General features: G+C 43.4%; 6 protein-coding genes across 9 annotated transcripts in view; 3 read left to right on the forward strand and 3 right to left on the reverse strand.

Moving 5' to 3' along the window:
* Positions 1-462: 462 nt before the first annotated feature.
* On the reverse strand, positions 463-179,124 carry acsf2 (acyl-CoA synthetase family member 2). The gene is made up of 16 exons (XM_069929385.1): positions 178,878-179,124; positions 141,465-141,663; positions 124,668-124,796; positions 122,032-122,085; positions 118,964-119,082; positions 108,165-108,327; positions 98,396-98,491; positions 85,900-86,048; positions 84,247-84,338; positions 78,056-78,132; positions 20,987-21,094; positions 19,490-19,641; positions 15,733-15,874; positions 5,808-5,918; positions 5,009-5,077; positions 463-3,764 (listed from the first exon to the last, which is right to left on the reverse strand). The coding sequence occupies exons 1-16, from the start codon at positions 178,979-178,981 to the stop codon at positions 3,705-3,707; spliced, it is 1,824 nt and encodes a 607-aa protein (XP_069785486.1). The 5' UTR covers positions 178,982-179,124; the 3' UTR covers positions 463-3,704.
* chad (chondroadherin) lies at positions 45,396-67,159 on the forward strand. 2 transcript variants are annotated; one of them, XM_069929387.1, is made up of 4 exons: positions 45,396-46,186; positions 62,366-62,529; positions 63,483-63,634; positions 64,367-67,159. In XM_069929387.1, the coding sequence occupies exons 1-3, from the start codon at positions 45,416-45,418 to the stop codon at positions 63,619-63,621; spliced, it is 1,074 nt and encodes a 357-aa protein (XP_069785488.1). In that variant the 5' UTR covers positions 45,396-45,415; the 3' UTR covers positions 63,622-63,634; positions 64,367-67,159. The 2 variants fall into 2 exon arrangements, with proteins under 2 accessions (XP_069785488.1, XP_069785487.1); XM_069929386.1 differs by having other exon boundaries at positions 64,370-67,159.
* Positions 179,125-197,863: 18,739 nt separating the features above from the next.
* On the forward strand, positions 197,864-218,933 carry lrrc59 (leucine rich repeat containing 59). The gene is made up of 7 exons (XM_069929390.1): positions 197,864-198,081; positions 198,967-199,026; positions 208,194-208,352; positions 209,574-209,678; positions 212,466-212,538; positions 216,567-216,737; positions 218,556-218,933. Exons 1-7 carry the CDS (start codon positions 197,947-197,949, stop codon positions 218,795-218,797), a joined length of 945 nt encoding a protein of 314 aa, XP_069785491.1. The 5' UTR covers positions 197,864-197,946; the 3' UTR covers positions 218,798-218,933.
* LOC138759260 (crossover junction endonuclease EME1-like) lies at positions 214,418-262,868 on the reverse strand. 2 transcript variants are annotated; one of them, XM_069929389.1, is made up of 9 exons: positions 262,702-262,868; positions 257,482-258,373; positions 254,827-254,966; positions 249,636-249,725; positions 247,913-248,034; positions 242,826-242,937; positions 236,678-236,793; positions 228,658-228,847; positions 214,418-223,940 (listed from the first exon to the last, which is right to left on the reverse strand). In XM_069929389.1, the coding sequence occupies exons 1-9, from the start codon at positions 262,762-262,764 to the stop codon at positions 223,773-223,775; spliced, it is 1,893 nt and encodes a 630-aa protein (XP_069785490.1). In that variant the 5' UTR covers positions 262,765-262,868; the 3' UTR covers positions 214,418-223,772. The 2 variants fall into 2 exon arrangements, with proteins under 2 accessions (XP_069785490.1, XP_069785489.1); XM_069929388.1 differs by lacking the exon at positions 262,702-262,868 and adding an exon at positions 261,949-262,439.
* Positions 262,869-263,887: 1,019 nt separating this feature from the next.
* mrpl27 (mitochondrial ribosomal protein L27) lies at positions 263,888-280,381 on the forward strand. The gene is made up of 4 exons (XM_069929395.1): positions 263,888-264,023; positions 272,129-272,254; positions 276,668-276,735; positions 279,622-280,381. Exons 1-4 carry the CDS (start codon positions 263,996-263,998, stop codon positions 279,826-279,828), a joined length of 429 nt encoding a protein of 142 aa, XP_069785496.1. The 5' UTR covers positions 263,888-263,995; the 3' UTR covers positions 279,829-280,381.
* The window catches only part of LOC138759262 (protein HEATR9-like), a 62,266-nt gene continuing 49,753 nt past the window's right edge, over positions 275,846-288,358 (reverse strand). The window contains exons 8-10 of one of the 2 annotated variants that reach the window (XM_069929391.1): positions 287,850-287,936; positions 284,926-285,017; positions 275,846-276,401 (exon numbers count right to left, since the gene is read on the reverse strand). In XM_069929391.1, the coding sequence (XP_069785492.1) occupies positions 276,326-276,401; positions 284,926-285,017; positions 287,850-287,936 (255 nt within the window). In that variant the 3' untranslated portion in view covers positions 275,846-276,325. Of the gene's footprint in view, positions 276,402-283,940; positions 284,185-284,925; positions 285,018-287,849; positions 287,937-288,358 lie in introns of those variants that run through there. The other variant, XM_069929393.1, reaches the window with a different exon arrangement.

Raw genomic sequence — 288,358 nt, forward strand, 5'->3', positions numbered from 1 at the left:
CTGTGAAGTCACATGGATTTGAAAGGAAATTTACCACCAAAACTCTGGGTACAGTGTGATAAACATCCCTGAATGAGTGCAACTGGCCAAATTTGTTATTCTGACTGTAGAATTTTGTTTCCTGTGGGGGGCATTAAGCAGTGTGCTCTTGTTGACTTTGGTCAATCTGCATTTTCCAAGCTCGGAAGCTTTCATATGTTATGTGCGACACTGGCCATAAAGCAGGAAATACAACACTGCTTCATCCTCCACTGATCTCATCTTAATCTGTTGGTATTTGCTGGCACAATTCACTCCATAGCAACAAGGATTGTAACATGATGCTGGTATATGGCCAGCTGTGTACTGGTGAAGATTAGCTGAATCCAGTGCAAGTGAGGAGCCATTGTGTGCACATTTCCATGCTCTCACTGAGGCTCATTTGCTAAGGCTTGAACATACATCAAAAATGAGGCGAACACGTGAATTTTAAAGTTTATTTTGTGTAAACTCGTATCAAAATTATTGCAAGAGTGAAATTATACCATGTATCTTCAAATAAGCAGAACAAATTATTATCATTTTCAGTAAAGTATCTAGATCAGTTAAGGCCACATTATAAGATGTTGATCATATAGAACTAACACAGCTTATTTTAATTTGCAGAAAATTACTTGATCTGTATATTTAGAAATATGTAGGTTGCACAAAAGTGAGATCATAAGATTATCTTCAGTTAACCTTGGGGGTTATCAGACTTATCTACTCTTGGTTCAGTAGAATACTTGGGGCCTATGCAAAACAGGACTCTGCTTTTCTCCGTAAGGCAGACATTAATTAATGTCATCTTATTTTTAAAAATTGCACCGTTTTTTAAAAATTGCACCGTTTTTGCTGGATATAATGTTGCATTCCTGAGTGTTTAAAAGATTTAGAATTCATAACTGCCTGGTGGGATGGGTAGAGAATTTTAATTAATAACAGTTACCTTTCTGATCTTCATTTGGCTGAGTTACTGGATCAGAAAATTGAGGGTTCAAGCCCATGTCAAGGTCTGTCCAAAGGCTTCTGTGGGACGAGGGGAATAATTGGCATTCCGGATTGATCATATGGTGCTCAACCCGGTGAGTTCCCCCAGCAGTTGGTTGCTCCAGTTTCCAGCATCTGCTTTCCCTTTGTGTATCTGTGCCACTGCTTCTAAACTGGCATTAATCGAACTAATGATTGCAATGCAAGATGCATCAACTCTTCTGCACACACCAAGACCTGTGTATTGCATTCAACCCAGCATCAGTAGACTTTCTTGTTTAACATTAAAACTTTCAGATGTTTCACTGAAATATCCCCTCCACTTTTAAGGTAGGATTTAAAATGACTTGTTACACAGTGGAATGGTGGGGAGGTTATGCATGACAATTAGAAATGTTTAGAATATTGGAAAATGACAATCAATACTGAAGGTTTGTTTTATTTACCTGATGGATTGGGGAGAATTTACACTGATTATTCCATGGTAATTGGGAAGAATCATTTGTGGAATGATTTGAGTTCATTGTGGTGCGCAGTATAGGATTGCACACATCCTAGATGAGGGGATGACCTTCCAGTTTGGGTCTGTTACAAGACAGGGACCATGATGGTACAGATCCACTCCTATCTCAGGTTAAAGCCTGACCTGACCACTGCCAACTGTAATTTGACCCAGCCCCAAGGACTGTCATTTTCTTAAAGCCAATTGAATCTGACACAATGGCCTGAGATCTGGCATCCAGGCAGCAGGCTCCCAAAGGGCTATAGGCTCGAGGCTCTGAGAAATTCGTGTCCATCACAGGTCAGAATCCATGGGATATGTTAAATTGAATGTCGAGTAAGATGTTCAATATTCATGAATAAATGGAATATGGACTTTGATAAAGTGAAAACCCCATAATATTGCAGGTTATTTTATAACTGGATGGGGAGATTTAATAAAGTCAGCTTCTGTATGAATAGCCAGCAGAACATCTATAGAATGGTTATGAATACAACTTGAGAAACTGAGCCACTGGGTTTGGGCGATTATGTGGTTGGATCTCAGTAGTTGTACTCACTCATTCCCATCGTATGTGGAAAGAATCCCAGCTTCCCCTGAACTCTATAGATTGATTCAGACATGTGGCTTCTGTGACTGATTTGTGCTCCTGGGGATTATAAAATGGATGTGCCAGGAGACGCAAGTAATTGGGCTGTCCAAACAACTCACCCCAAAAGACGGCAATTTTCACCAGAATTGTCTAGGAGAAGAGCGGTTTCACCAGAATAATATTTGGGCTAATGCATTCCAATTGCAAAGACAAACTGCAGAGACCATTAAAGGGGAAATCTACAGTAAGATGATAAAAGTGCTTTTGAGGAGAGCCTGAGAGAAATGATTTCCTCTGATGAGAGCCCAGATAAAGGGGTCACAAACTTGCAAGTTACAGCAAAGAATATGGGGCTAAAATCCTTTCTTCTCAGAAAGGACAGTGAAATCTCCCTTCCAATGCTGCTCAGGCTGAGGAATTGATTGGATTAAGAGTACAGGTCACAGGTAGGGTGGGGGATGGAATAAAGTTAAAAGTCAGCCAACGTGGGCGTAGTAGTTAGTGCAACCCTATTACAGTGCCAGCAATCAGGGTTCGAATCCTGTGGTGTCTGTAAGCTGTTTGTACATTCTCCCCGGGTTTCCTCCAGGTGCTCCGGTTTCCTCCCACCCTTCAAAACATACTGGGGTTGAGGCTAATTGGGTGGCAATGGGTTGGTGGGCCAAAAGGGCCTGTTACCATGCTGAAAGTCTTAAGTTTATATTTAAAATCTAATTGAATGGCACAATGGGCGAGAGGGGTGCAAAAAGCCTCTCATTGTTTATGTATCCCTGAATTCACAAATGGAAGCAAGATGCTTCCACTGGCAGATGAGTCTAGAACTGGGACACATAGCCTCAGGATTCAAGGGAGTAGATCTACAGAGGAGATGAGGAGGAATTGCCTTTTCCAGAGAGTGGTGAATCAGTGGAATTATCTGCCCAGGGAAGCAGTGGAAGCTGTCTTGTTGAATATATTTCAAATGCAGATTTGATTTTTGGACAGTAGGGGGTTGGTAGACCAAATCAGCTGTGATCTTATTGAATGGTAGATATGCTTGATGGTTGACTCCTCCTCCAGTACAAGTGTGAGCCTTGTGCTCCATAGTTATAGGCCAAAGGAGAACAGGCTTCTTTTAGCTCTTGTTGGGAAGAGGAAGATGTGGATGCCAGCTCAGTCCAGCAGGGAAGGGTCATGAAGCCAGGGGATTTTATGACAAGAGAGTTCTCTTATGTTTGGTTCAGTGTTGGCAGGCAATGTAAGAAATTAGGGAGTTTACATTGACAATTTCTTGGTGATTTCGAGTCATTTGTAGAATGATTGTGCATTCTACATGGTCCATGGCTGTGCAGAGTATATGAATGGATAGATTTATTGAAAATTGCCCACAACAATGGGACCCCCTGTGACACCTCCCGTGGGAATTTTCGCTGAACAGAAAACAGGAATAACGGGTTGGACAAAGGAATGGTCGACATTTCGTGTCAAGACCCTGCATCAGAGCCCAGTCAGGTTGGAATAGTTGTGAACCTGGTATTTAGAATGTGGGTTGTGGGCTGGGTGGAGGGAAGATGGTGCAGCTGATTATAGGGATGTAGCTTGGTGCAGGAGTAGCATCTGGACTCATTCAGGCTTCAGTTTTAGCTCGCGCTCAATTTTCTCTCGCAGCTTGTATTTTGGAACCTGTAAAAAAAATTGAAATAATCATCCATATAATCAGAAAAAAAATTAAAATGTAGATATTTCCAATAACTCTGACCAGATTGAGACATTCTATACATTTCATAACCACGTAGAGACTGTTCAGTCCCTTGAGTCTCTGCTAGCTCCCAAAGCAACACCATTTGCCACATCTTTCCCTCCATCATATTCTTTCTCATAAGCCTGTTAACTCCTTCCAATTGTCCACACTCCTACATAAGGAGTAACACATGCACACTCGGGGTGACGCATACTCATACCATCAGCACCAAAGGCAGGATCAAAGCCACAAGGTACAGCACCACCTTTTGTGCACCCAGTCCACAACTCTCAAATTCACAATGTACACCATACCTCACCCACCCGTCACCGTATCCCAAACCCCAACCATGCCCCCATTCCACCTCAACATCCCACCCCAACACCACGCCCCAACCTCACCTTGACGTCCCATCCCAACACCCCACTTCCTCGCTCCAACCCCGACATCCCACCTCAACATCTCACCTACTTGCCCTACCCCTGACACCACATTCCACCCTGACTCATCACAGCCCCACCTCCTGACTTAGCATGTCTTTACCCTCCGGATGAGTTGGGGGAGGTGGGCCATCCCTATCTGATTTCACTTGCCACCTTCCTTGCCAGAGTTCATCGCTTCCCGGCCTCTGGCTTCATCTCCACCCTTCCCTTCCCCATCCCTCTCTACCTGACCATCAACATCTTCTTACCTGGACCCACCTGTCATCTGCCAGTCCACTTTACCCCATCCATTCACTTCTTCATACTACCCATCTCCCTTTCACACACTCCATTCTGATACAAGGTCCAAACGTAAAATAAGAACTATTCTTTTCCCTCCACAGATGCTGCCTGATCCACTGAATACCTCCAGCACTTTGGCTTTTCCTTTAATACTATGGGATAAGATGAGGCGGGGAGATTTAACGGGAACCCGAGGGGAAACCTTTTTACCCAGAGGGTGGTGGATGGATGGAATGGAGGTGGTTGAGGCAGGTGCTATTGGAATGCTTAAGAAAAGAATCCATGGATAGGATGAGTTTAGAGGGATATGGGCCAAATGCAGGCAGGTGGGATTAGTGTGGGTGGGACATTTTGGTTGGCGTGGGCAAGGTGGGCTGAAGGGCCTGGATCCACACTATGTGTCTATGATCACTTTTCAGAAAGCTTTGATTTCTCTTTAGGATTAATCCTCTTGTACATACCTTCCCAGAGGAAGTCAGGGGGAAATCCTTCACAAACACAAAGTATCGTGGGATCTTGAAATGGGAGATCTGTGGGAGACAAAGGGATTGAACAATTCATGCACACTTTCTCTCCCAGGATAAGCAATGGATAATTGGTTAAATGTAGGAACTTTGGTGACATTTCCCAGTCTCACCATTCCCCAGCCAAAACTCTTCCCATTAATTCCTGTCCCAGTCCTCCATAGAACAGGTGCCACAGTCTGCATATAGTGATCCTTGTTTAGATACAGCCCAATGTGAATCTTCTGGTGTGAAGATCTGACCTTCACCTCAAGGTGCTCAGATCCGCAACTCCTCCTCAAACACTGAGTCCTTTTGAAGAGAACCCTTGTCCCTTTTACAAGGAGCAAGCTGCTTCTCAACTTTAAGAGATAACAAGGTATCTATATAGAAATATTGGAGATTCTGGAACTTTGGGCACCTGATTCAACTTTAATGGTTGGAAAATCTCAGACAATCAGTTGTCAGTTTCTTGCGCTCCATGCCTGGCTCTGACCCATCTGCCTGAGGCCAACAGAGGCAATATAATTTGTATGAATAACCTTTTATCCCTCTCCTGTGTGTAGAAGGGTGAAATATAATGCAAGGCCTTTATCAATTACATTTCCATTTGCTGTATGAGAAAAGCAGACTGGGCGTCTGCATTGCCAACTTATGCAGAGAAATGAATAAATTGCAGATGCCTGAATCTTAGCAAACAGTGAGAAGCTGGAGGTACTTAGGGGGTTAGTTTTTCATTGTTTGTGAACGTGTGTACCTGTCCTTTGCAGAAGGCCTTAAGCTCCTCAGCTGTGCACTCCATTCCATCCTGAACTCTCACGCAAGCACAGACCTCCTCACCCATCCTGTCATCATGAACTCCAATCACCTGCCAACAGAAAGCAGAAGTAGCTCCCATTAATCCACAGACCCCCAATTAATTGACTGAGCAATAAGAGCCTAGTACCTTATCACTTCACCTCAAGCCCAAAAGGCCATCTTCCATTCCTTTATTTCTGGTAAAGCCTCCATCACACACTTACAGGGTGAGAACAGTTAGGTGCAGAGTGAGGCTGCCTGCATATTGTGCTAACAATATACCTTAGTGTTAGAGAAGTACACAAACACATCTGTCCAGTATCTCTCAGAACTGTACTTAAGATCAGAAAACATTATCTTTAGCAATGTAAAGGTTCCATTACAGTCACATAATACTATATTTAGAATGTAACATACATGAAATTCTTTAACTTTTGTCTACCCTAAGGAAGACAGAGAGTTGCCACTTTGTCAAGCAACCCTGTCAGAAATGAGGCCCCAGTGAGGATTGAATTTGTGACCCATGATTTACAAGACCAGTGCTCTAACCACTGAGCTATCTGACTCTCTCACTGAGTTATCAGAGCCTCGATGTGATTATTCATAGAATTATAGAAGCATACACAATAATGAGTTCATTGGCATATACATTATATCATGTCTCTAAAAACCAATATTCTTGCTGGCTGCAGCCAAACAGGTTCTTCATAGAAATAGATACTTTTTTTTACAGCGGTATGGTCACGGGTCCTTCTGGCCCATGAGCCTGCGCTACCCAAATACATTCATGTGACCAATTAACCTTCTAACCTCGGTCGTCTGGAATGTGGGAGGAGACCCGAGCACCCAGAGGAAACCCATGCGGACATGGCGAGAATGTACAGACGCCTTACAGACAACAGAAGATTCAAACCTGGGTTGCGGGTACTATAATAGCATTGCACAAACTACTGCCATTCATTTGAATTAAAAAGAAACAATAAATATCAAAGACATAGATAAGTATTCTTTGTTACCCTCGTGCAAGAAAATGTGTCTTTGCAATACTGCGAACAGTTTATGATTTGTCTAACAACTGTGATGGATCTGACTACGTTTGCTATCTTGCAGCCTTCTCTGTTCCTGGGCCACTGAATTACCAAACTAGGTTATGATGCAACTAGTTACTCTCCACACTGTACCTGTAGAAGTTTGATAGTGTTTTTGAAAATGTACTGAGGAAGTAGAGGTGTTGGTGCGCCTTCTTCATTGTTGCTTCGATATGCTTGCTCCAGGAGAGGTCTTCTCAAATATGGACTCTCAGGAACCTGGTGGTGCTGACCTATCAATGCAGACAGGGATGTGATCCCTTGGTCTTAAAATTAATAATAACTTCATGGATTTTGGTGATATTGAGAGCAAGGCTATTGTTCCGGTACCACCCAACCAGGTTCTCAATCTTCATCCTATATCATGAATCATCATTTTGTTATTTGGCCGACAACTGTGGTGTCGTCAGAGAGTTTGTAGATTGAGTTGGAGCTAAACATGGCTATGGCTATGCAGTCAAGAAATAGAGCAAGGGACAAAACACCTAGACTTGGGGTGCCCCTGTGTTGATGGTCAGAGAGGAGGAGGTTATGTTTTTGATCTGTATTGATTGGGGTCTGCAGATAGGGAAGTCGAGGATCCAGCATGAAGTCCCAGATCTCTTAGTTTGATCATGAATTCTGCTGGTGTTGAACACCAAGCTGTAGTGAATAAACTACAGGGCTGACATAGGTGTTCCTGTGGTTTTCGAGGTGATCTAATGCAGAATGGAGGGTCAGCAAGATAGTATCTCCCGTTAACTTGCTGTGGTGATGACCAAACTGAAATGGGTCCAGGTCTTTCCTGAGGCAAGAGTTGTTAGTGTAACACCTTTACAGTGCCAGGACTGGACCTGGGTTTGAATCCCGCACTGTTTATAAGGAGTTTCTACATTCTCCCCATGTTTGTCTGGGTTTTCTCTGGGGGCTCTAGTTTCCTCCCACCCTTAAAAAAAAAGTTCTGGGGTGTAGGTTCATGGGGTGTAAATTGACCTGTTACAGTGTTGGATGTCTAAATTTTTTTTAAAATTACCATCCTCGCAAAGCACTTCATCACAGTGGATGTCAGTGTGACTGGCCAATAGCATTGAGGCAGGTCACCTTGCTCTTTTTGGACACTGGAATGATGAATTTCCTTTTGAAGCAGGTGGTCCTCAGACCATTGTAGCAAGAGGTTGAAGAACTCACAGGTTTTAATGACACAGCCAGGTACAATGTCTGAGCCAACCATTTTCTGAGGATTTAATCTCCTGGCATTCTTTTCACGTACACTTCAAAGATTGGGAGTGACAGAACAAAAGGAGCCCCCCTTGGCTCACCTCATCTATGGAGACCGTGATGCCTCTCTACTTGCCTATATAAAGAGTTGGGATGTGATGTTTCAGCTCAACTAAACCTTGTTTGCTTGCACCTGGAAACATTTTTCGAAAGAGCTGTAGGTTAATCCTCCTCCTTTGATCTTTTCCCAAAGCACTGCGATTATTTTAACCTGTGGGTGTTTAACCAATTTCCTTTGGAGAGTTACTGCTGATTTTGTTTCCACTTGATCATAATCCAATGCAAACAAAAAGCTTTAATTTCATCTCTGGTCTTTTACCTTCAATGGAGGTACTCCAGCTGTTAAACTCTTGCTTTCTCTGTGCTATCGCAACTTTGATCTTCTCTACCTTGATGAAGGGCTGAAGCCTGAAATGCTGGTTATGTATTTTTATCCTTACTATATAAGGGCACTGTATGACCTGCTGAGTTTCTTCAGCATTTTGTTTTTACTCCAACCAGGCTGGCCCTCCACTCCTCTCTATGTTGCACCATCCTCAATTCTCAGCGGACCGGTGCAGGGCACCAGAGAGGGAGAACACCCCTCTGCTGAGAGGGAAAACCCTGGGAAAGGGCCTGCAGGGAAGGTGATCACAGCACCTGATCAGCGAGGGGCTCAGTGGCTGAGGGACTCATATCTGGCCATGACCTGCTGGAGACTGGCTTCTGGGAATCATGAACTGGGAGGGTGCTGAGGGCAGGAAGGACTCCCAAACATGCTTAGGCACTGACAGCTTCCTGATCATATCGGGGGTTTGTATCTGGAAGCTCAGGTTCACTGCTTAAACAGATAGGGCTCGGTCAGCTGCAGAGCCTGTAGGAGCACTCAGTGTCTCTAAAGGGACTCTCCTGCTTCTCTTTCTCTTATTGATGGGGTTGCCAAGCAAGTGGCGCCTTTTTGTGCATCTTCACAGCAGGTAAAATTGACGAACTTTGTATTTATTGTATGGTAGAAGAATCTTGAAATTTTAAGTAATTTGTCTGAGACTGAACACAAACTCCAGATGAGCTCTATTTTTTTAAAATAATTTTTTATTTTTCACACTATGAACCATATCATCCAAAATATGTACAAACGTTTCTCATTAAATTTACACAGTGGTCTTTTCTTCCTTTTTTTTCCCACTTTCCCTCCCTCCCCTCTACCCACCCCTCTCCAAAACCCATAAATATTCAACATATACAATTCAACAAAACCATAAAACAATATCTTCACAAAAAGGAAAATAAACAAGAAAAATGCATCATCTATTTATTACACACTGAATCTAGTCGTTTTGTCTTCTTATCATTTTAATTCTCATTTTAGGGGATAGAGGTCCGAGGCAAGCCCTCTCTGATATGTTCCATGTATGGTTCCCAAATTTGTTCAAACATTGTGACTTTATTTTTTAAATTATATGTTATTTTTTCCAATGGAATACATTTATTAATTTCCATGTACCATTGCTGTATACTCATGCTCTCTTTCATTTTCCAAGTTGACATTTTTTGCTATAGCTAAGGCTATCAAAATGAATTTTTTTTGCACTTTATCCAATTTGAGGCCTAATTCTCTACTTCTTATGTTAATTAAAAGAAATATCTCTGGTTTTTTTTGGTATGTTGTTTTTTGTGATTCTATTTAGTATCTGATTTAATTCTTCTCAAAACGTATTTACTTTTGTACATGCCCAGGTTGCATGTAATGTTGTTCCCATTTCCTTCTTCCAGCGAAAACATCTATCCGTTAATGTTGAATCCCATTTTTTTTAACTTTTGAGGAGTAATATATACCCTGTGTAACCAATTATTCTGTATCATGTGTAACCTTGTGTTTATTCTATTCTTCATAGTTCCAGAACATAACTTTTCCCATACTTCATTTTTTATCTTTATGTTTAGATTCTTTTCCCACTTCTGCTTAGGTTTATAGTTTATTTCATTTTCCTTATCTTGCAGCTTAATGTACATGTTGGTTATAAATCTTTTAATTATCATTGTGTCTGTAATCACGTATTCAAAGCTGCTTCCTTCAGGTAATCTCAAGCTGTTTCCCAATTTATCCTTTAAATAAGCTTTCAATTGAAACATTGCAAACATTGTACCATGAGTTATTCCATATTTGTACTTCAACTGTTCAAATGATAATAAGTAATTTCCCAAAAAACAATTTTCTGTTCTTTTGATTCCTTTTCTCTCCTATTCTCTAAAAGAAAGGTTGTCTATTGTAAAAGAGATTAGCGGATTTGCGTCAATAGTAATTTGGTATTTGATCATTTGTTTTTTTTCCTTTCTAAGTGGATCTTCTTCCATGTATTAAGTAAATGATGCAGTAATGGTGAATTTTAATATTGCACCAGCTTTTCATCCCACTTATAAGGTATATGTTCTGGTACCTTCTCCCCTATTTTATCTAGTTCTATCTTGGTCCTTGTCTGGTAAAAATCTGATAAATACCTTAATGGTGTGGTTCTATAATAATTTCTAAAATTTGGTAACTGCAAACCACCTTGATTATATCTCTCTGCTAATTTATCTTGGTTTCCTCCCTTGCCACAAGAATTTCCTTATTATTCCCTTTAGTTCCTGAAATAATTTTTCTGTTAAAGGAATTGGTAACGTTTGAAATAAGTATTGTATCCTTGGGAACATGTTAATTTTAATGCAGTTTACTCTCCCTATCAACGTTACCAGTAATTCTTTCCAATGTTCTAAGTCTTCCTGCAATTTCTTTATTAGTGGCTGATAATTTAGTTTGTACAAGTGGCTTAAGTTATTATCTAACCTGATCCCTAGGTATCGGATTGCTTGTGCTTGCCATTTGAATGGTGATTCTTTTTTAAACTCTGTATAGTCTGCGTTACTCATTGGCATCACTTCACTTTTATTTGCATTGATCTTGTACCCCGATATTTCTCCATATTCCTTCAATTTCTTATGTAATCCTTTTACTGATACCTCTGGTTCTGTTAGGTATAGTATGATGTCATCTGCAAATAACCTGATTTTATACTCCCCTTCTCCTTTATTTTTATCCCTTTTATTTTCTTTTCTTTTCTTATCAGTTCTACCAAAGGTTCTATTGCTAAGGCGAACAATGAGGGGGGATAGTGGACATCCCTGTCTAGTTGATCTACTTAATTTAAAGTGACTCGAAACATCCATTTACTGTTACCTTCGCCAACGGTCCATTATACTATGCTTTAATTCAATTTATATATTTTTCTGGTAGATTTAACTTCTGTAATACGTTAAATAAGTAGTTCCACTCTACTCTGTCAAATGCTTTTTCTGCGTCTAGAGCAGGGGTGTCAAACTCAAATTCACAGAGGGCCAAAATTAAAAACTTGGACTAAGTCGTGGGCCAAACTAAATATTTATTGAAAATTTTCAACAATATCTGCATGTTTTCTCTTCTTTCAACATATGTAATGTTAAACTTTTTCTTATTAAAATAAATGTTTAATAATAGTTTTGGTTAAACTCTTTCCAGAAGAAGCATTAACAAATGAGATATAAAATATTCAATAAATAATATTTCTCTATAGCCTTTAAGCTCCTTTTAAATGTATTTTTTTTCACAAGCCAACAAGTCAAAAAAATAACAACTTGCTTCAATGAAAATCCAATCTTTCAACTATGAACAGTCCAAAGTTAACCAAAGAAAATATGAATCCAAGCTTATCTTATACACTGTGATTTACTCTGATGCACCTGGGTCTAAACCAAATACTTGGCATCTCTTCTTAGATGCAAGTTCATCAAACTCTGGGGTCAGAGTTTGCCTCCCACCTGTCTTGAAAGGTCCTGTTTTCTGTCTTTCGTTTGGCCATTTTTCGTAAGGGGTTTATTACGTGTGAGTTGGGCGACAGGTCGCAGATGCCAATGAAAGTAAACAGAGGAGGTGGGGGCGATTAGCGGGCTGACGGGCCGGCACCAACGCATTTGCAAAGCATTCTGGGATTTGTAGTATTAGCTGTGCATGCGCTATACTGGCGCGGAGGCCAGCGGGCCAGCTCTAATACACATTTGATATGATCTTGCGGGCCAAATATAATTATATCTCGGGCCAAATTTGCCCCGCGGGCCTGAGTTTGACATGTGTGGTCTAGAGCAACAGTCACTGTTGGTTTCTTATTTCCTTGAACTGCGGAGGTTAGATTAATAAATTTACAGACATTGTCCGCTGTTCGTCTTCTCTTAATAAATCCAGTTTGATCTTGTTTTACTATTTTAGATACACAATCGGCCAATCTGTTTGCTAATAATTTTGCTATTATCTTATAGTCTGAGTCAAGTGGAGCTATTGGTCTATATGATGCTGGTGTTAATGGATCCTTCCCCATCTTTGGTATTACTGTAATTATTGCTGTCTTACATGAATCTGGCAAGTTTTGTGTTTCTTCTATCTGGTTCATTACTTCCAGGAGAGGAGGAATTAATAAGTCTTTAAATGTTTTATAGAATTCTATTGAAAATCCATCCTCTCCTGGTGTTTTATTGTTTGGCAGCTTTTTTAATATATCTTGCACTTCCTCTATTTCAAATGGTTTTATGAGTTTGTTTTGTTCCTCTTCTTGCAATTTCGGCAGTTCAATTTTAGCTAAAAATTCCTCTATTTTATCATCTTTCCCCTCGTTCTGTTTGATACAATTGTTCATAAAGTTCCTTAAAATTTTCATTAATCTCTATTGGGTTATATGTAATTTGTTTGTCCTTTTTCCTTGATGCCAGTATCGTTCTTGTAGCTTGTTCTGTTTTAAGTTGCCAGGCTAATATTTTATGTTTTTTCTCCGAGTTTGTAATACTTTTGCTTTGTTTTCATTATGTTCTTCTCCACCTTGTACATTTGTAATGTTTCGTATTTAATTTTTTTGTCTGCCAATTCTCTCCTTTTAGTTATATCATCCCTTTTTACTAATTCCTTTTCTGTACTTACTATCTCCCTTTCTAACTACTCTATTTCCCGATTGTAGTCCTTTTTCATCTTAGTCACATAACTTATTATCTGCCCTCTAATGAAGGCTTTCATTGCGTCCCATAATATAAATTTGTCTTTCACTGATCCTGTGTTTATTTCAAAATGTGTTTTAATTTGACGTTCAATAAACTCCCTAAATTCCTGTCTTTTAAGGAGCATGGAGTTTAACCTCCATCTATATGTTCTTAGTGGGATGTCCTCCAGTTCCATTGCTAATAATAGAGGTGAATGATCTGATCGTAGTTTAGCTTTATACTCAGTTTTCCTAACTCTCCCTTGAATATGGGCCGACGACAAAAACATATATCAATCCTTGAGTAAGTTTTGTGCCTACTTGAAAAATATGAAAATTCCTTCTCTCTTCCTCCTCTATATCCATAAGTTTCATTTCCTTCCTACATCCTCTAATCTCGTTGTTTCTCAACCCTGCACTGCCCGGTTTTACCTCCCACCCAAGATCCACAAACCTAATTGCACCTTGTGGTGAATCTCTGCTGAGCTGTCAATTCCATTCTGTCCCCCTTGGTCTAGGATCTTCCCACCTAAATTTGGGACACCTCATATGCTCTTCTTCACTGACAACTCTCAGTTCCCTGGGATGGACTGCTTCATTTTCACCTTGAATATCCATTTTTTATTCACCTCTATCCCTAATAAAGGTCTCAAGGCTCTCTGCCTGGCAGAACCTCTATTTACCCTCAATAACTTCTCTTTTGGGTCATCCCACTTTCTCCAAGTCAAAGATGTGGTTACCCGCATGGGCTTCAGTTTTGTTGCAAAGATATGTGAAGCAATCCATGCTGCAGGCCTACACAGGCTAGGCTCCACTGATGACTGCATTGGTGCTGCCTCCTGCACCTATGAAGAGCTCATCCACTTTATCTACTTAAGCTGCTGACTTTCACCCCAACCACAAATTCACAATCCATCTCTCTCCCCTTTCTCAATCTCCATCTTGGGAGACAAACTATCCACTAACATCTTCTATTAATCCTGTTACATTAAAGTTAAATACTGCTCAAACTACAGGGGAATCACGCTGCTCTCCATTGCAGGCAAAATGTTCGCTAGGATTCTCCTAAATAGAATAATACCTCGCGTCGCCGAAAATGTTCTCCCAGAATCACAGTGCGGCTTTCGCGCAAACAGAGGAACTATTGACATGGTCTTTGCCCTCAGACAGCTCCAAGAAAAGTGCAGAGAACAAAACAAAGGACTCTACATCACCTTTGTTGACCTCACCAAAGCCTTCGACACCGTGAGTAGGAAAGGGCTTTGGCAAATACTAGAGCGCCTCGGATGCCCCCCCAAGTTTCTCAACATGGTTATCCAACTGCACGAAAACCAACAAAGTCGGGTCAGATACAGCAATGAACTCTCTGAACCCTTCTCCATTAACAATGGCATGAAGCAAGGCTGCGTTCTCGCACCAACCAACCCAAAGTTAAATACTACCATTGTCAAGATTAATCTTGGTTTCGTAACTGTTTTTTGTGGATCCAAAATAGCACAAAAATTTGACAACGTTTTGCGATAAGTCTGGATAGCACTAAAAGCTAAACTTTTCACTACACCTCTGTACACGTGACAGTCGACAATTCAATCAACTACATGTTACAAACAACAGAAGTTGAGAAACAGGAGCTCAAAGGTAGTTATCAAAGAGTCAGACAGAGTGGAAAGAGGCCCTTCAGCTCAACTTGACCATGCCAACCAAGTTGTTGCATCGATATTAGTCCCATCTGTCTGCATTTGGTCCATATCCCTCCAAACCCATCCTATCCATGTTTACATCTAAATTTTTCTTAAACATTGCAATAGTACCTGCCTACTAATTAATAGTTCAGTTTTCACACTGTGCTGCAGAAAAGATTTTGTCAAGCTGGAATTATGAGGATGTAGGTTTGAGCTATAGGGAGAGGTTTTGACCAGGCAAGGGCTTTATTCCTTGGGTGCAGTAGGATGAGGGGAATAGATCAGACGGATGCAGTCTTTTGCTCAGAGTAGGGGAATTCGTAACTAGAGGACAGTGGCTTAAGGTGAGGAGGCAGAGGATTAACAGGAAGCTGAAAGGTAAAAAACTTTTTTACATAGAGGGTGGCAGGTATATGGAATGAGCTGCCAGAGGAGGTGGTTGAGGCAGGTATTATTGCACTTCTTAAGAAACATTTAGACGGATACATGGATAGGATGGGTTCAGAGGGAATATGGGCCAAATGCAGGCATGTGGGACTAGTGCGGGTGGGACATTTTGGTTGGTATGGGCAAGTTGGGCCGAGCTGACTGAGCTAACGTTCTTTTTACGTGTCTCACCACTTTGATTTGGCGAACATGTATTAAACATAACTTTATCAACTATCTTTTTAAAGTCCATGTTGACATCACTCACATTCGGCAAACCTTATTTGCTTAAAATTGAACTATTCGTGTTATTCATTGTAAATAGTTTTGTAGTTACAGAGCTACATCTCTATCGACGCAGAGGTTATCTCTGGGGCAGTGACTGCTCCACATGAGCACACCTTCTTGGGACTTACCTGCACCTCTTGTACTTTGGGGTGTTTATGTAAAAATGCTTCCAACTCTGCAGGATAAATGTTCTCTCCTCCACGGATGATCATTTCTTTAATTCGGCCTACAATTCGACAGTATCCATATGGGTCAAGTGTGGCAATGTCTCTGAAACAATAAAAACCAAGGAATTCACATTATATTCATCCAACTCTGCCCATCAGTCAAAGGAGTTGGTGTGTAGCTTTTTAAAATCTGGCTCCAAGAATTATTGAGAACCATCCCATCCAGTACACAGTATCTTTGACCTACTATTATCAGGAAGGAAGTACAAGAGCATTAAAATCAGGCTGGAAAATAGCTTATTCCCACAGGCTGTGATCACAAGATTGTAAGATACAAGAGCAGAAGGCCAATTAGCCTGTTGAATCTGCTCTGCCATTTAATCATGAGCTGATCCTTATCACTTAGCCCCACTCCCCGTAACCCTTAATGCCATGACTAATCAAATTCAATCTCTGCCTTAAATACACCCAGCAACCTTGCTTCCACAGTCGCCTGTGACAACAAGCTCCACAGACTCACAACCTCTGGCTAAAGAAATTTCTCTGCGTTTCTGTTTTAAATTGACTTGCTTTTATTCTGAAATTGACACCTTTTTTTTATCTTGAAATTGTGGCCTATTGTACTAGACTCCCCTACTGTGGGAAACAACTTTGTCACATCTACTCTATCTCGGCCTTTCACCATTTGAAATGTCTCTAAGAGGTCCCCCCTCATGCTTCTGTACTCCAATGAGCACAGTCCAAGACCCGACAAACATTCCTCATATGCTAACCCTTTTATTCCTGGTATCATTCTAGTAAATCTTCTCTGAACCCTCTCCAATGCTAGCACATCCTTTTTCAAACTACACATTGCTCCGTGTGGTCTCACCAGTACCCTATAGAGTCTCAATGTTCCATCTCTGCTCTTTCATGTTACTCCTCCAGAAATGAATCCTGACATTGCATTCGGTTTCTTCACCGCTGACTCAACCTGGAGGATGCACAAGGACACCTAAGTCACTACGCACTTCCACATTTTGAATTTTCTCCCCATCTGAGTAATAATTTGTCCATCTATTTCTTGTACCCAAGTATATGACGACACTTCCCACCATTGGGCAAAGAGATGGCAGATGAAATATATTCTCCTAATTTATCCAAGTCTCCCTGCAGCCTTTCTGCATCCTAAGTACCACCAGCTCTACCATCCACAAGTGTAGCCACAAAGGGATGGGTTCAGAGGGATATGGGCCAAGTGAGACTAGAGTGGATGGGGCACTTTAGTCAGTATGGACAAGATGGGCCAAAGGACTGGTTTCCATGCTGTGTGACTCTACGACTATCTTTTAGTTATTTTGCTATTCACCCTCACTCTCTTATCTGTGTCTGACATCTCCATCAATGTGAATAACCTCTTAATCCACAAATGGCTCTCTTCATGACCCTACATCTCTCCACACACCTCTATTCCAATGAGAACATTCCTAACCTCTCTAGTCTTCCAACAGATCATCCTTGATTTTATTGTAGTAAATATCTTCTGCGTCCTCTCCAAAACCTTCATATCTTTCACTATGTGTGGCACCTAGATATAGCACAGTAGTCCATGGGAAAGTGCCATAAGGAGGGGTTTGGTTGGTGGGGAGCTGTGAGAGGGGAGGGGAAGAAGTTGTGGTGGTGGGACCTTGCTGAGATTGGCTGGATCGCTCCTTCCTCATCTCGGTGAATAGGGAAGTGACAAACATCCATTAAAAGCCAAGACACTCCCACAGATATCTTCACCACACTCTTCTCACCCCATCTCCTGGCCTCCTGTGAAAAATCCATTTCATTCTCCCAATTCCCCTCTCTCTATCAGATCAACTCTGAGGACACTTTTCACTGAGGCTTCCCCTCTGCCATGGTTGACTAAGCCCTTGACTCTATGTCTCTGCCCTTATTCCTTCTGGCTGGAGCAAGAGTTTCCCTGGCACTCATCTTCTACCTCAATGCTGCACCCTCCACAGGTTCCTATAATCAAATGCGCCCTCTTCTCCTCTCAACATTTTAAGGCCCACTCTTCTGTCCCCACCAATAACTCCCTTCTCATGGCAAATGACCCTGAGACCACGGAAGATGTTACACCTATCCTTCTACACCTGTGGTTTCCACCAGCCAAAGAGTCATCAAAGTGACCCAGTGATTCTCTTGCACGTCTTATAACACTCAAATTGGGGGCAGGGGTAAAATTTAGAATTAACAACACCATTGCACAGAAACAGGCCCTTCGGACATCTAGTCCATGCCGAACTATATATTTTGCCTTGTCTCATCAACCTGCACCTTGTAGCCCTCCATACCCCTCCCATCCACATACCTATCTAATCTTGTCTTAACCCTTAAGACTCCGGACAGCAAATCTTTCATCATACGTACTCAGGACTGCATCTATGGGTAAACCTTTACAGTATTGAAGTACAGTATATGATTGGTTATAAAATCAGTTCTGGAAAACAGAACACGGAATATATGTGCTTGTTGGTAGTCCCAGAAACCTGATAAATGAAATCCAAAGAGTTAAATGTCAAAATCAAGCCTGCATTCACTTCAGCTGGCAGCTCACTGCACACTCTCACCACTTTCTGTGTGAAGAAGTTCCCCCTCATGTTCCCTTTAAACATTTCACCTTTCACCCTTAACCCATGTCCTCTAGTTCCTGTCTCACCTAACCTCAGTGGAGAAAGCCTCCTTGCATTTACCCTATCTGTACCCCTCATAATTTTGTATACCCCTATCAAATCTCCTCTGCTTAATCATTAACTCAGTTCCTCAAGTCCCAGAAACATCCTTGTAAATCTTCTCTGCATTCTTTCAATCATATTGATATCTTTCCTGTAGGTAAGTGACCAAAACTGTGTACAAAACTCCAAATTTGGCCTTATCAAAATTGGTTTGAGGAGAGAGGTGGAAAGTGGTGTTGAGGCTGAATGGGATGAGACTGTGAGTCATGGAATGGAAGAACAGGCCACAGTGGATCCCTGGCCTATCCTCCTCCATCTTCTGCAGCCCATTTCCTCATTAATTGAGACTGGCAGCCCATTGTCCCACTGAACAACACTGCATGTGAGGTGCAATCTTGCATCAAAATCTCCCTCAATTTCATAATGAAGTCCCATTACAAATTCTCCTGCCCAGCAAACCCCTGTTGTTTACAGACTGCAGAAAGAGCAAAATAAAAAATTTGGGGGGTGGGGAATGTACAGTTGGTCAGTGCAAAGCTGTTACAGTTCCAGAGCCAGGACCCACGCAATCTGTAAGGAGTTTGCATGTTCTCCCAGTGTCTGTGGGAGTTTTCCCCAGAGGCTCCAGTTTTCTCCCACTGTTTAAAATGTACTGGAGGTTGTAGGTCAATTGAACAGCACAGACTCGTGGGCTGAAAGGGCCTGTAACCGTGCTGCATGTCTAAATTTAAAAATTTTAATTGAAAAAAATTGAAAAGGACCATTCCTGGGTACAGGGACACCAGAGTTGAGAAGTCTTGGCTTATAAATATGAGACAGGAGCTGGTTTTCTCAATGGCCTAAGCCCAAGCAGATCTAAAGCCTGAGATGTTCCCGGTCTCACCACCTCTACAGGTAGGTACAGTACACAAACATGCTGGAGCAACTCAGCATTCATTGGAAGTAAAAGGCAACCAATATTTCAGGCCTATGCAGCTTTATCGTGACCCAGGAAGCTTTGGCTAGAATTCACTCACCCTGTTTTATACCAGCCCTCAGGAGTGATACTTTCCTTCGTCTTTTCCACGTCATTCCAGTATCCTAACATAATGGAGTAGCCACGGATCCACAGCTCCCCAGCTGTCTTCAACGGAAGGATTTCTTCAGTTTGTGAATTCACAATTTTAGCCTGGAACACAGATTGCAAAGCCTCACATAGGATTGGTACAGCAGTATCTAACAGACCAGCTGGGCATTAACTGGGCCTCTCCGAGCAGCTTCCGTGCTTCTCCACCAGCCTCAGTGCCTGTCGGAATGTCAAGTTTCCAGGGAATGCCGGTTGATAAGAGCAAGACAACTCTGCAAACCATCCAGGAGAAAGCGTAGAGACACTGAAAAGGGATTTTCGATCAATCGTATTATTTTCACAGTTTGTATTTGCGAGGGTTAATAATTTTCCGCTCGGAAACTCAGAGTTGGCCTGGTTTCCAAGATGCAGGGAAGGATTCGTGTCAATGAAGTGTGTGTGGTGGAGAGGAGGTCATAGTTGGGACATCATGGAAACAACTGAATAGCGATAGGGCTGGTATTTGGCCCTTATTGAGGAGCACAGCAGGGCCAACATTGTTATCGGGAGAGAAATAACTCTGAGCTCAACACTTGTTCACTGGGAATGTCCACAGGGCCAAGGAGAGGAACAAGAGTGAGAAGGAGGAGACTTCTCCAGCAGTCAGGTTAAGGCGATGAGAAAGAACAAACAAATAGAGGTATGGAGAAAAGTCAGAATGAGTAAAAGGGAGAAAGATTCAGATTTCAGATTTATTGTCAGAGTACATTCATAACATTGCATACAACCCTGAGATTTTTCCTTCAGGGGAGGCAGAATTATCACTTATTGGTAGTGCAAAAAAAACTGTACACAATGTATACATACAAACAAATAAAGAAATATAAACAACTGACTGCAAAATAGAGAGCAGAAAAAAAAGTGCAAAATTAAGAGTCCTTGATTGAGTTTGTTGTTGAGAAGTCTGGTGATGGAGGGTTAGCAGCTGTTCCTGAACCTGGTGGTGTGAGTCTTGTGGCACCGATACCTCTTTCCTGATGGCAGCAGTGAGAACAGAGCATGTGCTGGGTGGTGTGGATCCTTGATTGCTGCTGCCCTCTGATGGCAGCATTCTCTGTAGATGTTCTCAATGGTGAGGAGGGTTTTGCCTGTGATGTCCTGGACTGTATCCACTACCTTTTGGAGGGCTTTACACTCAGGGGAATAGTTGTCTCCATACCAGATGGGAAAGACCAGTCAGGAGGGAGAAAAAATAAACAGGAGACTGGAGAGAGAATGAGGGAGAGAAAGAAAAGCAAGAAATGGGTGGATGAGACTGAGAAGGAGAATATGAGAAGGGTAAGAAAGAGAAATGTTGAGAGCTGGGAAGGAGGGAGAGAAACTGGCAGATCAAGAAGGGGGCCAGGAGGGGTGGTAAACAAAGAAAGATGAATTTCTCCAGTAACTAATTACACTTCCACCTTCTTACCTCAGTGTGAGGTGAGATGTATCCAACCGTCTCTATTTTCTGTGTTATTTCATCCATTGGGAATCCCAGAAATGTGACACAACCAGTCTCTGTTGCCCCATACCCTTCCTATGAAAGAGAGGACACTGCAATAAAGCCAGCTATCCATGATGGAGGGGTTAGTTGAGTCCATTGTTACACACAATGGATTCTGAAATAGTCCAGAAGTGAACCTGCTTATAAAAATTAGGATATATGTAGCAGACCTAAATACCAACTCATCCCACTTAAAACCGTGCTACTGTCTCTGAGTATTTCCTGCATTTTCTGTTTTAATTTGGGCATTTTACAATTGAGAAACTACAGGTCTGGGATCTGGTGCCTGTGGGTTAAGGGACAGGACTTAACGTGAGTGAGAACACAGGCAGAAAGTACCTGTGTTCCCTTGCCTTGCAGTCCATGCCACTGGGTGCCCAGAAGGTGGACCTGAGCTCCCGTCCATGAATCTTGCAGAATGATTTGGGCAGGAAACCACAACATGACAGCTGCAGTCTGCTCTGTGGCTGATACCTGACACTACAACTGTCGGCCCAGTGTCTGCAGAAATCCTGGCTGCATTCAAGAAAAACATTCCACTCAAATGATTCCCATTTACTTGGATTGTGTAGCAACCTCTTCCAAACATAACCTCTTCCAAACATAACATTCGAATATATAATTCTCCTACCTAACAGAAACATACATCAAAGGCCTGCGCTCAAATGCACCAACTCACCACCCTTTAATTAAAGCAAGAGCCTGCCCCAGGGTCACATCAACCTTCTTGCCAACTCTGCATCAGATATCTCAGATAGTCTTTCTCACTTCTTCCCTGCTTCAATAAGAAGATAGAGGCAGGAGCAGAATCCCAGACTACTTGGTGAGAAGTAGTCCTCAGGTTTGTCTATGGCTCCCATCCTACCAAATAGCCCACACATCTGTCCATGGTTCATGCACTGTCAAAATGAGGCCAAATGCAACTTGGTGGAACACCTAATATTCCTTATCCAACTGGACAGCATTAATATTAATCTCCATTTCCATTAACCTCCTCATCTAGTCTCTCTTTCCCTCATCCCTCTATTTCCCTTCCTTCAGCTCCCCACCCCCTTTCCTTCCTTCTATCAGAACTACCCTTCTTAGACCTGTGCCCTCTCCCCATCACTTCTCAGTTTCTTTCTCTCCTACCCTCTCAACTGTATCCACATATTACCTCTTACCTGTTAGCCTGTATTCCTCCCCTGCCTCTCCAACCCCCCCCCCCCCACCACCTTTTCATTTGGAAGTCTGCCTGATTTTCAGCACTCCTGAAGAAGAGCTCAGGCCCAAAATGATGACTGCCTTTTACTTTCTATGGTTGCTGCAAGGCCTGCTGAGTTTCTCTAGCACATTTGTGTGCTGCTACAGATCAACCTGGAGTATGCTCACGGAGTTGACCAAGATATTTATCCTTTCGTTGCTTTCTTTTTAAAAAAAAAAATTTTATGTTTCCTTTTCAAGCACATATCAAGTATGCAATCTTTATATAAATATAACAAAATAATCTATAAACCATTTAAATACAAAATATATTGATCTTTCCTTATAAAAATGCAACACATATATATTGTGATAGATTATGTTATATTTTATATTGTACATAGATATGTTTTAAGGGAGATAAATAGCAGTTTTTTTTAGGTAGGTCACAAAAAGATACAAACACACATCTCATTTAAAATGCCAGGGCTCTGCTCAAGCCAGACAGTCCAGGCTCCCAGTGCCTTTGTAAAGATATTGATTGGATTTGCTGCGGAGTAATAGATTATTGTTTTGGAAAGCAAAAGATGAATGGACTCAGAATGGATTCAGAAGATTGGGTCCTGATTGTATAATGTTTCACCTGAGATAAGGGAAATAGAAAAGGAACTCTGTGTGACCTGAAAAAAAGAGGTTATCATCTGGAAAACTCTGATGGGGCAAGTTTCTTCGGCAAGACACTGACGTGGCTGATCAGAAGGAATCAGTTTGTGTCCAATGAGCAACAAATCTCTCTCTGAAAATGACAAGAACCTGGTGAAGATTTAAAAATATTAAATTCTGTGCACAGTATAAGAATTGCCTGATACTGATAAACTTGGAGGAGTGAGAAGTGAGATTGGACTGTGAATCAAAGAATTTTTCTGAACTTATACACACATTACATACATGTGTGCTTAGAATTAGAAAGGGGTTAAGTTAGGTTAGTTAAGTTAATAGTGATAAGTTAAAGTGTGATTCTGTTTTCATGTTTAAAGATAATTAAAAGCAACTTTTGTTTAAGTAAACATTTGTCTTGGTGAATTTCTATTGTTGCTGGGTTTTGGGGTCCTCTGGGCCCATCACAATATGAGTAACAAAACCAAAATAAAATTCCAAAACAAAGCAAAGCAAAAACATTCCAGCACCCTCCCCCCACCCCCATTACCCTCTTCCCCTTAACTTAAATAAGATAAATGGATACAGTGGTCTTTCCGTCCACTGCCGGAGCTCACATTAAAAATAATAATAAGATTGAGGGCAGATAACGAATCTACAGCAGCAGTATTACACTCGTCAAATACGGTTGCCAGGTCTTCAGGAATGCGTCATGTTTGTTTCTCAAGTTATAGGTAATCTTTTCTATGGGAATACATCTTTTCAGGGAAATCAGTATGTCTGACTTCCATGTGATGGCAACATATTTCTTGGCTATAGCCAATGCAATATTAGTAAATGATATTTGGAATTTAGTTAGATGATTGCTAATATCTATAAAATTCTTCAATAAATATAGTTCTGGATTACCACGGAAATTGACTCCTGTAATCTTTCGAAACACTTCCGACATTTCTTGCCAGAAAACATTAACTTTCACACACGACCAAGCGGAGTGGAGAAATGTTCCTTCTTTTCCACATTGGAAATATCTGTCAGATATTTCAAGCTTTGACTTGTGCAATCTTTGCGGAGTCAAATATAATTGATGGAGAAGATTGTATTACACCAAACCGTACCTCGCATTAATAATCGATGTCATCCCATCCTTACACTATTCAGCCCAGGAATGCTCCAATATATTAACTGCTAAATCTGCTTCCCACCTTTCCCTGCACCTATGAATTCCAGACTTTTTCCCATTATTTGCAAGGTAAAGTAAATTCGAGTATAAATTTAGGTATATTTCCCACCCACAAAATGCATTCCAGTTGACTCATCCCTCGGTGGAGTCATGTTATTCCCCCAAATTTCTCTTAAAAAGGCCTTTAATTGCAGATAGCAAAAAAGGTGCCATTTGGAACATCATATGTTTGCTTCATTTGTTCAAATTACATTAAACTCCATCCTTATAGCAATCTGCAATATACCCAATCCCTTTCTGAGACCAAATATTAAAATCCTATTCTCCATTATCATAGCAGCTTTGGGTTATAACATAATGGAGCCCTTAGAGAAATTCCAATTTTCCTTCCTATATTCTCATTAATATCTTGCCAAATTTTAATCAAATGAGTCAGTATAGGGTTTGAAGTCTTTTCCTTAATTAATTTCAGATTCCATCTATAGATAAAATCTTTAGGTGATACTTCATCTTTCTCCTGTAACACCATATGTAACCAATTTGGTGAATCCGATTCAAAGAAAAATGCCAAAAGCCTCAGTTGTGGGGCCAGATAATATTTCTTGAAGTCCGGAAGCCTCAAACCTCCTGATTTGTAGTCCAATGCAATCATCAGTACTTTATTATTCCATAAAAAATGCCTAACCAAACCATTTATTATTTTAAAAAACGTTTGGTTTTTTATATTTTTTAAATATTTATATATATTTATATATATATATATATATATATATATATATATATATATTTACATTTTATATATATTTTATATATTTTTTATATATTTGGTAAATATATTGGTATTGATTGGAACAAATGTTGAATCTTTGGCTTGATCTTCATTTTGATGCAATTGACCCTTCCTATTAAGGTCAGGGGCAGGTCTTTCCATTTCTGCAAATCTTTCTCTATTTTTTTGCCAGCAGGATAGAATAGTTCAATTTATATAAATTATTCAAATTATTGTTGAGCATAATTCCAAAATACTTAATCCCATCATTTTTCCATTTAATCATACTATTTACTTCAAAGCGCTCATAATCTTGGTTTGTTATTGGTAAAATTTTGCTTTTTTCCATATTTATTTTATATCTGGATACTCTTCCATTTCCAGTAGCTTTTCCATGGACCCTTTGTATTCATACATATATAACAGTATATCATCTGCGAACAGACAAATCTGTGCTGAGTTTGTTCGACTTCAAAACCTTTAATTTTAGGATTGCCCCTAATAATTTCTGCCAGGGGTTCTATCACCATAACAAATAGTGTCGGAGAAAGGGGGCAGCCCTGCCTGCTCGAACGGCTTAATGGGAACATTCCTGATATCTGATTGTTAGTTTTTATTTTTGCCTGTGCATTTTGGTATAATGCCCTGATCCAGTTTATAAATCCTCGTCCAATACCTAACTTTGTTTTGAACAAGAAACGCCATTCAAGTCTATTGAATGCCTTTTCTGCATTTAAAGATACTACTATATTGGGATCCTTCCGTGAATGAGCTAAGTGTATTATGTTAAATAGTCACGCCAGGTTATTTGATGCTTGTCTCCCTTTAACAAAACCTACTTGATCTGCGTGAATTAATTTAGGTAGAAACTGTCCCAATCTGTTTGCCAGTGCTTTTCCTATTATTTTGTAATCTACATTTAAAAGAGATTTTGATCGACAAGATGAAGTCTTCATAGGATCTGTGTTCTTTTTAGGCAACACATTAATTATTGCTGTTAAGAAGAAGTCCGGTAGTTTCTGAGTTTTCACTGCTTGTTCTATTATATCCATAAACAGAGGGGTTATCAGCTCTTTAAATTCTTTATAAAACTCCACCGTAAATCCATCCTTGTCCGGGGCTTTATTGGCCTGAAGTGTTCCCAGTGTTTTTTCAATTTCTTCCCTGGTAAAATGTAAATCCCTCTCTATCCTCATCATTCAACTTCGGGAGTCCCACTTCATCTAAGAACTTCACTATTTCGACCTCATCACCCGGCGAGTCAGATTAATATAAATTTTTATAATATTGTTGAAATGTTTCATTTATCTCCTTTTGATTGTTTGTAATTGTATCATTTTCCTTCTATATAGCATTTATGGCTCTTCTCTTCACTTGCCATAATAGTACTTTATGTGGCCTTTCTCCTAGTTTGTAGTATTTCTGTTTTGTGTTTAATATTCTTTTCTACTATATATGTTTGTAAGGTATTGTATTGTATTTTCTTATTTTCCAATGGTCTATATTTGTTTTTATTTCCTGTTCTTTGATATTCATTTTATATATCCCCTATTTCTATCTCCAATTTATTTATTTCTGCATTAAATTCTCGTTTAATCTTTTTTGTATATGAAATAATTTGTCTTCTCAAGTATGCCTTGAATGTATCCCATATTAAAAAGCTATCGTCTGTTGAACACAAATTAGTTTCATGGAAAAATTTAATCTGCTGTCTTATAAACTATATAAAATCCTCCCTTTTCAGTAACATTGTATTTAATCGCCATCTATATTTATTTTCCTGCTTCTCTGTTGTTTGCATTACCAGAGTTAGCGGCAAGTGATCTGAAAACAACCTAGGTAAATATTCCATTTTTACTACTGGGTTTTTCAGATTCAACAATAGTAAAAATAAATCTATTCTAGTATGAGTGTCTTTTTTTGAATAAAATGAATAGTCTCTCTCCTTGGGGTTAGACTGCCTCCACATGTCCATCAAATTTAAATCTTTAATATACGAAAGGGTTAATTTAACTGCCTTAACTGTTGTTACCATTTTTGTTGATTTATCTAGGATTGGATCCAGACCGAAGTTAAAATCTCCAATCAATATATTTTGCCTCCCCTCTGCTGCTTTTAAAAATCTTCTTCTTCTTTCTTTCTTTGGCTTCGCGGACGAAGATTTATGGAGGGGTAATGTCCACGTCAGCTGCAGGCTCGTTTGTGGCTGACAAGTCCGATGCGGGACAGGCAGACACTGTTGCAGCGGTTGCAGGGGAAAATTGGTTGGTTGGGGTTGGGTGTTGGGTTTTTCCTCCTTTGTCTTTTGTCAGTGAGGTGGGCTCTGCAGTCTTCTTCAAAGGAGGTTGCTGCCCGCCGAACTGTGAGGCGCCAAGATGCGCGGTTTGAGGCGATATCAGCCCACTGGCGGTGGTCAATGTGGCAGGCACCAAGTGATTTCTTTAGGCAGTCCTTGTACCTCTTCTTTGGTGCACCTCTGTCACGGTGGCCAGTGGAAAGCTCACCATATAACATGATCTTGGGAAGGCGATGGACCTCCATTCTGGAGACGTGACCTGCCCAGCGCAGTTGGACCTTCAGCAGCGTGGATTCGATGCTGTCGGCCTCTGCCATCTCGAGTACTTCAATGTTAGGGATGAAGTCACTCCAATGAATGTTGAGGATGGAGCGGAGACAACGCTGGTGGAAGCGTTCTAGGAGCAATAGGTGATGCCGGTAGAGGACCCATGATTCAGAGCCGAACAGGAGTGTGGGTATGACACGGCTCTGTATACGCTAATCTTTGTGAGGTTTTTCAGTTGGTTGTTTTTCCAGACTCTTTTATGTAGTCTTCCAAAGGCGCTATTTGCCTTGGCGAGTCTGTTGTCTATCTCGTTGTCAATCCTTGCATCCGATGAAATGGTGCAGCCGAGATAGGTAAACTGGTTGACCGATTTGAGTTTTGTGTACCAGATGGAGATGTGGGGGAGGGGCTGGTAGTCATGGTGGGGAGCTGGCTGATGGAGGACCTCAGTTTTCTTCAGGCTGACTTCCAGGCCAAACATTTTGGCAGTTTCTGCAAAACAGGACGTCAAGCGCTGAAGAGCTGGCTCTGAATGGGCAACTAAAGCGGCATCGTCTGCAAAGAGTAGTTCACGGACAAGTTGCTCTTGTGTCTTGGTGTGAGCTTGCAGGCGCCTCAGATTGAAGAGACTGCCATCCGTACGGTACCGGATGTAAACAGCGTCTTCATTGTTGAGGTGTTTCTTGGCTTGTTTCAGCATCATGCTGAAGAGGATTGAAAAAAGGGTTGGTGCGAGAACGCAGCCTTGCTTCACGCCATTGTTAATGGAGAAGGGTTCAGAGAGCTCATTTCTGTATCTGACCTGACCTTGTTGGTTTTCGTGCAGTTGGATAACCATGTTGAGGAACTTTGGGGGGCATCCGAGGCGCTCTAGTATACATCCTTCATAAAGGCCTAGTCATCATAGTTCGGGGCATAAATATTCATTACGTCCAAGATTCTGAGAAAAGTTTGCCATTTATCTTTACATATCTGCTGCTTGGTCCATAGAAATAATTTCCACGGCCATCGGAACATTTTTATTAATCAGGATTGTCACACCCGCTGCTTTAAAATTAAATGATGAAGAAAAGACCTGCGCCCCTACCCCACCCCCAACCAACTCAGTTTCTCATATTCTGCTTTTGTAAGTTCTGTTTCTTGGAGAAATACCACATTGGCTTTTTATCTTATTTAAATATTAGAGTATTCTTTTCCTTTTGACAGTTCCATTCAAACCATTGTCATTAAAACTTACAAACTTCAATGTCTTATCCATAGCAGCATATTAAAAATTCTGTGCAAATATATAAATAATTTTGTGATCTGTAACCTCACGCTAAGAATCATGCAACCTCTGCCCCGGAGGTGACGTAGACAGGAAGTCCCCCAAGGCCCACATAAAAAGCCTCCAAAGGCCTCCAGTGATAAAGACGAAGAACCCCACCCTAAAGTGCCATCTTGAAAGCTATATTCCCCCCATTGACACCATCACCTCCCCTTAAGCCAGAGTTGTACCGTACTGTACCTTCAGTACCTTCTTTCCACTCTCCAATCTCCCTGAGACATAGATAGGATAAACATTGACATTTGGCAATAAAATTAAGATGACATTCACACAAAAAAAAACTTTACTATGTTTTTAAATATCTTATTTACACCAGTCTTTCACCATCGACTTCCTTGTTCCTCTTCATAACTGTCAAATAAACTCTTACACCTCCTTCTTCCATTTAAAATATCTTATATTACCTTTGGAAATGTCAGCTCTCAACATCGCTGGGTACAATATTGTGTATTTAAAGTTCTTTTCTCGGATTGTCTTCTTTTCTGAATCACCACGTTACTAAAGTCCTGAAAGAATATGATCTCTACATTGTCCCATTTCAAGGAAGAACCAGAGTTCCATGTATTTTCGTAACAGGCTCTCAAGATCATCTCTCTCTGTCCTTAAAGCTCAACAAGCTCACTAGAACAGGTAGAGGGTGGGCTTCACTCATTCTCCTTGATCCCAATGTTCAATGAGCAGGTTCAATATCCACTTGTCGCCAAGTTCATCAGTGTGAAGGACTTGAAGGATCCAAGTCTCAAAGAATTACACGGCATCTTTGTCTTCTGCACCTTCTCTCAGGCCAACAATTCGCACATTGTTCCTCTGACTGAAATTCTCCATATGATCTGGTATGTGGGGATAGTGCAAGGAAATGGTGTTGAGATGATAGATCAGCCATGATGTTGATTGAGTAGCCTCCTGTTGTTACTGCTTTCTATGTTGGATTGTAATCAAGAAAGTGAATGGAAGACTAGACTTTCTACCTGGTAGACAAGGGACCAGACAACAGAATCTACTATTTGGACCACACTTGGAGACATAGCAATCCTTAGGAAACATACAGTTGTAATCTAGGATTATATTCTAGTGTTGCACCTGGAGAGTGCACAGAATTAATTAAAAGCCACAGTTCCTGGTGTAAATGAGGGAAAGAAGCATCTGTGTCTGTATTCTCTCAAATTTTTGAGATATGAAGGGACCTGAAGGAAGGATATTGGAAGGGTCTTGACCTGAAGAGGGTGCAGGAGTGGAGCTTGGTGACATTTCTACAAATTGTGGATGCTATCTTACAAATTGTGGATGCTATCTTAGTGGATGGCTTCCAGAATATTTATTTTATGTGGGCATGTGATTATTATGTGCTGTGTGAGAAATGTATTATGTGTATTTGTGTGCCCTGTAGTTTGGAGAAGCGCGGTTTTGTCTGGTTGCACATGTACAGTCAGATGATAATAAACTTAAACTTTAAGCCTGACAGATTTTTGTCACAAGGAATGGAGACATATGGGGATGGTTGGGAGTGTATGTTAAGTCACCAGTCAGTCAAAATCTCATGAAATGGCAGAACATGTTTGAAGGGGTGAAGGACCTGTTCCTACTCCCCCTTTTCTCTCACAGGACAGGCAGGTTAGGTTTAATAGTGGAGTAAAGCTCTAGCCACATCATCCCCATCAAATAGGTACAGTAAGGGTTAATTATAGCTCAATTCCTAGCATCTTTCCCCTGTACCCAATCAATGTCCTACAATTGCAAAGCAGATAGCTCTCTTTGGAGCCCAGAGATGGGTCAGTCAGAGCAGGAATGGCATTAGAGCCCAACCCTCCCACTCCAATAAAGCTGTTTTGCCTGTCTGTGCAAACATCTTTCTGGAATTTTCCACATTGCTCAACACATGGGACAGGAAAAAGAAGTAAATCATATTAAGATGGACATGAATTTCCAGACCCCAGATCCTTGACAAGATGTGCAGTCATCATTCTGCACGAGGCAAGGCCACTGATGCAACACAGAGGTCTTTGGTTGGAGCTGGCCATCAACTTGCATTGTGCATCTACAAGGCTCATGTTACTCCTTCAGCCAGCTGGAACTTCACATACTTAGATGGCTTGCTTCTTCATATTAAATCCAAACTTATGACAGACAATTCCCTTCCCCTTGAATGAAGAATCTTGTAAACAAACCAAGCAAGACTGGGAAAATAATTCTAGGCTACAGGTCCTTAGAAATTGGATGAGGAAAAGTAATAACTGCTGAAACTGGCATGCTGTGAACCAGTGATTAACGTTCAGACCTTTGATAGGTAACCTCTGAGTCCCATGTGAGACTGAGTCTATTTTCTAAACCCCACCCCCCCCATTCATGAAACCTCAGCTGTTGACCTCAACTGTTGTCCAGTGCCCTTTGGTTTCTACAAAGGGCTTTGAGTGCCTCCACTGTCTGCCATGAGCAACAGCATTGATTGATGCAGCAATAGATGGTGCTCATCTACCACCCTCATTCTCTCTCAGGTGCTGGTGTCATCCTTAAACTGGTGTCCCACCATGACTGTGCAATGAGGCAGTGGCCTGAGTTATAAGGAGAGGCTGGCTAGGCTGGGGCTTCTCTCCCTGGAGTGCAGGGGGCTTCTAGAAGGTTCTAAAATCATTAGGGGCATAGATAATGATCAATATTCACAGTCATTTTTTTCCCCCAAAGTAGGTGAATATAAAACTGGAGGACATAGTTGTGAGAGGGAATTAAATTTAAAAAATGTAGACATATAGTACGGAAACAGGCCATTTCAGCCCATGATTCTGTGCCGCCCAATTTACACGCCATTAACCTACAACCTCTGGCATATTTTGAACGGTGAGAGGAAGCTGGAGCCCCCGGAGAAAACCCATGCAGACAGGGGAGAACTGGAATGTAAAGACGTTGCGCTAACTGCTATGCCAACCGTGCCGGCTGCCTGTGCATCTTCCTCACATGAAGGGCAGTGGGTATCCTTCATGAGCTGTCAGACGAAGTAGAAGTGGGGACAACTGCAAAATTCAAAGGTCATTTGTACAGCTACACGGTTCGGAAAGGTTTAGATGAATGTGGGCAAAAACAGGCAAAGGGGACTAGCTTGGATAAGATGGGCCAAAGGCCCTGTTTGTGTGCTGTGGAACTCTTGTGACTAAGGCAATAATAAATAAGCGACATTGACAAGGACCACTTAGGACACACAAGTAAAATGTATCCTTTTCAGTTAACCAGAACATTTGAACTGTGCATTGGAACCAATTCATAAATCAGTATTTCACATTCCAAACTTTTACATCTTGCAGTGATTGAGTGTGAGGGACCAGATCAAAGACATTTCAGTTCCAGATGGTAAACAGCTTCTGGATTTCTCTCAAAAAATACAAAGTAGTGAACGATAAGAAGAGCAATCCAGAGAATATTGCAAATTAAACAGATTGCTGTCAAAAGCCAGAGCTCACAAGAATTTCTATTCATTAAATGAGGAAGAGTTGGACTTTGAGAGGGTGAACCTACAAGCCCTTATTCGAGTTGCCAGCCCTCAGATATGTGGGTCTACCTGGACCCAGGGCCTACCTCCTGTATTGATGCCTCACCCAAGGAAGCACGCTTTTCCTTTCATTCCACATCTGTTTTCTGCGGGCTTCCTGCCTGTTTATCCAAGGGACTTGTGCACACAGTAGAGGGATTATGCATTGCCATGCATGTGCCGTCAATATTTACAAGAATGGAGATTGAAAGCCTGTTCCAGCCAAACATCCTGTTGGAGCTGGGTTTACTTTTATATTATTTTAACGATACAGCATGGTAGAAATTCATTCTAGCCCATGAAACCTGTGCCAGCCTATTAATCTACCAACCAAATACAATTTGAAGGGTGAAAGAAAACCAGAGCACCTGGAGAAAGCTCACACAGCTCATAGGCAGAACATAGAAACTCCTCACAAGCAGTGTCGGGTTTGAACCCAGTTACCATCATTGGTATAGCGTGGCACCAACTGCCACACTACCCGCGCTGTTTCTCCAAACTGTCAACCATTCATCAAGGGAGACAGGCTACTCCATCCACAGGCTTTACTTAGTTAATTGAGGACCAGGAGCTCAACAATCGGGAACATTTCATTCCTGGAACATGTTTTTTTCTCATTTTACTGTTATGTTTGGATCCAGCATCCTGAGACTGGGATGTGGTTTTGGATATTGGAATTCTATATTTGGACTGGGATTATTTTTCGATTTGGGAAATGTTTACCCAGAGTTGACCACGATACAGTAGTCAGTGAGAGTAGGGGTGTTGAAGGCTGACCTGGGCTCAATTGTCAAGGTGCTCCCCACTCACTCTGATTGGTTTATGCAGATTTTCAGACTAAGTCTTGGATCAATAGACGGTCCGTTCCACTGCTTACAAGATCTCAGCACAGAATTGAACTGAAAGCAGTTTGCTGGAAATGGCATCATTAAATCATACCACCATTTAGCCAGAGGACTGGCTAATGCTCTGAAGATTTAAGTCCCACCTTGCAGGCAAGAAATTAGATTGAGTCAACTGAGTTAAAAAGGTGCTATCAGTAATGGTGACAATGAAAGACCAGAGAAAGGTCATTTGGTCCATCGAATCTGTGTTGAGCAGTTGGGCCAGTCCTGATCTCCTGTATCTGAAACCTCTCTAAGGATCACTCACTGCTCTGTTACATTTTCAACTCCTGCAGGGTTCAAGTCACCTGGGAAGGGGTAGGGGCCCAGATCCTCATTAATGTGAGTCATGTCTCGATTCCAAAGTAATGGGTTTGTAGCCCCTTGGTCCCAGTCTTGTCTACTCCCCTCCTTCAAGGCAGAGGAAGTGGAGCTTGCTTCTCCAGCGGTGGAAAGGCCTGGCTGGAAGGAAGCTCTTACTGCTGACCAAGAGAAGATGCACAATCCCATTGCTGCAGGCTGGAGGTCCACCCTGAGCCTCTCATGGTATGGCCCTACACAAACGTGCCTGCAGCCGGTGGTGGGTGCTGATGATCACCAGCTGGCTAATGGGTGGGCTCTGCTCCTCAGTGATATGACTCACAGGTGGACCAGATGAGTTACCCCAGAGGAAATTGATGGAAGAGGATCGGCAGCAGAATGGAACAGCAGTTGAACCTGGATCTTCGTCCTGTGGACGGGCTCTTGCCCACACAGAACAATGCCACCCACTGCCTCTCTGTTGATTTATGCTCATTGATGCTAATGCTATACTAATCTTGGTCTACAAGATTATGAGAAGCAGAGATAGGGTGTCAGCCTACATCTTTATCCAAGGCATCAGAAGCAAATATAAAAGGACATGAGTATAAAGTGAGGGGGAAAAAGTTTAGAGAAGATGTTGGGGTAAGTTTTTGACAAAGAGTAGTGGGTACCTGGAATGCATTACCAGGGGTGGTGCTAGTGGCTGGTACAATAGAGCCATTTAAAAGATTCCTAGACGTGCACATGGATTAAAATAAAGGTTATTGGTATGAGTGAGGGAAGGTTTAGATTATTGAATAGGTTTACATAGGTCGGCACAACATCATGGGCCAAAGGGCCTTTACTGTAATGTTCTGTGTTGTATGGACTGATTTATACGAACTCTCTTCACTTCTGTGGATGTTCCGTGACTCAACTTTGTTTTTCACTTTCGGAAATGGGCTGGTGTCCAACATAAACCCAGCACAGTGGAAGAATTGGTGCTGTCTGAGGGTGCCAACAGTGAGACCATGCCACAATATTTCACCTTTGCACTGTCTGACAGAGACGGAGAGATGGGGAGTGCTGCTCTTGCATTGTTGCCGGCTTGAGAACCTGACTCCCTCTGCCTATCTGCACAAGCTTCAACACACAAACCACACAGGCATACAAGTCCAGATTGCTGAGAGGGTTCTGCACTGTTTGAGATGCTGCCTCCCCCAGCTCTCTCAGGTCTGAGCAGAAGATACAATGGTTTAGATTTAAGGAGCGCATAGTGCCCACAGTGATAGTTAACCCCTCCCAATGTAACTAAAGATAGGATCTCTGGCCATTAACACTTTATTTTATTTTTACAGCTTGCTGTGCACGAACTGTTGTGGTTCTGACAACAATGCCTAAACCAGAAGTAACGTACTGTAGGACATCCTGACTGCTGTATTATAGATGCTATAATAATCAGTGGTTTTTAAACTGCCCCCTCCTCCCCCAATTTCCTAACTCCAAAGGAAATGGGCCAAATGATCGTGATCAGGGCATGAGGTAGCAGCTCAGGTCCCCAGACCTTACCAGTCATTCAAATATCTCAACCGCAGATTCTCACCTTCACTCAAACATCTCCAATTCCCTTCCCCAACAATGCCCTGTTACTCTCCATGACCTCCAGTGACGCAGCAGCTATAGGGTCTAGAGAAAGATTTGGATCATTCGTTGTGTAACAATCATCTTCCAAATTGCACCTTCAGATTGCCCTGACTTTAAAGGTAAGCATTTACTGTGGTAATCCATGACAAGATGTTCCATTGGAGTGGAACCAGAAATGCCTTGGCTCTGTATTCCTCCAGCAGAGGAGAAATTGCCCAACATCTATCCCATCAAATGGCATGGTTATCATTACAACTTGGCTTTGTACCCGGCACGGTCTGTGAAGAGTTTGTATATTTCACCCTTCGGGTTTCCTCTGGCTGCTCTGGTTTCAAAGATGTTTGGGGTTTGTCGGTTAATTGATCACTTTGGAGTATTTGTGTTGCACGTGCTCGTGGGCCAGAAGGGCCTGTTACCATGCTGTACCCCTGAATTAAAAATTTAAGCCCAGCAAGTCAATCAACATCTATAAGTAGAAACGATCATATCTTCAGCAATTCTCTGTCCCCTCATCGATCCTTTCATCCCACGGATCAATTCTTTCATCACATGCAGGAACTTTTCAGGTCCTGTACATCATGGTGTGGATAAATAATCTGCAGTTTTTGCCCACACTGTTGCATTTGAAGGTGACCTGTGGAGCTTGACCACAAGCATAGGACATAGAAATCTACAGCATTGTACAGACCCTTCAGCCCATAGTATAGTACTGATATATTAACCTCCTCTAACAACAGCTTAGAATTTCCCTACCGTATAACTCTCCATTGTTCTCAGTTCCCTGATCTTAAATGATCCCATAACACCTGCCTCCACCAACATTGCTGGCAGTGCATTCCATGTACCTAGCCCTTTCTATGTGAACAACTTAACTCTTACATCCCCCCCTTAAAACTATGTCCCCTCACATTAGCTTTTTCAGCCCTGGCTATCCAAATAATCAATGTCTCACATCTTACACACCTCCATCAGGTCATCCCTCATCCTCTGTCGCTCCCAAGAATAAAAGACTTTCACTCAACCTATCCTCATGAGGCATGCTCTCCTATCCAAGCAACATCCTTGTCAATCTCCTCTGTTCTCACTCTATAGCATCCACATCTCTCCTGCAATGAGGTGACCAGAAGTGAACACAATATTCCAAGTGAAGTCTTACTACGGTCTTATCTTGCTATAACATTACCACAAGCCTCTTGAATTTAATTCCATGGTTAATAAAACCAATACACCATAAACCTTCTTAACAACACCATCAACCTATGCAGCATCTTTGCCTGTCTTATGGACATAGACCCCAGTTTGTCCACACTGTTCAGAATCCTCCCATCAACATTGTATTCTGTTTTCATATTTGACCTACCAAAATAAACCACTTTACACTTTTCTGGGTTAAACTCCAGCTGTCACTTCTCAGCCCGGCTCTGCATCCTATCAATGTCCTCTGGTAACCCTCCACAACACCACCAACTTTCATGTTATCTGCAAACTTACCAACCCACCCCTCCACTTCATCATCCAGGTCATTGATTTTAAAAAAATCACAAAGAGGAGGGGTCCCAGAACAGATCCCTGTGGAACACACTGATCACTGATCTCTATGCAGAACACAAACCATCCACAACCACCCTCTGCCTTCTCTGTAGCCACATAGCAAGGCCTCATTGGATTCCATGTATCCTTACTTTCTGAATGAGCCTTGCAAGGGGAACATTATTAAATGCTGTACTGAAATTCATACACACTACATCTACTGCTCTACCTTCATCAATGTTCTTTGTTACATCCTCAAGGAATTCAATTAGGCTCATAAAGACACAACCTTTCCCTGACGAAGCCATGCTGACCATCCCTAATCAGATTATGCCCCTCTAAAGGCTGTAAATCCTGTCTCTCAGGATCTTCTCTAACAGGTTCCCCACCACTGAAGTAAGACTCTGGTCTATAATTTCTTGCTCCCTTTCTTGAACAGGGTAACAACATTTACAACCCTCCAATCCATCAGTATTTCTGTCCCCAGTGATGGTGTGAAGATGATTGCCAGTGGCTTAGCAATCTCTCCCTCACTTCTCACAGTACCTTTGGGTAAATCTGGTCCTGATGACTTATCTAACTTCATGCCTTTCAAAAACTCCAATACACCCTCTTTCTTAATTTCACCATGCTTAAGCATTTCTGTCATCTTTAAGTCATCCTCACAATTGTCGAGGTCCTTTCTCTGGTGAATACTGAAGCAAAGATTCATTAATAACCTCCGCTACCACCTCCGACTCTATGCACACATTTTCACTTTCACCCCTGATGGGACCTATCATCGCACAACTCATCCTCTTGTCTTCACATACTTGTGGAATGCCTTAATCATGCTCAGCAAGGCCTTCTCATGGCCCCTTCTAGCTCTTAAATTTAACATTAGACATACAGCCATTTTGAGCCAAGAGTCCATGCTGCCCAATTTACACCCCATTAATCTACCTGGTATGTTTTGAATGGTGGGAGGAAGCCAGAATCCCCGGAGAAAGCACATGCAGACACGGGGAGAACGTACAAACCCCTTACAGACAGTGCGGGAGTTATACCCTGGTCTAGACCCAATTGTTAGAGCTGTAAAGGCATTGCACTAACTGTGACGCCAACTGTTCCACTCTTCTAAGTCCTTTCTCAAGCTCTTTCCTGGCAAACTTATAATTCTCTACAGGTCTATCAGATCCAATCAGCTTAAACATCTCATAAGCTTTTATTTTCTTCTTAATTAAAATTTTCTACATCCATTGTACACCATGGTTCTTTCACCTTACCATCTGTTCTCTGCCTCAATGGAATATACCTGTGCAAAGCGTCTCTGAACATTTGCCACATTTCTGCTATGCTTTTCTCCAAATACATCTGCTCCTAATTTGTGTTCCAAGCTCCTGCCTAACAGCATCATATTTTCCCATACCCCAATTAAATGTCTAATCCTGTCCTTGGTAAAGGAAAGAGAGATGTGATAACTTTCACCGAAGCGTTTTCCCACAAAAATCTGACATCTCATTTAATTTCCCAGGTCACGTATAGCCTCTCCTCAACTTGGCCTATCTACCTATTGTGTAACAAATTCCACTCCCACCCTTCACTGTAAGACTTTGGATACCTCCCAGCCTGCACTGGGATGAAAGTCTGGTGCTTGTTTACATCGTACTGGAGCCTTTGCTATGTTTATCTGCATCAGAGACAGACACACACATCAAAAATGGACTTCCCAACTGGGAATACAGACCACAGGAAAGGTCTGAGTTTTACTGCCACTTTTATTCCCAAAATGTGGCAGGCTCCAACAGGGCTGCAGGTACGAAGTGTTGACTATGCATTCACCGTTGCTTGGACCTACAGCTGACACATGAATGTCAACCTTTTATGGTGACAATGTTGCTGGAATTGAGAGCTCTTGACATGCAGTGTTGACAATGGACCTTCTGTGAACAGTGGTACTCGATCAGCCCTTAGTGAACATCTTACTCTTTGGTGTCATCCTGTCAGCTCAGATGACACTCCTCCCCATCAACAACACCCTCATTTTTCATGTCATCGGTGAACTCGCCTTCATTGAGTCCATGCTGGCTCTATATAATTTCAAACTCACTGAATACCTCTGGCATTGCTTCCCAGGCACCCACCTCTCTCTGTGTAAAGCTCTTTCCACCGCTTACCTTAAACTGATATTTTCCGCCATTTTCTACTGTTCCCCTGACAATCCTGTCTAAGCCTCTCATAATCTTATATATCTCTATTAAGTCACCACATTTTTCATCACTCCAAAGAGAAAAGCCCTGGCTCTGTCAACCTTGCTTCATATGACATGCTCTCCAATCCAGACAACATCTGGGTAAATCTCCTCTGCACCCTCTCTACACTCTTCTTGCAATGAGGTGACTCGAACTACTCCAAATGCGGACTAACTAGACTATCTCCACCCTCCCTCGGACTTTCTCTCTCCTCCCCACCCTCTCACTCATATCTTATCACTTCACCCTCTCCATCCTTCTATTCTCCATATGCCCACCTTCTCTTTCTAACCCTCCTTGGATCATCTCTCCTGCCCATCTCCCTGTGCCTCTCCTCTACCTCTGCTCAATCTGCTCACCGTTTTCTAGACTGAGAATGACGTTGTTCAGTGAAGTTTGTTGAAACCCGTGTTAAGGCTTCAGTTGGCAGTTCAATGATGCAAGGTGTCGGGGCAGTGCTCTCTAAGCCTGTGGTTCAGCAGAAGCATTTGGCAGTCATCGGATACCCCATCGGATACCCCACTGATGCACAGTGGAAAGTGTATTGACTGATTGCATTACAGCCTTGTCTGGTGATTCAAGTGCCCAGGAACACACAAGGCTGCAGAAGGCAGCCAACATAGACGGGTCCATCACAGGCATCAGCCTCCCATCCATTGCAGACGTCTATGTCAATTGCTGCCTCAAGAATACAGCCAACATCATAAAGGATCCCCATCACTTTGGTCACAACCTCTTCTCATGCTACATTTGAGCAGAAGGTGCATAAGTCTGAAAACCAGCACTTCTAGGATTAAGAAATTTTCTTTCCAACATCTATCAGACTCTTCAATACTAATCAGGGACTGACCCAACTGTCTGCACTATTGCAATATGCTATTTTTTGCAATCGGATCAGTGTGAATTTTTATTATCCATCTATCTTATTCTCAATTTTAATTCAATTAAGATCATATTTGTAGGTTTTTTTTACAAAGTACCTGTTCAGCTGCAGCAAGTACAAATGTTGATGCCTGAGTACATTTAAGCAAAAGGTACAGAACCTCTAGGTTCAAGAACAGTTTATTTCCATCAGCTATAAGACACTGGACACCTTCCTTTAGTGTCCTAATCATAAACTACCTTTGCGCCAAGACTGACTCCAACTACTGGAATGTTTTTCCCTTGTTGTCCATTGACTTCAGGCTGACTATGCACCGAGTCATCACATTTGGTCAGGTGTAGGCAGAATGAACTAGTGAGGGTGGGACATTCTGGTCAGGGTGGGCAAGTTGGAGCTGAAGGGCCTGCTTCCAGGCTGTACAACTTGATGCTATCTTAATGTCAAGGGTGTCCTCACCTCTGGATTTCAGCTCTTCGGAGTGTGCTGTATAACTCTTCGACAAGCTGGAGGCAATACTACTTGGAAATCAGACTTCATTAAGTCTCCCAGGAGGCACCGAAGGTTCACCAGAGATTCCAGCATTGAGGCTTGTTTTGGCGTTAGGGACGACAATCTGAATCATCCGTGGATGGACGTGGCAGTCAGTCTTCCAGGCCTGCTCAAGGTTCCTGCATATTCAAGGGGGTATGAGTTTTGCAGGCTGATGCAGTGTTTTATTACCCATCCCTAATTGACCTTGAGATGGTAGTGGGGAGCTTCCCCCTTGAACTGCTGCAGTCATTGAGGGGTGGGCACAGTCAAGGAAGGAGATCCAGGATTTTGATCCAATCACTGTGAAGGAATGGCAATATAGGTCCAAGTCAGGAATGTATGTGGTTTGGAGGCAACTTCCAGGTAGTGGTGTTCCAGTGCTTTTGCTGCCCTTGTCCATCTAGTAGAGCTGGTGGGTTTGGAAGGTGCTGTGCAGTGCATGTTGCAGACAGTACAAAGTGAGTGAGTGGGTGGGGATGGGGTACCTGCCAATGGCTGCTGTGTCCCAGATGTTGTCAGGATTCTTGAGTGTTGTTGAAGCTGCCCTCACCCAGACAGGTGGCGAGTGTTCTGCCACACTCTTGACTCGAGCCCTGCAGATGTGGGCAGGCTTTGGGGAGTTACTCACCACAGGATCCCTCACCCCTGACCTGTTCGTGGCTACTCCAGTTTGGTTTCTGCTCAATGGGAACCTCCAGGATACTGAAAGTGGGGGATTAAGTGTTGGGAATGTTGTTGTAGGTCAAGGGTGATGGGTGGATTTTCTCTGTTGGAGGTGGTCATTGCCCAGCACTTGTGTGAATGTTACTTGCCACCCATTAGCCCAGGCCTGGATATTGTCCAGGACTTGCTGCACAGATGTGGACTACTTCACCATCTGAGCAGTCAGTAATAGTCCTGTGCAATCATCAGAAAATGTCCCCATTTATAAATTCAACATTAAAGCTGTCTCTCATGGAGCTATTCAAAGATGGAGGGGGATTCCCTCAGTATTTGTACATGGAATTGTTCAGCAAATAAATGGCCCTTTAGGTCCACATCGTCCATGCTACCTTGATGCCTGTCTACATTAACCCCATTCAGCTACATCAGTCCTGTATCCCTCTACTCCTTTTCCATCCTCGCACCTGTACATATGCCTTTTAAATTGTATCTGTCTACACTGCCTCTTCTCTTAGCTCGTTCCAGATACTCCCCACCCTCTTGTGTGAAAAGCATCCTCACATCCTTAATTTTCTCCCCACACACCTTAAATCTGTGCCCTATATAACTTGACTCTCCTGCTTGGCAGAAAAAAATGCTACCAATACAAATAAACTCCTGTAGGATCCCTGTAAGACCAAAGAGCTCCTTGTTGATTTTAAGAAGGGGAGGATGAGAGAGCACACACCTGTCTGCATTGATAGGATGGAGGTGGAGTGGATTAGTACCTTAAAGTTCCTGTGAGTCCACATAACAGAGGACCTTTCCTGGACCCAACACAGTGAAGATGGCACATCAATGCCTCTACTTTCTAAGAAGTCTGAGGAGACTTGGCATATTGTTGGATACTCTATTGAACTTCTACAAATGCATGGTGTAAAGTATTCTGATTGGTTGCATCACAACCTGGTTTGGTAATTCAGGTGCTCAGGAACACAGAAGGCTGCATAAGGTGGTAAACATAGCCAGGTGCATCACAGGCTCCGACTTCCAACCTACTGCAGACATCGATGTAAGGTGTTCCCGAAAGAAGGCGGCCAACATCATAAAGGACCCCCATCACTCTGGTCACAACCTTTTCTCACTGCTATTTACTCCATATGTCCTGCCAGAATTTAGGTTCCCAAATTGTGCCCCTCACAGTTGCCTAGATTAAATTCCATCTCCCCAACTTCCTAGTCCCTCTGTATCCTTGTTCGCTTTCGACAGCATCAATTTTTGTGTCATCATCAGATGAACTGATCAGACCCAACAGGAACTCACTGCCTGACCTACTAACATCCTCTGTTGCTTGGTCAAGAATCCAGCATCTGCAATGTTTGTGTTTCTCTTTTACTAATCAGACCAACTACATTTACATCCATGCCACTGGCACGTTACAAATCACAGGTGTCCTGTGCTACAACACTGGTTACCCTCTGCTTCCCATCACCAGGCCAATTTTTGATCCAGTTTGTCAACACACATCAGATCCATTGTGCTCTAACTTTCTGGAACAGCCGAGCATGCAAGACCTTGTCGAAAGCCTTGTTGGTCCATATAAATCACATTCACCACTCTGCCCTCATCAATTTCTAAGTTACCTCCTGAAAATTCCCAAATAGTGGGGCACTGCCTGCACTGCACAAGATCATGAAGACCTTTTCAAATCAGTCCCCGACTTGCCAGTGAACACAAGTTCATCTCCTCAGTCTCCACCAACCTCCCACCATGAACAAGAGGCTCAGAGGCCTGTAGTTTCCTGGCTTATGCCTTTCTGAACAGGGGACATTAGCTACCCTCCAATCTTCTAGAACCTCACCCACAGCCAATGAAGATGCAACAATCTTTTGTCAGAGCCCAGCAGTCTCCCTGCCTGGCACAGGAAGTATGGGAACTGTGACCTAGTGTGTCACAGAGCGTGTGGGACAGTGACCTAGTTTGTCACAGAGAGCGTGGGAACAGTGACCTGGTTTGTCAGAGAGAGCACAGACACCAAGGAAATGGGCAAATTTCTTAGCGGGGTAGATGGTGAACCATCAGGATTTCCACAGAGGGGCAGGATGGATTATCAGACTTTTGGTGGACAGTCAGTGCTTGTTTAGCTTCACCTGTCCTTGCCACACATAAAGAGCAGCTCAGTCTCATTGCTCAATGATCTATACTTGGTTCGGTGGGGATGTTTGCCGATAACTGCACCATATTCCTCTCAGCTGAAGAAGGGACCTACGCACACCAGGACCTGGGCAGAGCTCCTTGCAGGCAACACCAGAGCTACTAAAGTGCCAAGTGGGACCACCTTCACTAAAGGGGAGGCTGATCCCTCGGCTGGACATTACACTGGCAATGCCAGCTCTGAACATTCCGGAATGGTTGGAGCAGACACTGTGACTGGAAGGGCAGGTCAAAGACTGGAACCCTGTGGTGATCAAATGACTGACCAGTCCTGACTCTCGAAGGCCTTTCTATTGCCTCAAGGGGCAAGTCAAGAGCAGGCTGGAACACTGCTTGTCTGGGTGAGCTCAGCTCCAATCGGCAGGTTCCACACCACTCAGGCCACAGCTGACCCCCCCCCCCCCACCTTCAGAATGGATGGGGGTTAGGTGGCAACTCCTGAACTCTCTGCCACCGAGGAGTCCAAGGGCAGCAGCATCACCCCCTGCAGGTTCACCCACCCCCACCACCCCGATCTGAAACATGCCCTTTCATTGGCTTTGGTGAAACACCCACCTCCCTGTGACACCTTCCTGTGGGCATGGGCCAGTGGGCAGCAAATGGTTAACCACGACCCATCGCAGAAGCGGAGGAAAGGAACTCCCCACTAGCAGAGCCAAGGACATTAAACACTGAAGCGAAGGAAAAATATGAAATAATATCTTTGAAATGTGTTGTGGAAACATAACAGGAAAGTTTTGGAGGAGTTTACAATCCTCGCCCTTACATGTGACATGAGCCGTAGGCGATGCCGGTAGAGGACCCATGATTCGGAGCCGAACAGGAGTGTGGGTATGACAACGGCTCTGTATACGCTAATCTTTGTGAGGTTTTTCAGTTGGTTGTTTTTCCAGACTCTTTTGTGTAGTCTTCCAAAGGCGCTATTTGCCTTGGCGAGTCTGTTGTCTATCTCGTTGTCGATCCTTGCATCCGATGAAATGGTGCAGCCGAGATAGGTAAACTGGTTGACCGCTTTGAGTTTTGTGTGCCCGATGGAGATGTGGGGGGGCTGGTAGTCATGATGGGGAGCTGGCTGATGGAGGACCTCAGTTTTCTTCAGACTGACTTCCAGGCCAAACATTTTGGCAGTTTCCGCAAAACAGGACGTCAAGCGCTGAAGAGCTGGCTCTGAATGGGCAATTAAAGTGGCACCGTCTGCAAAGAGTAGTTCACGGACAAGTTGCTCTTACACCAGCGTTGTCTCTGCTCCATCCTCAACATTCATTGGAGCGACTTCATGTCCAACATCGAAGTACTCGAGATGGCAGAGGCCGACAGCATCGAATCCATGCTGCTGAAGATCCAACTGCGCTGGGTAGGTCATGTCTCCAGAATGGAGGACCATCGCCTCCCCAAGATCGTGTTATATGGTGAGCTCTCCACTGGCCACCGAGACAGAGGTGCACCAAAGAGGTACAAGGACTGCTTAAAGAAGTCTCTTGGTGCCTGCCACATTGACCACTGCCAGTGGGCTGATCTCGCCTCCAACCATGCATCTTGGCGCCTCACAGTTTGGCGGGCAGCAACCTCCTTTGAAGAAGACCGCAGAGCCCACCTCACTGACAAAAGACAAAGGAGGAAAAACCCAACACCCAACCCCAACCCACCAATTTTCCCCTGCAACCGCTGCAACCGAGTCTGCCTGTCCCGCAGTCACCCACGAGCCTGCAGCTGAAGTGGACAGTACCCCTCCATAAATCTTCGTCCGCGAAGCCAAGCCAAAGAAGAAGATTTCATGTCACAGTCTTCTTTGGCTTGGCTTCGCGGACGAAGATTTATGGAGGGGGTCATCATGGCCCCCAAAAAAGCGTTAAATCTCAAAAGCGCTGAAAGAATTCAGTTTCGCTGCGGGACCCACTGAGTTTCTCCAGCAACTTTGTGCAGACTTTCTTGTTTCACACCCCCAAAAAGTTTCCTTATACCTGTTCAATTCTCTCTCTCCTTTGCTAACCCTTTGGGGTCTGGGGGCAGGGCCCGGTCCCGATGAAGCGCCCCTTCCAGAGGTGACTGTGACAGACCTCGCCGGCTGGTCAAAATCCCCATCCACGCTGGCAGAAACGACCACCAACTTCACAGAGTGCAGGCGACCACTCTCTCCCGGCGAGAAGCGGGGCCGGGTCGGGAGCTGCGTGGGGTGGGGGGGGGACACACGCTTGGCAGCGGGAAGGATCTGACCGGGGTAAGCGCCCGCCCCCGGCGCGGGGAGGGAGCAGCAGCAGCTTATAAGTGAAGTCGGCCGGACGGCGCACGGGGTAAGGTCGCTCAGTGCTCGGACCATGCAGCAGCTGCGCTGGCTTTGGCTTGTGCCGCTGGTGGCCGCGGCCACCGCCGCCCCTCGCTGCCCCGCGGGCTGTCACTGCCTGGGAGGGCTGCTGCATGTGGTGTGTGAGAACAAGGGGCTGAGGAAGATCCCGCGGATCAGCAGCAAGGTGCGGTTACTCAGCCTGCAGCAGAACCACCTGCCGGTGCTGCCGCCGGGCGGCTTCGCTTCCATGAAGGGGCTGGTGTCCCTCCACCTGCAGGACTGTCACATTCGCGAGATCTCGCCCAACGCCTTCCGCGGCCTCAAGAAGCTGGTCTACCTCTACCTGTCCAACAACCAGATCAACAGGGTGCGCCCCGGCGCCTTCCACGACCTGCCCAAGCTCACCTACCTCTACATGGACCACAACAGGATCAGCGAGCTGGCCAAGGGGTTGCTCGGGCCGCTCAAGAGCCTCTTCCTGCTGCAGCTCAGCCACAACAGCCTGGCTCAGATCCGGCCCGGCACCTTCGCCGGGGCGCGGGAGCTCCGCTGGCTGCAGCTCAGCCACAATGGCCTCACCTCGCTGCCGGCCGGGGCGCTGGATGAGGTAGAGTACCTGGCCACGCTGCACTTGGACAGCAACCGGCTGAGCAGTTACCCGGCGCAGGCCCTCAGCAAGCTCAGGGTGGTGGAGGAGCTGAAGCTCTCGTCCAACCCCATCAAGACCATCCCCGACAACGCCTTCCGCTCCTTCGGCCGCTACCTCGAGCGACTCTGGCTCAACGGCATGGGACTGGAGAAGGTAAGGCACCCATCGGGCACCGGGGGGGGGGCGGGGAAGAGGGTGAGGGAGAGGGCACGGCGGGGGAGAGGGTGAGGGCACCGGTGGGGGGGGAAGAGGGTGAGGGAGAGGGCACCGGTGGGGGGGGGGGTGAGATGAGGGGGGGCACCGGTGGGGGAGGGAAAGGGAGGGGGGCACCGGTGGGGGGGGGGAGAGGGAGGGGGCGCCGGTGGGGGAGGGAAAGGGAGGGGGGCACCGGTGGGGGGGGAGAGGGAGGGGGGTGCCGGTGGGGGAGGAGAGGGAGGGGGCGCCGGTGGGGGAGGGAAAGGGAGGGGGGCACCGGTGGGGGGGGAGAGGGAAGGGGGTGCCGGTGGGGGAGGAGAGGGAGCGGACGCCGGCGGTGGGGGGGCACTGGGTACCAGCGGGGGGGAGAGAGGGGTCACCAGGCACCAGCGGGTGGTGGGGGTGTAGAGGGGCACCGGCGGAGAGAGAGAGAGAGAGAGAGGTCGTTAGCGGGTGGGGAGGGGAGAGGGGCCGGCAAGACAGGATGTGGGATGTGAGACGGGGTGGGAGGAGATGTAGGTAAGAAGTGATAGGGGAGGTGAGGTATGAGGTGAGGTGGAGGTGTGGGAAGTGGGTGGGAGTTGTGAGATGTTGGTAGAGGAAGGTGAGATGGGTAGGGGTGTGATATAGGTGGAGGAAGATATGGAGGTGTGAGATATGGATGGGGGTGAGATGTGGGAGGGTGATGGGAGGTGAGATGGGGTGGGGAAGTAATACTCCAACGACTCCTACTGCCCCTTTGTCCTTGTGGACAGGGGTACTGCCTGATCTTGGACAAGCCCTTGGAGGGGCGGAACGGCTGACAAGCCTGGGAAGGGGGTGAGTGAGGCCTGAGCTGTCCCCTTGAGAAAAGGAAAGACCTGATGGGAAAGGGTTAAGACTGCAGCACAGCCGCTACACATGGCGAATTCAAACCTTGGCCAGAGCATTGACAGCCCTAATACATCAGAAGCTCAGTCACAAGGCGGAAAAGATTCCAGCTCTTGTAGAAATTGATTATGTTTCTCAAAGGGTTAACGTTGGCCTGCATTAGAGCCTTTCTACAAAACAGTGGTGTGGAATCATCTGTGCCTAGTTGCCTGGCTTCCATTAGCATCCGCATGGATGCCCGCTCAAGGCAACCCAAACTGTGAACTCTGTGTGTGTCTCCTTATTTATCACCACAGTTTAAAAATAAACTAATCACACAAACATTTCTCTGAACCAAAAGAAAGGTCTTTCAGAAGGCTGCTCTTTAAACACAGGACACAAGCGAATGTCTATCCAGCCTGCTAATGTCCACTGGGTCTGTCAACAAGTGAGCCATTGAGCCGTGTGTGCTCCTCAAAGACGATATTCAGAGGTGCCTCGCTGTGCGGTGATGCACATCCTGCCAGACAGTGCAGGAGTTTGTTGAAGTGTCTGGGTTTGGTACAACTGGGTCATTTATGTGAGAAATGACATAACATTCTGTTATCGGAGTGTGCTGGTCAGGCCAGCATTTAGTGGCCTTGAAAGTTAGTGGCCAGCTGCCTACCTGGACTACTGCTCCTTTTTGTTGAAGGAACTCCCTGCCCGCTGTTGGTCCAGGATTATGACCAATCATAACAAAGCAATGTGTTCCGAGTCGGGGTGACACGTGATTTCAAGTCGTCACATTACTTGTCGTTCATACCATAACTATTGTACAGTAAAAAACGAGATAGCGTTTCTCCAGACCATGGAGCTGGTTATTTACATGGCTAAATTGCATCAGAAACTTTTTTATAAATAACAATCACTTATAAATATCATGTTACATATGGGCCTTGTGTCCCTGGAGTTCAGAAGCCTCACAGCTTGGGGGATAAAACTGGTGGTGAGTGCCTGAATGCTTAGGTACCTCTTCCTGGATGGCAGGAGGGAGAATAGATTGCAGGAAGGCTGTGTCCTTCACAATATTATGGCTTTCCGCAAAACAGCGGCCGTAATAAATGTCTATCATGGCAGGGAGAGAGACCCCAATAATCTGTACTGGTAGTGGCCTTGCCTTTTCTCTTGGTGGCAGTGGTTATAGGTCGGAGAGATGCTGAACACAACTGGACATAAGTGATTGTAGCTACAGTGCACACAAGGCAGGAAAGGTATGGAGTCCAACAATCTGAGCTGCTTGGTTCCAGTCGTGTCCTACTTTCGCCGCTTGCTGGAGCTCTACTCGTCGAGACAAAGGGACACTCCACTTGAGCCTGAAGATGATGGAATGGCCTTGGAATGTCAGACAGAGAGTCACTCAGCCCAGAACACCCAGCTATTGCACTCAGCATCTGCAACTCAATAACTGAAGTTAGAGCAACTTTGGTTCTGGAACAGAGGCAATATCCCCTGTCTGTCCATCATCTCTCCCAGAGGTGAGAAAGATTGAGAAAGGTATTGGGTGATGAAAGAGCCTCACGGTGTCCAGTCTCTGCTGAGGTTGGGTCAGTTCTGGGCCTATTGTGTCAGATCACATCATCATCCATGGAATCGAACCAAGTGTGTAGGTTTATTGGGTGCAATTGGGCAGCTCAGGCTCATGGGTTGAAATGCCCTGTAACCTGCTATATGTCCACATTTTTCAATTTAAAATTTAATCCCAACTCATGTTGCTTGCCTCTTACTGAGCAGTATTTGGGTGTTACTGGGATCTTGCTGTTTGTTGGGATGGGCTGCTTCATATGCTGAGGAGTTGAAAAGGAATTGAAGATTCCATAAAAATCATTGGAAATCCCCTCTTCTAACCGCCTGATGGAGCGAGGGTCATTGGTGAAGCAGCTGGAGAGGTCTGGGCCCATTACACTTCCCTGAGGATTGATGTGCTGAGGCTGCGATGACTGAACTTCCCTGGAGTGGAATCTAACTCCAATCCCTTCACCTACTGACCAGTTTTACCAGGAGATTACTGGTACTCCGAGTCAAACACTGACTTGGGATCAGGGTTCCTCATCGCTGGAGTTCAGCACTTTGGTCAGAGCATAAAGTGGAGCTCAAGGACGTGCCAAAGGGTGACACCTTATGAGTCCAGTAGGAGGTCAGGGTGACAATGCTTGATACCAGTGCCTGATGGTTCATGGCGAACACAGAGCGTGGCTGATGGGTTTGTGGGCAACACTACCAACTGAATTCAAAGCCGGGTGATCTCTTCTAATGTGGTGATCAGGTCTAACTCTGGGACTCCCTCACCATTTCAAAATCCATGAGGCAACAGCTTTATGTCGAATATGCAGGCTGTGCTGAGCTCACTCCACCATACTGAGTGTTTTAGTAAATGCGCACAAAGACCGGTGGAAAAGCAGCAACTCCACCACCTGCCTTCTAATGTCCTGTCCATTGTGCGTTGAAGAGCTGAGTCCTAATTGGTTCCAGCTCCACACAGGTGCCCTAGACATCACTGAACAGGCAACTTAACCATGGTCTCCAGGCCTCAAAGAAAAGGAGGGGATGGGAGTGATGACTTTCCAACGAGATTTAAGGTTGACAATATAACTACCCTTCAGACCACACAAGAATGTCTGCTCTTTTCCGTTTCTTCTGTGGTTGAACATTTCTCTCTGTACCACACACAGTGGCATGGGCAGTGACAAGACTGTTCACTCTCCTATCACACTCAGCAGTTCAACTCCAAGTGTACACCTGATCCTTCACTGGGAACACCAAACTTCAGCAAGTCCCAGAAGAGGGCCTTAGTGGGATAAGATTGGGTGATTGTGGCTGATCCTTCATACAATACACAGCACAGAGTATCTACTCGGTACATCTCACATGCGCGCGCACACACAGTACTGTACACACTTGATACATCATACACAACCTCATTACATCATACAAACACACAATACGGTACAAAACATGCGCTCAGTACATTATACATGCACACACTGGACACGTGCACACTCGATATGTCTCACAGGCATGCGCACACAATTGACACATCTCACACACACAATCAATACATCATACATTGTCGGTACATCTCATGCATGATATATCACGCACATTCGATACATTACACAGAACTACAAGGTGATTTTGTTCTTCCTTTTGTTTAACCCACACTTTCAATGGACAACTCTCTCCCTCCAGTGAGTCTATATTCCCCTCCCTTCTTCCAGTGAGGCTATTGTTCCTCTTCCACACTCCTGTGAGACTATGTTCCTCTCTCTCCTTCCCTCCAGTGAGGCTATGCTCCTCTCCCTCCAACCCTCCAGTGAGGCTATATTCCCCTCCCAGTGAGGCTATGTTCCCCTACCAGTGAGGCTATGTTCCCCTACCTCCCTCCTGTGAGGCTATGTTCCCCTCCCTCCAGTGAGCCAATGTTTCCCTCCTTCCCTCCCACCAGCTATGTCAAAGGCACTCACTATCGATGTTGGAGCTCTGACCCTCCCAATTCTCACAATTTTCTCAGACAAGCACCAGAATCCTCTGGAAAATTCCACTTGTGCATTTCTGGAAAAAAAATCCCAGGCTGGTGAGGAGACAGTGCCGAAAGTTGTTTGCAGCTTTCCAGCTCAAGGTTCGCCAAGTGGGGACTGTAAACAGAGACTTACTGAGATCTTCAGATCAGCCCTGTGCAGGCTGAGTGACACGCCATCTGTCAGCCAGCCAGGTCCACATGGAATCTTTGATTCCGATATGGGATACCAGGGAATGGTAGCAGAGGTGCAGCCCGTTTGTCCACCAGTCTAGACAAGAGCTATCAAGGAGATACTTGAACACGGGGGCTTGTAGTGGGCTAGATCTGGTGCCTTGACCATCCTTCCCAGCTGGGACATGGAGATCTGCACTGGGGTAGATCAACCAATATCCCGATTGAAAGGTGTACAGCACTGGTTGGAGACGACAATCTGCTCGGAGGTGGTGGTCAGGCCTGCAGCTCCTCCCTCAGAAACACGTCCACCTGTTGAAGACACTTCAGGAGACGGCATGATCGGATTGGGAGCCTACAGCTGGAGATAATTGTTTCCCCACTCTCAGCAATGGGTGGTGATTCAATGGCCAAATCCCAACATGGAAAAGATCAAACAGAATCCTTTGGAAAGGAAAAATGCAAACTACTGGATTGTTGTTGATATCCAGTTAATTTCCTTTCAAAGAGGAAGCAATAGCATCAACAGTTTGCCTTGTCTGAACAACACAGGATTTTCATCAGCTCTGGTACCCTGAGTAAGTCTTCAATTCAGAAAGACCCCAGCAAACCCCAGCCAGAATGGAGTGCTTGGTCAAGTGCACCATGGCTCGTGGCACGTGGAATACATGCATTTAGCATGGGGTCGAAGCAAGTAGAATCGCATCATGTCGCCTGCAAGTTCATGTAAAGTGTTGTCCTTCACCTACCATTTGTAAGGAGTAAAAAGGAAGCAATTCTGCTGGGAAATGGTGCCACAGGTCTGAGTGTCTGGACAATCAAGTGGGTGAGAATCTACTTGATTACATTCAAATGTTGCTCTCAACCTTAAAATGATACAGAGAAGTTAAGAAGAGGGAATTAAAGCACAGATGTAAAGGAAGGATTGATTTTTAAAATAAATAGTTCTAAAGTGGTCGAAACAAGGTTAAGAGGAGCAAATAGCACGTGCTTTAATTCCACTGATCAGCATCAATGTTCTATTCACAAGACCAAAAGTAGCGGAATTGGGACATTGAGTCTGACCTGCCATTTCCATCATAGCTGATTTACTATTCTTTTCAACCCCATTCTCGTGCCTTCCCCCTGTAACCCTTTTGATTCCATTCCTGATCAAGGACCTATCCGTCTCTCTTAAATATCCCCAATGACTTGGCCTCCACGACCATACGCAGCAAGGAGTTCCATAGATTTAACCTGCTCTGGGTAAATAAATTCCTCTTCATCTCCGTTCTACAGGGATGCTTTGTATTCTGAGGCTGTGCCCTCCTGATCCGAGACTCCCCCAGCATAGGAAATATCCTCTCCACATCTACTCATCCAGGACTTTCAGTATTCAATAGGTTTCAATGAGAACCCTCCTCAGTACAGTTCCAGAGCCTTCAAATGCTCCTCACCTGAAAACCCTTTCACTCCAGGGATCATCCTTGTAAATCTCCTCTGGACCCTCTCTAATGCCAACACATCCTTCCTTAGATAAGAGGCCCAATACTGCACACAATTCACCAAGTGTGGTCTGACCAAAGTCTGCTAAAGCCTCAACATTGCATTCCTGCTTTTATATTCTATCCGTCTTGAAATTACATTTGGCTTCCTTACCACTGACTCTACTCCTGGGGTTTCAGTGCTGACAACAGTAATTGTTGTTCAGCAGAGAACTGGTTAGATGATTGAAGCTGGCAGGGTCCCATTCTGCTGAACGTACTGCCTGTCTGGTTTAAATTCCCACTCAGTAACAGCATCCATACCAGAGACAAGTGATAATGATCAATTCCTCTTCACCACCTTCAATGAAACGTGATCCCAGGCCCATAGATCTGCCTGAAGCTGAACCAAGTTGTGTACAGTCTTAATAATCACTCCTCACTGTTACCATCACCTGTAACCTGCACCTTCCAGTTGCCTGTAACCCCTGCTGCCCATCACCTGTAGGACTCACTATTTCCATCACCTATCACTCTCCGTTCCCACTCCCTGCAACTCCCGCTTCCCACTCCCTGCAACTCCCGCTTCCCACTCCCTGCAACTCCCCCTTCCCACTCCCTGCAACTCCCCCTTCCCACCGCCTGTAACTCCCCCTTCCCACCGCCTGTAACTCCCCCTTCCCACCGCCTGTAACTCCCCCTTCCCACTGCCTGTAACTCCCCCTTTCCCACCGCCTGTAACCCCCTCCCACCGCCTGTAACGCCCCCCTTCTTACCCCCCGGTAACTCCCCCCTTCCCACCGCCGGTAACTCCCCCCTTCCCACCGCCGGTAACTCCCCCCTTCCCACCGCCGGTAACTCCCCCCTTCCCACCGCCGGTAACTCCCCCCTTCCCACCGCCGGTAACTCCCCCCTTCCCACCGCCGGTAACTCCCCCCTTCCCACCGCCGGTAACTCCCCCCTTCCCACCGCCGGTAACTCCCCCCTTCCCACCGCCGGTAACTCCCCCCTTCCCACCGCCGGTAACTCCCCCCTTCCCACCGCCGGTAACTCCCCCCTCCCCACCGCCGGTAACTCCCCCCTCCCCACTGCCGGTAACTCCCCCCTTCCCACTGCCTGTAACTCCCCCTTTCCCACCGCCTGTAACCCCCCTCCCACCGCCTGTAACGCCCCCCTTCTTACCCCCGGTAACTCCCCCCTTCCCACCGCCGGTAACTCCCCCCTTCCCACCGCCGGTAACTCCCCCCTTCCCACCGCCGGTAACTCCCCCCTTCCCACCGCCGGTAACTCCCCCCTTCCCACCGCCGGTAACTCCCCCCTTCCCACCGCCGGTAACTCCCCCCTTCCCACCGCCGGTAACTCCCCCCTTCCCACCGCCGGTAACTCCCCCCTTCCCACCGCCGGTAACTCCCCCCTTCCCACCGCCGGTAACTCCCCCCTTCCCACCGCCGGTAACTCCCCCCTTCCCACCGCCGGTAACTCCCCCCTTCCCACCGCCGGTAACTCCCCCCTTCCCACCGCCGGTAACTCCCCCCTTCCCACCGCCGGTAACTCCCCCCTTCCCACCGCCGGTAACTCCCCCCTTCCCACCCCCGGTAACTCCCCCTTCCCACCCCCGGTAACTCCCCCTTCCCACCCCCGGTAACTCCCCCTTCCCACCCCCGGTAACTCCTGCCTTCCCATTGCCTATAACGCATTGTTCCCACTCCCTGAAACATGCCACCCCCATTCCCTGTAACCTCTGCCTTTCCCATCACCTGTTACCCTCAATGCACCATTGCTTGTAACTCACCATTTCCATCGTTGTAACCCTTGCCATTTTTGGCACCCTCTCTGTTCTCATGGCCCGCAGCCTCAACTGTTCCCGTCGCCTGTAACCCTCTCTGCTCCCATCACCTGTGATTCACTATTCTCCATCTCCCTTAACCACACAGCAATGGAATTGCACAGCACAAAGTCTTTGAAGCCCTTCGTCCCTCCTGACAGTGATGTCAATTTTTAAAATTATCTTTTTATTTTTCACACTGTGAACCATATCAACCAAAATATATACAAACGTTTCTCATTAAATATACACAGTGGCCTTTTCTCCCTTTTTTTCCCCCTTCCCCCTTCCTACCCCCTCCCAAACCAATAAATATTCAACATATACAATACAATAAAACCATTAAACAATGTCATCACACAATGAAAAATAAACAAGAAAAATGTGTCATCTACTTTTACGCACTGGATCAAGTCATTTTATCGTCTTATCATTTTAGGGGGTGGAGGTCCGAGGCAAGCCCTCTCTGTTATGTTCCATTTGGTTCCCAAATTTATTCAAATAATGTGACTTTATTTTTTAAATTATATGTTATTTTTTCCAATGGAATACATTTATTCATTTCCATGTACCATTGCTGTATACCATTTTCCAGGTTAACATTATACTTTAGTGGCAGCTACACCTGCTCCTGCAATAACATACACAACCAGACGGGTTGAGCTCAGTGAGCAGACTAGTTTATTGCAGGCTGCTGAGCTGCACTTATACTCCCAGCCCGGACCTGGCTGAGAACCATGCTGGAGGGTACTGATGTCACCTGGGCGTCATGTGGTTCCCCCAGCACGGGCTTCTGAGCCCCATGCTAGGAGGAAGGGAAAACCACCGACAACGCCATTATGGCCAGCTGCCCCGTCTGGTGGCTTACAAGTGGGGCCAGTTCGCCTGCCTCGTGGTGAGCTGCCACACAGTCCCCACCCCCAGAACTGATGCCAATGTCCTTTATCACCAGGCAGCCTCGCTTCTTGGGCTGCGCTACGACCACAGGCTCGGTGGGATCAAGGTGTGCTGGCTTCAGCCTGTCCACGGTAAACAGCTCCCGCCAATGTTCAGCGTGAACGTAGAGCCAGAACGCTGTACAACCCTATACGGCCCCTCTTACGGTCGCTGCAGAGGTGCCGCAGTCAGGCCCCGCCGAACAAAAACGTACTCCGCGGAAAGCAGTTCGCTGGGAACGTGAGACGGGTGGGTGCCATGCCTGGGCGGCGATGGGGGTTCGAACGAGTCCAAGCGCGCCCTGAGGTGAGGAAGTAGTTTGTGTGGTGACAGGTAGGGATTGTGAGGTGCTTTGACGAACTCACCAGGTAGTGCCAGCGGCACACCATACCCCAGCTCAGCTGATGACGCCTGCAGATCTTCCTTGGGAGTGGAGCAGATGCCCAGGAGCACTTAAGGCAGTTCGTCTGCCCAGTCGGGACCGATGAGGCGGTCCATGAGTGCCGACTTAGGTGGCGGTGCAGATGTTCGACCAATCCATTGGCCTGCAGGTAGTAGGCTGTGGTGCGGTGTAGCTGGATCCCCAACCTGTTGGCGAGCTGTGCCCAGAGCGCAGATGCGAGCTGGGTGCCCCAATTGCTGGTGAGGTGACCCGGGACGCCGAACTGGGCGACCCAACCATGCAACAGTGCTCGGGAGCAGGAGTCGGTGGAGGCATCTGGCATCGGGATCGCCTTAGGCCAGCGAGTGGTGGGTCCACCATCGTAAACAGGAAACTGTTGCCCCGGGAAACAGGTAAGGGCCCGACGATGTCCACATGAATGTGGCTGAACCGTTCCCGCACGTGCTCGAACTCCTGTACGGGTGCCCTTGGACGTCTGGCAATGGGTACATGTTCTGGCCCAGCCCGTGATCTGCTTCCACAGCTCATGCCTTACGAACCATTCCGCCACCATCCAGACCGTGGACCTGATGGACAGATGTGAAAGGTTGTGGATGTGATGGAAGACCTGCCTGCGCCACTGCTGGGGAACCACTGGTCGTGGAGTGCCCATGGAGATATCGCACAGGATGGTACCTGCTCGGAGTCGGGAGGTCACGGAACCACAGACCCGTGATTGCTGTCTTGAAGGCCCTTGTCTCCTCATCAGACTTCTGGTCACAGGCGAGCTGGTTCAAGTCGAGGCCGGGCGTCAGTGCACAGATGGCCGGTTGCGAGAGTGCATTGGCAACCACATTGTCCTTCCCTGCCTTGTGCCGAATGTCGGTGGAAAACTCCAACATGAAGGAGAGGTGACGCTGCAGGCGGGCCGACCAGGGATCCTTTGCCATTGTGAGCGCCTGGGTGAGGGGTTTGTGGTCGGTGAAGAGATGGTAAAAGTCCTCCCCTCCAAAAAATAGCAGAAATGCCGCACCACAAGGTACATGCCCGGTAACCTGCAGTTGAAGGCACTATACTTGCGTTCCGGCAGGTGGAGCAGGCGGCTGAGGAATGCCAGTGGCTTCCAATGTCCATTCATCTGCTGCTCCAGGATGGCACCAACGGCTATGGCAGAGAGTGTCATATGCAGGTCAGTGTGCAGGTGGGTGAGCATGGTGGCCTTCGTGAGGGCATCCTTGGTGGCCTCAAATGCGGTGCGGGCTTCTGGGTTCCAAGTGAGCGTTTTGTGCTTGGCTGCGATGAGGGCGAATAGCGGCTGCATGATGCGCACAGCTCCCGGAATGAAGCGGTTGTAAAAGTTGACAATACCCGCGAACTCCTGCAGCCCCTTGAGGCTGTCCAGACATGGGAATTCTCTGATAGCAGCGACCTTCGTGGCGGTGGGTGTGGCTCCTTCGACCATGATGTTATGGCCCAGGAACTGCATAGACTCTTTCCCAAACTGGCACTTGGCCGGGTTGATGGTAAGGCCGAAATCGGCCTGCTGGGAGAAAAGGGCGCGTAGGTGGGCCTTGTGTCGCGCCTAGTCCTTGCTGGGGACGAGGATGTCACCCAAGTAAATAAAGACGAAATCCAAGTCCCTGCCCACAGAGTCCATGAGGCGCTGTTCATGAGCGGTGTTCTTAAGCCCAAACGGCATGCGCAGGAACTCGAACAAGCCAAAGAGGGTGATGATGGTCATCCTGGGTATGTCCTCAGGTTGTACTGGGATCTGGTGATATCCGCACACCAGGTCAAACTTGGAGAAAATCTTTGCACCGTGCAGGTTGGCCATAAGGTCTTGAATGTGAGGGATGGGGTAACAGTCAGGAACTGTTGCCTCGTTGAGCCGTCGATAGTCTCCGCAGGGACACCAGCGCCAGAGGCTTTCGGGACCAGGTGGAGCGGCAAGGCCCACAGGCTTTTGGACCTCCGAATGATCCCCAGTTCCAACAGGTGTGAAAACTTCTCCTTCACCACCTGGAGCTTGTCAGGCGGGAGCTGGCATGCCTTGGCATTAACCTGTGGGCCCTGGGTGGGGATGTGGTGGAACACCCCGTGGTGTAGCGAGGCAACAGAGAACTGTGGCTTGAGGAGTATCAGGAACTTGTCCAAGATTAGCTGAAACTAGTCCCTGGGCGCTGATCGTGGCCATCTGCAGTTGCTCTGAGTGGGAGGCGTCGAGGCAAATGGCCTGGAAGGTACGGGCGTCCACCAGGCACATACCTCAAATGTCCACCAGAAGCCTGTGTGCGAGGAGGAAGTCTGCATCCAGGATGGCGGTTGGGAGGGGTGAGACGGTGAACCTCCACACAAAATTTCGTTGGCCGTCCTGAAAGTGGACTGTCTTGTCTCCATACGTCCGGATTGTTGTTGCATTGGCCGCATGGAGGGGAGGTCCACGAGGTCGGTTCCTGGACTCAACAGCTGTGGCTGGGATGACGCTGATCTTGGCTCCAGTGTCAACAAGGAACTGCCGGCCACTGACTGAGTCCTGCAGGTAGAGGAGGCTGTGTCCTTGGTCAGCTGCCGCAGCCATTAACAGCTGCTGGCCTGGTCATTTCCTTGGAACGAGCAGGGCTGATGACACTTCTGAGTCTTGGCTCCCCAGCGCTGGTGGTAGAAGCAGAGGCCTGGAGCGGATGCTGTGGCCTTGGTTATGCTCTTGGGGGCCCCTACAGGGGCCGGATGCTCTAGCACAGCGCTAGGGGTGGGCTTGGCGTGGTCCTGCCCGTGCCTCGTGACCTGCTGGACGGCTGAGCCCTCCAGGAATCGTGCGAGCCATAGCTCTTGGGCCTTCTGGGCGACCTTCCTCGGGTCGGTGAAGCTTTCCTAGACCAGCAGCGGTCTGATGTCCCCGGGCATATGGTCGAGGAAAATGCATGAGCGTGAGCATCTCGTCCATCACTTCCATCGGGGACCTGTCCCCCAGGGCATCGAGGTGCAGCATCCAAGTGGCAGGCTGGTGTCTGGATAGTCCGAGGGATCCGGTAAGCACTCGCTTGATGGTCTCGTATTTGTCTTCAGTGGCCTGGTCCAAGGCAGTGACCACATGGCAGAATTTGGTCATGTCGGATGAAATCTAGGAGAGGTAAAACTGAGCCTCCGCATGCTGAACAAGGTCTCCGGCTCCTGAACCCAGAATTCATGCAGTTTCACGGCTATAGCGCTGATCCCAGGCTCGCTCATGATGGGTTCAAAGATGTTTGAACCAGTCGGGGTCACCAATTGTAATGGCAGCTACACTGGTCCTGAAATAACACACACAACTAGATGGGTTAAGCTCAGTGAGCAGACTAGTTTGTTGCAGGCTGCTGGACTCCACTTATACTCCCAGCCCGGACCTGGCTGAGAAACGCGCTGGAGGGCACTGATGTCACCTGGGTGTCATGTGGTCCCCCAGTGCGGGCTTCTGAGCCCTGTGCTGGGAGGAAAGGAAAACCCCCAACAACGCCATTATGGCCGGTTCGCCTGCCTAGTGGTGAGCCGCCACAATACACTTTTTTGCGACTGCTAAGGCTATCATAATGAATCTTTTTTTGCGCTTTATCCAATTTGAGGCCTAATTCATTACTTCTTGTGTTACTTAAAAGAAAGATCTTTGGATTTTTTGGTATGTTATTTTTTGTGATTTTATTTAATATCTGATTTAGATCTTCCCAAAATGTATTCACTTTCGTACATGCCCAAATTGTATGAATCTATCTGATAATGTTGGATCCCATTCTTTTAATTTTTGAGGAGTGATATATAACTTGCGTAACCAATTATATTGTATCATGTGTAACCTTGTGTTTATTGTTAACTAATATGGCTACACCTCTAGCTTTTGAATTATATGATGCTGCCGCTACGTGTCCTACCCAGTCTCTCTTTAATCTGTTATGTTCCACTTCAGTTAGATGTGTTTCCTGCACAAATGCAATATCTATTTTTTCCTTTTTCAGTAAATTTAATAGCCTCTTCCTTTTAATTTGGTTATGTATTCCATTAATATTTATAGTCATATAGTTCAACGTGGCCATCTTTTCCGCTTCCTCACCACCTCCAACCCCCTTTTTCCCATTTTCATCTCTGTTTTCCCTTTTTAAACTCAATGTATGACAACACATTTAAAACATAAAATACTCCAACAATTCCCACACCCAATATTACCTTAACCCCAAATCCCCCCCCCCCACCCCCACCACTCTGAGTTGCCCCTTATCCCTTGCCGGGCAACCACAACTTCCCTTTCCATTTGGGTTGCAATCTTGCTCGCAAGTTTCAACTGATTTCGCAGTGACGATTATTTTCTCCCCCCCCCCAAACCCCCAAAAACTTTTTTTTACACATATAACAAAGCTCTCCCTTTCCCCCCCGTACTTACTTCCTTCCCCTCTCTTTTCCCTCTTTTGTTCTTTACATATACATTGTCAGAAATAAAACTTCTCACACATGAGTCTCTTTAAAACTGATGACACGACAAGCTTTATTTACAAGTCTGCAGAGTTGGACTCAACTGGCTTCTCACCAGTTAAGCCCCGATACATACAGTGCATTGATTTTTATACCCTTATTGTTTGCCCTTCCCCTTCTTATTAATACTGTTTTAATTGGTTAGTATTGCAAAAGCATTCTAAGTATAACTGCATTTTTAATTATCACGTTCGTTACGTACGCTGTGAACTCTACATACACTAAATTCTGTTTCTCACCCTTCTTATCAATCTTTTGTCTCCTGCATGTCTCTCACTATGACCATGAAAAGATAGGTTTAAAAAAACATATCCAGCTGAACCTTTTGTCCTTGGCTGCTAGTAAGCTCCCTGTCCGTTCTGGCTTCCCTTTTTATGATTAATCATCACATTTTAACTTAAGTCATTTTAACCTAAATTCTCTATATAACATACATTGTTTTTACATCTTTAAACATACTTTATCACCTTTCTTCATTCTTATTACATCTCTTCATCTCTCCTTCAGTCCTGCAAACGCTCTGCAAATTCTTGTGCTTCCTTCAGATCCGAGAACAGTCTATTTTGCTTCCCGGGTATAAATATTTTAAGCATGGCTGGATGTCTTAATCTTTTTTCCATAGAATCGATTTTGCTGTATTAAACTCTTTCCTCTTCTTTAAGAGTTCAAATTTTATGTCTGGCAACTTTATTCTTTGGCTGCTCCAATATATTTTCTCTTGTTGTATATCTCAAAAATTTTACTAAGATGGACCTTGGTTTTTGATGTATCTGCAGTTTCGGAGCTAGTGTTCTGTGTGCCTTTCTATTTCCATTTCTTCCTGCATTTCTGTCATTCCCAGGACCTTTGGGATCCATTCTTTTATAAATTCCTTCATGTCTGTGACTTCCTCATCTTCCTTCAGGCCCACTATTTTTATGTTGTTTTGCCTACTATAATTTTCCAACGAATCAATTTTCTGAGCTAACAATTCTTGTGTCTCTTTAATTTTTTTGTCACTTTCTTCCAATTTTCCTCTTGTCATTTACTTCCATTTCTACAGCCGTTTCCCGCTCTTTCACATTCTCTACTCTTTTCTCTATTTCTGTCATGACCAGTTCTAATCTTTGCATTTTATCTTCTGTTCTTTTCATTTTTCTTTTAATTGCACTAAATTCTAATGACAATCATTCTTTTAATGATCTCGTTTGTTCTTCAAAAAAAGCTTTATCTATATTCTGTCCATCTGTTTTACCTTCTATCTCTCTGTGAAGGTCTTCTTCTTCCTCTTCTGTGTCTGTACCTGTGTTTGTGTCTTCTTCTTCTCTTCTTTGTATCCGTGTCTCTTCTGATTCTCCTGAAGAGTTGCTTATATTACTTTGTCGGGCCTCTTCTTGCTGGGCCTCTTGTTGTTGATCCTCCCCTCCTGGGCTGCTCATCTGTTGGGCCTTCTGCTGCTGCTCTTGCCGTTCATCCCATTGACTTTCTTCCTCGCCTGGTTCCTCACCCCCTCTCCTGCCGCCTTCCTCATCTTCCAGATGAGAGCCCTGGTGTGGAGCGTCCCTCAGCTGGTCGTGCCGTGGTTGCCCACTCCTCGGCTAAGCCCCTCTCCCGTCGGTGTTTCCTTTTACCTTTGATTGCACACTGCGCACTTTTGTTTGGCTCAGAGAGTCATTTTTGCAGTCCACTGGTCGGGGGGGTCGCAACTCCGCGGGGCCAGCACCAACCTCTGAGATTGGATGCTCTTCTCCACCACGGTTCCCTGTTACTTCGTGCAGGTAAGGCCTTCTTCTTTCTTTTCTGGTGACTTTCCTCTTTTTTCCCCGTTGTTTTTACTTTTTCCTTCTTTAGTGCCATCTTCTTTCTCTTCTCTGCAACTTATCTTCTCTATTTCTTATACTTTATATTTGTTAAGCTTTGTCTTTTTTTCCGGAGAGAGCTGGTTTTACCCTACTGGCTAGTACTAAATCATGTGACTCCCCCCACAGTGATGTGAATTGACACCGACCTTTGCTTGCACTGGGCCAGAAACCCTCTGCTCCTTTCCGAGTCACCTCTTATGTGTTATAACTGTATCTGTATGATGTCTAACAGGAACCCTCATATTTCCAGTCTCACCTGACCCTCACATTCCTCTTTTCGATGACCTCTGTTCTTGGATGTGTATGCAGTTTTGACTCTCACTCCAGCATTCGGTGGCCCTGTCTTCAGCTGCCCTCTGGTCTCCTTCCTCATTTAAAACTATCCTTCAAGATTTTGCATCAACCTTCCTTGTCATAGCCTGGCCCACAGTTCCTTTGACAACTCGTCAGCGACTGTTCATTTACTAAAGGCACAATATGTTGTAATGCTCAAACTAAGGTTCAAATTAACCTGCAGATCTGTTTGACTTTTAAGTTTTTTATCTCAATGAAAGTGTTGAAAGGACAGGGAAAGCAGTCAGTGAATTCACACCTGCTGAAGGTGTTCTTCTCAGTTTGCAGATGGAGCGTTCAACGGAGTCACTGCCCTGTCATCTCTTCACTTGCATGGTAACAAGTTGCAGACCTTGCCTCAAACCCTCACCTTCAGCAAGATGAAGAACATGACTCTGTCCAATAATCCCTGGACCTGCAGCTGCTCATTGGCTGCATTGCGAAGGTACAGTAATTCTTGAGCCCAGTCCCAAACCTCTCCTCCCCCTACTCACTCCTGGATTCTGACATCATCCTGCCTTGTCCTGTTACATGGGGTCAGACCACAAGGAGCCAGGCAACTTCAAAGATCAGGTTAACAACTGGCACACACTCGGTCCAATTGGTAGAATCAGACCTTGTTGCCCAAGGCTTTGTACCTTTTACTTTCCCTGATCACCCTCCTCCCACCACCAAGAACTCCTCACTCTCCCTGACCCCTCCCCACCCACACTACCCAGAACCCTCACTATTTGGGACCTGCCATTCACCCCAACCCCCTCCGCCTAGGACTCACTCTCCCTGACCCCTCACTGCTCGGTACTCCACCACCGCCCAGGACCCCCTTCTTTCTCAGGCCTTCCATTGTCTGCGACCACCCCCCCTACAAACTCTTCCAGACCCCACCCCACTCCCCACCTGGAACCTCCCTACTGCCCGGGACTAACCACAGAGTACCTGAGGTATCCTGTAGGTTATTAAGAGATCATTTAAGGTGGTATGTGAGTGGGGAAAAAGGTTGAGAACCATTGGCATAAAGTACTCAAGGTGAAACCTCTGGGCTGTTCCAGCAAGACATCTGCACTCACATCCACAAATCTATCACTGCAAAGGATGCCTCAATCTCTCACTTTCCCATCCCAATGCCATTCAGATAATGAACTACCCTTATCCCCAATGTGGAATCCTACCTGTGGCCCAGATCACCTGTGCTCCCTGAACCAGTCTGTTTCTCCCTCCACACTGTAACGTTCACTCCCCCCCCCCCCCCCATTACCTACAGATCAAGCAGATACTGGGCTCCTCACTGATCTCAGAACTTGCCACTGATTGAGGAGGAAATGCAAAGTTGAGGCCCTCTGGAGCCTGGATTTAGAGGAGTGATCACTCATCACCTGCTATTGTCTCTCTTGTGAGCAGATGGATGGACACCAGCAGGAACCTTCCGGAAGGAACCTGTGCCTCTCCGAGCCAGTATCGGGGTCAGCAGATCCGGGAGACCTCCGCCTTCCAGACCTGCAAAGGACGTGCCAAACGCAACAAGAAGACCCGGCTCTGAGTAGTTGTGGAGGGTAGGCGAGAAGTCACACTGGGGGTGGAGGAAAGGATCAGAGATAGAGCTGGGGGATGGGGTACAACTGGGAGGTTGGGGTAAGGCGAGGTACAGATGGGGGAATGGTAGATAAAGCTGGGGGTGATGGGGGTGACAGGGATGGGGAGAGGAGGTGATGGGGCAAGGATCCAGGTCTACTGATTGTGTATGTGTGGGTGCAAAGTGCACATGGGCACAGGGTGTGCTTGTATGCAGCATGTGTGCCTGGGGAGCGTGTACACGTGGACCATAGGTGTATGTGGGACACGTGTAGGGCGTGGGTATGAGTGTGTGTGTTTGTGCTATGTACATATGGGGCATGCATATACACGTGTGTATGGCACGTGTGCACATGTGGGGGGGTGTGCGGCATTTGTCCGCACACGGCATGTGGTTATGTGTGGGGTGCAGGTGGGACACGTATGCGGGTGAGCGTGGGGCATATTTGTGTGAGGGGATGTGTGCATTTGTGGATAGTATGTATGCATAGGGGGCATGTGTGTGCTGGCCTGTATGCACTTGTGGTGTATGTGTGTGCATGTGGAGCATGTTACTAGGAGGTCAAACAATGCACATTTCACATCATTTGGGAAATTTTCTGTCCTGTACATTGTGGTGACTGATGTCCATGAGGTGATGGGGTCCCTGGTTCCTCTTACTCGAGGATGGAATAAGGCATGTCCTCACGCTCTCTGACATTTCCTTTCCCCAGCAGGGAACGGGAAGGTCAGTCCTGGAGACTGACGCCTCCCCCAGCCAGGCCAACCGCTGACTCTTCGCAGCCAATTCCCACATACCCAGAGGGGTTCCTCAGTCACCCTCTGTGGTCATCGTGAATCAGCTACAAACTGCTCAGCCCTTCGAAGAGCTTGTCATGGACCGCAGCTTCAGCACAGTGAGCCCTCCTCCCCGTCCGTGTGTGAACCTGAACAGTCTCAACGCTTCAGAGACAGCAATGGGAATCAAACCGTTCAAGCAGTCGGGCATCCAGGCTTCCAGCAAGGAGCATATATCCAACTAGATACACACACCCTATTGTCAAGATTATAAATACATATGCAGATATATTTATGTAAACACATGTGTGGGATCTTCCTCTGTCAGGTCCCTCCCTGGCACGCCATTTAATGTTACCCACAACCTCACCGACAGCACGGTCCCCTCCCTTCCTTCCAATACCCTGTCCTCCTCCAATCTCTCTCATTACACTGTTCCTCCGACACATTTTGGGGCAGGGAACAATTTGCCCCAGCTGCCTTCTCATCCCTGACACTGTTATTTTAACTTGTGGGAGGACAGCTTTACACCGACCTCTCTCCTTGAAGGAGGGGGCCAAATGATTGGATTTACAAAATGTTTATGATTTTTGTTAAAGGTACAAAGTATATTGGGCAGGGACATGAAGCTTTCGTGTTGTCTGTGAATAGCACCATCAAGGTTGCAGTATTAGATTTGCCCTGAGGAGGGAGCTATAGAGTGAAAGAATACAGAGTCTAAAGAGAATCTGGACAGCTTGCAAAACATGAACACCTCATGGACCACAACCGGCCCATCCCCCCCCATCCCACCCCAACAGCGGCATTGGTCCGTGGCTGGGTGACACTGCTGCTGGCAGTACATTGTATCATCTCTGTATTGCAAATGACAAACCTCTCACTTAACTGGTGCATCACAGACTGCACTCAAACAATGCCCAGCTGGCACCAAGTATGTCAACTGTGACCTCTCCCAAAAGCTCACCCTGGGCCCCACCTTGACTAGTTTGCAGAGACTGCCCCTTGAAACTCTGCTACTGTTCATACAACAGGTTGCAGACACCACCGTACCCAGAATGGAGAGCCTGTCCCCTCACCATCAGACATCAAATCCTAACCCTGTGGGGAAGGGAGGGTGGGCAAGATCCCACCTGTCTCTACACAATGACTCCACAATCCTGGCATGCCCACTCATACCAATGTACTGTTGAATTCATGAGTTCAAGGGCAGCTCACAGACAGAAATGGCCGGCTCAACCTCCTCTGCCACCTTTGAGTGAGGAAAGGGATGGCTGAGAGCTTTTACTCAAGGGCACAACAAACAGATCCAGAGATGGTTCATAGCACTGGGATCCCATCATGGCTGAACCACATGGTTGGGGTAATGCAGAGGGAGTGATACTCCGTACTTATCCTCACTGTACCCAGTGTTAGTGTATGATGGAGCTTTACACAGCACACACCCTGGCCTTCAATTGCAGGTTAAAATATTCATAATTTATTCGTCTCATTCTGTGGTCCGAAGGAGCTTCAGGCTGAAGTTACAATCAATTTTCATTTAATATTTTCTTTAAATCTCCTCTTCCTTCCAACTGTCTGAGAAATCTCACTGATAAGGGAATCAGAGGTGCCCAGGAGCAGTGTGGAACAGACTACAGCAGTGGAAGGCATGGTCCACACCTATGTGTCAATGAAGCCATTATGACAAAAGTCTGGATTTATGCGTGCTGCCTATCAAAACTTTGACACCAGCTAGATAGCCAAACACATGAGAAGTTCCAAGTCTCACTCCTCATTTGTGTTGTGTCGACTTTTCTCCAGAGTCAATTCGAGCCAGTGATGGGTTGCAGTAGACAATGGATATTGTCTGGTTTGTTGGTACCTTCAGGGGCTCAAGTAGTCCAGATTAGGAGGTCCAGCTTCACAGTGCAGTGTTAAAATGTGGGAGGCATCCCCCATGGTGCATCAGAACATCCCCAGCACCAGGTCTCCTTGGGTCAGACACGACCTCCCATCTGGAACATTCATTTTGCTCGGGCGGAATGCTGCAGTCCCGATATTACAGTAGCTGGAGTGCTGCCACATCAAGGAGGCAGCTCCCACCACTTTCCAGTGGCCAGTGGAAGCCTCTCTTCACATTGACAATCACATCCCAAGATCAAAAAACTAGAGTCACTTTCCTGCTCAGTGAGCATCTGTGACACTCAGCACCAAGATACTGCCTCCAATAATTATCCCACTCAAATCCTTCAACATACAAAGGCACCAACCCTGCCCTGGAACTCTCCTGTACAGCCTATTCCTTTACTAGCTAGCACCATCAAGGAGCAAGGGCATCCTACAAGCTGATGCCTGTGAGCACACAGGAATCCTAAGCTGTCTCACCTGGCAACCTGTCCTTGGCGATAACAGGGCAAGTTGTCAGGTTCAAAATGTGATTTTCAAACCCAGTCCTTGACCAAGGGAGAGGCAGAGAGATTATCACTTCCCGATGGGTTGAGTGCTGCAAGGGGCCTGCTGAAATGTTTTATCTTCATGCTGAAGCCACTGTATATAAATGTTAGTAGAACCTGGTGCAGGTCACTCTTAGCAAGGTCCGAGTGACACTATGGGCCTTAAAATGTCTTGGGAATAATTTCTGCCGCCAAGCTGACATTCTTATTTCCAGTAAGTATGAATTGCTGAGCAACCTTTCTGCACTTTACTTGCTGCACATCTATCAATAAAAACTATTTTTCATATCATTGAAAGGGAACCTTTTGTTATTTCTTTACCAACTGCCCTGAGGTTACCTCCTCCCACAGTTGGGAGGCAAGAGTCAGTGGTCCAGTTGACGAGCCTTGGGTGGGGCGGGAGGTGGGCCGGGGAGGAATTAGGAACCACGTGTCAAAGTCCAATCCTGTTCTCACCTGCTGACAGTGCTTGGGCCAGTTACCAGGTCTGAATCCTGGCTATCCTTCACCTTTGGAGTTATACAGGAAAGTCTGCAAACTCTGGGTCAAATGCAATACACAAACGTGCTGGAGAAACTCAGCAGGTCATGCTGCGTCCACAGGAATTTTTGGGGGTGGACTCTTTTGTCAGGAAACTGCAACTAGAGACATTAAGCTAACTGGTCTATAGTGACCCACACACATTCATGAACCATTCCCACACTGACACGTCTATCTATGTCATGCACTGACAAACTGACAATACCTTATACAGGTACAGGGCCCCTTATCTGAATACATGAAATCTGACATGATCCAAAATTTGAAACTTTCTTCATCCGTGGTCCCATTAAGGTAACACGCAATAGAGTTCAGAAATTCCGATTGGAGCGGGTGTAAGTGGTGCATTATTGAGTGTAGATTTTTCAATATATGTCCACCAGTTAATTTGTGCATATGTAAATATTTGTTTTGGAATGTGAATTCATGTATCTTTAAGTCTGAGGGAATTAATGCATTTTTTAAATGGTGTTTCAAAATCCAAAACACTTCTGGTTCCAATGCAATTGACCTATATTCAGCAGTCTCCATCCGGTCAGCATAAACATGACTTCTACTAACCCTCTCCCCTGAGTCTCTCTCTCTTTCTCTCCCCTTTTCACCAGCTCCCCACTCCATTCAGAGAACTTACCCCCTCCTCCTATCACTTTCCCAGCTTTTTTTTTCTCTTCCACCCTCTCTCCAGTATCTGCCTAGGACCTTTGACCTGTTAGCCTGTGGTCTTCCCCTGCTCCCCTCCTTTCCTCCTCCTCGCTCTCCCCAACATGCCTGTTTTTGTTTAAACCTGATGAAGAGCTCAGGCCCGGAATGTTCACTATCCTTTACTTCATGTGGATGCTGCATGACCTGTTAAGTTTCTCCAGCACATTTGTGTACTGACCTCCCCTTCCCCAGCTAAAGAGCACAGCCCCTTCCATCCTCTGCTCCGGCTGAGGCAGGTTAATGCAACACAGCCTCAGGATCCTCTCCGCTACAAACGGCTCATCTATAGGGCGCTATTACCATGGACATCTTTGAAACATCCTCTGAGCTACCTCTGCAGCATGGCTTTCTCAGTTACTGACAACATTATCCACCCCCTGTTCACATTGCCTACCATGGGTGGGGAGGTAGGGATAGATTGTTCTCTATTCCACCTAATGGGAAGGATAATCAGCTATCCTCCTGGGCTCGGTTGAGCTCCAAACAAACTTCCAAGGGATTTTTAAGGATGTTAAGGAATAACAGGGTGCTTGAAATTTAGCAGCACAATTAATAAACATTATGGCAGCGGCAGCGACCCAGATTCTAATCCAGCCCTGCCTGAAAAGAGTTTGTACGTTCTCCCCATGTCTGCGTAAGTTTCCTCTGGGATCTCCAGTTTTCTTCCCACCCTCCAAGAAGCGAGGGGCTAGTAGGCTAATTGGTCACATGGGTGCATTTAAGTGGTGCAAGCTTGGGGCTCGATCTGAAAATTGGGCTGCACGGTTGGCATAGCGGTTCGCGCAACGCCTTTGCAGAGATCAGGGCCGGAATTCGAATCCATGCTCTCTGTCAGGAGTTTATATGTTCTCCCAATGTCTGCGTGAGTTTCCCCAGGGGCTCCTGTTCCCTACCACCTTTCAAAATGTACCGGGTGTAAATCGGGCTCGTGAGCCGAAATGGCCTATTAACGTGATGAGTGTCTAAATTAAATTAAAATTAAATTTTAAAAATTATAAGTTGAATATTTATGGTCCCTCCCTGTTTTCATTTTCATGCACACAGGAAGCACCTTTTCGACTCTAGAAAACCAAGGTGAAGTGTGACACAGTGATGGAAAAGGGCAGCTGGTGAAACAAGTCTGTTCATGATGGCCAGTTTCTGCAAAGCCAGATCATCCACGGCAGAAACAAATGACAGAGAACCCCAGGCTGGAAAGGGGAATGTCTCCCTGACCTCCTATGGGTAACAAAGGCCGACCAAGTGAACACTCATTCGTTCCATCCAAATCAATCTCTGCCCCACTCAGAAACCCATCCACATCTCCTGTCCCCAACTGCACAGGCTACAAGCTGATCCAAGAGCTCCAAACTTTTTGGGAGATGAAAGTCATCCTGACATCCAGGCTTTAGAATCCAGACCTTCCTGGAATGAGTCAATGAGAATGACAGACATTTGCATTATGCTGTGTCTTCCATGTGATTTCTGGGGAACCTTTCAGTTACTTCACTTCCTGCCACACTTTTCAATGTCTCCAGTGGGACCTATGGTTACATTTTCCTTCCCCTTTTCCCACCAACCATTCAGATTAATTTTAGTTTTTGTAAACCTTCTCAAAGTCTCCTGTTACCCTTGGTCCTCTAGTCAGGTTTTCCAAGCCATCCCACCGGAAGATCTCCAGACCCGTTTTCTGTTCGTTACTGTGTGCTTAACAACAAGTCGAGTTGGTGGGTGAAGTAAACCAAATTAAAGACTTCACTGAACACAACCAAACATGATAAACAAGGTACTGAGAGAGAGGGAGAGAGGACAGTGTAGCATCTGCTCCCTGCTAGTTCTCGATTCAACTAATGTGCCCTCGCGGTGCTCGCGCATGCACAGTGCGCTGTTGCGAGTTTGGTGGCTGCAATGCGATTTCAGCGAATGCAGAGTAGCCAATGGCAGTGCCTGTCTACATCCCTTGAGCTACTCCCCTGCATGATACAGTGAACATATATAACTTTCACTAGTACAACATTATATACATACAGCCCAGTTCAGTCCCGGTATTTTGGGTTCGGCTTATAGACATGCCCAGCGCGTGTTTTGTAAAAGCCCTCTGCTGATGCGGAGGCTTGGGGCATCTTGTCCTGATTGTCTCTACAGTCCATAGTCTCAAGGGCATCGTCCATCTCTTCTGTGGTAATGAGGGGGGTTCAGGTTCCAAATCCAAAAATGCTGATTTGTCTGGGTCTGTTTGAGATGGGGTGGCTCTCTTACTGAAAGGATGTGTCATCTGTTCCTCCTGTATATTTTCCCCCTTGAATGAACCAGGTACGACCTGGGTTCCTGGCAGCTCATTTCCACTATTCCCGGGTGGTCTTAACCTTGTGGAGTCTGCATCCTTACGACTTGGGATGAACGGCTGGCTGGTTGTGACATAACTTTTCTTTTGCGTCAGCCTTCTGTTTAGCAGCTGGGCCTTGACATCCTGCGGGTCCTTGGGCTGGGGCTCCAGACGTCTCCCTGCCACTGGTAGGGTAGTCCTGGACTGCCTCAACATTTGCCGGTGGTGCTGCGAGGGACATTTTTTAAGTTCAGTAGACTGAGGAAGACGTTTGTCTTCTCTCCGTGAGACTTCTCCATTAACTGCTTGGCACTCTTTCAGCCAGCCCATTTCATTGTGGGTATTCTGAGTTGCTGGCAATGTGGGTGAACTCCCATGTTGTTGCAAAGTTGTCGAACCTCTGGCTGGTGAATTGTCTGTCATTGTCCGAGAGAAGTGTATGAGGAGCCCCATATACCGAAAAGTGCTGTTTTAGTTTGGTGATGACAGCTGCAGAGGTTGCGTCCTGGATCAGGTCTATCTTAAACCAGCCTGAGTGTGACTCTATTAGTACTAGGTACTGTTGGCTCCACCATTCAAAGCTGACAGTAGCCATGGTTGACCAGGGTAGGTAGGATACTGGGTGCAGCTGCAGTGGCTCTATTTGTTGATGTGGCTTGGTACTGTTGGACACCGAGCAGGACTGTACCTTGTTGTCTATGTTCTCTGTCATACCAGAAGACAATGCCACTCACTCTGCATTTTGTCGCTTCTGCGCCAGGGTGCCCTCTATGCAGGATCTCCACATACATATTCTGCAGTGTGCTGGGGATGACTGCTCTTAGGCGCTTCATGATTACCCCTGCATCAATAAGCAGTTCGTAGCAGTAAGGAAAGAAGGGGTGCTTCACTGGTGGCAGGCTATACTGCTTGGCCGGCCAGTTCCCCTTAATGAAAGTGCCCAGGATGTTTAGGGTTGTGTCTTCTGCCACATGCTTTCTTACTTCATCCAGCTGGGCCAAGGATAAATGAGTTACCATCATTGCATTGAAAGTGCCTTGACTTGCTGGACTGTGTATTTTCTGGGAGCCCATGATTAAGCATCAGCTAAATGCATTTCTTTGCCGCATTTGTGTACAAGAGTAATGCAGTTCTTTTGGAGCCCGAGCATCATACGCCGTGTGAGTTGGCTTGCTTATTATGATCACCAGAGGTAACTGGTCGGTTTCTATGGTGACATGCCTGCCATCGACATCGTCATTGAATTTTGAACAGGCGAAAACTAACACCAGTAGCTCTTTTTCAATCTGAGCATACCTCGTTTCTGTGTCTAAGTGACCTGGAAGTGTACACCACTAGTCTTCTGTCTTGCAGGCCCGCTGGCCCTTGGCCATATTGTGAGGCATCGCAGGTCGGCATCACCGGTCTAAGTATGTCATAGTATATGAGGACCGGAGGGCAGGACATGTGTTTCTTTTGGGCTTTGAAGGCATTTTGTTGTTGTTTGTGCCAGGTCCATTCAACATCTCTATGGGTCAACTGTCTGAGGGGGGCTGTCAGTTCACTGGAGTTGGGGGGATGAACTTGCCCAGGTAGTTCACCATGCCCAGCTACGTCCGGTGGCACCGGCATTTCTCCGATGGCCCTGATGGAGGGGTCTGCCTCCAGGCTATTGTTGGTAAACACGTGTCCCACATAGCTGACTTGATTTAGACAGAACTCCACTTGCGGGGGTTGAGCCACAAGGTTTACCTTCTTTAGGTTGGCATCATGCTTTTCTAGTGTCCTGCCACCTATTAGTATATCGTCGACTATGAGGGCACAGGGCTACCCAGCGAAAATTTGTTCCGTGGACATTTAGAATACCTCGCTGGCTGAATTGATGCCAAATGGCGTCCTCAGGAACCTGTACCGGCCAAATGCAGTGCTAAACGTGGTCAGTAGTGACAAGTGGCAGTCAAGCAAGACCTGCCAGAACGAGTTCTTCACATCCAGGACTGAGAATACCGTTGCGCCGGCCATCTGCGCGGCAACTTCCTCTTTGGTGCACATGGGGTGATGTGGCCTTTTCAGGGCAGCACTGAGGTCTGGCAGATTTATACAAATCCTCCTTGGCAGCCACCATGGAGGTTACCCATTTAGTTGGTTCCAAGACTGGAGTAATTACACCCAAGCCCTGCATTCTGTCCTGCTCGGCCTTGCCTTTATCCATCATTGCTACTGGAATGTGGTGCACCAGCTGGACTATGAGTTTTACCTCTGGGTCGAGTTGCATGGAGTATGTCACTGGCAGCTTCCCCAGCTCATCTTTGAAAAGTTCACCGTACCCAGAAAAGATCTTCTGTGAGAAATTATCCTTGGATGGGTTTATCTGATGGATCTCTGTGTTGAATGAGGCAAGCCCCATGTCAATGCACACACTGAGGCCTAGCAGAGGCATGACGTCCTCGCGGGCCACGAAGAAGGTTAGCACATGGAGCCATCCTTGAATGAAACACAGCTGTTTGGATTCTGCTGCCTCCAGAAGCCACTAGGCTCGTAGCCTTACTGCATAGTTTGACTTGTTCCATCTTTCTCAGCTGGTTGAATGTCCCAGAGACGTGACATTGCATTTGGCCCCGGTGTCGACTTTCATCTCGGCATCTTGCCGTTGACTTCATGGACACGTAAGGCTTGTTGTTACCTCTGATCCGGGTTTCTGCTGTACTCATGGTGAGCCTTTCGAAGTAGCACTCATCGTCAAGGTCGCTCCCTCTCTGGTCCAGTTTCAAATGGTCGATGGTCCTCCTGGGTCTGGTCTGCTGCCTGGATTTGCAGCATCTGCTGAAGTGGTTCCATTTGCCACAGTTCCTGTACTGGGCACATTTCCCTTCTTGGTGAATGGTCTCCTCCCCAATTGCTGCATTTTGTCCTGGGTGTGGCCTGGCTGGCTTGGTTGGCTCTTTCTTCTAACCTCCATCCACTGTCTGCTCACTGATTCCCACTTGTATCGTGTCAAATCTTGAGGCATGTTGTTGTGGAGAGGCTAACATTTTAGAGTTTTCCTCTGCAGTTTTAAATGCCAAATACTTTGTGATGGTCTTTGCTAGTGTCAGTTCGCTGTCTCGCAGGAGTGCCTTCCACATATTATTGTCGCAAATCCCACAGACCATTCTGTCTTTAATTAGTTCATCGCAGAGCGTGCCAAAATTACATGTTTCGCCCTGATTTTTAAACCACTGACGTATGAGTGCATCGACTCGCCAGGCTTTTGGTCTCTCATGTTGGATTTGTGCCTTTCCATTCTCACATTTCTCTTGAGGGTTGCACACTTCCCTGAATTTACGCTTTAAACATTCAGGGTCCTCTTTCAATTCAGCAGGGCTGGTAACAAGGTTCCCATCATGCACTTTGCTTGCGTACACAAATGACCTCTCCCTTTCAACAGCTTCCAGACCCTTCAAATTTAACAGAATGTACACTGGTACAGGCAGGCTCATGGTTATATGCTTCTGCTATGAATTCCTGTTCAAAGATGGCCCAGTTTTCTGCCACATTTTCATCAAACATGAGTGGCTCGGGGATGCCTGAATCCGTCTGCCATTATGGCGACCATGCAAAATGTAGTTGTGGTTACTCACTGTGACCGATTTGCGATTGGAAGACTTCAGGCTTGGGGAGCTCGATCTGACACCATGTTCATTATTGTGTGCTTGATAACGAGTCGAGTCAGGCAGGTGAGGTAAACCAAATATAAAAGACAACCAAACATGATAAACAGGGTACGAGGAGAGAGAGAGAGCTGACAGCGTGATGTCTGCTCCCTGTTAGTTCTCAATTCAACTAATGCGCCCTCACGGTGTGCTGTTGCAAGTACGATGGCTGCAATACGATTGTAGTGGGTGCAGAGCAGCCAATGGCAGCAGCTGTCTACACTCACCCTGGTTCAGGCACCCTCTCCACACTCTCTGGTTTTGATGCTGCTCTGTAAAGGTGCTCCCAAAACAAGTCCCCAAAATTCAACCAATCATGCATCTCCTCCCAATTTATCCTCTCATCGATACTAATAAATGATTGTAGTTGTAGTGGCCTACCTGATGGCACTACCTTACACAAGTGGCCATAAATGACACTGGAGACAGTAGAGTCAGGAATCAATGGCTTTATTTGCTTAATCAGAGCTTTTATAGCTCCCGCTGCGCATTTCACGCTGAGTCTTCTGGGATGCGGTAGTGACATCACTTTCCAGCCTTGGGTGTCAGGTGCCATAAAAAGTGCAGGCTCTTATTCGCGCGCTTTTCCTAATTGCTGGTGCCTGGCGTAGCTGGAGGACTGGGACATCGTTGGAGGCTATGCGCTCTGGTAACGCACTTGCTAAACTGCTGTGGATGCGCGCGATTCTGTTGTACGCGTGAGGCTCCCACTACACCGTGGTCTTGTTGTGGATCCACTCGCACTAAGGGAATGCGAGTCACTCCCATGGCTCAACATGGTTCTTTCAGTGCAGCTCACAGAAGCATCAACAGGAATTGTGTCCTCTTAACTCTGCGGCTCCAATTTGTCTTAGTTGAGTCATGCTCAAGGCCCATACAGATTTGGCAAAAGGAAATATCACCATACAAAACAAAAGCATCCACAAAAAGCAAACGGGCTACAATCAGGACCTTCCCCCGAATGGACCCCTACACTGCTGAGCACACTGCCCAGATGACATTAATCTTACACTGAACGATACTTATTGAATCATTCCAAACTGCCTGAAATCACCCAACATCACAGTAGGACACAATAGATAATCAAGAAGGCAAATAATATGTTGTCCTTCATTGCAAGATTGAAGGAACCTAAGAGCAGGGAGGTTAAGCTGCAACTGTACAAGGTACTAGTGAGGCCACCTCTGGTGAACTGTGGGCAGTTCTAGTTTTCTTACTTGAGCAAGGATCGACTGGCTTTGGAAGTGGTGCAGAGGAGGTCGATTCTGAGATTAGGTTAGGAGGAGAGATTGAGGAACCTGGGACTTATTAAGTTTACTTGGATGAGAGGAATCTTATGCAGACATCTAAAATAATGAAAGAACCCATTAGATAGAAGCAGGGAGGTTTTTGTACTGGTAGGTGAGATGAGAACGAGGGGGCAGAGCATCAAGATTCAGGAGGCGTAGATTTGGGTCAGAGATGAGGAAGTGTTGCTTTTCCAAGAGAGTGGTGAATCTGAAATTCTCTGTCCAGAGTACAGGACCAAGAGCACGACACTACAAGTACTGGAGCCCAGCGGCGAGGGCCTCAGCACCAAGGGGAGCCCCAGCACCAAGACAAAATGAAACATGAAAGTGTGCAGAATCTGTGATAGTAGTAAAAACACACTGAAAGGCTGGAGGAACTCAGCCGGTATTGCAGATATATTACCGATGTTTTGACCCTACCTCCCAGCATTACAATGCTGAGACAACTCTCATCAAAGGCACGAATGACATCCAATATGCTTGCAATGGTGATGTTCTGTCTGCCCCCCTCCCCCGACACCTACTCCCTTCTGCCCGTCTCCCCCTCCCTCCTAGACACCTGTACTCTTCAGCCCGTCCCCGGTCTCTCCCCAACATGCACCCTCTGACTGTCTCCCCTCTCTCTCCCCAACACACCCTTCTGACTGTCTCCCCTCTGTACCCGTCCTCAGAAACGTGCTTGCTTCTGCCTGTCTCCTCTCTACTCCCCCCTCCTCCAATACCTGCTCCCTACTGCCTGTCTCCCCTCCTTCAACAGCCAACTTATCTTCCTGCTCTTCCTGAAACATTGAGGTACTAACCCATTCCAGAATCCACCGAACTCCACCACAATCACACGAACATTTATCGTCTCTCAACTATCTCCTTCAAAGCTCAAGGTGGCAGGTCACTGGGTCAGGGAAATTTATCACACTTCCCGGATTCTCCCCCACCATTTCTGATGATTATTTACAATGCCCTCCACAATGTTTGGGACAAAGACATTTTTTGCTTTATTTGTCCCTGTGCTCCACAGTTTTAAATTTGCAATCTAACAATTCACATGGGATTTAAATGCACATTCCGGTTTTTAGTAAAAATTATTCGTGTACATTTTGCTTTGACTATGTAAAAATTACATGTCCAGCACCATAATATTTGGGACATATGTATTAAAGTAGTCATGTTTAGTACTTTATTGCATATCTGACTGCTTGAAGTCTTTGATTCAGAGAAGATACTCACCAGGTGCTGAGTATCTTCTCTGGTGATGCTCTGCTAGGCCTCTACTGCAGCCATCGTCAGCTCCTGCTTGTTTTGGGGGTTCGTCCCCATAAGTTTTCTCTTCAGCATATAGAAGGCATGCTCAGGTGACTGACTTGATTATTCCAGAATTTTCCAGATTTTAGCTTTGAAAAAATTCCTTAGTTGTTTTAGCAGTATGTTTGGGATCATTGTCTTGCTGTAGGATGAAGTGACGTCCAATGAGTTTGGAGGCCTTTACTTGAACCTGAGCAGATGTTTCTATACACTTCAGAATTCATTTTGCTACTGTCATCATCAATGAAGATAAGTGCACCAGTACCTGTGGCAGTCACACATGCCCAGGGCATTACACCCCCACCACCACGTTTCACAGATGTGGTGGTATACTTTGGATCTTGAGCAGTCCTTTACCGTTCCACACTTTGCTCTTGGCATCACTCTGAAACAGGTTAATCTTGGTCTCATCTGTCCATAAGGCATTTTTCCAGAATTCTGCAGGCTTTTTTTAAATACTTATTAGCAAACTGTAATCTGGCCATCCTGTTTCTGCGACCAACTAGTGGTTTGCATCTTGCAGCGTAGCCTCTGTATTTCTGTTCATGAAATCTTCCGCAGACAGCCACACCTGCCTCCTGAAGAGTGTTTCTGATCTGTAGGATATACATTTGGGGTCTTCCTTGGAATACCAGTCCCTTTGTGATTACAGAGCTCACCAGTACACTCTTTCTTCTTAATGATTTCCAAACTGTTGATTTTGGTCATCCTACGGTTTGGGTGATGTCTCTTAGTTTTTTTTCTTATTTTTCAGCCTCATAATGGCTTATTTGACTTTCTTTGGCACAACTCGGGTCCTCATGTTTAAAAATGGCAACTACAGACTCCAAAGGTGATCAAAAGCTTAGAAGCAAATCTCGCTCTCTTATACCTGCACCAATGAAGTAATTAAATATTCCCGACTAATCACAAACTCCTGTGAAGCCAAATGTCCCAGACATTATGGTGCTTAAATGGGGGAACTAGGTTTAAAAAGTGCTGTAATTTCTGCAGGTCAAACCAAACTGTATACAAATAACCTTTAATAAACTCTGGAATTTGCACTTTATTTACATGTGAATTATTTGATTACAAATTTAAAATGTGGAGCACGGGAGCAAATAAGGGAAAAATGTTTCTTTGTCCTAAATATTATGGAAGGCACTGTAGTTCCTTCACTTCCTCATTCTCACTGCATCCCTTCTTGGCAGACATAAAAGAATTGTTCCATATCTGCCATGTCCCTATTTCCTATCACCTGTCTCTTCCTGTACTCATGCTGGCTCTGAATGATATTTTCCTTTGGATCCACCCTGCACTGACCATGCCAGTCAGGCCCGCAGTGCTGGGTTTGACACCAACTCCCAGGCCCCACGATGGGATGGAGATAGTTTGAGGTGGTACTCACAATCAGTTTGGTGATTTTCATCTTACTCATGATTTGTCTGCTCAGTTCGTGAGGACACGGAGAACCAGCTACAACTGCTGCAAAAATGGAACAAGAATTCTTGGTAAAGGCAATGAGAAATCAATCCAATCACAATGAACCCTTCCCCAGACTCCTATTCAATCACAATGAACCCTTCCCCAGACTCCTATCCAATCACAATGAACCCTTCCCCAGACTCCCATCCAATCACAATGAACCCTTCCCCAGACTCCTATCCAATCACAATGAACCCTTCCCCAGACTCCCATCCAATCACAATTAATCCTTCCCCAGACTCCATCCAATCACAATGAACCCTTCCCCAGACTCTCATCCAATCACAATTAATCCTTCCCCAGACTCTCATCCAATCACAATGATCCCTTCCCCAGACTCCCATCCAATCACAACAAACTCTTCCCCAGACTCCAATCACAATGAACCCTTCCCCAAAATCCCATCCAATCACATTTGACCCTTCCCCAGACTCCCATCCAATCACAATTAATCCTTCCTCAGACTCCATCCAATCACAATGAACCCTTCCCCAGGCTCCCATCCAATCACAATGAATCCTTCCCCAGACTCCATCCAATCACAATGAACCCTTCCCCAGACTCCTATCCAATCACAATGAACCCTTCCCCAGACTCCCATCCAATCACAATTAATCCTTCCCCAGACTCCATCCAATCACAATGAACCCTTCCCCAGACTCTCATCCAATCACAATTAATCCTTCCCCAGACTCTCATCCAATCACAATGAACCCTTCCCCAGACTCCCATCTAATCACAATGAACCCTTCCCCAGACTCCCATCCAATCACAACAAACTCTTCCCCAGACTCCAATCACAATTAACCCTTCCCAAAAATCCCATCCAATCACATTTGACCCTACCACAGACTCCCATCCAATCACAATAAACCCTTCTCCAGACTCCCAATCAATTTAGCCTTCCCCAGCCTCCAATCCAACTACAATGAACCCTTTCCAGATTCCTATCCAACTACAATTTATCCATCATTATCCCTCCCCAAACAATGAACCTTTCTTTGGCAGTTTTGTGGTGACTCTGAGGGCAACAGTTCCCCGAACAGAGTTCAAACTCAGTACTCGGCTCATCTGCACTAAAGCACACTAGCTCCCACTGTCCGGAAACCTAAAACATCAATCTTCTGCACTCTGTTGAAGTATTGTATTCTGCTTGGATAACTTTGACTCCTGCTCCTCATTCCACTCCTCACTATCGAGGCAGACAGGAATTAAGAGGGACAGGGTCTGGTGGAAAAAGAAAACTGTCAGTAGGCCGGCGTCAATTGACATAATTTCATGCTGGGGATTAACTGCCTCGACCCCGGCGTTTGCTGATAAAACCAGTGGAAAAGGGACAGCAGAAAGTCACCAGTTTCCAGTTGAAGATAGAACACTGATCCCCAGGGATGAGTTGTGTCCCAGTTAAGGGTGGCCCAGTGGAAATGGTACAAAGGGCTTCTTATCCCGGGACACCACACAGCCATTTAACTGGGGTGCCAGTGGAAATGGGGCTAGTGGCAACTCCAGTGACCCAGGTTTGATCCTGTCCTCCACTGCTGACTCTTTTATACTGCATTCCGCATGACCTTGGAGGACTTCTCCTGGGTACACCTGGTTCCATTCAAACTCCTGGGATGCGCGAGTGGGTTACCTGTCCATTGGTAGTTATAAATCGTGGGGTGGGTGGATGGGGGGGAAAAAAAAAATCAGGGGAATAGGAGGAGAAATGGATTGATGAGATTGCTCCCAAGAACCTGCATACACTTGAGCAGACGGACTCCTTTTGTTATAAGGAAGGAAAACAAGATTAAGAATAGGAAGATATAAAAGTCCGAACTGGACAGAAGGATTGGGGAGAGCAAATGAGAAGATGGAGTGAAGCAAGAGGTAAAACAAGTGCCTGCTCCAAGAGAAGCCAAAGGCTTTGATTCTGAAGCACCCACTGCCCCAATCCTCCTCACATAACAACCATCTCACTAATAATTTGTTGGGAAGTGTCAAATGCGCACACACAGGAAGTGTGGATGGCATCACTGTCAGATTGAAGCCCACCAACAGTACAAAACGGAAGATGTCATGTTTACTGCAGGCAATACCCATCTCCTGCATTCAAAGAATGTTCAGAAGAAACAGGCCATTCAGCCCCTCATACCTATCTCACCTTGCAGTAAGGCTGACTCGGTTTTGGCCACTGCCTGCAAAGACTCACACCAGGTTGTGGGCTGCCTACATAACCAACATTTTGGATGAGGCCTTCATCAACAACCTCTTGATGAGGGGCTCGCCCAAAACATTGGTTCTGTACCTTTATCCTTGCAACATAAAGGACCCCATTTGACCTGCTGAGTTTCTCCACATTGTGTTTTTACTTCAACTACGGGGTCTGAAGTCGTGCATTTTATTGTGGGCTGCAGGAAAAGGGCTCATGAGAACCAGGTATGAGAACCCCGTTTCTGAGGGCAGGAAGGGCTTCTGAAGGGCCCTTGGCGCTAACAGCTTCCTCATCATGTCAGTAGTTTGGATCTGGGCTCGAGTTGCTGATGGTTTAAACTGGAGTTAAACTGGAGGCTGTGGGAGCACTGGAGGGGAATCCAAGGACACGTGGTGACAATGAGGGGATTCTCTGCCTCTGACTGTAAGGAGCGACGGGCTATGCTAATCACGATTCTTTGTCTGCCTTATCTGATCCGATTCACCTCGATTCTCCACTGGTTTAAAAATCTGTCAGTCTCCCTGTTGTTCAGTATGGGAAGCAGTTAGCACTGTTACAGCGCCAGCGATCAGGACCAGTGTTCGAATCCCGTGCTGTCTATAATGAGTTTGTATGTTCTCCCCACGTCTGTGTGGGTTTTCCTCGGGGGGAGGGGCGGGCTCCATTTTCCTCCTGCTGGGGGTTGTTGGTTAAGTGGATGTAATTGGGTGGTACAGGCTTGTGGGCCGAAAGGGCCTGTTACTGTGCAGGGTCTAAATTTAAAATTTTTCTAAAATTAAATTTAAATCTTGCCCCCAGATCTCTGTGGGCAGTGAATTCCAAATATTCCTGAGTGGAAAAAAAGTGCTTCTCATTTCTAACCAAAAATGCCCCTGACAGCAGAAACTTCTTCCAGCATCCACCCTGTCAGTCCTCTGCCAAATCTTACCCGCTTTAATGAGATCACTTCTCATTATTCTACACTCTAATGGGCACTGACTCAGTTTGCACAATCTTTTCTCATCCCCTTCATCCCAGGAATAAAGCCAGTCAAGCACTGAATGCAAGCCTACCCGTCCTTAAATAGTGAGACCAAACCTGTACGTATCCAGTGCTCCAAGTGTGGTCTCTCTAATTAAGTGTGGTCTCTCACCATAATACTGAGGACTGGCATTCGTTAATCTTCCTATGCTGAGTGGCTGCCTGCTTCCCTTCATCCAGGGGTGGCCAACACCTCTCTTTGTTTCAACCAACACAGCATTTGTATCCTTCCTGCTGCAGTGGATTACCTCCTATGTTCCCACAATCCAGCTGAGGTTTTCCTCATGGCCTTTCTACGTTCTTGTGAAAACTCTCTGGGTGGGTGTTCCTTGTGCCCAAAAACCTGGCAATTGCACACGCCAGGAGGATGGGGAAGAAAATGTCACAAGCTTCCCCTGGAGTTGGGAAGTGGGAGAGGGAAGACACATACAAGATTCTGGGGGATGTGACAGGTTGGGACTGGAGACATAGTAATGAGCCCTTTCAGACCATGACTCTGTGCCACCCAAACACACCCAAGTGAACAATTAACCAACTAATCTTGTATGCTTTTAGAACATGGGAGAAAACCAGAGCACTCGGAGGAAACCCATGCAGATGCAGAGAGAACATACAAACTCTTTACAGAAAGCATCAGTTTCGAACCCCTGCTGCTGTAATGCACTACTTTAACTGTGCTATCCTCATGTTTCCTCTTGTAGGAGAATCAAGACCTAGGGTGACTGGTTAATATTAAGGCATAGATGAAATTAAAACTTCCCTTCAAGACTTTTAGTTCATAGTACAGGCCCTTTGGCCTCGATTTTGTGCCAACCTATATATTCCTACCAAAAAAGATACTAAACCCTTCCTTCCTCGGAGGTATTTTTCTTCCATTCATGTACCTGTCTAAGAGTCTCTTAAATACTCCCTAGTGTTTCAGCCTCCACCACCATCCCTGGAAAGGCTTTCCAAGCACCCACAATTTTCTGTGCAAAACACCTTAAACCCTAATGTCTCCCCTAAACTTTCCTCCCATTTTGTAGAGATGTCCCCTGGTGTTTGCTATTTCTGCCCTGGAAAAAAGGCAGCGGCTGTCCACCTTATCTTAGTAAATCTCCTCTGCACCCTCTCCATAGCTTCCACATCCTTCCAGTAATGAGGTGACCAGAACGGAACACAATACTGTGGTCTCATCGGAGATTTGTAGAGATGCAACATGACCTCTCAACTCTCGAGTTAAATCCCCCTTATTAATGAAGCCCAGCATCCCATGGATCTTCTTTACTATCCTATTAACCTACGCGGCGACCTTGAGGAATGTATGGAATTGGACTCCAAGGTCCCTCTGCTCCTCCAGTTAAATATCTGACCCATATCCTTGTACTTGGCCTTCTGGTTGGACCTTCCAAAATGCATCACCTCACACTTATCCAGATTAAATTCCATCTGCCACTTTTCTGCCCAACTCTGCATCCTGTCTATATCCTTCAGCACCATCCACAACTCCTCCAAACTTTGTATAATTCACAAACTTACTGACCAATCCTTCCACCTCTTCATTTAGGTCCTTTATAAAAATTACAAAGAGCAGGTTCCCAGAACATCCATGTAGAACTCCACTAGTCACAGACCTCCAGGCAGAATACTTTCTGATCACTACTACTCTCTGCTTTCCACACAGCCAAGGTTCCGTGGATCCTGTGCCTCATGAGTTTCTGAACATGTCTCTCATATGGTCAGATGCCATATTTACCATATCTACCATCCTGCCCTCATCAATTTCTTTTACTACCTCCTTTAAAACTTAATTAGACTCACAGGGCATGACCTTCCCTTCACAAAGCCTTGCTGACTATTCTTGAGTAGACTGAACTTCTCCAAAAGCTCATATGCTTGAAGCTTGGTGAATGGAGGAGAATGGGGAGGGGATGGGATGCTCCAGCTGTCTGTGCAGCTCTGTCGCACCTGGCGGACCCTCCAGGGGATCAGCCCCCATTCTGCTTCTCAGTGAGAGAGAGAGCAAGGTGTCACTTCTCTGGGAAAAGGGTGTTGGTGGAGACAAGCAGATGGTGAGAGGGATGAGCAAGCATTTGTCAAGGAGTATGTAGAAGTGCTGGAGAAGCTCAGCAGGACATGCAGCATCCATGGAAAGCTAAAGGCAGTCAGGTCAAGAGTGCCGAACATCAGCCAATGCCTGGATAAGAGGTGGTTGGGAGTGAGAGGAGCACAGGCTAGCAAGTGATAGGTGGGAGGAGGAAGGAGCTGAGAGGTGATTGGGGGAAAAGGGCAAGAGGGTAAAGGGAAGGGGGTGAGGAGCTGAAGGAAAGGAGGCAGAGGGATCGGAGAAAGCAATAGGGTAGGGGGTTAAACAGAAATTGTAGAAGTCGATATTAATGCCTTCTTACTTGGGGACTGCTGGGATGGAATATAAGGTATTGTTCCTCCAATTTGCGGGTGGCCTGAGTTTGGAAGTGCATGAGGTCATATCGGTGTGGCAATGGTGTGTGGTTGGCCACTGTGAGATCCTTGCTGTTGGACAGAGCCAACATGCTCAATGAAACAGAGTGCAATAGAGAGTTTGTTGAGGCACTTTGAAACTTGGGTCTGAATCTGTGTGACAGCCTTCTGATTGAAAGGAGTCCAATGCAGAGGGCTCGTGGTGAACTCAACCAATGCCACACACAATGCTGGAGAAACTCAGTGGGTCAGGCAGCATTCATGGAAATAGACAGTTGACGTTTTGGGCCTGAGTCCTTTGTGAGAGGCTGCGGTGAACTGACACGTACTAAACTTCAGCTAGACCTAGGTATCAACTAGGTCTTCATGCCTTTGAAGGGGCTGAGTGTGGAGTAGCCTGCTCGGCGAGAACCTCCGAGGGCCATGCAGAAGGACATGTTCCAGAACAGACACAACCTTACCTGCTTGCAGCGATGAGAGGTCAAACGATGAGAAGTCCTCCTGACTCAGCATGTCGATGTGCATTGTTGGAGTCCCATACAGCACTGTGCATCTGGAAAATAGTTAGGCATGAGAGATGCCACAGCCAGCTACAACTAGAACTTGATAGCCAGCCCAGTCACAATGGGCTGAGTAGCCTGACCCACACTTTACCTGCTCCTACCAAACAGGGTTAACACTCCACTGACAAGTAGGCTTGGTTTTGTTTCCATAAAAACACCCAGGGGTCAGCTGCTGCCTGGGACAGACATGAGTGAGGGTAGCACTCTCTGCAGTGATCCATCAAAACCTCCAGGATATGTAGCCCACGGATCAGAGATAGAGTAGATCTCCCTCTGACAACAAGCACTCCCTCAGTTGGGAATACAGCAATGTCTCACCGAGGCATTCCCTCCCCATGGCCACCTTCCCCCATACACACAAATGATTGTTTTCTTATTTGGTTAAACAGAGCAGCAGCCTCTTGAATGGCATGAGAATTTAGTGGACATCCTTTCAGGGTATTGCCAGGACTCATAGCTACAGGGAGAGGTTGATTAGGTGAAGGCTTTCTTCCTTGGAGTGCTGGAGGATGAGGGGTGATTGCGTGGAGGTGTACAAAATCATGAGGTTTAAGATAAGAGCAAAGAGAATCAACAGGAGGGGAAACTTTTTTATTTTACAAAGAGGGTGGTGGGTGTATGGAATGGGCTGCCACTGGAAGTGGTTAAGGCAGGAACTATTGCAATGTTTAAGAAAAAAAATTGGATAGGATGGGTTTAGAGCAGTGGTTCTCAACCTTCCCCCCACCCCCCCCCACCCACTCACATATACCACCTTAAGTAATTCCTTACTAACAAGTAGGATACCATGGGTGCTCTGTGGTTAGTAAGGGATTACTTAAGGTGGTATATGTGCATGGGGAAAAAAAAAGGTTGAAGATCACTGAGGGATATGGGCCGAACTCAGGCAGGTGGGATGAATGCGAGTGGGACATTTTGGTCGCCTTAGGGAGGTTGGGCTGCTATAGGACTGTTCCCTGCTATCCCTGTTAGGTCTGCTTTGTTCATGAATGAGTGAGACAAACACCAGACTGAGTCGAAATCAGGGTTCTTTGTTCTTTATTACCGGATTGTAACACTTGCGACTAACAAAGTTAGTCGGAGAATGCATTCTGCCGTTATCAGCAAAATGGTGATTTTTTATACCCTTGGATATGTGCTTAGAACATCATCATATCATTACTTGTCCAATGACTAAAACTGTTGCTATCCTTTCCCTGCTAGCTTCCTGCCTCTCAATCCATCAATGTCTCTCTTATCTTGTAAGTACAAGGATGCATTCACATCTTGTTACTGCCCCGTACATTCCCATCTCATGATGTTTTACCTAACAGGAGTACAAGGACACCTCCCCTTCTTGTTACAGCCTTGTACAGGGTAACTCCCTACACATTCCCATCTCATGATGTTTTACCTTACATCCCATAGAGCCATCAAGCTCAAATACTCAAAGGATCATTGCCTTTCTTGCTGCATTGTTCAACTGGGCCCAGTACACCTCAGTCCCCTCGCCAACCAAGCTTCGCCGCCTCTTGCTCACCTCTTTCCAGTCACTGATGTACCAGCACGTACCTTTCACTCTGAACCGTCTGCAGGGCTGCCTGTCCCTCGAAACTTGGAGAAGGGAATGAGAGGTGACATCCATAAATGGTCAACATCAGACTAGCTCCCACGCACCCAAAGGCATGAAAGAGGGGGACAGGAACACAGAGGCGGGTATCCTGCAGGGCCAGAGGAAGAGCAAACAATGCGTTAGAACTCGGACTCTTTGCCCCTGCAAAATCCACCAATGCAGCCACACGGTCAAAATGTAGAAAACATTCCAGGCAGTGCTCCTACATAACCTTAACAGCAAAAATGGAGCCTAATAGGGCACTTCAAAAAGAAACTAGCCTAAAGAAACCTCCAGTGCTGTGTCCCATCAATGCAACCCCCCTTCTCAAAATTACCAATTACCATTAGACACCACACATTTCAGAAATTCAGTGAAACCCCCAGTATCCGGCACCTATGTGGATTGGATAAGTGAATTTGTCGAATGCTTGAGATTGCGTATTACATGGATTGGCAAACTGGCTGCTAGTGGGGGGTGCCAATTTTAAACTTACATATATTATTTTACCTTTTTATTTTCCACAGTTTTTTTTGCCGGTTGCTTGAATTCTGGAGAGCTGGAATTTTTACTGTATTTATGCATGATCCCGTGCAGACTCCGTGACGCAGCAACCTGCACACTGCAGATTTCTTAATAGAAACCTCCAATTCAGATCATAGGCAACAACGTTCACATCAATGCAACAATACCGCACCGCTTCTGAACCCAACAACAGCAGTGAGCTTAACATCTGTGGTTGATAAATTACTGGAGAGCATTTTGAGGGGGAAGTATACATGCACTTGGGTGGGCAAGGGTTGATTAGGGATAATCAGCACAGGTCATGTCTCACAAGTCTGATGGAGTGTTTTGAAGAGGTGATTATGAAGGTTGACAAGAGCCGAGCTGTATACATATATATGGATTTCAGGAAGGCATTTGATAAGGTTCAACACCATAGACTCCTCTGCCTCATTAGATCGCAAGGGATTCAAAGAGAGATAGTAAAATGGATAGAAAATTGGCTTCATGGTAGAAACCATAGGTGATGGTAGATGGTTATTTCACATTGTGTGACTCTATAATGCAGCATTTCACAGACACATACTGAATGTATCGCCACACCATGCTCACACACAGCGACCTACAGAACCACCAAAATATAATTACTGCAGAATGCACCAAGCATCCTGTTGGAACCCTCCAATACAATGCCACAAAGAACCCATAAATACGTCATCTATTGGAATCCAAAGCTGCAGCCATGTACAGGTAGCCCCCGACATGCACCCGAGTTCCGTTCTGACCGACCAGTTAGATCTCGAAATGGACACAAGTCAGAAATTCACTGTATCTGTCTTTCATCAAATACAACACAGCGGCCACTAAGGCCAGCTCTTGCGAGAGGTTGGCCATCCCTGCTCTAAGCACTATTTTCCATAGATAGGCCCCAACTTTCACCTCAAAAGTGTAACTTTTATATTTACATTTTTTTTATTTAAAAAAATTTATACAGTATTTCTTTTTCAGTCATATGTACATATGGTCGCATGTTGCATAGGTCATAAGTCAGGGACTACCTGTAAAACCAACCGATATAGGATCGCCATGAATTCCTAATGTCTCCATAAGGAATGACAGGAAGGGACAGATGACTGGACACAGAGATATTGAGGGGCTGAAGTATGGTTATTTTAATGTAAGGAGTATTACAGGTACACAATCTTTTTTCCGGAACCCTTGGGGACGGTGTATTCCGAATTTCGGATTTTTTCGGATTTCAGAACAAATGCCAGCTGCCCCAGATTTAAGCCCACCTAAATTGTGCTTCTGTATCCACCCCCACCCCCTTCCAGTCATGCTGCCGTCTCCCCCCTCGCCCGTCCAAGTCGCATTGCAGTCTCTCTCCCTCGACCGCCTAAGTCGCGCTGCCATCTCTCCCCCTCCCCCGCTGGTTTTTGGAGCTTCCTGGATTTTAGATGTCCGGAAAAAGGATTGTGTACCCTTATAGATCAGGGAGACTAAATTAAAGCCTCGATCAGTACTTGGAATTATGATGTTGTGGCCTGGTGAGGGAGGTGAATAAAGATAACCTAGGCCATGTCTGCTCGTGAAGAGGTGTGAGCAGTCTTAGATCATAACAAAGTGGATAAATCTCCAGGTCCAGACCAGGTACATCCCAGAACATTGTTGGAAGGTAACTTATTGGGGCCTTGACAGATATTTTTAACTCATTGGTGACGACAGAAGTTCTGGCAGACTGAAAGATGCAAATTTTTAAATTTAAAATTGAAATTTAGACATAAACCATAGTTACAGGCTATTTTGGCCCCTGAGCTCACGCCGCCCAAATACACGCAATTAACCTACAACCCCCAGTACATTTTTGAAGGGTGGGAGGAAACTGGAGCGCCCGTTAAAGCAGACACTGGGAGAACATACAGAGACTCCTTACAGACAGCATGGGTTTCGAACTCTGGTTTCAATTGCTGTGCTATAATCTTTGGCTTTGGCTTCGCGGACGAAGATTTATGGAGGGGGTAAATGTCCACGTCAGCTGCAGGATCGTTTGTGGCTGACAAGTCCGATGCGGGACAGGCAGACACGGTTGCAGCGGTTGCAGGGGAAAATTGGTTGGTTGGGGTTGGGTGTTGGGTTTTTCCTCCTTTGTCTTTTGTCAGTGAGGTGGGCTCTGCGGTCTTCTTCAAAGGAGGTTGCTGCCCGCCAAACTGTGAGGCGCCAAGATGCACGGTTTGAGGCGATATCAGCCCACTGGCGGTGGTCAATGTGGCAGGCACCAAGAGATTTCTTTAGGCAGTCCTTGTACCTTTTCTTTGGTGCACCTCTGTCACGGTGACCATTGTAGAGCTCGCCATATAACACGATCTTGGGAAGGCGATGGTCCTCCATTCTGGAGACGTGACCCACCCAGCGCAGCTGGATCTTCAGCAGCGTGGACTCGATGCTGTCGACCTCTGCCATCTCGAGTATTTCGACGTTAGGGATGAAAGCGCTCCAATGAATGTTGAGGATGGAGCGGAGACAACGCTGGTGGAAGCGTTCTAGGAGCCGTAGGTGATGCCGGTAGAGGACCCATGATTCGGAGCCGAACAGGAGTATGGGTATGACAACGGCTCTGTATACGCTTATCTTTGTGAGGTTTTTCAGTTGGTTGTTTTTCCAGACTCTTTTGTGTAGTCTTCCAAAGGCGTTATTTGCCTTGGCGAGTCTGTTGTCTATCTCTTTGTCGATCCTTGCATCTGATGAAATGGTGCAGCCAAGATAGGTAAACTGGTAGACCGTTTTGAGTTTTGTGTGCCCGATGGAGATGTGGGGGGGCTGGTAGTCATGGTGGGGAGCTGGCTGATGGAGGACCTCAGTTTTCTTCAGGCTGACTTCCAGGCCAAATATTTTGGCAGTTTCCGCAAAACAGGACGTCAAGCGCTGCAGAGCTGGCTCTGAATGGGCAACTGAAGCGGCATCGTCTGCAAAGAGTAGTTCACGGACAAGTTTCTCTTGTGTCTTGGTGTGAGCTTGCAGGCGCCTCAGATTGAAGAGACTGCCATCCGTGCGGTACCGGATGTAAACAGCGTCTTCATTGTTGAGGTCTTTCATGGCTTGGTTCAGCATCATGCTGAAGAAGATTGAAAAGAGGGTTGGTGCGAGAACACAGCCTTGCTTCATGCCATTGTTAATGGAGAAGGGTTCAGAGATCTCATTTCTGTACCTGACCCGACCTTGTTGGTTTTCGTGCAGTTGGATAATCATGTTGAGGAACTTTGGGGGACATCCGATGCGCTCTAGTATTTGCCAAAGCCCTTTCCTGCTCACGGTGTCGAAGGCTTTGGTGAGGTCAACAAAGGTGATGTAGAGTCCTTTGTTTTGTTCTCTGCACTTTTCTTGGAGCTGTCTGAGGGCAAAGACCATGTCAGTAGTTCCTCTGTTTGCGCGAAAGCCGCACTGTGATTCTGGGAGAATATTCTCGGCGACACTAGGTATTATTCTATTTAGGAGAATCCTAGCGAAGATTTTGCCTGTAATGGAGAGCAGCGTGATTCCCCTGTAGTTTGAGCAGTCTGATTTCTCACCTTTGTTTTTATACAGGGTGATGACGATGGCATCACGAAGGTCCTGAGGCAGCTTTCCTTGGTCCCAACAAAGCTTGAAAAACTCATGCAGTTTGGCATGCTGAGTTTTGCCGCCAGCCTTCCAGACCTCTGGGGGGATTCCATCCATACCTGCTGCTTTGCCACTTTTCAGTTGTTCGATTGCCTTATATGTCTCATCCTGGCTGTGCTATAATAGTGTTGTGTCAACTGCTATATTAACCATGCCACCCATGTGCCCTGTTATTTAAAAAGGGCTGAAAGAATAATTCAAGTAATCACAGACCTGTTAATCTGACATCATTTGTAGGGAAATTGCTGGAGTTCTCAGAGACAAAATCTATCAAAATTTGGATGACCAGGGCAAATCTAAGGAGAGCCAGCATGGATTTGTGTGTGGGAAATAGTGTCTCACAAACTTGATAGAATTTTTTGAAGAGCTGTCAAAGCGGGTAGACAGGGTAAGGGAGTTTTTATTTTTATGGATTTTTATGGATTTTGGTAAAGCATTTAATATTGTAGCATATGGTGGGTTGGTATGGAAGGTTAGGCACACAGGATAGGAGCCAACTACCCATTGGCCTAGTGACGGTCAGCAAATAAAGGACAGTTTTACAGACTAAAGGACCGCAACCAGTGGAGTGCCTCAGGGTTCAATACCAAACCCTTGCTCTTTACATTCAACATAAATGATTTGGACCAGGGTTTGTGGCAAGGAAATAGGTGAGGATAAAGGGAATCCTGTCCTTGTTTGTGGGGGCTGGAGAGGCCCAGGGCAGGTGTGCAGTATTGGAGGATATGTGGGTGAGGGTTAAATTGAGGTAATAGAGGGAAAGCCATGTTTTTTTTTGGAGAAGGATGATCTGACATGGATGACTCATCGTGGGAGCAGATGTGACAGAGACGGAGGAATTGCGAGAAAGGAATGGAATCCTTACAGGGAACAGGGTGTGAAGAGGTGTAGTCGAGGTAGCTGTGGGAGTGGGTGGGTTTGTAGAAGATGTCTGTCGAGAGTTTGTCTCCCGAGATGGAGACAGAGGATGAGAAAGGGAAGGACGCAGGTAGAGATGAACGAAGAAAATTTTAGGTCAGGATGGAAGTTGTCAGCAAAGTGGATAACGTCAATGAGCTCATCATGGGTGAATGAGGCAACACCAATGCAGTAGTCTATGAAGTGGAGGAAGAGTTGAGGAGCTTTGCCTCTGCATGGATTGATCTACATAGCCAACAAAAAGGGTAGGCACAGCTGGGGCCCATGCAGGTGCCCACTGCTACCCCTTTCACCTGGAGGAAGTGGAATGAGCATAGGTCGGTACAACATTGTATGCCAAAGGGCCTGCTCTGTGCTGTAATATTGAATGGTCTATGAGGAGAGGTGGAACTCACTCCCCGCTCTGCATCAACAGTGCTGAGGTGGAAATAGTTGACAGCGTTAACTTCTGAGGGACAAAGATCTCCAACAACCTGGCCTGGTCCAACCAGTCGACAATGATGGTCGAGAAATGGTACCAGCATTCCTAGTTCCTCAGGAGCTGGAGGAAATCTGCCACTTTTCCAGCATCCCTCAACAACTTCGACAGGCACAGCATTGAAAGCTTCCTGTCAGGATGCATCACTGCAAGGGACAGGAACTGCTCTGCCCAAGACCACAAGCTGCAGAGAATTGTAAAACACAGTCCAGAGCTCCACCCTAACACCATCTCCTCTCCATCAAATCCACCAACACTTTCTTCTGCATTGGAAAGGTAGCCAATTTATTTGAAGACATCCTACCATGGCCACATTCTCTTATCCCTTCCTCTCAGGAAGAAGATTCAGGAATATGAGATCACGTAGCACCAGATTCAAGGATAGATCCTTTCCTACTGTTATCAGACTCCTGAATGAACCTCAGATGAGGAAAAGTAACATTGCCTTGCTCCATTGTAACTAATCACTCTCTGGGACTTTGCACTCTGTACGTTTTATATTGCTGCACTATGTCTGGGGACATGACTGGACCACTCGCAAACAAATTTTCACAATGTTCATTGGTGCATGCGAAAATAAGTTTGAACTTGAATTAATGGACTTAGCAAAGAAGGAACATGGAAGTCACCAATGCAGCCACTTACAGAATCCAACAATGCAGCAATCCATTGGACCTTGCTAACGCTGCACATCATTCTCAAATTCTATGCAAATCCCTTCTAGACACAGCTAGTGAAGCATTTTCACAGAATCCACCAAGGTAGCACTCCAGTCTAACCCTCCAATGCAACACTGCTTATAGACAATAGCGTTGAAGTATTTTCACAGAATCCACCAAGGTAGCACTCCAGTCTAACCCTCCAATGCAACACTGCTTATAGACAATAGCATTGAAGTATTTTCACAGAATCCACCAAGGTAGCACTCCAGTCTAACCCTCCAATGCAACACTGCTTATAGACAATAGCGTTGAAGTATTTTCACAGAATCCACCAAGGTAGCACTCCAGTCTAACCCTCCAATACAACACTGCTTATAGACAATAGCATTGAAGTATTTTCACAGAATCCACCAAGGTAGCACTCCAGTCTAACCCTCCAATACAACACTGCTTATAGACGATAGCATTGAAGCATTTTCACAGAATCCACCAAGGTAGCACTCCAGTCTAACCCTCCAATACAACACTGCTTATAGACAATAGCATTAAAGCATTTTCACAGAATCCACCAAGGTAGCACTCCAGTCTAACCCTCCAATGCAACACTGCTTATAGACAATAGCGTTGAAGCATTTTCACAGAATCCACCAAGGTAGCACTCCAGTCTAACCCTCCAATACAACACTGCTTATAGACGATAGCATTGAAGCATTTTCACAGAATCCACCAAGGTAGCACTCCAGTCTAACCCTCCAATACAACACTGCTTATAGACAATAGCATTGTAACACTTCTATATAATTCACCTGTGCAATACATCAAATAAAAATCAGTCATGCAACATTGCAATGCATTACAGTGTCCCATAAGCTTCAAAAACTCCTACAGATCCCAACATTCCTTTTCGAACCCACCAATGGGAGTATCTCTGCAGAGTGAATTATAGCAGTGCCCCTTGTGAACCCACCAATGGAAGTGTCTCTATAGGATCCACTCAGATCAGTGCCACCAATGGGAGTGCCCGTATAACATTCACTAACAGAAGGGCCCCTCATGAACCCACCCATGGAAGTCTCCCAAAAGAACAATAGAACATTACATCACAGGAAGAGACCCTTCAGCTCTCTTAATCTGTGCCGAACCATTTTTTTGCCTAGTCCCACTGACCTGAACCCAGTCCATGGCCCTCCATACCTCTCCCATCCATGTCCCTGTCCAAATTCATCTTAAATGTTAAAATTGGGCCCAGATTCACCACTTCAGCTGGCAATACATACCACACTCTCACCACTCTCTGTGTGAAGATGTTCTCCCTTAGGTTTCCCATTTCACCCTTGACCCATTTCCTCTGGTTTGTATCTCACCTACCCTCAGTGGAAAAAGCCTATCTACATTTACTCTGTCTATCCCACTGAGAACTATTCTCCTTTTCCTAATAGGAGAAGTAAGCAGCACATGTATTTCTGAGACTTCTATCATTTGATGCTTTTACAGTAATATATACAGTAACACGTGTACCATCATTCTAGACCCATTGTTTTATTTCGATGTACATTTTTTCTTACATATTAGAAAATGGCAGGAATCAATTTCACCACATAGAACCATAGAAAATTACAGCACAGAAACAGGTCCTTTTGACCCTTCTAGTCTGTGCCGAACCATACTTTTTGCCTAGTCCCACTGATCTGAACCCAGTCCATGGCCCTCCATACCTCTCCCATCCATGTACCTGTCCAAATTCTTCTTAAATATCACTTCTGGTGACAGCTTGTTCCACACTCCCACTACTCTCTGTGTGCAAAGTTCCTCCTCATTTTCCCCCTAAATTTTTCCCCTTTCACACTTAACCCATGGCCTCTGGTTTGTATCTCACAAAAAGCTTATCTATATTTACTCTGTATATCCCACTCATAATTTTAAATACCTCTATCAAATTTCCCCTCATTCTTCTACACTCCATGGAATAAAGTCCTAACCTGTTTAATCTTCCTTGTAACTCAGTTTCTGAAGTCCAGGAAACAGCCTAGTAAATCTTCTCTGGATTCTTTCTATCTTATTAATATCTTTCCTGTAGTTAGAAGACCAAAACTGCACATAATACTCCAAATTTGGCCTTACCAATGTCTTATCCAGCATTACAATAACATCCCAACTCCTACACTCAATACTTTTCTTTATGAAGGTCAATGTGCCAAAAGCTCTCTCTACAGCCCTATCCACCTGTGATACCACTTTCAGGGAATTATGTGTCCGTGTTCCCTGATCCCTCTGTTCTACCGCATTCCTCAGTGCCCGACTGTTTACCATTTATGTCCTTTCTTGGGTTGTCCTTCTAAAATGCAACACCTCACACTTGTCTGCATTAAACTCCATCGGCCATTTTCCAGCCCATTTTTCCAGCTGGTCCAGATCCCTCTGCAATCTTTGAAACCCTTCCTTGCTGTCCACAATGCCATCAGTCCCTGGCTATCCAATTAATTGTATATCTAATCTCTTAGAACACCTTCCAATAATTTATTTACTACTGACATCAGGCTCACCAGCCTAAAATTTTCAGGGTTACTTTTAGGGCCTTTTTTTAAACAACGGAATAACGTGAGCTACCCTCCAATCCTCCGTCACCACACCTGTGGCGAAGGACATTTTAAATATTTCTACCAGACCCCCTGCAATTTCTACACTAATGTCCCTCAAGGTCTGATTGAATATTTTGTTAGGCCCTGGGGATTTATCCACCCTTACTTGCTTTAAGACGGCAAGCACTTCCTCCTTTTAATCTGTACAGGTTCCATGACCTCACAACTTGTTTCCTTACTTCCTACAACTGTGTACTCATTTCCTGAGTGAATACTGATGGAAAAAAAAATGCTTTTTTTAAAATAAGGATTCTTTTGGCTCCATACAAAACCGACCACTCTAATCTTCAAGAAGACCAATTTTGTCCCTTACTATCCTTTTTCTCTGAATACACCTGTAGAAACCCTTAGGATTTCCCTTCACATTGTCTGCCAAAGCAGCCTCGTGTTTTATTTTAGCCGTCCTGATTTCTTTCTTTCTTTTTTTTTAATTTTTTTATTTTTCACACCATAAATCACATTAGCCATGATATACACTATTTCTTTTTCACACATATACAGTGACTTTTTCTCCCCCCCCCCCCTTTCCTCCCAAACCACCCCCCCACCCCCCCCCTCTCATCCATTTTAGGTATACAATCTAGGTTGCATTAAGCCAGTCAGACAATGTTGTCATTCAACAAAATTACACCAGAAATTCTACTGAGTCCATTCTTTTCTTTCCTTCTCCTTCCATCAACTTAGGTAATGTTTGTCCCCAGTAGGTTTTCGCTATTGTATTTAATGTAAGGCTCCTATACTTGTTCGAATATTTCAATATTATTTTTTAACCTATATGTTATTTTTTCTAATGGAATACATTTATTCATTTAAATTTAGTAGTTTCTTCCTTTTAATTTGGTTATGTATTCCATTAATATTTAAAGACATATAGTTCAGCGTAGCCCTTTTATATTTTGTTTATCTTCTCTTTCCGTTTTTCCATCATTACCTTTCCTCCTTTTCCATTTCTGTTTTCTTATTTTCAACTCTTTATAAGACAACATTCCTACAACATCCAACATTTTCCTTATTCTCCTATTTCTATCTTCTTTATCCCCAATCTCCCCTTCCCCTCCTGAGTTGTCCTTTATCCCTTGTTGGACAACCACATCTCCCCTCTCCACTTGGATTTGCGAATCCACTCGCAAGCGTCAACTGATTTTGCAGTGACCGCTCTTTTCCCCCACCCAGCCCCTCCCAGAAAAGATTTCACTTTTCATATGTCACAAAGGTCACTCTTTTAATTCCCTCCTTATTCTCTCTATTCCATTACCTTCCCTTATTAACTCTTGTCTATACTATCTATATTTTCCTCTAAGTACAGATACATTCATGTATGCTCATTGTCTCTATTCACTCTTATACCTCTTTACCCGCATACATATCAATCGTGATCATTTTTACTCTCATTACCCGTCTTCATCCCTCAGTCTATTTTTGTCTTTACCCACATACATATCAATCGTGATCATTTTAACTCTCATTACCCGTCTTCCTCCCTCAGTCTATTTTTGTAATTGTTCTGCAAATTTTCGTGCTTCTTCTGGATCCGAGAATAGTCTGTTTTGTTGTCCTGGAATAAATATTTTCAATACCGCTGGATGCTTTAGTATAAATTTATACCCTTTCTTCCATAAAATTGCCTTTGCTGTATTGAACTCTTTTCTCTTCTTTAGGAGTTCAAAACTTATATCTGGATAAATGAAGATTTTTTGCCCTTTATACTCCAGTGGTTTGTTGCCCTCTCTTACTTTTTCCATTGTCTTCTCCAGTACCTTTTCTCTTGTAGTATATCTTAGGAATTTTACTACAATAGATCTTGGTTTTTGTTGTGGTTGTGGTTTAGAGGCCAATACTCTATGTGCCCTTTCTATTTCCATTTCTTGCTGTAGTTCTGGACATCCTAGGGTCTTAGGGATCCACTCTTTTATAAACTCCCTCATATTCTTGCCTTCTTCATCTTCCTTAAGGCCCACTATCTTTATGTTATTTCTTCTGTTATGGTTTTCCATTGTATCTATTTTTTGAGCTAGTAGTTCTTGTGTCTCTTTAGTTTTTTTATTAGATTTCTCCAATTTCTTTTTTAAGTCTTCTACCTCCATTTCTGCTGCGACTGCCCGCTCTTCCATCTTGTCCATTTTCTTTCCCATTTCTGTTAAGGTCATCTCCATTTTATTTATTTTCTCTTCTGTGTTGTTTATTCTTTTTCTTAAATCCTTAAATTCCTGTGTTTGCCATTCTTTAAATGACTCCATGTATCCTTTAATAAGAGCAAGTATATCCTTTACCTTGCCTTTCTTTTCTTCTTCTATTTCACTGTACTCTTCCTCTTCTTCTTCCTCTGGGTTGACCATCTGTTGTTTCTTTGGTGCCCTTTCCTCCTCTTCTTTCTTGTTTCTATTGTCTTCTGTGGTCTCTTCTTGCTGCAGGTGTTCTGCAGCTGTCGTTGCCGGCTGTGGAGATCGACTCCCCAGCTGGTCCCCCCTCCCGTCGGTGAGTTTTTTTTCATTCGCATCGCGCATGCGCGGTTGCGCACTTTTACTCGGCTCTGCGAGCCATTTTTGTAGTCCATTATTTACCGACCTGAGGGAGCGGGTTTCTCTCTCCGCAGCGGGCCTCTTCGGACAGGTAAGGCCTTCACCTTTTTCCTCCTTTGTCTTCTCTTCCTCTCTTCTTACCGTTGCTTTCAATTTTTCTTTTTTTGTCGCCATCTTCTTTCCACCTTTATACTCACTTTTCTGTAACTTTTATTTCTGTGCCTTTGTGTTTTCCTTTGTTTTTCCCGACTTTTCTGGAGAGGGCTGGAGTTCACCGTCCGGCCACTACTCCATCACGTGACTCCCTCCCCTGATTTCTTTCTTGAGCTTTTTTTTGCCTTTTTATACTTGTGAAGTACCTCAGTTGATTATATTTCCTCTACACCTACCAAACCAGATCCCCAATATCCCTCAAAACCAAGGTTCCTTATGCCTGCTAACCTTGCCTTTAATCCTGACAGGAACATACAAACTCCCTGCTCTCAAAATTTCACCTTTGAAGATTCTCCACCTACCCCAGTAAATCTACCAATGGGAGTGTCCTAAAAGGATCCACTGAAAGCAGTGCCCCCAGTGAACCCACAATGGGACTGCCCCTATAACATCCACCAACATAAGGGTCCCTAGTGAACCCACCAATGGGATTATCCCGAAAGGATTCACTCAGAGTAGGAACCTCAGTGAATCCACCAATGGGAGTGTCCTGAAAGGATCCACTCAGAGTAGGAACCCCAGTGAGCCACCAATAGGGGAATGACTCTGCCGGGCCAAATTATACCAGTGGCACCATAGAAGCCAACAATGGCAGGAAGATAATGTCCTATCAGGAGTGGTGTGAGAACTATCGGTTACAGTGCTCAGAGAACCCACCAATTAGTCTCCAGAAGGAATCCATCAACAACCATACGCCCCAAACCCAGCAATGTCAGAATTTCAAAGGCATCTCAAGTACATTTCAGATGAAGTTTGATGGTATTTGGGATGGGTCTGAGAAGTGGTGTGGATCTAAAACAGAGAAAAGGTTTTTGTGAATGTGACATTACCAGTACAGATAATGCTTAACGAAGATGATGACTCACCTGCCAATCGTAACCCATTCTATATCCAGTAAAACGAGCATTATTGACTATATTATGGTGGCTGAGGGTAGCTCCTTTGGGTTGTCCTGTGGTGCCCTAGAGAAAGTACAAACATGCTCTGTGAAATGCACAGATATTTCTACCCATGGAATGTTACCAAACAACTCTGAGAAGTGGTCCTCTCCTTTATTATTTTGATTACATTCAGAGACACAGCCTGGTAAACTGGCCCTTCCAGCCCACGGTACTCAAATACACCCATGCAACCAATTCACCTACTAACACCATACATCATTGGAATGCGTTGGGGTTGGGGGGGGGTGGTGTGTGGAAACCGGAGCAGCCAGAGGGAAACCCAAGCAGTCCTGCGGAGAATATACAATTTCCTTGCAGATAGCAATGGATTCAAACCCGGGTTATTGACACTGAGATAGCATTGCGCTCACCATTTAGGAGAATATCTTGACTGGTTAACCCTTGTTAATCAGTGATCATCAAATGCACCTTGTTACATGATCTCAAACATGCCATGATTGTCAGCTCCTTCCTGAGAAATGGCCGAGGGCAAACCAGTTTACCATACATCAACTTCCAATGCAGTCACCCAACTAAAAAAGACTTCTCTTTGTTATTGATAACAGTTCAAGTTACAACGACTGTCACATTTGTGGCCCGAAATGTGAAGTTAATAAAACATTAAACACAAGTTTTATCAGGTAAACTTCTGAGTGTCGTTTTATTCTCCCGTTTTCTTTGTTCTCTTGCTTGTGTTCTTATCTCTCCCTCTCATACCATGTGACTTCCGGTACATCTCATACATATTCATTATCATGACATCCCTCCTTTAATCAGAAATAAACTTTACCTTCACTTATCAATATCCCTCGGAAACATACAAACATCGTAACTAATGGTAATACTATAACTCAACTACATAAAATTTACTTCCTACAGCACTCATACATGCACTGTATGATATAAGATTAAATACTGTCCCAAAGTTCTTATTAAAACTATGGCACAAAGTCTTCGTATCGTTTGGGCACTTTCCGGTTTCGTTTCGGCCTGCCTGCGATATTGTCGTCGCTTCTCGGTTGTTCACTCTCAGTGTCGGAAATACTGCTCACCGTGGCTTTGGGTGTTCCTGGCGCTCTAGTCACTTCATCAGGAGTGCTGGTAACTGCCTCTGGAACATCATCAGGTCTCTCAGTTTCAGCATCTCGTATTGGCCTTTCAACCTCTTCGCTCGGTGTATCTCTGGACTGGTACCTTTTTACACTTGATACATTTCTCTTATACAGGACTCCAGTCGGAGACTTGACTGTCACCATACTGCCATTTCTGGATACGACAGTATCGGGTTGATGGTAATAAGCTGTGTCTAGCTTACCACCAGTTTCATGCCTCACTAGAACATTATCTCCTGGCATGATGTCTGAGTACTTGGCTCCACGTTTCGAATCTGTGTACAGCTTTGCTGCACCTTTCTTTTCAGCATCGTGGTCCCTCATCTCCTGGTCGTCTCGGATTTTCTTTATTTCTGGCATTTTTGTGCGGATTTTTCTCCCAAAAAATGCTTCTGCAGGACTTTTTCCAGTGGTTGCATGAGGCGTTGCTCGATAGACAGCCACATAAGATAGCAATGCTTCTCGCCAATTTTGTCCTTCTGCGTGTGCAATCCTCAATCGTTTTTCAATGGACTGATTTTGTCTCTCTACTTCCACGTTGGCTTGCGGCCATTTCGGAGTTACTTTATGATGGTGGATACCTGTGGTCCTCATGTATTCTGCAAATGTCTCTGAAATGAATTGTGGACCGTTGTCAGAGTATAATGTAACAGGTAATCCATATCTTGCGAATATCTCTGCTAACGCTTGTATTGTTTTTTCAGTGGTTGTGGACTTCAACACCACGTACTCATAGTATCTGCTGTAGTAATCTATCACTACCATAATTGATTCACCCGTCGGTAAAGGTCCAAGAAAATCAACAGCTACGTCGATCCATGGTCCTGTCGGGAGTTGCGTACTCCGGATCGGTTCTGGCGGATAACTCCTACTTGTGATTTGACATCCGTGACAAGTTTTAACAAATTTCTCTGCGTCTTTATCACAACCTGGCCACCATACCTTGGTTCTGTGGTGCACGTGCCTCTTCAATAGCTTTCACCTTGGCCTCTGCAGGGTTTAGTCCTTCCTGTGTAAGTCTGTGTCCCATGAAGTCCATTTCTGACACACCGAACTGGCACTTGTTTCCATTCACGGTAAGGCCTGCCTCCTGTAGTCTAGATAGTACACGCCTTAACTGTTTGTCATGCTCTTCCTTCGTTGGTGCATGAACTATGATGTCGTCAGAAATGTTGGCAACTCCAGGAATGCCTTGAATCACTCGATGGATTTCATACTGGTAGATCTCCGAAGCTGCATTAATTCCAAATGATAGTCTCTTGTAACGATACAATCCACAGTGAGTCACAAATGTAGTTACATCTCGGGAACCTGGATCCAGCTCTAATTGATAATAGCCCCATTTCAGATCAATTTTTGAGAATATCTTACTGGTAGTTAGTTCTTGAAGTATTTCCTCCACTGTTGGTATAGGGTGTCGTTCTCTAATTATAGCTTCATTGGCCATTCTCATGTCAACACATAGTCTTATGTCACCCTTTGGTTTGGGCACAATCACTACGGGACTGACCCATTGTGTCGAATGTTCCACCGGTTCAATAATGTCTTGTTCGATCAATTCTTTAATTTTGGCTTCGACTTTCCCACGAAGTCCAAACGGAGTTCTGCGCACTGGTTGCGCCTTGGGTTTGACTGTTTCATCTACCGCTAGCTTCAATTGTCGACCTTTCAGCTTTCCTACTCCTTGGAAGACTGCGGGAATTCTTGCTTCATATCCTCGTATGACTGAATTGAATTGACACAAGCTCCAATATGAAGTATTGCCAGGTCTTGCTTCTTCTCAGCAATGGTTCTCCCCTCTCTTCTATGACCATAAACTCTGCTTCGGTGTACTTATCTCCAGCTTCAACAGTTGCAGTAAAACATCCAATGGTCTGCAATGGCTTGGTTGCTGTGTATGAATACAGTTTCTTGGAACACTTCTTTGAGGTACAGATGATCTTTTTCCTTTTCAACTTCTCCCATAAATGTCGATCAATCACATTACTGTCACTGCCTGAGTCTACAATGACCTGAACTGTCACTCCACCAGTGATCACTGGGACCTTCTCATGATGTACTTCATTCAACGTAAATTGGTAACAACTCTGTTCCTCCTGGGTATCATCATCGTCACCGTCTATCTGGCGAATGGTATCTTTCTTTCCAGGATACTTTCCTTTCCCCCAGGCTTTGCCTTTGGAAGCTGTACTCTTCCTCTTCTGGTCTGCATTGGACTTGCTTTTGCACTTCTTTGCAAAGTGGTCTTTACCTCCACATTTTCTGCAAACTTTGCCTTTGGCCGGGCAATATGGGTCTTTTCCAAAGTGACCTCGGTTTCCACGTCGATAACACTCCACATTCTGTGTCGACGTATATCTTGGCTGGTTATGGCGATGTGAGAGCCTCTTAATTTGCTGGCTTGAGTTGTCTTTCAGGGTCATGGAATGAAATTGCCCTTCAACAGCCTCTAATGCAGCAGCAATGGTTAAAGCATCGGTGAGTTCCAACTCACTCCCTCTTTCCAGTAGACGTCTTCTGAGTTTATCTGATCTGCAGTGCTGTACGACTTGATCCAGTAATTGGTTGTCCAAATCAGCTGGCATGTAATTGCATCCAACAGCTAGCTGGCGTAGTCTCGTCACGTACTGAGCAATTGTCTGGCCATCTTCTTGTCTCGTTCTCCGAAACAAATGGCATTGAAATGTAGCATTCGGTGTCACTACATAATGTGCATTTAATGCATCTACCGCTTTCTGGTACTCATCCTTTCTTCCAGTATTTAAAAATGTCTTAAATGTTTCCCGAACTGAGGGTCCTGCAGTGAAAAGAAGTAACGCCCTTCTCTGCGCTTTTTGTTCAACTGTACCGGTATCTAGAAATAGGCCACGACTGTCGGCGTAGGATTCAAATTCTTCCAGCCATGCCTTCCATTTCACACTTACAGTGCTTGCATCACCTGTTGGGTCAAAATGAGCAATTCCACTATGTGTAAGAAAGTCACTGTTTGCACCAGCCATGAGGAAATATTCCAGCCCCAAAAGTACTGAGTCACAGAGAAAATTCTTATCACCTTGAAGTTGTCTGTAATCCTCTGTAATCTTGTTTAGTCTTTAATTTTCTTCAAGCTTCTCCCATCCTCGTCGCCAATGTCACATTTGTGGCCCGAAATGTGAAGTTAATAAAACATTAAACACAAGTTTTATCAGGTAAACTTCTGAGTGTCGTTCTATTCTCCCGTTTCCTTTGTTCTCTTGCTTGTGTTCTTATCTCTCCCTCTCATACCATGTGACTTCCGGTACATCTCATACATATTCATTATCATGACAACGACTACCTTAACAAACCTAAAGTCTATCTATGAAGAGCAGGCAATGAGTGAGATAACTTGTGTTAAGGAAATCTCATTAACCAACTTCCCCCAAAACTGTGGAGGAGTAGCAGAGACAAGACATAAGGACACCCCCAACTCCCCACAGCGAGGGGCCACTTTAGAAATGAAGGGTCTTGGCCTGCCATAGGATGAGCAACAAAATCAAAGAGAAGGTTTCAAAAAAAAACTACAAACCTGAAATCAAGGTAGGAAGCAGCACATCCATTGAGAGAGAAACAGAGTTAACATCCTGGGTCAATGACCTTCACTGGAAGATTAGTGAAAGGGAGTGAGTAGAGAGTGGCACATCGTATGGTGCATGGTGTAGATCATTACCCAGTCATGGGTGGACTTGTTGAATTAGCCATAAGTGACGACGTGAACTGCAGTCATCCATGGTAACCTTGGAGGAAGTGCAAGAATGGAGGAAGATGGAGGGCTGAGGGTGATGCCTGCATTCAATGTTGGTGGGCAACACCATCCTGTGCTGGGGTGCATGTCTATTCTTCACTGGGAGCAGTAACAAAATTCTTCACCAACTGCAGAGTGTACAAAGGAGGTAAACAAGAAAGTCTGCAGATACGGAGGTCGACGGCAATACACAAACATGCTGGAGAAACTCAGCAGGTCACGCAGCATCCACAGGAAGTAAAAGGTTTCGGGCATGAACATTACCATCACAGAGGGTCCACAATCAAAATTCTGAGGGTCACTGCTCCACGCATCTGGAGCATTACACAAATATCACGGATACAAGAGCAGGTCAGAGGCATATATTTCTGACCCTCCAAGGACTTTCTACCATCTCGGCTGGATGAGTGAGCACTAGTCACCCTCCAGAAGCAGCATCTAGATCGATCAAAACAGACGACGCAGTCAGTGCCTGATCAACAGCACTGAGCGTTCGCCAGAACACAGCGTGTGACACCTCCAACCTAGGCTCCTCCATCAACAGCTAGCAAACCCACCAGCTCTCACATCAAGGAAGACCAGGGCACCTGATGCACAGAACACCACCACCACCCACAGGTTCCCCACGGAGTCAAATGACAGATGATGAGAATTCATGGTCATAACGAGTTTATTGTCATACATGCTGTCTTCTTGCTGCAGCCAAACAGCCACTTGCAAAGATAAACTATAATAGTAAACTATTTGAATTAAAAAAGACAGTAATACACAAGATAGATAATTAATTCATATTCACATTTATCTTTGTTCAAAAAAAAGTGACTTGCAATATGGCAGACCGTCCTTTTGTGGTGTTGGAGCAGTCCCTGATTAATGTAACAAGGGGAGGTTGAAAAGTTTGATAACTGTTTGAAAGATTGAACCTAGAGGTACTGGTCTTCAGGCTTCTGTATTTTCTGCCTGAAGGTCACAGTGGGAAAAGGATGTGACCAGGGTGATGGGGGACCTTTTATGACGTCAGCTGCCTTCTTGATGACTGTAATGGATGGGAGTCAGAGCCTGTGATGGACCTGGATATCTTTGCTACCTTCTGCAGCCTTCAGTGTTCTAGGCAGTTGAATTCTCAAACCAGGCTGTGATGCAACCAGTCAGTGTACTTTCCACAGTAGAAGTTTCAATGGGTATCTGACAATATTCTAAATCTCTTCAGACATCTTAAAGAGGCACTGGTGTGTCTTCGTCATGGTTGCCTCAATGTGTTGGCTTCAGGAAAGGTCTTCCAAAATATGGCTCCCAGGAACTTAAAGGTTCTGACTCTCTCCACCTCCATCTCATCAATACAGACAAGAATATGATCCCTCAGCCTTTCCTTCCCAAACTCAACAATGAGCCCCTTGGTCTTGGTGATGTTGAGAGCAAGATTGTTGGTCTGGCACCACCCAGCCACATTCTCAATCTCCATCCTGTATTTTGACATCATTTCTAGTTAGTTGGCTGACAACAGGTCACATCAGCAAACTTGTAGATTGTGTTGGAGCTGTACTTCGCCACCAGGCAGACATGGGTGCACAAGGAATAGAGCAGGAGACTAAGCATGCAGCCTTGGGGTGCCCCTGTGTTAGTGAGGAGGAGGTGATGTTGCAGAGCCTCACTTGATTGGGGTCTACCAATGACAAAGTCGAGGATCCAGGGACAGAGTGCCACAATTTAGTCACAGGTTTTGATGGAAAGACAGTTTTGAATACTGAGCTGCAGTCGATAAACAACTGTCATTAGGCAGGTAATCTAACACATTTATTTTTATACACATAGTACAATGTACAGATACATCAAAATACATGTGGCTGCAACCACACTGATGGGCAAAACACAGCAACTTTTATTATTGGTTCGAAGAAAACACGTTGTTGTGTTGCTCATCCGTGGACACGAAGGTGATTTTGCAGTCCCAGTTTGGAAGTGCAGAGTCTAGCACATTGGGGGCACTGGAAGTCTGTGGCTGTAATAACTGTGGCTGCTTTGTGATGCCGTTCACGGTTTTCTATCAGTTTTTGGCAGCGCCTGTCTTCAAAGGTGGTGAAGACTTCATCGTACAGGGCTCACCAACAGGATCTGTCCAGCAGAAGCAGCTTATAGTTCTCTTGGCTGAATGTCACAGAGCAAAGGATTTCCTTCACAGCATCTTTATAGCACTTGCATGGACAACCCTGAGGTCTCCTTCTGTTCTTCAGTTCACAATAGAGCAGCTGGTGAGGCATTCGGTGGTCATCCATTCTGATGACATGTCCCACCCACTGCATCTGGGCTCTAATGGTCAGGGCTTCAACGCTGGTGAACTTCGCGCAGCCCGAGACCTCAAGGTTGGAGACATGGTCTTGCCAACAGATGCCAAGGATGGAACGGATGGCGCACATGTGGAATTTCTCCAGTTGTTTGATGATGGTACAGAGTTCAAGTCTCACATCCATATGGGAGAGAAGGGATGACCACAGCTCTGTAAACTTTCAGCTTTGTGGAGATGCAGATGTTGTGTTGATTGAACATTCTGGTATGCAGCCTCCCCAGAGCCCGGCTGGCCTTGCTGATCCTGGAGTCAATTTCTTTGTCCAAAGACCCATCACTTTTGATGATGCTCTGCAAGTATTTGAAGCTGTTTACATTTGTCAGCTGGGCGTTTGGCACGGATTGATGGAGTACTTCAGTCCTGTTCAGGCTAATGGCAGACCAAAGAGCGTAGCAGTATCTGAGAATTTGTTCAGTATTAACTTGCTGGCTGTAGCCACACTGGTTGGCAAAATACATCAACTACGAGAGTGTTAAAAAAACACGATATGTCAGACAAAAAAAAAAGATATAATTCAAGGATAATTCAAGGAGAAACTCCTTCCAAGAGAGCAATGTCGAAGCACCTTAATCAGAAATACTGTAGTGGTTCAGGACAGGAAAAACATGCTGGAGAAACACAGCAGGTCATGCACCATCCATAGGAAGTAAAGGGTAACAACGCTTCGGGCCTGACAAAGGAGCTCAATGGAACAATCTCCCAGTCTAAGTTCAGTCTCCCTGATGTAGAGGAGGCCACAACGGGAGCACTGGATGCAGTAGATGACCCCTGCAGATTCACAGGTGAAGTGTGGCATCACTTGGAAGGACTGTTTGGGGCCCTAAATGGTGGTGAGGGAGGAGGTGTGGGTGCATGTAGCGTTTCTTGCGGTGTCAGGGATAGGTACCAAGGGGACGATTAGTGGGAAGGGATGAGTGGACAAGGAAGTAGTGGAGGGAGTGGTCCCTGCAGAAAACAGAAATGGGAGGGGAAGATGTATCTGGTGGTGGAAATTGCAAAAGATAATGTTAGATGCGGAGACTGATGTGGGGTTGGAGGTGAGGACAAGGGGAATGCTGTTGTTTTTGTATCGGGGGGGGGGGTGGAGAGGGGCCAGGGCAGATATGCAGGAAATAGATGAGGGCTGAGTTAATGGGAAGCCATGTTTTCTGTAGGAGAACATCTAGGATGTTCTGGAATGGACAGGCTTATTGTGGAGCAGATGCAGCAAAGACAGAAGAATTGAAGGTTCCCCCTCAAGTTCAATTTCATTATCAACTGATTATACAAGCACAGCCCGACTAAATACTATTCTCCAATCCTCGTTGCAAAAACATGAAAATACACAAACAGACATAACATGCACACAGACAAATGCATATATAAAATAAATATTGTTGAATAAATAGTAGAGACCCATACAGTTTCCATGCGCAATCTATCAGTCATTTAGTAGAGTCTGTGGGAAGAAGCTGTTTCTCAGCTTGGTGGTTCTGGCTCTGATATTCCTGTATCTCTTTCCCGACAGGAGTAGCTGAAAGATGCTGTATGCAGGGTGTTAAGGGTCCTCAGCGATTTTGCGAGCTCTCTTCAAACAGCTCTCGTAGATCACGTCGATGGGGAGACAGGGGGGGTGGGGGGGGGGGTCTTTAAGGGAATCTCCAGTGATCCTCACTGCCACTCTTATGGTGCTGTGGATTGACTTCCAATCCAATGCTCTACCACAACTATACCACACTATGCAGGATGCTCTCGACAAGTGAGAAGATGCTGTGTGTCCAGGATAGGTCACTTCTTAAGTGGACTCAAGGTGCTTTCCACAACTGAGCTTTTAATGTGTAGTGGAGGGTTGTCGACCCTTGTCTTCTTGAAGTGCACAATCTTGTCCACGTTGAGACTCAGATGGTTACTCTTGCACCATTTCAAGAGATTTTACAACTCTTTGTGGAGCGATGAGGCATCTCAAACCTGCCTTTGTCCGTTCTGCCAACAGATATGTGGTCAGAGTCTCCAAGGTGGGGTGAGGAGAAGCGTAGTACACACTAGAGGTATTGGTGCACACCCGATCCAGGATGTTCCCTCCTCTAACGACGAAGCTGACATGCTGTTAAAACTGTAGTGGAACAGTTTTCAGGTTGGCATAGTTGAGGTCGCCAGCAACCATTAGGTTGGGATGACTGGGGCTTGCAGATGGCACCATAAAGCTTCTTTATTGCTTCACCTTCATTAGCAGAAGGCGGAAGGTAAACTGCAGTTATCAGCATGGCCATGAATTTCCTGAGTAGATAGAAGGCTCTGCATTTCACCATCAAGTACTCCATCTCTGCTGAGCTGAGGGAAAGTGAGGAGGGAAGTGGATTACCAGAAATTGGAGAAGTTAATATTGCTGCCATCTGTTTGGAGACTGTCCAGATGGACTGTGAGGTGCTGTCACTCCAATTAAGTTTTACAAACATTGTTTAGCCTCGTTTAAAGTACAAGATAAAACTGGCTTACCGATGTGAATTGGATATTAATTGGGTCATCGAAGGAAATTTTCTTCTGTATGTTTAAGAGTTGTTCGTGATGTCTGCTGGAAGCTGCCTCGTACACCTCCTCAAAGCTGAATGTTCCAGGGGGTTTCCCTCCAATCATAATAACTGACTTGAGTTCTGGGAGACTGAACACAGAACAAAATTGTCACCAAAAACCGAGGGCCCTCAACACTGACCAGTTTGATCACAGCATCAGGCAAACTGCATTCCTTCAGCTATTTCCTCATTAACTCTGGTAAATCTCCAGGACCAGATGGGTATCCTGTCAAATTTTATAAATCTTTCTCCAAATGGCTTGTTCTTCATTTAAGTTCTGTGGTCAATGTCTTATTTAAGAATGGGAAGTTTCCATCATAATGAGGCTAATATATCTCTTATTTCAAAAAAAGGGAAGGACCCAACCGAATGTGCATCTTATAGGCCTATTTCATTACTTAACGTAGATATGAAGATTTTATCTAGAGTTCTTGCCCATAGATTAGAGAATATTTTTACCATTAATTATTGATATGGACAAAACTAGTGTTATTAAACATAACTCTTGTTATATGTATAACATATATTGATTATTAAATATCTGATATTTACCTTCCACTCCAGCGACTGTGTTCTTTCATTAGAAGCTGAGAAGGCATTCGACCACATAGAATGGGAATATTTGTTTCCTACCTTAGGAAAATTTAATTTTGGTCCTGATTTTATTAAATGGATTAAACTATTATATTCATATCCTATGGGTTCAATTCGTACTAATTCACAACAATCACAACTTTTTAGGCTTTACAGGGGAACTCAGCAAGAATGCCTTTTAAGTCCTTTGCTCTTTGACCTGTTATTGGAACCCCTAGCAATTGCTCTTTATGAGACTAGATATTTAAGAGGGAAAACCAGGAATGGAGTTGAATATAAAGCTTCCTATATGCAGATGGTCTTTTGCTCTTTATTTCAGATCTTGAGGCTTCTTCCAAATATATTAACCTTATTTGCCCAATTTAGCCAATTCTTGGTTCATGAATTAAATTATCATAAAATTGATCTATTACCCCTAAAAGAGTTTTTTCAAGCTATACCAATTTCCCTTTTAAGATAGTGAAAGGCCAATTTAGTTATCTGGGAATTATAATTAATAGGTATTATAAAAACCTATGGAAAGAAAATGTTTTGTTATTATTTAATCAGACAAAAGTATTATTATTGGGATATCACCCTTATCTATTACACAATGATTGGACGTATCAACTCAATTAAAATTACAATTTTACCTAAATTTTTGTATCTTTTTCAATCTTTACCAATTTTTATTCCCAAATCCTTTTTTAATTCATTGGATTTGTTTATTTCTTCGTATATACAGCAAGAAAAACAACTTCATATAATAAAAAAGACTAAAAGGAATGGGGGAATTATCACTTCCAAATTTTAGATTCTATTATTGAGCGGTCATTATACTGTTACATTTTGATATAATTAGTTGACCGCCCTTCTTGGGAGAAATGGAATTTAATTTTTCTAAAATGTCAGCTATGTTGGCAATTTTTAGGTTCATTTTTAATCATTTCCTTTTCTAAATTGACAGATAATCTGATAATGTATCACAGGTTGAGAATATGGGCACAATTTAGGATATCATAGTTTTTTTCTTGCCAGCCCTATGATATATTGTCAACATTTTCAACCTTCTTTGTATATACATTAGGTATTAAAAGTTTTAAAGATCTTTTTATTCAACATAATTTTGCTTCTTTTAAACAACTGACAGCAAAATTTAAACTTCCTAATAGACATTTTTCAGATATTTACAAATTAGGCATTTTGTTCAGTCCAAACTTTCTGACTTTCCTCGAATTCCCAAAATAAATATTCTTGATTAACTTTTTGATTTTCATTTTTTCCCATGGTGAATTTATATCAATTATTTATAATAAATTAATGGATTTAAGAACAGCCTCAGTGGCTGGGATTAAAAATGATTGGGAATGTAAATAGAATATATCACTTTCAGATGAGGACTGAGACACCACTCTTCATTCAATGAATGACTCCTCATTTTGTGCACGACCTTGTTACAATTTAAGGTGGTGCATAGAGTACATGCATCTAAAATTAAATTAGCTCATTTTTATTCTGTTATTGATCCACTATGTGATAAGGGTAAAATCTTTGAAGCTTCATTGATTCATAAGTTTTGGGAGTGCCCCAATTTAGAAAAAAAATTGGAAAAATATCTTCCAATCTTTATCGGTGATTTTGAAGATCAAATTGGAACCATGCCCTTTAATTGCTTTATTTGTTTTTTCTCAAGGAAAGAAAATATCCTTGACTTCAATTCAAAAGAAAATCTTCGCTTTTACCTCGCTGATAGCTAGACGAGCAATTCTGATGAAATGGAAGGATAACTCTTCACCTACTTATATTCAATGGTTACAGAGAGGATCCTACTAATGCCACAAGTTTGGAAAAAATTAGATATAACATCAAAGTTGAAAAGATGAGAGGAGTCACGTGATGGAGTAGTGGCCGGACGGTGAACTCCAGCCCTCTCCAGAAAAGTCGGGAAAAACAAGAGAAAACACAAAGGCACAGAAATAAAAGTTACAGAAAAGTGAGTATAAAGGTGGAAAGAAGATGGCGACAAAAAAAGAAAAGTCGAAAGCAACGGTAAGAAGAGAGGAAGAGAAGACAAAGGAGGAAAAAGGTGAAGGCCTTACCTGTCCGAAGAGGCCCGCTGCGGAGAGAGAAACCCGCTCCCTCAGGTCGGTAAATAATGGACTACAAAAATGGCTCGCAGAGCCGAGCAAAAGTGCGCAACCGCGCATGCGCGATGCGAATGAAAAAAAACTCACCGACGGGAGGGGGGACCAGCTGGGGAGTTGATCTCCACAGCCGGCAACGACAGCTGCAGAACACCTGCAGCAAGAAGAGACCACAGAAGACAATAGAAACAAGAAAGAAGAGGAGGAAAGGGCAACAAAGAAACAACAGATGGTCAACCCAGAGGAAGAAGAAGAGGAAGAGTATGGTGAAATAGAAGAAGAAAAGATAGGCAAGGTAAAGGATATACTTGCTCTTATTAAAGGATACATGGAGTCATTTAAAGAATGGCAAACACAGGAATTTAAGGATTTAAGAAAAAGAATAAACAACACAGAAGAGAAAATAATTAAAATGGAGATGACCTTAACAGAAATGGGAAAAAAAATGGACAAGATGGAAGAGCGGGCAGTAGCAGCAGAAATGGAGGTAGAAGACTTAAAAAAGAAATTGGAGAAATCTAATAAAAAAACTAAAGAGACACAGAACTACTAGCTCAAAAAATAGATACAATGGAAAACCATAACAGAAGAAATAACATAAAGATAGTGGGCCTTAAGGAAGATGAAGAAGGCAAGAATATGAGGGAGTTTATAAAAGAGTGGATCCCTAAGACCCTAGGATGTCCAGAACTACAGCATGAAATGGAAATAGAAAGGGCACATAGAGTATTGGCCTCTAAACCACAACCACAACAAAAACCAAGATCTATTGTAGTAAAATTCCTAAGATATACTACAAGAGAAAAGGTACTGGAGAAGACAATGGAAAAAGTAAGAGAGGGCAACAAACCACTGGAGTATAAAGGGCAAAAAATCTTCATTTATCCAGATATAAGTTTTGAACTCCTAAAGAAGAGAAAAGAGTTCAATACAGCAAAGGCGATTTTATGGAAGAAAGGGTATAAATTTATACTAAAGCATCCAGCGGTATTGAAAATATTTATTCCAGGACAACAAAACAGACTATTCTCGGATCCAGAAGAAGCACGAAAATTTGCAGAACAATTACAAAAATAGACTGAGGGAGGAAGACGGGTAATGAGAGTTAAAATGATCACGACTGATATGTATGTGGGTAAAGACAAAAATAGACTGAGGGATGAAGACGGGTAATGAGAGTAAAAATGATCACGATTGATATGTATGCAGGTAAAGAGGATTAAGAGTGAATAGAGACAATGAGCATACATGAATGTATCTGTACTTAGAGGAAAATATAGATAGTATAGACAAGAATTAATAAGGGAAGGTAATGGAATAGAGAGAATAAGGAGGGAATTAAAAGAGGGACCTTTGTGACATATGAAAAGTGAAATCTTTTCTGGGGGAGGCGGGGTGGGGGGAAATAGCGGTCACTGCAAAATCAGTTGACGCTTGCGAGTGGATTCGCAAATCCAAATGGAGAGGGGAGATGTGGTTGTCCGACAAGGGATAAAGGACAACTCAGGAGGTGAAGGGGAGATTGGGGATAAATAAGATAGAAATAGGAGAATAAGGAAAATGTTAGATGTTGTAGGAATGTTGTCTTATAAAGAGTTGAAAATAAGAAAACAGAAATGGAAAAGGAGGAAAGGTAATGATGGAAAAACGGAAAGAGAAGATAAACAAAATATAAAAGGGCTACGCTGAACTATATGTCTTTAAATATTAATGGAATACATAACCAAATTAAAAGGAAGAAACTACCAAATTTAAATGAATAAATGTATTCCATTAGAAAAAATAACATATTGGTTAAGAAATAATATTGAAATATTCGAACAAGTATAGGAGCCTTACATTAAATACAATAGCGAAAACCTACCGGGGACAAACATTACCTAAGTTGATGGAAGGAGAAGGAAAGAAAAGAATGGACTCAGTAGAATTTCTGGTGTAATTTTGTTGAATGACAACATTGTCTGACTGGCTTAATGCAACCTAGATTGTATACCTAAAATGGATGAGAGGGGGGGGGGTGGGGGGGTGGTTTGGGAGGAAAGGGGGGGGGGGGAGAAAAAGTCACTGTATATGTGTGAAAAAGAAATAGTGTATATCATGGCTAATGTGATTTATGGTGTGAAAAATAAAAAAATTTAAAAAAAAAAAAAAAAAAGTTGAAAAGATGAATTTGATAAGATGTAGGGCCCATTCATGGATTATTACTACAACTTGAAGATTTAAGGTGTACCCATGAGACCATATTAACCTACATCTTTGGAACGCTGGAGGAAACCAGAGCACCCAGTGGAAACCCTTGCAAACACAGGGAGAACACACAAACTCCTTACTGACAGCAGTGGTTTTGAGCCCAGGTAACTGGTGCTGCGATAGTGTGGCGCTAACTGCCACACTATCTGTGCTTCTCTGCAGGGAAGCTCGTGGAGTTGAAAATAGGAGGATGTTATGAGGTGTGAAGGAACAGGACACAGTCCTCCTCCACAACCCTTAAAGGTGTTGGGTCAGGTCACTGCGAGTCCAAACCATCTAACACTACAACGGTCCTTGTCAGCCATCAACACCACCTGCCCCAGATTTAACCACTCCCCTATACACTGGAGCCACATACAATGCCCAATTAACCTCTTAATTCACACATCATTGGGTGGACCACTCTGAGTCTGGAGCACTCTGAGAAAAGCCCTGCAGTCACAGGGAAAACCTACTAATGCCAGGATGACAAAGGAGAAAATCAAGATTGAACCCGGGTCCTTAACATGGTGAAGTAGCAGGCCAGTCAGTTACACCTCTCATGTCACCAGTTTAGAAAGTGGACAGGAAGCTTTCCTTCATTAGTAAAGGCACAGAACACTGAGGGCATGCAAGGAGTAGTCAACAGGAGTCAAACCTGACCATGACTACTGTGTCCAGTTCAGGTCATGGAAGGGTATGGCCAGGACTGGAAAATTGTATCCATGAGGAATCCCAGCCTCCCCCAAAGGCTGAGTCAATATCCTTTCAGAACAACAGAGAGGAAGTGAGGGGCCTGAAGCTGCAGCTGTTGGTAAGAGTCTAAAACACTGCAAGATGCCCATACCATAGATGTGATATTTGACCATAACGCAAAGGAGTGGAATTGGGACATTTGGCCCATTGAGCATGCCCCACCATTCCATCATGGTTGTTCTTTAAGCTTCTGCTGAGCCCATTGTGGACATCTAATGCAGCACACTTAACTGGAAGGTGCACATTTAATTGTTGCTACTTGGACGGTCGGTTTAGATGGCTGGGTGGTGGGAGGGAAGAAGTACAAAGACAGGGGTTGTGTCCCTTGTGGCTGCATGAGCAAGTGCTGTAAAACAGGGAGGATTGTGACTTAGCAATGAATTCTGCAGCTTCATGTTGGTATCAGAACCAGCCAGTTCCACTGTAGTCCCGCCAGCTGTGTCACTGGCTCCAATTTACATACTCCATTCACTCTGCCAGCTTGCGTATCAGTTTAGCCCTTTCTCAGCCCCCCCTCCTTCCATCGCCCTCCCTCTTTCTCTCTCCCTCATTTCACAGCCTTTGTTTTATTGTCCACGTGTTCTCCCTTTAGTTCCTCTTATTAACCAATCAGCAAGATATTTGCACCAACAGCTTACTCCCACAGCAACCCTGGCCACAATCAGTCCGACATATTCCCGATCCACTCCTCTCCCTCCAACCTGAGAGCAACTCGGATTCTTTAATTCCCATTTCTTATGCCAGGCTTCCAACATCTGCTTTTTTAATTTGCACCTGAAATCTCCGTAAAAGTCTGGAAAATAGCACTGAGCCTCAGCATCCAGTGCCAAGGGACAGATGGCAGGTGTGCTACTGAACCTATCCAGAACAGGCCGAGTAGAAAGAGGACTGGTTTCCCACAATTCCTTTGACTGTTTCAGATAGATACCTTGTCCATGCCACTCTGTATAGGGGCATAGTGTTGCCATGGATTGGTTTATTGAGACAGTGAGGGAGACCAGTCTATCACATTTGGCAATGTACAGGACATTCCATTTCCTTACCAGCTCCATCCCCTGTTGCGAGTTCACTGGGAAATCGCTAACATTGGAGAGTTCAACGTCAGACCCTGCTCTTTGGACTGCAGCTGAGAGAGAAGGGAATCTGTGTGAGCATTCCCGAAATTCCCACAGGAGGGAGCAGAGTAGAAGAGGTCCAAACAGGAGCAGGGTTTTAGCCCTTCTGCAGGTTTTTCCACAGAGCAGCAAAGCTCTCCCCCTGCCCCACAAACTCCCTCAGAGTTTCCTGGGTTGTACCCAGTGGCCAGATGGGCTCCCTCTCAGTTCCTGGGCTGCCTCTGATCCCTGATCGTCTCTCCCAATGCCACCAACCCCACCCCCCCCCCACCCCTGAGGAGTTCAACCCAGCCCACCATATCCCACGAGCCAGTTACCTGGTACTCTTTTTTAAAAAAAATTATTTATCACACTATGAACCATATCAACTAAAATATGTACAGACATTTCTCATTAAATATACACAGTGACATTTTCCCCCTTTTTTCCCCCTTCCCACTCCCCTCCAAAACCAATATTAAACATATAGAATACAATAAAACCATAAAACAATGTCTTCACACAAAGGAAAAACAAACAAGAAAAATGTGTCATCTACTTTTACACACTAAATCTAATAATTTTTATCTTCCTATCATTTTAGGAGATGGAGGTCCAAGGAAAGCCCTCTCTGTTATGTTCCATGTATGGTTCCCAAATTTGTTCAAACAATATAACTTTATTTTTTAAATTATATGTTATTTTTTCCAATGGAATACTTATTCATTTCCATGTACCATTGCTGTATTCTCAGGTTCTCTTCCATTTTCCAAGTTGACATTATACATTTTTTTGCTACTGCTAAGGCTATCATAATGAATCTTTTTTGTGCTTTATCCAATTTGAGACCTAATTCGTTACTTCTTATGTTACTTAAAAGAAAAATTTCTGGATTTTTCGGTATGTTATTTTTTGTGATTTTATTTAATACCTGATTTAGTTCTTCCCAAAATGTATTCACTTTCTCACATGCCCAAATTGCATGTATTATTGTTCCCATTTCATTTTTACAGAGAAAACACCTATCCGATATTGTTGGATCCCAATCTTTTATTTTTTGAGGAGTGATAACTAGTTACCTGTGTAACCAATTATACTGTATCATATGTTTCTTTGGCTTGGCTTCGCGGACGAAGATTTATGGAGGGGGTAAAAAGTCCACGTCAGCTGCAGGCTCGTTTGTGGCTGACCAGTCCGATGCGGGACAGGCAGACACGATTGCAGCGGTTGCAAGGGAAAATTGGTTGGTTGGGGTTGGGTGTTTGGTTTTTCCTCCTTTGCCTTTTGTCAGTGAGGTGGGCTCTGCGGTCTTCTTCAAAGGAGGCTGCTGCCCGCCAAACTGTGAGGCGCCAAGATGCACGGTTTGAGGCGTTATCAGCCCACTGGCGGTGGTCAATGTGGCAGGCACCAAGAGATTTCTTTAGGCAGTCCTTGTACCTTTTCTTTGGTGCACCTCTGTCACGGTGGCCAGTGGAGAGCTCGCCATATAATACGATCTTGGGAAGGCGATGGTCCTCCATTCTGGAGACGTGACCCATCCAGCGCAGCTGGATCTTCAGCAGCGTGGACTCGATGCTGTCGACCTCTGCCATCTCGAGTACCTCGACGTTAGGAGTGTGAGCGCTCCAATGGATGTTGAGGATGGAGCGGAGACAACGCTGGTGGAAGCGTTCTAGGAGCCGTAGGTGGTGCTGGTAGAGGACCCATGATTCGGAGCCGAACAGGAGTGTGGGTATGACAACGGCTCTGTATACGCTTATCTTTGTGAGGTTTTTCAGTTGGTTATGTAACCTTGTATTTATTGTATTCTTCATAGTTCCAGAACATAACTTTTTCCATGTTTCATTCTTTATCTTTATATTCAAGTCCTTTTACCACTTTTATTTGGGTTTATACCTTATTTCATCATTTTCCTTACCTTGCAGCTTAATGTACATATTTGTTATAAATCTTTTAATTATCATTGTATCTATAATCACATATTCAAAGCTGCTTCCCTCTGGTAACCTCAATCTGTTTCCCAATTTATCCTTTAAATAAGCTTTCAGTTGATGGTATGCAAACATTCCATATTTGTCCTTCATCTGTTCAAATGTTAATAAATTATTTCCCAAAAAACAATTTTCTTTTGTCTTGATTCTTTTTCTCTCCCATTCTCTAAAGCGGGATCAGTGGATTTTGCGTCAATAGCATTTTTGGTATTTGGTAATTTATTTTTTTCCTTTCTACGTGTATCTTCTTCCATATATTAAGTAAGTGATGTAATACTGGTGAGCTGTTATATTGCACCAGCTTTTCATTCCATTTATAAAGTATATGTTCCGGGACCTTCTCTCCTATTTTATCTAATTCTATCTTAGTCCAATTTGGTCTTTCTCTCGTCTGGTAAAAATCTGATAAGTACCTTAATTGTGCGGCTCTATAATAATCTCTGAAGTTTGGTAACTCCAAACCACCTTGGTTATACCTCTCTGTTAATTTATCAAGAGCTACCCTCTGTTTCCCCCCTTTCCACAAGAATTTCCTTATTATTCTCCTTAGTTCAACAAAGAATTTCTCTGTTATGGGAATTGGTAACGTTTGAAATATGTATTGTATCCTTGGGAACACATTCATTTTAATGCAGTTCACCCTCCCTATCAACGTTAGCGGTAATTCTTTCCAATGTTCTAAGTCTTCCTGTAATTTCTTTATTAATGGCTGATAATTTAGTTTGAACAAGTGGTTAAGTTATTGTCTATCCTGATACCTAGGTATCGGATTGCTTGTGCTTGCCATTGAAACGGAGATTCTTTTTTAAGTTCTGTATAATCCGCATTACTCATTGGCATCATTTCACTTTTATTTGCGTTGACCTTATACCCCGATATTTCTCCATATTCCTTCTATTTCTTATGTAGTTCTTTTATTGATATTTCTGGTTCTGTTAAGTATACTATGATGTCATCTGCAAATAAACAGATTTTTATACTCCTCCTTTATTTTTATCCCTTTTATTTTATTTTCTTATCAGCTCTGCCAATGGTTCTATCGCTAAGGTGAACAATGAGGAGGATAATGAACATCCCTGTCTAGTTGACCTACTTAATTTGAACTGGTTCGATACATATCCATTTACTACTACCTTTGCCAACGGTCCATTATCTAATGCTCTAATCCAGTTAATATATTTTTCTGGCAGATTGAACTTTTGTAACACTTTAAATAAGTAGTTCCACTCTACCCTATCAAAGGCTTTTTCTGTGTCTGAGGCAACTGCCACTGTTGGTTTTTTACTCCCTTGAGCTGCATGAATTAAATTAATAAATTTACAGACATTGTCCGCTGTTCGTCTTTTCTTGACAAATCCAGTTTGATCTTGTTTTACTAGTTTTGGTACACAGTCGGCCAATCTGTTTGCTAATAATTTTGCTATTATCTTATAATCTGAGTTAAGTAGAGATATTGGTCTGTATGACGCTGATGTTAATGGATCCTTCCCTGTTTTTGGTATTACTGTAATTATTGCTGTCTTGCATGAGTCTGGTAAGTTTTGTGTTTCTTCTACCTGATTCATTACTTCCAGGAGAGGAGGAATTAATAACTCTAAATGTTTTATAAAATTCTATCGGAAATCCATTCTCTCCTGTTGTTTTATTGTTCAGCAGCTTTTTTTTAATATATCCTGTACTTCCTCTATTTCAAATAGTTTTATTAGTTTGTTTTGTTCCTCTTGCAATTTCAGCAGTTCAATTTTAGCTAAAAATTCCTCTGTTTTATCATCTTTCCCCTTGTTCTCACTTCAGCATAATTGTTCATAAAATTCCTTAAAGTCTTCATTAATCTCTGTTGGGTTATATGTGATTTGTTTGTCCTTTTGCCTTGATGCCAATATACAGTTATTTTAGCTTGCTCTGCTTTAAGTTGCCAGGCCAATATTTTATAGTTACCTGGTACTCTTGAGATCTCCCGCCGTGGCCTTCTCTATCTCAGGGCAGATCTGCTTGATAAAGTCGTAGTACTTTTGGGTTTTAAAAGCCATAGGACAGACCAGTGCCTTACAGCCGACCTGAGGAGAGAAACTTGCTGGGGTCAGGGCCCTGGGCAACAAGGGCATCTGCATTGCCAATGGCAAAAAGAGTTCTGTCATAGAGTTCACCAGTAAGGAAGCAGGCCCTTTGGCCCAACCTGTCTGTACTGACCAAGCTCATCCCATTTGCTGCGTTCAGCCTGTAGCTCTTCAAACTTTCTTATCCATGTGCTTATCGCAGTATCTTTAAATGTCATAATTGTCCCCTCCTCTACCACTTCCTCTGGTAGCTCATTCCACTTGAACGCCCCTCCGGTCCCTTTTAAATCCTTCCCATTTCACCTTTAAATATATGTCTTCTGGATTTCGAGAAAGACAATAACTAATCACTTTATCCAAACCCCGCTTTGGTTTTCGAAACCTCTTTAAGGTCATTCTTCAGCCTCCTACTTTCCAGGGAATGAACTTCCAGCCTCTATTTACAACTCAAGCCCTCCAGTCCCAGGAACATTCTGCACAGAACATTACAGAACAGAAACAGTCCCCTTCAGCTCTTCTAATTTGTGCCGAGCCATTTTCTGCCTAGTCCCACTGCCCTGCACCCAGTCCATATCCCTCCATACCTTTTCCATCCAGGTACCTGTCAAATTCTTCGTAAAATGTTAAAATTGAGCCCGCATTCACCCTTTCAGTTGGCAGCTCATTCCACACTCCCACTACTCCCTGTGAAAATGTTCCCCCTATACTTTCCCCTTTCACTCATAACCCATGTCCTCTAGTTTGTATCTCACCTGCCCTCAGTGGAAAAAAAGCCTATCTACATTGTCTATCCCTCTCATAATTTTAAATACTTTCAAATCTCCCTTCTATGCTTCATGGAATAAAGTCCTAATGTGTTAACCTTTCCCTGTTACTCAGTTCTTGAAGTCCTAATAAATCTTCTCTGCATTCTTTCTATCTTATTGACATCTTTCCTGAATCTTTTCTGCACCCATTGCATGCTTCCCATCGATGGTGACCAGAATTACGCACCACACTCCCGGTGTGGTCTCACCAATGTCTTGTGCAGGAACCATGCTAGTCACTTAGAAAATGGACATGTAGAAAAGGCAAGATGTGATAGTACAGACCTATCACCAATGTATATAGTTTCAGTATCTAGAGTATGTAATGACTGTGCTTACAGCGATTGGCTGAGAGCTTAGCCACACCTACTGTTTGGGCCTTAAAGGGTTGTGTCCCTAACCAGGTCGGATCATTCCGGTCTGTTCAGCCACCTGTGAAGAGCTCCTGTCTTTTGCTAATAAAAGCCTTGGTTTGGATCAACAAGTCTTTGGTTCTTTCGACGAGCTCTACACAAGGTGCGTGCACAGAATCTACTCTTCGAAAGGAGCATCTCTGAGTGCAGAGGGAGGAGGGTTTGAAGAGGCAACATGTGGCCACTTGGGGGGGGGGGGGTGGTTGCACTGGGGTGGTAGCACCTGGAAAAGATGCAAGACTGCTCTATCCCCCAGGGGAGATGCCTGCAACAGAGTGTCCTAGACTCAGAACCACTGCGAATCCTAATGGGGAAGGCAATGGAGGAGTATTGTGGGAGATAGGATCTGAGTGGAGGGAGAAGGAGAGCAAGATGAGCAGCCACAGGCTGCTTAGGACAAGGAAAACAATGTCAATCTTGCCTACTGCGTGTGGGGGGGGGGGGGGGAATTCCAGGAAGTAATCAGAGGGGTCCATCGCTTCTTCCCATAAATGCCATTCTGCCCATTGAGTCTCTGCTACTTCTGGACAATCCTATCTATCCCATTCCCCTACTCGTTTCCCTGGAGCACAATCTCATGTGCCCACCAGCTTCCCCTTAATGCTCCAACATGAAGGGCAATTTACATTTGTAACTAACCTGCAAACACACATTTTTGGGATGTACTAGACACCCGGGGGAAACCCACACAGTCACGGGTAGGATGATTAGGAGTCGTAGGGTAGCCAAGTTTGCTGATGACACTAAATTGAGAGGAAAAGCAGAGGATGCAGAGAGTGGGCAAGGGTCTGGTAGATGGAGTACAATGTTGGTAAATGCGAGATTACCCACCGTGGGGGAAAATAATAATAGAAAATAGGTTCATTTATGTGGTGAAATGTTTCAGCACGCTTTTGTGCAAATGGACTTGGGAGTGTTGTGCATGGATTGTAGAGGTTGGCTTGCAGGTGGAACAGGTAATCAAGAGGGCAAATGGAATATTGTCCTTCATTGCCAGAGGGATGAATTTAAAAGTAGGGAGGTTCTGCTGTAACTGTAGAGGGTTCTGTGAGGCTGCACGTGGAGCACGGCATGAAGTTCTGGTCTTCTTATTTGAGAAAGACTTTGAAGGTGGCACAGAGGAAGTTCAGCAGGTCAATTCCAGAGATGAGAGGGTTAGTTTATGAGGAGAGATCAAGTCACTTAGGACTGCACACATTGGAATTTTGAACAATGAAAGAGGATCTTGTGGTAACAGTAAATGATGGAAGGGATGGGTAAGATCCAGGCAGGATCCACTCGAAAGTGAGACTAGAACTAGGGAACACAACCTCAGGACTTGGGTGAATTAATTTAAAATAGACATGAGTAGGAATTGTTTTTAACCAGAGAGTAGTGAATCTGTGGAGTTCTCAGACGAGCCTGCCTCATTAAATGTATTGAAGAGAGTTAGATAGATTTCTGCACAGTCGAGGAATTAAAGCCTCAAGGGAAAAGACAGGTAGGAGGAGGTGAGTCCATGGCCACGATTTTATTGAATGGCGGAGCAGGCTCAACGGGCCAGATGGCCGACTCCTGCACCTATTTGTAGCGTTCTAATGTAGAAGGTGCAAAGCCCCACAGAGACAGTGCCAGGAGCGGATCACCATAGCCGAGTCAGCCGTGCTAGCGGTGGTCACCCAGTTATCATTGAGGCAGCTCATTTCAAGTGTGGGGGTCCAAGGTCCAAGAGACAAGGTAGGCCAGCTTACCTTCTTCAGGACAAACTGCAGCTCACGAGGCTGGTAGGCCGGATTGATGTTAGCCTGGGAGGAAGCACAGGAGGTTCATCTTATGAAGAGATAGGATTAGCAGCAACAGGTCATCCACTATTATATCACAATGCTGAATGTTCATATCGATTTGACCCCCAGGCAAGATAGGCAACTGTTTTGTGAACTGGGCCTTCACCAACTGCATAGATAATATTTCACTCTATATTCTTATTTCAGAAAGCTTTGCATTCAGTGATCCTTGCTCACTCAAAACGGGCTGCAGGGATAAGTCAGGTAACTGCAACCCCATGATAAGGGAAAATAATTCTAGAAAACAAAAAATCGTCTGCACCTGGAATAATTAAAGATAGAGTGACTTTACTGCAGGAGATTACATTTGGGCAATTTATGTGAAGATTTTGAAGAGCTCACAAATTGTATTGATGAGGAGAGATGGACTCGAGCAAGGCCTTTGACAAGGACGCCACATGGGGGACTGCTCTGAATGGAGAGAACCCAAGGAAAACGTACATGTTCGACTGGGCCAGAGCAACTTTGCGAAATCCGTGTCAGGTGGCCCATCCAGATTTAATCTTTCTCAGTTTAAAGATTGCTGTGATGCTTGGGTTGCTGGTCTGTTTTAGAAGGCAACCACATGGATTACATGAATCCAGGACTGGGTCAGAGTTGACACACTCATTTCTTCAAGGATATCAGTGAACCAGGAGGATGTTTCAAGAGAAGCCCATTATTTTTGTGTATCATTACCAAGACCAGATGTTTTTGAATGTTATTAACTGAACTTGAACTTCAAAACTGCCAAGGTAGGATTTACATTCTGGTCTTTGGATTGTTAGTCAGATCCTTTGAATTATTTCATCATGATACCATCACCATACTGTGCGAGAATTTTTTAATTTTAAATTTAAGCATACAGTATGGTAACAGGCCCTTCCAGCCCACACCCCCCAAATACACCAATTAAACTGCAATCCCTGTAGGTTTTTGAAGGGTGGGAGGAAATTGGAGGACCTGGAGGAAATGAACGCCAACACGGGGAGAACGAATGGTAACAGGCCCTTCCAGCCCACACCCCCCAAATACACCAATTAAACTGCAATCCCTGTAGGTTTTTGAAGGGTGGGAGGAAATTGGAGGACCTGGAGGAAATGAACGCCAACACGGGGAGAACGAATGGTAACAGGCCCTTCCAGCCCACACCCCCCAAATACACCAATTAAACTGCAATCCCTGTAGGTTTTTGAAGGGTGGGAGGAAATTGGAGGACTTGGAGGAAATGAACGCCCATACGGGGAGAACGAACAAACTCCTTACAGAGGGCACCAGATTTGAACCTTGGTCGCTGGCACGGTAACAGCATTGCTTCGTCGTAATCCTTTTTTTGAAATGTCCGCAGAAATTCTTCCCATGTATTCGAAGTGTAGTATTAACTCTCTGGCTAATCGTGGGCTTCTTTCCCCCCCCCCCCCCACCCCCCCACCCCAGATACAGGCCATCACTGGACACTGTCCAGGTTTTCAAAGCTTCCTCTTGCTGTACATTACTTGCTTGTTTGTCTTCAGTGTTTTGACTACCTTTAAGTTTGCAGCTCCCACACTTTTCCAATCTTCCAATACAGCCTCCAATTGGACTCATCTGAACGAATGCAACCAACCCGAAAACCAACCCGAGGCTTTGTGGTGGGAGGTCCAACTCCAACCACTGGAGGCTGCTCCTCTCAATTTCACTTTTCTTTCTTTTTAAAATAGTTTTAACAAAAACCCTTCACACAAGATAAACTAATGATAACATAAATCAAATCATATCATGTACATGTCACATGTCAATTGTAAATTAGAAGCAGAACCATAATTCTTACACAATTTATTTCATTCAGGACATCGAATTCTATAATTATAATAATTAAACAATTAAATCATAACTCATACTATGTCCAAAAATAATAAATAATACATGTAACATTTCCTTAAATAAGATATTTTATACTTCTCTGATGTGATCATAATATGGGGGTAATGTGTAGTTAACCCCCCCCCGCTTATTTATTGTCTTAATAATAAAAATGGGGGAGAAAAAGGAATTTTTTTCCCTATTTCATTTTAACCAGGGTTTGCTTCAATGCTGTGGCTTTCCACAGAAGTCCTCTTTGCTGAAACCTGGCTATCCCTCTTCCTTAGTGAGCTTCCACCCTCCAATCAACATCACCCCTTCCCACTCTCTGGCCTGACATCCTCCAGCTCTGACTCTCTCCTCTGACAATCTCCCCCCTTCCCCTCCCACCCTCCAGTCAACATTCACACTCGCCCCTCCCCACCCTTTGCTTTGACGGCCTTCAGCTCTGACTCTCACCTCTCCTCCCCTCCACATTGACAACCTCCAGCCTCGCCCCTCCACAATGACATCCACAATTGCCCCCTCCCCTCCTTACTCCCCTTGCCCCTCCCCCCACCATCACACTGCCCACCCTCCCACCATCCCCCCTCCAGCCCAGCCACCCTGCCCGTAGAGCCTCTGCTGGAGTGACAGGCCCATGGAGCCAGTTGGCACCAGGTTTCTGCGCCCACACCACATCCAGTGTTCCCCGTGGCATGACCGCAACCCCCGGTTCTCACCATTATGATCCCAGCCTGTGCAGATGACAGTTGAATCAACAGCCACTCATATATGTTTGGCCCACAGATGCCGAGACGGTCTCCCTTCTCCAGTCCGATGGCAAGTAGCCCTGCAGCCATCTTGTCAGCCTGCAAAGACAAACAGGGTGGACTCAGAATGCAGAATTGTTGGAAAACACCAGAGCATAACCAAATCTTCATGGGCCTGGTACAGTCCAGCCATCAACATCTTCTCTCTGAACCAGGACAGAACCAAATCCACATGGGTCTGGTACAGTCCAACCATCAACGTCTTCTCCCTGCGCTCACCAGGTTTACCAGAGAGAAAATGGGACTAAAATGTTTAAGTTGAGGAATAATTGGTTCAGAATGGGATTGTAATTCACTAAATTTGGGCAACTATGTGCAATTTAAATGCGGTTTGATTGGGAGTAGCAGGGCATAAACAAATGTAGAGTGAAAGTGTTCAAGCTGCTCGTACTGCAGAGAGTGGGGAAAACCCAGAGCTTTTCTGTTAATGCTTACACGACCGAGATTGAGGAGGATATTGGTGGGTGAGAAAGCAGAGTTTAAATCTCCAATGGATTAACTGAATCTCAGATTCAGATTCAAAGTCTGCAGATGCTGTGATTTTAGTGCCACACACAAAATTGGTGGAGAAATTCAGCAGATCACGCAACATCTATAGGAAGTAACCAATGTTTCGGACCTGAGCTCTGTATCAAGGTGTGAGCAAATCACAGGTAGGTGCCTGAATCAAAAGGTGGGGAGAGGAAAGGAAGAGGGGGAAGGAGGAGGATCACTGGCTAACTGGTGGATACAAGTTGGAGGAGGGAGAAAAGAAAAGAGCTGAGAGGTGAAAGGCCAAGGAGCAGAGGGATGAGAAAGGAGGAAAGAAGGGAAGGGGTAGGGACCTGGAGGAAGGAAGGTGTGGATGACAAACAGGAGAAAGAGAAGGAGAAGCAAAGGGGGTGAAGAAAAGGGAATAGGGAAGGGCATTACCAGAAATTGAAGATGATACTGATGAACAGTGGGAGATGTATACAATAGGGCCAACCAGTGGCAACTCCAACAGGTCAGAGCAGATCCATGCGTCTGGTCACAGGCCACAAAGGAGGAACAAATCCAACCTGCTAGAGAAACTAAGCAGGTCGAGCAGCATTTGTGGGAGAAAAAGAAGGGTCGACATTTTGGGGTCAGAACCCTCTATCGAGTCTTCATTGTGGTGAGGAGACGAGCTTCCACAGATGCTGCATGACCCCTGGGTTCCTCCAGTGGAGTGTTTTTGGTCCCGGCAACTCTTGTTCAACAGAATGATCTGCTGCTCCCAATCTTCTCTCCCCAGTTCCTCCTTGCACGAGGAACATCATTAAATGTACGACCTTCCAACCCATTGGAAGACTTCCAGAATGTCGGGACTTCAACAGCAATATTTTTAAGAACCATTGAGTGTCAGCCCTAGATGTCAAACGATCACGCTCACAATGGAATATTACTAAAAATTTTGTTTCAAGTCTGTCACTTTCGCACGACACTTGGTTGACACTGTTCCTGGTCCAGCTATCATCTCTTTAGCAGTGAAGACAAGTGAAACATATTAGCTGTAATGATTCAGTCATCTTATTTCTCATCATAATTTCCTGAGCCTCTCTCCAAACACCTACACATACTTTTCTCATCTGCTTCCATTTTCCATTTTACCACATGGTAAGTTTACCCTCACATCCTGCCTTTGCCCACTTTACACACCTTTGGTCAATTGGTTCATTATTGTATTTGAGCAGCAGAGGTTTCAAGGCTGGAAGGGTCTTTGGCTGTCTTGTATCTTCAAAGTTTTTAAAAATTAAAAAATTGGCCGTAAGAGACACACAAATACAGATGCTAGAATCTGGAGCAAACAATATCGTGGAGGAACATAGAGGGCCGAGCGTTATCCATTAAAGCAAAGAGGTGATTGATAATTTCAGGTCGAGACTCTGCATGAAGAGTGACTGTGGACGCAAAATCAACCAATGCCTTTCACAATAGATAACCTTTCCTTTAGAGAATGGGAGAGAAAAGGGATTAAAAGAATAGAAAATTGTTTTTTGGGAAATAAGTTATTATCATTTGAACAAATGAAGTACAAATATGGAATAACTCACAGTACAATGTTTGCATATAACCAACTGAAAACCTACTTAAAGGACAAATTGGGAAGCAGGTTGAGGTTACCAGAAGGAGGCAGCTTTGAATATGTGATTACAGACACAATGATAATTAAAAGATTTATAACAAACATGTACATCAAGCTGCAAGAGAAGGAAAATGATGAAATAAGCTGTAAACCCAAACAAAAGTGGGAACAAGATCTAAACATAAAGATAAAAAATGAAACATGGGAAAAGCTATGCTCCGGAACTATGAGAAATACAATAAACACGAGGTTACGCATGATACAATATAATTGGTTACACAGGCTATACACCATTCCCCAAAAGTTAAATAAATGGGACCCAACAGTATCAGACAGATGTTTTCGCTGTAAGAAGGAAACGGGAACAACAGTACATGCAATTTGGGCATGTGAGAAAGTGGATAAGTTTTGGGAAGATCTAAATCAGGTATTAAATAAAATCACAAAAGCAACATACCAAAAAATCCAGAGATCTTTCTTCTAAGTAATAAAGAACTTGACCTCAATTTGGATGAACCGCAAAAAAGATTTATTATGATAGCCTTAGCAGTAGCAAAAAAATGTATAATGTCAATTTGGAAATCAGAAGAGAGCCTGAGATTACAGCAATGGTACACAGAAATGAATAAATGTATTCCATTGGAAAAAAACATAATTTAAAAAATAAAGTCACATTATTTGAACAAATTTTGGAACCGTACATGGAAAACAACAAGAGAGGGCCTACTGCGGACCTCCACCCCCTAAAATGATAGAATGAGAAGACGTAGATGTGTAAAAGTAGATGACATAATTTTCTTGTTTATTTTCATTGTGTGATGACATTGTTTAATGGGTTTATTATATTGTATATATTGAACTTTTAATGGGTTTGGAAGGGGGTGGGAAGGAGGGAGGGAAGGGAGGGGGGGAAAAAGGGGAGAAAATGACATTGTGTATATTCAAGAGGGAAATGTTTCTGTGTATTTTGGTTAATATGGTTCATAGTGTGAAAAATAAAAAAAAATTTAAAAAAGAGTGACTGTGGAGAAGAGAGAGCTGGTGTAAAGGGAGGGGCAAGGCAAGGGAAAGGTGGAGCCATCTGAGGAGAGGGATGTTGGGCAGTCAGCTGGGATGGGAATGAGAGCTGGTGACAATGGTGGGGTGGGGTGGGGGATGGGAGTAGAAAGGAGAACGAACTGGGGTAGACCAAGGGTGAGCATTATCTGAAATTATTCATCCCACGAGGCAGTAAACAAGCCAGACTGAATATGAGATGTTGTTCTTGTTTGTGTTTGGATTCAGTTGAATATTAACTCCCAATCTACCATATTCAATATGTAGAGTCAAACAGTTATAGAAACAGGCCCTTTGGCCCAACTTGCCAATTCTTACCAAAATGTACAATCCACAAAAGTCCCACCTGCCTGCATTTGGACATATCCCTCTAAACCCATCCTATGTATCTTAAACTTTGCAATGTACCTGCCTCAACTACCTCCATTCCATACACCCACCACCCCCTTCTGGGGGAAAAGGTTACTCCTCAGGTTTCTGTTAAATCTCTGCCCCCTTACTTAACCCTATGCCCATTGGTTACCGATTCCCCTACTATGGGCAAAATATACTGTGCATTCACCTGATTGGTTCCTTTCATGATGATCACCCCCTCATCCTCCTGCACTCCAAGGAATTAAGCCTTTGCCTGCTCAACTTAACTCTGTAGCTCAGACCCCCCCCCCCAACCCCGGAGTCCTGGCAACATCTCCTCTCACCCGCCCCAGCCTGCCAACATGTCTGTCCATGGTCTCGTGTACTGCTAGACTGAAACCACCCATAAATTGGGGGACCAACACCTCTCCTTCCGACTGGGCACCCTCTAACCAGATGGCATTAGTATCAACTTCTCTGGCTTTCATTAAAACCTCCCACCCCACCCCCTGGTTTCCCCGTTGTCTCTCCATTTCCTGTCTCCTTTCACACAGACATGATAAATTCATCCAATTAACACCTTTTGTTGGTTTGGATTCCTTCCCCATTGTTTGAATTCTGAGACTTTCTGACATATCCTGCTTCTGCCCCTTTTCTGATTTTATCTTAAGGCCTCAGACCCGAAACATTGGCAATATATCTTTGTCTCCTATAGACGCTGAAAAGACCGGCTGAGTTACTCCAGCATTTTGGTGTTTTTACTACAATCACAGCGTCTGCAGCCCTATCGCATTTCACCGACATAATTCTTATTGCACTGTGACCAAAAGTGAACACACTCTCCAAATCACCCCCATCACCTCTATACTCAACATTCTGACAGAATGTGCCAAAATACCTTTCGACCCCCCTATCTTCCTGAGCCACCACTTCAAGGTACTATGATCCTGCAGTTCTAGATCCTTCTGCTCTGCAGCACTCTCCAGATCCTTACTGTGTAGATCCTATCCACATTATACCTCCCAAGATGCATCACCTCACATTAAATTTAATTCCATCAACTATCCCTCTGTCCACCTGACCAACCAATCCAGATCCTGCTGCAATCTTTGGCAACCGTTTTTACTCTCGACAATACCAGATACTTTATCTACACACTTGCTAATCATTCCATGTATGGTTTCATCTAAATCACTGATACAGATGACAAAATGCGCCCAGCACCAAACCTGTGAACACCACTGTTCACAGGCCTCCAGAATGAAAAACAACCTTCCACTATCACTCTCTGTTCTCTCTCATGAAGCCAATTTTCTATTAATTCTGCTATCTCACCTTCAATCTCATGGCATCTAACCTTTCAAAGCAGTCTATATGGTGGAGCCATATTGAAAACCTGCTGAAATCCAACATCTATTGTCCTGGTTTCATTAACCTTCTTGGTTTCAAAAAATCTCAACTGCATGTGAGACGCGGCTTCCCAATTACAAAACTGTGCTGACTATCTCTAATCAGTCCTTGTCCATCCAAGTGCATGTAAATTTTCTCTGTCAGAATGCTCTCCTGTTACTCGCTGACCACAAATGTTGGGCTCGCTGCTCTGTGGTTCCCAGGCTTTTCCCTGCAGCTCTTCTTGATGTGGCACGACGTTTGCCAACCTCCAGTCTTCCAGCATCTCACACCTGTATTCAAATGACGACTCATCAATCTCCACTCTCGCTTCCCAGCGTGTCCTTGGATATAGGGCTCTCCATAATGTTTGGGACAAAGACCTTTTTTTTTCTTTTATTTTACCCATGCTCCACAGTTTTAAATTTGATATCAAACAATTCACATCATTAAAGTGTACATTCCAGATTTTATTCAAGGTAATTTGTGTACATTTTGGTTTGACCATGTAGAAATTACAGCACTTTTTATACACAGGCCCTTCATTTCAGGGAAGGTGTGGATGGATCAATGAGTACAAATTTAAAACTGTGGGGCATGGAGGCAAGTAAAGAAAACAAATGTCTTTGTTCCAAACATTATGGAAGGCCCTATATATCTGAAATGGACACCTTTTGAAATGGATTTCAGTTTACGACTAAATTAGTTAAATTTAATATTCTTTCAAATTGCAATTACTTTTACCTGGAGGACTCCTTAGTATGAGATTATTATTTGCATTGTCTCCTTTCACAAGATTAAGACAGAAAGCCACTTTATATTTGAATTTTCTGCTTGTGTAACTCATCAGATAACTTTCACCAATTTGACTTCCCAATGTCTGTAAATATTAAAATCCTCTTCTGTGTGGGACAGGAACTGCTCCACCCAAGAGTGCACGAAACTGGGCAGGGTGGTGAACATGGCTCAGACCATCACACAACCACCATCTCCCCTCGACCGAATCTATCTGCAACTGCCCTGGTAAAGCAGCCAGAATATTAAAAGACATCCCACCCCAGTCACAATCTCTTCAACCCCTCGTTGCAGGGAGAAGATCAACAATTGTGAGATCACATACTACAAGATTCAAGGACAGGTTTTTCTCCCCTGCTGTTAACAGACTCCTGAATGAACCTCACACTGATTAAAAACAAGGCTCCCTTTCCTCATTATCAATTGACTCTGCAGTGCTGAGCTTCTGTACATCTTCCTTGCAGTACTAACAGTGTGATATCTAGCTGGGCTGCTCACAAAACAAAGTCTATTATTGCATCTTGGTACAGGTGACATAATTTTGAATCCACCCCAGCCATTCCTTATCCACAGTTAGCGTAGCGGTTAGTGCAACACTATTACAGCACCAGTAACCCATGTTCGAATCCAGTGCTGTCTGTCAGGAGTTTGTACGTTCTCCATGTGTTTGCATGGGTTTCCTCCAGGTGCTCTGGTTTCCTCTCATGTTCCAAAGATGTACGGGGTTAGGAAGTTAATTGGTCACGAATATAATTGGGCAGTGTGGACTTGTGTGTGGGAAGGGTCTGTTACCATGTTAAATTAAAATTAATTTGTGTACAATATTTCATTTCTTACAAGCTACCCTAATTCCTCATCTTGAAATTGAAAGAACTTGCTGAATTTTTCTTCCTCTAAGTGTAAATGCAAGTTCCATTACAGCTCTGTAAACATTCTGGGTTGCGACATTTTCCTCACTGCTGGTGGCCACCTGCAGCAGCTATCTTCAGGGCTTGAAGAGGGCTTAACTCAGGGGTGTCAAACTCAAATTCACCGAGGGCCAAAATTCAAAACTTGGACTAAGTCGAGGGCCGAACTAAATATTTATTGAAAATTTTCAACAACATCTGCATGTTTTCTCTTCTTTCAACATATGTAATGTTAAACTTTAGGATATAACTTTAGGAGGATAATGTTACAGGTCAGGAGTAGGTAGCTCAAGTTCACCCTTTGCTTGACCTGAGGGAAACATATTTGGTCCCTGTGGAGATGTAGTCAGCATTCACAGGCTGTGTCCATTTTGGCCTGCATCAGGACTCAGCATTTCCTGCTCACTCCTCAGGCTCTAGGCCTCTATTCACCCTCGACCCACCATCCCTCTACCTGACCAGTCCTTTACCCAACCTCTACTCACCCCTCACTCCACTCGCTCTGCCTCTACCCACCCCATCCTATACACGCCCCTCTACTGCCTTTCCCCTCAACCTGTTCCTCCCTCTACCCGTCTTTCACCCTCTAATCACCCCTCCCCTACTCGCCCTGCCCCTCCCCTTTTACCTCTTCCCTATCCACCCCTCCTTCTACTCATCCCTCCCTCTAACTGCCCCTCGCACCACCATAACTTCCCCTGCCCATTATTCCTCACCTACACCCTCTGCCCACCCCTGCTTACCCACCCACTCAGGCCCACCGCGCTGCCGATCAGCCTTTGCGGACAGCCACCATCTCTCTCTTCACGTGCAGGGCCGAACCAGCCGTTGCTGGGGTCCGCGCGGGTGCAAGCGCTGAAGGCCGTGGCGACCGGGAGAAGTACGCTCGTGCTGTGGAAGGGCCGTCCGGTGCCAGTCGCGCGGGGCTCGCGCTGCCCGGGGGCCGTGCGCAGCCTGCCATGCCCGTCGCGCCGACAGGAAATCACAGGCGCTCGCCCATCCGCCGCACCGCTCGACAGGTGGGAGAAGTGACTGGTTGTGCGGGGAGCCTTCCAACCGGCTTGCCGGGTGATGACATCGACAGACTTCTCGTGTTACAATTTCTCGTGTTACAATGGGGAAGGATGTGCAATGAAGGGGGAGGATGGTGGGGGTGACATTATCAAAAAACAGCATCGGCTCTCGCTGCAGGGCGGGCCACCTCTAATACATTTTTGAAATGATCTTGCGGGCCAAATATAATTATATCGCGGGCCAGAGTTTGACATGTGTGGCTTAACTGCAGTAGTGTGACCTTGTCAGAGAAGAGGAAGGACAACAACCATATAACTATATAATTATTTACGGAGCAGAAACAGGCCATGTTGGCCTTTCGAGTCCGCACCGGTTCACTGATTTTGTGCACCCTCTTCAGGCATTGGTCCCGGTAGATCTTCATTCAATAACGATGGGCGAATTCAATGCAGGTGGAATCAGATAATAGCAAAACTAAGAGCAAACAGATTGGCTGTCTGTGTACCAAAAATAGTTGATTTTTTAAAAAATCATGGTTTTAACACCTTCTTATGCCCTCTGCCAATTGGCTCTCCCAAAGTTAATGGATCAATTTCAAACTTTTTTTTAACTCTTCTCACCTTTCAGGTTCACTGGCTGATGGAGTGCGAAGGTTGATGGGAATTTGGTGAGTATGGTGATGGCTGTTGGCTAGTGATTGTAAACTAATTATGATCCTACAGTGGAGCTGGGAGATAAATAGTCTCATTGTCCTGACTTCACAACAAACTTATTTAAATAAAAATATGATAAACATCTTGCTTGCAAGCCACATCCACACCTGAATAACGTGGCAGTGTGGGCAGGAAACTAAGCAGACAAATATCCCATTGGGTTTCTATAATAAACCTCTGTAATCACCTACTGCAGATTTAACTCTAATGTTACTTAGACACTAACTATCTATAAGGTATTTTTCAACCATTTTTATGGATGTATTTGAGTTACAGTCATACCTGTTTGAAGTCAGTTAGGGTTAGGGTTAACCCTGATACAAACAATGGAGGAACTCACTAACTCAGACAGAATCTAAGGGTAAGCTGACCATTTTAACCCATGGGTGCTGCCTGACCCATTGAGTTTCCCCAGCAGCTCCTTGTTTGCTCAAGAATCCATCATGTGCCCGTTCCATTATCCACACTAATACTCCGAGTTGCAATGGCACCATCATACTTCTGCAGAACGTGGCCTTTGTTCTCTGGCAATCTGGTCAAACGATCTGCCACCTATAAAGCTCCTCGAATGCCATTTGTGCATCAAGTTGCCACAGTCACCATGTCCCATTCACAGCTGGTTAAGGGTCTACCGTATTTTCCTCATCAGGCAAAGTAAACAGAGTGATCCCGAATGAAATGTGTTGTGATCCCACATTCTCCTCCACATCAATAGATCCCAGGCTTTGAACACGACAGAGAACGAGGAGGAGGCTATGCATCATCTCCAGACTGCTTCACCATTGTGATAGAGGAAGTCCAGCAAAAATTCACAGGACCAATTCCAATTTCCTGCGCTAACACCATATTCCTCGATTTCTTTAATAGCTGTGGATGTTTCAATCTCAATTTTGAATATACTTAGTGACTGAACTACAGCCCTCTTAGGTAGAGGATTCCAAAGCATCACCAGCTGTATGAAGACATTTCTTCTCATTTCAATCCTGCATATCTAGTCTTTTATTATGAGGCTATAAGTTCAAGACAATATGGCCAGAGGAAACACTGACTCTGGAGCAACCCTACAAATCCCCTTAACACATGTGTACATTTCGATATAATGACTTCTCATGCTTTCAAATTTAGAGACTTGTGCTACAATCCTATGAGAAAGGCATAATCTCATGAATCAATCTGGACTCCCTCTATGGCAAGTAGATTCTTTGTTAAATGGGGATATCAAACCGACACACACTAGTCCAATTTCTTAACCTTAACGACTGTTCACGTGTTGTGTGACGGTATGATGGTGCAGAGGGACAATCTTCTGCCATTATGCATCAATTTTCTTTGCTGGTGTCCTCAAGAGAGAGTGCATGGCTGATTGAACCACTGGGAAGCCTATCATTTTTAAGCATACACATATCCTAGTTGCCTGTCAAACTTTGCTAAAGGACATGAGATCATTGATGATACCAAAGTAGTGGGTTGTATATAAAGGGTGATGGGTCAGCATACACGAGAAAGATTGAAAACTTGACTGAATGGTACACCAACAACAAAACCTTGTCACTAAAACCAAGAAGCTGATTGTTGACTTCAGGAAGGGAAAGCCAGAGGTCTACAATCCAGTGATTATTGGGGGACCAGAGGTGGAGAGGGTGAGAAAATTTAAATTCTTGAGAGTCATTATCTTTCCTAGATCCAATGCACAAATGACATCATGAAGAAAACACGTACGCACCTCTACATCCTCAGGAGTTTGTGAAGATATTGCATGACATTGGTAACCCAGGAAAATTTGTACAGATGTATGGTGGAAAGTGTGCTAACTTGCTGCATCACAGCCTGTTATGGGGACAAGCCCTTGAAAAGGTAGTGAACATAGCCTGGGACCTTATGAGTAAACGCTCTCCACTATATTTAAAAAAAATATATTTTTGTGACTATCCAGGGTAGTATCTATTGCAGCCATTGAGGGAACAGAACACAGCACTGGCACCCAGCCACTCCCAAAACATTCATGCCTTCCTCTTCCAGTCCACAGAGCGACAGTGCACAGAATGCTGGGCAATTATCTTTATGCCTGACACTGAGAGCCCCTCCAACAGGCTAGCACAGAGGACGAGGACTGTGCCCTCATTGCAGAGGTTTTGAGTTTGCAAGCAGCATAGGAACCTCCCAGAGGCCAATCATTTCAATTCCACGCCCCATTCCGAAGTGTCTGTCCATCGCTTCATGCTCTGCCAAACTAAGGCTACCCTCAAATCGGAGGAACAACACGCAATTGTTCTTCTGGGCACTCTTCAAACAGACAGCATGAACATCGACTTCTCCAGCTTCCATTAGGCCCCACCCCATCTCTCTCTCTTTCCCTATCCCTCAGTCTTCTTTCCTCCAGCTTCCCACCCCCCTCCATTCTGAGAGATACCCCTTCCCCTTATATAATTTTTCACTATTTTCTTCTTCTACCCTCCCACCTATATCCACCTATAACCTCTTACCTGTTGGCCTGCGCTCCTCCCCCTGACCCTTCCTCCTCTCCTCCCGCCACCTTTTTATTCAGGGGCCTGTCTGCTTTTTGCTCATACCTTGACCAAGGGCTGGAAATTCTGGTTACCCTTTGCTTCCTGCAGATGCTGTATGACCTGCTGAGTTTCTCCAGCATGTTTGTGGATTGCACGACTGCACGCTGATCCAGCTCACAGCAGGGTCCATCCCCAACCTCTGGAGCTGTCCGCATAGAGAATATTATTCCTCCAATTTGAAGGTAGCCTTAGTTTGGCAGTGCATGAAGCCACAGACAGACATGCTGGAATGGGGTGCGGAAATGAAATGGTTAGCCTCTGGGCGGCCCATCTGCAATCCTTGCACAGTCCTTGTTAGCCTGAGGGATTACCCCAGGAGCTCTGTTCTCCTCCCACACCCTAAAGACATGCGGGTTGTCAGATTAATCTGCTGCTGTACATTGTCCCTTATGTGGAGCTCAGTTATAGAACCTGGGGAAGTCGGAGCAGGCGGTGGGGGAATAAAAGTATTGATCTAATGTGTGTTCGGTGTGAATGGGTAGTTGATGGCCAGTGTGGAGTGGAGCTCAGTTACAGAACCTGGGGAAGTTGGAGCAGGTGGTGAGGGAATAAAAGTATTGATCTAATGTGTGTTTGGTGTGAATGGGTGGTTGATGGCCAGTGTGGATCCAATGGGCCAAATGGCATGTTTCTATCTTGTATCCCTCTATCACCCAATGGCAGTAGGTGCAGGTTCCCCAAGACCCACACCAGCCTGACCTGTACCTCATCACCATATCCTTCAAAGACACTCGACACCAGTTTCATAACACCATCTTCATCAGAGGGACCCAGGTGAGTACATGCACGAGCTCCCCTTCACCTTCTCGAGGGCATGGGGGAATGAGCAATAAATTCTGGACTTCCCAATCTTGCCCAGGTGCTAAGAGAGACATGAGAACCTAAGCACTCAATGAGCTGCTGGGAGACTTAGCAGGTCAGGCAGTGTCCAGAGGGTGAAACTCCCACTCAGCATTTCAGGTCAGGACCCTTTATCGAGTCTCAATGCACCCTGTCCTCGCACCCCAGTTGCAATGAAAGGTTTCGGCTCGAACTGTCACCCACTCCTCCTCTCTCACAGATGCTGCTCGACCTACTGAGTTCATCCAGCACAGTGCATGTTTAGTTTCATCAGTGACCATTCGGATTTCATGGACTTGCTAGTACAGTTGACATCAACTTGAATCCACTCCATCCATTCCCCACCCACAGTTAGCATAGCGATTAGTGCAAACGCTATTACAGCACCAGCGACCCATGCTCGAATCTGGTGCTGTCTGTAAAGAGTTTGTACATTTTCCATGTGTCTGTATGGGTTTCCTCCAGGTGTTCTGGTTTCCTTGCACATTCCAAAGACGTACAGGGTTGGGAGGTTAATTGGACTCGAGTATAATTGGGCAGTGTGGACTTGTGTGTTGGAAGGGTCTGTTTTCATGCCACATCTCCAAATTAAATTAAAATTAATTTGTGTACAGTATTACATTTCTTACAAGCTACCCTAGTTCCTCAACTTGAAACTGAAAGAACTGGCTGAATTTTTCTTCCTCTCAGCTCCAAAAGCCCCAATATCCTTGCCAGGAACTACCTAATGTTTCGGGCTCCCAGTTCAGATTTTGCCCACAGGACAAATGCTCTCATGTCTCCTCCATCAAACCCTCAGTTCATTTTGAATGCCACTCATCAGCACTCCTGAGAAAGGGGACTCAAACAGGGATCCGGTGCAAAAACAGACCCTCCCCTACCACGTAGCTGCACCAAATCCTACATTAATCTCCTCAAGTTTTAATTAACCTACTGACCTGCACACCTTTGGAATGTGGGGCAAAACTGATGCACCCCATGCAGTTACAGGGAGAAGGTGCAAACTCTGCACAGACAGGACCTGAAGTCAGGATCAAACTTATGTTGCTGGATGTGTGGGCTGGGGGCTCGATCCACTGCACCACTGACTACTCATCCTGGTCAATCCCTCCTCAAGGGTATGTATTTCCTCAAATCATTTTGACATCTCCATTGTCCACGTGATCTAACCAATGTCAGGTCAAGCTCCCCAGAGACAGGTACTGTGATAGTACAGATCTATCACCAATGTACATAGTGTATCTAGTTACTGTATCTCGACTGTGCTCACAGCGATTGGCTGAGAGCTAAGCCACGCCTATTGTCTGGGCCTTAAAGGGTCGTGTCCCTAGCCAGGTCGGATCATTCTGGACTGGTCGGCCACCTGTGAAGAGCTCCTGTCTTTTGCTAATAAAAGCCTTGGTTTGGATCAACAAGTCTTTGATTCTTTCAACGAGCACTACAGGTACATAATACACAAATTGTGGTAACTTTTGTTTACACAGGAAGGCACACAAACAGATGTCACTAGTCTAGTGCTTCCAGTGAGCATTGGTGAGATCACATCTCGAGTACTACGTGTAGCATTGGTTATTTTAACAAACTGATGTGTTACAAGCAGTTCAGAGAAGGTTCAGTTAAACAAGAAAACATTCTTGTCTTCAAAGGAAGTTCTGTGAAAGGCTCTTTCACTGCTCCCCCTCTGGTTATCATGTGAAACTACCCTTCTTCATCCTCTGCCCTCTCCCCCTATCATTTCTCAGCTTCTTTCTCTTCTACCCTCCCACCAGTATCACGTATTACCTCTTACCTGTTAGCCTGTAGTTCTCTCCCCCACCCCCCCCCCCCCACTTCTCTCCCACATTTTTATTTGGGGCATCAACATCTTTTCCCACATTCCCAAGGAAGGGTCAGGTCTGAAACATTGGTTACTCTCAACTTCCCATGGATGCTGCATGAGCGGGCCGAGTTTCTCCAGCACGTTTAGGTCCGGCACTCAGAGCATGTTCAGTCGTCTGGTACCAGTTGTTTTATGTAGAAAGTTTAGATGTGACGGGAAACTTTATCTAATGTAAAATCCTTGTCAAGTTGGACGTGGAGAACATGTTCCTACTTATAAAAGAAGGTTGAATGAGGCTGTAGAAAAAGTTATGGAAACTAGGAAATGCCCTGAAACATACTGATGTCATAAAAGAGATGCTGGGGTCGAATGCAATTCACAAAAGTGATGAGGTCTGTGTTGGAGGTGGGGGACAGTGGTTTGATATTACTTAGAGGCGTTCTGTTCAGAGGGAAAATAAGAGGAAGTAGTGCATAAAGGTAGATAAATGCCCAGGGCCTGACCAAGTGCATCCTCCAATGTGATGTGAGTTAAGGAAAGAAAATACAGGACCCCTGGCAGAGATTTTTGTATCTTCCTTAGCCACAGATGAGGTGAAGTACCAGAAAACTGGAGGGTGGCCGATGCTATGCCTTAGTAGGCAGCTTAGCACAAGCCCAGGAACAACAAATTAGTGAGCTTCACATCAGTGGTGGCAAAGTTACTGGATGCGATTCTTAGAGGCAAGACTTCTCAGCATTTGGAAAGGACTGGATTAATTACAATTAAAAAAACTGTCTGCACGATTGGTGTCTCACTGAATATATATTATATATTTATCTCTTTAATTCAATTATGTTTTTATTATTTTAATGAAGTACATGTTCAGTTGTAGCAAATAAGAATTTTGGTGCATGTGTACACTATATAAGGTACATTACAATTCTCGTTAATTAACAGTAGTTGACATAGATTTGAGCATGGGAAATAGTGCCTCACAAATTTAATTTGGTTTATTTGAAGAGGTGACCAAGAGGACTGAGGACAGGGTGAATGACGTGGTGTCCATGGACTTTAGCCAGTCTTTGGACAAGATCCTGCAGGATAGGCTGGTCCAGAAGGTCATGTTACATGGGATCCAGGGCTGGGCAGGATTAGATTGATGGTACTATACAGAGGGTGGGAGGAGAGTGCTGTAGAGATCCAGGGCAGGTGCTACCACTGGGCAAACTAGGCAGACCTAATAGGAGGCGCAATCAGAGTGGTCAGACATCCTGTGTGGAGGGGCTAAATGTGCAAAAGTGTACTTAATTAAACAGCGTCCCCTGGTTCGTTGGCTGGGCGCAGCCATCTTTATTCTTGTGCTTATGCTCGAGTGCCGGCTGATGCCTGCATGATGGATTTGAGTATCGGGGCTGGCTAACGCATGTGTGGTGGGCCTGCAAACGGGGGAAATGCTCAGCGCAGGCGTGTAGTTCTGGCGCGATCGGCTGTGCTTCAGTCGCCGTTAAGTGGAGTAGTGCGGCGGGCTTTGAAGGAAGATGAGTGAATATTCATCTACTTCAGTTCTTTATTTATACTGTATGACCTGTTTTCTGTGCTCCAGTATTCTATGGTATAGATACATTTTGCTCAGGGTTCCCCAGCAATATCTTGCAAGTTCTCCCAGTTATTGTTGTATAATATGGAGATACTCTCCGTCCAGGCAGTTGTTAAAGAGACATGTGATCAGCTTTATTATTGCTCTAGTTGATGCCGTCTCACAGTGGTGCAATTAATAGAGCAACTACCTCACAACTCCAGCGACTGGCTTCTGCCCTGAACTCTGGCCCTGCCTGCCTGTAGTTTGCACATTCTCCCTGTGACCATGTGAGCTTCAATTTCTTCTCAAATCTCAAAGATGTGGGCAGGTAGATTATTGGCCATTGCTGTAGGGTGTAAGTGAGTTGCAGAATCGTGGGGGGGGGGGGGGGGGGAGGGTGGGGGGGAGATTACTAGAAAGTCAGAGCAAACTTGGTAGGCCAAAGAGACATTTTCATACTGCATCATGCATGTGGTAAAATAAATGGACACTGGAAGGTAGAAAGACTTAAAGGTGTGTGAAGTAGAAGGTTTTAATGTAGTGTTGCCCTTGGTTGAGCTCTTCATTCTACCGAGTGCCCTTTAGTTCAAAGTGATTTGAGTGCCAAAATATTTCCTTTTATATTTGAAAAAGATAATCAAAGATTGGTGTGTTACTTATTGCCTAGGGTGGAAAATAGTCTGGGCCCGGCCCTGCAAGGGATCAGTGCTGGGCCCACTGTTGTTTGCCATCCATATTAACAATTTGGATGAGAGTGTAGTTAGTACAGTTAGTAAGTTTTGTAAAACGTCAAAATTGGTGATGTGGACGGCAATGAAGAATGTTGTCTCAGGACTGAGATGAACTGGGAATGTGGGCTAAGGAATGACAGATGGAATTTAACTCAGACAAGTGTGAAATGTTGCAGGATTACACACTAAATAGGGAATGTAGTAGAACAGAGAGACCCAGGGATACAAGTACATAGTTACCAACAAGTGACACAGGCAGTGAAGGAAGAGGCATTAGGTCCACTTGCCTTCATTGGATGGAGTATCGTGTGACAGCTGTACTTAGCATTACTAAGACTGCACCTGGAATATTGTGTGCAGTTCCAATCGCCTTGCTATAGGAAGGATGTGAACGAGACAGAGGAGGATGCAGAAACAGTTAATCAGATTGGAGTTACAAGGAGAGACTGGGGCTATATTCATTGGAGGGGATAGAGACTATCGGGGGAATCTTATTGATGTCTTAAAAAAAATCAAGGTGAATGGTCACAGTTCTTTACCAGAGTGGGGGGGGGGGGGGGAGGGGGAGAAGGGAAGGGTCCATGATTGGCGGTCACTGGGTCAAGGTGAGAGGGGAAAGATACAACCAAAGGTGTACAGGAATTGTACCGGTAGGTTAATTGGTCACATGGATGTATTTGGATAGGATGAGCTCTTAGGCTGGAAGGGCATATGACACTAATTTCTCATCTCATCCCCAAATAATTGTAGAGGGCTGCGGTGCCAGCACAATCCCTGAAGATCACCACTTTGCCCACTCACGATGCTGGTTCAGAAGAAATAAACATGCAGAGAAAAGTGCTGATGACACGAATCACATTTGTTCTCATCTCACCTCCTGCTTTAACTGCCCGAACGTTTTCCTGACACCATCCCGCAGAAACACCACTGCCTCTTTATCTGGATGCTTGTTCACAGTCTCATCGAAACACTGCCCAATGGTTTTCCCGACAAATGGCATGTTCATAGCTCCGTGGATGTAGCTGGTGGTGAGAGATGGCTTGAGTGGGGGATGATCCAAATAATGGAGCGTGCTGAGGGAAAAGAGAAACAGAGACACTCATGCACACAACCTTGCAGATAACTTGTTATGCTTGTAAAGCGATGAGGCGCATTCCACACATTGATCTCTTATGAGTACCCTTTGAGTGACCTACAACTATCTTCACTCTGTGAAGAGCATTCTCCTGTTGCTCCTTGTGGATGAAATATGGGGGCAGGATGGGGCTCAGCTATGACAATGTTTTCTCTCCAAGATACAGGAAGGCAGCTGATAATTTAAATCTTGGAGCAGCACAGTTAGTGTCACACTATTATAGCACCAGGAACACAGGTTCGAATCCCACGCTCTCTGTATTCTCCTCATGTCAGCCTGTTTCCTCCGGATGCCCCGGTTTCATCCCACATTCCAAAGACACACGGGGTTAATAGATGAATTGGTCTCATGAATGAATTTGGGTAGTCTGGGCTTGTGGGCCAGAAGGACCTTTACCATGCTGGATCTCTAAATTCAACTAAAAATTAAAGGGACTTTTTTTCTCTCTGAAAGAACTGGCATTATTCAAAGCAGCAGCTCTTTAAAAGGCTTCACTACAGAGACAGGAAGCCTCTGGTTGTTTCCACACTGAAGTGCGGTATCAGCAACATACAGAACCATTTGCCACACACTTATTTCTTTTTAAAAAAGTGTTATCGATTGGCTGCACGACAAAGTGTAGCTGGGGCACGGTGCTCCACAGCAAACCAAATGGAACAGCTCAAACCAGAAAGTTGTTATTCTTGCCCTTTTGGAAATAAAGTATTTCAGCAATTAATGATGAAGCTGGAATTAATCATTCCATTGCAACAAAGTGAAACTTGTTGGCTTGTTAAAATGTGTTTAATAATTCACTCCAAACAAACTGACTCCACGCATCTTGAAAATGTATGAGATGGATTTTCTTGCATTTTTTTCCATTACTCGAAGTCCATTCTCAAACTAAAAAATATTTTCATTTGTCTTAGCAGGTTTTGATCTCACAAAACGCTGATTTTTAAAAAAAACCTGATTCTGCATTTTGGAACCACCACCATCATCGTTCTAGTGACTGCTAAAGTGAGCAGACTTTGCACATTCATACTAACACAAGGCCATTTCATTTCAGGCCTCCGTCTAAAGGCCGGCTACAAGAGCGGATTTAAAACTTACCTTTCAGACAGCAATCCCATTCATATCGAGAGGCGCCTCGCAGTACCCTCCGGAGCTGATGGAGGTAGGGCGACTGAGGCTGTCTTCCCCATAATCCCCCTTGCAGCTGGAACCGTTTCAGCTGCGTGGGAGATTAAGGGTAGGGAAGACGGCCATTGCTCTGCCGCGTTTTTTTTTTAATTTATTTTTCACTCTATGAACCACACTGACCAAAATACATACAAACATTTCCCTCTTGAATATACAGTGTCATTTTCTCCCCTTTTCCCCCCTCCCTTCCCTCCCTCCTTCACCTCCCCCTTCCCACCCACTCAACGTTCAACCTATATGATACATTAAACAATGTCATCACACAATGAAAATAAACAAGAAATTTGTGTCATCTACTTTTACATACTGGGTCAGTTCATTTCGTCTTCTTCTCCTTCTATCATTTTAGGTGGTAGAGGTCCGTGGTAGGACTTCTCTGTTGTGTTCCATGTACGGTTCCCAAATTTGTTCAAATACTGTGATGTTATTTCTTAAATTATATGTTATTTTTTCCAATGGAATACATTTATTCATTTCTATGTACCATTGCTGTATTCTCAAGCTATCTTCTAATTTCCAGGTTGACATAATACATTTTTTTGCTACAGCTAAGGCTATCATAATAAATCTTTTTTGTGCTCCATCCAAATCAAGTCCAAGTTCTTTACTTCTTATATTACTTAGAAGGAAGATCTCTGGATTTTTTGGTATATTGCTTTTTGTGATTTTATTTAATACCTGGTTTAGATTTTCCCAAAACTTTTCCACTTTCTCACATGCCCAAATTGCATGTACTGTTGTTCCTGTTTTGAGCTGCAGAGAGCAGCCCCAAAGGCCGAAGCGGCACAGTGAGGCTGTCACAGCCCGCACCAGCCGCCCCCTGACAGCTCCCACGGCTCCTGCTGCTCCGACGGCCCCTGCCCGGTGCCCCTGTCTTGAGGGGATCATGGAAGGAGAGGGGTGAGTGGGGAGATGGGTCGCAGGCTGATGGCATCATCAGCCCACCCCTAACCAGCCGCTTGCAGCGGCTGTACATCCAGGTCAGGCGGCGGAGTGCTGCGCTTCACCGATTTATCCTTCCCCGAGAAGGGTTGGAATCAGTGCCTCAGAGCCAGCCACGGCATATTCAGAAAGGTTTGTCTTTAGGCACAAGGGCAAAGAACATCCGCCTTGACAGACGGGTGTTTTCTCTGCTTGATAGTGCCTACAGAACCTCTTCCTTTAACAAATAAAACAGAAGATACCCTCAGGAATTTTAACTCGCTGAATATTTCAACTTCACATTTTCTTGTAACAGGTTATGTGACCAACCCAGGTGATTAAGGAACACTCGTTTAAAAGCTGGTAAATCCAAGGAATGTGATAGCATACTCCCAGAGTAAAGATCCAGACTAACAAAAATTTGCTTTAAAATCTGAAGAATTCTCAAGAACACCTGTGGATTGGAATGTCATGATGCTCGCGACCCGGGTTCGATTCCACCGCTGCCTGTAATGAGTTTGTACGTTCTCCCCGTGTTTGCATGGGTTTCCTTGGGGTGCTCAGGTGTCCTTCCACATTACAAAGTTGCACAGGGCTAGTAGATTATTCGAGCTGCACGCATTTCGTGGGCTGGATGTTGCCTCATTAATATAATTACAAAAATAAATGAGCAAAATGTAATTCTGCCACAGAAAGAAAGAGAAAAAAAATGAAATGGAAGTGTCTGTCAGCTACCTGACATTGGTTGCCTGGACTAGTAGGGCCGAACTGGCCTGTTCTGTGCTGTAAGTGGTTATATGGTTATAGGTGTCAACCGGCCATTATTGTTTCAGAGACCCTTCACATGCTAATCCCCCTCAGGCTGGCTCATTAATATTGAAAAGATCCAGTGCCCCAGCCAGAATGGCTGTTTCTGGGGATACATGGTGCTCAGACCAGAGAGATTTCTGACACTGCCAAGAGTGAAACTTAGAATTTTGCCATCTCCTCAATAAAACAGACACCAGAGCCTCACCTTACCATGCTCTTTGCACCACCCTATATTGACACAGCAAAGCAAGCTGTTGAACAAGTACTGCCACTTGCCCTCCCCCTCCCCCACCCCACCAGGCAGGTGTTCCTTTTAAATTACAGTTCCAGTGAGGCAGTTGCTGATTGGAACCTCTGGCAGAAGATCCAAGGGCGTAGAGTCCTGCTAGGCTTCTGGACAAAATTTCCACCACCTAGTGCCGCCGCTTGCTATAACCCATTTGATACCAGGACATCGGCCGACACTTTCCTCAGGGTCGCTTTTGACTTTGCTAGTGATACTGAACTGACTACTGATCAACAAGACACGAGCCTCAAATAGAGGCACCTGGGTAACCCTCCTGGGACCCAGGTGCGAGTACCGGGTCAAAGCTGCAGGAAGCACCTTTCAAATCGCAGGAGGATCTACCCATCCATCGGCAACTCAGCGATTTAAGGGGGATCCCACCCCTGCAATGATGCCTCACGCACTCACCAGAAGTACTGCTGCATGTCAGATGTTGGCTGCCCAGTGATGCCCACATGCAAACAGCCATTTTCCTGTTCAAATCGGCTATGGACAAGACCTAGCAAAGTTTAACTGGGTGGGATTCTGACGGGGTTGACCAGGTCGGACCCTCTCTAACTTCCATGTAACTGGGGCACTAATCGGGCCATTTTACATGGCAGTTTGAAAGGGCCTAATGGGTTTATAGAGAAAAACTCAGTACTGTTAGAAATAGAAGTACCTTAACAGAAATTGCTCGAGACAAAAATTGAGAACAAAGAACATTTATTACAACAACAATGCAAAGTTGGGTGCTTCCCCTTACCCTGGGAATACACACATATACTGGTGTGAGAGATGGGAAAATTGATCTAAAATTATGAACATGGAAGAAACTAAAATTCATCAGTTAATGGCTGTAACCAGTACAAACAGGATGAGCTTGGGGATTAAGATGCAGGAAAGCAGAGTCAGCACGATTAACATAAGAATCTTCTTTGTGACAAGAGCCACCATTAAGACTAAGATAAGGAATGGTAAAGGTATAATAGAATGTAGGAAGTTGAGGTAGTCTGGATCAGATAAGGGTCTCCTAGCCCTAGATAGAAGTACCAAGTCCTACATATCTAATTAGCTAACCTTACACAGATTTATACATATTAAATTAGCCAACCCTAGATAGGATGAGTCAACTCTGCATACCAAGAGACTGTAGCCCCGAGAATCAGGAAGGTGTGAATAAGGACAATGACATGATGGGACACCCACAGGATACCCCCTGGTCCTCCAAGTGTACTGAAACTGCACGTAGGCAGGAAGGATTGCCTATGCCAAACCCATCCAGGGGGCAGAAGAATGTAAGGGGGAGGGCACTCTGATACTGAAATTGACTGTATAAAAGTTGGGTGAGCCCCAGTATGTGTGTGTATTCCCAGGGTAAGGGGAAGCACCCAACTTTGCATTGTTGTAAAATAAATGTTCTTTGTTCTCAATTTTTGTCTCGAGCTATTTCTTTAAAGGAAAATTCTGTTTCTAACACTGGGGTTCACCCAACTTTTATACAGTGAATTTCAGTATCAGAATACCCTCCCCCTTACATTCTTCTTCCCCCTGGATTCGTTTGGCATAGGCAATCCTTCCTGCCTACGTGCAGTTTCAGTGGACTTGGAGGAGCAGGGGGTATCCTGTCGGGTGTCTTCTCATGTCATTATCCCCATTGTCCTTATTCACAACCTTGCCCTTGTCCCCATTCACACCTTTCCGACTCTCAGAGCTACAGTCCCTTCATATGCAGAGTTTGCTAATCCTGTCTAGGGTTTACTAATTAAATATGCCTAACTTGATAAATCTGTGTATGGCTTACTAATTATATATGTAGAACTTGGTACTTCTGTCTAGGGCTTGGAGACCCTTATCTCATCCAGACTATCTCAACTTCCTACATTCTATTATTCCTTACCTCTTATCTTATTCATACGGTGGGCTCATTGATCCTGTCGGAAAAAGGACTAGAAGGTTCTTATCTTACAGAGGCTGACTCTGCTTCCTGCATTCTAATTTCCATGCTTAGCCTGTTCATACTGGTTTAATCCATCACTCCACATGTCTGCACTAGTTTCCCCATCTTTCATATTTTTATGTCAAGTTTCCTCATCTCTCTCGGTCCTCGTTTGGTGTGATCTCCCCAGAGGAGGATCACGGCACTAAAATGAACTACTTTTATATTCTATCTCTGTAATTAAGGCTTATACCTGCTTTCTTAATTACTTGCTGTGTCTCTGTGCTAAATGTCCCCCTCTCCTGAAATATAAAACCCTCTGCACCACCCCCCATAGCTCAGGTGGCACCTTTACTCACGGAACAGTCAGTCTGATCCCACATTGAATTAAATATTTGTCATGCCAGTGCCTGAAATCTCTTTACATGTCCCTCACTGTTTCAATAGGCCCTTTTAAGCTGGTGTGTAAAATGGGATTAACCGAGTTAGCGCCCCACTCACACGGTAGCTTGAAAGGGTCTGACCCGGTCATCGTGGTGCAAATCCAACTGGGTCCCCAACCTACCTCAGAGGTAGTCAGGAAAACCCAGTTAAACTAAACCAGGTCACATCCTCCGGCGACTTGAACAGGAAAATGGCCAACCCGGTTACTCCTGTGAAATCCGAGCTTGCGCGCTGGCGCCACAGGGAAACCCTTGGGTGAAGTGCCTGCTGAAATTGAGGCGGTGGGGGGGGGGGTGCCACGATCAGCAGAAGAGAGGTCACTACCACAGGAGAGAGGAAAGGGGTCGATGCTGCGGAGGAGTGCCACAATCAGCATGAGGGGTCGCTGCGGGGAGAGGAGAGGGGTGGAGAGTGGGGGTTGCGAACGCCACTCTGGTGGTGACAGCTTAATGTTCGCGGCAGCGGGATGTTGCTGGGGTGGGGGGCATGATTGACAGGGAGGGAGTTATTGATGGTGGGGGTCACAATGGACAGGGGAGGGTGACTGACTTGGGGGGGGGGGCGGTGGTGATTGGCGGTGGGTAGGGACTGACGGGGGAGGTTGGATACTGGGGCCCTGAGTGTGTGACGCATCACGCCTTGTCACCGCGGGGGCCAGATCCCCCTTAAATTGCCGGGTTGCCGATTAAATAGGTCGATCCCCTGCAGCTTAAAAGGTGCTGGAAGCCTTTGCCCCAGTAATCGCACCTGGGTCCCAGGAGGGCTACCATGGGATGGGAAAAGTGAATGAAGGGAGCAGAACATCAGGGGTGTGGGTTACCTGAAGTTGTAAAAGTTCAATACTAAGTGGCTGTTAGCTGCCCAAGAACTGTTCTTCCAGTTTGTGTTTGGTGTCTCTATAGCAACAGAGAACACCGAAGAGAGACAGGTCGGAATGGGTGTGGGAACTCAGGAATCACGTAACCACTGAAAGTTTTAGGCTTTTGATGTTTTGGACCAGAGACCTTCCTCACGAACTTGTCTCATTTTCAATTTCTTGTTTAATTCCACACAACCTGTTGGTGGTCTCCAACTACAGAAGGCTTTCAACAACGAGAAAATCCTGGACTACCCCTTCTTTCCTCCATTCAACAAAACCTTATCGCCCATGGTTGCTGTTTCCCACTGATCTACCACTGAGCACACTCCACAATTCCAGCTCTCCCTCCTCCAAACACCTGATCCCAGGAAATCTGAACATGCTGGGTTTTAGTGCAGTGCATAAAGTGCTGGAGAAACTCAGCAGCTCCAGCATTAGGAAGCAAATGTCAGTGGATATTTCTTTACCCCTGAGAAAGGGCTCAGGCCCAAAACATCAAATGCTTTTTACTTCCTATGGATCAAGCATAACCTGGCAAAACAGTGTTCTCAGTGCTAAATCATGTAGACACACAACCAGACATAAACACACATACAAATAATTCATTTGCAGGATATCTATATAAATAAATAAACATTGCTTTGTACAAATGAGAGTCTTGGAGGGTCAGTGTGAGAGCAGTTCCTTTGGTCGTTCAGCATTCTCACTGCCTGTAGGAAGAAGCTGTTCCTCAGCCTGGTGGTGCTTGCTCTGATCCTCCTGGATCTCTTCCCCGATGGGAGCAGCTGAAAGTTGCTGTTTGCAGGGTAGAATGGGTCCTCAATGATTTTGTGCACCCTGTTCAGACAACGATCCCAGTAGATCACGTTGATGTTGGGGGTGGGGGGGGTGGTGGGAACTCCATTGATCCTTTCTGCCACTCTTATGGTCCTGTGGATTGACCTCCAGTACATTTCTCTGCAGCAACTAAACCACAGTGTGATGCAGCCGGCAACAATGTTATCAATAGAGCTCCTATAGAAGGTTGACATAATGGTGATTGGTAGCCTTGCCCACTTCAGTCTTCTCAGGAAGTCCAGTCGCCTTCCTGACAAGTGAGGAGATGTTGAGTGTTCACAATAGGTCACTAGTTAAGTGAACTCCAAGGAACCTGGTGCTCTCCACACTCTTATACTACAGAATTGTTGATGTGTAGTGGAGGGTGGTCATTCCTGGTCCTCCTAAAGTCCACAATCATCTCCATCTTGTGAAGTCTCAGGTTATTATTCACGCACCATTTCATGAGATTTTCCACCTCTTCTCTGTAGAGCAACTCATCGTTGTTGCTGATGAGGCCAATGACTGTTGTGTCATCCTCAAACTTGATGACCCTGGTGGAGCTACATCTGGAGATGCAGTCACGGGTCAGTAATGTGAACAGGAGCAGGCTGAGAATGCAGCCCTGTGGTATGCCAGTGTTCAGTGTGACAGCGCTCAATATTCTGCTACCAACCCGGACAGACCGTGGTCTTTCAGCTAGAAAGCCCAGAATCCAGTTACAGAGAGGGCTCTCGAGTCCAGCGAGGACAGCTTCTCCACCAGCCTCTGGGGAATGATCATATTAAATGCCGAGCTGAAGCTTGGTCAATGAGGTGTCATTCTCTGGGTGGGCCAGGACAGAGAGAAGCGACAAGGCTATACCTTCATCTGTGGAATGGTTTCTTCTATATAGGTAAAATGAAATGGATACAGCATCTCTGGGAGATGTGCTTTGATGTGTTCCTTCATCAGACACTCAAAGGTGATCCAGAGCTGAGTGGAGCTAGTGATATTGTGTCTAAAGTGGAGCAATTGTGAAGATAGGCATTCCTTTGCTTAGGTACGTGTTAATTCTGGCCACGACCAGCCTCTCAAAAGCATTTCATCACAGAAGATGTCCGGATCGATGCCCTTTTGAAGCAGGTGGGAACCTCCAGTTGCAGCAGCGAGAGATTAAAAAATGTCCGTGAACACTTTGTTGGCACAGATTTTCAGTATCTGATGCCTTGTGATGGTTCACCCTCTTGAATGATGTGACATCGGCCTTAGAGACAAGTATCATGTGTACGCATTCAGCTAAAGAATGACTCCCAGTCAACAATCCACTCCACAAATAATGATGCATTTTGAAGGGTTCACAACATTGGCTGAAGGTTAAGCAGACTGCAGCAATTATTCAAAGAATCTCTTGAATTTCATTATTCTTGATGGAATGTTTTATAGGGAAAACATCACACATCTGACCATTGGACATGCTGCACGTGACATCGACCAGACAACTCTGGCTTCCTGCCCAGGTGTCTGAAGAGCCACATCATTTCCTCACATTCCACCACTTCTATAGTTTTAGGACTCTTCAGAAGACACAAAATTATCCTCAACATGAGCAGAGTGAAGGATTTCTCTGAGCAGTGTACCTCAAATCTTTTCTGTTTTTAAACCATGGAACATAAAACAAAGTGGTACAAAGCAATTTTAAACTTCTTCCAGGGGTTTCGGAAATGGAGACTTGCTCTGAAATATGAAGAAAACTTGAATGAAAGGTTTTCAGAAGGTCCAGCCAGAGATGTCCAGAAGAAGGATGCTGGGGAATAGCTTCCCTTGACTGAACCGTTGTGTAAGTTAATGAAAAGTTTGGAAATTTAACATCTCACAATCAACTTGAAGTTATAAGACCAGCTTGCTCGGGTTAAAGTCTCAGAGGCACACAGCCAAGTTGGAATTCTCCTACTCTTCCCAGCCGGCCTTTGTAAATGAGGATAACTTGGTCCAATCCCGATTTGTGGCAAATGTTGTAATGTGTGAGGCAGTGCTTTCTCAGATGCTAGCATTAGAAGCAGTGTGCTCGTTTTGCTCTTGACCCTGGGTGTCCAAGTGTTCCTACTGCATGGATAAAAAGATGTGGGCATGGAGATGAGGAGGGAGGAAGGGGCAGGAATACAGGCTAACTGGCAAGAAGTTCATAGGTGGATACAGGTGGAAGGGTAGAAGTCTTCAACGGCAGACACATTTAGTAACCTCCTACCTGGGGCTTATTCTGAGAAGTCAGAAGCTTCCAAGAATGGCAGAGCCCAAGTAAATCCGCCGCGCAGTGACGGGCAGTGTCTACAGAATTCATGTCTCTGGCCTTACCTGAAATTTTTCTTTGGTACAGGGAATTGGGAGCGGGTTTGAAAGTCCCTGTCTGTGAAGTGTGTACTTGGGCGGGAGTGTGTAGAAGATAGGCGGAGTCGGAGTCGAATCACGGTCCAACGTGAATGTCTACATAGTTATTGAGTAGTGGAGTAATTAAGTATCGTTTGACATCGTCCCCTGTTTGTCTCCCATGTGTTCAATAAAATTACCTTTGATTTTAACACTTGTGTTCAGACTCGTCTCCCTGTGGACCCTTTCCCCACATCTTCGACCACCAAGATTCCAACCAGATCAATGGAAGGGCCCAAAGCCTGGACCTGCCTAGTCACTGCTGCTATTTGCCGCTCCAGCTTAGTTATCTCCGATTGAAAAGGTGCTGGCACTTCACGAGGCGCAGTAAACAGTTGCTCCACTTCAATCTGCTCCTGTTGCCTTGGGGAAGATGCCAATCTTTCCACCTTCAATGCAGAGGGTGGACATAACAAAGTCAGCATGATCGGCCAACTGATCAGAGGGTGGACATTCAACAAATGCTCTGGAATATGATGAGGTAAACATCGAAGGAACCCCGCTTTCCAAAAATTGCCTTTAACAGGGTCTGTTCCAGCTAGCCTGCACCACCTCCTCAACATCTGTGACGGCTGCCTATCGTCGAGGCGGTCATCAGCTAGTAATTCGGCAATACAAATCTCCCTTGGTGGCTGAGTACACCGCCACACAATAGCCACCTTATGCATGTCATATGGGAGATGACCATCTGGATCCACCAAGAGAACCTCCACTTCACAGGCATTCTGCTCTGGAAGACACTCCATAAATAAACCATACTTCATCTTGTGCCTCGTCATTGACGGCAGGGAAAAGCACTTTGAGGATCATGAACCATGCTGGTGCATTATTAATAAAAAGGGAGGGGGGAGAATTCTTTAGTTTGACCTCCCCAAATGGTCCTGTAAGGGTTTTTTATCCTCATTATTATCCATTTCAAATTAGAAGGTTGTAATGGAGAGGCAGCCTTCACCCTGGGTGGCGCTGCTGTGCTTCTATTCGGAGGACATGCTACCTGCTAATCAAGATCAGAAACTCACCCATGTCATCAAGGTGACCCTCACGATTGGTCCAGGTGAATCACCTCGGTTCACCCCTGCACTTGGCTTTGAGCGTTTGGACACAGCCACCAACAGGGCCCATTCTAGCAGTGTGATTGGCCCCCCCAGCTTTGCCCCCAAAACCATAAAAGGGCCATGTGCTCCTTTGTTCTGTCTCTTTGGATTCCTCCTTGATCGTGACTATCACCTTTCATACGGAGTTGGGGTGAGTCCCGAGGCTAAGCAGCAAGTGCCGTGCCCAACTGACCAAGGGGTGGGGGCACATAAAATCACCTAGAGCGTGTGCGTTGAATGTGTCTGTTACTGTAACTCTGTTAGTTTTGTCGGTTATCCCTCGTTGCTCCGGTGTACATCTTTCCCCCTGTGTGTGTGTGTGTGTGTGTGTGTGTGTGTGTGTGTGTGTGTGTGTGTGTGTGTGTGTGTGTGTGTGTGTGTGTGTGTGTGTGTGTGTGTGTGTGTGTGTGTGTGTGTGTTTAAAGGTCTACTTGATAAACCAAACCCACTGCTTCCTCTTTTATTCCCGAAATAAAAGTTCATTTTGTACCCTCCACCTCGGTCAAGTTCTTAACCTGTGGGACCGACACGAACCCGAACAACAAAGGTACTGTGATCTCATGGGGTCATCACTTGTAAAGGAACCGATTTATCACTGTTTATGAACAAATAAAGAATACACTCAGCACACCTTGAAGTCGACTTCCTTTTATTATCCACTAGACACAACATTGCATTCTTCAACTCCTCAAACACCACCTGGCTAAACTGCTCTGATCTTCTCATTGGCTCACTCCCTTATGGGTGATCCTGACCCTCTCCTCCTCCTGTATCTGAGATTCATCACCCATATACTAATGCTTAACGCATTCGTGCATGTGTGCTATTACTCCCGCGCATCGCATCATTCACACCAACCCTTTAATTTTTAATTTAAACTAACAGCACAGTAACATTTCAGACCACGGGCACACACCGACTGGGTGTTTGGGATTATGCTTTTTGCACCAGCGGCTTGCTATGCATACATTGTAATGAGATGCAGCATACTAGCATTGACCTCAGGGCTCATGTTATGATAATAAAGGCTGGTCATGTTAAACACCCCATGAAACATGGTGTCAGAAGTGAAAGCTGAGCAAAAGAGTGGACTGTTTCCATGTTTGAAAGGGTCATCGGGTCTATGAGACAGCAATGCTCGAGATAAGGACATGAGGAACAATTGCTCAGTGGAAGGAGAGAGTTTTGTTAGTTTGAAATTGTGTCTTTTGAGTGCCTGGCCGCACTCCTGCTGACGATAGTTGCAGATTTCTGTCAAGAAAGGAGTACTGATTGATAAGCCACAGCATCTGCACTTTTTCCAATACCAGCACCCATGGAAATGAAAGGGGATTGGAGAGGAAATTGGAAATTTTTCCAATCCCAGTATGAGAACTATGGAATAGCAAAAGAGCTAGACAAAAAGCCAGATAACATTTGTAATCTTTCATGGGGAAGAGTGCTACAGAGTTTACACTACGCAAGATATAACAAGCGAAGAACAAAGGAAAAATGCAGAAATACTCAAGAAATTGAAGGAACATTTTGAAACTGCTACGAATGTCATATATGAGGAGTACAAATTCAACACTTGTCCAGCATGAAAATGAAACCATAGATCAATATGTGACTGTGCTGAGGAAAATGGTTGAGTCATGCAAGTTTGGAAAGCTGAAAGGAGAGTTAATGAGAGACAGGATTGTGCTAGGGCACTAAAGATCCAGCTGAGAGGATCTGTTTGTTGAGGGAGAATAAGCTTTCATTGCAGAAAGCAATCGACATGTCCAGAACAGAAGTCACTAAAGGACAACTTAAGAGCAGAGAGGGCTCAGTGAGCAAGACACGGATAGTTCATGCAGTGAACAATTACGGAACACCGAAGAAGACCACAAAATATAGTGGGACACAGCAGAACAAAGGCAGCAGAAAGGAGACAAAAGACAGAGGTCAGAATGTAAATACTGTGATGGACATCATCAGAAATAGAGAATCCTGCCCAGCATGGGGTAAACAGCATGCACAATGTAAAAAGGACAATCATTTTTCCAGAAAGTGTCTAAGAAATCACAAACAGTGAAGCTCGTGGTACCGAAGATTAAACCGACGAAGACAGTGATGATTCGTTATTCACTGAGGAGCTTGTGAGCAGTGTAAACACACAAGGTCAGAAGTGGATTGTCCAAGCAGATGTAACTGCAGACAAATCTCACTATTGACCAATAAAGTGTCAGAGAGACACTGGAGCCAATTGCAGTGTCAAGAATTTTGCAGACATCTGTGAGGTGATGCAAAATGGATTTCCAGGCTTGCAAACATCCAAGGTTAAGCTGAGGCAATTTGGTAGAGAGCTGATACAACTTAGAGAGCAACAGGATTTGCAAATACATTGCAATGGCACACAATACAAGGTGAAATTCCAGGTGGTGGATTCCGGTCACGCTACTGTGTTGTCTGTACAAGCAAGTGAGCGTCTTGGACAGGTCAATATAACAGAAGCGCAGAAAAGTCTGCTCACTAGAGATGAAATCCTATGAGATTACAAAGATGTATTCAACAGACCTGGTGAATACCATTTAGAGGTTGACGAGAGTGTCAAGCCTGTTCAGCACCTACCTTGAAGAGTACCAGCAGTTCTCAAGATCGGCCTGAAAGAGAAAGAGCTAGAGGTCAAGGGAGTGATTCACAAGGTCAGTACTACTCCTGCTGAATGGATCAGTAGTATGGTTGCTGTGAGGAAACCTGGAAAGCTTAGGGTATGCCTAGACCCTAAAGACCTTAATCAGGCACTCAGAAGGTCTCACTACCCAATGCCAACTATAGAAGAAATTATACCTCAGTCACCAAAATGAAGGTGTTCATGATCCTTGATGCTAAGGACGGATACTGGCAGATGAAGTTGGACGAGAGCAGTAGCTATTTGATGACTTTTTGGATACTACAGATGATTGCGCATGCCATTTGGCATCCCCACTGCTCCTGAGGAGCATCGATGGAGACAGCATGAGGTAGTCCAGGACTGCCAGGTATTGAGGGTATAGTTGATGATCTCTTGGCGTATGGATATGGAGATACACTGGATGAAGACATTGGCAATCACCTAATCGGACTGCTACAGAGAGCATGTCAGTTGAATCTGAACCTGAACAACAAGATGCAGCTCAGGAAGACTGAAGTGAAGTACATAGACCATATACTTACTGCTGAAAGACTTTGTCAAGACCCGAGAAGGTCCAAGCTATCTTATTGTAAAGATAATAATGTAAATATAAAGTTGAAGTTTGAAAAAGATAAGGGGAAAAAACATATAAGAAAAAAGCTTTTACATTTTTCAAAAATATATAGTGTTTCTCTGAGGGGGGCTAGGGAGAAGAAAATAACTACTACCGCAAAGTCTGTTGATGCTTGCGTTTGTTCCCGCAACCCAAATAGATAAGGGATTTGTGGTTGTCTGGGAAGGAGCCAAAGACAACCCAATACAGGGGAGGGACTTTCATTATTTTGGATAGGAATATTTTATGTTAATTTTAGTAGGGGTTTCTAGGATAATTTGTTTTTTTAACTGTGTCATCGTGTACTGTAATGTGCAAAAATTATTTAAAAAAATATTGGGAAAAAAGAGATGGAAGAGTTTTTAAATTTTTTTTTATTTTTCACACCATAAATCGCATTAACCATGATACACACTTTTTCCTTTTCACACATATACAGTGCCATTTTCTCACCCCCCCCTCCCTCCTCCCCCCTCCCGTCCATTTAAGGTATAAACTCTAGGATACATCAAACCAGTCAGACAATGTTGTCATTCAATAAAAATACACCAGAAATTCCACTGAGTCCATTCTTTTCATTTCCTTTTCCTTCCGTTAACTTAGGTAGTGATTGTCCCCGGTAGGTTTTCGCTATTGTGTTTAATGTAAGGCTCCCATATTTGTTCGAATATTTCAATATTATTTCTTAAACTATATGTTATTTTTTCCAATGGAATACATTTATTCATTTCTATATACCATCGCTGTATTTTCAAATTATCTTCCAATTTCCAGGTTGACATAATACATTTCTTTGCTACGGCTAGAGCTATCTTAACAAATCTTTTTTGTGCATCCTCCAAATCAATTCCAAATTCTTTGTTTTTTATGTTACTTAGGAGGAAGATCTCTGGATTCTTTGGTATATTGTTTTCTGTTATTTTATTTAATATCTGATTTAGATCTTCCCAAAATTTTTCTACTTTCTCACATGTCCAGATTGCATGAATTGTTGTTCCCATTTCTTTTTTACATCGAAAACATCTATCAGATAGTGTTGGGTCACATTTATTTAACTTTTGAGGTGTAATGTATAGCCTGTGTATCCAGTTATATTGTATCATACGTAACCTCGTATTTATTGTATTTCTCATCGTTCCAGAGCATAACTTCTCCCATGCTTCCTTTTTTATCTTTATATTTAAATCTTGTTCCCATTTTTGTTTAGTTTTACCATTTGTTTCCTCATTCTCCTTTTCTTGCAGTTTAATATACATATTTGTTATAAATCTTTTGATTATCATTGTATCTGTAATCACATATTTAAAGTTACTTCTCTCTGGCAAACTCAAACTGCTTCCTAATTTATCCTTCAAGTAGGATCTCAACTGGTAATATGCCAGCGCTGTATCTTGAGTTATATTGTATTTATCTTTCATTTGTTCAAAGGATAAGAATCTATTTCCTGAAAAACAATTTTCTATTCTTTTAATCCCTTTTTTCTCCCATTCTCTAAAGGAAAGGTTATCTATTGTAAATGGGAGTAACTTGTTTTGCATCAATATTAGTTTTGGCAATATTAGTTATTTCTTTCTACATGAATCTTCTTCCAAATATTGAGTAGATGATGTAATACTGGAGAACTTCTATGTTGTACCAATTTTTCATCCCATTTATATAATATGTGTTCAGGTATCTTTTCCCCTATTTTATCTAATTCTAACCTAGTCCAATCTGGCTTTTCCCTTGTTTGATAAAAATCTGAGAGGTATCTTAATTGTGCGGCTCTGTAATAATTTTTAAAGTTTGGCAGTTGTAAGCCTCCTTGTTTATACCATTATGTTAATTTATCTAGTGCTATCCTCAGTTTCCCCCCTTTCCATAAAAATTTCCTTATTATTTTCTTTAACTCCTTGAAGAATTTCTCTGTCAGTTGTATTGGCAATGCCTGAAATAGGTATAATATCCTTGGAAAAATGTTCATTTTAATACAGTTTATCCTTCCTATTAGTGTTAGTGGCAAATCTTTCCAATGCTCTAAATCGTCCTGTAATTTTTTCATTAGTGGATAATAATTGAGTTTATATAGTTGGCCGAGATTTTTGTTTATTTGTACACCTAGGTATCTTATTGCTTGCATTTGCCATCTAAATGGTGATTCCTTCTTAAATTTTGAGAAATCCGCATTATTCATAGGCATTGCTTCACTTTCATTTACGTTGATCTTGTAACCCGACACTTCTCCATATTCTTTCAATTTCTTATATAATTCTTTTATTGATAGTTCTGGTTCTGTTAAGTATACTATAACATCATCCGCAAATAAACTGATTTTATATTCCTTGTCTTTTATTTTTATCCCTTTTATATTATTTTCTGTTCTTATCAATTCTGCTAGTGGTTCTATAGCTAACGCAAACAATAAAGGTGATAGTGGGCATCCCTGCCGTGTTGACCTGCTTAAGTTAAATTGCTTTGCTACATGTCCATTTACTGTCACTTTCGCTAATGGTCCCTTATATAATGCTTTAATCCAATTAATATACTTCTCCGGTAAACTGAATTTTTGCAATACTTTGAACAAATAATTCCATTCTACTCTGTCAAAGGCCTTCTCTGCGTCTAAAGCAACTGCTACTGTTGGAGCTTTATTCCCCTCTTCTGCATGAATTAAGTTAATAAATTTACAAATATTGTCTGTTTTCGTCTTTTTTTAAATAAATCCAGTTTGGTCTAGATTTACCATTTTCGGTACATACTCTGCTAATCTGTTTGCTAATAGTTTAGCTATTATCTTATAATCTGTGTTAAGTAAAGATATTGGTCTATATGACGCTGGTGTGAGTGGATCTTTCCCTTGCTTTAGTATTACTGTAATTATTGCTGTTTTACATGAATCTGGTAAGCTTTGCATTTTATCAATCTGGTTGATTACTTCCAGGAGGGGCAGAAATAATAAGTCTTTAAATGTTTTATAAAATTCTATTGGGAATCCATCCTCTCCTGGTGTCTTATTATTTGGTAATTTTTTTTATTATCTCTTGTATTTCTACTATTCCAAATGGCTCTGTAAATTTATTTTGTTCCTCTATTTGTAGTTTTGGTAGTTCAATTTTAGTTAGAAATTCATCTATTTTCCCTTCATTCCCTTCGTTTTCAGTTCGGTAGAATTGTTCATAGAATTCTCTAAAGTTTTCCTTAATTTCTTTTTGATTATATGTAATTTGTTTGTCTTTTTTCCTTGATGCCAATACCATTTTCTTAGCTTGTTCTGTCTTAAGCTGCCATGCTAGGATTTTGTGCGTTTTTTCACCTAGTTCATAATATTTCTGTTTTGTCTTCATTATGTTCTTCTCCACCTTATATGTTTGTAGTGTTTCATATTTTATTTTTTTATCTGCCAATTCTCTTCTTTTAGTTGTATCTTCCTTCATTGCTAATTCTTTTTCTATATTTACTATTTCCCTTTCCAACTGCTCTGTTTCCTGATTATAGTCCTTCTTCATCTTGGTTACATAACTTATTATTTGCCCTCTAATGAATGCTTTCATTGCATCCCATAGTATAAACTTATCTTTCACTGATTTCATATTTATTTCAAAATACATTTTAATTTGTTTTTCAATAAATTCTCTAAAATCCTGCCTTTTAAGTAACATGGGGTTTAATCTCCATCTATACATTCTTGGAAGGATGTCCTCTAACTTTACTGTCAATATTAAGGGTGAATGGTCCGATAGTATTCTAGCTTTATATTCTGTTTCTTTTACTCTATCTTGCATACGAGCTGATAACAAAAATAGGTCTATTCTTGAGTATGTTTTATGTCTAGCCGAGTAATATGAATACTCCTTTTCCTTTGGGTGTTGTTTCCTCCATATATCCAAAAGTTGCATTTCTTCCATCGATTTAATTATAAATTTGGTTACTTTGTTCTTTCTGTTAATTTTTTTCCCCAGTTTTGTCCATATTTGAATCCAAATTCAGGTTGAAATCCCCTCCTATTAATATGTTCCCTTGCGTATCTGCTATCTTCAAAAAGATATCTTGCATAAACTTTTGATCTTCTTCGTTAGGTGAATATACATTGAGTAGATTCCAAAACTCCGAATATATCTGACATTTTATCATTACATATCTCCCTGCTGGATCTATTATTTCCTCTTCTATTTTAAATGGCACATTTTTACTAATTAATATAGCTACTCCTCTTGCTTTTGAATTGTACGACGCTGCTGTTACGTGTCCTACCCAATCTCTCTTTAATTTCTTGTGCTCCAATTCAGTTAACTGTGTTTCTTGCACAAATGCTATATCAATTTTTTCTTTTTTCAGTAAATTTAGCAGTTTCTTCCTTTTAATTTGGTTATGTATTCCATTAATATTTAAAGTCATATAGTTCAACGTAGCCATATTATACTTTATCTTCCCTTTCTGTTTCTCCATCATTACCTTTCCTTCTTATCCATTTCTGTTTTCTTGTTTTGAACCCTTTATAAGACAACATTCCTAAAACATCAAACATTTTCATTATTCTCCTATTTAAAACTTCTTTAGCCCCAATCCCCCCCTTCCCCTCCTGAGTTGTCCTTTATCCCTTGTCGGACAACCACATCTCCCCTCTACATTTGGATTTGCGAATTCACTCGCAAGCGTCAGCCGATTTTGCAGTGACCGTAACTCCTCCCCACCCAGCCCCCCCAGAAAAGATTTCACTTTTCATATGTAACAAAGGTCACTCTTTTAATTCCCTCCTTATTCCCTCTATTCCATTTCCTTCCCTTATTAATTCTTGTCTATACTATCTATATTTTCCTCTAAATATGGATACATTCATGTATGCACATTATACATATACACACATATAAATCGTGGACATTTTTACTCTTATTACATGTCTTCATCTCTGTTTGTTTTGTAGTTGTTCTGCAAATTTCCTTGCTTCCTCTGGGTCCGATAATAGTTTTTTTCCATAAGATCGTTTTCGATGTATTGAACTCCTTCCTCTTCTTCAGGAGTTCAAAACTTGTGTGTCTTTTTAGTTCGCAGTCTTTTGTACTCTCGTTACACGTCTTCATCTCGCAGTCTATTTTGTAATTGTTCTGCAAATTTTCGTGCTTCCTCTGGATCCGAGAATAGTCTGTTTTGCTGTCCTGGAATAAATATTTTCAATACCGCTGGATGCTTTAGTATAAATTTATACCCTTTCTTCCATAAAATCGCCTTTGCTGTATTGAACTCCTTTCTCTTCTTCAGGAGTTCAAAACTTATATCTGGATAAATGAAGATTTTTTGCCCTTTGTACTCCAGTGGCTTGTTGCCCTCTCTTACTTTTTCCATTGTTTTCTCCAGTACCTTTTCTCTTGTAGTATATCTTAGGAATTTTACTAAAATAGATTTGGCTTTTGTTGTGGTTGTGGTTTAAAGGTCAATGCTCTATGTGCCCTTTCTATTTCCATTTCTTGCTGTAGTTCTGGACATCCTAGGATCCTAGGGATCCAATCTTTTATAAACTCTCTCATATTCTTGCCTTCTTCATCTTCCTTAAGGCCCACTATCTTTATGTTATTTCTTCTGTTATAATTTTCCATTATATCTATTTTCTGAGCTAACAGTTCTTGTGTCTCCTTAACTTTTTTATTAGATTCCTCTAATTTCTTTTTTAAGTCTTCTACCTCCATTTCTACTGCTGCTTCTCGTTCTTCCACCTTGTCCATTCTTTTTCCCATTTCTGTTAAGGTCATATCTATTTTATTCATTTTCTCTTCTGTATTGTTTATTCTTCTTCTTAAATCATTAAATTCTTGTGCTTGCCATTCTTTAAATGACTCCATGTATTCTTAATAAGAGAAAGTATATCCTTTGTCTTGCCTTTCCCTTCTTCTATTTCACTGTACTCTTCCTCTTCCTCCTCTGGGTTGGCCATCTGTTGTTTCTTTGTTGTCCTTTTCTTCTCTTCTTTCTTGTTTTCGTTGTCTTCTATATTCTCCTCTTGCTGCAGGTGTTCTGCAGCTGTCATTGCCGGCTGTGGAGATCGACTCCCCAGCTGGTCACCCCTCCTGTCGGTGTGTTTTTTTTCCATGCGCATCGCGCATGCGCGGTTGCGCACTTTTACTCTGCTCAGTAAGCCATTTTTGTAGTCCACTTTCGACCGACCTGAGGGAGCGGGTTTCTCTCTCCACCGCGGGCCTCTTCGAACAGGTAAGGCCTTCCCCTTCTTCTGTTGTCTTCTCTTCCTCTCTTCTTACCGTTGGTTTTGATTTTTCTTTTTTCGTCGCCACCTTCTTTCCACCTTTATACTCACTTTACTTTAATTTTTATTTTTGTGCCTTTGTGTTTTCATTTGTTTTTTTCCGACTTTTCTGGAGAGGGCTGGAGTTCACCGTCCGGCCACTATTCCATCATGTGACTCCTCAAGAGATGGAAGAGTTGAGGAGATGAGAGAGAATTGAAAAAGAGGTACAAGATGGGTACATCAAATTTCATGACTGTAAATATTAATGAAATACACAACCAAATTAAAAGGAAGAGGTTACTGACATAACTTTAAAAAGAAAAAAAATCAACATTGCTTTTGTGCAAGAAACATACTTAACCGAGATAGAACACAGTAAATTGAAGAGACAGGGTCGGCTGTGTAGTGGCATCATCAGACAATTCAAAATCCAGGGGAGTCGCTATGTTAATCAACAAAAATCTACCATTCAGATAAAAGAAATAATAACAGATCCAGTAGGTAGATACGTAACGACAAAGTGCCAGATTTATTCTAAATTTTGGAATTTACTAAACATCTATCCACCTAACAAAGAAGACCAGCTATTTATACAAAACATCTTCCTAAAGATAGCAGATACACAAGGACATATCTTGCTTGGAGGGGATTTCAACTTCAACTTGGACCTAATGATGGACAAAACTAGGAAGACAATTAACAATAAAAATAAAGTAACTAAATTTACACTAAAAGCAATGGAGGATATGAAACTAATTGATATATGGAAGAAACAACACCTAAAAGAGGATATTAACACAAAATAGACACAAGACCTTTTCAAGAATTGACATGTTTTTGTTATCAGGACAGATCCAAGGAAGAGTTAAAAAAAAACCCAGAATATAAAGCAAGATTATTATCAGATCACTCTCCTGTTATTAACAATTGAATTAGAGGATATCCCACCAAAGACATATAGATGGAGACTAAATCCTACACTTAAAAAGACAAGATATCAAAGAATATGTTGAACAACAAATTAAAATAAATTTTGAGATAAATATGGAATCAGTAAAAGATAAATTCATTTTATGGGACGCAATGAAGGCCTTTATTAGAGGACAAATATTTAGTTATACGACTAAAATTAAAAAGGAATATAATCGGGAAGTAGAAAAGTTGGAAAAAATATAACAATCATAGGAAAGGAATTAGCAGAAAGAGAAGATACAGAGAAAAAGAGAGAACTGACAGAGAAAAAAATTAAAAAATGAAACATTACAATCATATAAAGTAGAGAAAAATATAATGAAAACAAATCAAAAATATTATGAACTGGGAGAGAAAACAAAGAAAATATTGGCCTGGCAACTTAAAACAGAACAAGCTAAAAGAACCATTCTAGCGACAAGAAAAGACGATAACCAGATCACATATAATCCATTGGAGATTAATAAAAAATTTTTAAATATTCTATAAACAATTATACCAAACTGAAAATAAAGAAAAAAAAATTACAAAATTGATGAATTTTTACTACCACATCTACAACCAGAAGAACAAAATAAATTGACAGAACCTTTTAAGACTGAAGAAATACAAGATATATTAATAAAACTACCAAACAATAAAACACCAGGTGAAGATGGATTCCCTATAAAGTTTTTAAGGATCAATTAATCCCTCCCCTCCTAGAAGTAATAAATCAAGTAGAAGAGACCAAAAACTTTCCAGAATCATGTAAAACAGCAATAATTAATTACAGTAATCCCAAAAGATGGAAAAGACCCGCTGCTGCCATCTTCATACAGACCAAAATCATTAATGAATACAGATTATAAATTAATAGCAAAATTACTAGCAAACAGACTGAATGATTATGTACCAAAATTAGTAAGGCAAGACCAAACTGGATTTGTTAAAAGACAAGCAGCTGATAATGTTTGTAAACTTATTAATTTAATACATACAGCACAATAAATAAAATGACAATGAAAGCTGTTATGTTAGATGCAGAGAAAGCCTTCAATAGGGTAGAGTGGATCTATTGGTTTAAAGTGGTACAGAAATTTAAACTACTGGAAAAATTTATTAACAACATTAGAGCATTATGTAATGGATAGTTAAGACAGGAGTCACATGATGGAGTAGTGGCTGGTCGGGGACCTCCAGGCCTCTCCGGAAAAGTTTAAAAAAAAAGAGAAAACACAAAGGCACAAACACGAAAATTAAAATAAAGTGAAAATAAAGGTGGGAAGAAAATGGCAGCGAAGAAAGAAAAGTCGAAAGCAACGGGAAGAAGAGAAGAAGAAAAGACGTCAGAAGAAGAAGGTGAAGGCCTTACCTGTCCGAGGAGGCCCGCTGTGGATAGAGAAGCCCGCTCCCTCAGGTCAGTTGAAGCCCCGAGCTCGGGACTACAAAAATGGCTCACGGAGCCAAGCAAAAGTTCGCAACCGCGCATACGCGATGCGCAAGACAAAAAAAAACACTGACGGGAGGGGGGGACCAGCTGAGGAGTCGATCTCCACAGCTGAGAATGACAGCCACAACACAACAACAAGAGGAGAACATAGAAAATAACGAGAACAAGAAAGAAGAGAGTAAAAAGAAATCAAAGAAACAGCAGATGACCAACCCAGAAGAAGAAGAACACAGAGAAATGGATGAAGGGAAGGGCAAGACAATGGATTTTTTTTTAAATAGAATATATGGAATCAATAAAAGAATGGCAATCACAAGAATTTAGTGAAATAAAAAGAATAAAAAGTACAGAAGAAAAAATGAATATATTAGAGATGATCATGACAGATATAGGAAAAAGAGTGGACAAGCTGGAAGAACGAGAAACAGCCATAGAAATGGAAGTAGATGATTTAAAAAAGAAATTAGAAGAATCTGATAAAAAAAAGTTAAAGAGACACAAGAGCTGTTAGCTCAGAAGATAGATATAATAGAAAATTATAATAAAAGAAACAATATAAAGATAGTGGGACTTAAGGAAGATGAAGAAGGCAAGAATATGAGAGAATTTATAAAAGATTGGATCCCCAGGGTCCTAGGAAGACCAGAATTACAGGAAGAAATGGAAACAGAAAGGGCACATAGAACATTAGCCCCTAAACCACAACCACAACAAAAACCAAGATCCATTCTAGTAAAATTCCTAAGATATACAACAAGAGAAAATATATTGGAGAAAGCAATGAAGAAAATAAGAGAAGACAAAAAACCACTGGAATACAAAGGTCAAAAATTTTTTTTCTACCCAGATATAAGTTTTTAACTCCTGAGGAAGAGGAAGGAGTTTAATACAGCAAAAGCGATCCTATGGAAAAAAGGATATAAATTTATGCTAAAGTACCCAGCGGTACTTAAAATAGTTATTCCAGGGCAGCAAAACAGACTATTCTCGGATCCAGAGGAGCCACGAAAATTTGCAGAACAACTACAAAACAGACAGATGAAGACATGTAACGAGAGCAAAAATGGCCACAAAATATATGTATGTGTGTATATGGGTATGTATATATATAGCTCCCTCAACAGCCCCTAAGGCTAGAGCTGGATGAGCTCCTCACCCAGGATGAGACATATAAGGCAATCGAACAACTGAAAAGTGGCAAAGCAGCAGGTATGGATGGAAACCCCCCCCAGAGGTCTGGAAGGCTGGCGGCAAAACTCTGCATGCCAAACTGCATGAGTTTTTCAAGCTTTGTTGGGACCAAGGAAAACTGCCTCAGGACCTTCGTGATGCCACCATCATCACCCTGTACAAAAACAAAGGCAAGAAATCAGACTGCTCAAACTACAGGGGAATCACGCTGCTCTCCATTGCTGGCAAAATCTTCACTAGGATTCTACCAAATAGAATAATACCTAGTGTCGCCGAGAATATTCTCCCAGAATCACAGTGCGGCTTTCGCGCAAACAGAGGAACTACTGACATGGTCTTTGCCCTCAGACAGCTCCAAGAAAAGTGCAGAGAACAAAACAAAGGACTCAACATCACCTTTGTTGACCTCACCAAAGCCTTCGACACCGTGAGCAGGAAAGGGTTTTGGCAAATACTAGAGTGCATCGGATGTCCCCCAAAGTTCCTCAACATGATTATCCAACTGCACGAAAACCAACAAGGTCGGGTCAGATACAGCAATGAGCTCTCTGAACCCTTCTCCATTAACAATGGCGTGAAGCAAGGCTGTGTTCTAGCATCAACCCTCTTTTCAATCTTCTTCAGCATGATGCTGAACCAAGCCATGAAAGACCTCAACAATGAAGACGCTGTTTACATCTGGTACCGCACGGATGGCAGTCTCTTCAATCTGAGGCGCCTGCAAGCTCACACCAAGACACAAGAGAAACTTGTCCATGAACTACTCTTTGCAGACGATGCCGCTTTAGTTGCCCATTCAGAGCCAGCTCTTCAGCGCTTGACGTCCTGCTTTGCGGAAACTGCCAAAATGTTTGGCCTGGAAGTCAGCCTGAAGAAAACTGAGGTCCTCCATCAGCCAGCTCCCCACCATGACTACCAGTCCCACCACATCTCCATCGGGCACACAAAACTCAAAACGGTCAACCAGTTTACCTATCTCGGCTGCACCATTTCATCAGATGCAAGGATCAACAATGAGATAGACAACAGACTCGCCAAGGCAAATAGTGCCTTTGGAAGACTACACAAAAGAGTCTGGAAAAACAACCAACTGAAAAACCTCAAAGATAAGCGTATACAGAGCCGTTGTCATACCCACACTCCTGTTCGGCTCCGAATCATGGGTCCTCTACCGGCATCACCTACGGCTCCTAGAACGCTTCCACCAGCGTTGTCTCTGCTCCATCCTCAACATCCATTGGAGCGCTTTCATCCCTAACGTCGAAGTACTCGAGATGGCAGAGGTCGACAGTATCGAGTCCACGCTGCTGAAGATCTAGCTGCACTGGGTGGGTCACGTCTCCAGAATGGAGGACCATCGCCTTCCCAAGATCGTGTTATATGGCGAGCTCTCCACTGGCCACCGTGACAGAGGTGCACCAAAGAAAAGGTACAAGGACTGCCTAAAGAAATCTCTTGGTGCCTGCCACATTGACCACCGCCAGTGGGCTGATATCGCCTCAAACCGTGCATCTTGGCGCCTCACAGTTTGGCGGGCAGCAACCTCCTTTGAAGAAGACCGCAGAGCCCACCTCACTGACAAAAGGCAAAGGAGGAAAAACCCAACACCCAACCCCAACCCACCAATTTTCCCCTGCAGCCGCTGCAACCGTGTCTGCCTGTCCCGCATCGGACTTGTCAGCCACAAACGAGCCTGCAGCCGACGTGGACATTTACCCCTCAATAAATCTTCGTCCGCGAAGCCAAGCCAAAGAAGAAACATGTGTGTATGTATATTTAGAAAAAAATATATAGAGTATAGATAAGAATTAATAAGGAAAAGTAAGGGAAGAGAGGAAGTTAGGAGGGAATTAAGAGAGTGACCTTTGTTATATATGAAGATTAAAATCTTTTCTGGGTGGGGCTGGGTGGGGAAGAACTACAGTCACTACTAAATCAGTTGACGTTTGCGAGTGATTTCGCAAATCCAAATGGAGAAGGGAGATGTGGTTGCCCGACAAGGGACAAAGGGCAATTCAGGAAGGGGAGGGGATAATGGGGTTAAAGGATTTTTAGATAGGAGAGTAATGCAAATATTTTATGTTTTAGAAATGTTGTCTAATAATGTGCTTAAAAAAAGAAAACAGAAATGGATAAGAAGGAAAGGTGATGATGAGGTAACGGAAAGGAAAGATAAACAAAGTATAAGATGGCTATGTTGAATTATATGACTTTAAATATTAATGGAATACATAACCAAATCAAAAGGAAGAAACTTAAATTTATTGATAAAAGAAAAAATTGATATAGCATTCATAGAAGAGACACACTTAACCAAAGTGGAACACAAGAAATTAAAGAGAGATTGGATAGGAGATGTAACAGCAGCATCATATAATTCAAAAGCTAGAGGAGTAGCTATATTAATCAGTAAAAATGTACCAATCAAAATAGAAGAGGAAATAATAGATCCAGCAGGGAGATATGTAATGATAAAATGTCAGATATATTCGGAGTTTTGGAATTTACTCAATGTATATTCACCTAATGAAGAAGATCAAAAATTTATGCAAGATATCTTTTTGAAGATAGCAGATACGCAAGGGAACATACTAATAGGAGGGGATTTCATTCTTAATTTGGATTCAAACATGGATAAAACTGGAAAAAAAATTAATAGAAAGAACAAAGTAACCAAATTTATAATTAAATCGATGCAAGAAATACAACTTTTGGATATATGGAGGAAACAACACCCAAAGGAAAAGGAATATTCATATTATTCGGGCAGACATAAGACATACTCAAGAATAGACCTATTCCTGTTATCAGTTCACATGCAAGAGAGCTTAGGAAAACGGAAAATAAAGCTAGACTATTATCAGACCACTCACCCCTGTTATTGACAATAGAGTTAGAGGACATCCCACCTAGAATGTATAGATGGAGATTAAACTCCATGCTACTTAAAAGGCAGGATTTTAGAGAATTAATTGAACGACAAATTAAAATGTACTTTGAAATAAATACGGAATCAGTGAAAGATAAGTTTATACTATGGGACGCATAGAAAGCGTTCATCAGAGGGCAAATAATAAGTTATGTAACCAAGATGAAGAAGGACTACAACCAGGAAACAGAACAGTTGGAAAGGGAAATAGCAAATATAGAAAAAGAATTAGCAATGAAGGAAGACACGACTAAAAGAAGAGAATTGGCAGATAAAAAAATAAAATATGAAACACTACAAACATATAAGGTGGAGAAGAACATAATGAAGACAAAACAGAAATATTATGAACTGGGTGAAAAAACGCACAAAATTCTAGCGTGGCAGCTTAAGACAGAACAAACTAAGAGAATGGTATCGGCATTAAGGAAAAAAGACAAGCAAATCACATATAATCCAATGGAGATTAATGAAAACTTTAGAGAATTCTACGAACAACTATACGAAACTGAAAACGAAGGGAAAGAAGATAAAATAGATGAATTTTTAACTAAAATTGAACTACCGAAATTACAAACAGAGGAACAAAATAAATTAACAAAACCATTTGAAATAGAAGAAATACAGGAGATAATAAAAAAAAAACTACCGAACAATAAAACACCAGGAGAGGATGGATTCCCAATAGAATTCTATAAAACATTTAAAGATTTATTAATTCCTCCCCTTCTGGAAGTAATCACCCAGATTGATAAAACACAAAGCTTACCAGAGTCATGTAAAACAGCAATAATTACAGTAATACCAAAGACAGGGAAAGATCCACTTACACCAGTGTCATATAGACCAATATCTTTACTTAACAGATTATAAGATAATAGCTGAACTATTAGCAAACAGATTAGCCGACTATGTACCAAAAATAGTAAATCTAGACCAAACTGGATTTATTAAAAAAAGACAAACAACAGACAATATTTGTAAATGTATTAATTTAATTCATGCAGGAGAAGGAAATAAAGATCTAACAGTAGCAGTTGCTTGAGACGCAGAGAAGGCCTTTGACAGAGTAGAATGGAATTACTTATTCAAAGTACTACAAAAATTCAGCTTACCAGAGAAATATATTAATTGGATTAAAGCATTATATAAGGGGCCATTGGCGAAAGTGACAGTAAATGGATATATATCAAAACAATTTAACTTAAGCAGATCAACAAGGCAGGGATGCCCACTATCTCCTTTATTGTTCGCATTAGCCATAGAACCACTGGAAGAACTGATAAGAACAGAAAATAAAATAAAAGGGATAAAAATAAAAGACAAGGAATATAAAATCAGTCTATTTGCAGATGACGTTATAATATACTTAGTAGAACCAGAAATATTAATAAAAGAATTACATAGGAAATTGAAGGAATATGGAGAAGTGTCGGGGTACAAGATTAATGCAAATAAAAGCGAAACAATGGCAATGAATAATGCAGATTTCTTAAAATTTGAGAAAGAATCACCATTCAGATGGCAAACGCAGGCAATGCGATATCTAGGTATACAAATAAATAAAAACCTCAGCCATCTATATAAACTCAATTATTATCCACTAATGAAAAAATTACAAGACGACTTAGAGCATTGGAAAGATTTACCACTAACACTGATAGAAAGGATAAACTGTATTAAAATGAACATTTTCCCAAGGATACAATATTTATTTCAGACATTACCAATACGATTAACAGAGAAATCTTTCAAGGATTTAAAGAAAATAATAAGGAAATTTTTATGGAAAGGGGGGAAACCAAGGATAGCACTAGATAAATTAACAGAATGGTATAAACAAGGAGGCTTACAACTACCAAACTTAAAAAATTATTATAGAGCCGCACAATTAAGATACTAATCAGATTTTTTAATCAAACAAAGGAAAAGCCAGATTGGACTAGATTAGAACTAGATAAAATAGGGGAGAAGATACCTGAACATATATTATATAAATGGGATGAAAAATTGGTACTACGTAGAAATTCTCCAGTATTGCATCATCTGCTCAACATTTGGAAGAAGATTCATGTAGAAAGGAATAAAACAAATTACCAACTACCAAAACTAATACTGACGCAAAATCAGCTAATCCTTTAGAGAATGGGAGAAAAAAGGGATCAAAAGAATAGAGAATTGTTTTTCGGGAAAAACTATTATCCTTTGAACAATTGAAGGATAAATATAATATAACTGATGATACAAGGTTGGCATACTACCAACTGAAATCCTACTTGAAGGACAAATTGGGAAACAGTCTGAGGTTACCAGGAGGAAGTAATTTTGAATATGTGATTACAGACACAATGATAATCAAAAAATTTACAACAAATATGTATATTAAACTACAAGAAAAGGAGAATGAGGAAACAAATGGTAAAACCAAACAAAAATGGGAACAAGATCTAAGCATAAAAATAAAGAATGAAACATGGGAGAAACTATGCACCGGAACCATGAGAAATACAATAAACACAAGGTTACGTATGATACAATATAACTGGATACACAGGTTAGACATTACACCTCAAAAGTTAAATAAATGGGACCCAACAGTATCAGACAGATGTTTTCGCTGTAAAAAGGAAACGGGAACAACAGTTCATGCAATCTGGACATGTGAGAAAGTGAAAAAATTTTGGGAAGATCTAAACCAGATACTAAATAAAATCACAAAAAGCAATATACCAAAAAACCCAGAGATCTTCCTCCTCAGTAATATAAAAAACAAAGAATTTGGACTTGATTTGGATGGAGCACAAAAAAGATTTGTTATGATAGCCCTAGCTGTAGCAAAAAAATGTATTATGTCAACCTGGAAATTAGAAGATAATTTGAGAATACAACAATGGTATATAGAAATGAATAAATGTATTCCATTAGAAAAAAATAACATACAATTTAAGAAATAACATTACAATATTTGAACAAATATGGGAGCCATACATGAAACACAATAGAGAAAACCTACCATGGACATCTACCACCTAAAATGACAGAAGGAGAAGATAATGAAAAGAACTGACTCAGTGGAATTTCTTGTTTATTTTTATTGAGTGACAACATTGTTTAACGGGCTTAATGTATCTTAGATTCTGAACTTTAAATAAGTGGGAGGGGAGGTGAGGGAGGGAGGGGAGAAAACGACACTGTATATATTTGAAAAGAAAAATGTATGCATTTTGATCAATATGGTTTAGTGTGAAAAATAAAAAAATAAATATAATGGACAGTTACCAAAGGTGGTAATAAATGGATATGTACCAGATCACTTTAAATTAAGCAAGTCAACAAGACAGGGATGCCCATTATCCCCTTCACTGTTCGCTTTGGTTATTGAACCACTAGTCGAGTTGATAAAAGGAATCAAAATAAAAGAGAAAGAATATAAAATCAGCCTATTTGCAGATGACATTATAGAATATTTAACAGATCCAGATAAGTCAATAAAGAAAAACTACATATGAAACTTAAAGAATATGGAGAGATATCAGGGTACAAGATTAACACCAATAAAAGTGAAGTGACGCCAATGAACAAAATTGATTATTCAGAATTTTTTTTAAAAAATGCACTTTTCAAATGGTAATTACAGGCAATACTTTATCTTGGTATCAAAATAGATAACAACCTAAAACATTTATACAAATTAAATTATGAACCATTAATTTAAAAAAATACAGGAAGATCTAGAGAATTGGAAAGTGTTAACTTTAATAGGAAGAGAAAACTGTATCAAGATTAATGTGTTCCCACGAGTGCAATATCTATTTCAAATGTTACCAATTCCCCGACAGAGAAATTTTTTGCAAAACTGAAGAAAATAGTAAGGAAATTTTTATAGAAAAAAGGTAAGAAATCAAGAATAGTGCTAGAAAAATTAACATGGAGTTACAAACAAGGAGGGTTACAGCTACCAAACTTCAAAAATTACTACAGGGCAGCACAATTAAGGCACTTATCAGATTTCTAATCAGAGAGGAGAAAAAACCGGACTGGACTAAGATAGAATTAGACAAATTTGGGAGAAAATATCCCAGAATAAATGGGTGCAAAATAACAATTCACCAGTACTACATCACATACTAAAATTATGAAAAAGAAATACACCTGGAAGAAAAAAAGATAAATTATTAAATACCAAAAATGATATTAACACAAAACCCATTTACAATAGACAATTTATTTTTCAAGGAATAGGATAGAAAAGGAATCAAGAAAATACAAGATTGCTTTTTGGGAAATAATTTATTAACATTTGAGCAATTAAAAGATAAATATGGAATAACACAAAGTACAATATTTACACTTTGCCAAATGAAACCTTACCTAAAAGATATATTGGGAAATAGTGTGAGATTACCAGAAAGTACCAACTATGAATATTTAATCACAGACACAATGATAATTAAAAATTATTACAAACATGTACATCAAATTACAATATAAAGTAGATGAAATAAAGTATAAACCGAAACAAAGTTGGGAAAAGATATAAACATAGAGATAAAGAATGAAACATGGGAGAAGTTATGTACAGGAACAATGAGGAACACGATAAATAGTAGATTATGTATGATTCAATATAACTGGCTACACAGATTATATATTATTCTTCAGAAATTAAAAGAATGGTACCCAACAGCTTCGGTTAGATGTTTTTGTTGCAAAAAAGAAGATTGGAACTCATTACATGCAATTTGAACATGCTCAAAGGTAAAAACAGTCTGGGAAGATCTAAACCTAATATTAAACAAAATCACAAAAAATAATATACCAAAAGATCCCAAAAAAATTCTGTTAAAATATATAAAAGACAAAAAAATTAGGACTAAAATTTGCAAAGCCCAAACCTCAGGTAATGATGAGGGTGGGGAAGGGGAGAGAGGAAGTGAGGGAAAAGAAAAAAATGTCACTATGTATATATTGTTGATCATTTGTGGATGTTGTTATTGATATGACTCAGTGCAAAAATAAAAAAAATTTAAAAATATAATCAAACAAGTTAAATACCCCACTCATGCCTATGTTAGGATAGGAGCTGCAGGAATAATGCACAGGACACCAGCCTTCAGGTTTGTTATGATGGGCTTGAGTTAGTTGCATTTTCCACAGGTTGTGGTGAGGTTTGATTACTGAAAGTCTAGTGCAAAGGGGCACAAATTAACTTTTGTCCAAATTGTCAATGTTTAAACCGAAGCTGTCAAAGGTAATCTTTTTATTAACTTGGTCAATTTCATAAGCGTTAAGTATCATTTGCACATGTGTTTCCATCTTGTTCTTGAGTCCTTCAGTTAATTGGACGCTTGGTTGGTGTATTTGCTACATTATGCATTGGGATAAGATCTAAACTTTTTACTGACTGTATTAATATTGTATAGTGTATTAAACTGTCTAAAATTAATCTTGAAAAAAAAAATCAAGGACAAGACTCACCCCAAGCCATCAAGGTGATCCTTGCGATTGTCCTACCAAAATCACCAGATGCTACAGTCCATCCAGGCAGTCTGCCTTGACTCTGCCTGGCCCTCATCCAATTGGCGCGTGAATCACCTAGGCTGACCCCTGCTGAGCCTCTGCACTTGGCTTCGAGTCAATGGCCATAGCAGCCAATGGGGCTCAGCCTACCCAGAGAGATTGGCCCCCTCCAATACTGCCTGAAGAACAATAAAGGACAATGTGCCTTTGTTCTGTCTCTTTTGACCTCTTGTGGCACACAAGTATCACCTTTTGCACTGGATTGGGGTGAGTCTCAAGGTTAGGGAGCTAGAGTCATGTCCGTACAAGTCAAGGGGGTGGGCGTACATCGTAGCCCCTTGATTCTGACTGCCGATTTTATGTATTTACGTAATTTCTACAGTCTCTGTCGATTTTCCCCTCGTTATCTGGTGTATATTTACCCCTTGCATACTGTGTATGTGTGTATAGGTTTATTTAGCATCTCGACCCTGTTGCCCTATCAGCATCACCAAAAGAAATGTATGCTTTGTACCTCGACTCTAATCTGGTTCTTAACCTGTGGGACCCACATGAACCCTTACATAGAAAAGGTAATCGTTTTTGTGTGTGAATATTTCAACCAGTCCTTGTTTGGCAAAGAGAAGATCACTGCAGAAACAGGCTGAAAATTGCTGCAAACCATCTTCATGAAACCTCTACAAGCCCCTCCCCTTCCCTTACAGAAGAATAATCTGGAAATGAAGTACAAAAGAGGAAAGCTCATGTACGGAGCAGACAGGTTATCGAGATCACCTCTACCACCGAAGAAAGCAGAAGATGGCACAGATTATGAGATCTTCACTGTGAGTCAGCGCAGCAAAACGATGAGAGAAATGGAGGAAATAAACCCAGCTTCGATGCTCAAGCCGACTGACAGGAGACTTCAGCAAATGAACAAAATGACGGAAAGAGATGAAACACTACAAACACTCAAAAGATGTGGTGTTGAGAGTTTGGCCAGATCTAGTCAACAACACACCAGTCACCATTCACAAGTATTGGGCATACGGGATGAGATTACAACCCATGATGGCATACACTACAAAGGTAGGAGAGTCATAGTCTCTAGGCAGATGAGAAGAGAGATGTTATAACGTTTCTCTGCAAGTCACCAAGAAATCAAATCAAGTCTGAGGAAGGGTAGAGATGTCATATTCCGGCCCAACAAGAGTCAAGAGAGAAGAGATAATTATCAGGCAGTGCAGAGCTGATATTATCTGAGGTTCAAGTCCAGCAAGCAAACGATCCACTCACGACTCATGCAATCCCAGAGAGACCGAGGATAAAAGTAAGAAAATACCTATTCACACTGAATGGAAAGTACCATTTCATCACTCAGACTTCAGAAAAGTAGATGAGATGGAGTCAACTACAAGTGGAGACATGATTGTGTGTACCAAATCACATTCAGCCGCTATGGTTTCCTGGATGAATTAGTAAGCTGTGAAGATTGCTAAAACAATCATGAAGAAATGTGCCCGTCAGGAACAACGTGCACAAGGTGAGCCTCGAAGGGAGGAATGCTCTTTCAGAAGGAACGTACAACAATCCAATGCAGAGATTAATGTCACACCGAACACGGATATTACCAACAGCAAAACAACTCCTGAAGCCAAAGGTAGTGAAGGGAATGCAGAGAACAAAGGGGAAGAAAAATAGAAAGACAAAAAAAAAATCACAGTACAACAGGTGGGATGAGAGTGGGAAGGGAAGGTTGAGAATCACTGCTCTAGACCCAATTGTTACTGAAATAGTTTGCTTGAGAAAAATTCCCATTGGCCACATTTCCTTTGGAGTTCAGAAACCCTGCACAAAATGAGTCAATGAGGGACAATTAAAACAGTGGTTCTCAACCTTTTTCTTGCCACCCACATACCACTTTAAGCAACCCCTTACTAATCACAGAGCACTGATGGCTTAGGGATTGCTTAAAGTGGTATGTGGGTGGCAAGAAAAAGGTTGAGAACCACAGTTCTAACCAGTGTTTCCAGGCTATGCCGCAGGGCAGGGGGAAGGGGGAGAGGGGTCGCTGCCGCAGGGCAGGGGGAAGGGGGAGAGGGGTCGCTGCCGCAGGGCAAGGGGGAGAGGGGTCGCTGCCGCAGGGCAGGGGGAAGGGGGAGAGGGGTCGCTGCCGCAGGGCAGGGGGAAGGGGGAGAGGGGTCGCTGCCGCAGGGCAGGGGGAAGGGGGAGAGGGGTCGCTGCCGCAGGGCAGGGGGAAGGGGGAGAGGGGTCGCTGCCGCAGGGCAGGGGGAAGGGGGAGAGGGGTCGCTGCCGCAGGGCAGGGGGAAGGGGGAGAGGGGTCGCTGCCGCAGGGCAGGGGGAAGGGGGAGAGGGGTCGCTGCCGCAGGGCAGGGGGAAGGGGGAGAGGGGTCGCTGCCGCAGGGCAGGGGGAAGGGGGAGAGGGGTCGCTGCCGCAGGGCAGGGGGAAGGGGGAGAGGGGTCGCTGCCGCAGGGCAGGGGGAAGGGGGAGAGGGGTCGCTGCCGCAGGGCAGGGGGAGAGGGGTCGCTGCCGCAGGGCAGGGGGAAGGGGTCGCTGCCGCAGGGGAGGGGGGAGGGGGAGAGGGTTCGCTGCCGCAGGGGAGGGGGGAGGGGGAGAGGGTTCGCTGCCGCAGGGGAGGGGGGAGGGGGAGAGGGTTCGCTGCCGCAGGGGAGGGGGGAGGGGGAGAGGGTTCGCTGCCGCAGGGGAGGGGGGAGGGGGAGAGGGTTCGCTGCCGCAGGGGAGGGGGGAGGGGGAGAGGGTTCGCTGCCGCAGGGGAGGGGGGAGGGGGAGAGGGTTCGCTGCCGCAGGGGAGGGGGGAGGGGGAGAGGGTTCGCTGCCGCAGGGGAGGGGGGAGGGGGAGAGGGTTCGCTGCCGCAGGGGAGGGGGGAGGGGGAGAGGGTTCGCTGCCGCAGGGGAGGGGGGAGGGGGAGAGGGTTCACTGCCGCAGGGGAGGGGGGAGGGGGAGAGGGGTCGCTGCCGCAGGGGAGGGGGGAGGGGGAGAGGGGTCGCTGCCGCAGGGGAGGGGGGAGGGGGAGAGGGGTCGCTGCCGCAGGGGAGAGGGGAGGGGGAGAGGGGTCGCTGCCGCAGGGGAGGGGGAGGGGGAGAGGGGTCGCTGCCGCAGGGGAGGGGGGAGGGGGAGAGGGGTCGCTGCCGCAGGGGAGGGGGGAGGGGGAGAGGGGTCGCTGCCGCAGGGGAGGGGGGAGGGGGAGAGGGGTCGCTGCCGCAGGGGAGGGGGGAGGGGGAGAGGGGTCGCTGCCGCAGGGGAGAGGGGAGGGGGAGAGGGGTCGCTGCCGCAGGGGAGGGGGAGGGGGAGAGGGGTCGCTGCCGCAGGGGAGGGGGGAGGGGGAGAGGGGTCGCTGCCGCAGGGGAGGGGGGAGGGGGAGAGGGGTCGCTGCCGCAGGGGAGGGGGGAGGGGGAGAGGGGTCGCTGCCGCAGGGGAGGGGGGAGGGGGAGAGGGGTCGCTGCCGCAGGGGAGGGGGGAGGGGGAGAGGGGTCGCTGCCGCAGGGGAGGGGGGAGGGGGAGAGGGGTCGCTGCCGCAGGGGAGGGGGGAGCGGGAGAGGGGTGGCTGAAAACGCCACTCCGGTTGTGTCAGGTCAACATTCACGGCAGCCAGACGTTGCTCTGGGCGGGGAAGGGGTGCGATTGACGGGAGGAGCGCTACTGACGGCCGGTGATAGTTAGGGTAATTACCAATAGTCCCCGTGATTTCATCGTGGGGGTGGGATCCCCTTTAAATTGCCGAGTTGCCGATTTAATGGGTCGATCGCCCTGCAGCTTAAAAGGTGCTCGAAGCACTTTTGCCCCAATAATCACACCTGGGTCCCAGGACCTGCAGCTTCTGCACAAGTTAAGGATAAAACTCATTCTCCCTTTTTTCTGTGCATTGCCTCAACTGAGTAACTTATACCTCAAGGGAGTGCCATCTATACATTGTATATCCCAGAAGGAACTCGGACAAGTCACGTTAGGGCAGGACGGGGTGGGGGGATTGTTGGAATCTAGGGGTTAAAACAGTAAGAAATAAATGATTAATTAATAAGTGTATATTTACTGCATGGTTCAGGGAAAAAGGAATGTGATTAAGTGGCAATCACAGCAGGGAGCAAAGTTGGCTGAGCAAAATTGTCTCTCCAAAATACAGGGAGAGGAAATGCATAAAACAATTTAGGAGGAATGCTCAAACGAAATGAGGTGGTGAGTAGCACAGGAGACACAGGCCAGATCAGAACAAAGAATGGCCTGTAAGAAACAAAGGGAATGGAAAACAAGTCTAGGAGGAAGATTAAGGCAGGAGGAGGTGTTAAAGAGAACAGCAGAAATTGGCAGGACAAGAACAGAATGGTGATTAGAGATATCTGGGGATGAATTAATTTCTGATCAACACAATGGGATAGTCTGGCCAGGAGGATTAACATGGGAGTGCTACACCCCAGATATCTGCAAAACAGGAGATGACTTGTGATAACCCTTATGCAAAAAGATCTAGCAAAGGAAGACAACTTTTGTTCTGTATGATAATGAAATCTAGCAAAGGAAGCCAACTTTTGTTCTGTATGATAAGGTTGACCTATATAAACTGAACCAACTGGACAATAGGGGTCAGTCTCGGGGAGTAGCTCACTGGCAGGTGACCTATGAACTAACAGACTGACCCAGAGCTCTGTTAAGTTTTATTCTTGTGCTGTGTAATAAATTGACTGTTGAACCGAATACCTTCTCCTATCACTTCATTCAAAGAACGCGCTGGACTCAGACTACACATAGACTAAATTAAGAGTAAGTTAAAGCCAGAGTCCAACAGGATCTGGAAAAGACATGTCGCTGGACGCAGACAGGCCGCGCCACCCGGGGGACCGGGCGGAGAGACCCGCAATCAGCGGAAGGTTAACCGACCCACCCCTTCCTCACCTGTGGCACCGACTGTTGCAGGGAGCCCAGGCGAGCGCCGGCCAGCCCCCGAAAGCAGAGCCGCGCCGCAGAGCCAAGCTGCCGAGCACCGACGAGACGCCCATCTCTTGCTGGGTTACGCAGCGGACTGGGACCGGGATGTGCTCCCCTCCCCACTCCAATCGCAAGGCGAGCCTGTTTGCTGGCGGCGAGACGGAACGCCCCCTATATACGCGAGCAATCACCTCCTTATCTGTCCGGAACCCGGTTGGTCTAGACGCTGGGACAACATCGCCCTCGGATGTTTTCTTTCCCCCAAAGTACACTTTTAGTCACTATAAACTATTTGCAAAAGAGAAACCTGTTCGAAGTCTTTTCACGTCCGAAGATAGTTGAAGGTACAGGTCAAGTAAAACACGCACACAGTCAATGCTGGAGAACTCAGCCGGTCTTGCAGAGGTAAAGATTTATTACCGACGTTTCAGGCTTCATTGTTCAGATTTACTGTGAGACTCTATAGGTGGCATCACCTACAATCCTGAGTTTCTTTTCCCTGCAGGCCAGGTAGAATTACACAACTACACATGTGAACAAATAAAACGGTCCCATACACAGACAAAAAAAAATCAATAAACTGCACATCTTTAAATGAGTCTCTGCTTGAGTTTGTCATTTGAGGAGTCTGATGGTGGAGGGGGAGCAGCTGTTCCTGAACCTGGTGGTGCAAGTCTTGTGGCCCAGTCACCTCTTCCCTGATGGCAGTAGCGAGAACAGAAGTAGATCCTTGATGATTGCTGCTGCTCTCCGATGGCAGCGTTCCCTGGAGATCTTCTTGATGGTGGGGAGGGTTTTGCCTGTGTCCATTATCTTTTCCAGGGCTTTACACTCAAGGGTACTGGTGTCTCCATACCAGATCATAATGCAGCCAGTCAGCACACTTTCCTCAAAGAAGGATTCAGGCCCATAAGTTGGCAATTTATATATGGATGCTGCAAGACCTGCTGAGTTCCTCCAGCATTTGCAGTGTCTGGAGACTTCTGTGTTGAAGAATCAGGGAGGCTGCAGAAGGACTTGGGGTAGGAGAATGGTCAGAGAATTGGCAGGTGAAATACAAGGTTGGAAAGTGTACAGTCATACACTTTGGTAGAAGAAATAAAGGGGAAAACTATTTTCTAAATGGGGAGAAAATCAAAAATTCCCAAATGAAAAGGGACCTGGGAGTCCTTGTGCAGGATAACCTGAAAGCAAATTTACACGTTGAATTGCTGGCATTCATTTCAAGAGGAATAGAATACGGGAGCAGGTATGTGATGTTGAGATTTTATAAGGCACTGGTGAGACCCCACTTGGAGTATTGTGTGCAGTATTGGGTTCCTCAGGTAAGAAAGGATGTGCTGATGTTGGTACAGGTTTCGTCTGGGTGGATCACCTGTCCCAGAGCAGACTTGATTCGATTGCCAATGGCTTTGGACGGGATCTTGTTGTCAACATTGAACAATGATAAGGCTCTGCAATCCTTGATATCCTCCTGTTTTAAGATGAGGAAGATGATGCCCATCTATGTGGACTCCGAAATTGCCCTCAAATATTACAAGCTGTAGAAATAAATCCCCGTCAAATGTTCACCAAGTTTCAGTTCTGCCCTCATCTCCAGAGACCATTATCGTAGCAGACTGTCAATTCTGGAACTTCCCCCTTTTTCTCCTTCTCTCCACACCTTCTGTCCAATAACCTATCAGTCTTAGCCCCTCTCCTCATATAATTGAAGAGACCCCTTCCTACTTTATACTCTAGGTCTTCACTGACCCATCTCTACCCATGGATGCTGCCTGACCTGCTGAGTTCCTCCAGCAATTCTTTAATCCTTTGACATCTGATTTATTCATGCATTTAGAATGATGCCAGAGTTTGGGGTCAAAAGCACTAGGCGCCAGAAACATGGGTGGGTTTGTGGTCAGAACCAGGAGCTGGAGTCTTTTTACAGTGTGCTCAGGACACTAACGTGTTGGAGAAACTCAGCAGGTCACACAGCATCCACAGGACATAAAAGACAGTCGATGTTTCAGGCCTGATCCCTTCTTCAGGAGTTCTGAAAATCAGGCAGATGCCTGAATAAAAAAGGTGGGGTGAGGGGGGTGGAAGGGGCAGGGGGTAGAGGACAAAGGTGGATACAGGTAGAAGAGAAAGAAGCTGAGAAGTAATGATGGAAAGAGCAGAGGGTTAAGAAGGAGAGGTATCTGAATGAAGAGGGAAGGGGGTGAGGAGCTGGAGTAAAGGATACAGAGGGGGTATGGGGAGAGAGAGAGAGACTGGGGTGGGAGGAGTAACAGAAATCTGGTAGGGGATTGCTGAGATGGAATTTATGTTCTTCCTTGAAACTCACTACTTCACTGGGAAATACCACTATGCAATGTGAAAAAGTGAATCAAGAGAGGGGTAGAAGATCCCTCTCATGATTCTTTTGCCTCGAGTAGGGGAATTGGTAACCATAGGACATGGGTTTAAGGGGAGGTGGAGAGATTTAACAGGAACCTGAGGGGTAACTTTATTACTCAGAGGGTGGTGGGTGTATGCAACAGGCTGCCAGTGAGGCAGGTATTATTGCAATGTTTAAGAAAAATTTGGATGGATCCATGACTAGGATGGGTATAGAAGGATGTGGTCCAAACACAGGCAGGTGGAACAAGTGTGGGTGAGACATTTTGGGCATGATGGGCAATTTGGGCCAAAGAGCCTGTTTCCACACTGTCTGACTCTATTACAGTAATAGGACAGAGTCACAAAAAGAAACCAGATGTGGGAGGATGTCTGAGCCATTGATGATGATGGTCAAAGGAGGTGGCTGGAAATATGGGCTGCAATCAATCGAATTCCCTGGATTCTGGAGACGTCCCGAGGAACTGGAAAACTACAAAATTAGTGCCACTATTCATGAGAGGTGGAGACAGAAATCAGGAATTCTCTGCCCAGGAACGTGGCAGAGGCTGTATCCTTGAATATATTTAGAATGCAAATACTGTCAAGAGACCTTTGCCCAGTTGGAGAAAAAGCAGGCAGGTGCAGCTGAGTGCATGGCCAGGTCAGCTATGACCTTATTGAATGGTGCGGCAGGTTCATCTTGCTCCTATTTGTTACATGCATAGCTCAATTAGCACAACATTGGCTATTACAGAATCTATTGTTAAGATGTCAGGGTCAGCCACCAGAAGAAATGTTAGAGGGGGACTAGTTCAGCTATGGGGGGTGGGGGGGTGCTAGCTAGGACCTACATGTTGATGCATGGGGGAGGGGTTGCTAACCATGCTGTACCTGTTGACAGGTGTGGGGGAGGGGGTGTTGCTAGCTGGGACCTCTGACGTAGGAGTCGAGGGTATTCCTTTTATTGTGTCAAGAGTCAGTAGATGCTACTGACGCAGCTGGGGGCAGGTTGAGAGTCAAGCTAGACGCTGCTGATGCAGGAGGGAGTGCGGGGGGGGTGGGTTGTGTCTGATGGGCAGTGTATGGGGGGGCCACAGACCTCGTTTGGGGGAGCAATGTCTGCAGATTCCCCCCCATCACTCTCCCCCCCCCCCCCCCCGTAAGAAGTACTTGCAGGACATTTGAAAAACCATGAGACAATAACCAGAGTCAACAGGTTTTATGAAAGGGAAATCATATCTGAATTTTTTGTTAGAATCCATTGTAAGTGTGACAACCAATGTGATTAATGGGGAATGAGTGGATATAGTGTATTTGGATATCCAGGGGCACTCAATGAGTGCCATATAGACGTTTACTACATCATGATGAAAATGCACAAGATTGAGTAATCTAACAAGCAGAGATATGGTGTGTCCAAAAAACAGCGTGGCAATTTGGAATTGTAACGGGTAATTCATGGGGTGCCAGAGGGATCAGCCTTGGAAACTACTATTTCAGTTCATTGCGATAAATGGTAAGAACTAAAGTTTACTGTTGGCAAATTTACTGACAAAACAAACAAAAGGTGGACAGACAACATGTAAGGAAGAGCTTTCAATGGGAGGTAGGTGGATGAAATTTTAGTTTGTTGTCACAAAACGCCTAGTATAATGAGAAGGGTTCCAGGCAGCCAACATCTTCTGAGAAAGTTGGTCATGTCTCTGTGCCTGATGCAGGTCAGGTCATTTGAGAAAATTATTCCTAAGAACTTGAAACAGTCCACTCTTTCCACTTCACTGCCATTAATGTGGACATGGGTGTGGACTCTGCCCCTTCTTGTGAAGTCAATCATCATTTCCTTCACTTACTGACTTTGAGAGAGGGGTTTTTATCTTGGCTCCACACCACTAGATTTCCAATCTCTTTCCTGTATCAACAAATCCCTCTCTGAAAACTGACAAGAACCTCCTGAGAGGTAACCATTTACCTTTCAAGCACCAAATCCTGGTAAACTTTATAAATGTTGAATTCTGTGCACAGTATAAGAATTGCCTGCAACCAGTGAACTTGGAGGAATGAGAAGTGAGATTGGACTGTGAATCAAAGAACTTTTCTGAAATGACACACACATTACATACACATGTGCTTAGAATTAGAAGGGGGTTAAGTTAAATAAGTTGTCAATTATGATAAGTTAAAATGTGATTATATTTTCATGTTTAAAGATAATTAAAAGCAACTTTTGTTTAAATAACCATTTGCCTTGGTGAAGATCTATTGCTACTGGGTTTTGGGGTCCTCTGGACTCGTAACAGTCAGGAAGAAAAAAGAACAAATTATTGTTTAATTAGAGTATAAATGTCTGGTTCAAAGGAATCTAGGAACTTAGTACATGAACATCAAACATTTAGCATGTAGGTAGCTCTGTGGAATGCTATCATTTATTGGAAGGGTTTTGGAGATTTAAAGTAGATAAGTTTAAATGCAATTTAAGGCTGTATTGAGACCACACTTGAGGTACAGCTATAGTTTCTCCACATTTAAGGGAGGACTTGTTTGCAGTGGTGGCTGTGCAGAAATTATTTGGCTGATTCCTGAGATGAATGGAATTTGCGTATGTGGGCAGGTTAGCAACATGCATTGGAGGTCAGAAATATGAGAGGTGATCTCACTAAGAACGATTGACAACACCGATGCTGAGAGAATGTTGGAGAAGGTAAACAGACAAAGGAATGAGGGCTAGGCAGTTCGGACAAAGATGAAGAGGAGTGTCTTCCTTCATATAGTTGTGTATGTTTGGAATTCTTTCTCCCTTCCCCACACCCACTAAGAGTATTGCTGCCAGAGTCAATGAATAAATTTAAGGAAGAGATTGAGATTTAAACTACAAGAGTCAAGGGGCAAGGGGAATGAGCAGACAAGTTGTGTTAGCAGTGGTTTCACTCATGGTGTCAACCCCCTCCCCATGGACCTTCTTCCGTACAGGTCATAAAGAATCATTATTTTTTTGTACTAATGTTTCGCGTAAATCGTAATTCCCTTATATCACTGAATGTAATGGCAATAGTAGTGAGATAAACAAATAGCAAATTAAAAGTATACCTTTAAATTACAATAACATACACACAGCCTAGATATATTTACATTTACATAGTTTCATGTGGTTAAAGTGAAAATTCAGTAAGAAAACAATAGAATTTGAAATAAAAACATTTAAAAACTATATCATGTTAATTTTAACTTTAAACTTTATTATTACATGAGATCCTTCTTTTCATTTAATTACTACTTCATTAACCAAAACGGTATTGATCTGGGTTCATAAATATTAATGACCACAATATTGTAGCTAAAAGCTAGAACATTTGACACAATCAATGACTAGAAAAACACCAGCAGCAATGAAAACAACAGTGCGTGCAGATGAAAGCACGTGATTCGAAACATCTTTGTAAATGGGTCAAAAAGTCAGCTCTGACCGGAGTGAGTTAGAAGGTTCAAAAAGTAAATTAGCATATAGTTTGAACCTTATAGATATATTAATACATGTAAAATGGGCTAACGAAAAATGTTTTTGTTTGTTGTTAGAATTTATCTAATTTTAAAAAAATTAGTCATACAGCACAGTAACAGGCCATTTTGGCTGACGAGCCTGTGCCACCCAATTAACCTACACCCCCGGAACATTTTGAAAGGTGGGAGGATACTGGAGCCCCCAGGGAGAACATACAAACTCCTTACACCCAGCGCGGGATTCGAACACAGGAACCCATCACTGCCGCTGTAAAGGCATTGCCCTAACTGCTATGACAACCGTAACTACAGGGATATTTTTATTAAAAATAATACAGTTCTGCTGAAACACTGCATAAAATTTGTATAGACAGTCATTTTGTTGTCACCCTGGTGCAGTCCGCACCTCCCAGTGACACCAGTGGTGTTGAGGTCAGGATTGGATCAGCTGTGAGTTTTTAAAAAAAATTTTATTTTTCACACTATAAATCATATTGAACAAGATACATACATTTTCCTTTTCAAATATATACAGTGTCGTTTTCTCCCCCCCCTTCCCTCCTCCCCTCCCTCCCTCACCTTCCCTCCCACTTATTTAAAGTTCAGAATCTAAGATACATTAAACCCGTTAAACAATGTTGTCACTCAATAAAAATAAACAAGAAATTCCACTGAGTCAGTTCTTTTCATTATCTTCTCCTTCTGTCATTTTAGGTGGTAGATGTCCACGGTAGGTTTTCTCTATTGTGTTTCATGTATGGCTCCCATATTTGTTCAAATATTGTAATGTTATTTCTTAAATTTTATGTTATTTTTTCTAATGGAATACATTTATTCATTTCTATATACCATTGTTGTATTCTCAAATTATCTTCTAATTTCCAGGTTGACATAATACATTTTTTTGCTACAGCTAGGGCTATCATAACAAATCTTTTTTGTGCTCCATCCAAATCAAGTCCAAATTCTTTGTTTTTTATATTACTGAGGAGGAAGATCTCTGGGTTTTTTGGTATATTGCTTTTTGTGATTTTATTTAGTATCTGGTTTAGATCTTCCCAAAATTTTTTCACTTTCTCACATGTCCAGATTGCATGAATTGTTGTTCCCGTTTCCTTTTTACAGCGAAAACATCTGTCTGATACTGTTGGGTCCCATTTATTTAACTTTTGAGGTGTAATGTATAACCTGTGTATCCAGTTATATTGTATCATACATAACCTTGTGTTTACTGTATTTCTCATGGTTCCGGAGCATAGTTTCTCCCATGTTTCATTCTTTATCTTTATGCTTATGGCCAATGGCCCCTTATATTTTTGTTTAGTTTTACCATTTGTTTCCTCATTCTCCTTTTCTTGTAGTTTAATATACATGTTTGTTATAAATTTTTTGATTATCATTGTATCTGTAATCACATATTCAAAATTACTTCCTTCTGGTAACCTCAGACTGTTTCCCAATTTGTCCTTCAAGTAGGATTTCAGTTGGTAGTATGCCAACCTTGTATCATCAGTTATATTACATTTATCCTTCAATTGTTCAAAGGATAATAGTTTATTTCCCGAAAAACAATTCTCTATTCTTTTGATCCCTTTTTTCTCCCATTCTCTAAAGGAAAGGTTATCTATTGTAAAAGGGATTAGCTGATTTTGCGTCAGTATTAGTTTTGGTAATTGGTAATTTGTTTTATTCCTTTCTACATGAATCTTCTTCCAAATGATGAGCAGATGATGCAATACCGGAGAATTTCTACGTAGTACCAATTTTTCATCCCATTTATATAATATATGTTCAGGTATCTTCTCCCCTATTTTATCTAGTTCTAATCTAGTCCAATCTGGCTTTTCCCTTGTTTGATAAAAATCTGATAGGTATCTTAATTGTGTGGCTCTATAATAATTTTTAAAGTTTGGTAGTTGTAAGCCTCCTTGTTTATACCATTCTGTTAATTTATCTAGTGCTATCCTTGGTTTCCCCCCTTTCCATAAAAATTTCCTTATTTTCTTTAAATCCTTGAAAAACTAATCTGTTAATCGTATTGGTAATGTCTGAAATAAATATTGTATCCTTGGGAAAATGTTCATTTTAATACAGTTTATCCTTCCTATCAGTTTTAGTGGTAAATCTTTCCAATGCTCTAAGTCGTCTTGTAATTTTTTCATTAGTGGATAATAATTGAGTTTATATAGAGGTTTTTATTTATTTGTATACCATCTGACTGGTGATTCTTTCTCAAATTTTGAGAAATCCGCATTATTTATTGGCATTGCTTCGCTTTTATTTGCGTTAATCTTCTACCCCGACACTTCTCCATATTCCTTCAATTTCCTATGTAATTCTTTTATTGATATTTCTGGTTCTACTAAGTATATTATAACGTCATCTGCAAATAGACTGATTTTATATTCCTTGTTTTTTTTTTTATTTTCTGTTCTTATCAGTTCTGCTGGTGGTTCTATGGCTAATGCGAATAATAAAGGAGATAGTGGGCGTCCCTGCCTTGTTGATCTGCTGAAGTTAAATTGTTTTGATATAAATCCATTTACTGTCACTTTCGCCAATGGCCCCTTATATAATGCTTTAATCCAATTAATATATTTCTCTGGTAAGCTGAATTTTTGCAGTACTTTGAATAAATAATTCCATTCTTCTCTGTCAAATGCCTTCTCTGCGTCTAAAGCAACCGCTACTGTTGGAGTTTTATTTTCTTCTACTGCATGAATTAAGTTAATAAATTTACATATATTGTCTGTTGTTCGTCTTTTTTTAATAAATCCAGTTTGGTCTAGATTTACTATTTTTGGTACAAAGTCGGTTAATCTGTTTGCTAATAGTTTAGCTATTATCTTGTAATCTGTGTTAAGTAAAGATATTGGTCTATATGATGCTGGTATAAGTGGATCTTTCCCTGTCTTTGGTATTACTGTAATTATTGCTGTTTTACAAGATCGTGCTATATGGCGAGCTCGCCACTGGCCACTGTGACAGAGGTACACCAAAGAAGAGGTACAAGGACTTGGTGCCTGCCACATTGACCACCGCCAGTGGGCTGATATCGCCTCAAACCGTACATCTTGGCCCCTCACAGTTCGGCGGGCAGCAACCTCCTTTGAAGAAGACCGCAGAGCCCACCTCACTGACAAAAGACAAAGGAGGAAAAACTCAACACCCAACCCCAACCAACCAATTTTCCCCTGCAACCGCTGCAACCGTGTCTGCCTGTCCCGCATCGGACTTGTCAGCCACAAACGAACCTGCAGCTGACGTGGACACTTACCCCCTCCATAAATCTTCGTCCGCGAAGCCAAGCCAAAGAAGAAACATGACTCTGGTAAGCTTTGTGTTTTATCAATCTGGTTGATTACTTCCAGAAGGGAAGGAATTAATAAATTTTTAAATGTTTTATAGAATTCTATTGGGAATCCATCCTCTCCTGGTGTTTTATTGTTCGGTAGTTTTTTTATTTTCTCCTGTATTTCTTCTATTTCAAATGGTTTTGTTAATTTATTTTGTTCCTGTTTGTAATTTCAGTAGTTCAATTTTAGTTAAAAATTCATGTATTTTCTCTTCTTTCCCTTCGTTTTCCGTTTGATATAGTTGTTCGTAGAATTCTCTAAAGTTTTCATTAATCTCCGTTGGATTATATGTGATTTGCTTGTCTTTTTTCCTTAATGCCTACACCATTCTCTTAGTTTGTTCCGTCTTAAGCTGCCACGCTAGAATTTTGTGCGTTTTTTCTCCTAGTTCATAATATTTCTGTTTTGTCTTCATTATATTCTTTTCCACTTTATATGTTTGTAGTGTTTCATATTTTATTTTTTTTATCTGCCAATTCTCTTCTTTTAGTTGTGTCTTCCTTCATTGCTAATTCTTTTTCTATATTTACTATTTCCCTTTCCAACTGCTCTGTTTCCTGATTATAGTCCTTCTTCATCTTGGTTACATAACTTATTATTTGCCCTCTGATGAACGCTTTCATTGTGTCCCATAGTATAAACTTATCTTTCACTGATTCTGTATTTATTTCAAAGTACATTTTAATTTATCGTTCAATGAATTCTCTAAAATCCTGCCTTTTAAGTAGCATGGAATTTAATCTCCATCTATACATTCTTGATGGGATGTCCTCTAACTCTATTGTCAATAACAGGGGTGAGTGGTCTGATAATAGTCTAGCTTTATATTCCGTTTTCCTAACTCTCTCTTGCATGTGAGCTGATAACTGGAATAGGTCTATTCTTGAGTATGTTTTATGTCTACCCGAATAATATGAATATTCCTTTTCCTTTGGGTGTTGTTTCCTCCATATATCCAAAAGTTGTATTTCTTGCATCGATTTAATTATAAATTTGGTTACTTTGTTCTTTCTATTAATTTTTTTTCCAGTTTTATCCATGTTTGAATCCAAATTAAGATTGAAATCCCTCCTATTAGCATGTTCCCTTGTGTATCTGCTATCTTCAAAAAGATATCTTGCATAAATTTTTGATCTTCTTCATTAGGTGAATATACATTAAGTAAATTCCAAAACTGGGGGAGTCATGTGATGGAGTAGTGGCCGGACGGTGAACTCCAGCCCACTCCAGAAAAGTCAAAAAAAACAAAGGAAAACACAAAGGCACAGAAATAAAAGTTAAAGAAAAGTGAGTATAAAGGTGGAAAGAAGATGGCGACAAAAAAAGAAAAATCAAAATCAACGATAAGAAGAGAGGAAGAGAAGACAACGGAGGAAGAAGGAGAAGGCCTTACCTGTTCGAAGAGGCCCGAGGTGGAGAGAGAAACCTGCTCCCTCAGGTCTGTAGAAGGTGGACTACAAAAATGGCTCGTTGAGCCGAGTAAAAGTGCGCAACCGCGCATGGAAAAAAACACACCGATGGGAGGGGGGACCAGCTGGGGAGTCGATCTCCACATACGGCAACGACAGCTGCAGAACACCTGCAGCAAGAAGAGAACACAGAAGACAATGAAAACAAGAAAGAAGAGAAGAAAAGGGCAACATAGAAACAACAGATGGCCAACCCAGAGGAAGAAGAAGAGGAAGAGGAAGAGTACAGTGAAATAGAAGAAGAAGGGAAAGGCAAGATAAAGGATATACTTTCTCTTATTAAAGAATACATGGAGTCATTTAAAGAATGGCAAACACAGGAATTTAATGATTTAAGAAGAAGAATAAACAACACAGAAGAGAAAATGAATAAAATAGATATGACCTTAACAGAAATGGGAAAGAAAATGGACAAGATGGAAGAGCGGGAAGCAGCAGTAGAAATGGAGGTAGAGGACTTAAAAAAGAAATTAGAGGAATCTAATAAAAAAATTATAGAGACACAAGAACTGTTAGCTTAGAAAATAGATATAATGGAAAATTATAACAGAAGAAATAACATAAAGATAGTGGGCCTTAAGGAAGATGAAGAAGGCAAGAATATGAGAGAGTTTATAAAAGATTGGATCCCTAGGATCCTAGGATGTCCAGAACTACAGCAAGAAATGGAAATAGAAAGGGCACATAGAGCATTGGCCTTTAAACCACAACCACAACAAAAACCAAGATCTATTTTAGTAAAATTCCTAAGATATACTACAAGAGAAAAGGTACTGGAGAAGACAATGGAAAAAGTAAGAGAGGGCAACAAGCCACTGGAGTACAAAGGACAAAAAATCTTCATTTATCCAGATATAAGTTTTGAACTCCTAAAGAAGAGAAAGGAGTTCAATACAGCAAAGGCGATTTTATGGAAGAAAGGGTATAAATTTATACTAAAGCATCCAGCGGTATTGAAAATATTTATTCCAGGACAACAAAACAGACTATTCTCGGATCCAGAAGAAGCACGAAAATTTGCAGAACAATTACAAAATAGACTGAGGGATGAAGACGTGTAATGAGAGTAAAAATGACCACGATTTATATGTAAAGAGGTATAAGTGTGTATATGTATAATGTGCATACGTGAATGTATCCGCATTTCGAGGAAAATATAGATAGTATAGACAAGAATTATTAAGGGAAGGAAATGGAATAAAGGGAATAAGGAGGGAACTAAAAGAGTGACCTTTGTTACATATGAAAAGTGAAATCTTTTCTGGGGGGGGCTGGGTGGGGAGGAGTTGCGGTCACTGCAAAATCAGCTGACGCTTGCGAGTGAATTCGCAAACCCAAATGGAGAGGGGAGATGTTGTTGTCCGACAAGGGATAAAGGACAACTCAGGAGGGGAAGGGGAGATTGGGGCTAAAGAACTTTTAAATAGGAGAATAAGGAAAATGTTTGATGTTTTAGGAATGTTGTCTTATAAAGGGTTTAAAATAAGAAAACAGAAATGGAAAAGGAGGAAAGGTAATGATGGAAAAATGGAAAGGGAAGATAAACAAAGTATAAAATGGCTACGTTGAACTATATGACTTTAAATATTAATGGAATACATAACCAAATTAAAAGGAAGAAACTGCTAAATTTACTGAAAAAAGAAAAAATTGATATAGCATTTGTGCAAGAAACACACTTAACTGAATTGGAGCACAAGAAATTAAAGAGAGATTTGGTAGGACATGTAACAGCAGCATCGTATAATTCAAAAGCAAGAGGAGTGGCTATATTAATTAGTAAAAATGTGCCATTTAAAATAGAAGAGGAAATAATAGATCCAGCAGGGAGATATGTAATGATAAAATGTCAGATATATTCGGAGTTTTGGAATCTACTCAATGTATATTCACCTAACGAAGAAGATCAAAAGTTTATGCAAGATATCTTTTTGAAGGTAGCAAATACGCAAGGGAACATATTAATAGGAGGGGATTTCAAACTGAATTTGGATTCAAATATGGATAAAACTGGGAAAAAAATTAACAGAAAGAACAAAGTAACCAAATTTATAATTAAATCAATGGAAGAAATGCAACTTTTGGATATATGGAGGAAACAACACCCAAAAGAAAAGGAATATTCATATTACTCGGCTAGACATAAAACATACTCAAGAATAGACCTATTTTTGTTATCAGCTAGTATGCAAGATAGAGTAATAAAAACAGAATATAAAGCTAGAATACTATCGGACCATTCACCCTTAATATTGACAGTAAAGCTAGAGGACATCCCTCCAAGAATGTATAGATGGAGATTAAACCCCATGTTACTTAAAAGGCAGGATTTTAGAGAATTTATTGAAAAACAAATTAAAATGTATTTTTAAATAAATACGGAATCAGTGGAAGATAAGTTTATACTATGGGATGCAATGAAAGCATTCATTAGAGGGCAAATAATAAGTTATGTAACCAAGATGAAGAAGGACTATAATCAGGAAACAGAGCAGATGGAAAGGGAAATAGCAAATATAGAAAAAAAATTAGCAATGAAGGAAGATACAACTAAAAGAAGAGAATTGGCGGATAAAAAAATAAAATATGAAACACTACAAACATATGAGGTGGAGAAGAATATAATGAAGACAAAACAGAAATATTATGAACTGGGTGAAAAAACGCACAAAATCCTAGCATGGCAGCTTAAGACAGAACAAGCTAAGAAAATGGTATTGGCATCAAGGAAAAAAGACAAACAAATTACATATAATCCAAAAGAAATTAAGGAAAACTTTAGAGAATTCTATGAACAATTATGCCGAACTGAAAATGAAGGGAAAGAAGGGAAAATAGATGAATTTCTGACTAAAATTGAACTACCAAAACTACAAATAGAGGAACAAAATAAATTAACAGAACCATTTGGAATAGTAGAAATACAAGAGATAATAAAAAAATTACCAAATAATAAGACACCAGGAGAGGATGGATTCCCAATAGAATTCTACAAAACATTTAAAGACTTATTAATTCCGCTCCTCCTGGATGTAATCAACCAGATTGATGAAACACAAAGCTTACCAGATTCATGTAAAACAGCAATAATTACAGTAATACTAAAGCAAGGGAAAGATCCACTCGCACCAGCATCATATAGACCAATATCTTTACTAAACACAGATTATAAGATAATAGCTAAACTATTAGCAAACAGATTAGCAGAGCATGTACCGTAAATGGTAAATTTAGACCAAACTGGATTTATCAAAAAAAGACGCACAACAGACAATATTTGTAAATTTATTAACTTAATTCATGCAGTAGAAGGAAATAAAGCACCTACAGTAGCAGTTGCTTTAGACGCAGAGAAGGCCTTTGACAGAGTAGAATGGAATTATTTGTTCAAAGTATTGCAAAAATTCAGTTTACCGGAGAAGTATATTAATTGGATTAAAGCATTATATAAGGGACCATTAGCGAAAGTGACAGTAAATGGACATGTATCAAAGCAATTTAACTTAAGCAGGTCAACGCGGCAGGGATGCCCACTATCACCTTTATTGTTTGCGTTAGCTATAGAACCACTAGCAGAATTGATAAGAATAGATAATAATATAAAAGGAATAAAAATAAAAGACAAGGAATATAAAATCAGTCTATTTGCGGATGATGTTATAGTGTACTTAACAGAACCAGAACTATCAATAAAAGAATTATATAAGAAATTGAAAGAATATGGAGAAGTGTCGGGTTACAAGATAAACGTAAATAAAAGTGAAACAATGCCTATGAATAATGCGGATTTCTCAAAATTTAAGAAGGAATCTCCATTTAGATGGCAAATGCAGGCAATAAGATACCTAGGTGTACAAATAAACAAAAATCTCGGCCAACTATATAAACTCAATTATTATCCACTAATGAAAAAATTACAGGACGATTTAGAGCATTGGAAAGATTTACCACTAACACTAACAGGAAGGATAAACTGTATTAAAATGAACATTTTTCCAAGGATATTATACTTATTTCAGGCATTGCCAATACAACTGACAGAAAAATTCTTCAAGGAGTTAAAGAAAATAATAAGAAATATTTATGGAGAGGGGGGAAACCGAGGATAGCACTAGATAAATTAACAGAATGGTATAAACAAGGAGGCTTACAACTGCCAAACTTTAAAAATTATTATAGAGCCGCACAATTAAGATACCTATCAGATTTTTATCAAACAAGGGAAAAACCAGACTGGACGAGATTAGAATTAGATAAAATAGGGGAAAAGATACCTGAACACATATTATATAAATGGGATGAAAAATTGGTACAACATAGAAGTTCTCCAGTATTACATCATCTACTCAATATTTGGAAGAAGATTCATGTAGAAAGAAATAAAACAAATTATCACTTACCAAAACTAATATTGACGCAAAACAAGTTACTCCCTTTTACAATAGATAACCTTTCCTTTAGAGAATGGGAAAAAAAAGGGATTAAAAGAATAGAAAATTGTTTTTCAGGAAATAGATTCTTATCCTTTGAACAAATGAAAGATAAGTACAATATAACTCAAGATACAGCGCTGGCATATTACCAATTGAGATCCTACTTGAAGGATAAATTAGGAAGCAGTTTGAGTTTGCCAAAGGCAAGTAACCTTGAATATGTGATTACAGATACAATGATAATCAAAAGATTTATAACAAATATGTATATTAAACTGCAAGAAAAGGAGAATGAGGAAACAAATGGTAAAACTAAACAAAAATGGGAACAAGATTTAAATATAAAGATAAAAAAGGAAACATGGGAGAAATTATGTTCTGGAACGATGAGAAATACAATAAATACGAGGCTACGTATGATACAATATAACTGGATACACAGACTATACATTACACCTCAAAAGTTAAATAAATGGGACCCAACACTATCTGATAGATGTTTTCGATGTAAAAAAGAAATGGGAACAACAATTCATGCAATCTGGACATGTGAGAAAGTAGAAAAATTTTGGGAAGATCTAAATCAGATATTAAATAAAATAACAGAAAACAATATACCAAAGAATCCAGAGATCTTCCTCCTAAGTAACATAAAAAATAAAGAATTTGGAAATGATTTGGAGGATGCACAAAAAGGATTTGTTAAGATAGCTCTAGCCGTAGCAAAAAAAATGTATTATGTCAACCTGGAAATTGGAAGATAATTTGATAATACAACAATGGTATATAGAAATGAATAAATGTATTCCATTAGAAAAAATAACATATAGTTTAAGAAATAATATTGAAATATTCGAACAAATATGGGAGCCTTACATTAAATACAATAGCGAAAACCTACCGGGGACAATCATTACCTAAGTTGATGGAAGAAGGAAAGAAAAGAATGGACTCAGTAGAATTTCTGGTGTATTTTTGTTGAGTGACAACATTGTCTGACTGGTTTAATGTATCCTAGATTGTATACCTTAAATGGATGGGGGGGGGTGGGTTGGGAGGAGGGAGGTGGGGGGGAGAAAATGTCACTGTATATGTGTGAAAAGGAAAAAGTGTGTATCATGGCTAATGTGATTTATGGTGTGAAAAATAAAAAATTAAAAAAAAAAGTAAATTCCAAAACTCCGATTATATCTGACATTTTATCATTACATATCTCCCTGCTGGATCTATTATTTCCTCTTCTATTTTGATTGGTACATTTTTACTGATTAATATAGCTACTCCTCTAGCTTTTCAATTATATGATGCTGCTGTTACATGTCCTATCCAATCTCTCTTTAATTTCTTGTGTTCCACTTCGGTTAAGTGTGTCTCTTCTATGAATGCTATATCAATTTTTTCTTTTATCAATAAATTTAAGTTTCTTCCTTTTGATTTGGTTATGTATTCCATTAATATTTAAAGTCATATAATTCAACATAGCCATCTTATACTTTGTTTATCTTTCCTTTCTGTTTTCTCATCATCACCTTTCCTTCTTATCCATTTCTGTTTTCTTTTTTTAAGCACATTATTAGACAACATTTCTAAAACATAAAATATTTGCATTACTCTCCTATCTAAAAATCCTTTAACCCCATTATCCCCTCCCCTTCCTGAGTTGCCCTTTGTCCCTTGTCGGGCAACCACATCTCCCCTCTCCATTTGGATTTGCGAAATCACTCACAAACATCAACTGATTTCGCAGTGTCCGTAGTTCTTCCCCACCCAGCCCCACCCAGAAAAGATTTTAATCTTCATATATAACAAAGGTCACTCTCTTAATTCCCTCCTTACTTCCTCTCTTCCCTTACTTTCCCTTATTAATTCTTATCTATACTCTATATTCTTCTTTGGCTTGGCCTTTGCGGACGAAGATTTATGGAGGGGTAAATGTCCACGTCAGCTGCAGGCTCATACACACATATATACATACACACACACACACATCTATATATCTATAGATATATATCTATATATAGATATATATATCTATAGATATATATATCTATAGATATATATATATCTATAGATATATACCCATATACACACATACATATAGTTTGTGGTCATTTTTGCTCTCGTTACATGTCTTCATCTCTCTGTCTATTTTGTAGTTGTTCTGCAAATTTTCGTGCTTCCTCCGGATCCGAGAATAGTCTGTTTTGCTGCCCTGGAATAACTATTTTAAGTACCGCTGGGTACTTTAGCATAAATTTATATCCTTTTTTCCATAGGATCACTTTTGCTGTATTAAACTCCTTCCTCTTCTTCAGGAGTTCAAAACTTATATCTGGATAGAAAAAAAATGTTTGACCTTTGTATTCCAGTGGCTTTTTGTCTTCTCTTATTTTCTTCATTGCTTTCTCCAATATATTTTCTCTTGTTGTATATCTTAGGAATTTTACTAAAATGGATCTTGGTTTTTGTTGTGGTTGTGGTTTAGGGGCTAATGTTCTATGTGCCCTTTCTATTTCCATTTCTTCCTGTAATTCTGGTCTTCCTAGGACCCTGGCGATCCAATCTTTTATAAATTCTCTCATGTTCTTGCCTTCTTCATCTTTCTTAAGGCCCACTATCTTTATATTGTTTCTTCTATTATAATTTTCCATTATATCTATCTTCTGAGCTAACAGCTCTTGTGTCTCTTTAACTTTTTTTATCAGATTCTTCTAATTTCTTTTTTAAAACATCTACTTCCATTTCTATAGCTGTTTCTCGTTCTTCCACCTTGTCCACTCTTTTTCCTATATCTGACATGACCATCTTTAATCTATTCATTTTTTCTTCTTTACTTTTTATTCTTCTTTTTATTTCACTAAATTCTTGTGATTGCCATTCTTTTATTGATTCCATGTATTCTTTAAAAAAATATATATCCATGTACTTGCCCTTCCCTTCTTCTTCCATTTCTCTGTGTTCTTCCTCTTCTTCTTCCTCTCGGTTGGTCATCTATTGTTTCTTTGATTTCCTTATACTCTCTTCTTTCTTGCTCTCATTGTTCTCTATGTTCTCTTCTTCTTGTTGTGCTGTGGCTGTCATTCTCAGCTGTGGAGATCGACTCCTCAGCTGGTCCCCCCTCCCGTTAGAGTTTTTTTTCGTCTTGCGCATTGCGCATGCGGGATCAGTCGCGCATGCGCGTTTGCGCACTTTGGCTTGGCTCCGCGAGCTATTTTTGTAGTCCCGAGCTCGGGACTTCGACTGACCTGAGGGAGCGGGCTTCTCTCTCCACAGCGGGCCTCCTCGGACAGGTAAGGCCTTCACCTTCTTCTTCCGATGTCATTTCTTCTTCTCTTCTCGTTGCTTTCGACTTTTCTTTCTTCGTTGCCATTTTCTTCCCACCTTTACTTTCACTTTATTTTAATTTTCGTGTTTGTGCCTTTGTGTCTTCTCTGTTTTTTTTAAACTTTTCTGGAAAGGGCTGGAGTTCCCCGACCGGCCACTACTCCATCACTGTGACTCCTCCCGGATCAGCTGTGAGTTGACTGGCTAATTCTGCTCTAAGTTCTCAAGCTCCATGATACAGATGAAGTGTGCAGTGTCTGCTGGTGTTTGCTCACCTTCAGAAGTTGAGCTGCAAATCACCATGGTCTTGTTTACAGAAGTGAGAAAGGGCAGCACAACTTCCATGTTGACCAGAATCCAGTCTACACATGTCTACACATGCATGGCTTGTGAACCAGGCAGGCCGTGGTGTCAGGCAGTTGATGCTCCTCCCAGCCGCCTGTAGCGCTGTTCCGCCAGCTCTGCCGTGACGTGAATCGGCTGCTCTTGGCTTGACGGCTCTTTGGTGTGTTCGATTGGCCAGTGACGTCGACGCTCTGTGCCCCGCTCCCCCCTCTTCCAGTTTCGGCGTTTGGAGCCGGCCCTCGGAGGGAAGATGCCGAAGAACAGCGGCAAGCAGGCGTCCCCGACCCCGACCCCGACCCCGGGGATCGGCCTGCGGGAGAGGCTGGACGGACATGAGCTGGACCTGAGCCTCAGCGGCATAAGCGAGCCGCCCGTACGGGAGCTGGTGAGGGTTCGGCGGGGCTGGGAGGCAACGGCACGCCTTCCCTCTCTCTGTCCCTTCCCTCCCCTCCCTCTGCTCCTTCCCCACCACCCCCTCTGGTTCCACACGGTCCTGTCCCCCCCGCAACCCCCGGTCCTGTCCGCCCCGCAACCCCCGGTCCTGTCGCCCCGCAACCCCCGGTCCTGTCGCCCCGCAACCCCCGGTCCTGTCGCCCCGCAACCCCCGGTCCTGTCCGCCCCGCAACCCCCGGTCCTGTCGCCCCGCAACCCCCGGTCCTGTCGCCCCGCAACCCCCGGTCCTGTCGCCCCGCAACCCCCGGTCCTGTCGCCCCGCAACCCCCGGTCCTGTCGCCCCGCAACCCCCGGTCCTGTCGCCCCGCAACCCCCGGTCCTGTCGCCCCGCAACCCCCGGTCCTGTCCGCCCCGCAACCCCCGGTCCTGTCCGCCCCGCAACCCCCGGTCCTGTCGCCCCGCAACCCCCGGTCCTGTCGCCCCGCAACCCCCGGTCCTGTCGCCCCGCAACCCCCGGTCCTGTCGCCCCGCAACCCCCGGTCCTGTCGCCCCGCAACCCCCGGTCCTGTCGCCCCGCAACCCCCGGTCCTGTCGCCCCGCAACCCCCGGTCCTGTCGCCCCGCAACCCCCGGTCCTGTCGCCCCCCAACTCCCTCCTCTGGTCCCCCCCATCCCCAATCCGCCTCCTCTGGTCCTCCCCCATCCCCCCTCCTCCTCTGGTCCTCCCCCCCCCCCCATCCCTGTCCCCCACTTCCCCAAACTGAATGGGGAGAGGGGATATAGGGAGAGTAAAGTTGTTTCTTGCCCAGTTCCTCTCTGATTCTGTTTCTAATTTTTGCTGTGAATTTGCCTATATCTGGTAATATTATTTGTTGCAGGCAGCCTTGCCGAAGGCCACTATCCTGGATCTGTCCTGTAATTGTCTGATCACTCTGCCAGTAAGTCTTTAATGTGTCTGTTTTGTGGATGAATGTCAGTACTTCCCTGCAGTGGGTGGAAGAGAAGCTAGCATCAGGTGTGCAACAGATTGATAGCTGGCAATTCAATGTCATGTGTGAAACACGTCGGGGCAAAGAAAGGCCACAGAATATCCCTTACTGGGAAAAGCACCTTCAAGGGAGAGGCCTGTCAGAGACAGTAGGCCATGGAGGCCAGCTACAAACGTGGAGGGAAAACTTAGAACCTACCTTTCGTAGAGCAACCCTAAAAGGCTGCTCCAGTGCCGCATCCATGTTGAGCGGTGCCTCATAGTGCCCTCCGGAGCTGATGGAAGCGGGGTGACGTGCCGTAGCGCCACCTCATAAATATGCGGCAGAGCAATAGCTGTCTTCCCATAATCCCCCACACAGCTGGAACCGTTCTGTGTTTCCCAGAACAGTTCCAGCTGTGTGGGTAATGGTGGGGAGGGAAGACAGCCATTGCTCTGCCGCATTTTGAGCCGCAGAGAGCAGCCCTAAAGACTGAAGTGACCAGGTGAGGCTGTCACAGCCTGCACTGGCCACCTGCCGCTGGCCCCTGCTACCCCAATGGTTCCCAATGGCCCTGCCGGCCCCTGTTGCCCCGATGGCTTCTGCCCACCGCCTCTGCATTGCGGGGGTCATGGAAGGAGAGGGGTGAGTGGAGAGATGGGTCATGGGCTGATGGCGTCATCAGCCCGCCCCTAACCAGCCGCTTGCAGTGGCTTTACATTTAAGCCAGCTGGCGGAGTGCAGCGCTCTGCTGATTATCCTTCCCCAAAAAGGGTTGATTTGGTGCCTCAGAGCCGGCCATGATGCATTCAGAAAGGTAAGCCTCGAGGCGTAAGGGCGGCAAACCATTTTCCTTGCTTGAAAGGGCCTAAAGACTGCAAATTATATTGCCACACCAAACTAGGTATGAATCAGAGGTCTCCAGAACATTTACGAAAAAATTAGTTTAGTACAAATGAGCGAGTAGATGGTGGGTGAAGGGCCTTTCTCATGCTGCGTCTCTTTGAGTTAGGAAATGGGTTCAAAGTAATTTCAATAGGATGATTTTGGGAATGAAAGGGAGGAGTTTGACAGCTCTTGACCTGTATTAGTTAGAATTTTGCATGAGGGGAGAATCTCACTGAAACATTTTGAATATTGAAAGTTGTGGATAGAGTAGATGTAGAAAGGTTGTTTCCCATGGTAGGAAAGAGAGGGCTCAACTTTAGGATAGAAGGGTGTCAACTTAGAAATGAGTGGAATTTCAAGTCATGGTGGTAAATCTGTGGAATTTATTGCCACAGGCAGCTGTGGAGGCTGGATCATTGGATGTATTTAAGAGAGGGAATGGTAGGCATTTGATTAGCCAGGGCATCAAAGGTTATTGGGAGAGGGGCTGAGTGGGAAAAAGGATCAACTCATGATTAAATGGCGGGGCATGCATGATGGGCTGAATAACCTACTTTTGTTCCTGTGCCTTATGGTCTTAAGATGGTTGAACGTACTGAGTACCTCTTCCTGTATACACATTGTACAGAACATTGAATATTACATCACAGGGCAGGCCCTTCAGCCCACAATGTTGTGCTGATCTATGTAAGCCTACTCCACATCAATCTAATCCTTCCATCCCTCACCCCATAACCCTCTATTTTTGCATCCATGTTTATCTAAGAATATTTTAAATGTTCCTATTGTATCAGCTTCCACCATTCCAGAAATGCATTCCAGACACCCATTATCTTCTGTATTTTTAAAGAAAAAAACCTTGCCTCTGACATCTTTCCTACAGGAAAAGAGTGTTCGTTGTCTACCCTAAGCCCCTCACAATCTTGTACACCTCTATTAAGTTACTTCTCATTCTTCATCATTCCAATTATAAACACTCTAGCTCTGTCAACCTTGTTTCGTTAGACACATTCTCCAATCCAGGCAGCATCCTTGTAAATTTCCCCTACACCCTCTCTAAACCTTCTATATTCTTCCTGTAATGAGGTGACCAGAACTGAACACAATACTCCAAGTGTGGTCTAACTAGAGTTTTGTAGTCTTGTAACATTACCTCACGGCTCTTGAACTCAATACCTCGATTAATGAAGGCCAGCACACCATATGCCTTCTTAACCTCCCTACTTGACTTGCGCAGCAACCTTGAAGGATCTTGGACCCGGATTCTAAGATCTCTCTGATCCTCCTCACTGTTTAAAAAAAAATGCTGTCATTAACTATATATTCCACCTTCAATTTTGACTTTCCAAAGTATGTCATTGTACGTTTACTGGATTGAACTCATCTGCCACTTCTCCGCCCATCTCTGCACCCTATTGTAACCTCCACACCTCCAACTCAGCAGGAGGCAGAGTGGGATTAAAGGGGGTCTGGCTGTCAGTGACTAGTGGAGGTCGGTGTTGGGTCTGCTGCTTTTCACACAGTGTGTAAAATGATTTTGATGGCCTTGCACCTAATTAAAAATGATACAAAGATTGGTGGAGGGGTGGGTATTGTTGAGAAAGCTGAGAGTCTGCAGAGGGACTTGGACAGATTGGGGAAGATGAGCAGATGGAATTCAGTAAAGGAAAATATATAGTCATGGACTTTTGTAGAAGCAATGAATACAGATCATTTTCTAAAGGGGGAGAGCATTCAGAAAGCAGAGGTCCAAAGAGACAAAAGTCCTTGTGCAGGATTGCCTAAAATCAGTAGTAAGAAAGACTATTGCAATTTCAAGAGGACTAGAATTTAAAAGCAAGGATGTAATTGTGAGACTTTATAAAGTATCCGTCAAATTGCATTTAGAATATTGCGATCAGTTTTGGGCTGCTTATCGAAGGAAGATGTTGGTGGGGGTCCAGAAGTTTTCAAGAATGTTCCTGGGGATGAGCGTATTAATGTTTGGCTCCAAGCCTGTACTCACTAGAGTTTAGAAGGATGGGGGGGGGGGGGGGGGGGGTGTAATGACATTGAAACCTACTGAACTTTGTTGAAAGGAGAGAGAGGACATGGAGAAGATATTTACGGTAGTAGGAGAGTCTAGGACCAGAGGGTATGGCTTTGCAATAAAAGAATGTCCGTTAGGACAGAGAGGGGAAAGTTTCTTCAACCAGAGGGTGGTGAATCTGTGGAACATTTAATGCAGAGGTGGATAGGTTTTTGTTTAGTAATCCATTCCTTTCTTTCCTGATCATGTTGTCCATTGTTTAAAAAAGGCTCCAAAAATAAACCAGGTAATTATAGGCCAGTGAGCCTGATATCAGTAGTAGCTAAATTATTGGAAGGAGTTCTGAGAGCAGGATATATATCGATATTTAGACAGTCATGGGCTGATTAAGGACATTCAGCATGGCTTTGTGCGTGAAAGGATGTGTTTAGCTAATCATAGAGTTTTTCAAGGAGGTTATCAAGAAGGTAGATGAACGAAAGATTGTGCATGTTGTCTGCATGGATTTTTGTAATGCCTTTGACAAGGTACCATGTGGGTGGGAGGTTCAGAAGGTTTTGACACTGGAGAGGTTGTAAATTGGATTTGTAATTGACTATGTGGGAGAAAACAGTGAGTGATAGTGGATAGTTGCTTCTCAGACTAGATTGGGGAAATAAATACAAGAAGTCATGATTTTAAGCTGAAAGGGGAAAGGTTTAGGGAGAACGGGGAAGTTCTTCACTGAGGGAGAGTGGTGGGAGTGTGGAAAGTGCTGCCATCTGATGTGAATGTAGGCTCGATTGTGTGTTTTAAGAATAAAATGCTCCACTTACCTGCAAGAAAGGTACAAAGGTGGATTGGCAGGTCCCATGTGATCTGGGTTCCCTCCGCCAAGGATGTGTGTCCAAGTGGCTCCAAAGGGGGAGGGCTGATGACATCATCAGCCTGCGACCCAGGATCATGAATTTTAAAGAACCCATCTGTGATAATGATGCGCAGAAGGTTTGCCTGAGTTCTAAGACTGCTTGGACAGATTTATAACAGCGCTCGTACTTGCTCCTCAGTCGCCATTGTTGTGTATAGGGCACTTTCACTTCCTGGTGCGTATGTTCTATGTCATTGCACTACCGCCCTGCCTCCTTGATCTTCAGAAGCCGGCTCAGGAATCTCCTCTGGGTAAAAGGACTGCACATTTCGCCTTTTCTGTCCTCTGCATAAAAGGCCTTTTTTCTTAATGTGAGCAGAGAATAACACGGCTTTTGTGCATTAAAAACCCCTATTGACTAATTCTTCATGTTCCTGTGTGTTGTCTCCAGTGATTTGTGTACAGGGTCACAGAGGTCTTTCTGAACACTAATACCTTTCATTCCATTATCATTTACAAATGCTCTCCACTAAAGTGTACAATCTCTCATTCTATTCCATCTACCATGGTGTCACTCATTTATTTAAACTGTCTATAGGTGTCAGAAGCCTACCCAGGTTCTTTTCACAAGGTGCCCTGCCACCCAACTTTGGAGACTTGGTCCCCGCATCCATTTTGTTATTATAGAGAGTGAACACCAGTCCCGGCAGTGCCCCACTGATGAAAACTTGCTGATATGAAATGACTCTTTGTCAATCAGATTTCAGATTTATTGTCAGTACAATTATGACATCACATACAACCTGGAGATTCCTGCGGGCAAGGCAGAATTACCAGTGTTACTCCAGTGCGAAAAAAACTATTCAACATACATATGCAAAGAAATGTAAACAAACAGAGAGAGGAAAAAAAAATCAATAAAATGCAGAAGTAAGAGTCCTTAAACGAGCCCTTGATTGAGTTTGTGATTGAGGAGTCTGTTGGTGGAGGGGTAGCAGCTGCTCCTGAACCTGGTGGTGAGAGTCTTGTGGCACCTAGACCTCTTTCCTTATGGTAGCAGTGAGAACAGAGTGTGTGCTGGGTGGTGTAGATCCTTGATGATTGATGCTGCTTTCCGATGGTAGCGTTCCCTGTAGATGTTCTTGATAGTGGGGAGGATGTTGCCCGTGATGTTCTGGGCTGTGTCCACTACCATTTGCAGGGCTTTACACTCAGGGGTATTGGTGTCCAAATACCAGACCATGATGCAGCCTGACAGCGTACTTTTCACCAGACATCTGTGGAAATTTGCCACGGTTTCCGATGTTAAACCAAAACATTTGCAAACTCCTGGGGCAGTAGAGGTGCTGACGTGCTTTCTTCATGATGCCATTGGTGTGTTTGCTTGTGGAAAGATCCTCTGAGATTGTGACTCCCAAGAATTAAATTCGCTCACCCTCTGATCTAATGATTACTAGATGATACACCTCTGGTGTTTTCTTCAGTCACCAACCCACACCAATCTGTTACCTCCCCAATACGATGCGCAATCATTTTGTTTAATAATCTAACATGGCACCTAATTGAAGATTTTCTGAATCTCTAAATGCACCAAAACTGCTTTGGGCAAATCTACTTTGTTACAGCTTTAAAGCAACTTGTACTAATCTGTCATGCATGAATTATTTTTCATAAACTCATGCAATTCCTGCCCAATCCTATTATTAGTAACTATGTGCCCTTTGTAGTAGATTCTGTTGGATAAACAGAGCTTTCATTTTCTTATTCCGACTTTAGAATCAGAACTTGACATTAACAAGTTACAAAATTCATTGTTTGGTGGCAATGTCACAGAGTAAACATTCATATCATCCACCTTACAACAATAAATAAAAATAGTGCACAAAAAGTCCAAATAAGGCAGCGTCTTTGTTTCATTGAACATTCAGGATTCTGATGGCAGCGGGGAAGAAGCTGTCCTTGTGCTGCTGAGAGCTTTTCTTTAGGCTCCTGTACCTTTTTCCCATGGTAATAGAGTGAAGAAGGCGTGGCCTGGATTCCAGGAGTCTACGAGGATAGAGGTTACTTTCTTAAGACACCGCCTCTTGTAGATGTCCTTGATGAAGTGAAGTCTGGTGCCTGTGATGTCGCAGGCTGAGTTAACAACCCTCCGGAGTTTATTCTTGTCCTGAGTTTTGGCACCTCCGTACCAGTCAGTGATGCAACCAGCCAGAATGCTCTCCACGGTACACCTGTAGAAGTTTATGAGCTTCTTCAGTGATGTACTGAACTCATCCAACACCTCACAAAGTATAGCCGCTGGTGAGCCGCCTTTGTGATTGCATCCACAGAGGCTCCAGGACGGATTCTGGGAAATGTTGACACCCAGGTATTTGAAGTTCTTCACCTCTCCACTCCTGAGTCCTTGATGAGGACTGGTTCATGTTCTCCTGACTTCCTCTTGAAGGTCACAATCATCATCTTGGTTTTGCTAATAATGAGTGCAAGGTTGTTGGTGTGACACCACTCAACTAGCTGAACTATCTCCCTCCTGTACACTTCCTCATTGTTGTTTGTGATTCTAGCTACCTGGTATTCCACATGCAAGACCATGATAATGTGTGCAGTTTTGGTCACCTAACTACTCTAAAGAAATCAATAAATTGAAAGAGCGCTGACAAGGATGCTGTCGGGCCTAAGAAACTGAGTCACAGGGATAGGTTAACCAGATCAGAACTTTATTCTCTGGAGTGTAGAATGAGGAGAGATTTGATATACAAAATTATGAGGGGTATAGCCCATAGATTCTCAAGGTGGAGTGTACTCCCCACCAATGGGGCATAGGGCTGAAGAATATTTTAGTGGGGCGTAGGGATATTTTGGAAAATAATTAAAAAGTTGGTTTGAAAAAATAAACTATGTTGGTGTGAAAAATGTGACTTGGCAACAGTGTCAGTAGAACACATTTGTGGTAACTTCCACTTGTTCTTTTCATTTTCATAACACATGTTTTTGCTCTTCTGATGTCTCTGTTTCTCTTATTTTAACTGTTGTTATCCTTGTTTAACATTATAATTATATATTTTTCTGACCTGTCTTATTATCACCCATTCCAAATGATCTCATTGGCAATGAGGATTCCAAATGATCTCAATTGTGTCACCTTCCATACCCCTCTACTTTTTCAATTCAGTATTGAGTGAGACCTGCATCTGTATGTATCTTTGTGCTCCAGCGTATTGATGGGGGAGGGGGGGGGGTCCCGCCCCGGGTGCCAAGCTGAGGGGGACGCCAAAATCAGAAAAAAATAGGGACCCCAGAAAGTAAAGCACGAGGTTAGCACACTTTTGATGCACTCTCTGCGGGGGAAAATAAATGTCAGAAACTGTGCTAGTGTTTTTTTTTCCAATTTATTTTAAGGGTAAATATTCTTCCTTTGTTTCCAACATTACTTTTATTATATTTTTCAATTCCAAAGCATAATAAAATATTGATTAATCTGTTTCAGAGAGCTTACGCTGTTCTATTAATCTGTTTCAGGGAGCTTGTTCTGTTCTATTAATCTGTTTCAGGGAGCTTGTTCTGTTCTATTAATCTGTTTCAGGGAGCTTGTGCTGTTCTATTAATCTGTTTCAGGGAGCTTGTGCTGTTCTATTAATCTGTTTCAGGGAGCTTGTGCTGTTCTATTAATCTGTTTCAGGGAGCTTGCGCTGTTCTATTAATCTGTTTCAGGGAGCTTGCGCTGTTCTATTAATCTGTTTCAGGGAGCTTGCGCTGTTCTATTAATCTGTTTCAGGGAGCTTACGCTGTTGTATATTCAAAATGAGCAGACCAAGCAAACAAAAGATTTGTCAATATTCAGTGGAGTTCTTGAAGTTTGGGTTTAAACCTGCTGCACATGATGTATGTGAACCTTTTTGCTTATTAAGCCAACAGACTTTGATAAATGAATTAATGAAAGCAGGCCACCTTGAAGCTCTTTTGAGGGTAAAACATCCTAACCTTGTCAATTCAAAATTGGAATATTTTAGATCACTGAAAGAGAAGTTTGAGAACAGATGAAAAATCACTTAACTATTCGCTGCACAAACTACAGTACTGAATCGTATCCTTGAAGCTGGCTATGAAATTTCCGCTGATAGCAAAACATGGGAAGAATCAAACGAATGGGGAGGAATTGATTAAACTGGCAATATCATTGTTTCTCAAAACAGTTCTGCAAAAGGATGACAATGCAATTGAGTAATAGTACAGTCTGCAACAGATTAGATGGTATGGGTCAAGATGTTGAAAAATAGTTTATTGAGAAGTTGAAATCACAAAAGTTCTTAATACAACTGAACGAATCTACTATACGGGGCTCTGTTATTGGCATATATGAAAAATATTGATCTGGAAGAGATGTTTTGTGAATCATTAAAAACAACCAGTACTGAAGTTAATATCTACAGCAAGCTCAAAAATTATTTAGATGAAAATGAAATACCAAAAGGAAACATTATATCTTGTGCTGCAGGTGGAGCACCTGCTATGATGGGTTAAAAAAAAACCCAGTATGTTTAAAATTAATGAAGGATGAAAATCCAAACATGTGGGTTGTGCATTGTGTAATCCACTGAGAAAACTTAGTTGTGATCTCCTCACTGAGTTTTTGAAGGACAAACCTGAAATGAAGCTCTTGCTGACAACAGATGGCAAAGCTTATGAGTTATTTGATGGACATTTTTGAGAAACTAAGTACAAAATTGAAAGCGCTGACAAGGATGTTGTCGGGACTTAAGAAACTGAGTCACGGGGATATGTTAAACAGATCAGAACTTTGTTCTCTGGAGTGTAGAAGAATGAGGAGAGATTTGATCTACAAAATTATGAGGGGTATAGCCCATAGATTCTCAAGGTGGAGTGTACGCCCCACTAGTGGGGATGGGGCTGAAGAATATTTTAATGGGGCATAGGGATATTTTTGAAAATAAAAAGTTGGTTTGAAAAAAATAAACTCATTATGTTGGTGTGAAAGATATGATTTGGCAACATTGTCAGTACAACACATTTGTGGTAATTTCTGCCGCCTTCACCACCACCCTGTGTGTGCCAAGGTGATTTGCAGGCATACGTCAGGTCAAGTAAAGCGTGCAACACAGCTGCATGATATGAACAAGTTAAATATTATGAGAACTCTGCAGAATCAATTCAAAGCCAATTTAATTGCAGTTCATGGGATTGAGATGCCTGTGCCAAATTTTTATTACTTTTCTGTTTTACTAGCTACAAAAGGTAAAGCTACAGGATCATTCATCTCTCTGCTTTTATTGTGTGGAAACTTTGTTTAGTTTTATTAAATTATGAACCTTCCTTGTTCTTCCTTTTTTGAACACCTTTTTCCATCGAAAACAGCCAGAGTTTTGCAGCTTGACGCACCTCATCAAACTTGACCTCAGCAAGAACCAGTTGCAGGAGCTTCCCTCGGACTTTGGGCGTCTCATTAACCTGCAGCATCTGGACCTATACAACAACAAGCTGATAAACTTGCCAGTTAGCTTTGCTCAGCTGAAGGTAAGGGGTCTGCACAAGAGAAGGCATTGTTTTCTCTCATCGTCTCTTGCTCAAACTCGTGCTTTCCATAAGATGCAAGAGCAGAATTGGGCCATTTAGTTCATTGAGTCTGCTCTGCCATTCGATTCATGGCTGATGTATTTTACTTCTTGACCCCATTTTCCTGCCTCCTCCCCATAACGTTCGACACTCTTACTAATCAAGAACTATCAACCTCCATTTTAAATCTACCCAATGACTAGGCTGTCCTTGCATAATGGAAAACTAATTCTAAACTCGGTATGTTTTCTTTTGTGAACATGATCACAGATACTTATTTTATTGTGGTTCATTTAATTTATTCCCTGAAGGATTTTGATGTGGAACTGTTCAGAAGATTTTGACTGGGAGGGGGATTCCTAATTCATTGAAGGGACGGAGATTCAGAAATTAATCTTCGTGATAATGGTGGAATGAAAGAATGCAGACCTGCCATTAACTTTGTGGAATTTGAAGCTTGGTTTACTTAACAATAAAACATTGCGGTTATGTCCTCAGGGAGGACTTTGAACTCAGACATAGTTAAGGAAGAAGCAACTTGAGTAAAGTGTAAAGTTGATGTTTAATATATTGTGATTGAAGACAATTAATTCTGAGCTGCAAATTGATAATCCATTGGATCTGTTGACAGGGAAATGTTAAAACTAAGCTGCAAACACTTCATTTTCATCATTAGAATAATTAGAAAATTCAGTAAATCCAGACCATAATGTTCCTTTCCTCCTACAATATTACTGTACCTTGATCTTAAATATTACACCTCACACAATTACTAACTTTCCAAACTTTCAAATGATTTCTGAGTGAAAGTTTAGGCTTGTTTTCTCTTATTCCGGAGGGAAGGAGTCATTAGTTATGTTCAGGCTTAATGAGTTAATAATTAAAAGGCAGGATCTAAAAATATCGAATCGAACATTCAAACCCTGGCATGGAATTTGAAATGTTCGCAATACAAATGGAAGTCGTTGCAGACAAATTCTGGGAAAGGACAATGAAAACATTGGTTGGTACAAAGGAAAGATTTTGATTGCCATTAAAGAACAAAAGTCAGTGAATCTTTGCAATACATTATTGCTACCTGAGTGGGCCCCAATTCTCCCCATTACTGTAAATGATGAGAAGCAGTTATTTCGTGTTTAATGGTCTCACAGTGGGGATAATGGACTTTCTTTTTCTCAACAGAACTTGAAATGGTTGGATTTAAAAGGAAATCCGCTTGATTCAACACTCAAGAAGGTGGCAGGGGATTGCCTGGATGAGAAGCAATGCAGACAAAGTGCAGCCAATGTTAGTTTCCGTGTGATAGAAATGAAGAAACAGAGAAAATAGGAAGAAAGAGTATTCAGCTCCTCGAGCCTGCCCCAAACAGATGATCATACAACATCAGTACCCTATTCCTGATTTCTTTCTATACCTGATTCCTTTAGCCATGGGGGTCGCTTCCTATTGCCTCTTGAATATATCGAAGGAACTGGCTTCAACTTTCTGTGGTCGAGAGTTCCACAAGTTCACAACTGAGTGAAAAATGCATGCCATTTCCAAAACTTCAGGGAGAAGGGGTGACCACTTCCCAGTCTAGGAAGGGGCTGCCTGAAAACCATGCACAGCTCAGTTTATGAACATGATAAAAAGTGTTTGAATTTCCACTGTTGTATCAATTGCACCCACTTGGCGTTTTCTATCTGGTCTCAACTCTACCAGCAAAATTAGGTAATTCGACCCATGAGTCTTCTCTGATATTCCACTCAACCCATTCTGCCTCCCCCCCAAAACCCTTTAACCTCTGCTTTAAATCGACCCAAAGCCTCCACAGCCATCTGGTGGCAATGAATTCCACAGATTTCCCAGCATATGGCTGGAAAAATTTCTCCTCATAATCTGTTCTAAAGTGACATCCTTTTATGCTGAGCCTATGCCCTCTGGTTGTAGATTCTTACACTGGCTCTTTAAAAACTCAGTAGGTTTCATTGAGAGTTTCCCCCCCCCCCCCCAATTCTTTAAAAATATTTTTACTGAGTTTAACAAAAACCCTTTGCATAAGATATGCTAAATGATAACAAATTAAATCATGAACATGTCACATCGATTGTAAATTTGAAACGTAACCATAATTATTACATAACTTATTTCAGGACATCAAATTCTATAATTATAATATTTAAACAATCAAATCATAACTCATACTATGTCCAAAAATAACATCGAATACAAAAATTATACAATTAAAAATTCCCTTATATATTTCATTCTTCTCTGATGTGATGATGTTCTGTGATTTGATCCATAATCTGTAGTTTAAACCCCCCCCCATTTTTTGACTTAATAAAAAAGGGAAAAAAATTCTCCCCACAAATGACCCCCTCCCTTTCAACAAGGTTATCTTTCTTCCAAAGGCCTGAATTTAACCTCCCTCAAACATACTGAGTGAATATCATATATTCTGATCACTTCCTCTAAATGATTTTCACCTTAACCTCCTTAATTAAATCCTGTTCATTGCACAACACCAAATCAAGAATCACCTTTTCTCCTGGTGAGCTCGATCACAAGCTGCTCTCAAGCCATCTCATGGGCATTGCACAAATTCCAACTCCAATCTGAAGTTCCGAGTCTACCTGTATATTGAAGATTCCCCCATTACCATTGTGTTTTTAATCACTAACTCCTTTTGCAATTTGCACCCGATGTTCATGCTGCTATTTGAAGTCTTGAAAGTAACTTCCATCAGGATCTTCTTACCCTTAGTTTCTCAACACAACCCCACAAAAATTCTACATCCTCTGAAACTGTGTTCCTTCTCGCTTAGATTTGATTTGATTTTTTAAACAATAGAGCTACTCCACCCCCCTTGCATACCAGCCTATCTTTTTGATAGGATATGTGTCCTTGTTTAGCTCTCTGCTGTAATCCTCCATCAACCAAGTCTCTATTATGCTGTTTTTCTTGCACTTTAAGCTCATCTACTTCATTTGTACTACATGCATTTAAATACAACTCCTTCAGTCCTTAATGCATTACCCTTCGTCTCACATTTGTTTTTTGTGTTGCCTGAGGTTATATTTTTATCCCTTTGGAAACTTTCTGTCCTGTGTTTTTATTTTGGAGACTTCAGTAACCTCTCTGTACTGATCATACCTCCCGTGTTTACATCCATATGGTTGACACCAGGTAACAAAATTGCCAGGGTTCCAGAACCAATTCCTGGTCACAGGCTTCTAACTGCAGAAATGTCCCTCAACCATCATCCTGTCACTAAACTGATTTCAGATCCATTCTGTCTAATTGTGCTGGATCCCATGAACTCTTACCATTTTCAACAGTCTTTGTGGATCCTTGTCAAAGGCCCAAAAGATTCCAGGTAGACTACATCAACCATTGAGAACAAGATTAGACAGGAGATTAATGCTGGGTTTCCTTGATTAGTCTCCTACCTCCCCAAATTCAGATTAATGTCATCTCAATTGTTTTTTTTAATCCAATAACTTCCCCAACATTGATGTTACCACTTTCCAATCATCTATCCCTGCTGCCCATTGTGGGTACGGTCATTACATTTGTAGTTCTCTTGTTTGGATATCTTTAATGGCCAAAGATTTGTCTCTCCACAGTATCCTTTTCCTCCCACAGCACCCTGTGTTTAATCTCATCAGGTCCACTTTTGAGCCCACTAAGATGTAGAAACCTTTATATCAGTAGTTTTGGTGAAAGTGGACAGAATATTTGGAAAAAACTATTGTATTGTATAGGTCAAACACCACCGTGGCACAGAAAAGGGCCCTTCAGCTCATCTGGCACGTGCCGAACTGTTCTGCCTACTCCCATCGAACCTGTACCCAGACCTTGCCTCCCATCCATGTATGTATCCAATCTTAAACGTTGCAATCACATCCACCATTTCTGCTGACATTAATTCCACTCTCACCACCCTCGGGAGTGAAGAGGTTCCCCTTAAACATTTCACCTTTCATCCTTAACTCGCGTTCTCTTATTCTCATCTCACCCGACCTCAATGGAAGGCCTTTTGTTACATTTTGCACTTCTTTGTTAACTTTGTTTTCACCCATGGTTGCCTAGGTGCTACGTTACATGAAGACCATTCAATCCGATCAAGATCGTGAGAAGCAGCGGCGGCTGCAAGTTGAGAGGGGTGAGTCACAGAGCAGGCCCTTTGGCCCAACTTATCCATGCATACCCACTTGGGTTGGTCCCCTTTGTCTGCATTTGGTCCTTATCCTTTTAAACCCTTCCTATCCATATATTTGTTCAAATGTCTTTCAAATTTCAAAAGTCTACTGTTTCTATAGCTTCCTGCAGGAGCTTGTTCCAGATACAGACCACCCTGTGAGTGAAAAAGTTGCTCCTCAGGTCCCTCTTGCATTTCTCCCCTCTCACCTTAAACATTTGCCCTCCAGTTCTAGAATCATCTATTTTGGGAAAAGACTATAATCATTCATTTTATCCACGCCCCTCATGATTTTATAAACATCTATAAGTTCACCCCTAGAGTGTAGGGAATAAAGACCCAGCCTGTCAAACTTATAACTCAACTAGTCCAGCAATATCCTGGCGTATCTCCTTTGTAATCCTTCCGTTAAATGTTCTTCCTATAGCTGGGTGATCAGAGCTGCACATGGTACTCCAAGTGTGGTCTCACCAATGCCTTGTATCATCATGTCCCAATCTTTGTATACAATACCTTGCCCAATGAAGATGTGTGCCAAGTCAAATGTCTCCTTTTGGAACTATGCACCTGTACCTGAAGGTCTCTTTCCTCTACAGTCCTCTCCAGGGCCATGCGAGTCCTACCCTAGTTTGACTTGCCAAAGTGCAACATCTCACAACTGCCAGTTAAATTCCTTGGCTCACTTTCCCAATTGATCTAAATCCTGTTGTAAACTTGGATATCCTTCCTCACTGTTTATTATACAGGTTGTACCTCTCTAATCCAGTGCTCTATGGTCAGACATGTTTTGAATCTGCTGCCATTAGTTTATGGATCTGCCACCAGAGTCTGTTTACACTGCAGCCAAGTGTTCTGGTGATGGAGTCCTGTTCTTTTCTTATATTCAGCTGTATTTTAGCCCTTCAGGATGTTGTGATACATAAAGGGTTTCCCAAGGGGTCAATTTCTGTTTCTCAGATTTTTCTGTTAATGGCCAGGTCCCAATGTTGCCAAATTAAAGAGGTACAACCTGTACTACTGATTTGGTGTCATCTGCAAGTTTACTAATTGTGTTAATGATGTTGTATTTGCAAAAAAAACAAGCAACAGTGGACCCAGCACTAGTCACAGGTCTCCAATTGGATAAGTAACTCTCCAGTACAACCTTTTGACTCCTTCCAAGCCAGATTTGAATCCAATTGGCCAACTCCAGCTTACCTTTGATCCCAACTTCCACATTAGCCTATGTGTAGACAACATCCACTGCCCTGCCCCCATCATTCCACTTGGTCTTCAGAAAAAAAACTCCCTTCAGTTTCGCGAGACATGATCCATGCACAAGACTATATTGACTACTTCTAGCCAGTCCCTGCTATTCAAATGCTGGTAGATCCTCAATCTCTTCCAGCAACTTTTCCACTGCTGGCATCAAACTCACTGCCTTCAGTTCCTTGGTTTATCCTTGCTGCCCTTTTAAGCAATGGCCCAACATTAGCCACCCTCCTGTCTTCCAGCACTTCATCTTAGAGAGATGAAATTATCTCAGCAAGGGCCCCTGCAAAATCTCCCCAACCTGCCTACAAGGTGCAAAAATGCACTTGGTCAGGCCCTGGGGCATTTCTGTGCTCAAGGCCACTCACACCTTCTTGCTAATGTATACATAGTCCAGGACTTGTTTGTTCCAATTGTTTGACTTCTACACAGTAAAGACTGATGAGAAGTATTCCTTGAAGTTGCCCACATCATGTGTTCATCCTTCTATGACAAAAGTCTGCAAGTGACAATGATCAGTTCTGCTTCTGACCTTTGAAACTGTTGGATTTGTAGTAGGGAGGCAGCCCTTCACCTACCAAGTTGTGACTCGTATTAGGGTTCCAAGAGCCCACTAATTAGAGGGCACTAGAAGCTAAATAAAAACTGTGGGAACCATTTACCCAGCTAGGCAGTGGCACATCAGATTGCTTCAGTGCAGATCCACCATGGGATTGGGAATCTGTTCATTGGATCAGCTATACTATCTGAGGACAGAATAGATTTTGATTCTCATTTACGAATACATTTTGAATTCCTACATCTTGCTGCTGTTGTAAAAGGTTTTGTTTCGTACCTGACTTGTGTTATCAGGCCTGTTTCATTTGCTGCAATTATCAGATAACACGAGTCCTGCCTAGTTTACATTCCATCCAGTCATTTGATGCTGGTTTTGAGGGAGGGCTTTTTCACTCCCAAACAACTTTGACAGGTTGATGAAAACTATTGCCAGAAGCCCCTGTGAGAGTCAAAGCCTCCTTCCTTTGTTTGCAAGTAACAAAAGATGTTTTGTGAATAGAATGTGATTTTCTGTTTTAAGGGTGGTTGCAAACTCTTGTGTTGTTGAGATGCATTTGATGTTAGCACATCGGTAGAAGCCTTTTACGACAATGAGGCTAATCTTTGACCTCGGCATCACTCTCCTGTATTAGTCCCATCGATTGACTTTGTATCTGAAATCTCTTGGTCCCAGGTTTCCACAGTGTTATAATGTAGAACAGTGATTTTTCAAACTGCCCCCCTAAACTCACATTCCATCTTAAGCAATCCCTATGCTACAAGTGATCTGTGACTAGTAAGGGATTGCTTAAGGTGGTATGTGAATGGGAAGGGAAGGTTGAGAACCACTGCTCTAGATCCAGTTGTTACTAGAATGAGGATGGAGAACTTCCACTCTACTATTGAATGGATCTTTTGAAAAGGCAGACAAGGCAATATTGTAACATTTCGCATAAAGGAAAATGTAGCAACAGATTATCACTCTTCAGGATGATCTGGGTATCAGAAACTTGCTTTATTTCAGAATGTCCAGTGAACCCACGACTTTCTGACTCGGTGTGGGGGGAGAGAGATGGGGAGATGCCTACAGACATTGATTATATGTGTGGGTGGAAGATAAGAAAACAACAGTTTTCTCCTACCCTTCAAATGGAAACCCTCAAACAAGGGGTTCATAAGTCCAGGCAAAGATGGGAATCAGACTTAAATGTAAGAATTAATGAGCAAACCTGGTCTGAACTATGTCGGGATAGTATGACTAATAGGATAAATATAAGATATAGATTAGTACAATATAATTGTTTGCATCAATTAAATCTCATGCCACAGAAACTAAATAAATTAAAATCAGACTGATGTTTTAGATGTGGTGAAGAAGTAGGAATCTTTCTACTTTCAACTTGGTCATGTTCTAAAGTGAGTCCTTTTTGGGTAGATTTAGGACATTTTTTAGAGCAGATTACAGGAATTTAATTTCCACAAAACCCAGAGTTATTTTTACTGGGGAATATTACAGTGATAAGACCTAAATTGAAACTATCCAAACATCAAACAGAATTTGTTCAGATTGCATTGGCAATGGCCAGAAAATGCATAGCAGTCGCTTAGAACTCAGTCACATCGAATGCAGAAATGCATAGCTGTATTCCTCTTGAGAAGATTATCTATAGCTTAAGAAATAAGTATGACATTTTTCCAAGTTTGGTGTCCATATTTACAAATCTCAGGTTTAAATCTTCAGTTGTGTTCTTCCGAGCTCTCAAGACCTGTGTTGATCTCCAAAGAAACCCAAGTAGAATATGAACTTGTGATCCGTGGAGTGTGCGGCACTTTTTAGCAGTCTATTCGGCTTTTTTCTTTCTTCACTATCTTTTTCTTGGTTTTCTTTTTTCCATATCTACATCTTTTCTTTGGGGGTCTTTTATTGGGTGGGTGGGGATCAGAGTAAATATTGGATTTATTTTTATACTTCTACTTTCAAACTTTGTAATTGACTGCAAGTATGGTTAAAAATTTTATATAATTAAAAAAAAACTGGTTTCCTCCCACTTTTTGAAATTATACTGGGATGTAGATTAATGGAAGCGGGTGGACTCATAGGGCCAAATTGGCCTGTTACAGAGATGTATGTCTAATTTAACAAAAGAACAACAGCACAGACCATCCAAAAACTTTCATTTTTACAGCCAAATGTCTTGTTACAGAAATGGAAAAAAGACGAGAAGCAGAGTTGCAGGCCAAGGAAGCGAGGGAGCGAGAGCAGCGCAAACGGGAGAAAATGGAGGAGAAGGAGAGGCGCAGGAGGGAGTATGATGCACAGAAACTCCAACGCTCGAGTGAGGCCAAGGAGCAGAGTCCTGATGGTGTGCTGGAAAGTAAGTGGATTAGAAAGTGCCATTTGTTCAGAGTGCATCTGCTGTATAAATCTGCCTTTAATTGGATGGGAGTCGGCTTGAGAGTGGGCTCAGATCAACGCAGGGCACTGTGTCCCTGAATACTCGTCAGGTTTAAAACGAGTAGTTGATCTCTCAGCATTTGGTGAATCTGGAATATTATCAAATTCTCCACACGTTTCCAACTTCTGAAAGGCCTTGGTCAAATTTGTACATTCTTCTAGCATTTCCAATTAGCCACCGCAGATGGCTGTGGATGATCTGAGAGGTTAGGTGGAGGGAAACCAAGTTCCAGGGAGTACCTTTACATTGTTTACTCCTGCAAAGCTGTGTCACATTCTCTCTCTGAAAAGACCAGAGTAATTCACTGTACGAGGCCACTGAGCAGATAATATTCTCCCTCAACTCCTATCATCCTCTTCCAAAGTCAACATTCTATTATACATTGAATACTTACTCTTCTCTTAGCTCAAGACTTTTAAAAAAAATGTCCAATATATGTCAGGTCTTGCTCCAAATGGTGAAAAACTCTAAACAATTAATTTCTAAGTCCTTGCATTTGAATGTTTCCACGTTGAGCCATTGGCAATTTAGCTTTAGTCTCTTCCATGGTAATTAATGAGTCTGGTGTTTCGTTACACCCCAGCACATCCTGTGTGGAACACCAGGAACCACACTAGTTTGTGTGGTGTTTAGTTACACCCCAACACATCCTGTGGAACACCAGGAACCACTTTAGTCTGTGTGGTGTTTAGTTACACTCCAACACATTCTCTGGTTACCAGGAACCAAGCAGTCTCTGAACTGATCATTATTCTTGCTGTCACCCATCTCTCAACCAATCAATGTACTTAGTAATTTGCCTTCTGTTTGAGAGCTCCCATGTGTAGCTTGTGAGACTGCCGCCTGTGGGGAGTGCACACTTTCTTTGAGACCATCCAGGTGTCTGGTTTCCTCCTAAATCCCAAAGAAATGCGGATTGGTAATTTAATCAGCTCTACACATTGCTTGTGTGTGGGAGATCTGGGGTCGTTGTTGAGAATGTTTGGAGAATTTTTAAAAAATAGGAACACTGTAGGATTAGTATAAATGGGTGGCTGATATCGGGCATGCAGGGGGTGTCTGTTGAATGACATCTGTCACATTTGTGAAGAATCAATGAAGTGACAAAGTTTGTCAACAACTGCAAATTCTGTCCAGTGGTGAAAAGTTGAGTTTTGTACTCCATCCTTCACATCTTTTTGGAGCTGTTATGAATAATTAGCCAACTGGTATAATATTTCCCTAGCTTTTCTTGCTTTTAGCAAATAGCAGAATAATATGTTAATCTGCCAGTCTTTTCTGAGGCAATTCTTCATGATTACATTTTTTTTTAAAATGGACCAGACTTGTCAAATGGCATGTTTCCAAGAGAGGGGAAAATCTGCTCTGTGCAATGAGGAAGGCATTCCCTCGAGGCGGGTTTCTCTCCGTCCCTGTCGTGCCAGAGCAGAGGCTGAGAGCCAACATCTGTTGTCCCTTCTTCAGAGGCTGAATTTCATCCATTACAATGGGCACTTATTAGCTGAGAACCAGTTTCTTGCATATATTAAAATGTTGGGAATGCTTTGCAGCATCTGTGATGAGAGAAAAATATTTGATGTTTCCAGTTGATGACACTGAAAGGTCATTGTCTTGAATAAACTTCCTCTCTGTCAGAGTTGACTGTATCCCCAGTATTTTCTGGTTTTATTCTATACTTCCAGCTGCCTTGTAATTGTGCATTTCTTGTAAATATTGTTTTTTTCTATCACGTTCTAGAACCAGCTACAGCCGCAAGTCCAGCCAAGTCCCAGAAGACGCGCTCGGTCTGCCCAGTCCTTCTGAAGGTTCTGTTCTTGCTGCTGCTCTGCTTGTTCACCATGGTGGTAATGTGCAGGGGGACGCAGCTGGCACACGAGCAGCTGTGCAGTACCGTTAACCATCTGTACGAGGATGCACTTAATGCCCTACAAGGAAACAAGGTTCTCCAGCATATTCTGCGCAGCCTACAGTTTCCATGACCGAACCAGATGGAAGTCACTGGAATTCCTATGGAATTGATGATTAATTCACTGAATGTGTTCTTCTATTGCACATTGACCCTTCAAATGGCTACTCACTCACCCTGCAAAATAAAAAAAAAAAGTTTGCATTCAACAGCCTATATGGTATCCAGGCTATTTTTCAATGGTCTTTTTAGGGGTGGCAGTTAGTGCAACTTTGTTACAACCCCTGCACTGTCAGGAAACAATTTGTACATTCTCAACGTGTCTACGTAAGTTTTCTCCGGGGGTTCCAGTTTCCTCCCACCGTTTGAAATCTACGGGCGTGAGGTTAATTAGATGCAACTGGCCAGTACGGGCTCATGGGCCAAAATGGCCTGTTATCATACTGTATGTCTAAATTTTTAAAAAGTTAAATAAAAAAATTTAAATTTTCTGCATTAGCAGACTAGGTTTTAGATTTGGCTTTGGTGGTGGTAGTGATTTTTGTGGCATGGGCTTGCAAAGGAAGATGTCAGCCTGGATCGAGGAAATTTTAACAGAGTGTGGCGATGAAAATGTGTTTTTCTGGTTGGGACAAGGCCCGCATTTGTACTGGAGGGGCCAAATGCATCAGATTTGTTTGCATTTACAACGAAGATGGTGGGTGCATGGAATGGGCTGCTGGAGGAGGTAGTTGAGGCAGGTGCTATTGGATGGGTTTGAGGGACCGTACCGGGCCAAATGCAGGCTGGTGGGTTGAGTTAAATAAGAAAATCTGCAGATACTGGGGTAAAGTGTTAATTAAAAACAAAAACTCATCAGATCATGAAACCTCCATAAGGAAGGATAACTTCATTGGGAATCTTGGAAAAGCAGGCAGATGTCTGAATGAAAAGGTTGGTGGGGGGAGAGAAGGAAGAGGAAGGAGTACAGGTTAACAGGTAAGAGCTTATGGGTGAATACAAGTGGGAGGGAGAAGAGAAGCTGAGAAGTGATAGGGAGAGGGTAGTTCTCTGATTGAAGATGGGGAGTTGGCAGAAAGGAGATTGGGATAGAGAAAGAAGTGTGGAAACGGAGAAGTCATTGTTAATGCAGTCTGGTTGAAGAGTGTGAAACAGAATATGAGGTGGCCATGGTGTGTGGAATGTAAGTGGTTGGCCACTGGTACACCTTACTGGTGCAGAGGACAGAGTGAAGGGGCTCAGTGAAGCAATCTCCTAGTCTGCCTTCTCCCTTCCTTTATGTTGATTACATGTATTGAGACGTCATGTTACAGTGAAAAAACATTGGTGAGACCAGACCTGGAGTATCATGCACAGTTTTGGTCCCCACACCATGGGGAGGATGTGATTAACTAAAGAGGGCACAGAAAGCTTTCCCAAGGGTGTTGCTGGCATGGGAGGCCTCAAGTTCTAAAGGGACTGGGTAGGATGGGATTATTTTCCTGGTGTAGAAGGCTTCAGATAACCTTATGAAGGGTTAAAGAGACTCATTCTTTAAAATTGAGAGGATTAATTAAGTCTTCAAAATCTGGTTCTAAAAGTTCAAGTTCTTACAAGAAGGGGACTGCTGGAAAAAGTAAGCCAAATGACATCCCTCGTGTTAAATTCAAAAGGAAAGTGGTGTCTGCTCTGTCTGAGATTTTCTGGTCATGGATTCTACATTAGACGAAGGAACTTTAACTACAAATTGACTTTATTTTGTTGGAATTTTATGTTTGTACTTTGTCCATTACACAGACTTCAGAGAGGGGCTAAACAGAAAGAAAGAAGACCTGCATATCGTTTTGAGTTACGAAGTTGATTGTTTATTATATTGATATATTCTGTGTAGGTTTTCTTTATGATAGCAATTATAATCGTGTCTTATTATAGTAATTAGGAGCTAGTGCCCGTTGGTCCCTGCAGGCGTCGGTGGCATCCCGAAGGTTAGTAGGCCACACATGGCCATGTTGACTGCATGGGTGCCAACAGGCACGAAAGCTGGCATGTTGCAGTGCTGGAGGTGCGTGCGTGGTTGGCTCAGAGCTGGCAGCTAGTGCTTGGAGCTGGGAGCTAGCACACTCAAAGGCACATACATGGTAGTTTTGGGCGCATTTAAATATAGGTTCTACAGCCAGCGTCGGCAGTTGTTGATCTGAGGAGGGCAAGTTCGCTATGCTACTGTAAATTATAAATTACTGTACAAGGACCATTAAACAGAACATTATAGGGACCTAAGAACGGAAAGTTACTTGTTAAAGATTAATTGGTATTTTACAGACATTAGCCCTTTTGAGTTTATTATTAAAGATTGAGAAAATTCAACTGGGCTTCAATACTGATTTATTTAAGAAATTCTCAGACACCTAATAACCTCCAAGCAACTTTTATTGGAACTAAGTCGCTACACATCTTTTTATTAACCAGATCGTCAATATCCCTTGAAAACCAAGGTTCCCCTCTGCCTGTTAACTTTGCCTTTAATCCTGACAAGAACATGTGAACTCTCAAAATTTCACCCCTTTCACTTACTGAACTTGCTAGAAAACAACTTATTCCAATCCTTTCTCATTTCCACAAAATTGGCCTTTGTCCAATTTAGAATCTCAACTCGAGGACCAGACCCATCTTTGTTCATAATTAATGAAACTAATGCCATTGTGGTCACTTGACCTGGCTGGTTCTATAAAAGATCAAGTCTTGCATCCTCCCCTGTTGGTACCTCTATATATTGATTTAGAACATTTTCTTGAACACACTTGACAAACTCCAAGCCATACAGCCCTTTTACAGTAAGGGAGTCCCTATCAATATGTGGAAAGTTAAATCTACTACCACAACTTTGTTTCTTATATCTGTCTGCTATCTCTACAGATTGGAGGAGCCAATTTTCTCTATCAGAGTGGTCAAACCTTTTCCATTCCTCATCTCCATTCACGTGGCCTCTAGACAAGATCAGCTGTGATATCTCTGACTAGCAATGCCGCCACACCCTCTTTCATCTTGCCCCCTTTATCATGTCTGAAACAATGGAATTCCAGAATATTGAGCAGCCAGTCCTGAAAACAAGCCTCACTAATAGCAATAATACCATAATCCCACGTGCCAATCCATGTCCTAAGTTCGTCTGCCTTTCTGACAATACTCCTTGCATTGAAATAAATACACCCAAAAACATTTCTATCACTTACAAACCTTTGATTTGTGTCTATACATGTAGTCATTGCACGACCTTTATCCTTCTTCACCTCACTATCTGCTCTATCTGTTTTCCCCAGAGGGTGGTGTGTGAAAGTCACCAGAGGAAGAGTTTGAGGCGAGCAGAATTAATTTAAAAGACATGTATAGGAAGGGTGAGAGGGATGTGAGCAGAAGGCAGATAAACTGAGACTAGCTCAAAGGGAGACAACTTGGCCAACATGAAGGCATTGGGCCAAAGGGACCATGCTTCATAATGCTGCTCATTAGACATGGAGCCCTGCATCATTTAATTAGCCTTCAACTTTCTATGGACGTTGAGAGCCAATGTGATTACAAAAGCACAAACGGACCTCAATTATATCTAATCAGTTAAAAAGTTGGAGTGTGAATGGCAAACCCAAGCTGCAGTCACATTTATTTAACATGTACAATGCCAGTAAGGGCATTTTGAGATGCGCTTCTTGACCTCAATTTTTGTTTTGAGTGAATTTCTGTTCACGTTTCAGGTATCAGCTCAGGTAGGTACAATCCAGGATTACTCTTGAGCAATCAAAGTACAGATGCAACATGCAGTTGCTTACATTCCTAGTCCATTACACTTCAGGAATAAAATTATTTCTTAGTTCAAGTAAGATGTGATCAACAAGTTTAAAATTATGAAGAGTTTGATGAGCTGTTAATGAGGTGAAAGTTTCCAGGCATAATGGTCAGTAACCAAAGAGCACAACTGAGGACAAATAATTAGAGAATTTTTCACCCAGCAAATTATAATCTGCAATGTTATGCCGGAAAAGAGAATTCAATACTGACTTCTGAAACGGAGTTAGTAGAAAGGCGTGGGGAAAGATGAGTGCAAGAGAAACTTTCAGAGCCAGCAAATATAAAACTGAATCGTCTCCCTCTGCGTTACAAAGCTCTAACTTATTAATAATACAGCAATAATCTGCCAGGTTCTTAAATACAAATCCAAATCTTCATCCTGACTGAAAATATATCCACATTAACTTTATTTTTTTCCAATCTTCCAATTTATTTCTTGCTTGGTTCAGTTAATTTTAATACACCTTACCTAATTGGTTACTCTTTTTTTTAGGCTGATGGAATAAACAAGTGACAGATGTGAAGCCCATCAGAGCTGGTGCTCACCCAATGACCACATTTTCTATCAATGACTAAAAAGCTAATTATCCACAGTGTAGGTTACTCCAAGCTCCAGTGCCCATTAAGTGCGACAATAGCCAGAATCAATAGACTCAGCAGGGAATAGTAAACACAAGCTGGAATCTGGAGGCCTACACCACATTGGATGAGGCATTTCCTCTGAGGACCCTACCAAAGCTACTCACCAGGCCTTTGAAACTGTACTTATCAAACAAGCTCAGCCTCTCCCACAAGTTCAGTTTACTGCAATAGAGTGACGAGATTACTACCTGAGAATTTCTGTCACGTCAGTGGAGGAAAACTTGGCCAGATCCCTGGAGGGAATACTCCAGCCATGGTCTGATTAGGGAATGCATTACAAGTTCTAAAGAAAGCTCGGCCTCACTCCCAAACGGTCAGTCAGAGTTGGCCTTGGAATTATCAAAGGTGGAGTCAATGTTTGAACTTCAGGTGTGTTGCACTCACTTTGCACTTCTCAAGACCAAGTACAATAAGCACAATGACTTCTCCTGTTATCTGCCCATGACCACAGCAGCAACTTGTGATTCAAGCTGAATGGCCACTCTATCAACAGCCAGTTTGACTGATGTGCCAGTCATCAGAAGGATTAGGAACATTGATGGTCCATGGAAACAAATTTTGGGAGCTTCAGATACTTGATGGGTTTACTACTCAAGAAAACTTTCTGGTTCCAAGGAAGTCATCAGCAAATAGACCCGTTTCGACAACTCTGGCCCAATTCTTTGTGTCGTTGACATTATTCCTTCTCCACGGCGGACAGGAACATCAGCAAGAAGCTTCTCCTTCTCCTGTTCAGAACTGCACACCTGGTAAGCCTGAACAGAGGGAAAACAGACAAGTTGCACCAGTGACACATAAACAACAACCACATTAAGCAATTAGCGCTTCTTTCTATTCATCTCAACAGGAAACAAAAGAATAGCAAGAAAAACACCTGTAATGAACTTCAATACAATACAAAATGGAATTTTTCACCCAATCTGCCAGAACTGTGAAACACACCACAATACAGATGAGTCAGACAAAGCCCACACTTTGCTGATGCTTGGAGCAAGTATCAGGTTGTACCATATGGGACCCAGGGAGATACGAGGCTGTCATCATTCAACAATAGGTGCTTCTTGGAAACCCCTGTAGATTTGCAGAACCTTTCAATGATCCCTCTTCACACTCTGATGATCACGTGACATATTTGAGAAGTGGCATAGCTCGTTCCTTCTATAAAACACCGCGTCAGACAGAACCAGTGGCCCTGTCACATAAACAGTCCAAATGATAGCACCTTTCAAACGTCTTAAGTGTCAAAACTCTGGTATCTACTTAAAAGCTTTAATAGTGATTAAAAATGCGGTACATCAAAATAGACAAAAAATGTAGCTGAGCTCAGTGACTTCATTCAGACGATGGATTGCAACTGGTTAGGCAGCCGCAGCTGTGCAAACTCCACGTGGGCCTGGCCCATGGGACAATGTTTCTGCTGGACTTGGTGGTCCTCAGCACATCCCAAACCTTTGGACTACAGCACACACAAGTATCGTATCTTTATGCACATAACGCGCGCATTATATACATTTTTTGCAAACCAGCCCCCCCACCACCCCACATGTGTGTGCATGTTTTTACATGTTGAAAGAACTTGCACAATTTATAGAGGGCGTGATGGGAAAGTTGAACCAGCAAGTTACAGCGAACTTGGGAATATAGCAGCACTGAAAGAATGAGCACAATTTAGAGCAGTGTGGGAAATTTTGATCTTGGGAATATTCTCTTGTCCTGAGTGCCATAATATTCCAAGAAGCAGGATATATTTTATTTTTAATTTTTACAGACTCAACAAACCATAAACAAATCAACAAATCAATAAACTTATATTGATAGAATCAATTAACTACCCTTCCCCGTTAAAAAAAAACATACACACATATGATGTTTGTGCCATCGTCTTTGGAAATAAAGGTAATCAATCAAATTGGGTACCAAAATAACTCAAATAAGGTTTGAAAACATTATTATACAAAACATTATCAAAACACCTAATTTCTTTTGTGAAGGTCGCCTTAGCTGCATAGTGGCTTCATGGAAGTCTGACTCCCAGTTAACCATCCCATGATGGAATATGGAAACGCAGAGTTGCATTCCCCCAGAGAAGATCACTTCCAATATAAGGAAGAATTATGACACATTTGTTAAAATAGAGACACAAGATATTCTGGCTAGGACACTGCATCTTAATTGTCTAGACCTGTTCCCTGATTCCTCACCAAAGCTTGTTTATGTGTTGCAGGATCTATATAATGAGCGACTGACACCTTTGGGAGTAGTTGATTAGGTATTTTTGGAGGAGATTAAATGCGACAGATAGCGGGACCATGGAATGTGATTTATCTCATGTGAATTGCTCTCATAAATTGGAACATAGAATGTATATGCGTGTGCATGCTATACAAAAATACTTTTATTTATGATTTTCTATGTGTTGTGTGTGTTATATGAATGTAAATACAGTAGATGAGGGGAGAGAATTTTGCCTGTGATGTACTGGGCTATGTCCACTACCTTTTGCAGTGGTTTCCGCTCAGAGGTATTGGTGTCCCCAGACCAGGCCGCGATGCAGCCAGTCAGCACACTTTCTACTACATCTATAGAATTTTGCAAGGTTTTCAATGACCAACAGATCTGATCAAGTTTTTTTGAGAAAAATAATGAAGGCAGAGCAGGAGATGCAGTTTTTACAGACTTCAGTGAGAATTTTGACAAGGTTCCACATGGCAGGCCTGTCCAAAGGTCAAGACTCAAGGGGGTTAAAGACTAATTGATAAACTAGATCGCAAACTGGCTTGGTGATAGGGAGGTACGGGGGAGTGGTGGTGGGGTGGTTTTCTGACTGGAAGTCTGGAAGCAGAGGTGTAGCCAAGAGGGTCAATGCATGAGGAGGAGTCATATAGTGAAGTAGGTTTTTTGTAAGGATGCAGCTGGCCATAAATCAGCTGGAATGTTGGATGGCGGTGACACGTTAATCCAGATAAATACATTCTAATATTGCCCTGGTATGTACAGTGAATGGCTGGGATGTACAGCGTTAATGCACAGAGAGACCTTGGATGCAAGGCGGTGACACAAGTTTAAAAGCACCTGTAAAGGTAGCTGCTTGTGAGAGATTGGCTCATTATCTTTAGCCAATAAAAGGAAGGGAGGCTCAAGTGGAGGGGCCATTTTGCAAGTGGCCCAGCACAAGAGTGGGACTTAAGAGGCTTTGGCTTGAGTGGCTTCGGCAAGTAGAGGCTGAGAAAATGGTACAAGTGACAAAGTGGCCCTATAAGAAAAAGTTATCTCTAGGGAGGCATACACAAGTGCGGGTGAGTTTAGGTAGAGTTAGGCAAAAAAAAATATGCAGAGGGATAATCCTGGAAATTAAAGACCAGTCCATCTTATGTCAGTGGTGGGTAAACCATTAGAGAGGACTCTCAGCAACAGGATTTGCAGGCATTCAGAGAAGCATAGTCTTCTCAGGAATAGTCAACATGGTTTTGTGATGGGCAGATTGTGGCTCATGAACCTAATTGAGTTTTTCCAAGGAAATTAATGCAGGTAAATCAGTGGATGAGGTGCACATGGATTTTAGTGAAGTGTTTGACATGGTAGACATTCAGAAAGTCATGAGGTACAAGATTTGGCTGCTTGGATTCAGAGTTGGTTTGCCTGCCAGTTGAGGTTAGTAGTAGATGGAATGTATTCTATCTGGAGGTCAGTGACTGGTGGATTTCTGCCAAGGTCTGTTCTGGGACCCCTGTTCTTTGTGATATTTTATTGATGACTTGGATGAAGATGTTAAGGGGGGGTGGGTCTGTAAGTTTGTAGATCAAAGTGCAGAAGGTTGTTGTAGGTTACAGCAGGAAATAGACGGGATGCAGAGTTGGGCAGAGAAGTGGCAGATGGAGTTCAACCCAGAAAAGTGTGAAGCGATGAACTTCACAAAGTCAAAATTGAAGGCGGAGTATGTGCTAATGGCAGGATTCTTAAAAGAGTGGAGAAACAGAGAGATCTTCAAGTTCAGGACACTTGATCCACATAACAGGACATTACAGGGAGGATGTAGATGCAGAGATTTATCAAGATGTGTCATAAGAAGCACGGTTGACGGAGCTAGAACTTTTATCTTTCGGAGAGACGAAGGATGAAAGGAGACATTAGAGGAATACATTATAAGGGGCTTAGATAGGGAGGTCAGCCAGCATTTTTCCCCAGAAGGGACAATAGGAAATACCAGAGGACATCTGTTTAAGGTGAGTGGAGGAAAGTTTAAAGGAGATATCAAAGGCAGGTCTTTCTACTCAGAGGGTAGTGGGTGCCTAGAATGCATTGATGTGTATAGTGGTGGAGGGTGATACAATTGGGATATTCAAAACACACTTCAATAGACACAGGGATGAAAGAAGAATAGAGGATTATGGGTGAGGTAGGAAAAATTTAGATTGTTGTGTTGTAGGTTTACATAGGTCAGCACACCATCATGGGCTGATAGATTAGGGTAGTGAAGATGGTATTTGCTATGCTTGCTTTCATAAACAAACACATTTGAATGCAGAAAGGTTGTTCAAAGAGCAACTCAACTATTGTGTCCGTTACAGGAAAGATGTGGTACCAATACAGAACAACAATGGAGATTCACAGGGTGTTGCCTGGAATAGAAGGTTGTTGTTATAAGGAGAGATTGGATAGTTAGGGCTGAGTCTCAGTGGTGTAATATGCTGAGGGGTGATCTTATAAAGACTGAGAAGATCATAAGGGGCATTGTTAGAACAGATTTTTTTCCCCCCAGTATTTTCCGCCCAGTGCAGAGGAATCTAAAACTACAGAGTACAGGTTTAAGCTGAGAGGGGAGACATTCTGAGGGCAAGTTTTCTACTCCGAGGATGGAAGGGCCGCTAGAGGAAGCAGATAGTTTCAATGTACCTGGACAAAGGTGTAGAGGGATATGGGTCGAATGAGAGCAAAGGAGATTAGGATTTCAGTCAGCATGGGCAAGCTGGGATGAGGGGGCTCGGCTCAGGGCATTCTCATCAGCCCCAGACTTCCTTGTGACTTTCACCTGCCCATGAACTCCTTTAGTTCTGCCATCCTCATACTCTACTAGTAATCACTCAAGCCAGATTAACCAACCAACAAGCACATATTTGGGAAATGGGAGGAAATCAGAGCACAGTGGGAATCCTGTAGAGTTATATATAGAAAATACGCATTCTCCAGGGAGATAAAACCCAAAGCTGTGATCAATCCTTTGTTACTGGGCCTGCGATTATCGATTATTGTGTCATTTTACCATCTTTTAATGCATCCGGAGACCCAAACACAAATCCAAGTCAGTGAGATCACTGAAGTGGTAAATAGGCAAGGCTCTAGTGCAGATTCTTGGGGAACATAAGCAATAATTTTCCATAGTACATATCACTTAATCATAATACTTTATCTCTTAATCAATTGCTATTACATTTCGAAGTTGTGCTGTTTTAGTGAACTACAGTAAATCTGTACCTGGAAAAGTAACCATGGAGATGGGTAGACAGACACTATAGCATTTGCCATCGCAGAGCTGACCCTGTTTAGTTGTTGAATCTGCTTCTTCCAGATACTTAGGAGGCCTTTTCCAGAACGATCAATCTTTACTCCTCGAGACCCTTCATTCTCCAGGTAAACAGATAATCCATTGTTGTCCCGGGCTCTCCTGGCAGAGATGGAGAAAATATTCAGCAACTTCGCGTGGGACAAACCGGTCTAGAGCAGTGGTGCTCAACCTTTTTCTTTCCACTCACACCCCACTTTAAGTATTCCCTAAGCCATCGGGGCTCTGTGATTAGTAAGGGATTGCTTAAGGTGGATGTGAGTGGGAAGGAAAAGGTTGAGAACCACTGGTCTAGAGATTTTGCTCAGGGCAAATCAATTAATAACATTTCTTTTAACCAGATCAACGTGTAAAGGAGGTAAATCAGTTGAGAGAAGCTGAATCTGTTGAAAATAAAAACAACACACTACCCTTAGGGTATTCACCTTGCGTCATTCTTCAAGGGATTGTGGGCCAGCCTTTTCATTCCTGCCCCAGAATCAGAATCTTCAGGCAAGAAATGGACCCTCCCAGCCCATCTTGTCCAAGCTGACTGCAATGTCTATCTCTGCTAATCCCACTTGCCTTCATGAAGCTCATATCTCTCCATGTCTTTTCCATTCAAGTGCCTGTGTAAATGACTTTTAAGTGCTGTCGTTGTAATCTGTCTCTTTTATTCCAAATAATCACTACCCTCAGATCTCCTCAACTCTGTAAATTTCTCCCCTTTCACCTTGAACCCGTGTCCTCTAATTCTGGACTCCTATGCCCTATGGGAAAAAGTCATAACATATATAACATAACAATTACAGCACGGAAACAGGCCATTAGGCCCTTCTAGTCTGCACCGAACCAAACACTCCTCTCTAGTCCCACCTACCTGCACAATGACCATAACCCTCCACCTTCTTCTCATCCATATACCTGTCCAGCTTTTTCTTAAATAATAAAATCGACTCTGCCGCCACTATTTCTCCTGGAAGCTCGTTCCACACCGCTACCACTCTCTGAGTAAAGAAGTTCCCCCTCATGTTACCTCTAAACCTCTGCCCCTTAACTCTTAACTTATGTCCTCTTGTTTCAATTTATCTACTCTTAACGGAAATAGTCTATCCACATCCACTCTGTCTATCCCTTTCATAATCTTAAATACCTCTATCAAATCCCCTCTCAACCTTCTACGCTCCAAAGAATAAAGACCTAATCTGCCCAATCTCTTCCTGTACTCTAGATGCTTAAACCCAGGTAACAGGTCTTTGACCATCTACCCTATCCACACCCTTCAGTATCCTATGCTCCAGTGAGAATAAATCCAGTATAACTACAGCCCTCTATTCCACATAATATTCTGGTGAATCCCTTCTGCACTCTTGCTACTGCCCGCCACAGTGCTCCAAACTTGATCAAACCAACGTTTTGTACAACTGCAACATGACTTCCACCTCTTGCACTCAATGGCCTGGTCTATGAAGGCAAACAAAATTAATATCTTCCTCACTACTCTATCCAGCTAATATCATCCCAGCAGAAATAATAATCATACCCCAGGGTCTAGGACTTTGTTTATCTCTTTTGCAACCGATTTTCTCACTGGCAAAACCCGATTAGTGCAGATCAATATCACCATTTCCTCACTGATCAACACAGGGGTGTCAAGGCTTAGACCACTGCTCGATTTCCTCTAGTTCTACCATTGCAAGCCAAGTACAGCTGCGACATAATCTCCAAATTCACTGCTGTTGGCTGATAAACAGGCAATGATAATTAAAAATATAGGATGCAGATAGTGAATTTGGATATGATGCTAGAGCCACAATCTTACTCATATCAGCAACATCAATTAACTTATTGTGGACTTTGGGAAAGGGAGAAATCTGCTTTCATTGACTGGATATTGACGGAGTGACTAGCACATTCAAGTTCCTGGGAGACCATGTTTCAGAGGATCTCTCCTGGAGGTAACAGCAAAGGTGGCACACTAACGCATCTACTTTTTAAAGTCTGAGGAGATTTGGCATATGGTTGAATACTCTATTTAACTTCTACATAAGCAATGGAAAGTATACTGACTGATGCATTATAGCCTGGTTTAGAGACTTGAGTGCACAGGAACACAGAAAGTTGCCGATTGTGCCAAATATAGACAAGTCCATCACTGGCATGCATGAAAGAACACTATGCGATCTCAAGAAGGCAGCCATCACCCTGGTCACAACCTCTTCTCGCTGCTTCCTTTAGATGGAAAGTTCAGAGGCTCAAGAAATTTCTCACACAGCTATCAGGGTCTTAAATCTCCTGTGCTACCCTAACCATAAGCTATTCGAGGATCAGCAAAAGATCTGTCTGCACTATTGAAATGTTAGTTCTGTTCTTCCACTAACAGCAATTGAGAGCATTTCCTTTTATATTTTAAAATATCTTTATCCATATACAGTAATATCTCCGCTCTCTGAAATTCAAGCATCCAGCAAAAAATATCTAGTGTGATGAATTGTGCTATAAATAATCTTTAGTTTAAAGTTAAACTATATTTCATACATATTTTTAGTAAAGTTTTGTGGGATTGGTTTCAGGGGCACAAAGACAGCATTTTCACAACACAGATTCTTTGAAGATGGTAGCTGGCCTCTATCAACAGAGACATTTGAATTTTAAACACAATTACACACAAAAACCATTTTGAAAGTCAGAAAATCTACTGTTTGCATCTGAAGCAGAGATGAAAAGATTTTATGATGGTTCTTGAGAAGAGAACAAGGGACTGTTTACTTGAGAAGCCTTTTCCTGGTCAATCCCAGACAGCTCAGGAGCAATGCTTTGGAAGAGAGAAACATCAAAGATAATTATTTTGATTCTGAGCATAAGTAAATAAAGATTAAATTATGCTTTAAACATAAAAATGTTAAAGGTTCAGAAAAACTTCAAAGATGATGTCATACCATGTGACATGAAAGATCTGTATGGAATATATTATCGAAGTCAGACATTTTTGAGTCAGTTGAAGACGACTTTGCCATCCTGTGAGACAAAGGATTGAGAAAGTAGAGAAGGAAAGCTGCCTATGCTCTCCTTAATAAAAGGAGGTATTTTAAAAGAAATAGCCACTCTGACTGCCTCAAAGAGGGCAGCCTCGTGTTCCATGGAAAAAGGTCACTCTTAGTTAAGAAAGAAATCATCGTGGAAAATGGACTCCATAACTCTTAGGCAAGGTAGGAGGGAGTTTGTGAAATGACTCATATGAAGAAATATCTCTGAAAAACAGCTCAAGAAATTCATGAATTTAAAGAAGTCTGAAGGCATGATGTTTCAAAACACTTTATAATTACTTTTTAACTGCAATTTTAAAAACTTCAACTTCAACGTAAGATGTTTGATGCTGAAATTTAAAGTTGACATTTCAGAATTATGCCTAAACCAGTGGTTCTCAACTTTTGCTTTCCACTCACATACCACTTTAAGTATTCCCTATACCATAGGTACTCTGTGATTAGAAAGGGATTGGTTAAGATGGTATATGAGTGAAAAGAAAAAGTTTGAAAACCACTGTTTTAATCGTACCTAATTGACTCGTTATGTGCACGGATTCATAACTCCAAAGGAAATGGGCCAATGACAATTCTTCTCAAGCAAAATATTTCAATAACAATTGGGTCTAGAGCAGTGATTCTCAATCTTCCCTTCCCAATCATATACTACCTTAAGCAATCCCTTACTAATCACAGAGCACTGATGGCAAAGTAATTAATTAAAGATGTATGTGAGTGGAAAGAAAAAGTTCAGAACCACTGGTCTAAACTCTAATAGTTTGGGATTTGGCCACACACACATACATTTCACATTTGTGCATAGTGGAATAAAGTTTAGAGATACACAAGATATGTTATTAATAGTTTAATTTAAAAAAATTATTTTTGAATTTACCATTGTCTGGTGAGATTTCCATCAGTTCTTTTGTTAGTTCATCACAAAAGAAAATAAACAAACAATAGGCACAAAAATATGCAAATTTAAAATTCGCACGACTCGCCTTTCGTTCGCCAAACCACCACACCCGCACCAGATGACACCAGCAACCTGCCTTGTGACCAACATAAACAAGCAGAAATTCCATTTTGCAGGACATTATTTTGGACAAATTTCTACCCTAAACATGACCATGCCTAAAGAGAAACAACCAGGCAGGTGTAACTGCGTAGTGCTTACCTTAAAGCAGAAGATGGAAATACTGTATGCAAGAGACTGGAAAAAGGTGAAAGTCATGCTAATGGAGGAATTTAACCATGGCTCATCAACCAGTCTCAGAAAATTAAGCAGTTTTATATTAAGTCTGTTGAGCGATGTCACACTCTTCATACCTCCAAGATGGACTTACTCCAACAGGCTTTTTTTTGGAATGGTTTAGTTTGAAACAGTCAGAAGGTGGTTGCACATCAGGAACGATATTTCAAGAAAAAGAAAAGGAGTTCCATGAGAAGATGGGGCAGTGTTCTTTTGCAAATGGCTCGCTTAGCAGATTCAAGATCCAGCATGGTATCCGTACATTAGACTTGTCTGGTGAGCAGATCATGAAGCAGTGGTGCTTCTGGTGAGATAAGCTGCTGAAAAAGGCTTAACCCCACACCAAAATAATTCACTGACAAGACAGAGTTAATGTGAAAGTGTCTGCCAAACATTATTCTGATGAAAAAGTTGCTCGAGGTTTCAAGCAGAATAAAGAAAAAAGAACTGGGCTTCTTTGTGCAATTGGTTCTGTCAGCCACAGAGTGAAGCCAAGGTGCTTTAAAAGCATTGCTCATCTTCCTGTTGGTTATCAGTCACAGAGCAATGCTTCAAGATTCAATTATTGACACGTGCCATATTACACAAAATTGCTTTTGACTGCTGTAAGGCAAACAGACTCGCCACTGGCAGAAATTGCATGAAGTGCCTCTTACAGTCAGAAGCCCCTTTTACACAGAGCCAGAAAGCCAGGTTTTATCTGCCTTTACTAGGTGTAAATAAAATTAAAGGCAAATTGGGTAGTCTAGACGGGGCTGGTGCCAGACTATTTTTACGCACAAGGCATGGCCAACGACTTGCACCCTCCTCAAAAAAACTGCCAACTTCAATGATCAAAAACATGTTTTATAGAAAAAATGAAAAGCACAAAACTTGAATCTGATAAATTTAAATTGCAAGAATAAGTAATTCACCAATCTTTAATTATCTTTCTCAAATTCAAAAGAAAACATTTTGATGCACAAATCATTTTGAACTAAAGGGCACTCGGCAGAACGAAGACCTCCACCAAGGGCAACGAAACATTAAAACCTTCTACTTCACACACCTTAAAGTCTATATACCTTTTAAGGTTACTTGGTGTAACCACCATTCATGTTAGAACAACATTTTGGATACAGTCAGACAGAGAAAAACAGAAATCAGACTTACAGTTATAAACGTAACCTCCTTGTCAAAGATAATAATCTTGCGAATTGTGTTGTTAAAATTTAAGTTTCATAAAAGTTTCAATTTCAGGCACATCAAATTCTCACTTTGCGAGACTTTTCCTTTGCAAATTTTGTCACCAATTCAATCTGATGCCTGGGTATGTTCAATTGATATAGTTACCAAGCCATCTAGTCTCTGTTGCAACATGGTTGAGTATATGCAAGTTTTGTTACAAGTTTGAGCTTTGAGAAACTACATTCATTACTCGCTACTGATACTGGAAGTGTAAGAAGGATCCTTAGAGCAATGGAAACATTGGGCACATTATCCAGGAGTTTTTTGTTGTAGTATGAAGTGAAGTACTCTGTGGTGGCATATTCAAGCTACTGCTATAAGTTCGCCACACAGATCTTCAGCATCATTATCTTTCTAAATTCAGACAATTTACGTTTTTATTCTGAATAGATTATCCAAATTTCACAACACTGATGTAAAAGTTTCATATAACAGAACTATTCCTTCAAATTGTTCTATTTCCTTCTAAAGTCACAGCAGCACATCTATAAGAGTGTAAGGTGTTGAAACCCAGTTATTACACCACTTTGAAATCTTCATTTGTATAAGCACCTACATGAAGGTAACGAGAAAATGCCCGTGTACTTTCATGTCAGTCAGATGTGTTGCATCTCATCCTCTGTGGGACATACTGTGATGCGCATGCACCAACTGGCCCTCGCAAACAAAGATAAAGATGGCCCTGCACAGCCAACAGACCACAAGATGGCAACTAATGAAGTAAGTACACTTTTGCACATTTGGTCCCTACACACTGGACGTCTGGTCATCCTGACTGTGCCCTAATTTATCTAGTGCGCTGGTCCTGGGCCCAGACTTATTTGTCTTCGAAGGGCGGGGGGATAGTCTCAGCGGCAGAGCTTATTTGATTCACGAAACTGGCAATTTTCGGTTCTGTGTGAACAGGCAAATTTTCACTGACTACAGTTCAGCCTTAAATGCCATTATTCCCTCAGTGCTGGTCAAGAAGCTACAAACTCTGGGCCTCTGTGCCCCTCTTTGCAACTGGATCCTTGACTTTCTCAATGGAAGACCACAGTCAGTACAAATTGGAAACAACATTCTCCTCAATGATTATCAACACAGGCACACCCCAAGGATGTGTGCTTAGCCCACTGCTCTACTCATTATACACCCATGACTGTGTGGCCAGGCACAATTCCAATGCTATCTACAAGTCTGTCGATGACACCACAGTTGTTGGCAGAATCACAAACGGCAATGAGGAAGCGTACAGGAGGGATATGGATCTGCTCTTTGATCTATCACACCAAAAACCATGTACTCAATGTTATCAAAACCAAGGAGATGATTATGGACTTCAGAAGGAAGTCAGGAAAACACGACACAGTCCTCATTGAGGGCTCAGTAGTGGAGATGGTCAAGAACTTCAAATTCCTGGGTATCAACATCTCCAAGGATCTGTCCTGGAGCCTCCATGTTAATGCAATCATGAAGTAGGCTTGCCAGCGGCTATACTTCGTGAGGTGTTGGAGGACTCTCAAAAACTTCTAAAGGTGTAGCATGGAGAGCATTCTATAAGGTTGCATCACTGTCTGGTATGGAGGCACCAACTATTAGGACAAGAAAAAACTCCAGGGGGTTGTTAACTCAGCTTGCAACATCACAGGCACCAGACTTCTCTCCATTGAGGATATCTACATGAGGCAGTGTCTTAAAAAAGCAGCCTCTATCTTCAAAGACCCCACCACCCAGGCCATGCCCTCCTCACTCCGCTACCAATGGGGAAAAAGGCCCTCAAACAAGCTGATATTCAAAAAAGGAGCCCAAAAGGCTGCCAGTACATCCAATGATCCTGATCAACAGCCGTCCACATCATCTCTTAACCTTTCACTTGACGATTGTGATTTTAAATTTTTATTCAAGTTAATTCTTTTGAAAAATCGTTTATTGTTCAAGTAGCAAGTGAAGTATAAATTAGTGATTCCCAAAATGGACACTACCGCCCCACTGTGGGTGGTGGAAAGATCCAAGGGTGCGCTCCAAACCTTCAGTTTTGCTATTATTCGGTCTGCTGCAAATTTTACTTAAGAACCCGGTACAGTAATTTTCTGGCCAGACTCGGGGTGGGAGTAGAGATCAACAAACAGCGACAAGGCATTCTTGTGAGAGCTAGTCTTGGTGGCTGCCATGTTGTACTGGCATGTTGTACTATCCCCCTCTCAGCAGCCTCTATCCTCAAAGACTCCCACCACCTTGGCCACACTCTCTTCACTCTGCTACCATTGGGAAAAAGGTACAAGAGCCCCCTAAAGACGAGTACTCAATAGCACAAGGACAGCTTCTTTCTTGCTGTCATCAGATTCCTGAATAATCAATGAACCAAAGACCCTGGCTTCTGAGCCACCAAGAGGGAGAGTTCCAAGTGAAGAGAATTTAAGTTGTGTAGAGATGCTTAACTTGTTTTACAGTGACTTTAGAACTTACTTGAATGGAGCCTCAGCCACAGCTTTGGTGAACATGCTGATGTAATCTGCAAACTCCTTCCACGTCTCCAAAAGCTGGACCTGAACTCCAGCAGACAACTGCAAGTGCACGAGAGCCTGAAGAAATAAAAAGTAAGGGTCTGTGAATTTAAAAATCAAGCTGCTTTCAAACTTCTGTTTCTTTTTTCCTGATGAGGTTTTATTTTCTCCACATCTGCTCCAACATGACAGAATACAGATATACCAAGTACAGGTATACTATTCTTTATCTGGACATCTAAAATCCGGAAAGCTCCAAAATCCGGCAAGTGGGGCAAGAGACCAGCAGAGCGAGTCGGGATGGGCGAGAGACTGGCAGCGCGACTGGGGCGGGGGGGTGGGAGCAAGAGAGCGACAGCGTGAGTCAGGCGGGCAAGGTGGGGGGTGGGGGGGGAAGGAGACTGGCAGCACAATTCAGGTGGGCTTAAATCTGGCTTTCCGAAATCCACAAAAATCCAAAATTCGGATCACACTGTCCCCCAAGGGTTCCAGATAAAGGATAGTGTACCTGTAGTCATTTATGGCAGCATGGCCAATTTTTAAAAAATCTGCGCTAAGCCAGATAAGATCAACACGTATTCAATGAGAATGGTACCTTTTGCTCATTGTAGTCCTACTTCATCAGGTGGCTACATTAACCCCAGATACATTCCTAAATATCATAACCACAAGAGGTGTGGTGTTATGTTACATTTAGTGATGGAAAAGTGTTATTTGGGCGGGAGGTCTGTGACCAATGATGTTTGGACCCTTATATGTGATGTATATTAATGACTTGGATGAAAAAGCAGGCAGATAGGTTAGTAAGTTGCAGATGAAACAGTACAACTCCGATTATCCAAAATCAGATTCTCCGAAATCTTCATTTATCCGAATAAATGAGGATATCCAAAACAGATCAAAAATCCTCATTCTTTCTTTCTTTTTCAATCTTTTTATTTATTATTATAATTTATAAACACATACAGTTCAAAGAGATATAAAAAATACATAGTAAGTAATGAATTAATACAGAGATATTAAACAATAATATTACAGAATAAAAATATATCATAAAAAAAAATTTTTTTGATCAGTTTAGGGTGTGAACTATCTCTAAAAAAAGATATAATTAATAACAATATATGAAAAAAGAGAAGAAAAAAACCCCAAAAAAGAAGAAAAAACAAATCTGAATTAAAAAAACTTGAAAAAAACCTACAGATATAGCTAAACCACGCCGATCACTCCGATCTCATCTTACAGCCCAATTATCATACATAATCATAGAAAGAAAACAGAGCCAGATCAACTCACCACAAATGAAAATATTGAATAAATGGTCGCCAGGTTAACTCAAACTTAGAAGGGGATTCATAGACAGAGTTTCTAATTTTCTCTAAATTTAAACATAGTATAGTTTGGGTAAACCACTGGAAAACAGTGGGAGGATTAACCTCTTTCCAATTCAATAGTATAGATCTTCTAGCCATTAGTGTAAGAAAAGCAATCATACGATCCGCAGGAAGAGATAAATAAGTCAAATCTATCATAGGTAATCCAAAAATTGCAGTAATGGGATGTGGTTGTAAATCAATATTCAAAACAGTAGATATAATGGAAAAAATTTCCTTCCAATAATTCTGTAAAGAGGGACAGGACCAAAACATATGTGTAAGGGAAGCTATTTCCAATTGACATTTATCACATATAGGATCGATATGAGAATAAAAGCGATGGAGTTTATCTTTAGACATATGAGCTCTATGAACAACTTTAAACTGTATTAGTGAATGTTTTGCACATAGAGAAGAAGAGTTTACCAGTTGCAGAATTTTATTCCAATTTTCATTAGAAATATGAAGGTTGAGTTCTCTTTCCCAATCATTTTTAAACTTTTCAAAAGTCCCAGAATTTATTTTTGTAATTATATTATATAATTTAGATATCACACCTTTTGGAGGGAATTTTGAATATAGTATATCCTCTAAAACAGTCGTAGTCTCCCGATTGGGAAAAGAGGGTAAAGTCGAAACTAAGAAACTCCTAATCTGCAAATATCGAAAGAAATGAGATCGAGGTAAATCATATTTCATGGATAATTGTTCAAATGACATGAAAGAGTTATCCAAGAATAAATCCAAAAAGCATGTTATACCTTTAACTTTCCAGAGTAAATAAGCTTGATCAATTAGAGAGGGATGAAAAAGGAAATTTAGTACAATAGGAGTTTCCAAGATAAAATGACTTAGGCCAAAAAATCTCCGGAATTGAAACCATATACGTAGTGTATGTTTAGCCATTGGATTAAAAATCCTCATTTATCCAAAATTTTTTGAGACCCAAAGTGACCTCACAGGTCGAAAAAAAGATTCACTTGACATGAAATTAGAACGATTGTCCTAATTTCAGGAAACCCCCCCCTCCCCTCTCTCTTTCCATTTCTTTACCTTCCCCTACTGATTTTCTCACCAACTCCCCTCTCAAACTGCATGCCACTGTTTTCCAGCCACAAGCAGTTGGAAGAATCCCTAGTCCTGGCAACATCAAGGAGAGTGGCTTCCCGGGAAGAAGCGGGACCTCAGGCACTGTGGCATTCCTTCCTCTTCGCCCCTTGGCACATTGGAGCTCCCGATGCTGACTCTGAACCTTCCCCTCAGCCTACTACCGCACACACACATACACACTGGACTCCTCGGTGTGCGTGTATGGTAGGCCTAGGGGAAGATTTGGAGTCGGGCGAGCATCAGGAGCTCTGGTGACTGGGGAGACAGGAGCCCTCTGGCCCAAGAAGCCTCCCAGAACAATGGCAGCGATGGGGACGTGTCAGGGATCGGCAGCGGCATTGTGGCCAGTATTTTTTTTTTGGTGAGAATGAAACATTTTAAGGCCTAAAAAGCCTTCCCTTGTTGTTTAAACACCATTACAAGTGATTTGTTGTTGCTACTGGGCTGTTTTAAAAAAAATTACTAGTGATCTGGAAAAAAAAGTTTATCTGACATCGACCTTGTCCCGATAATCGGAGTTGTATATATGGGAAATCAAAGAATACAACAGGATATAGATAAGTTACAGATATGGGCAGACATATGGGAGATGGAGTTTAATCCGGACAAGTGTGAGTTGTGCACTTTGGGAGGTCAAATATCAGGGTAATGTATACAGTTAATGGAGGGGCTTTTAAAAGCATTGATGTGCAGAAGGACCTGGGGGCTCCAGATGCTTAGCTCTTTGAACGTGACCTCATAAGCAGATAGGTGAAAAAGAAGGTGCATGGTATCCGTGTATTAGAAAGGCAAGGGAGTTATGTTGCAGCTCTATAATACACTTAAGAGTGCGCTTAGAATACTGTTTGCTTTTCTGGTTGCCATTTTTTTTTTTAAAAAAAGGATCTGAAGGCTTTGGAAGACGTTTACCCGTATGTTGCCTGGTTTAGAGGATACGAGTTATGGGGAGAGAGGGGACAATCTTGTTTTTTTTCCTCTGGAGCATCAAAGGCTGAAGGGAGACCTGATGAGACACGAGAGGCATTGAATGGGTGGACAGTCAGAATCCTTTCCTCAAGGTACAAGTATCACACATTAAAGGATATGTGTTTAAAGTGAGAGGAGGAGGTTTAAAGGAGATAGACCACCACAACGCAGTACAGGCCCTTCGGTCCTCAATATTGTCCCAACCCATATATTTCATAAAATAATACCCTCTCTACCCTGTAACCCTCTATTTTTCTTCCACCCATGGAACAGGTCCCTCATCCCAACTCATCCATGCTGACCAAAATGGCATTCTGGGCTTGTTCCTGTTTGCCTGCATTTAGTTCATATCCTTCCAAACCCTTTCTATCTACAAATCTCTACAAATGTCTTTTTTAATCTAGTAACAGTATCTGCTTTTACTCTGACAGCTCGTTCCACACAGACTATTAACTGATTGAAATAACAGAACAATACAGTACAGGACAGAGCGTTTGGCCCTTGATGTTGTGCCAACCCATATATTCCTTCCTTAAAAAATATACTAAACCTCCTTACCCCATAACCTTCTATTTTTCTTTCATCCATATGTCCCCAATGTTTGAGGCTCCACCCCCATTCCCAGCAAGACATTTACTCTGTGTATCCCTGATGTCTCCCCTAAACTTCCTTCCCTTACCTTTGCACATATATTCTTCCTCTGCCTCTCATAATCTTGTAGACCTCTATAGAGTCTCCTTTCATCTTTCTTTGCTCCAAAGAGAAAAGCTAACCTTGCCTCATGACTTGTTTCCTAATACAGATAACATTCTGGTAAATCTCCTCTGCACCCTCTCCATAGCTTCCACATCCTTCCTATTAGGAGGTGACCAGAACTGAACACAATACTCCAAGTGTGGTCTTACCAGAGATTTGTAGAGTTGCAACATGATCTCTCTACTCCTGAACTCAATCCCTCCATTAATGAATCCCAGCATCCCACAGGCCTTCTTAAATATCCTATCAACCTGAGCAGTGATCTTGAGGGATATATGGAGTTGGATCCCAAGATCCCTTTGTTCATCCACACTCTTAAGTAACTGATCATTAACCCTGTACTTACCCTTCTAGATTGTCCTTCCAAAATGCATCACCTCACACTTATCCAGATTGAACTCCATCTGCCACTTTTCTGCCCAACTCTGCATCCTGTCTATATCCTCTTATAACCTTCTACAACCTTCAGCTCCATCCACAACTCCTCCAAGCTTCATATCATCTGCAAACTTACTAACTCATTATTCCGCCTCTTCATCCAGGTCATTAATAAAGATCACCAGGAGCGGAGGTCCCAGAACAGATCCTTACGGAGATGTGTGGGACAGATATTTTACAGAGTGGTGGGTTCCTGGAATGCGCTGCCAGATGTAATGGTGGAAACAGGTACAACAACAGCATTTAAAAGGCTTCTAGACAGACACATGAATATGCAGGGAGTGGAGAGACATCTATCAGGTGCAAACAGCAGAGATTTAGTTTGATTTGGACATCCTGTTCGCCATAGATACATAGGCTGAAGGGCCTGTTCCTCTGCTCTTCGACGTTCTAACTTTATCATACATTAATTAGGCCATACCATGCAGTTCTATCAAACACAAGATGGAAAGATACAGAAGAGATTACCCAAGTTGTTGTCTAGAGTGGCACAATACAGTAATAAGGAGAGATTAAATCGGTTAGGTTTTTAGTGCAGGAGGCTAAAGGAGGTGCATAAAACAATGAGGAAGAGAGTGTATATAATGGGAATGAACAGAGAAGCTGGTGGAATTCAGTGGGTCAGGCAGTATCCATGGAGAGAACTAGTTAATCAACATTTTGGGTCAGGCCCTTTTATCAAGATTGTCTATTTCTTTCAGGATTCCATCACGTGCAGTTTTTCTGTTTTTACTGACAGCGGAGCTGATTAAAACAAAAGGACATTGACTCAAGGCGAGAGGCAAGAGCAGAGTCCTATTTCTTTTCTTATTTCTTTTGGTTGGAGTCTAGAATTTGCTATGCAGATGCTATGATAGTCAAGAAGCAACTAGACAAGTACTAGAAACACCAAGGTTTGGAAAGCGACAAATCTAATGCAGTGAATGAGATTAGTGTTGATGAGTACATTGGGAGCATGGACATGGCGGGCCTTAGGGCCTGTCACGGTGCCATATTTCTATGTGCCTAAAAGGATAGAATAATTATTTTGCATCCAATCCACAAGAGATAATCTGAACATTCTAGCGCATTCAGTTCCAATTGGACAAAGCAGAAATAATACACAACAGGGCTATGATGAATGGCAATCTTACTGTAAGCATTCTAATTCAATTGTGATTCAGATGGGAAGTGAATGGCTGATCTTGATCGTTGTAGATATTGCTAAAATCATATATTTTTCTTTTTTTTTTTAAATACACACTGCACTGAAACTTTCCTTTGCCTGTAACTCAAAACCTTTAAAGACAGATGATTAGGAGGAAAGAAACACACCCAAAGCAAACTCCCTTGTATCCAGATAGCATCTGACTGACTGAGGTTCCCAGAATTTTTATTTTTGTTTCAGATTCCCAGCAATTGCAATATTTTTCTTCTCTGCTGAGTCACCGAGGGGCACTTTCAGTGAAAATAACAAAGACTCACCAATTCTACATCCACTCGTGACACATTGCGCTCACACCCCTTCTGCTTCCCTTTGCCTTGTCCGCCAGCGATCTGCTGCCGTTTCCTCTGTGACCGTGGCTTGTTCTGTGGACTGAAGAAAGAATGCAAACATCATTTTTTTAAAAATCTACCTGCACCACCCCTTGCCAACTCATCCAAAAATTCTGCTTCAGTTGGTGACCTGGTATTATCTCATGGCATTCTCAGCATGTATTTCAAACCTTCACTGAATTTGATTGCATCAACTTCCAGAAAATTATTTTGTCAGCTAAGCCCCCCAAGATACATCGCAGTACTTGTATTTATTTGGCATTTAAGGGTGGTCTGGAAGAGCCTTTTGGTTTTCTCCAGCAATTGGTACTGCCTTACAATAATAATGTTACTATGTCTTCTTTCTTTGGCTTGGCTTCATGGACGAAGATTTATGGCGGGGTAAAGTCCACGTCAGCTGCAGGCTCGTTTGTGATGCGGGACAGGCAGACACGGTTGCAGCGGTTGCAGGGGAAAATTGGTGGGTTGGGGTTGGGTGTTAGGGTTTTCCTCCTTTGCCTTTTGTCAGTGAGGTGGGCTCTGCGGTCTTCTTCAAAGGAGGTTGCTGCCCGCCAAACTGTGAGGCGCCAAGATGCACGGTTTGAGGCGATATCAGCCCACTGGCGGTGGTCAATGTGGCAGGCACCAAGAGATTTCTTTAGGCAGTCCTTGTCTAAACCTCTTGTTACTATGTAATGAGAAAGTATTAACACCAAATAGTGAACTAACCTGAATGATGATTCATTCTATGGCAGAGTCAAATATTCCAACTTCGCATCATTTGATGGCTATGATTAACATATTTAACACAAAGTTATCACTCAGGAATAAAAACAGAAAACATTGGAAACACTCAGCAGATCAGGGAGCCTCTGTGGAAAGGGAAAGAGTTTCAGCGTGAAGATCCTTCATCTGAACTGGGATAGAGATTCAGGAAAGATAGGAGCATGTAGGAGGAGGCTAGGCTCATGTTGCTGTGGACATGCAAAAACATGCAGACACATACAGACAAGCAACACATATGCAGGGAAAATATACACATATAAAAATAGGTAACTCTTGTTTAATATATAGTAGTGCCTTGGACGGTTAGTGTGAGCTGCTCTATTCACTATACCCACGACTGTGTGGCGAAGCACAATTCAAATTCTTCTACAAATTTGCTGATGACACCATGGTCGTCGGCTGAATCACAGTCCGCAATGAGGAAGCGTACAGAAAGGAGATAAAATCAGCTGGTTGAGTGGTGCACTCAACGTTAGCAAAACCAAGGAGAAGATTGTGAACATCAGGAGGAAATCAGGAGAACATGAATCAGTCCTCATTGAGGTGCCAGCAGTGGAGAGGGTCAAGAACTTCAGATTCCTGGGGCCAACACCCCAAGGATCTGTCCTGGGGCCTCCACGTCGATGAAATCAGAAAGAAGGTTTGCCAGTGGCTATACTTCATGAGGAGTTTGAGGTGATTTGGTACATCAACAAAGACTCTCAAAAATTTCTAGAGGTGTACCGTGGAGAGAGAACATCTGTCTGGTTGCATCACTTTCTGGTATGGAGGTCTCCAGAGGGTTGTTAACTCGACCTGCGACATCACAGGCACCAATCTTTACTCCATCAAGGACATCTACAAGAAGTGGTGTCTTAAGAAAGCAGCCTCTAGCCTCAAGGACCCCATTACCCAGGTCATGCCCTCTTCACTCTGCTACCATCAGGAAAATGGTACAGGAGCTTGAAGACGAGCACCCAGTGACATAAGGACCGCTTTTTCCGATCCATTTCTCCAGCAACCACACCACTCTGTGATGCAACTCTGTGAGCTCTGCAGAAGGTTGACATGACATGGCCCATAACCTTGCCCACTTCTGTCTTCTCAGTAAGTGCAGCCACTGTTGCATCTTCCTGAAAAGTGAGGAGATGTCGTTAAATGGACTCAAAGGAACTTGGTGCCCTCCACTCTTGAATTATTGATGTGGAGTGGAGGGTGGCTGTTCCTGATCCTCTTGATGTCCATGATCATCTCCTTTGGTTTGTCCACATTGAGACTCAGGTTGTTATTCTCGATCCATATTATGAGATTTTTCACCTCTGTAGTGTGACTCATTGTTGCAGATGAACCCAACTATAGTCGTGTCACCTGCAAATTGATGACCCTGTTGGAACTGGATCCAGCATTGCAGCCATATGTCAGTAGTGTGTACTGAAGCGGGCTGAGCACACAGCCCAGAGGTGAGCCACCGCTCAGCATGACGGTGCTCGATGTGTGCTACTCACCAGAACAGAATATGATGGTCTTTGTTTTTAAAAAAATTTAGACATACAGCACAGTAACAGGCCAGTACGTCTCATAAGTCCATGCTGCCCAACTTAAACCCAATTAAACTACTCCCCCGGTACATTTAGAAGCCAGAGCCCCCAAGAAAATCCACACAAACACTCGGAGAACATACAAACTCCTACAGACAGTGTGGGATTCAAACCCCAGTCCTGATCACTGGCGTTGTAAATTAATTGCCCTAACCACTATGCCAACTATGTTAACAAGTCCAGAGTCCAGTTACAGAGAGGGATGTCGAGTCCAAGCAAAGATAGCTTCTCCATCAGCCTCTGGGGAATGATTGTATTAAATATTGAGCTGAAGTCGATGAACAGCAGACTGGTGTACGAGGCATTGCTCTCCAGGTGGGTCTGGACAGATTGGAGGGACAAGGCATTGTTGAACTTTTTCCCCTCAATTTTCTGTTTTTATTTCAACCTTTGTCATAGTGTTGGGTCAGCTGGTTTGGGAATCAACTCTAGTTCATCAAGCAAGTGATACAATACAGGACCTAAAAGAAACATCAAACAGCATCTTGGACAAATAACTTGAAAACTAAAGATATTGCAATTTATCACTGTCATCAATACTCCACATAGACAAACCCTCCAAGATGAGTTTCTTCAACCAAAAATATCATAAAGGTTACTGCATTTGATGGCTCTGGGCCTTTGCTTGGTGGAGTTTAAAAGGGTAATTGGGGTGGGGAAGGAAAAATCTTAATGAAAGAGGAGTTTGAAGGAATATGCTAAATATTTATCTTTATTCTTTAATTTTCAGCATTTATTTCACATTCTTATGTGCCCTCATATAGAGATATTCTTCAGCATTTTTGGTGCAAGTACAATGCTGTCAAGCAGGAAATTCTGGAAGCTATACTTGCCATTAAAGGGCTTGCAACATATTTCCAAGTAGAGATAGTGATCAGTTTGGAGGGAAACATCCGGGCACTGGCGTCCCCCTGAGTTGAATGTTCTTACCCTTCTTGACATCAAATATCAAATAGCCTGGGAGATCAGAGCATCAGGAGCTTAGAAGGGCAGGCAGCCTCGGCAAGAGGAGGTCGAGACCAAAAATAGGGGGTTGATTTTTACGGTATCAACTATTACGTGCATAAATATATATATATATTCTTCTTTGGCTTGGCTTCGCGGACGAAGATTTATGGAGGGGGTAAAAAGTCCACGTCAGCTGCAGGCTCGTTTGTGGCTGACCAGTCCGATGCGGGACAGGCAGACACGGTTGCAGCGGTTGCAGGGGAAAATTGGTTGGTTGGGGTTGGGTGTTGGGTTTTTCCTCCTTTGCCTTTTGTCAGTGAGGTGGGCTCTGCGGTCTTCTTCAAAGGAGGCTGCTGCCCGCCAAACTGTGAGGCGCCAAGATGCACGGTTTGAGGCGTTATCAGCCCACTGGCGGTGGTCAATGTGGCAGGCACCAAGAGATTTCTTTAGGCAGTCCTTGTACCTCTTCTTTGGTGCACCTCTGTCACGGTGGCCAGTGGAGAGCTCGCCATATAATACGATCTTGGGAAGGCGATGGTCCTCCATTCTGGAGACGTGACCCATCCAGCGCAGCTGGATCTTATATATATAGTAATGTACAAAATAAGAGTTCCTAAAGAAGTGGCTGATTGAGTCTATTACTTTGGGAGTCTGATGGTGGAGGAGTTGCAACTATGCCTGAAACTTGCTGTACATGTTTATTGCATCTGTACTTTTTCCTGATGACAGTAGCACAAACAGAGCATGTCCTGGGTGGTGTGGATTCTTGATAATTGCTGCTGCTTTCTGATGGCAGGGTTCCACGCAGATTTTCTTAATGGTGGGGAGAATTTTGCTGTGTCCAGTACCTTTTGCAGGGCTTTCTGCTCAGAAGCATACCAGGCCATGATGCGGCCAGTCGGCACACCTTCCACTGCACATCTGTAGGTTTGCCAAGGTTTCAAATGTCATAGCAAACCTCCATAAACTTCTGAGGAGGTAGAGGCGCTTGGATGAATTGGCCAACTTCTGCTCCTATATCTTGTGATTTCTGTATCAGAACCAGTCAGATCTCACTGGCTCAGTCCTCTCACTCCATTAGCCCAGCCTAACCTGCTGGGCACGTCCTAAAGCAGTTCCTTTGTTTGTATTTGTGAACCTTCCATCTCTCCAACTCTAATAACTCATTGGCCAAATGATTTTGTTTGCAGCTTATCCCCATGTCAATCCTGGCCTCACCCTATCAGGGATATCCACCTCTCCCCCACCTTTCCCAACTTCTTTCTCTCCTTTCCAGTTCTCATGAGTCTTCAACCAGAAACAAACTTGATTTCTCTCTCCAGAGATGCTCTTCTGACCTAGGTATTTTGCTTTTATTGCAATTATTTTTGTTATTTTCTTCAACTTCCCAACCACTAGACTGTTTACCCTTGAGTAGAACCATTCTTGGATGCCACTCAGCCTTTAAACTACCATTAATCACCTTAACTATTGGCGAAGGTGTTTCGAGGCCACCACTTTCATGGTGGTGGGAGTGGAGTTGCTGGAGGCAACATGGCCTGCAGATTTTATGGAGCACATTTGTTCTAAGTTTCTAAATGCATGTTTAAACAAATGATCACTTTAATTATTGCTGTAATTCTGCATAAAAAAGATGATTCATTAAAAGCCTTATTAGTTCTTATTTTTGGTTTCATGATGTAAATATTTTTACGTTATGAATAATATGATCTGTGCAAATCTAACCTGAAATGTTTTTCCAGTTCCACAATGACCAAAGATGGAATTCTCCCTGCACATTTCTGAAGAATATCAAGAGAAAACCTCTCTAATGTCACCCGGCCTTCAGAAGCAGCACCTTCCAATTCCTGATAGGGAAAATAGAAATTAAATGTTGAACCTGGAAGCATCATTACATCAGAAGGCAAGAATTGAAATGATGTTAAAGGAGACAATTCTTCGTCAATGTAGTAGGGAGCTGCTGTGCCTTGCCAACAAATTCTGTTTCAATTACTGTATTTGATGGCATATAGGACACCCCTCCCCCACTTCTCCCATTTTTAGTGTAATTAACCACTCACTTTGCATGGTTGAGAAGCCAAAGCCTCCTTGCACACAAACCAACAGCAGCAACATGTCCTCCTGCCCGCTGCGGCTCATGCTGCTTCCCCACCCTCCTCCGTACAAACACCGATTGATTGACAGGTGCGCCAGGACCCAGGGGCGCGCAAGGGCAGGAGAGAGAGAGAGAGAAGTTAGGGCAACAGGCAGGGCCCAGGCCCACTGTCATGGGGAGTAGACGATAGATCGCTTGCTTTGAAGGGAGCGCTGGGCCCCGGTGACCAGGCTCCACACAGAATCTTTGTTCGACGAGCATGGCTCCCAGAACAGACTGAATGAGGTGCGGAGGCAGTTGATAGTGAGCGAGCACAATCTAATAGGGTATATTAGATTGTGAGATTATTATTTAAATCTGATTTCACTAGCACTGGCCAGCCATTGATATCTAACCCTTGTACAGTAGAACTCTGACAATTCAGCACCTTTGGGACTTTGGTACTGTTGCGCTAGCAGATTTTCTGGTTTATTGGTTGTAACACCAATTTATATATATTTATAATATATTTTCAATATATTAGTTTAATCAAATAAATGTGACACAGGTACATAATAAAAATATTAATACATCTTATACAATAATAAAAATGACATGGGGAAAAAAACACTACTAATTGTCCATCCTGTCCCTTTGGTGATGCCTGGCTAAACATAAACAGTCCACTACCTAATAATAAAAAGGAAGGTCATCATGGGGGTCAAAAACCAAAGGTTAATTAATCTTGCAAATTCTGAAAATAATTAAGAAATGAACCCCAAAAGGAAACAAAGTTAAGATTCATTTCAGTCGTGGAACATCTCATTTTTTTCCCCAAAGTCAGACGTACAATCCGATCAGACGACCATTCAGTGTGAGTGGGAGAGACAGCATCTTTCCATCTCATTAATATGGCTTTTCTAGCGATGAGGGAAGCGGGGGCAACTAAATAGGATTGTGAAGCAGTCGATGTCAGACCCATTGGCCCACTTATTCCAGAAAGAGTAAGAAAAGGCTTTGGAGTCATAGTAATGTTAAGAACTCAAGACAAGGTACGAAGTACACCTTCCCCAAGATTGGAAAGAAAGGGACAGAACCAGAACATATGATAGTGTGAAGCTCCTTCATCCAAAACTCAACTCTAAGAAAGTTGCACAATGTTATAACTTTCCACTAAAACAGGCAAGTATAAACAGCGCAAATGAAGACATGCTAATGTTTATGCTTGAAACTGCTGATCTCCAGCATAAATAAAATGTGCTTGGCAGACCACCAACAATCAAAGTACAAATTACATTAAATTTTTGGCCTTCCCCAGTCCTGGCATCAGAGTGATAAAACACTGGGAGGAAATCCATTTTAATGTCACTTTACCTGCTTATGTGTATGAATTATTGACAAAAAGTCCTCCAGTGGAACGTGGACTACAACATGAAGTTCATCGACCCAGTCAGCCACATTGTTCTGCAAAAAAATAGGTGGAAGGACATTTTAGTATTTAACTGTGATTTGGCCAAGATATTCAGTTAAGGTCTGTGGGTAGTTTTTCTCCTGAAATGGTTTCATCCAGCAAGGAGATGGAGCCAAGTGAATTTGAGGGCAGGGTGGAAGTTGGCAGCAGAATTGATGAAGATCACAAGTTCATCATCGGGTGTAGGAGGAAATATCAATCTAGTTGTAACAGAAAACGAGTAGAGGAACCTGGCCTTAGTAGCTTGCACACAGATTGCTCCACCAAGCCAATGAAAAGACAAGCATAACTTGAACCCATGCGGGTCCCCACAACTACTCCTTTGATTTGAAAAAAGGTGGTACTAGTCAAAGGAGAAGTTGGAGGGCGAGTCCAAGTTTTGTTAATGAGAGGAAGATGGTGGTGGGGTGATCTGGTTAGGTCTGAAATTAAGGAAGAAGTGAAGAGCCTTGGGAGCTTCTTGGTAGGGGATAGAAGTATTCAGGGACTGGAAATCCATAGTGAAAATAAGGTGGTCCAACCAGGGAACTGAAAGTCGAAGTGGTAAAGGGCATGTGAGATGTCCCGGGCATAGGTGGGAAGGGACTGGTGCAAGGGGACAAAATAGATTTGAGGTATGATGATACCAGTTCAGTGGGGCAGTAGTATGCAGAGACAATCATTCTACTGGGGCAATTGGGTTTGTGGATATTGGATGGGAGGCAGAACTGGACAGTGAAGACAATGAAGTTAAATACTGTGGATTACAGAGTGATGAGATGAGTGATAGTGCAGGAAACTGTGGCCTCATGTGCCTTAGTGGAATTCTATTCAAGGGGTAAACAAGAGGTGACAGGAGTTGTCGCCTAGCCTCAGCAAGTTAGAGATCAGCACCTCATCTGCGGGATTGATGGTACATTGGGATTGATGTGGAGAGTGGAGGGTAGTGTTCTGATGGGGTGTGATTAGATTGGTGAAGTTAAAATGGTTAATGTCTCAGTAACAGTTGGAAATGAAAAGATCCCAGGCTTGGGGTGGGGGGGGGGGGGGGGTGGGGGAGTGGAGTGGAGCTGTGAAATGCAGCAAACAGTTTTAGAAAATGGCCAGTACAACTTTTATTTTTCTTAATGTTACAGAATCTGGACAGCTACAACGTGCCCTGAGAGAAGAGCTTAAGAGCTTAAAGGCAGAAGCCACAGAATGGGATAGAGAATTGAATTTGAAAGCTCAGAGTTGTCCCTGCATATTGAACACAGAAGCTCCACCAAGTGTTAAACAACCTATGTTTAGTTTATCCAAGGTAGAGTCATATGCACCAAATACAGAATACTGTACTAGATTAGATTGCCCAGGATCAGACTAGAGGATAGTTCTAACCTACCTTTCTTCTTTGGCTTGGCTTCGCGGACGAAGATTTATGGAGGGGGTAAAAAGTCCACGTCAGCTGCAGGCTCGTTTGTGGCTGACCAGTCCGATGCGGGACAGGCAGACACGATTGCAGCGGTTGCAAGGGAAAATTGGTTGGTTGGGGTTGGGTGTTGGGTTTTTCCTCCTTTGCCTTTTGTCAGTGAGGTGGGCTCTGCGGTCTTCTTCAAAGGAGGCTGCTGCCCGCCAAACTGTGAGGCGCCAAGATGCACGGTTTGAGGCGTTATCAGCCCACTGGCGGTGGTCAATGTGGCAGGCACCAAGAGATTTCTTTAGGCAGTCCTTGTACCTTTTCTTTGGTGCACCTCTGTCACGGTGGCCAGTGGAGAGCTCGCCATATAATACGATCTTGGGAAGGCGATGGTCCTCCATTCTGGAGACGTGACCCATCCAGCGCAGCTGGATCTTCAGCAGCGTGGACTCGATGCTGTCGACCTCTGCCATCTCGAGTACCTCGACGTTAGGGGTGTGAGCGCTCCAATGGATGTTGAGGATGGAGCGGAGACAACGCTGGTGGAAGCGTTCTAGGAGCCGTAGGTGGTGCCGGTAGAGGACCCATGATTCGGAGCCGAACAGGAGTGTGGGTATGACAACGGCTCTGTATACGCTTATCTTTGTGAGGTTTTTCAGTTGGTTGTTTTTCCAGACTCTTTTGTGTAGTCTTCCAAAGGCGCTATTTGCCTTGGCGAGTCTGTTGTCTATCTCATTGTCGATCCTTGCATCTGATGAAATGGTGCAGCCGAGATAGGTAAACTGGTTGACCGTTTTGAGTTTTGTGTGCCCGATGGAGATGTGGGGGGGCTGGTAGTCATGGTGGGGAGCTGGCTGATGGAGGACCTCAGTTTTCTTCAGGCTGACTTCCAGGCCAAACATTTTGGCAGTTTCCACAAAGCAGGACGTCAAGCGCTGAAGAGCTGGCTCTGAATGGGCAACTAAAGCGGCATCATCTGCAAAGAGTAGTTCACGGACAAGTTTCTCTTGTGTCTTGGTGTGAGCTTGCAGGCGCCTCAGATTGAAGAGACTTCCATCCGTGCGGTACCGGATGTAAACAGCGTCTTCATTGTTGGGGTCTTTCATGGCTTGGTTCAGCATCATGCTGAAGAAGATTGAAAAGAGGGTTGGTGCGAGAACACAGCCTTGCTTCACGCCATTGTTAATGGAGAAGGGTTCAGAGAGCTCATTGCTGTATCTGACCCGACCTTGTTGGTTTTCGTGCAGTTGGATAATCATGTTGAGGAACTTTGGGGGACATCCGATGCGCTCTAGTATTTGCCAAAGCCCTTTCCTGCTCACGGTGTCGAAGGCTTTGGTGAGGTCAACAAAGGTGATGTAGAGTCCTTTGTTTTGTTATCTACACTTTTCTTGGAGCTGTCTGAGGGCAAAGACCATGTCAGTGGTTCCTCTGTTAGCGCGAAAGCCGCACTGTGATTCTGGGAGAATATTCTCAGCGACACTAGGTATTATTCTATTTAGTAGAATCCTAGCGAAGATTTTGCCTGCAATGGAGAGCAACGTGATTCCCCTGTAGTTTGAGCAGTCTGATTTCTCGCCTTTGTTTTTGTACAGGGTGATGATGGTGGCATCACGAAGATCCTGAGGCAGTTTACCTTGGTCCCAACAAAGCTTGAAAAACTCATGCAGTTTGGCATGCAGAGTTTTGCCGCCAGCCTTCCAGACTTCTGGGGGGATTCCATCCATACCTGCTGCTTTGCCACTTTTCAGTTGTTCGATTGCCTTATATGTCTCATCCAGGGTGGGAACCTCATCCAGCTCTAGCCTTAGGGGCTGTTGAGGGAGCTGGAGCAGGGCGGAATCTTGGACTGAGCGGTTGGTACTGAAAAGAGATTGGAAGTGTTCTGACCATCGGTTGAGGATGGAGATCTTGTCGCTGAGGAGGACTTTGCCGTCTGAGCTGCGCAGCGGGCTTTGGACTTGGGGTGAGGGGCCGTACACAGCCTTTAGAGCCTCGTAGAAACCCCTGAAGTCGCCAATGTCCGCGCTGAGCTGTGTTCGTTTGGCGAGGCTAGTCCACCACTCATTTTGGATCTCCCGGAGTTTGCGCTGAAGATGGCTGCATGCGCGACGGAAGGCTTGTTTCTTCTCTGGACAGGACGGCTTTGTAAGGTGAGCCTGGTGGGCAGCTCGCTTCTTTGCCAGCAGCTCCTGGATTTCCTACCTTTATATGATTTGTAACCAACGTGGTAGAAGAAACTATCAACATGCAAGATTCCTTGTCAAATTTCACCTTACATTGAAAAAATGGAAGGCAAGAATTTCAATGAGTATTCACAAAGGAGGACAGTGTTGTTGGAGAGTTCAGGGAAAGATTAGGTGAAATTTTTTCTAGAAAAAAGAGACTATTAGAACAGATGGGGTTATTAGAGTGCTCAGTGGCTTAAAGGTAGATAAATCCCCCTGGGCCAGCAAAGGCTGCTATGGGCAAAAAGGGAGGACATTGCTGGAGCTCTGACAATTATGCAGTCTTCCTGCTCACAGACGAGATGCAGGATTGACTGAGCAGCTGGAATGACCCAGGTAATTTCAGGACAGGGCCTACGAATATCATACCAGAAGTAAGGGGTCATTTGAAAATAATTCTGAGTGATATTAATGATGTACATGGCAAGAGATAGTCAAAGGTAGTCAGCCTAGTGTCAAGAGTAGAATTTTTAAATTCTAATGAAGTGTATGAGGGCAGCAAAGACTTCAGTATGGGTTTTGATCTGATCCCCGTGGAAGACCACTTCCAAAGGTCGGAGCACATGGTCACCTCATGATGGAGAATGATAGTGGAGGGCTGTTTATTTGATTAGAAGCTGCACATGGTGCTGGTAAATAAGGACATCAAGAAGGTAGAAGATAAGAGGCCGAATCACTCAGCGTGGAAACAGGCCCTGCGGCTCAACTTGCCCACACCCACCAAAATGAGTGACCTGTGTTTGGGCCAATAGCTCTAAACCAATCCTATCCATGTATCGGTCCAATTTTTTCTTAAACTTTGCATCCACCTCCTCTCCTGGTTGCAACGGTTTAAGGTACAGGATCAGGTGTGATTGAGGAGGTTCTGAGACAGAATCCTCCCCCCGCCCACCCCCCCCTCCCCAAAGAGAGCAGCCTGAAATTTGGAAGAGAGGTGGTTGAAGATGAGAAGCTTACATCTTAGTAGCATCTTGGTGAACACTTGAATTGCGCAGGCTAATAGTAGACTCATACCAGAATTTTCCCAGGAGAAAAGTTTGCACAGGCAGACCTGTATCTGCTGAAACTTCTAAGATCTGAAGTGGCTTTGATAGGGTAGAAGAGAAGGTTTCCTGCTGTGAGAGCCTCAAAATAGGCATACTGTTTCATACAGAAGAGGTGACATTTTTCTCTCAGGGACACACTAATATGAGGAACTCTCTTCCTCATCGGGTAACAGAAGAGCAAATGACGATTCTTAAGGCAGAAGTAGTTCCTTACTATTCAGTGCAGTGAAATGAGTGGATAGGAAATCAGAGCTGAGGTTAACATCAGATCAGATGGTGCGGTGCACTGGACTTGAGGGATTGAATAATCAATAATGCTCATGAGAATTGTGCACATAACACACACAAATTGATTAGAAATTCAGAGTAATGCAGTCATGCTTTGTGACGAGCTAGTTTTTCCAATTGGCCAGCCTGCAAGGCAAAACACACGACTATCACATACCATCTGTTGCCCAACAATGGAAGTCTGTCTCCGCCTCCAGGTCACACTGTGGGGAATGGTCTGATTTTCTATCACACAGTTAACTCCCATTGCCTGTAGAATGCTAAGTAGTTGTCCTCCACCTTCTATCTGCAACAATCCTGCAAAAGCAAAATAAATGCCAAATCATGTTCCTGTGTGCAGTGGCATCCATTCTCTTACCCTGTCTTTCACTTGGAGATGTTAAATGCAAATAATTCCAAAAATAACATTACTCCAACATTAAGGAAAAAAAAACAAAATACAAAAAGCAGCAGATGCTGGACTCTTGATAAAACAATGAGAAGAAGTTTGGATCAGTGAGACAGGCAGCTTTGGTGGATGGAAATGATCAATGTTTTCGGGTCAGGACCCTTTATTGAGACAGGAGTTGATTTATGGGGTCCATGAGGCCTTGAACCAGCAAAGCATAAAGGAATAAGTCACAAGGTGATTTTTTTTGAGGAACAAGTTAGATTGTCCGTTAACAATTCAAGACTTGTCTTTCACAAACAATTTGTTTGTTTTAAAGAGTCATAGCCAATTAGCAGGTGTAGATAAAGAAAGAAGTGAAGACTCTTGGAACTTCTTGCACTGGAATTGTTATTGGTGCCAAGGATCACTGAGACCTCTAAGCCAGCCATCGTAAACTAGAGTCTTTGTTGAGGAGAAGAGCATGAGTCGTGCTGTTTACTGATTGTTCATGCTATTTATTATACTTTAATAAAATATCCTGTAATACTCTTGAAATGACATTTCTCCTTCATTGGTCAGAATCCTCGAAAAGCTGATTAAAGGTGGCAGTTCCTAGCCAAATGCATGCTTCTTGAAAGATCCTCTTATCCATATACCTGTCTAAATGTATTTTAAATATTGCCATTGTACTACCTGTACCCATGGCAGCTCATTCCATTCACGTATTTTGTTAAAAATTATTCAAACCAGATGTTTTAATATATTTTTAGAAAAATGATCTCCATCTCACCCCATATGCCTGTTTTGTCATCTCAAGGATAATTTCTTGGACCTATCAGTTCGGTTTAAGACCACTGAACATAGGAGCTGAAATAGGCTATTCAGCCCATCAAGTCTGCCCCACCATTTAATCATGAGCTGATCTGTTTTCCCCACTCAGCCCCACTCCCCATAACCTTTTATGCCCTAGCTAATCAAGAACTTGTCTCTGCCTTAAATACATTCAATGACCTGCCCTCCACAATCACCTGTGGCAACAAATTCCACAGATTTAACATCCTTAGGCTAAACAAATTCCTCTGCATCTCTGTTCTAAGTGGATGGCCTGAAGTTGTGGCCTCTTGACGTAGATTCTCCCACCATGGGAAACAACCTTTCTACATCTACCTTGTCCATGCCTTTCAACATTCAAAATGTTTCAATGACATCCCCTCTCATTCTCCTAAATTCCAGAGTACAGGCCAAAAGCTGTCAAACGCTCCTCAAGTGATAACCTCCACCCTTCCTTCCAACATAGTCATGTCAACGCCATTTGTGGGAGAAAAAAATTTAAGATTTGCTTTTTTAATTACTAATTCTGCAGGAAACCATGTGCTTCCTGCTTCTAACAAATGGTCAATTTGTTTTCTAGCCCCTGCTTATCCTCCCCTAGTTGCTGACTCAATACATTATGTTGTACCTCAAGATAGATGTGACACCTATTTGTTTTTTCTAAGACATGATGTTCTGCTTCCCTCTCCACTAAAAGCCAAATGGCTTTTGAACTGATTGATGCTTGAAACATGTTGTAAAACTCCTTTGTTCTCTATCGGGGAATGTTTTCTTATCACTTCTTTTTGGGATACAAATGTGTGTGCTTTTTCTCACAGTTCAGAGGCTCAGAGCTCCACTCTTAGACTAGCATTTCCATATCATGCTTGCTAATAAAGCAGTGGTTCTTAACCTTTTCTTTCCACTCACATACCACTAAGTATTCCCTATGCCATAGGTGCTCTGTGATTAGTAAGGGATTGCTTAAGATGGTATGTGGGTGGAAAGAAAAAGTTTGAAAACCACTGTTCTAATTGTACCTAATTGACTCGTTATGTGCTCGGTTTCATTATTCCAAAGAAAATGGGCCAATGACAATTTTTCTCAAGCAAAATATTTCAGTAACAATTGAGTCTAGAGCAGTGGTTCTCAACATACCCTTCCCACTCACATACCACCTTAAAAAATCCCTTACTAATCAGTGCACTGATGGCATAGGGATTACTTAAAGTAGTATGTGAATGGAAAGAAAATGGTTGAGAACCCAGAAATAAAGCTTTTCCTTAGAAGCTTTATTCAAGTTGTTCAAGTTCAAGTTCAGATAACTTTTTTTCTGAGACACCATTCAATGCATACCAAATGCAGCAAAGAAATGTGTCAGTTATTCAATTGATGTAAAAAGTGAACACATTCATGTCTGTCAATCTGGATTTGCATCCAGTTCTGAAGCTTCCAAAATCAGTTTCAAAAGAACCACAATACTTTTATTCACCAGAAATGAAAGAACCATTTCCATATAGAACTTTAAATATTTTTCATATTATTAAATTCGGTAGCTTTTTTCAATAATGATCAACTTAAACGTGATTTAACAAATTTAATTGTTTGCTCATTACCTTTATGTACACTCACCAGGATCAATGGAGACCTGTATGTGTTTTAGGCATTCTCCTGGACGCAACATCTTCTCAATGCAAGCCAACATCTTTCTTGTTGCTTTTTCCTGTTCCTGTTGTACACGAATATTTTCCTTCTCTGCTCGACGCAGCTCTCTTTCTTGAGCTTTTTTCAAAGTCTCTCGTTGAGTTCTCCTTTCAGGTGGATTCAGTTTAATCTTTTTCTGATAGCTACACAGAGCTGATGTCATCTCTTTAGAAGGTGCGAGATCCACCATAAGTGTTCGACTTGAATTTGAGTGTGGCTCATGTGATTTTACTGATTGCAATGTGCAGAGTTCATCACCATCAGAATCTGAAATCTCCCATGTGGAACGGGAAGGGATAGCTCGCCGTCTCTCATTTTGGTCTTCAAGTTCAGTAATGTCAGTGAATTTTTTTGTAGGATCAACTTGACTATGTTGAAGATTATTAGGAGCTTGACTATAACTTTCTTGACTAGTTTTAGAAATTGAGTGGTCAGACTTGTCAGACTGTTTGTTCTCCATTAGCTTCATCTTCAGTCTTTCTGATAGAGGAATGACTAGATACTCTTCATCATCACTCTCACTACTTACAACCATCACTTCTTCATTGGTCAAGCAGGCAAGAGAGCAGTTGAGATCCACATGAGAGCATTCAGCCTCACTGGTTGATGGAAGGTTGCAGCTTTTGAAGTCAGAGCCTTCAAATGGTTTTGGAACTCTACATTTAAAATCTAAGGGCTCATCAGAAATGGCATGACTTCGAAGACTTGTGAAGTTGTTAGCAGGTAAATTGGCTAAATCATCATCTGAGTTTTTATTACCAGCTTTGCTTTCTGAATCATCACAGTACAGCATCTTCTCAGCAACCCCAAACCGGCACACCTCAAATACAAAATGCCAGAGATTGTCATAAACATAGAATTCTACATTGCTCCATTTGCTTTGATGACTTTTTCTGTTATTTGAGATGAAAGGAATTAACCCCTATGATACAGAGTATTAGAATGGATTACTGCCAGGTTGTATGCTGGACAGATAAGACGCACAATAAATCTTTCTCCACTAAACTTGCATTAACCTCTGCATGAAAGTAGCATCTTAAAATATAATCGTGTTTAAATTCCCTAGTTTAGCCTTAATTTCTCAATCAGATCTCAACTCATCAAGAGCTGGATTAAGTATGCAAACTTTTACGTGCATAGTATGCAGGTGTAAGATACCCTGTGTACCTAGACAAGTGCAGTTCCAACATCCAGGACATTCAAGACTATTCAACCTGCCTTGTCTGACTGGCATTGTGGAAGTAAGGGTCTGCCTAGTGGAGATGGGTGTAGATTGATCAATGTTAATTAATGCCTACAAGTGCCTCTGGAATTAAATAAACAAGTTAGAAAATTTCTTTGGAAAGGCAAGGTAGCAAGAGTATCGATGGAAAAATTAACATGGAGATATGAACAAGGTGGATTACAATCTCATAATTTTAAGAATTATTATAAGGCACCACAATTGAGGTTTCTTACTTCTTTATTCAGGAATAGTAAATCAGCTTGGGTGGAATTAGAGTTAAATAAAATTGGAGAAGAAAAAGCTGACGGATTTATGACTGCTGACAGAGATGCTCCATTATTGAAACATTTGAAATAAAATTAATTTAGAAAATGTTGGAGGCTCCCGGTCACCAAAAAAGCCATTAGTTAATCCTTTTACAACTTTCTCCAAAGATAATCCATTTAAAATATATGGTATCATAAAGTAATTTGTAAAATAGCAGACTGTTATGAGAGTGGTTGATTGATGACATTCATTATTTTCATTTGAGAGTCTATTTGAGAGATAAATTAAGGCCAGAAATTATATTAATGAATTGTATTAATTTAGAAAAATTGATTACTGATGGAATTGTTAAGAAATTTATTTCATCAATATGTATGGAATTACAGGAGAAAATGTCTAAATTAGGTTTACTTAGACCACAAGAAAAATGGGAACACAATTTAAATACATTAGATCAAAGGAAAGATGGGAACATGGTTTAAATATATTACTATATCAGAAGACATTGCAAAATTTGTGTAAGGATATAATAATAATTAATATAAGATACAGATTGCTTCAATATCATTTTTTTTTACATCAATTATATTTCAGACCGATGTGGTGATGAAATTGGAACTTAAATAAAAAACACTCCAGTTGGTCTTCAAAAGTCAAACCATTTGGGATTTTTATTATTAGTAATTTTTACAGCAAGTTTCTGGTGGTGTTTTTCCATTAAATCCTGAATTAATTTTGATGGGAAATTTTGGAAATATAATTCTGAAATTAGATTTATCAGATTCTCAATTAAAATTTGTTAAATTAGCTCTGGTAATAGCGAGAAAGTGTATTGCTGTTACTTGGAAATCTGATGTTTCTTTAACTTTAGAAAGATGGCAAACAGAATTTAAAGATGTATTCCATTAGAAAAAAAAATTACATAATTTGAGAGGCAAATATTCTACTTTTTAAAAAAACAGATTTGGAACCTGTATGCTCAAACATTAGGATTAAATTTATAAATAATTTATTTGATTCCTCTGGTTCCATAAAGTTTTTCTTCAATGAATTATGCTTAGTTTTGTAGATAGTGGGGGTTTTGGGGAGGGAGTTGGAGGGTGTTTTAGTTAGTTTTTCTCTTCTAGTTCTTTTTCTTTCTACATATAAATTTAATATGTATTTAATAATTTATCTTGTATAATATCTTGATATATGAAAACTATATGCATGCATGTGTTTATTATAAACAAAATATTTTTAAAAATTGGAAGAGGAAAGCTAAAATTGATTTTGGCTCTGTGAAAGGAGGGGAGGGAGAGACCGCGCTGGGGAAAGGCAATGGGGGGGGGGGTTAAATAGAAACCAGAGAAGTTAATATTAATGTCATTCAGTTGGAGGGTGCCCAGATGGACGATGAGGTGTTGTTCCTCCAATCAGTCTGACAGTGCATGAGACCATGGACATATTAGCAAGGGAATGGGATGGGGAATTGAAATGGGTGGCGACTGGGAGATTCATGCTCTTGCAGCAGAGCAGAGGTGCATAACAAAGCAATCTCCCAGTCTTTCCAAAGTTGAGAAGATTGCAAGGGGAGCACTGGATGAGGTAGATGACCCCTGCAGATTCACAAGTGAAACATTATTTCACTTGAAAGGACTGCTTAGGGTCTCGAATGGTGATGAGGGAGGAGTGGGTCCAAGTGGAGCATCTCCCGTGGTTACAGAGGTAGGTACCCAGGGGACGATTGGTGGGAAGAGGGGACAAAGGAGATATGGAGGGAGCAGCACCTGCAGGAGGCGGAGAAGGGAATATGTGTCTGCTGGTGGAATCACGTTGCAGAAATAGCAGAGGATATTTTGGACATGGAGGCTTCTGGTGTGGTAGGTGAAGACAAAGTGAATTCTGTCCTTGTGGGGGTGGAGAGGGCCGGGGAGAAGCGTGGGTAATGGAAAATATTCAGGTGAGGGCCGAGTTGATGGTGGTAGAGGGAAAGCTTCGTAGTTTGAAGGGCATCTCTGATAATCTGGCATGATGACCTCATCCTGGGAACAGAGGAATTAAGAGAAGGGAAGAGTTCTTATGGGGGACAGGGTATGAAGAGATGTAGTTGAGGTAACTGTGGGAGTTGGTGGGTTTGTAAATGTCTGTCGAGTTTTTCTCCCAAGATGGAGACAGAGAGAGATCAAGAAAAGGGAGAACATTGGTAGAGACGGACCAAGTAAATTTGAGGCTAGGGTGGAAGTTGGCAACAAAGTGGATAAAGTAGATGTGGAACAGGAGGTGTTAGGATGATACTGAAGTTGGCACATGTCAGAGGACCATTGGTTGGATGCACCGGCTAGAGGGGTGGACAGTGTTCATCTTATTCTTCCTGGGGTGAGGTGCGGTTCAAGAAATGGCAGAAACACGGGTAAATGCTTTACCATTTACACAACTCTGAGTTGTCTTGGGTCAAGGTCAACAGTACACAAGTGACAAATATAGTCTAGTAATATATGGCATAAAAACACAATGCTGGAGTAACTCAGCTGGTCAAACAGTTGTTACAGAGATCTGTGTTGTGCATTGACCTATGTGTTGTGTGGTTTTATGTTAAAAAGTGAGTTTGCCTTTAAGAGCCAAAGTGAATGTGGACTGCTGAGAGTGGGAGACGGACTGAGCATATGCAGAAAATGATCGAAAAATTTCTGGATTTGGACAACAAACCACCACTGGGTGGTGCTGTGGAGTGGAAAAAGGCCCAAAACATGAGTCATTGTCTGGGAGGCAGTTTAGAACGTTGGGATTTCAAAAAGGATAAACATTACCTCCGGCCTTCTCTTTGCTCCAACAAAGAGATCATCTCAAGCAGATGACCGTAGCTTGGTCCTGCTAGGTTCCTGTCTTTGCTGTGCCATCCGGCGTAATTAAATCTGGCTTACCTGGCAGCAGCCTTCATTGGTGTGGTTGGCACCCCTGCTGGCATCCAACCTCTTCATGTGGTCTACCAAGGTGGAGATCTCCCGAAACGCCAACTCGTGGCCTAAAAGAGTTGGACCTGTCCAGCTGGACCCCATGCAACCTGGAACAAGCGGACATGGCTGGTCCAACCGCTCAATACTTGTTGAGGTCAAGGTCGAGTCCGGCCACTTCATCTCTCCAGAGCCCGACGGAGATGACATTGGATCTGACCAACAGACCCACTCACCATGTCAAACCAGAGTTCCGTTGCTTCACCCCTCTGGAACAGAGATCTGACCACTCAAGGCCCATTTTATACTGCGCTGTTTAAGTTAAGATGCAATTTATGATCTGTACAGCACTTTGGTCAACGCAAGTCATTTTAAATGTGCCATACAAACTAAAACGAGGGGAAAGGTCAGGAGGGAGAACAGCCAACTCTCCATTCTCCCTCCCTTTTCTCCACTTTCCACCCCCTTCCCTCTCCACTCACAGAACCATCCCTCCTCCCCCTGTTTGCTGGTGTGCCCACCCTCCCCTCACCACCTACTATCCTTGGGAACGTGCTTCCCCTTCCCCGCCAATTTGTTCAGACGCCTGCCGACAATTTTTGTCTGCATTCATCACGGTTTATTTGCAGTGAACATGTATGTGTGTGTGCACACACACACGGTCAAGTCATGGCCCAGCGACCCCCAGGGGCAGCGTCCGAGCATGGACGATGCGGAACCTACCTGGGCCGGGGCAACATCCACGATAGGAGGCAGAAGCCCGGTGTCCGCTTGCTCCGAGAACATGCCGACTGGGCCGAGCCGCCAGCCCAGGGAAAGATGGGACCGTCGGCACCAAGCCCGAACCCGCCACGCACCTTCAAATCGCCCAGGCGACAGATGCACGCCCGCCAACCATTGGCCGAGGAAACCGGCCCGTTAGCCAATCACGCCACAGAACGCCGTGCGATGGACCGATGGAAACAGAAGGCTGCTTTGATAGACAGCTGAACTGCCTTATCAAAGGGCAGGATTCAGTGAACCGCGCAAGGCGGGAAATGGGAGATTTCCCGCCAAGAGCTAAGTCGAATTTATGAATTAATGATAAAGCTGGAGAAACTCAGCAGGTCAAACAGAACATTATTATTTATACAGCAAATCTAAACATGCACGAATAAAAACACAATGCTGGAGAAACTCAACACATCTGACAGTGTATTTTATATTAGCAAATATATAGAAACAGACAACGTTTCAGGCTTGAACCCTTGATCAGAGTAGTTTGACCTGCTGACTTTCGCCAGCATTGTGCCTTTACTTGAACCACCATGTTCTGCAGACTTCCGTGTTTTACATTTTAATCAGAATTTATCGTTACGAACCAGTCATGAAATTCGCGGTCTTGCGGCAGCATCAATAGTGCAAACATTTCGTGTTTTACCTCGAGCTGCTGAATAAGTGGCTCCACTTTGGTTATTGCTGACAAGTGAAAGGACAATATATCAGCACTGCCGGAAATATTCAGATGACCAGGCGGTAGATGCAAAGCGACAAGCGGCGCATTCCTGACAGATGTTCGGGAAAGACAAAAAGAAAAGCCCAATGCTGCAGATGCTGGCGGCTCGAGTTAAAAGCGGGCTGCTGGAAGATTTTTTAAAAATTTCCAAAAATATACTTTATTCACAATAAAATGTCTACAAAACAAGAAAACCGTTGAAGATTTGTTTTATATTGATAGTGTCGGTCATGCTAACACACCGTTACCACCACTGTTTTGGACCAGGCAAGCAGCGACCCTCCGCAATGCAAGTTGAGACTCAAATGCTCCTTCCTGATGAATGAGTTTGCAGGACGGACGGAGAGCGCCTCCACGCATGCGCAGCGCCGGCTTCCCGTCGCCTCGCCCAACACGGGCGGCTCAAACTGACGCATGCGCACTGTTTCCCCGGGGGGGGGGGTTGGAGAAATGAAGTCGTGACCCCGAGATGTGGGAGCCGTAAGCGGGCATCGTCTTCCCATCGCAGGTGGAGCGCGCGTGATGGCGGCAGCGGCCTGGGCTCCAACCAGTGAGTGAGCGCGCGCGTGTGAGGGGGCAGTGAGGGAGGGAGCGCGAGGGGCGGGGGGGGGGGTGTTGGAAGAACGGGCCAGATGAGTGCATGGAGGCGACGGTCAGACTGGGAGCGCTTATTTGCCAAGAGGGGCAAATTTTTTGGGGGGGGGATGGGGAGGAGGGGTAGTGAGGGGGGATGGGGAGGGAGGAGGGGTAGTGAGGGGGGATGGGGAGGGAGGAGGGGTAGTGAGGGGGGATGGGGAGGGAGGAGGGGTAGTGAGGGGGGATGGGGAGGGAGGAGGGGTAGTGAGGGGGGATAGGGAGGAGGGGTAGTGAGGGGGGATGGGGAGGGAGGAGGGGTAGTGAGGGGGGATGGGGAGGGAGGAGGGGTAGTGAGGGGGGAGGGAGGAGGGGTAGTGAGGGGGGAGGGAGGAGGGGTAGTGAGGGGGGAGGGAGGAGGGGTAGTGAGGGGGGATGGGGAGGGAGGAGGGGTAGTGAGGGGGGATGGGGAGGGAGGAGGGGTAGTGAGGGGGGATGGGGAGGGAGGAGGGGTAGTGAGGGGGGATGGGGAGGGAGGAGGGGTAGTGAGGGGGGATGGGGAGGGAGGAGGGGTAGTGAGGGGGGATGGGGAGGAGGGGTAGTGAGGGAGGAGGGGTAGTGAGGGAGGAGGGGTAGTGAGGGGGGATGGGGAGGGAGGAGGGGTAGTGAGGGGGGATGGGGAGGGAGGAGGGGTAGTGAGGGGGGATGGGGAGGGAGGAGGGGTAGTGAGGGGGGATGGGGAGGGAGGAGGGGTAGTGAGGGGGGATGGGGAGGGGGGATGGGGAGGGAGGAGGGGTAGTGAGGGGGGATGGGGAGGGAGGAGGGGTAGTGAGGGGGGATGGGGAGGGAGGAGGGGTAGTGAGGGGGGATGGGGAGGGAGGAGGGGTAGTGAGGGGGGATGGGGAGGGAGGAGGGGTAGTGAGGGGGGATGGGGAGGGAGGAGGGGTAGTGAGGGGGGATGGGGAGGGAGGAGGGGTAGTGAGGGGGGATGGGGAGGGAGGAGGGGTAGTGAGGGGGGATGGGGAGGGAGGAGGGGTAGTGAGGGGGGATGGGGAGGGAGGAGGGGTAGTGAGGGGGGATGGGGAGGGAGGAGGGGTAGTGAGGGGGGATGGGGAGGGAGGAGGGGTAGTGAGGGGGGATGGGGAGGGAGGAGGGGTAGTGAGGGGGGATGGGGAGGGAGGAGGGGTAGTGAGGGGGGATGGGGAGGGAGGAGGGGTAGTGAGGGGGGATGGGGAGGGAGGAGGGGTAGTGAGGGGGGATGGGGAGGGAGGAGGGGTAGTGAGGGGGGATGGGGAGGGAGGAGGGGTAGTGAGGGGGGATGGGGAGGGAGGAGGGGTAGTGAGGGGGGATGGGGAGGGAGGAGGGGTAGTGAGGGGGGATGGGGAGGGAGGAGGGGTAGTGAGGGGGGATGGGGAGGGAGGAGGGGTAGTGAGGGGGGATGGGGAGGGAGGAGGGGTAGTGAGGGGGGATGGGGAGGAGGGGTAGTGAGGGGGGATGGGGAGGAGGGGTAGTGAGGGGGGATGGGGAGGAGGGGTAGTGAGGGGGGATGGGGAGGAGGGGTAGTGAGGGGGGATGGGGAGGAGGGGTAGTGAGGGGGGATGGGGAGGAGGGGTAGTGAGGGGGGATGGGGAGGAGGGGTAGTGAGGGGGGATGGGGAGGAGGGGTAGTGAGGGGGGATGGGGAGGAGGGGTAGTGAGGGGGGATGGGGAGGAGGGGTAGTGAGGGGGGATGGGGAGGAGGGGTAGTGAGGGGGGATGGGGAGGAGGGGTAGTGAGGGGGGATGGGGAGGAGGGGTAGTGAGGGGGGATGGGGAGGAGGGGTAGTGAGGGGGGATGGGGAGGAGGGGTAGTGAGGGGGGATGGGGAGGAGGGGTAGTGAGGGGGGATGGGGAGGAGGGGTAGTGAGGGGGATGGGGAGGAGGGGTAGTGAGGGCGGATGGGGAGGAGGGGTAGTGAGGGCGGATGGGGAGGAGGGGTAGTGAGGGCGGATGGGGAGGAGGGGTAGTGAGGGCGGATGGGGAGGAGGGGTAGTGAGGGCGGATGGGGAGGAGGGGTAGTGAGGGCGGATGGGGAGGAGGGGTAGTGAGGGCGGATGGGGAGGAGGGGTAGTGAGGGCGGATGGGGAGGAGGGGTAGTGAGGGCGGATGGGGAGGAGGGGTAGTGAGGGCGGATGGGGAGGAGGGGTAGTGAGGGCGGATGGGGAGGAGGGGTAGTGAGGGCGGATGGGGAGGAGGGGTAGTGAGGGCGGATGGGGAGGAGGGGTAGTGAGGGCGGATGGGGAGGAGGGGTAGTGAGGGCGGATGGGGAGGAGGGGTAGTGAGGGCGGATGGGGAGGAGGGGTAGTGAGGGCGGATGGGGAGGAGGGGTAGTGAGGGCGGATGGGGAGGAGGGGTAGTGAGGGCGGATGGGGAGGAGGGGTAGTGAGGGCGGATGGGGAGGAGGGGTAGTGAGGGCGGATGGGGAGGAGGGGTAGTGAGGGCGGATGGGGAGGAGGGGTAGTGAGGGCGGATGGGGAGGAGGGGTAGTGAGGGCGGATGGGGAGGAGGGGTAGTGAGGGCGGATGGGGAGGAGGGGTAGTGAGGGCGGATGGGGAGGAGGGGTAGTGAGGGCGGATGGGGAGGAGGGGTAGTGAGGGCGGATGGGGAGGAGGGGTAGTGAGGGCGGATGGGGAGGAGGGGTAGTGAGGGCGGATGGGGAGGAGGGGTAGTGAGGGCGGATGGGGAGGAGGGGTAGTGAGGGCGGATGGGGAGGAGGGGTAGTGAGGGCGGATGGGGAGGAGGGGTAGTGAGGGCGGATGGGGAGGAGGGGTAGTGAGGGCGGATGGGGAGGAGGGGTAGTGAGGGCGGATGGGGAGGAGGGGTAGTGAGGGCGGATGGGGAGGAGGGGTAGTGAGGGCGGATGGGGAGGAGGGGTAGTGAGGGCGGATGGGGAGGAGGGGTAGTGAGGGCGGATGGGGAGGAGGGGTAGTGAGGGCGGATGGGGAGGAGGGGTAGTGAGGGCGGATGGGGAGGAGGGGTAGTGAGGGCGGATGGGGAGGAGGGGTAGTGAGGGCGGATGGGGAGGAGGGGTAGTGAGGGCGGATGGGGAGGAGGGGTAGTGAGGGCGGATGGGGAGGAGGGGTAGTGAGGGCGGATGGGGAGGAGGGGTAGTGAGGGCGGATGGGGAGGAGGGGTAGTGAGGGCGGATGGGGAGGAGGGGTAGTGAGGGCGGATGGGGAGGAGGGGTAGTGAGGGCGGATGGGGAGGAGGGGTAGTGAGGGCGGATGGGGAGGAGGGGTAGTGAGGGCGGATGGGGAGGAGGGGTAGTGAGGGCGGATGGGGAGGAGGGGTAGTGAGGGCGGATGGGGAGGAGGGGTAGTGAGGGCGGATGGGGAGGAGGGGTAGTGAGGGCGGATGGGGAGGAGGGGTAGTGAGGGCGGATGGGGAGGAGGGGTAGTGAGGGCGGATGGGGAGGAGGGGTAGTGAGGGCGGATGGGGAGGAGGGGTAGTGAGGGCGGATGGGGAGGAGGGGTAGTGAGGGCGGATGGGGAGGAGGGGTAGTGAGGGCGGATGGGGAGGAGGGGTAGTGAGGGCGGATGGGGAGGAGGGGTAGTGAGGGCGGATGGGGAGGAGGGGTAGTGAGGGCGGATGGGGAGGAGGGGTAGTGAGGGCGGATGGGGAGGAGGGGTAGTGAGGGCGGATGGGGAGGAGGGGTAGTGAGGGCGGATGGGGAGGAGGGGTAGTGAGGGCGGATGGGGAGGAGGGGTAGTGAGGGCGGATGGGGAGGAGGGGTAGTGAGGGCGGATGGGGAGGAGGGGTAGTGAGGGCGGATGGGGAGGAGGGGTAGTGAGGGCGGATGGGGAGGAGGGGTAGTGAGGGCGGATGGGGAGGAGGGGTAGTGAGGGCGGATGGGGAGGAGTTTCTTCCCTCCAATGCAAACCACCTTCTGAAACTTGTCCTTTGGGTACCCAACATGGGTTCCTGGTCACTGTGGTTGAGGTCATCTGCTCTCTCTTCCATGCATGCCATCGTTTGACCTCTGGTTCAAACTTCGATGCGTTGAGTGGAATGTGATGTGGAATTGGTAGAAATGTCTAGTTCTGTATGTCCATCCTAGGGGTACCCCTCAAACAGTGCCCCACATTATGGCAGTCACTACTTCCTTGGGGATCCCAAATCACATCTCTTATTGATTCTTCCTATTTGCACATCCAATGAATATGTAGATCAATATCTCCATGACAGTTGTATCTTCCTTTATCCACACCACTCTATTAAAAAAAAATGGGGGTCTATGGATTACTCCCACCCACATCTGAAAGTTGAAGTTCATTATCACATACAAACTTCTGAACAAATAGTAAGATTATTAAGTATAGTTTGTTTAATACGAAAAGAGGCGACTAAAGTTGTATGAGATGCAAAACAAAAGCTTTTGATATATTCGAAAAGGATTTTTTATTTAAAGTTTTAGGTAAATTTTGTGTTGGATTTAACTTTGTAAATTGGAATAAAGCACTTTACAGAAGTCCTAAAGCAAACCTAATACCCCTAGGATTCAAAATCAGAATTCTCAATTTAAGGGCAAAGTTGGAATTGTCTCATGGCAGATAAGGGTTTTACCAGGCTATTTCCTGCAATGAGATCAAGGAACGCTAGATAAGTTGGGCCTGTGTCCTTTCATGCTCAGAAAATGAGGAAGATATTATTGAAATAAGATCTTAAGGGAGCTCAACAGAAAAGATGTTGAGGTGTTTTTACTGGTGGGAAAATGAGGGGATATAATTTGAATATAAGGAACTGGTTTAAGATTGAAGTATGTAGAAATTTCTTCTTGCTGAGTGGTGAATATCTGGATTTTTGTTGTTGTAGAGAGTTGTTGAGGTGAGGTAAGTTGTAGATCTATTTTGGAAATACTGGAGGATTGAAGGTTATGGGGAAGCAACATAGGAGGAGTTAAAGCCTGTGTAATCAGCCTCAATAATATTGCATGAAAGGGCCGTGTTTTCTTGTTTGTGTTAATTCTGCTTTGCTTTGGTTTCTTTCTTCTCTTTCATTCCCTCTTCCTTCAAGCTTAATTTATCCACAAGCCAATGGTGTCATGTTTGGCGTAGCAGTTAGCACAGCACCTTCACAGAGCCAGTGATCAGGACCTGGGTTCAAATTCTGCACTATAAGGAGTTTGTACGTTCTCTCCGTGTTTCTGTGGGTTTTCTCAGGGGGCTCCGGTTTTCTCCCGCCGTTCAAAATCTACTATTGGTTAATTGGGTGTAAGTTGGGTGGAATGGACTCATGGACCAAAATGGCTTATTACTGTGCTATATGTATGTCTAAATGTCCAGTTCCCTTTTTCTCATTTCCTCTAATCAAAGGATCACCCAGCCTCCCTTCTTGAACTTGTGTTACTTGATATTTATACTACCCTCCTTTATTTTTTAGATCTACATTATCCATCCTCTCCTCAAAAAATCCATCCCAGTCAAACAGACCAGCATTTCATCTCCAGGCTTCCTCATCTCTTGTCTGTGCACATCACATGCTTTACCATACAATTTCCTCCCATAAATTTCATGTTCAATCTCATCAAACTTGTCTCTGTTCTGTCACACTTCAAAGGGAATCTTATAAAAATTATAAATGGCTTTTTGAGCCTGTAACAAAACTAATCTTTCTATCGATCCCTCTGCAACTTTCAACCAGTTGATTAGGCCATCCTCCTGCTCCAAATCCTCATCTCTATTGTCCTAGAGTAGAACTAACTAGTTCTATCTAATTCTTTATAGATTTGCAGCAGATTCTCCTCTTTCTCCTGCACACTTAACCTGTTGGCTTGCTTCAAGATCTGTCAAGTTCAAGTTGTACTGCTACAACCTGACAAAATGGCATTCTTCGGTCCATGGTGTAGAACAGTTCAAACACACAGATATAACATTTGCAGACAAATGACACATGTTCACTGCATATGTACATACTGTACTTTAAAATAAATATTATTAATAGTCACAGATGAAAGTCTGCAGACTCTGTGAAGTAAAAACATAGTGCTGGAGATCGGCAGTTCAAACAGTGTACTTTAAATAGCAAAGATAAAGATACAAAATCAATGTTTTGGGCTTGAGCCCCTCATCCAGGTATGGATGAAGTCACAGAGTTGTTTCAACAGTCTCACTGTTCTTCATCCTTGTGTTCTGGCACTAATATGATGGGAGTAGATGGAAGATGCCATGTGCTGGATAGTAGGGGTCCTCCCTGATTTTGCAAGCCCTCTTTAAACAATGATTATGGTAAATCACATGGATGAGGGGGAGGGAGACTCCAGTGATCCTCTCTGCTGCTTTTACGGTCCTGTTGATTGACGTCTGATCTGATGCTCTATAGTTGCCATATACCAAACTGATGCAGCTGGTCAGGGCCCTCTTGAACGATCTGTCCTTGGAACTCTGTTGTTTCTCATCTGCATAGCAGCCTCATTCATTTAAAACTACTTCTAGTCCCAAGTGTTTCTGGCCTCTCACGAAATTATTCTTGCTGGATGCTTCAAAACAGGGTATAGGAGCTACTTTGCTCAAGATTGGAAGAAGCTGCAGAGGGTAGTGAATACAACTCTAAACATAATGCAAACTTACATCAGAATTTCTCATGGCCTAGGAAAGGTAGCTAATATACTGAAAGCCCCATCAAGCCCCAGGCACATGATCTTCTCCGTCCTGCAAGCACAGACCAACAGGACGCCCTTGCTTGATGCTAATTGATCTTCCTATGTAAATTGTGCTCTTTATACAACTGCATCAGGTTAGAGATAGCTGTTGGTCTGTCCACAGAAGAACCCTTCTCATTGTACTAGGTGTTTGGTGACAAACAAATGCTTTTAATTCTTTTTCTATCTTTAAATATTCTTATTGCTTTCAAGATTCCTTTATTGTCATGTAAAAAAACAGGTGTAATATTACACAAAATTGACTAGGATTTTTTTTTGTTGTTGTCATGTAATAAAACAGAAAATGTGATGTGACATGAAATTTCCTTTAGTCTACTTTTAGACAGACAAAGATTGGCTATCAGCAAAAATTGCCCAATGCCCCTTATAGCTAGAAGAAGAGAGTCCTCTCAGAGACACTGAATGTCCATGACCTCCAGCCTGTAGAGGGATCTGGGGTTTCAGGTCCATGGTTCATTGAAAGTGACCACGCAAGTAGATAGGGTACTAAAAGTGGTGTGTGGTATGCTTGCTTCATTGGGTGGGGTGCTGAGAATAAAAGAACAGAAGTTATTTTGCAACTCTATAAAACTGGTTAGGCCTGACTTGGAGGAATACTGTGTGGAATTCTGGTCGCCCCATTAGAGAAAGAACGTTGAGGCTTCAAAAAGGATACAAGAGGTATACTAGCATGTTGTTTGGTTTCGAGGGTATGAATTGTGCAGAGAGAATGGACAGATTTGCATTGGTTTCACTGGAGCATTGGATGCTGAGGAGACATCAATGTTTATGAAATCACACGCTCAGGTTTTTCTCTTCAGAGCGACGAAAGATGACTCAGTAGAGGTACACAAGGTTCAGAGGGGCTTAGATAGGGTGGACAGCCAGCACATTTATCCCTGGTGAGAATAGCAAATACCAGAGGACATTTGTTTAAGGTGATTGAAGGAAAGTTTTATGGAAGATGTTACAGAGTGGTGAGTGCCTGGAATGCATTACCAGCCGTGGTGGTGGAGGCAAAAATAGGGATATTCAAAGACTTTTAGTAAGCAAATGGATGCAAGAAAAATGGAGGGTTATGGATGTGAGGTAGGGAAAAATTGCAGTAGATTGCCGTGGAGTAGGTTTATATGGGTTGGCACAATGTCATGGACTGAAGGACTTGTAATGTGTTGCAATGTTCAATGGTCTATATGCATTTTCTTAAACGCTCTGGGCTGCCACTTCTAAGTTACTGTCTCCTGAGATTTAATAATCTTACAAATTTCTATTAATTTTGGTGAATCCAAGTCAATTTAAAAAATTGGACACAATAGCTGAAATAAATATATCCAATAAATTTTACTTTGCTTGGCTATCTCAAGTGTTGCAGTGTTGTAACATTGGATTCTTTTAATATTCCTTTTAGGATTTTTGACTTTTCCACAAACAGCCTTAATTGCTCTGAGATGTGCGTCCAAAAAGGCTGGCGGCAGCTCTAAAAATTTGGGAGGCAACAGCCCAGGCCAACGTTATGGATGGAAGAAGGGAGATGGTACGTTTTGGACTTGAAAGGGATAATTCTTGTCTTTACCTGAAGGGTAGGGGGCCTTGAACTACATCTGGATTTGTTACCTAACTTCAGTGGAAGCCAAATAAAATTAATTATTGCATTTGATGTAAAAATAAGTTTCTCACTTGAGAATAGTCTAATAAGTGCAAAAAGGTAACTCGGGAGAGAATGGGTCTCCTTGAAGATTAATGTGAAGGTTGATGTATATGTGTAGAGTCACAGGAGATGGGAGAGGTCTTAAATGAATATTTCTAATCTATATTTAACTAGGAGAAGGTCATGGAAGCTAGTGAATTCAAGGGGGAAAATAGCAAGTTCAGCAAAATCTGCTTGAGGGGGAAATGGTGAAGGTTTTGGCATGAAACCCTTTTGAGACTGGGAGTGTGGAGAAGAAATGCTACTGTGAAGAGGACAAGGTGGGAGACAGAAAGAAGGACAGGAGCCCATATGGGATTAGTCAACCAGGTGGAGTTGATGTGTGATGGACAGAGGCAATAGATTGGCAGATGTCAGACAAAGGGAGAAAGAGGCAAGAAAAGCAAAGGGGGTCAAGTTTCAGTTGGCAGAAATGACAGAGGGTGGTGGGGTGAAAGGTGAGGATGAGGAACCATGTCCCAGTCTGTTTGGAGGGAGGAGGTACAAGCTGAACTCTGAGAGACAGAGGGAATGCAAGAGGTGGCTTAATTGGCCACAATAGAGGGGAGGAGCATTTCTTGAAAATGGAGAATGTCAGATGTCCTAGAATGGAAGGCCTCTTCCTGAGGAGAGTTGCAGCAAAGGTGGAGAGAAGGATGGCATCCTTCCAGGAGACTGGGTGGGAGAAGGTGCAGTCAAGGTAGCTGTGGGAGTCAGTGGGTTACAATAAATGTCTGTTTGTTAATGTGTCTCATGAGACTGAGTCAGAGACTTTTATAAAGGGGAGAGGTGAGGTCTTTAAACCTAGCTACATCTCAAAAGGTATGACTTTTTGACTAGTTTTATGCCTCAGGGATTAGTGCTGGGTGTTTTTCATCATCTGAATTGGAGAATGTCTTATGAAGAAAGGTTGACTGAGCTAGGGTTTTTCTCTTTGGGGCAACAAATGATGAGAGGTGACTTAATATAAAATTCTGAGGGCCTTAGATGGGAAAGGCAGTCAGCACCTTTATCTGGGGTGACAATAGCAAATACCAAAGGATTTCTGTTTGAGTGGAGGGAAGTTTGGGGGAGATGTCAGAGTTGTTTTTTTTTAAATCAGAATAGTGGGTGTCTGGAATACATTGCCAGAGGTGGTAGTGTAGTGGGGATATTCCAAAGACTCTTAGATAAGATGGCTGGAAGAAAAATAGAGGGCTATGGGTGTGGGGTAGGGAAAAATTAGATTATTGTGGAGTAGGTTTACCTAGGTTGGCACAATATTGAGGGCTGAAAGACCTGTACTCTGCTGCAATGTCCTATGTTTTACCTACTGTCTATTAATGATTTGGATGAGAATGTAGTTATCTTGATTAGTAAGTTTGCATAATGATCCCACAATTGGAATTGTAGATAACGAAGAATGATATTTGAGATTGCAGTGGGATCTAGTTAAACTGGGATCTAGAAAAGGAATGGCAGATGGAATTTGTCCTGGAATGGCCAGATTAGGGACTGTCAACATGGCTTTTTTGTGGGGCAGGTCATGATGAGGATAGGGAAATGGATGTTATCTACATGGTCCTTAGTAAGACAATTTGACAAGATCCTTCATGATAAGTTGATTCAGAAGGTCCAGCAATGGGATCCACAGTGAGTTGATCGTTTGGATTCAGAATTGGCTGGCCCATGGAAACTGGAGGGTAGTGATGGAAGGGTTTATTTGGGCTGGGTCAGTGACCAGTGGTGTTCTGCAAGGATTGTTGAGACCCCTGTTTTGTGATATACATAAATGATTTAGATGGAAAAGTAGGTGAGTGGGTTAGTAAGTTTGCAGATTGATTGAGCTGTGTTCAGTGCAGAAAAACTATCAGAGAATACAACAGGAGATAGCTTAGTTACAGATATGGATAGAGAAATGGCTATGGAACTCTGTCACTGTGAATTTTTTAAAAAATCTTCAAGCCTTTTACATGCATTAAGGGCAAAGGGGTAACCAGGGAAGGGGTTCATTAGGGATCAAAATCAATTTCTTGTAAGATGTAATGACTATATTTAGGTTCTGAAAATCATTACATTTTTGGAACTTTTAAAATCAGTTTCTTGCAAAACTGCAATCTAGAACCATTAAGACAGAAGGCCATATTGGATTTGGTATTGAAAAATGAGCAGACTCCACTTTCTTGACCTCCATACCAAAGTTGTCTGGGCTCTCCTCCACATCTCTATTTCTTGCTCTTCAGTTCTCATCCTGTCTCCTCCCTGAAAGACTAAAAAGAATCACAAAGAACTCTTGTAAATGCTGGGATCTTGAGTGAACAAAGAAAAGCTGGAGGTTCTCTGCAGGTCAAGCTACATCCATGGAGAGAAATGGCCAGTGAAGTTTCAGGTTGAGACTAAAGTGGGAAGAGGGTCACATAAAAAGGAATGGAGAGGGGAGGAGGGACCAAGAGTATATAGAACAAATGGTGAGTGGTATGGAGAGTTAAGACCACTGGCATGGCTGAGTTGAGAAAGATCAAATGGGGTAAAAAGAGATCCCTTGAGGTTGCTGCGCAAGTTGATAGGGTGGTTAAAAAGACGGGTTTGCTAGCCTTCAGTTCAGAGATTGAGTTCAAGAGGCATGAGATAATGATGTAGTTCTATGAAACACTGGTTAGACTACACTTGGAGTATTGTGCTCAACTAGCCTCAATGACCTAAGGATGTGGAAGCTTTGGAGAAGGTGTTGATTTACCAGGATTCTGGCTGGATTGGAGAACATGTCTTTTGAAGGAAAGCTAGCTTATCTCTTTATAGAGTGATGGATTTTTTAAGAGGTGACAATAGAGTTGTATAAGATTATGAGAAATGTAGATAAGGTGGACAGCCAGCATCTTTTTCCAGGGAAGTTTTTTTGTACCACACACAGTGGTGGGTACCTGGAATGCATTGCTGGGGGTGGTGATGGAGGATAGAACATTTAAAGGACTGTTAAACAGGCACATGGATGTAAGAAAAATGGAGGGTTATGTGGAGCAAAATGTTAGATTGAACTGGAGTTGGTCAAGATAGATCGGCTGAAGGGCTTATAATGTTCTATGTTCTATAAAAAAGTATGAAAGGAATGGATAAGATCAAAGAATGGCTCCAGCCTGAAATATTGGTGATGTATCTTCACCATTGCTATATAAAGGCACGGTTTGACATAACATAACATAACAATTACAGCACGGAAACAGGCCATTAGGCCCTTCTAGTCTGCACCGAACCAAACACTCCTCTCTAGTCCCACCTCCCTGCACAATGCCCATAACCCTCCATCTTCTTCTCATCCATATACCTGTCCAATCTTTTCTTAAATAATACAATTGACTCCGCCGCCACTATTTCTCCAAGAAGCTCATTCATCACGGCTACCATTCTCTGAGTAAAGAAGTTCCCCCTCATGTTACCTCTAAACCTCTGCCCCTTAATTCTTAACTCATGTCCTCTTGTTTTAATCTTTCCTCCTCTTAACCTGCTGAGTTTCTCCAGCATTTATGTGTTTTTTAACTTAATCACGGTGTCAACAGAATCCTGTGTTTTACCAAAGAAGGGAGGTTATTTCTATTGGCAGGTGAGACCAGAACCAGGGGACAGCCTCAATTTTCGGGGAAGTAGATTTAGGATAGAAATGAGGGGGAACTGAATTTCTCAGACTGTGGTGAATCTGTGAATTCTCTACCACATGAAGCAGTGGAGACTTCTTCATTGAATGTAGTGATGTGAAGCAGACAGATAAGTGGAACTGAGTCAATAGCCAGATCAGCTGTTGAATGGAGGAGTTGGCTCAGTGGGCCAGATATCTTACTCCTGCTTCAATGTTCTGATATCCTTGGTCTCCAACACTGTTCCAACAGAACCAGAACACAAGCTTCAGGCACATCACTTCCTGTGTATATGTTTAGGGCCCAAGGCCTATATGTGGAATTCGACAAGTAGAGTTTTTCCTGTGCAGAAATGGCCTTTTCTGACACAACGCCAGGGCATCCACCTATGACATAAAAAGGAGAGAGAAAAACAAAATTATTATTTCCAGCATTCTCATTTACTTCAGGTTTCTAGCACTAGTTTCATGGATTTTACAGTTGGGACACTAATTTGGAGATCATATTAAAAGATTTCAGCTTTGTCGCATTGGTTCACTGTGAGTGGAAGGGGAAAGCAGGCTCTTCATTACTCAGCTTCATCTTCTCCTTCTGTTTCAGGATGAGCCTCCCTCCAAGATGGAATAATGATGTTTTGCCTTTGTTCCCACAGGGGCTTTTGTTCGCACAGGAAACATTTTGGCAACCCAGCGCCTGATTCGCTGGCACCCAGGAGCAAATGTAAGTTATTCCCATACCATGTGAAGGGAGAAGGTACAGATTGTTGTTAATACATTGTCCTCAATTTGCTGAGGATACTCCCCATTGCCAGTCATGAACCACCAATCTTCACTCTGCTCCCCTCTGACCAAGAGATCTCATTTCAAGTGGAGGAATAACTGGGCTTCTTCACAGCTGAAATGTTACATTATTAACATAATTTCTCCTTTTTTAAATCAAAATGGAGAGAACTGAGAATATTCTTGTGCTTGGGGCAGTCCTGGTTGGATTGGTGGGTAGTGTAGGAAGAGCTACGGCTAAAAAAGGATAAAAAGGGGAGTGGTAATCCTAAAAAAGAATAAAAAGGGAGAGCTACCCCTAAAAAAGGATAAAAGGGGGGTGTTACCTCTAAAAAAGGATAAAAGGGGAGTTACCCCTAAAAAAGGATAAAAAGGGGAGAGCTGCCCCTAAAAAAGGAATAAAAGGGGAGCGTTACCCCATAAAAGGATAAAAGGGGAGTGTTACCCCTAAAAATGGAGAAAAGGGGAGAGCTACCCCTAAAAAAGGATAAGATGCAAAACCTCAACCAACCTGATTTCCAAATAGATCCAAACTGGGTGGTCCAATCTATTGAATCCAAAAGAAGATAAAATGTTTGATTGCCCAGTAATAGGACCAAAAATTTAGCAATGTCCCTATGAGTGTTTCAGTATTTTTTATCTTTGATTTCCAGCCTTAGCTGTGTTTTTAAATTTTTCAGTGTTTGAAACCTTGTTTGACAAGTTACATATTTCTTGTGTAATAAGTTTGTGCCTGTCCTTGTGTGCAGTGCCATGCGTGTTGCACACACCAGAGATCAAACCACCACCATTTATCATTCAAATATTTTATCGAAGCAGATTAATGGATATCAATATAATTTTTCTCTTTCCAGCTGTGTCTCACAGCTGAATATGTTTACAGTGTAACGGTGTCTTCAATTCAGTGTTAATGGATTGATTTTAAAGTACTTTGGACTGTCTGAAGGAGATAAAATTTCTTGTAATTTTAAATTTTTTTTAGATCTACAGCAAGATAACAGGCCATTTTGGCCCATGAGTCTATGCCACCCAATTGACTTATAACCCTGTACGTTTCAAATGCTGGAAGCCAGAGCCCCTGGGGATTCCCAAGTAGATATGGGGAGAACGTACAAACTCCTTACGTACAGTGCAGGATTTGAACCCCAGTGCTGATCGCTGGCACTGTAATAACATTATGCTAACTGCTATGCTAACCATGCTCCCCCAAGGATATTTGTCATGTGTTGCAGTTTTCTTTCCTGTGATGACTGGCAATTTGCTGAGGTGCCCATTCTTGGCTCCTAGTGGGTGAATCTATACTTGGAATTTGAGGGTGTGGGTTATTAATGAGGGCTAATCAAGTGTAAGCTGGATGATAGCACAAATCTGACAATCAAGTTTTTTTTAAAAAAAAAGGGCGAACCACTTTCTCCCAGAAGTCACCAGATGGTGCTCAGTACCATTATTGGTCTCTTCAACTTTGAAATACCATGTATGTTGGCAAACAAGATGGAATTTGAACTTTTAAAATGCCATCCCAAAACTACGGGTCTTCTTGTTTGCCAAGTATAAAATCTGAACCTTAATATCCTGTAGTTTAGTGTCCCCAATGGTGATGGAGAACAGCACAGAACACTCAAATAACTCCTATGGTCCTACCACTAAATATTTTTCAACTGAAATTTGGGTTTGGGAAGCTGGATTAATAGTAATGTTATATTAAAACAATAAATTGTAATTATAAACTTGTCTAACATGTATTAAAATAACAGCACAGCAAACGAAGCTAACACTTGCCTTTTGCAACAGCTGACAAACAGGAAACAGCTAGGGTCCCAGGGTGCTTCTGTTCACACTGCCTCCTCAGTCAAATCACAATAAATCTTGCCGTGACTAGTTACCAGTACTATTAAACTTTTCAGACTGCCGTGTACTTTATGTCAACATTTCTAATACATTGTAGTATATTATACATAAGTAAATCATAAAGTAAATGGTAAAATTATACTCCACCATGTTTGTTTCTGTAAAACAGTGGTTTTTAAACTTTTTCTTTCCATTCGCATTCCACTTTAAGTAATCCCTATGCTACAAGTAAGGAATCAAGGTGGTATGTGAGTGGGGGAGAAAGGTTGAGAACCGCTGCTCTAGACCCAATTGTTACTGAAATATTTTGCTTGAGAAAAATGGCCATTGGCCCATTTCCTATGGAGTTATGAAACTGTCCACATATCGAGTCAATTAGGTTCGATTAAAACGCTGGTTTTCAAATTTTTCTTTCCTCTCACATACCACCTTAAGTAATCCCTATGCCACAGGTGTTCTTTGATCAGTAAGGAATTACTTAAGGTGGTACATGAGTAGAAAGAAGTTTGAAAACCACTGCTGTAAAAGAATTGACGCCTAAGTGACATCACAGGTGTTTACATTACACCAACTGGAAATGTTTGATGCATGTTATGGTCAGTAATTGACAGTATTTTGCCATAACGTGAAATGAATTGGATTTTTTAAAAATAACCAAGACTGTGTTGCGTAACAGCATTACTCTACTGGTGAATGGATGGTTGGTAAGGGACTATTGGGGTAGTAATCTCTCAATGGTAAGTGCCAGTCTTGCGGTAGTCTTGTACGGTGAGTATAACTCAATTTCCACTAAATTTTAAGTGGAAATTCTGGAGGATGTCTTGTACACCCAGTTTCCTTGTACACTGGCGTATACAGTGCTATCAACCCTGCCCCACTCTCCTTCTATCAACCTGGTTTCCCCAGCTAAATGACCTTTCAGATCATTCAGTCTTAGATGAGATGCTTTTACACATACACACTGTTCTTTTTGTTACAGGTAGGAATGGGTCGAAACAAAACTCTTTTTGCTCTTGAAGATGGCATAGTCCGTTATACAAAGGAGGTCTACATCCCCCCACCTCGCAGCCTGGACTCCATGAAAGTTATCTCCAGCCTTCCTAAGGGGGCAGTCCTTTACAAGACATTTATTAATGTTGTCCCTAACAAACAGGAAAGTTACTTTAAGCTTGTGGATATGCTTTGATCTATGCTTTGATCCTGTAGAATGGGTTTACCACTCAGAAGGCTCACTGTTAGAGGGCAAATTTTGATCATTGGAATACCATATTTGGGCAAGGGAAGACTTTGTTCTAACATCTTTCTTTCCCTTCTGTTAGTAGTCGACACTGGCTGAAATAACACGGGTACCAGGGGCTTCTGTTCCTTTTCACGTAATCCTGCACTGAAGATGTTGCTGAATCTGAATTCAAGGCAGAGGCTGCCAGATGGACCATTGTGTGGTTCATTTGAAAGTGTTTTCCAATTAGCCATGTTTCCCACCTCTGTCTTCGTGACTTTACAAAGGTTTTGTTTTCCTTTTGCCGTGGTCCAATCTCGCCAAAGATTTGTCACTTTAGCCGGAGCCATGAGCTCTCTCTCAGATGCAGGTCACAGGTGTTCAAGGTGATTAATGTTAATTCTTGGCTGAAATCAGCTGGTATCTTCAGCTTTGTGTACTTCACAGAAGTGGAATCCCATTTTCACTCTTCTCCAAGTATGACTTGCATGTCTTTAATAAATGTTTTAATCCAGTGTCACCATTTTCTGAATTTACTGTGCCCTTTTCTCAGGAAAGCAGTTGTTTTGGGGTTGTACAGATTCTAGGAGCCCTCTCTGTCTCACTCCACTGGATATCCAAGTGAGCCCTGGCTGAGCTTCCATCTCAGTAGAGCAAGGTGACTGATAAAAGAACCAAGTAACAGGAGGGAAAACATTTGCACACAGCAAATTAGGGTTGGAATGCACGGAATCATTGGGTAAATTCCTTCAGCACCCTCTCCAAAGTCCCATCCTGCCTCATGTTTGGCACGCAAAACTGAACCCTCTCCAATACTCTGCTGGGAGATCCTTGAGAGGTGCCATGAAAATGGTTCATATTGTCTTCCACCTTTGAGTTCTCAAGTGAAGATGCACAGTATTGTCACTGAGTATCTAGCTCACTCAAAAAGACAGTGCTTTGTTGCATCCCAAATAGATCCTTGTGATCATGTCCAGTGAGACTACAAATGTAAACCCTTCTGCACAAAATCCCTCCCCCCAACCATTTCTCAACTTCATAAAATATACATGAGGAAAAATTGCCTTCTGATGTTTCCTTTCCAATGCCAGCATTGTGCTCAGTTATTGTGGGAGGACTGAACAGGATGGGCAAAATTAGATTGGAGCAGGGGAAACGCATCTGCAGACCTCACTTCATAGTACTGAGGCTGAGGAAGAGAGATGTGTCATTGTTCAAGATTGGATTGCTTTGGAGTGAGGGGAAAAATGTTAAAACAATGTGGGAGTAGGCTTACAATAGCTTGGTTGGAGGCTGAGAGCCAGCACAATACTGGATCAGGTGGCCTATTTACGGTTGACTTATTAGTCTCTCTGTATATTGGCTGCAAAAGGAATAGTTTTAACACTTATTTAGTAACCACAGACTCAGCTGCTTACAGAAGTACTTACTGTACCTTGAGGATGAGGAGCAGACTTCAGACCTATATAATCTTCAGAATACTGTGGCTTCCATATTATCCTCACTTGATTGGATGGAGAAATTAAAGCCTTTTTATGTTCTTGGATATAATCAGACCCACCCTGTGGTAGAGCTACACAGAAAGCTCCTGCTTCACATGAAGGAACCAGTGAAGAGCTAATGGGGTTACATGGCATATTATTATTGGGCACACTGACGTTGGGGAAGAAATGGAAGACATCGGTGACTGCTGGATGTGGGGTGAGGGCATATCACCCCCGTTCACAGCTGATAACACTTGCTGCAGAGACTTGTGTATGAACCAAGAAGGCCGTGGGATCCACATTAAATCCACAATACCAAGCTTTACTAACCGTAGAAAAAAGTGGCAAATTGTTGATTTTTCACCACCTGTTGGTCCAGTGTGAGACCCAATCCCAGACTCTACTCAGGTCTGTATTAGGAAAAGGCTGCACAGACATCCCTTCATGTTAATCAGTATGAAACATTTGGCTCAATGTGCATGAATGTATCAGTGCCAAAGATGCCACTGTAGTTGGTGACTAACTTTCTAACATGATGGCGCTCACAAGAATAATACATATCACATTTTATTAATGTGATAGTTAAGTGTGCATTTAAAAACTATGAATGCAGAAACCTTTGCAACTTCACCACTGCCTCCTGTCGTATAACCATATAACAATTACAGCACGGAAACAGGCCAATTTGGCCCTTCTAGTCTGCACTGATCCAAATACCCTCCTCTGATTCCACTTACCAGTACTCTGCCCATATCCCTCCATCCCCCTCCCATCTATATACTTATCCAACTCTTAAATGACAAAATTGACCCTGCCTCCACCACCTTTCCCAGAAGCCCATTCCACACAGTAACCGCTCTCTGAGTAAAGAAATTCCCCCTCATGTTACTCCTAAACCTTTGCCTGTCAACTCTCAATCCGTGACCTCTTGTATCCTACTTTCAATGGGAAAAGCCTTTCCACATCAAATCTATCTATCTTAAACACCTCCATCAAATCCCCTCTTAGCCTTCTATGTTCCAAGGAATAAAGAGCTAATTTGTTCAATCTTTCCTTGAATTCCAGTTGCTGAAACCCAGGCAACATTTTTGTAAATCTTCTCTGCACTCTCTCTATCTTGTTAATATCCTTCCTATAAATCGGTGACCAGAACCGCACACAGTACTCTAAATTTGGCCTCACCAATGCCTTGTACAGTTTCATCATTACTTCCCAACTCCTATATTCTATGCACTGATTTATGCATACTAAAGGCCTTCTTCACCACCCTATCCACATGTGCTCTTACCTTCAGGGAACAATGCACCGTTATTCCTGGATCTTTCTGCTGCACTGCATTCTTCAATGCTCTCCCATTTACCACATATGTCTTGCTTGGATTATTCTTTCCAAAATGAAGCACCTCACACTTATCAGCATTAAACTCCATCTGCCATCTTTCTGCCCACTCCTCTAAGCAGTTTAAATCCCTCTGCAATTTTTGAAAACCCTCTTCATCATCCACAATTCCCCCTATTTTAGTATCATCTGCATATTTACTAATCCAATTTACCGCCCCATCCTCCAGATCATTAATATATATGACAAACAGCAACGGTCCCAATATTGAACCCTGAGGTACACTGCTTGTCACCGGCCTCCATCCTGACAAACAATTATCTACTACTACTCTCTGGCACCTTCCAGCCACTGTTGAATCCATTTGACTATCTCCAAATTAATACCCAGGGACTTAGCTTTTCTAACTAGCCTCCCATGCGGAACCTTATCGAAGGCCTTACTGAAGTTCATATAGACAACATCCACTGCTCTACCCTCATTAACATTCCTAGTCACCTCTTCAAAAAATTCAACAAGATTGGTCAAACACGATCTTCCACGCACAAGTTCATGTTGAGTGTCCCTGAGCAGACCCTGTCCCTCCATATACATAAATACTATCTCAGAATGCTTTCCATCAATTTACCTACCACAGACATCAAACTTAAAGGCCAATAATTACTAGGCTTGCTCCTTGAATCCTTTTTAAACATGCGCAACACGCCAATCCTCTGGCACTATACCCATCTCTAATGATATTTGAAAAATCACTGCCAGACCCTCTGCTATTTTCTCACTAACTTCTCTCAAGGTCCTGGAGAAAATCCTGTCAGGACCTGGAGACTTATCCACCTTTATATGTTTCAAAAGCTCCAGTACTACCTCTTTCTTAAACACTATAGTTTCCATATATACCTCCTTTGCTTCCTTTACCCTGCACAGTTCAATATCCTTCTCCTCAGTAAATAGTGAGGAAAATAAATTGTTCAAGACCTCCCCCATCTCTTTTGGCTCCACACACATTTGTCCTTCCTGATTCTCTATTGGACCGATTTTATTTCTCACTTTCCTTTTGCTATTTACATATTTGTAGAAACCCTTTGGATTTATTTTCACCCTGCTTGCTATAGCCACCTCATATCTTCTTTTAGCTTTTCTAATTTCTTTCTTAAGATTCTTTTTACATTCAATATGCCCCAATGGGAGATGAGAAGGAAAGTACAGGGCACTACCATTTCTGGACAGCTGAAATAAATGGAAACTCTGAGCTGTTCTGTCAGTTTTAATTGGAGAGAAAAAATTAATGTTTAAGATCAATGACCCTTTGTCATCGCTAAAAATGTTCCCCTGTTTCTCTCTCCACATATGCTGCTTGACTCATTGAACATCTCCAGCTTCAGCTTCTTGCCTTTCAAAGATCTGATTATCCCAAACTGTTGAATTCCGTAACGCCTCATGTTCTCAGACAGAAGTTACGGCAATGTCCCTCAACCTTGCATTGAGCTTTGCTGTAATTTATCTGAAAATGCACACAGCGTGATTAGCAAGAATGCGATGACACTAAAGTGTCTGGTGTTTAAGATAGTGAAGATGGTTGCCAAAGACTGCAGCAGAATCTTGATCAGTTGGGCAGGTAAGCAGATGGAATTTAATACAGAAAAATGTGAGGGTAGGACCTGCACAATGAATGATACAGATCTGGGCAATGTCATCGAGCAGAGGGAGTACAGGCACATAGCGCCTTCAAAGTGGTCTCATAGGTAGATAAGGTGGACAAAAAAAAATTTTGGCACATTGGCCTTCATCAGTCAGAGTACTGAGGGATCCCAGTGATTGACTTAGAGGCAGTAGCTCAAACCTTCTTCTTAATATTAATCGACACAGAGCACTGATAGGAAATGGAAAGGAGTTATTTCTTCAATGGAGAAACATACATTTGCATCTTGGTGTAAAAATGTAATTCCTTTCCAATCTTTTCCCTCCCCTCGGAGGTCACCAAGCCGTGCTGGATCTTTTGTAAACCACACCAAGTTGCAGTGGTGTTTGAGCTAAAATAGAGCCAGGATTTCCCCACCATCCCTTCCCCCGCACCCCCCCTGCATCAGTATAGTCACAACAGCAGGAGTGAGCATGTGGGTAGCTTTCCCATTCTCTCATCCAAAGGGAACAGGCTTTCAGCAGATTTGGAACTGAACTGAGGACCCAGCTGAGCTGGAAGGGAATGATGTGTTTGTCCCTGCACCATTGCTCCTCTCCGTACCTGGCCAGTGGCCCCTCTCCAAGCTGATGATTTAACAGACCCTGCTTCACCTGCACATCTTTTAGATGCAATCGAGCAAAGGATCGTATTATCTGCAAAGAGAAAGGCACACCATGGATTACACCCAGCTGCAGATCACTGTGGGTCACAGAGGTAAAGCGGAGCACACAATTTAGACAAGCACCAAGGTTCTCAGCAAGCAGAGGGATGAGGGGGCTGGAATATGCAGCCTTTTGCAGTAGGCCATCAGGAAAGAGGTGCAGGTGTGACAGGACCTCCAGGTTCAGGTATAGTCAACTATCAGTCTTCTTAACCTTGACTCGTATTAGGACTCATGCTTTGCTTATTATTTATTAAGTAATATTACAAGGAGCAGTGTGGTTAATGCAACGCTGTTACAATGCCAGCGAATCTGGCTCTGTCTGTAAGGAGTTTGTATATTCTCCCTGTGGGTTTCTCCGGGTGCTCCGGATTCCTCCCACCCTTTGTGATAGTACAGATCTATCACCAATGTACATAGTGTATATAGTTACTGTATCTAGACTGTGCTTACAACGATTGGCTGAGAGCTAAGCCACACCTATTGTCTGGGCCTTAAAGGGTTGTGTCCCTAGCCAGGTCGGATCATTCCGGACTGGTCGGCCACCTGTGAAGAGCTCCGGTCTTTTGCTAATAAAAGCCTTGGTTTGGATCAACAAGTCTTTGGTTCTTTTGACGAGCTCTACACCCTTCAAAAATGTACTGGGGGTTGTCGGTCAGTTGGATGTAATTGTGCAGCACGGGCTTGGGGGCCGGAAGGGCCTGTTTCCAAATTTAACAAATTTCATTGCAAAAAATTAAATTTATATTTCTGTATTTGCACGTTTGTTTACACTTCTTTCTTTCTTGAGTACAGTTTACAGTTACCAGTAATTAGAAATTCTGCCTGGCCCACAGGAAAAAGAACCTCAGGGTTGTATGTAATGTCATGGTTGCATTCTGACAATAAATTTGAACTTGATTGTTCACTGAGTTGAGATCTTTCCACATAGTTCTATCAAGCAGCCCCACAGTAGGGTCAACACCTAGGGACTTTGGGGTCCAAATGCATGCCTCTCTCAAGGTTGCCATGCAGGTTGATAGGATAGCTTTTTAAAAATATTTTATTTTTGATATTCAAAGACTCACACTAATCGAAACAAACAACCTAATCTCAACAATGGTAGATAACATTCAGGGTCTGTTTTTCTCCCCCTCGCCCCCATACCCTAATATCACAAGAAGAATATTATATAAATTAAACAAACACAAAAGACCAAATATCGGTAAAGTCACAGACCCTTAAAGGGGCAAGAAAAACCCGAAGTAACAAAATACAAGAGCACGTTATCCGCGCCACAACCTACTTCATTGATCTCAATCATTCCACTACTGGCCTGGATCATTACCTTTCTTTTATTCAGAAGGGGTATAATTACGTTTGTGTACCAATGCATTGCAGATAGGGTTGCCACATGCTAACAAATGTGTCACATTTCCACCTTAAATTGTATATGATTTTCTCTCAAGAATACAACTCTGCATTTCCATACTCCATCGTGTAATATTTAATTGGGAGTCGGACTTTCACATGACTGCTATACACTTGCTGGTCTCCGCCAAGGCGACCTTCATAAACTGAATTTGGTACTTGGACAGTTTAAAACACAGGTCCATAATGTTTCCCAGAAGGTACAATTCCAGATCCTGTGGAAAATCCACATTTGTAATTTTTTTCTGATGTCCCCCAGGTCCGCCCAGAAGGATCTCACCTTTGTTGAATGGATAAAGGTTCCAATCTCCACACGGTTGATAGGATAGTTAAGAAGGCCTGTGAGATGAACTGCATATTTTCTTTTTAGCCCTTTTTTAGTTTGTTTTATTTTAGGCTTTTTTTAAAGTTTTCCTTTTATTCCTTACTTGCATTATTTGGTTAATTAGGTGGTTCTTTTTTTAGGTTTCGATTTGGGCTCTGAACCACACTTGCATTTATTTGTTTAATGTATAATCAGTATGGCTATATGTTTGGGGGCAAGGGGGGTGGGCAAAGAGAAAACACTGACTCTATACGTTCCATGAATGTTGAAAAAGATTGTATTGATTGTTGAAATTACTTTATGAGCCCACGATCAACCTACTCCACATCAATCTAACTCTTCCCTTCCTCACAACCCACAACCCATTATTTTTATAAATGACAGGATGCTCCATAGGGTGACAGGGTTAGTGTAACGGTTAACACAATGCTATTACAACCTGGGTTCCAAACTCCCGTTGTCTGTAAGGAATTTGTATGATCTCCCCATGCCTGTGTGGGTTTACACTCACATTCCAAACATGTGCGGTGTAGATAGGTGAATTGGTCGCATGGGTGTATTTGGGCAGTGCGGCCAATGCACCAGAAGGGCCCGTTACCATGCAGTTATCTCTAAATTTTAAAAAATTCTTACATCCCTGTGCCTATCCGAGTCGATTAAATGTCCATAATTGTACCAGTCTCCACCACCACCCCTAGCAATGCATTCCAGGCACCCACCATTCTTTGTGTAAAAAAAAACTTACCATACCCCTGACATCTCCCCTAAACTTTCCTCCACTCACCTTCAATTGATGTCTTCTGGTATTGGCCATTGACACCCTGGGAAAAAGGTGCTGCATGCCCACCCTATCTAAGCCCCCTCATAACCTTATATTGTCATCCACTGTTGCTCCAAAGACAAAAGCCCCAGCTTGGTCAAGCTCTGCCCTGCCATTTGACAGACCCTTCTCTAGAAAACCTCAGTGGATTGAGTTCTGGTGCCACCCTTTCTATTCTTTGGATCTCAGCTACAAAGTGCACTTTCAGTTGTAGAGAGGGCAAGCTGTCACTTCAGTGATCCTACTGATATCCCGGGGAACATACGGACCTGCAATCTCACATGCTGGCTGTAGTCCGTCTCCAACATCTCGAGCAGCGTCTGAAGCACTCTACGGCTGGCCAGCCCAAGGAAGCTCTGTGAACAAAAGGCCAAGGTCACCCTGGGAGCAATGCCAGGCCACACACCACTGGAAACAAGGCGAGATCGGACATTCTGGCAACAGGAATCCCCAAACACATCATGGTCACAAAAATTGACCTTTTGAGTGGTGAGGAGTGAATCATAGAAGTTTGCAGGATGCTGTGATTGCAGTGAAAACACAGAAGTGCTGGAAGAACTCAGCAGGTCTCGCAGCGACCAGGAGGGGTAGAAGACGTTTCGAGCCTGAGGTCTTCTTCGAGATATAAGCAAAAAAAAAACAGGAATACCTTGAAGAAGGGCTCAGGCCCAAAATGTCAGTAATATATCTTTACTTCCTATGGAAGCTGCGAGACCGGCTGAGTTCATACTTACAGCATGGTAACAGGCCATTTCAACCCACAAGTCCATGCCGCCCA

This window comes from Narcine bancroftii, chromosome 3, assembly GCF_036971445.1.
Source record: "Narcine bancroftii isolate sNarBan1 chromosome 3, sNarBan1.hap1, whole genome shotgun sequence".
NCBI classification, from domain to species: Eukaryota; Metazoa; Chordata; class Chondrichthyes; order Torpediniformes; family Narcinidae; genus Narcine; species Narcine bancroftii.

What these genes read in the sequence shown, in the direction of transcription:
- chad (XM_069929387.1), top strand. Translation starts at nt 45,416, where the DNA reads ATGCAGCAGCTGCGCTGGCTTTGGCTTGTGCCGCTGGTGGCCGCGGCC. An exon ending in ACGGCATGGGACTGGAGAAG is followed by an intron (nt 46,187 to 62,365) that starts GTAAGGCACCCA and finishes TGTTCTTCTCAG; the next exon opens with TTTGCAGATGGAGCGTTCAA. An exon ending in TCATTGGCTGCATTGCGAAG is followed by an intron (nt 62,530 to 63,482) that starts GTACAGTAATTC and finishes TCTTGTGAGCAG; the next exon opens with ATGGATGGACACCAGCAGGA.
- acsf2 (XM_069929385.1), bottom strand. Translation starts at nt 178,981, where the DNA reads ATGGGCGTCTCGTCGGTGCTCGGCAGCTTGGCTCTGCGGCGCGGCTCT. An exon ending in CACAGGCTGGGATCATAATG is followed by an intron (nt 122,086 to 124,667) that starts GTGAGAACCGGG and finishes GCTTCCTCCCAG; the next exon opens with GCTAACATCAATCCGGCCTA. An exon ending in GAGGGCTGGTATAAAACAGG is followed by an intron (nt 15,875 to 19,489) that starts GTGAGTGAATTC and finishes TTATTGTTTCAG; the next exon opens with AGACATTGCCACACTTGACC.
- lrrc59 (XM_069929390.1), top strand. Translation starts at nt 197,947, where the DNA reads ATGCCGAAGAACAGCGGCAAGCAGGCGTCCCCGACCCCGACCCCGACC. An exon ending in ATTGTCTGATCACTCTGCCA is followed by an intron (nt 199,027 to 208,193) that starts GTAAGTCTTTAA and finishes CATCGAAAACAG; the next exon opens with CCAGAGTTTTGCAGCTTGAC. An exon ending in TTAGCTTTGCTCAGCTGAAG is followed by an intron (nt 208,353 to 209,573) that starts GTAAGGGGTCTG and finishes TTTTCTCAACAG; the next exon opens with AACTTGAAATGGTTGGATTT.
- LOC138759260 (XM_069929388.1), bottom strand. Translation starts at nt 262,188, where the DNA reads ATGTCATCTCCGTCGGGCTCTGGAGAGATGAAGTGGCCGGACTCGACC. An exon ending in CCAATGAAGGCTGCTGCCAG is followed by an intron (nt 258,374 to 261,948) that starts GTAAGCCAGATT and finishes TTTGTATTTGAG; the next exon opens with GTGTGCCGGTTTGGGGTTGC. An exon ending in CTCCATGGTTACTTTTCCAG is followed by an intron (nt 223,941 to 228,657) that starts GTACAGATTTAC and finishes CCCTCTGTTCAG; the next exon opens with GCTTACCAGGTGTGCAGTTC.
- mrpl27 (XM_069929395.1), top strand. Translation starts at nt 263,996, where the DNA reads ATGGCGGCAGCGGCCTGGGCTCCAACCA. An exon ending in TGGATGGAAGAAGGGAGATG is followed by an intron (nt 272,255 to 276,667) that starts GTACGTTTTGGA and finishes TTGTTCCCACAG; the next exon opens with GGGCTTTTGTTCGCACAGGA. An exon ending in GCTGGCACCCAGGAGCAAAT is followed by an intron (nt 276,736 to 279,621) that starts GTAAGTTATTCC and finishes TTTTTGTTACAG; the next exon opens with GTAGGAATGGGTCGAAACAA.